We start from the raw sequence: 209,347 nt of genomic DNA, 5'->3' as shown, positions 1-209,347 counted from the left end.
CCCCATAGGATGCTCCCTGTATCACTGGCCCCATAGGATGCTCCCTGTATCACTGGCCCCATAGGATGCTCCCTATTTCACTGGCCCCATAGGATGCTCCCTATTTCACTGGCCCCATAGGATGCTCCCTATATCACTGGCCCCATAGGATACTCCCTTTATCACTGGCCCCATAAGATGCTCCCTTTATCACTGGCCCCATAGGATGCTCCCTGTATCACTGGCCCCATAAGATGCTCCCTATATTACTGTATTACTGGCCCCATAGGATGCTCCCTATATCACTGGCCCCATAGGATGCTCCCTATATTACTGGCCCCATAGGATGCTCCCTATATTACTGGCCCCATAGGGTGCTCCCTATATCACTGGCCCCATATATTGCTCCAAATATATATATATATAAAAAAAATGAAATCCTCACCTCTCGTTACTTGACGCTGCTCTGCTCTGGACTCCTCACCGTCGGCGTCTTCCTGCTCTGTGCTTCGACTGCTCAGGCAGAGGGCGCACACTGGTGACGTCATCGCGCCCTCTGACCTGAACGTCACAGTCAGAGGATGGAAGACGCTACAGCGCTGGAACCGGGAGAAGTATCGCAAGTGCCGGAGCAGGCGGGGGGGCCACTCACGGGGGCCGGCACCATAGCACGCCAGTGTCCCCGACGGCGAGGGGGCCCCCTGCCTGCTCAGGGCCCCGGCACTTGCCCGGGTGCTGACGCCCGCCCTGGGTGGGTATTACAGGCAGCGTGGCGGCTCCCTAGGGACTTTTTTTCTGTGATCGTCGGCGAGCCACATGTCAGGGGCAGGCAAGCCACATGTGGCTCGCGAGCTATGGGTTGGGGACCCCTGATTTAGTAAATGATTCCTTGGATGCGGCAAATTGCTCTGCGCTTACAGCTTCCAACGCAGTAGCTATTGGAAGGGCAGTGAGAAACTGGCGAGCGGACTCTGCATCTAAAAAGTCCTTAACATATCTTCCCTGTCTCAGCAGTCGTTTATTTGAAGAAAAACTGGACCAACTGATTCCGGATGCTACAGGCGGGAAGAGGAGTAAATTCCTCCTCCAGGAGAGAGTTAGGTGTCCTATCCGCCATCAGCTGCAGACTCGTTTTCGTTTTTTTCGCATCAATTACGGGTGGTCCTCGATGGCTAATTCCCCCGGTTCGGGGCGCCCCACTCACAGGGACAAGAGTCCTCACGCAAACTCAACCACTTGTGGAAGGGCCGCCCCAAGAGGTCCAGATCTAGGGGATCCAGGCCCTTTGACCTCGACTAAATGTCTTGCAACCTTGCCCGGACGACACCATCAGAGCAGGCGGCCGCCTACTCTTCTTTTGTCATGTGTGGCTCGCAGTCGTTCACGACGAGTGGGTCAGAGATCTGATGTCCTTTGGGTACAAAATAGAATTTTCTTCCCCTACTCCAACCCGATTCATTTTTTCCTCCAAAACATACAAACTCCCCCCCCCCCGGAGGTGGGTGCTCGGGCCTTTTACCAAGCCACGGGACGGGGTCATTACCCCGGTCCCAGAGAACGAAAGGTTCCAAGGGTTCTATTCAGACCTGTTCACGGTACCAAAGAAGGACGGTTCAGTCAGACCCATCCTGGATTTAAAGCTTCTAAACAGATTTGTTAGAGTCCGGAATTTCAGGATAGAGTCCCTCCGTTACGTCATATCCTCGATGGAACAAGGGAGCTCCTAGCCTCGATCGACATTCGGGGGGATGCCTATTTTCACATCCCAATTTTTTTCCCCCCTCACCAAAGATTTCTTTGCTTTGCGGTTCGCGGAGAACATTTTCAGTTCACGGCCTTGCCCTTTGGCCTCGCCACCACCCCCAGGGTATTCACAAAGGTAATGGCGGCTGCCATGGCCATTCTACACTCTCGGGGCTTAGTCGTTCTACCTTATCTAGATGACCTACTGATCAAAGGGCCATCTTTCCAAGCCTGTGAGGAGTGCGTCCGCATTTCTTTGGATACTCTTTCTCGGCTTGGCTGGTTAATCAACCTGAACAAGTCCTCTCCCGTTCCAGCTCAGCAGATTGCCTTCCTGGGAATGATCATGGACACTTCCCGAGGGTTGGTTATTCTCCGTTGGGACAAGGTCCTAGCCCTTCAACAGGGAGTCTGGGTGCTCTGTCATTCTTCTCCTTGTTCCATCTGTTTAGGCATGAGGATTCTCGGGAGGATGGTAGCCGCAATGGAAGCAATCCTGTTCGCCCAATTTCATCTTTGGCCCCTGCAACACGCATTCTTGGATGCATGGGACAAGAGTCCTTTTTCCCTCAATCATCCATGTCGACTGACCCCTCAGGTCAATCAGGCACTCCAGTGATGGACTCTCCGGTCCTCCCTCCCTTCAAGGAAAGTCCTTTCTCCCGGTCCATTGGTTACTTGTCACAACCGACGCCAGTCTCCTCGGCTGGGGAGCTGTTTTTCATCATCACACTGCCCAGGGGAGTTGGTCCCCGTGAGAATCTCGTCTTCCCATCAATGTCCTGGAGATCCGAGCGATTTGGCTGTCCCTACGTCAGTTCCATCGTCTCCTAGCAGGCCGACCCATCTGTATCCAGTCGGACAATGCCACAGCTGTGGCCTGCCTCAATCATCAAAGGGGCACTCGCAGCAAAGCCGCAATGCACGAGGTGGAACACATCCTTCGCTGGGCTGAAAGGAACCACTCTGTCATATCGGCCGTTCACATTTCAGGAGTGGAAAATTGGGCTGCGGATTTCCTCAACCGTCAGGGCCTGGCTTTGGGAGAGTGGTCTCTCCATCAGGAAATTTTCCAGCTGATCTGCCTTCGCTGGGGGACTCTGGAAGTAGACCTGATAGCTTCTTGGTTCAATGCCAAGGTACCTGAGTTTGTGGCCCGATCCCAGGACCCGAGAGCCATCGGGGTGGGCGCGCTGGTCCTCCCCTGGAGTCGCTTCCCTGTTCCATATCTGTTTTCCCCCTTACCCTTGATTCCAAAGGTCATCAGGAAGATCAAGGCAGAGGGGTTACCGGGTACCGGTGATTCTCACTTCCCCGGACTGGCCACGCCAAGCATGGTTGGCAACTCCCAGATCGGCCAGATCTGCTTTCTCAGGGTCTGATTTACCACCAGAACTCAAGGGCCCTGTGTTTGACGGCTTGGCCATTGAATTCTGGGTTCTGACTCGAGCTGGTTTTTCCCGCAAAGTAGTTTCCACCATGGTCAATGCTCGAAGGCCGGTGTCGGTGCGTATCTATCAATGGATCTGCAAAATCTTTGACTGGTACAGAAGCAGAGGTCGTCCTTCGCTCAATTTCAACATTCCCACCATTTTGGAATTTCTTCTGTCCGGTCTGGACTTGGGTCTAGCGCCGCATTCCCTCAAAGGGCAGGTCTCTGCCTTGTCCGTCCTGTTCCAGCGTAAGATCGCTTCCAAACCCCAGGTGAAAACGTTCTTCCAGGGAGTCTCCCACATGGTACTTTCCTATAGAGCGCCTCTAGACATCTGGGACCTTAATTTGGTCCTGGGTGTCCTACAAGAGTATCCCTTCGAGCTGTTGCAGGACATCTCCCTATCTCTCCTTTCATGGAAGGCTGCCTTCCTTGTAGCAATTACTTTGATCAGAAGGGTCTCTGAGTTAGCTGCTCTTTCCTGTCAAGCTCCCTTTCTGGTTTTTCACCGTGACAAGGTGGTCCTCAGACCGTCTCCGTCCTTCCTTCCTAAGGTGGTGTCTTCTTTTCACCTTAACAAGAATATCGTGCTTCCATTGATTTGTCCAGCTCCGGTTCACCGAGTGGAAAATGCTCTTTATTCCTTAGATTTTGTGAGGGCTCTTGGGAAGTACATATCTAGGACGGCAACTTTTCGCCAGACGGATGCCCTGTTCGTGCTCCCGGCGGGACACCGGAAGGGATTTACCGCTTCTAAGTAAACAATAGCCAGATGGATTCGGTCGACTTTTCTAGAAGCTTACCGCGTCAGAGGCAAGCCGATTACAGCGGGGATCAAGGCACACTCCACTCCGACGGTAGGCGCTTCGTGGGCCATTCGGCATCAAGCATCTGCGGAGTAGGTTTGCAAAGCGGCGACCTGGTCTAGCCTGCACACTTTCTCAAAGCATTATGATGTCCATGCTCAGGCATCTGCAGACTCGAGCCTGGGTAGACTTATCTTGTAGGCAGCACATCTTTAGATAGCAGGTGCCGTGAGTTTACTCTGTTATGATGTTACTTCCCACCCAGGGACTGCTCTGCGACCTCCCATGGTGCTGTGACCCCCAATGTGGCGAAGGAGAAATAGGGATTTTTGTGTACTCACCGTAAAATCCTTTCTCCGAGCCACGCATTGAGGGACACAGCACCCACCCTTTTGGCCTGTTGTCTATGATGAGTGTTATAGTTTTGACATGTTGTACCTCCGGTTAATTTTTTGTTAATCTCCTGCTGCTTGGTGACTGAACTGGTTCTATCCGGAGCCAGTGGGTGGTGTATACTGCAGAGGAAGAGCTAACCTTTTTTGTATTTACTTAGTGTCAGCCTCCTAGTGGCAGCAGCATACACCCACGGTCCTATGTCCCTCAATGAGTGTCTCGGAGAAAAGGATTTTACGGTGAGTACACAAAAATCCCTATTTCTTGGCCGCCTTCAGAGAATATGAATGATAACACCAAAACTTTTTTCCCACTCGTGGTTAGTGGTTGGATGAAGCCATTTTAGGTCAAACTACTGTGTTTTCTCTTTTTAAATCATAATGAAAAAAGGCCAAGAAAGCAAAAATTCTGCCGGGGTATGTAAACTTGTGAGCACAACTGTACGTGTTTTTCTAACATACCATGGATTCTTTACTCCATGTTTTTTTTTTTGTATTCAATCATATTATATAACACTGTGTACTTACTATTGCTCATTTTGCGCTTCTACCCAACTAATTCTTTTTTCCATTGAGTCTATGACCTCACGTAATTTATAAACGGAGTTGCTGAATCCTTCTAAGCTCTATGTAGAAACCGGAAGTCAATTTTCCCTGTATGAGTCATAAGTCACTGCAAAAGTCCCTGGTAGGGGGAGAAGGGAGCAGCTGGGTAAGGAGTTGAAGAGCAATGACAAGAGACTTCCCGTTTCTACATAGAGCAGAGAAAAGAGAAGAATTAGCTGGGTTGAATTGAGCAGTTGTAAGTACACAGCACTATGTATTCTGATGACTGCAATATAAACTGCTCAAAAAATAAAGGGAACACTTAAACAACAGAATATAACTAACAAGTTTACCAAACTTCTGTGAAATCAAACTGTCCACTTAGGAAGCAACACTGTTTGACAATCAATTTCACATGCTGTTGTGCAAATGGACTAGACAACAGATGGAAATTATTGGCAATTATCAAGACACACTCAATAAAGGAATGGTTCTGCAGTTGGGAACCACAGACCACTTCTCAGTACCAATGCTTTCTGGCTGATGTTTTGGTCACTTTTCAATGTTGGTTGTGCTTTCACACTCGTAGCATGAGACGGACTCTACAACCCACACAAGTGGCTCAGCAGCTCATCCAGGATGGAACATCAATGTGAGTTGTGGCAAGAAGGTTTGCTGTGTCAGCGTAGTATCCAGAGGCTGTAGGCGCTACCAGAAGACAGGCCAGTACACCAGGAGATGTGGAGGGGGCTGTAGGAGGGCAACAACCCAGCAGCAGGACCGCTACCTCAGCCTTTGTGCAAGAAGGAACACGAGGAGCACTGCAAAATGACCTCCAGCAGGCCACAAATGTGCATGTCTGCACAAACTGTTAGAAACCGACTCCATGAGGATGGTCTGAATGCCCGACGTCCACGGATGGGGGTTCTGCTCACAGCCCAACACTGTGCAGTATGCTTGGCATTTGCCACATTACACCAGGATTGGGAAATTCGCCACTGGCGCCCTGTGCTCTTCACAGATGAAAGGTTCACACTGAGCACATGTGACAGAGGTGACAGAGTCTGGAGATGCCGTGGAGAGCGATCAGCTGCCTGCAACATCCTTCAGCATGACCGGTTTGGCAGTGGGTCAGTAATAGTGTTAGGTGGCATTTCTATGGAGGGCTGCGCAGCCCTCCATGTGCTCGCCAGAGGTAGCCTGAATGCCATTAGGTACTGAGATGAGATCCGCAGACTCCTTGTGAGACAATATGCTGGTGCGGTTGGCCCTGGGTTCCTCGTAATGCTGGACAAAGCCAAACCTCATGTGGCTGGAGTGTGTCAGCAGTTCCTGCAAGAAGAAGGCATTGAAGCTATGGACTGGCCCGCCTGTTCCCCAGACCTGAATCCGATTGAACACATCTGGGACATCATGTCTCGCACCATCCACCAACGTCACATTGCACCACAGACTGTCCAGGAGTTGGCGGATGCTTTAGTCCAGGTCTGGAAGGAGATCCCTCAGGAGACCATCTGCCGCCTCATCAGGAGCATGCTCAGGCATTGTAGTGAGGTCATACAGGCACGTGGAGGCCACACACACTACTGAGCATAATTTCCTTGACTTGAGGCATTTCTACTGAAGTTGGATCAGCCTGTAACTTTTGATTTTGAGGATCATTGCAAATCCAGACCTCCGTGGTATATTGGTTGTGATTTATGTTGATAAACTTTGGGGATTTATTGTTCTCAACACATCCACTATGAAATGAATAAAGATTTACAACTGGATTATTTCATTCAGTGATATCTAGGATGTGGGATTTTAGTGTTCCCTTTATTATTTTGAGCAGTTTATTAAGAGGATAAAAACTTTGATGGGAGTGCTTCTTTAACAAATGAAGTAAGTGAAATGCAAGCACCACACAAACTAGCGATGTTAAGATAGGCGTGCCATAAGTCTAACTCGTAGTGATGTTGACCACTCAGCACGAGGATGTTTCTCTTCACTGAGGTTCATTGTACTCTCACTTGTCATGAACCATAGTATGTACAGTCCAAATTTCAGTACGGTAGATCATCTCTTGGAAGTTACAGCAAGTTTTTCCAGGTAATGTTCTTAGTGAATCACCCGGTATTTACTGACTGTGGACACTTGAGACTGATCTGCTTATGCATGAATGCAAAGCTCTTTAGAAATAAGTCCTGTTTAACTCTGATTACACATTGTATCCCTTTTTTTTATTATTTGATTTTCATTAATGTATTTAGAATAAAATTTAATTTATTGATCAGACCTTTTGATATTCCCACTGTCATGCTGCTACGGTGCAGTATAGCGCAACATCCACCAGAGGGAGCTTGAGAGGGAAGTGAGACTGCGTACACAGAGAAGCACCACAGAGCAGCAGCACTGGCGCCACCAAGTGGAGAGAGAGTGGTCAGACAAGCTGAGTCAAAAAACAGAAGTATTAAAAGGATCAGCAGTACGCGTGGTCATGAACAAGCAGGAGGTTCAGCAGCGGTCAGGAGCGGATAAGACCAAGTCAGAAGGGAGAATCAAGTCCGAATACAAGCCAAGTCAGAAACCAGAGAATCAAACCGACAAACAGGGAAATGCTGGGAAAAGGGCAGACAGAGGGAGTCAACAGACACAGGGAAAGTCAGGGATCACAGCAGGACAAATCAAGGGCTACCAGAGTCAGGTTCACACGCCAAAGACAGAACTATAGCTGACACCGGCAGCAGGATGCATAGGAGCTAAATAGCAAACCTGAACCCAGAATGAGGCAGAGCAAAGTTAACCCTAGACATGATCCGCCCGGAAAAAGGACAGACAGGATTAAACCCTGGAGCGAATCATGACACCCACTTTTCAGACAAAAAATGCAGACGTTTTCCTGCCACTATGATTAGCTCCTGGTAGAGGGAAATCGGTGATTGAGTAGTTGACGACAGTTGGGCAAAAGCTTTTGTTTTTTTGTTTTTTTCTTGGAATTGGACAAAAATGATAAATGACTCACTAGTTGGTACAGATGCCCATCTCCACTTCACTCCGTTCTTCCAGAAGACCATTGTCAGAGAGATTGCAAAGAGGAGTGTACCATGACCCATGTACGGTGGAGTGGTCCCAGGCCAAAATAAGTTTGGGATAAAATCCTGTATATCGGAGACCACAATAACCCTTCAGGTTGCTCGGTTAATCTTTGTTGCCAGATTCCATCTCCTCTGCTAAGAAAGGACCTCTCGTTACAGCTGATCACTGACTGATTCCTAGGCACTGGAAAAAAATGCCATATACCGTATATACTCGAGTATAAGCCGACCCAAGTATAAGCCGACCCCCCTAATTTTGCCACAAAAAAACTGGGAAAACTTAATGACTCGAGTATAAGCCTAGGGTGGAAAATGCAGCAGCTACTGGTAAATTTCAAAAGTAAAAATAGATACCAATAAAAGTAAAATTAATTGAGACATCAGTAGGTTAAGTGTTTTTGAATATCCATATTGAATCAGGAGCACCATATAATGCTCCATAAAGTTTGATGGGCCCCATTAGATGCTCCATATTAAAATATGCCCCATATAATCCTGCATAAAGGGTTATAAGGGCCCCATAAGATGCTCCATAGAGATATTTGCCCTATATAGTGCTGCACAAACGTTATGGCCCTATAAGATGCTCCACACAGACACTTGCCCCATATAATGCTGCACAAGCGTTATGGCCCCATAAGATGCTCCGTACAGTCACTTGCCCCATATAATGCTGCACAAGCGTTATGGCCCCATAAGATGCTCCATACAGTCACTTGCCCCATATAATGCTGCACAAGCGTTATGGCCCCATACAGATGCTCCGTACAGTCACTGCCCCTTAGTGCTGCACAATCGTTATGGCCCCATACAGATGCTCCGTACAGTCACTGCCCCTTAGTGCTGCACAATCGTTATGGCCCCATACAGATGCTCCGTACAGTCACTGCCCCATATGCTTTTGCTGCAATAAAAAAAAAATAAAAATCACATACTCACTTCTCTTCGCTCAGGACCCCCGGCACTTTCAATATTTACCTGCTCCTCGTGCGGCTCCGTCTTCAGCACTGACGTTCAGCAGAGGGCGCGCACTGACTACGTCACCGCGCCCTCTGACCTGAGCATCAAAGCCAGAGGACGCTGATGATGAAGCCGCACCGTAAGGAGGAGCGGTAAATATCGCGCTGCGCAGCGCTGTATACTCACCTACTGCTGGCACTGTGCAGTCCCTGCTTCTTCCAGCGCTGCATCTTCTTCCTGTATTGAGCGGTCACAGTTACCGCTCATTACCGAAATGAATATGCGGCTCCACCTCTATGGGAGGTGGAGCCGCATATTCATTACTGTAATGAGAGGGACCATGTGACCGCTCAGTACAGGAAGAATATGCAGCGCTGGAAGAAGCAGGGACCGCACCAGCAGTAGGTGAGTATAATTAGATAGCCCCCGCCCCCCCCTCCCCTGCCGACCCCCGGGTATGACTCGAGTATAAGCCGAGGGGGAGACTTTCAGCCCAAAAAAATGGGCTGAAAATCTCGGCTTATACTCGAGTATATACGGTATGCTAGAGGCTGATAGAATTGGGTCATATAAAATGAGATATAGAGCATTATCAGCAGATGAATCTGCGAATACATTTAACAAAACCTAGTTTGAATGGCAGATATGATATATGATCCTCCTTCTTGGCTCTGATGGTAAGGTGTCTGCACCATTTTACCTCTATACTACAGTGGGGGAAATAAGTATTTGATACACTGACGATTTTGCAAGTTTTCCCACCTACAAAAAATGGAGAGGTATGCCATTTTTATCATAGGTACACTTCAACTGTGAGAGACAGAATCTGAAAATGAAAACCAGAAAATCATTGTATGATTTTTAAATAATTAAATTGCATGAAATATGTATTTGATCACCTACCAACCAGCAAAAATATTTGCTCTCGCATACCTGTTAGTTTTTCTTTAAGAAGCCCTTTTACTCTTCACTCATTACCTGTATTATTTGCACCTGTTTGAACGCGTTACCTCTATAAAAGATACCTGTCCACACACTCAATCGCACTCCAATCTGTCCACCATGGCCAAGAACAAAGAGCTGTCTAAGGACACCAGGGACAAAATTGTACATATGCACAAGGCTGGGATGGGCTACAAGACAATAGGCAAGCAGCTTGGTGAAAAGGCAACAACTGTTGCTGCAATTATTAGAAAATGGAAGAGACCCAAGATGACTGTCAATCTTTTTTTGTCTGGGGCTCCAAGTAAAATCTCGCCTCGTGGGGTATGGATGATTCTGAGAAAAGTCAAGAATCAGCCCAGAACTACATGTGAGGACCTGGTCAATGACCTGAAGATTGATGGGACCACAATCTCAAACATTACCGTTAGCTTAGTGTGTTACTATCATGGATTAAAATCCTGCAGGCCACCCAAGGTCCCCCTGCTCACACCAGCACATGTCCAGGACCATTTGAAGTTCGCCAATTACCATCTGGATGATCCAGAAGATGCATGGCAGAAGGTCATGTGCTCAGATGAGACCAAAATAGAATTTTTTGTTATCAATTTCACTCGCCGTGTTTGGAGGAAGAAGGTTGAGTACAACCTAAAGAACACCGTCCCAACCATGAAGCTTGGTGGTGGAAACATCATACTTTGGGGGGTGCTTTTCTGCTAAGGGGCAGGATGGATGGATGGGTCATGTATTGCGAGATTTTGGCCAACAACTATAAGAGCATTGAAGATTGGTCTTGGCTGGGTCTTCCAGCATGACAATGACCCCAAACACAGCCAGGGCAGCTAAGGAGTGGCTCCATAACAAGCATTTCAAGGTCCTGCAGTGGTCTAGCCAGTCTCCAGACCTAAACCCAATAGAAAATCTTTGGAGGGAGCTGAAACTCAGTGTTGCCCAGTGACCTGAAATATCTGGAGAAGATCTGTATGGAGGAGTGGGCCAATATTCCTGCTGCAGTGTGTGAAAACTTGGTCAAGAACGACAGGAATCGTCTGACCTCTGTAATTGTAAACAAAGTTTTCTCTACCAAATATTAGGTTCTGTTTTTCTACTGTATCAAATACTTATTTCATGCAATAAAATACAAATTAATTATGTAAAAATCACAATTTTATTTTCTGGTTTTTAGTTTAGATTCTGTTTCACAGTTGAAGTGTACCTACGATAAAAATTACAGACCTCCACATTTTTATAGGTGGTAAAACTTGCCTGTTTCTTCCGCTGTTATGAAATAGAATGACTGTTCAAACCAAGTCCCGTCGCTCGGTGCTTAACGGCTGGGCCAATCATTTATATATACCTTCCCATCTGCTTGTTTTCCCTCCATCTCCACCCATCTCTTCTTTGATTCACAGCTCTTGCTTCATAGAGCCAGAGAAGGGTGGAGATAGTGGGAAGGTGTATTTAAATAATTATTTACCCCGCCACCCTTCCCATGATGCACCGATCGTCTGTACTTGGTTTGAACAGTCATTCTTTGCTGACAATCTCATTAAATACTTTAATGTTATCCACATACATAGCCAACAGTGTTTTATCTTTACTAAAACCCCTTTTATTTATGGATTATTAAACAGTGCATTCAGATTGTGTTTATTAATATTTCTAAAGAATCTTGACAATTTCCTCTTTTCTCATGAAATAGATGCCGATAGGAAAAGTTTGTACACCCTCTTCCTAGAGTCTGTGCAGTCCCGACTACAGCATGGAAAAGAATTGGGACCTGACAGCATTACAGAACAGCAGGTGAACAAGCAGAGCTTAATAAAGATGCAGTCAATAGTGGCCAAGCACCTGGAGCTGAATGATGTGCATGATCCATTGCTGGCCATCAACTTTGCAAGGTAAGAGCTAAAATATTCATGTTCGAGCCCCCATATGTGTTTAAATAATAAAGCCTAGCTGATGAAGAAATTTAAGAAACATTTAAATGCATGAATTATGTAAATTATTTAACATAATTTTAATGTTTTCCTTAAAGGTTATATTTGGAGCAGAGTGATTTCCTTGACACATTTACTTGTGAAGATATCAGTGTGGATAGATCCTCAGAATCTGTTACTTGTCAGTCGTTTGAACTGACCCTTCGATCATGCCTTTACCCCCACATTGACAAACAGTATCTGGAGTGCTGTGGGAACCTCATGCAAACTCTGAAGGAAGATTATAAGTAAGTGGCCAAACTCCGATTAATTGCAATTGTCAACGTGTATGATAAGCCGGATACAGCTTGCCACTCATTCCCTTTCTTCTTCAGCTATCTTTATTGAAATTTTAAATTTTGAGGGAGGAAAGAGGGGGTAGGTAAGAATTTGAAAATTGGTGTAAAGGGAAAGGAAAGAGGGAGTGTAACTGGGGAAGAGAAGGAAAAAAGGAGGAGGGAAGGAAAATTAAAATAAACAAACCCTACAAAAATAGGGAGAAGAGACAAGTAGCATACTATTCATAATATAAACACATCACAGTTAACTGTTGCTCAAATTCCAACCTCTGTAAATCAAGCATAATGTTACATGTATAGTTATTACCTAAAATATAATATCTAATACAAAAAAGAAAGGCAAGAAAATAATGTATGCAAACTTGTCGTGTCCGGAGAACCCTAAAGTAACCCAAGACTGTTTCGAGGGAAAGTTTGGTTCATTCTGTAGCCATTGCAAGTGGAGTATACTGAGTCCATACTCTTAATAGACAGGCTGTATTAGTTATCCATGATTACAGGCTTAATAATAAATTGCAATCCAAGGAAGAAAGAAGTTTTTGAGAGAGTTGTAGAAAAATAAGCCAGGATAATTGATCAAATTGAAAGTAGCGACAAAAAAATGACAAATATAAGCAGTCAAGTAGAAACTGAGGTTAGAGATGGAGAGTCAAGAGAAGGAGTAGAAGTTTTTATACCAATTTGTCTCAAAAAATCAACACCTTCTTCTGGGGGAGAGATAATAAAGGTCTTGGCTGCATATTTAATTTGTAGATTTGAAGTTTGGGTCCAATGATATATTATTTTGGCACGAAGGAGTTCCCGTGTAACTTGGTGGAAAGATCTTCCTTTCTGTATTGTAGTCTTTGACAGGTCCTTGAATAAAATGATATCATTGTAAGGGGCTGGTTGTTTTTTGAGTCTTTCGTTAGCGCAAGTAATTTCTTACCCAGGTGTAACGAAATGACACGATCACGTCTCTTGTTACGTTTGATGGGAGAAAGTTCGGTTTGCGGATTCTAAAAGCTTTTTCTACCATGTCTCTTACTTTTGGAAGAAGATGGGAAATCATTTTTGTTAAATATTTTTCCAATTGGGAGGAGTGGATTGACTCCGGGATACCCCTAACCTTAAGATTGTTCTTCCTCTTTATGTCTTCATAGCTGGCAAGACATATTTTAAAAGACGAAATGTCTTTTTGAATTTGTTTTAGAGAGGTTGAATATGCAGGTAAGTCTTGGAAGTTGTGAAGCAATGGAGTATCAAGATTCCTTGAATTATTATTCAGATTTTTAAGTGTTTGTGGGAGCAAAATCGAAGCATCAAACCTATTAAAAACAGTGGTTTTAGGTAAGCGTAACAATATTTCTTTGAAAAGCTTCTTAATGAAGATCTCGGTAGCTTTGATTTCATTTGGCTGAGGAAAGTTGGGCTTCAACAAACCAGTTTCCAGAAAACCACCTATATTTCCCACATTCAAGTATTTGGTTCCTATAGTGTCAATTGATGTTAATAGGGCTTTACATATATTTATCATAAAAATTTTAGAGGGAGAGCTTGATGAAGCAGATAGATTGTCATTTTTTTGTGAATAAAGAGGAATAATCACTAGTATCATTACAAAATTGTTCCTGTTTAGAATTACTGTAGTTTGAATGCTTTGAGAGCTTCCCTGAATATTTAGATTTCTCGGAGTCAATAGATCCCTCTGAGTACGAACATGAAGAGGCGATTTCTTCAGAATCAATATCATTAAGAGAATAATTTTCGACCAAATCAGAGGAAACCGATGTATCAATAAAATCCTCAGTCAAACCCCTCCATTCCCACCTTTGAATTAGAAGAATCTGATTCCGATTGAAAAGAATATTTTGTGTCGTTTAGTTCTGCCTCATTATCCATATCACTATGAATGGTGTCACTAGGTAGATTTTCAATAGAATGACCTGAATGTGCTTTAATAGAAAACTCATCAAATTTTTCCCGTCTCCCATGACAGCACACCTGAGAGAGGGATCCGCCCAGTCAGGACAGGAAACCTACTGAAATAAAAGGGCGGTACCTCTCCCTCGCTTCAGTTGGGTTTCCTGTCCTGATGGGAACCCTTGTGCTGAAGAACGGCCTAAAAATAGATTTTGTTTATCCACCGCGACAGACTTTTATTTCAACACCCCAAAGAAAAACCCCGGAAGAGCAGCTAGCCTTGGAAACAGAGGTACTAGAGCTGGTTTCAAAACGTGTTCTGGTAGAAGTCCCGCGGGAGGAACAGGGAAAAGGTTTTTATTCCCCTCTTTTTTTGATAAAAAAACCAGACGGGTCACTAAGAACTATTGTCAATCTAAGAAACCTCAACCAATCGGTAGTAAACTGTTCCTTCAAAATGGAGTCTGTAAATACAGCGATAAAACTCTTGTTTCCACAGTGCTTCATGGCAGCTATCGATTTAAAGGACGCCTATTATCACGTCCCAATTCATCAAGATTTTCAAAAATTCCTAAGGGTAGCGGTTTATGTCCAAGGTTGTCTCAGGCACTATCAGTACGCTGCCCTCCCATTCGGCCTGTCAATAGCGCCAAGAATTTTTACCAAGCTGATGTCAGAGGTCATGTCCTTCCTCCGCTCGCGGGACGTAGTAATAGTTCCATATCTGGACGACTTCCTGATAATAGGGAACTCAGCGGCGCACTGCCTGTCACAAATAGAAGAGGTTATGACGACACTAGAATTGCTAGGGTGGAAAATAAATCTTGCCAAATCAAGGTTAACGCCGGAGCCGGTTCAGTCCTTTCTAGGCCTGGTTCTGGACTCCAGGCGTCAGCTTTGTCTCCTACCAGAAAACAAGCTGGTCAAAATTCAAAATCTTGTGGAAACAGCAATTCAACACCCTGTAATGACTTTGAGAAAAGCAATGTCCTTGCTGGGCTCTCTGACGTCCTGTATACCCGGAGTAAGATGGGCTCAGTTCCATCTAAGATTATTGCAGTGGGAGGTCCTGTCGGCGCAAAAACTGTTAAAAGGGCGTTTAGAGGGCAAGCTGTGTCTTTCATTGGGAGTAACAGATTCCCTAAAATGGTGGACCATAAGAAATCATTTAACATCTGGGGTCCAGTGGGTAACTCCGATAGAGCAGGTCATCACCACAGACGCAAGCGGTACAGGATGGGGAGCTCATTTAGGGACTCTCTCAGTTCAGGGATCTTGGTCCCATCTAGAGTCACAACAGGCGTCAAATTTAAGGGAATTATGGGCCGTAGAAAGAGCTGTGAAACACTTCCTTCCCATCATTCAGGGCCACCATACCAGGGTCATGTCGGACAATTGCGCAGTGGTGGCATATATCAACCACCAAGGGGGGACAAGATCCCCTTCCCTAATGAAGTCAGCGTCTGTCCTCCTACAACTAGCAGAGCACCACCTGCTATCCCTCTCTGCTCTTCACATAAGGGGAATCGTAGCAGACTACCTAAGTCGCAAGACACTGAGGCAGGGGGAATGGTCTTTAAATCCCCGGGTCTTTCAAGAGATAGTGCAGGCCTGGGGCTTACCTGTGATAGATTTGTTTGCCACTCTAAACAACAGGAAGGTAGACAGGTTCTGTTCACTAGACCCGAGGGAGAATCCCTTCGCGGTAGATGCCCTGCAGATTCAATGGGATTTCAGTCTCGCTTATGTGTTTCCACCAATAGCAATGATTCCAGCAGTAGTGAGGAAAATCAGAATGGAGCAAGCGAGAGTAATCTTGATTGCTCCATTTTGGCCGAAAAGACCTTGGTTCTCCCTCCTGAGACAAATGTCTATAACCGATCCGTGGATCCTACCAGAGATTCCGGACCTACTAACCCAGGGCCCAATATGCCACTCTCAGGTGAAGGGCTTCCATCTTGCAGCCTGGAATTTGAGAGGGCATTACTGAGTAGGCGGGGGTTTTCGCCGGGGTTAGTTTCCACCTTATTAAAAAGTAGAAAACCAGTAACATCTAGAATTTATGGTAGAACGTGGAAAAAGTTTCTGGATTTTTCGGGGCAACCTTTGGGGGACAAGGCTCCTGTGGGTACCATCTTAGAATTTTTACAAGCGGGTTTACAACTGGGGTTGGCAACTAATACGCTTAAGGTCCAGGTGTCGGCATTAGGTGCCTTATATAATTGCAATCTTGCCTCCAATAGATGGGTGTCCCGCTTTATTAAATCCTGTAGTAGGTCTAGACCGATAAAAATTCAGAGAGTTCCCCCGTGGGATTTAAATCTGGTATTAGATGCTCTAACCAATAGTCCATTTGAACCCCTGCAGGAATCATCGTTAACCCCTTCACCCCCAAGGGTGGTTTGCACGTTAATGACCGGGCCAATTTTTACAATTCTGACCACTGTCCCTTTATGAGGTTATAACTCTGGAACGCTTCAACGGATCTTGGCGATTCTGACATTGTTTTCTCGTGACATATTGTACTTCATGATAGTGGTAAAATTTCTTCGATATAACTTGCGTTTATTTGTGAAAAAAACGAATATTTGGCGAAAATTTTGAAAATTTCGCAATTTTCCAACTTTGAATTTTTATGCCCTTAAATCACAGACATATGTCACGCAAAATACTTAATAAGTAACATTTCCCACATGTCTACTTTACATCAGCACAATTTTGGAACCAAAATTTTTTTTGGTGACGGAGTTATAAGGGTTAAAAGTTGACCAGCAATTTCTCATTTTTACAACACCATTTTTTTTTAGGGACCACATCTCATTTGAAGTCATTTTGAGGGGTCTATATGATAGAAAATACCCAAGTGTTACACCATTCTAAAAACTGCACCCCTCAAGGTACTCAAAACCACTTTCAAGAAGTTTATTAACCCTTCAGGTGTTTCACAGGAATTTTTGGAATGTTTAAATAAAAATAAACATTTAACTTTTTCACTCAAAATTTGTTTCAGCTCCAATTTGTTTTATTTTACCAAGGGTAACAGGAGAAAATAGACCCCAAAATTTGTTGTACAATTCGTCCTGAGTACGCTGATACCCCATATGTGGGTGTAAACCATTGTTTGGGCGCAGGGCAGAGCTCGGAAGGAAAGGAGCGCCATTTGACTTTTCAATGCAAAATTGACTGGAATTAAGATGGGATGCCATGTTGCGTTTGGAGAGCCCCTGATGTGCCTAAACATTAAAAAAACCCACAAGTGACACCATTTTGGAAAGTAGACCCCTTAAGGAACTTATCTAGATGTGTGTTGAGCACTTTGACCCAACAAGTGCTTCACAGAAGTTTATAATGCAGAGCCGTAAAAATAAAAATCATATTTTTTCACAAAAATGATCTTTTCGCCCCCATTTTTTTATTTCCCCAAGGGTAAGAGAAGAAATTAGACCACAAAAGTTGTTGTGCAATTTGTCCTGAGTACGACGATACCCCATATGTGGGGGTAAACCACTGTTTGGGCGCATAGCAGAGCTCGGAAGGGAAGGAGCGCTATTTTACTTTTCAATGCAAAATTGACTGGAATTAAGATGGGATGCCATGTTGCGTTTGGAGAGCCCCTGATGTGCCTAAACATTAAAAACCCCCACAAGTGACACCATTTTGGAAAGTAGACCAACTAAGGAACTTATCTAGATGTGTTTTGATAGCTTTGAACCCCCAAGTGTTTCACTACAGTTTATAACGCAGAGCCGTGAAAATAAAAATTCCTTTTTTTTTCACAAAAATGATTTTTTAGCCCCCAGTTTTGTATTTTCACAAGGGTATCAGGATAAATTGGGCTCCAAAAGTTGTTGTCCAATTTGTCCTGAGTACGTTGATACCCCATATGTGGGGGGGAACCACTGTTTGGGTGCATGACAGAGCTCGGAAGGGAAGGAGCGTCATTTGGAATGCAGACTTAAATGGATTGGTCTGCAGGCGTCACGTTGCATTTGCAGAGCCCCTGATGTACCCAAACAGTACAAACCCCCCACAAGTGACCCCATATCGGAAACTAGACCCCCCAAGGAACTTATCTAGATGTGTTGTGAGAACTTTGAACCCCCAAGTGTTTCACTACAGTTTACAACGCAGAGCCGTGAAAATAAAAAATCTTTTTTTTCCCACAAAACTTATTTTTTGGCCCCCAGTTTTGTATTTTCCCAAGGGTAGCAGGAGAAATTGGACCCCAAAAGATGATGTCCAATTTGTCCTGAGTACGCTGATACCCCATATGTTGGGGTAAACCCCTGTTTGGGCACACGGGAGAGCTCTGAAGGGAAGGAGCACTGTTTTCCTTTTTCAACGCAGAATTGGCTGGAATTCAGATCGGATTCCATGTCCCGTTTGGAGAGCCCCTGATGTGCCTAAACAGTGGAAACCCCCCAATTATAACTGAAACCCTAATCCAAACACATCCCTAACCCTAATCCCAACGGTAACCCTAACCACTCCTCTAACCCAGACACACCCAACCCTATTCCCAACCGTAAATGTAATCCAAACCCTAACCCTATCTTTAGCCCCAACCCTAACTGTAGCTCCAACCCTAGCCCCAACCCTAACCCTAGCCCTAACCCTAGCAATAACCCTAGCCCTATCACTAGCCCTAACACTAGCCGTAACACTAGCCCTAACCCTAGCCCTAACCCTATCCCCAACCCTAGCCCTAACCCTAACCCTAGCCCCAACCCTAGCCCTAACCCTAGCCCTAACCCTAGTCCTAACCCTTGCCCTAACTCTAGTCCTAACTCTAGTCCTAACTCTAGTCCTAACTCTAGCCCTAACCCTAGCCCTAACCCTAGCCCTAACCCTTGCCCTAACCCTAGCCCTAACTCTAGTCCTAACTCTCTAGCCCTAACCCTAACCCTAATGGGAAAATGGAAATAAATACATTTTTTAATTTTTTTATTTTTCCCTAACTAAGGGGGTGATGAAGGGGGGTTTAATTTACTTTTATAGCGGGTTATTTAGCGGATTTTTATGATTGGCAGCTGTCACACACTGAAAGACGCTTTTCATTGCAAAAAATATTTTTTGCGTTACCACATTTTGAGAGCTGTAATTTTTCCATATTTGAGTCCACAGAGTTATGTGAGATCTTGTTTTTTGCGGGACGCGTTGACGTTTTTATTGGTAACATTTTCGGACACGTGACATTTTTTGATCGCTTTTTATTCCGATTTTTGTGAGGCAGAGTGATCAAAAACCAGCTATTCATGAATTTCTTTTGGGGGAGGCGTTTATACCGTTCCGCGTTTGGTAAAATTGATAAAGCAGTTTTATTCGTCGGGTCAGTACGATTACAGCGATATCTCATTTATATCATTTTTTTATGTTTTGGCGCTTTTATACGATAAAAACTATTTTATAGAAAAAATAATTATTTTGGTATCGCTTTATTCTCAGGACTATAACTTTTTTATTTTTTTGCTGATGATGCTGTATGGCGGCTCGTTTTTTGCGGGACAAGATGACGTTTTCAGCGGTACCATGGTTATTTATATCAGTCTTTTTGATCGCGTGTTATTCCACTTTTTGTTCGGCGGTATGGTAATAAAGCGTTGTTTTTTGCCTCGTTTTTTTTTTTTTTCTTACGGTGTTTACTGAAGGGGTTAACTAGTGGGGCAGTTTTATAGGTTGGTTCGTTACGGACGCGGCGATACTAAATATGTGTACTTTTATTGTTTTTTTTATTTTATTTAGCTAAAGAAATGTATTTATGGGAATAATTTTTTTTTTTTTTCTTTATTTAGGATATTTTTTTTTTTTTTTTTTTTTTACACACATGTGGGGAATTTTTTTTTAACTTTTTTACTTTGTCCCAGGGGAGGACATCACAGATCATTGATCTGGCAGTGTGCACAGCACTCTGCCAGATCTGCGATCTGCTGTGCAGGGCTGCAGGCTTACCAAGTGTCTGCTCTGAGCAGACACTCGGTAAGCCACCTCCCTCCCTGCAGGACCCGGATGCCGCGGCCATCTTGGATCCGGGACCTGCGGCGAGGAGGGAGGTAGGAGACCCTCAGAGCAACGCGATCACATCGCGTTGCTCCGGGGGTCTCAGGGAAGCACGCAGGGAGCCCCCTCCCTGCACGATGCTTCCCTATACCGCCGGTACCGCCGGTGCCGGGGGTTAATGTGCCGGGGGCGGTCCGTGACCGCTCCTGGCACATAGTGCCGGATGTCAGCTGCGATATGCAGCTGACACCCGGCCGCGATCGGCCGCGCTCCCCCCGTGAGCGCGGCCGATCGGCTATGACGTACTATCCCGTCGAGGGTCAGATAGGCCCAGGTCACCTCGACGGGATAGTACGTCTAAGGTCACAGAGGGGTTAAAGATACTCACTCTTAAAACGGTACTCCTGGTTGCGTTAACATCAGCCCGTAGAGTGAGTGACTTACAGGCCCTGTCCGTCTCCCCTCCTTACACGCAAATTTTTTGATGACAGGGTAGTACTCAGACCAGATCCGGCATACCTTCCAAAGGTTGTACTTAAATTTCATAGAAGTCAAGAGATTGTGTTGCCCTCCTTTTGTAATAATCCTAGGAACCCAGTGGAGGAAAAATTTCATACACTGGATGTGAGGAGAGCTATTGTGCAGTACATATCCTTGACTAGTCAGTGGAGAAAAGATCAATCCCTTTTCGTAGCCTTCCAGGGTAGTAGGAAAGGATATGGGGTATCCAAGGGTACTATTGTCAGGTGGATTAGGGAGGCTATTTCCTTATCCTATGCTTCCTGTGGCGCCCCGATCCCTGATGACATCAAGGCTCACTCCACCAGGGCCGTGTCTACTTCCTGGGCTGAGAAAGCAGAGGTATCGATAGATCAAATTTGTAAAGCCGCTACCTGGTCCTCTCCGTCTACCTTCTTTAGACACTACCGGCTAGATCTATCCTCCTCGTCTGACCATACCTTAGGTAGAAGGGTGCTACAAGCGGTGGTCCCTCCCTAAGGTGGTTCTTTCTCCAAAAATCTCTCAGGTGTGCTGTCATGGGAGACGGGAAAACACCAAGGTTACTTACCGGTAGCCGGTTTTTCCGGAGCCCATGACAGCACCTGTATATTCCCTCCCTTCTTTTTTTCACCCTTTGGTGCGCACTTTTTAGCTGGGTGTATTTTGTTATATTTATAATGTGGTGATGGATTACCATGTACTAACCAAAAGGGCCTCTCATGCTCTGAAAACCAACTGAAGCGAGGGAGAGGTACCGCCCTTTTATTTCAGTAGGTTTCCTGTCCTGACTGGGCGGATCCCTCTCTCAGGTGTGCTGTCATGGGCTCCGGAAAAACCGGCTACCGGTAAGTAACCTTGGTGTTTCCCTTAATTAATAGCCCCATTTTTGGCCAATAGAGAAACCATCGAATGTTCCTGATTTGTATTTAGTTGTTTCAGATTCAATGACCTGTCCAGTAAATTAGCTGTATTGTGTTCAGATATCTCCATATCATTAGAAATGGGTATAACAGTGTCATAAGAAATATGGGATGCAATGAAGGGTTGATGCTGCATGTCATTATGACCTTCTAATAAATACCCATCCTTTGCATTTAGCTGAGAAATGCTAATCAAATTAGGTGTGTTACATCTGTTTAGTAATAAAGGTTGCTGCAAATTGCTTTGTATTTGTAGCGCATATGCACTCGCCCCCTCCTTCTGTTGTTTTCCTGTGTTGTGGACTCCTCCTTTCTTCTTCTTCCCGAAGTCGTGGGTTGAATTTTTATTGTAAAAAAAAAAAAAAAGGCTCCTTCTCCTATCACTAGAGACTGGCATAGCCTGCACAGGTCCTCCGTGTTCCATATTATAGGCTCATGTCCCGGTATGCCTCCGTAGCGGTGATATGCCTCTTGTCACCGCCGCGGTCTTAGGGCAAGCCCTCTCCCTCTTAGCTGGAAGGGATTTCCTATTATATGAGAGGGAACCCCCTCTCATGCTCCGATGATCAGGGAGAGCTCCGAGCAACATCCGCAGCTTCGGGGATGATCGCTCCTCTCCAGTATAACTGAGCAGCGGTGACGTAGCTCCAGACATTGCCGCTGTGTCCCGGCTTCTATTCTTTCTTCCGGCTTCCGGGGAGACCCCGTTGACGCGTGGGAATCTCCCCTCCCAGGTCCTGGTGCACCGACGAAGCCGCAGAGGGCTTCACCGACCGCAGCACAGGAGGGGCTTCCCCTGTAGTAATAATCAGAGGCGCCGTGCTTACCTCCGGTGATGGCACTGGTCCGGTTCCTGTCAGATGGCTGGTCTTCTCTCCTGTAACATTACAGAGGGAACAGCTGATTTAGTGATCTCTCCTCCCTGACCTGGCAGAAGGGGAGAGCCTGGTCTCAGATCTTGTTGTAATCAGCTGTAATTGTATCCGCTGGGCATCATTCAATAAAGTATCCTTATTTTCAGTATTTTCATGTTTCCAAGTTTTGTTCCTCCTTGCAGTAGATGTATTGTGAACTCTGTAAAATTCATTGTTCAAGTCTTCTTGGGTGGCCATTTTAGCTTTCAGCTTCACAGAGGACAAGAGCTGTAATACCCAATTTCACCAAGTCTTTTATTTTTCTTCAAATAAAGGCTTTTTTCTTCGTAAATTAATCTTTCTTCCGTTTTGTAAATGATAGCATGGTCCTGATGTGTTTCCACCACTTGTAATCCAAAAAGGTCCACTTTAAGTATGCCAAAAAGTTGCTTTTATAGGGAAAATCCAGGAGCTACTGTAAAAGCATGTCTGCTCCTGGGCCCTGAAAATCACGCCCCTCCACTCATTCCCTTTCTGGCTTCTGGTGGGGCAGGCAATTCTCTTTTGAGTTACCCTTCTAGTGAGTAGCAGAGCTGTAGTATTAGTGGAACTGTAAAGCTCCACACAAGTTCTGCTGTAACACATTCAGATATTATTAGTTTGTTTGCAGTGTTCATTCTTATTACTATATTAACACACCGTGCTAATAGTGCATGTTAACCAGCACACAGGTACAGGATTGTGGTTACACAGGTCTGATAAGAGTAGCTTGTCAAAAGCTGAGAGAGATGAGCAGCTAACTGCTGTAATCAATGGGCTGGAGAGGTGTGGCTGGCATGTTAGGAGTCAACTCCTCTCCTGGAATAAGTACATAAAAACCATTCATAAATAAATCTCAGAATAGGAAGTGTGCAAAACAAAGATAACCTATTGGTTTTATTGATAAGTCATATTTAAAACAGAAAATCTAAAACAATAAGGTAACTCATCCCAAAAGACAGAAGCAGGAATAATACATTAAATAACAGTGGATACAGACAAGCATGATTCTTAAACAAAGTAGTACCAGTATATTTGTGTAGGTAGATCACAAAGTGATTTAGTGCAGTTCACAGAATTTAATGCTAGAGTTAATACGCTAAATTATGACAATAATAATTATTGTGAAAATCACCAACCACTAGTCTAATATATTTTTCAGTGCATTTGTGTTATATAGACTAATGATTGGTGCTTTTCACAATAATTATTATCATTTGGCCTATTAACTCTAGCACTAAATCACTTTGTGATATTAATACACAAATATACTGGTACTACTTTAACAATCGTGCTTGTCTGTATCAACTGTTATTTATTGTATTATTCCGGGCGTCCCTCTTTTGGCATGAGGTTCCTTATTGTTTTAGATTTTCTCTGTTTTTAATAGGAGATTTTTTTTTATTGATAATAATAATTTTATTTATATAGCGCCAACATATTCTGCAGCGCTTTACAAATTATAGAGGGTATTTGTACAGACAATAGACATTACAGCATAACAATAGTCACTGTTCAAAACAGATACCAAGAAGAGTGAGGGCCCTGCTTGCAAGCTTACAAACTATGAGGAAAAAGGGGAGACACGAGAGGTGGATGGTAACAATTGCTTTCGTTGTTCGGACCAGCCATAGTGTAAGGATCGGGTGTTCATGTAAAGCTGCATGAACCAGTTAACAGCCTAAATATGTAACAGTACAGACACAGAGGGCTATTAACTGCATAAAGTGTATGAGAACATGATGCGAGGAACCTGATTATGGTTTGTTTTTTGAATGGGCAACACAGGGATAGTTAGGTTAATGTGTTGAGGCGGTAGACCAGTCTGAACAAATGCGTTCTTTAGGGCATGCTTAAAACTGTGGGGATTAATCTTATTAACCTGGCTAGTGCATTCCAAAGAATTGGCGCAGCACGTGAAAAGTCTTAGAGGAGACAGGAGTGGGTGGTTCTGATTATTGAGGATGTTAACCTCGGGTCATAAGCAGAACGGAGAGCACGGGTAGGGTGGTAGACTGAGACTAGGGAGGAGATGTAGGGTGGTGCTGAGCCATGGAGTGCTTTGTGGATGAGGGTAATAGTTTTGTACTGGATTCTGGAGTGGATGGGTAACCAGTGTAATGACTGGCACAAGGTAGAGGCATCGGTGTAACGGTTGGTGAGGAATATGATCCTGGCTGCAGCATTCAGGACAGATTGGAGAGGGGAGAGTTTGGTAAGAGGGAGGCCGATTAGTAGAGAGTTACAATAGTCCAGAAGAGAATGAATGAGTGAAACAGTAAGAGTTTTTGCAGAGTAGAAAGTAAGAAAAGGGCGAATTCTAGAAATGTTTTTGAGATGCAGATAAGAAGAGCGAGCCAGTGATCGGATGTGGGGGGTGAATGAAAGCTCGGAATCAAGTATGACCCCAAGGCAGCGGGCATGTTGCTTGGGAGTAATGGTGGAACCACACACGGAGATGGCAATGTCAGGCAAAGGTAGGTTAGTAGAGAGAAAGAACACGATGTGTTCAGTTTTTGACAAGTTCAGTTTCAGATAGAGGGAGGACATGATAGAGACAGCGGTAAGACAATCACTGGTGTTTTCTAAAAAGGCAGGCGTGATATCAGGAGAAGAAGTGTATCATTGGGTGTCATCAGCATAGAGATGGAACTGGAAACCAAATCTACTGATTGTTTGTCCAATAGGGGCAGTATACAAAGAGAAGAGGAGGGGACCTAGGACTGATCCTTGAGGAACCCCAACAGTAAGGGGAAGGTGAGAGGAGGAGGAACTAGCAAAAGATACAGTGAAGGAGCGGTCAGAGAGATAGGAGGAGAACCAGGAGAGAACGGTGTCCTTGAGGCCGATGGAGCGGAGCATAGTGAGGAGGAGCTGATGATCCACAGTGTCGAATGCTGTGGAGAGATCCAAGAGAATTAGCATGGAGTAGTGACCATTAGATTTAGCTGTTAGTAGATCATTAGAGACTTTAGTGAGGGCAGTTTCAGTAGAGTGTAAAGTGCGGAAACCGGATTGTAGAGGGTCGAGAAGAGATTAAAAGGATTCAAAACTTGAGGACTTGAGAAAGGCTCATTTGGAGCCGAAAGGTTGCCCAGACATGTGGGTTTAATAAATCCACAGTTTTTCAGATGATATGGAGTGCTGCCTACTTTTTTGAATCTTGTGTACTTCGGACAATCCATGGACAGGTTGCCTGGGGGCCTTGCACCCGAAGAGAAGTAAAAGAATTTTGAGCTGTTCCTATTTTTATTAATAAATGGGTCGAGAAGAGAGTTATCTGACTGATAGCGGATAAGACAGGAGTGGACCAGGCGTTCGAGGAGTTTAGAGATGAAGGGAAGATTAGAAACAGGTCTATAATTAGCGGCACAGTTTTGATCGAGGGATGGTTTTTTAAGTAATGGATGTATGATGGCATGCTTAAATGAGGAGGGAAAGATACCGGAAGAGAGAGAAAGGTTGAACATTTTTGTTAGGTGAGAGGTGACAGCAGGGGAAAGGGACTGGAGGAGATATGACAGAATGGGGTCACTGGTGCAAGTGGTCGGCCGAGCAGATGCAAGGAGCCTGATAACTTCTTCTGTAACTGGTTCAAAGTCAGAGAGTGAACTAGATACAGTGGGGGAGGGAGGACAGTGCATGGTATGAAGGGATTGGGAGATAATTTCCTGTCGGATGTGGTCAATTTTTTCTTTGAAGTAATTGGCCAGATCGTCTGTGCGGAGATTCGTGGTTGGGGCCTGCACTCTTGGGTTGAGTAGGGAATGAAAAGTGTCAAAAAGACGTTTTGGGTTATTGGACAGTGAGGTGATAAGGGTGTTAAAATAGGTTTGTTTGGAGAGGTGAAGGGCAGAGTTGTATGTTTCAAGAATAAACTTATAATGGATGAAATCTTCGGGTAGATTAGATTTTCTCCACAGGCGTTCTGCGCACGTGGAGCACCGCTGCAGGAAACGTGTTTGCAGCGTGTGCCACGGTTGTCGCCATCTGTGCCGAGTTGTTCTATGTGTAGGCGGTGCAATTTCATCCAGGGCACTTTGCAGGGTTTCATTGTAATGCTTCAGATAATTCATATCTTCTTTGCTTTGTACACTTCCTGACTTGAGATTTATTTATCAATGGTTTTTATGTACTTTGTTTCATGAAGTGCTCCACCTCCCTTTGGTTAGCGTTTTTTGGACAGTTATGTTTACGTCCTGGAATGTAGGTACTGTGACAATATTTTTTGTTTTTTAGGCTGGTTGAATATCTGCAATCAATGAGAAATTTTTTCCTGCTTGAAGCTGGAGATACGATGTATGATTTCTACACCTCCATATTTGATAAAATAAGAGAGAATGAACAATGGCAGAACGTTGTCTTCCTAAATGTGCAGCTGCAGGAAGCTGTCAGTCAGCGGTACCCAGAGGACAGTACTCGGTAAGAAATGAGAAAAACGTTATGTAATTGAATAGCGAGTCAGGTGATGCTTTTGTAAACCAAGTGTAGAGAGAACAGTCCATGACTCCACAAAATTCTATATTTATGTTGGCAGGATGCACAGAATGGATGAATTTTATAAAGCATAGTCATGTTTATTAAATGGTTATTGTAGTTTCTGCAAACTTCATAAATTAGTAGTACTAGCAGATGTAAGAAACTTTGTCATTATCTGATCAGAGAATTGTACTTCTTTCTCTACTCATTAGCTGCCTCTTCTTCTCATTGCTGCCTCGAGAACTTCAAAAACAACTAACATCTGTCTTGGTCAAAGCAAGACAGAGTGCAAGTTCATAATCAGAATACAGCTGCCTATATATAGTCTATGGAGAGGGTAGGGAAAGTGATATTAGCAGAATAAGAGAACAAGCTGAGGGAGATGCATAGACCCAGCATTCTAGTAAGTATTTTACCTCTTCTCAGAGCTGGATTCACAGCTAGACTGCTCAGTACTGCTGTATAATGTCCTTGATATTGCTGCTACTTCTTCTGTCTGTGTGCTACACAGAAACAGCAGAGTAGGAATCCCTTATGTCTATTTGCCATGTATGAGAGCCATCATAGCACCTGGTTTCCCCTCACTAAGTCAGCCTGCAGAGGAAAAACTGGTGAAATATGCAGGATAGAATCATATAATGGATAGAAGTGGTGTTATTCCTCATGTACATTGCATTTCATCCTGGAAAGTTGTCTGAAATGACAGGTAATTTTTACTTTCTTAGACGTTTTATTTTTACAGCATTAGACATCCGTGGTCAGCATTGTAGCCACAGCACTGGGAATTTAGATATACATAACACCATAGGGAAAATGTGCCTGGAGTTTGTAAATTCTCTTAGCACTTTCACAATCTTAAGCCAAACTCATAGGTTAGTTGGTTTACTGTGATGTTTGTCCTAGTGAATGTCTGAGATGAGGGAAACTAGGTAGTGAGCCCCCTTAGGGATAGGGACTGGTATGTATGATTGAATGCTCTGCACAAATAAAAACAAATCCATCCTGAATGGATTTGTTTTACCAAAGGAAAGAGAATATCTACATATATAATTGCCAGTTGGGACTTCTGGCCGCTGTCCCCGAATTCCATAAGGCACCGCGGCAGTGTCACTTGCGCAGGAGCAGTTTGTGGCCGCGTCGTTACTACGTATGCGATGCGCAGGAATAGTGGTGACGTGTATGCCACTTGCGCAGGCGCAGTTCGTGGCCACGAACTGTGCCTGCGCAAGTGACATTCATGTCACCGCTATTCCCGCGCATGTGCAGTAACAGCCACAAGTGTGCGCTCTACCCGCGCATGCACAGTAACAACGCTGCTGTTACTGTGCCTGCGTGGGGAATAGCGGTGACGTCTGTTTTACTTGTGCAGCCGCAGTAACAGCCTTACGGCCACGAACTGCGCCTGCACAAGTGACAGATATAAGTCACCGCTATTCCCAGTAACAGCCATAAATGCGCGGTGTACCCACGCATACTTATGATTTTTGATTACCTCACGCAGCACAAACTTCTCCACAGTTCCATACTGTGTATCAATTTTGTCTACTATCAGACACAAAGATACTGTCTACTACTGGTAATGTACATAGTTCATACCACTGAGGCACTGCTTCTGGATTTGCCATTTTAACTGTAATGAACAAAAAAATAACTAAAAATATTTGGCCTCATCACCATTACGGCACAAAGAAAGCCAGTACCACACCAATATATACGTTATTACTCTGTCGCCTCATTGGGGGACACAGGACCATGGGTGTTATGCTGCTGTCCACTAGGAGGCGACACTATGCATAATCTGAAAAAGATTAACTGTGGCTCCTCCTGTGCAGTATACACCCCTGGACGGCATCAGCCTTCTCCAGTTTTTGCTTAGTGTCGCAAAGGAGGCACACCTAAAGATTTTTACTCCGTTTCCCGTTTTTTCCGACGGGATTACAGATGAAGAAAAGAGGGTCTCCTGTGAGACCCCCGGCATGGCTCCTTCCTCGGCCCCCTATTATGGGGTGCCCAGTTGAAGTTGAGATGGGTATTCCCCATGCTGCTCCTTCCCCAACCCCTCGGGTGTTGGTTCGAAGTCGAGACCCCCCTCCTTCCCCAATTCCTTTTGGTTTCTGGGTTGAGGTCGAGGCGAGGATAAAGGCCCCTGAAGGTGTGTGACAAAAGCACCCTCCCTATCCCCCTCTGGGGGTATTAGGTTGAGACACCTCAGGTAGGGCCTGTACAGGCAGCATCCTACAGCTCCCAGCAATGGGCCAGCATACTGCGCCTGCATCCAGGGACCCCAGCCCAGCTGCGGGCTCCTGTTGGGGCCGGGGGGAGTGCAGGCAGGCATGGCACATACAGACACAGGGCTCCCTGCGCCCCTGTCTCTGCGGCAGCACCAGCTCTCTACTGCCTCAGGGGGACCTCTACCGGGCTCCCCCTTCCGCTTATAGCCCCACCGCCATCCTGCCTTCAAATCCGGAGGGGTCCGGTTTAGATCCGACCCCCTCCCGGACTTTCGCGCCGGCCTGGAGCCATTCTGGTCCTCAGGCATCTAATTTAGGCCCCGGCTTCGGCCTAGCTGAAGCAGCAGCCTCCTCTCCGCCCCCCGGCCCGCCCCCCCGGATGACAAATATGACACTCTACAGTGTCATACAAGGGGTGGATCGAGACAGAAAGGGCGGGTTTTTTATAGCCTTGCCGCCTTTTTCCAGCTCTCCGCCCCCTTCTCCTCCTCTCTCCTCTGTCTCTGCAGCCATTTTCGGCTGCAGATTAACCCTGCATCTCCCGGTCTGCAGGACCAGGACCAGGCAGCCAGTCTCCGGGGGGCACAGGACTGTGGATCTTCGGCGCTGGACCTAGGGGTACACTGGTGGGGTAAGATCACAGCTGGGTTATTTTTACTCAGCTGTGAATCCATATTACCTATAAGACTCCCCTGTAGGTTCTCTACCCCTGTAAGGTCCATCTGCTGGCAGCACCTCTGCACTTTGTGCACTATGCAGGGCTCAAGGTCCAAGAGAACCAGGCAGATCTGCTATTATGCATTCTGCACAGCCTGCGGGACCGCTCTCCCCAGTAGTAGCACGTACCCGCATTGTCAGAACTGTATACAAACTACTGCCTCAAGAAGCCCCTGCCAATGCCTCGGTGTCTAATGCCACGCCGGAATGGGCTACTCAGTTATCGCAATCTATGACGCAGTCTATAGATAACCTAACTTCCACATTGCTTCAGGCTCTGCAGGGTCATGCCCCGGCTATGACCGTTACCCAACAACGGGAGAGCTTGACTCAGGAACAAGATGACCCTGGCACATCCACGTCTAGGTCAGGACGCAAGCGGATCCACAGATCAAGTCCATCTGCGTCATCCCATAGCACACGGTCATCCCCCTCTAGGGAGAGACACCGTAGCTCCAGGTCATCTAGACCGTCCCATTCCAGGGACAGACAATGCAGATCTCCGCAATCCCCAACCAGAGAAGGCCTCCTCCCCAGCCCACACAGCAGGGTATGCCTCAGTGATACACAGGATTCGGAAGGCATCTGCGACTCTGACTCGGACAGAGAAACGGAGGGGTCCCTGATCCCAATCCCTCCTAGCAATACAGCGCTAGTTGAGGACATAATATCGTCCATCCATCGGGTGCTGGACATTTCTGATCCGCCACCAGAGGTCCCAGAACATCAGATTTCCTTTGAAGGACCTCTGAAGCCTCCTAAGGTTTTTCTCTAACCACCCAGAGTTTAAGGCGATCCTTAAAAAACAGCTCTACAGCCTGAGAAAAAATTTGCTAATCGCAAATATCTGGGGGCGAGGTACCCCTTCCCAGTTAGAGAGGGTTTGTTATACCTGGGTTAGAGACTGACAAAACTCTACACATCAGTTAATGAGATTTGTTGTCTAACATGGGCTGGTTAATCACAGAAGGACACCAAGGAATGGACAGATCCACCTGAAGTGGATTAAAAGTCTCCAGGCTAGCAGCACAGACCCTCCTTTCATTGCCAGATAGCTCAACCCTCAGGGACGCAGCAGACCGGCAGGTAGAACGCATGGCTCATTCAATTTTCGAGGCAGCAGGGGCATCCATGGCTCCCGTGTTCGCCTCAGCTTGGGCTGCCAAGGTCATCTTGACCTGGGCAAAGAATTTACAAGCCTTCCAAGCATCCGCTCCTGAACTGTCGGACCAAGCGGTTCAAATTGCAGTTGTAGCAGATTACATGCTCCATGCAGCTCTGGTTTCAGCAAGGGGAGTCGCGGGGATAGCATCAAATGCCATCACGATTCGGTGTATCCTCTGGCTGCGGGAATGGAAAGCGGACGCAGCCTCAAAGGAGTCCCTCACGCACCTCCCCTACCTCAGTGGGAGTCGTTTCGGTGAACAGTTGGACACTATGATATCCAACGCCACAGGGGGTAAGAGTACTTCTCTTCCCCAACTGAAACCTAAACGCACTTACAAGAAGCGTAACCAAACTCGATTCCGATCCTTTCGGAATTCCTCCGGCTGGTCCGTCTCACGTCCGGTACAAAATCGTAACCGTTCCCCATGCAGGGACAACTCACGATCGACGCAAAGGTCGGACAAGACCTGGCAGTCAAAAGCAGGCCAGTCTAAGCCCAGAGGAGGAAAATCCAGACTTCTCCTCCTCATGACTCACGGACTCCGGAAAACACCACACCAGTAGGCGGCCGACTTTTGCAAAACCACCAGCCAAGGCTCGAGCCTACCACCAAGCGGTCTCCTCGCTTTGTTAATCAGGAGTCATAGTACCGGTACCCACGACCGACCGCTTCCGAGGGTTCTACTCCAATCTGTTCGTAGTTCCCAAGAAAGGAGGCAGCGTACGGCCCATACTAGACCTAAAACAGCTCAACAAATATGTACGGGTCCGTCACTTCCGCATGGAGTCCCTTCGGTTCATCTTGCGTCCATGGAGAAGGGAGAATATCTCGCCTCCTTAGACATACGTGCATATACCCATTGCACCTGCCCATCAGACGTTTCTCAGGTTCGCAATAGGCCAGGACCACTACCAATTCGTGGCTCTCCCCTTTGGACTCGCCACGGCTCCCAGAGTCTTCACCAAGGTCATGGCAGCAACCATGGACGTCCTGCATTCTAGAGGCATAGTAGTCGTTCCATACCTGGACGACCTACTCATCTAGGCTCCCACCTTCAAGGAATGCGAGCTCAGCGTCTCAATCACAACCGATATTCTCAGTCGCATGGGCTGGTTAATCAACCTACAAAGGTCATCACCAACCCCGAGTCAGTCCCTGACTTTCCTGGGAATGTTATTCAACACTTCCAGGGGTCTAGTGCTCCTTCCCAAGGATAAGGCACTGGCCCTCCGACTAGCAGATGAAGAAAGAGGGTCTCTTGTGAGACTCCCGGCATGGCTCCTTCCTCGACCCCCTATTATGGGGTGCCCAGTTGAAGTTGAGATGGCTATTCCCCATGCTGCTCCTTCCCCAGTCCCTCGGGTGCTGGTTCAAAGTCGAGATCCCCCCCCCCCCCATTCCCCAATTCCCTTTGGTTTCTGGATTGAGGTCGAGGCGAGGATAAAGGCCCCTGAAGGTGACAACAGCACCCTCCCTATCCCCCTCTGGGGGTATTAGGTTGAGACACCTCAGGTAGGGCCTGTACAGGCAGCATCCTACAGCTCCCAGCAATGGGCCAGCACACTGCGCCTGCATCCAGGGACCCCAGCCCAGCTGCGGGCTCCTGTTGGGCAAGTGGTCTTCAGCGGAAGCGTCCATGTCCATCAACATCCTGGAAATTCGTGCCATCCTTCTGGCATTGAGGGCTTTCCATCACTTACTGGCAGCCTCTCACATCAGGATACAGTCGGACAATGCCACGGCTGTGGCATATGTGACTCATCAAGGGGGGACCCGCAGTACCCAAGCGATGCGGGAAGTGCCACATATCCTCCGCTGGGCGGAGGACACAGGGTCGGTCCTTTCGGCGGTCCACGCTCCGGGTGTGGACAACTGGGAAGCAGACTTCCTCAGCCGACAAGGAATAGACTCGGGAGAGTGGTCTCTCCATCTCGAAAATTTTTCAACAGATCTGTCTCCGCTGGGGGACCCCGGATGTGGACCTAATGGCATCCCATTTCAATGCCAAGGTCTCCAACTTCATTGCCAGAACACACAATCTGCGGTCGCTCGGAGCAGACGCTCTGGTTCAGGACTGGACCCAGTTCCAGCTTCTGTATATTTTTTCCACCTCTCCCCCTGATATCCAGAGTGGTGAGGAAGATCAAACAAGAGGGAGTTCCAACCATCCTCATTGCACCGGACTGGCCCAGACGTACATGGTACGCCGACATCGTACAACTCACAGCAGACGCTCCCTGGCGTCTCCCCGACCGCCACGATCTTCTATCACAAGGGCCGTTCTACCACCAGAACTCAGGGGCTCTCAATTTGACGGCGTGGCCCTTGAGACCTGGGTTCTAACCCAGGCAGGGCTCTCGGCAGATGTCATTGGAACCATGATCAGAGCACGGAAACCAGCCTCTGCCAAGATTTATTACCGTACCTGGAAAGTTTTCTTTACCTGGTGCGAATCTCGTGGCCAGATCCCACTCCCTTATTCCCTACCCAAAGTTCTTGGTTTTCTCCAAGCGGGTCTGGAAGCCAGGCTGTCATTGGGCTCGCTTAAGAGCCAGGTGTCAGCCCTCTCAGTGCTTTTCCAAAAGCGCATTGCTACCAAGCCGCAAGTAAGGACTTTCCTTCAGGGGGTTTCCCGATTAGTTCCCCCCTACAGACGACCACTAGAAACGTGGGACCTCAACCTGGTCCTGACAGCATTGCAGGAACCACCCTTCGAACCCCTTAAGGGGGTCCGGCTCCGCCTTTCTCTCCCAGAAGGTGTTTTTTTTCCTGGTGGCAATCACCTCACTACGCAGGGTGTCTGAACTGACAGCACTCTCCTGCAGATGGCCTTTCCTGGTATTTCACGAGGATAAGGTAGTTCTTCGTACAGTCCCATCCTTCCTTCCGAGGGTTGGTCCGACTTCCACCTCAATGAGGAAATTTCTCTACCATCCCTTTGTCCGGTTCCGGTTCATAGAGTGGAGAAGACTCTGCATACGCTTGACCTTGTCAGGCCTTTGCATATATATGTGTCTAGGACTGCGTCCTTCCGGAGGTCTGATTCTCTTTTCCTCCTTCCGGAAGGCGGCCACAAGGGTAGGCCAGCTTCCAAAGCTACTCTTGCCAGGTGGATCAAATCCACCATACAAGAGGCGTACCGCCTTAAGAATTCTCCTCTTCCAGCCGGTGTTACGGCACACTCTACACGGGCGGTAGGGGCCTCCTGGGCCATTCGGCACCAGGCTTCGGCACAACAAGTGTGTAAGGCGGCCACTTGGACTAGCTTACACACATTTACTAAACACTACAGGGTTCATACCCAGTCCTCAGCGGACGCGAGCCTGGGTAGACGTGTCCTGCAGGCGGCGGTGCCCTAAGTGTACGGGCCTGTCTGCACAATATTCGTCCATTGCTTCCCACCCAGGGACTGCTTTAGGACGTCCCATGGTCCTGTGTCCCCCAATGAGGCGACAGAGTAAAGGAGATTTTTGTGTACTCACCGTAAAATCTCTTTCTCTTAGCCTCTAATTGGGGGACACAGCTCCCACCCTGTTGTCCTTTCCGGGCTGTTGTAACTGAGTTCTCGTATTGTTTCTTGAGCTCGTACATAGTTGCCTTCTTACAGGCATAATTATGTTATTCATGTTACGTTCCTCCTACTGCTTTGGCACAAAACTGGAGAAGGCTGATGCCGTCCAGGGGTGTATACTGCACAGGAGGAGCCACAGTTAATCTTTTTCAGATTATGCATAGTGTCGCCTCCTAGTGGACAGCAGCATAACACCCATGGTCCTGTGTCCCCCAATTAGAGGCTAAGAGAAAGAGATTTTACGGTGAGTACACAAAAATCTCCTTTTTTATTACCTCAGCCAGCAGCAAATTCAACACAGTCCCATACTGTATAACAATTGTGTCTGCTATCTGAGACACGCAAGTACTCTCTACTACTGGTATGTACATACTTCATACCACTGAGGCACTGCTTATGGATGTGCCATTTTAACTGTACTCAACAAAAAAATAACTAAAAATATTACCACTGCTCCTGTCAGCACCACTAAGCATACACAGATGTTGGATAAATCCAAACGAAGAGGAAAGCAGCAACACTTCCGTTTTGTGATGAAGAAACCTTAGTCCTTTAATACCAATATAAATTCATGGACAAGGTAAACAGGGCAGGGACAGTGCAAGTAAGAAGGACGACGGCTGTTTCGCGTTAACCACGCTTCCACGGGTCCAGAATGTCACCTTTTTTACCTTGTCCATGAATTCATAGTGGAAATAAAGGACTAAGGTTTCTTCATCACAAAACGGAAGTGTTGCTGCTTTCCTCTTCGTTTGGATTTATCTACATGTTTCTTCCTGGCAAGCACCAAGTGACTTTACTCCCATAATGTGCCAATGATTCAGAATGTATCCCTCTATACCAGTAAGTAACTCATTACATTTATCTCAGTGCCATTCATTTTTTTTTTCTTCTATTTGGACTGATACACAGATGTTAGTTTTACTGCACTCCCAATACGATAGCATTGGGCCTATTTCTTGTATTCTCAAAATTGTCTGTTCACATACAGGTTATCCATCTTCTTTGAAAATGTTGATTTGGCTAAAAAGAAACTTCCAGTACATACATTGGATGGCCTCGTACTGAGTTATAAGGTAACGGCATACTGTATCTTTTACATACCCGGCCTCGTACTGAGTTATAAGGTGACGCCATATTGTATCCAGTGCATACCTGGCCTCGTACCGAGTTATAAAGTGACGCCATATTGTATCCAGTGCATACCTGGCCTCGTACCGAGTTCTAAGGTAACAGCATACTGTATCTTTTACATACCCGGCCTCGTACCGAGTTATAAAGTGACGCCATATTGTATCCAGTGCATACCTGGCCTCGTACCGAGTTCTAAGGTGACGCCATATTGTATCCAGTACATACCCGGCCTCGTACCGAGTTATGTGATGCCATATTGTATCCAGTGCATACCCAGCCTCGTACTGAGTTATAATGTGATGCCATATTGTATCCAGTGCATACCTGGCCCCATACAGAGTTATAATGTGATGCCATATTGTATCCAGTGCATACCTGGCCTCGTACTGAGTTATAAGGCGACGCCATATTGTATCCAGTACATACCCGGCCTCGTACCGAGTTATAATGTGATGCCATATTGTATCCAGTGCATACCTGGCCTCGTACCGAGTTCTAAGGTGACGCCATATTGTATCCAGTACATACCCGGCCTCGTACCGAGTTATGTGATGCCATATTGTATCCAGTGCATACCTGGCCTCGTACCGAGTTCTAAGGTGACGCCATATTGTATCCAGTACATACCCGGCCTCGTACCGAGTTATGTGATGCCATATTGTATCCAGTGCATACCCGGCCTCGTATCGAGTTATAAGACGACGCCATATTGTATCCAGTGCATACCTGGCCTCGTACCGAGTTCTAAGGTGACGCCATATTGTATCCAGTACATACCCGGCCTCGTACCGAGTTCTAAGGTGACGCCATATTGTATCCAGTACATACCCGGCCTCGTACCGAGTTATGTGATGCCATATTGAATCCAGTGCATACCCGGCCTCGTATCGAGTTATAAGGTGACGCCATATTGTATCCAGTGCATACCCGGCCTCGTACTGAGTTATAATGTGATGCCATATTGTATCCAGTGCATACCTGGCCCCGTACAGAGTTATAATGTGATGCCATATTGTATCCAGTGCATACCTGGCCTCGTACTGAGTTATAAGGCGACGCCATATTGTATCCAGTACATACCCGGCCTCGTACCGAGTTATAATGTGATGCCATATTGTATCCAGTGCGTACCTGGCCTCGTACCGAGTTACAAGGTGATGCCATTTTGTAGCCAGTACATACCCGGCCTCGTACCGAGTTCTAATGTGATGCCATATTGTATCCAGTGCATACCTGGCCTCGTACCGAGTTCTAAGGTGACGCCATTTTGTAGCCAGTACATACCCGGCCTCGTACCGAGTTATAAGGTGACGCCATATTGTAGCCAGTACATACAAACCTTGTTCTTATCTAAAATCCTATCCTGCATATAATCATAGACTTTATTTATGAATATTAAAAGGTAAGAAGGCATCAAATGTACCTAAACCACCCTGTATCATACACTAATGAAACCTGCCTGACAGTGGAGGTAGGCACCCTACTTTACCGCGGTAGGCGCCCCCACTCCTCGAAGGCTCACCCTGTTGTTGCCCTGAGAGCTCCCTACAATAGAGGAAACCTAGTAAGCACTACAACAGATCACTATAGTAACACCTACCTAACAGTGGAGGTAGGCACCCTAAGTTGTTGCGGTAGGCGCCCCCACTCAGCGGTGGCTGACCCTAGGGTCCCTTACTAGCCCTGAGCTCAGGAAAGATACAAGATAAATGTCCCAATACACCACAGGTACCCGTAAGAAGTAAAAAACAGAAAAAAATGGAAAAAATAACCAGAAAAAAATGATCAAAACAAAACCAAAAAATGATGTGAATACATTTCAGAATACTGTAGCCCAGAGGAATAATTTCAAAGCGACGCGTTTCCCCCCCTTTTTGGGAATAACGGGGGTTCATCAGGGGTAACACAGCCACAGCCTTACAGCTCCTCTATTTTTTCATTGGTGTATGTGGCTGTGTTACCCCTGATGAACCCCCGTTATTCCCAAAAGGGGGGGGAAACGCGTCGGGCATTGTATGGGGACTGTGTGAGAGTAGCTGACCACCGAGACCATCCTCATCTGGGGCAGTAGTGGGACGAACAAGATGGAAGTTCCCAGCATGTTGATAAGTATACTTTATGCAACTGCTCTTGTTTGTATATATCAGCAGGACGATTGAGTCCTTTAATGTATATGTTAAAGTGAGCTGGGTTAATTCTCCTTTATAACTGTTAACCACGAGTGGTTGGTAGTATGTCCCTACTACCAGGAGGTCTTCTCTCCTAATTATTTACACCTTTGTCTTGCTTTGGCATATTGGATGCTGGCTATTGAGCCTGTGAACCATTAGACTAATAGAGTTCCTAGTGTTATATAGTGTTCATTTCTTCATCTTTGAGCACTATTTTGCAAGATAAGGTTATATCTCTCTAGATTAATAGAGGAATGCTGACAGCATATTCTATATTTGCACGTTGGAAGGTATCTTTGTGCTGGAAGTATATATAACACTGGTCAACAGCATTTTTGGTGCCAAAGATATTTCATCGAATTTAGGGTATTTTTGGGGTGCTGATTCTGAATATGTCATCAGTTTTGCCAGATTGGCTCAAGTTTTTGAGATTTTTGGTATCTTATTTATAGCACTTGTTGGTAAATGCGACGCATCATCTCATTAATTTCTTTGGATTAGTACTTGAACTGAGCAGTTCTCAATATAGTTTTGTGTTAATTAGTGTTCTAAAAGTTTGTTCATAGCTTGATTTTTGCACTAACTTTATGTTGTTGTCTGTTTTCCAGTGAAAAGCATGAACTCATCAAGAAGAAGTTGTCTTAACGATCCAGACTCATTCTGTTACATTTGTGGTGAATACACACTGCCAAAACATAGAAGAAACATAACAGACTTCGTAAAAAAAGTGTATTTTGCCTATTTTGGGGTTATGCTTGGGGACTAAGACAAGTTTTGGGCACCACACATAGTGTGCAAAGCATGTATCGAATTATTACGAAAATGGAGCAAAGGACAAAGAAAAAGCTTCAAATTTGGTGTTCCAATGGTGTGGAGAGAGCCAAAAAATCATCATGATGACTGTTATTTATGGTAAACACAGGTACAGGCACATCTTCACAATGAGGGACAGGCCTTCTTGCAGATTCCATGTTACTCCCATTTTCGTTTCTTATGCTTATTGAATCCTTGCACTTGCACTGCACAGAAATAACAGTCATCATGATGATTTTTTGGCTCTCTCCACACCATTGGAACACCAAATTTGAAGCTTTTTCTTTGTCCTTTGCTCCATTTTCGTAATAATTCGATACATGCTTTGCACACTATGTGTGGTGCCCAAAACTTGTCTTGGTCCCCAAGCATAACCCCAAAATAGGCAAAATACACTTTTTTTACGAAGTCTGTTATGTTTCTTCTATGTTTTGGCAGTGTGTATTCACCACAAATGTAACAGAATGAGTCTGGATCGTTAAGACAACTTCTTCTTGATGAGTTCATGCTTTTCACTGGAAAACAGACAACAACATAAAGTTAGTGCAAAAATCAAGCTATGAACAAACTTTTAGAACACTAATTAACACAAAACTATATTGAGAACTGCTCAGTTCAAGTACTAATCCAAAGAAATTAATGAGATGATGCGTCGCATTTACCAACAAGTGCTATAAATAAGATACCAAAAATCTCAAAAACTTGAGCCAATCTGGCAAAACTGATGACATATTCAGAATCAGCACCCCAAAAATACCCCAAATTCATTAAAATATTTTGGACACCAGAAAAATTTTTTTTTTTTGTTGACCTGTGTAATTATTTATTCGGATTAAAGTGTATTATTACACTCTGGTTACCCGTGATCTCTTATGGGACTAGTCAGACTACTGGTTATTTAGCCAGAGTATCCTACAAATTATTCCTCTGGGCTACAGTATTCTGAAATGTATTCACATCATTTTTTGGTTTTGTTTTGATCATTTTTTTCTGGTTATTTTTTCCATTTTTTTCTGTTTTTTACTTCTTACGGGTACCTGTGGTGTATTGGGACATTTATCTTGTATCTTTCCTGAGCTCAGGGCTAGTAAGGGACCCTAGGGTCAGCCACCGCTGAGTGGGGGCGCCTACCGCAACAACTTAGGGTGCCTACCTCCACTGTTAGGTAGGTGTTACTATAGTGATCTGTTGTAGTGCTTACTAGGTTTCCTCTATTGTAGGGAGCTCTCAGGGCAACAACAGGGTGAGCCTTCGAGGAGTGGGGGCGCCTACCGCGGTAAAGTAGGGTGCCTACCTCCACTGTCAGGCAGGTTTCATTAGTGTATGATACAGGGTGGTTTAGGTACATTTGATGCCTTCTTACCTTTTAATATTCATAAATAAAGTCTATTTTTAAATTGCTCTAATAAAAGTTATATTTTAGGGATCCTTGTTTGGTTTTGGTTTGTCTTAGATTCTAGGATCTCGGTATATCGTAGTTTGGTTTTTTGGCTGCATATAATCAGCCTTATGTTGGGTTTAAAGGTCTTGCTGCTAGATATGCAATGTTTCTTCTCATCTGCCCGTCTTATTCCTTTTGGTCTAGGTTCCTTGGCCTGTTGATATTGTTATAAGCTCAGAGTGCCAAAAGATTTATAATCAGATCTTTCTGCTTTTGCTACTGATAAAATGGGCAAAATACAGTTTGGACGTCCTGCAATTTAATGGTAAGAACACCTTCATTCTATAAAGGTTTATTAGAATTGGAATAGTTGTGAAAAGTTTTACCAAGGTATTAACTTAAACCGGTTGACATAGCTTACTAGGTTATCTCATGTAAGTAGAATAGGAATTATCTTACTGATCGCTGGGAGTCCAGCTGCAGGAGACCTCTGAGATACTAAAATTGGGTTCTGAAGATGTGTGTCTGAATGTGGCAGAGGTTGAGCCAGCGCACCTTCTCTCCTGTCATTCTATACAGGAGATAGCCAAGTGATGCACTAAGCTGTGACCCGCAGTCCCATAGAGAATGAATGAAGGGGAGGTTTGCGTCCTCGACTCCAGCTCCTTTCAAATGGGGCTCGGACCCTCAGCAATTAGTAAATAAACCCCTATACTATCTATCAGGGATAACTTGAGGAGATCCCTTTACTTGGGTTTTGATAAAGTTTTACATGAATGCCTTGTGCTTGGGGTAGGCCACCAATATGTGATTACTCAGTCTGACCATGGGAACTTCCCCCATCCTCAGTCAGCACAACGGAAGTAGTTAGGAAATGACTGAAGCAGAGAAACCCCTTCACAGCATTACTCAACCCAGTTGTGTCTATGTGCTTGTGTGTGGAACTTGTAATCAGTACATTCAAGAGCGTGCCATGACTCCACTGTTAGTGGATGAATGCCATCATTTAAGATAGGCCATCAATGTTAACCTCTTAACAACCGCCGATACACTTGTTAACAGCGGCAGTTAAGAGTACTTATTCCTCAGAAATAAGTGGATAGCGCCCCCCGACATTGGAAAATCTCCGGGGTCTCAGCTCCCGGGGGGAGTGGAGACCCCAGAGAACATGATTCGGTCAGTTTTTACTGACCTCAGTTATGTGATCACCGTTATTCACCGAATGACATAAATACATTTTAAAAAATCCGATTTAAAATCCATTTCTCTCTCCCTCTCCTCTATGATCTGACATATCAGTGAGGAGAGAAATGGGGTCCCCCCAATTCCCCCCCCCCCACGGTACCTTAGGTACCGGATCAGTGTTTCCCCGGACCCCTTCCTCCTGGAGAAAGAAAATGGCAGGCGCATGCGCAGTGTGCCCGCAAAGATCTGCCCCCTGCTCCCAGCAACCGAGGAAAATTTTCTCATTGGCTGCTGGCTTTTGATTACTGTGATCACAGTGCTTAAAATCCCCCAATATTTGTAAATATGTGCCTCTCTCTTCTCTCCTTTTAGTTGTTCTGGGAGAAAAGAGAGATACTCTACATCTGAGTGCTGCCCTGTCAGAAACAAAATAATAATTTCTGCATCCATAAACCTCCTAAACCTCTGATTCTGCATAATCCCCGCATCCCTGTTGTCAGGGGAGTTTAAAAAAAAATATTTATTTTTTTTATAATTTGTGGTTCGGCTTAAGCTTATTAGGGTTAGGTTTATTAAGGTTAGGTTTATTAGGGTTAGGGTAAAAAAAATACTAATGTTAGATTAGGGTTAGCTTTTTGATAGGCAGGCAATTAAATAAATGTTCCGCGGAGCAAGCGTACAGCCTGCTTTGCTCCGGCAGTGAAACGGAATCTGCCTCTGAAATGCAGCAGTTTTCAGGTAGTGACGACGACGCTTCCTCTACAGGATCCCACAGCCCGATGGTAGCGGAGCCAGTCGTCACTGCTGAAGCTTCATAGGCAGGACCAAGTACCGCAGTCCCCCCACCGCTGTGGTATCATGACAGTTCATTTTCCCATCAAATTCCCACTTTTCCTGCAGCCCCTGGAATAAAATTAAATGTCACCAATTTCATCCCCGTTGATTTTTTTTCCAAATTTTCGGTAGCCCAGAAGTCCTACAATTGATCACCATCCAAACAAACTTATATGCCGACAATATGTCTCCCAAGAAGCCACTGGATCCCCACAAATGTCCCCCCCCAAAAAAAAAACCAAAAAAACTTTTGGGCCTTACCCTGAATATGGGATTGGTAAAAAAAAAAAAAAAAAAAAAAAAAAAGAAAAAACTCCGCTCCTACTGGGCAACAAAAGCTGTCCACAGCACCTCTGTATTTGCAGTCGTCATGTTCTGAGTCCGCTACGAAGCCCTAATGAGATTCCTCAATTTCAGTGATAATTCCCAAACCCCCTAAGAACTGACCCAAACTATGATCGGCTAAACAAATTGAGAACCCTAATTTCCCTCCTACAAAATTCATTTCTAAATTCCTATACCCCAGAGCAAAAATGTGGCAGTCGACGAGTCCTTGAAGAGTTACAAGGGTCGTCTGTCATTCCGCAAATTTTTCCCCTCCAAACGAACCAAATATGGTGGCAAACTGTATAAAACATGTGAGAGCTCATCGGGGTATACTTCCACCTTCCTAATCTATGAAGGTAGGGACTGCCAAATCAACCCCTCAAACTGCCCCCAGACAATTGGCATCCCAGGAAAAATTGTCTGGGAGCTAATGACGCCCTTTCTCCATCCAGGGTACCATGTGTATATGGACAATTATTACACGAGCATCCCCCTATACAAATCCCTCCATGTTGCAAATGCAGGGGCCTGTGAGACAGTCCAGAAAAACAGAGTGGGGTTTCCGTCACAGTTGGTGTCCAGACGTTTGGTGAAGGGGCGTCATTGTCACTCACAAGTGATCAACTTCTTGCAGTGAAGTGGAATGACAGGAAGGACATCTACATTCTGACCACACTGTATGTGGACACCACTGTGACGGTCAGAGACAGGGGCACCACCAGGGACAGACAAACCAATCTGTCACAGATTACAACAAATGTATGGGTGGCGTTGACCTGTCAGACCAGGTTCTGCAACCATACCTGGTGAAGCAGAAGACCAAGGCCTGGTACAAAAGGTAGCAATCTACCTCATCCAGATTACTACATATAACAGTTTCGTACTGTATAAAAAAAGGACCGCTCACTTTCCTTCCGTTCCAGGAAATAATTGTTGAGGATCTCATATTTGAGGCGATGGCATAGGGGGAAACCTTCGCGTCTGAGGATGTCTGTAGACTTGCAGAGCGCCATTTTTCTTGCCCTGTCACTCCCACCCAAAAGTATCCCCAAAAGAGATGCAGAGTTTGTAGGTAGCACGGTAGAAGGAGTCCCGGTACTATTGCCCCACGTGCCCATCCCTACCAGGCCTTTGTATCTCTCCCTGTTTTGAGACCTACCACACGTTACAATTATTAGGTTTTTTTTTTTCAATAATTTATATTTTCTGCTTAGTGGGCCCCAGTAGAGTAATTTTTTATGGAACAAGTGATTAAGAGAATATTTTAATCAGTCAATCCCATTTTACCCCATTTCACAATTAATTCCAGGACTTAATCACATACCAAACTACTATTCCAACAAATTCTCATCCACGTACCCACGTCTGTACACTCCAGAGTGTAGACCCCACAAATAATCTTGAATTTCAGGCCAAATGAAAATTAATTCTAGGACTTGATTACTCACAAACCATTTTGACCATTTTATCTAACTTTGACTGTTTTTACAACTGTCTTGCTACACACAACTTTTGTTTCCATTTATATTTATGTTGGTGATACAGGCATGATCATTTTATTGGAGGATCTCTAATAATGAGGAAGTTCCAACTTCTACACTATGGGCTTTACTGTATGGTTCTTGCCCAACCTCTGGTACCAGACAATACTTTACGGTTTCTGTAGAGAATTGCTTGTTTTGTGCATATAGCAGTTCCTACCTTGGTGGGTGGGCATCTGCCATGGTGTACCACATTTATTGGCACAATCGTCTCTCATATAGGGATTGATGGAGCTAAACGAACGTTGTACGACCAGTCTCTGAAATTGTCTGCCATTCTAGCTGCTGGTGTTCTTTCATCTTTGTCACATAGTTGGCTGCATTTTCCTCCACATTTTGCCCTTCATTCCAGTACAGTTTATTCTTCCTGCTACAATACACGCAAATGTGGGACAACTGTTTTGTTAGCAAGACAAAGTTTTATAATCAGCCAATTTGTTTTTAGGAGCATGCCGCCCTCTGTGAGTAATAATTCCTGGAAGGATTTTCTTGTTTGCTTAATGTCTCTGTAAGCTTTGAATGGGTCCTGAAACTTCAGTTTTACCCTAAAGACCAAATGGTGTGCCATCTATTATTATAGGCACAGCCGTGTGTCCAGTACTCACATTGGTGCCATATTGGATATATTTCTGAACACATAAAAACTAGTGCAATAAAATTTGAAGTGTGTTCCTCAGAACGTACAAAAAAGAATCATAAGAGACCGTGAAAAAAAAATGCAAATTGTAAATTTTCAAACTTCTGTTGCATGAACTCCATAAAAAAAATTGCTATCAAACTACTCACTAGCTCCCTAGATAAATAGATTAGAGGGTACAATTTATAAAAAAAAGACATTAAAGGGGGTTTTCTCTTGAACCACACAGGCTCTGCAAATATGACAATCTTTCAAATAAAGCCAAATTTGTCACATTGTGCCACTTCCTGTCCGATCCCTGCCATTTGTCCAAACAGACCTTTTTGACTACATATGGGATATCCCCATGCTCATAAGAAAGTGGGTAACAAATTGTGAGGTCCACGTTTTGGTGTAATCTCTGACAAAAGTGAGAAAATCAGGTCTAAAATAAGATTTTTGTGAATAAAATGAACTTTTTCAATTTGACGACATTGTTATCAAATTCTGTGTCGTACCTGTGGATTCAAATTGCTCAATATACCCTGGATAAAATCTTTTAGGGGTCTAGTTTCCAAAATGGGCTCAGCTGTGGGGGGTTTCCACTGTTTAGGCACATCAGAGGCTCTCCAAACCCGATATGGCATCCTCTCAGTTATAGCCAATTTTGAGATTAAAAAGTGAAACGATGCTCCTTCCTTTTGAACTCTGCCGTGCACCCAAACAGTGGTTTACCTCCACATATAGGGTGTCCACGTACTCAGGAATAATTGCACAACAACTGTTGGGGTTCAATTTCTCATTGTTCCCAAGGGAAAATAATAAATTGGGGGCGAAAATATAATTTTTGTGGAAAAAATAATTTTTTATTTTCACGGCTCTGCGTTATAAACTTCTGTGAAGCACTTGGGGGTTTAAAGTGCTCACCACACATCTAGATAAGTTCCTTGGGGATCTAGCTTCCAGAATGGGGTCACTTGTGTTTTTTTTTCACTGTTTAGGCACATCAGGGGCTCTCCAAACGCGACATGGCGTCCGATCTCAATTCCAGCCAATTCTGCATTGAAAAAGTCAAACTGCGCTCCTTCCCTTCCGAGCTCCGCCGTGCGCCCAAACAGGGGTTTACCCCACATATGGGGTATTGGCATATTCAGGAGAAATTTCACAACAAACTTTATGGTTCATTTTCTCTTTTTACACTTGTGAAAATAAAATAATTGGTTCTGAAATGAAATGTTTGAAAAAATGTTAAATGTTAATTTTTCCTTCCACATTGCTTCAGTTCCTGTGAAGCACATGAAGGGTTAATAAACTTCATGAATGTGGTTTTGAGCCCATTGAGGGGTGCAGTTTTTAGAATGGGACTTCAAATGTAATGCGGTCCCTAAAAAAAAAAAAAACCTTGTATAAATTTTGTTGTAAAAATGAAAACTCGCTGGTCAACTTTTAACCCTTATAACTTCTTAACTTAAAAAAAAATTGGTTTCAAAAATTGTGCTGATGTAAAGTAGACATGTGGGATATTATTTATTAAGTATTTTGTGTGACATCTCTCTGATTTAAGGGCACAAAAATTAAAATTTTGAAAATTGCTAAATTTTTTTAAGTTTCTGCAGAATTTCCGTTTTTTTTCCATAAATAAAGCAAGTAATATCGAAGAAATTTTACAACTGTCAGGAAGTACAATATGTCATGAAAGAACAATCTCAGAATCAGTGGGATCCGTTAAAGTGTTCTAGTTATAACCACATAAAGTGACAGTGGTCAGAATTGTACAAATTGGCTCAGTCACCAAGGGGTTAAATGAAGTCAATATTGTTATGCCTGTAATGGTTTATTACTGATATTTTCACAGCACTTGCCAGCATGGCGGAGAAGGAATCTCCAAAGAATGAATCCAGATCTGTGCAGCAACATCTTCTTGGTTATCTAGTAACACAAACGGAATCTAAGGAACAGCAAATCCATCGCATGTTTCTCCTCCGAGTCAAGCTTATGCATTTTGTCAACAGCTTACACAATTACATGATGACGAGGGTTGGCATTTTATCTATCAGTAATATAGGGAGAAGGATGGGGCAGTACACACCGTAACACATTTGCGGCGGTTTAATGACTGCTGTGCAGCTTTATATTCTACAGTGTAATCCTTTCTTATATTCTATGGATGCAAATCTTTGTATTTAAGTAGAAATGCATGATTTACTTATGAATAGCCGTAATCGCATTCCAAAATCGTATATAATAAGGAAAAGTAAGTCAGAAGGACCTGTGCATTTATTAAATAAGAATATATATATTTTTTATAGATTCTTCATAGCACAGGACTGGAATTTCAACATCAAGTAGAGGAAGCAAAAGATCTGGACCAACTAATAAAAATTCATTATAGATATCTGTCTACCATTCATGATCGGTGTCTTTTAAGGGAAAAGGTAGGAAAAGAGGATGTTGGATTTTTTTAAATTTGTTTATATGACTACCTGATTTGGGAAAACCTCCTTCATCCTGAGACTGGCGGGCTACTGAGGATTCCTGCTTCCATTGTATCTGTAGATTCACTAAATCTGCCAACCTAAATTAGGAGCAAGAGTTATTAATTGATGTAAGGAGCCTGAAATTCTGAGTCAGCTGAAAATTGTGTCTAATGGGGCATCCAGATGGCTAAATGTGGCCCAGCTCGGTAGCCACAGTAGATGCCTTTCTTGTCCTTACCCCTTCTTATGTGTAACATAAAGGGTGCGCATATTTATACATTTGACATATTTTTAGCTTCCTTTTCACACTTGATTTAAGACTTATTTTTTTTATTTACTTGAAAAAACCCTGCTCTCCATAGAATTTGATAGTTAAATATTTTTGAATGTGCCGTTACTTTTCCTTTCAGGTGAGCTCTGTAAAAGAAGCAATAATGAAAGTAATGAACGTTGTGCTGATGTTTGCGGACCGCTGGCATGCAGGTTTTGGAGCATGGAAGTAAGTAAAATGATGGAAAATTGAAACTAAAGCTGGTCATGCTTGTCCATTCCCCCTGACATTGGCCTTGACGAGAGTGTGGCTACATTAGATGGCTGGTGAGTTAAAGGGAGCACAAACCGCGGGCTACATGAATCACAGCATGGGGGCACCATAGCAGCCACGTACATAGTTCTCTGAAACGCGCCGGCAGTTCAGACAAGATATTCTTTAAAGATCCGGCTGTAGACTAGACTAATCCAGCGTCGTCCCTGGCCCTGCTGCAGGTGATTGAAAGGTACAGAGGGAGATATCGGTCACCCACCTGCTGTGGCGCTGGGAAGAGACGGCCAAGGACCATAGCCTGAGATGAGACTTGTCTGATGCTGCCGAACTTTACAGTAACTCATTTCTGAAACGGTGAAAGCATTTCAGATAAAAATATATTCCTGGCTGCAATAGTGCAGTCGGGCTGTGATTCATGCTGCCGGGCAGTATGAATCGCCTGACAGGTTCCCTTTAAAGGAAAGGTGCCGCAATTTTGTTTTTGCATTAAAAATGATTGTTTATATAAACAATTATCTTTAATACAAAATTATTTTTTTTAACCTTAATATCTTTTTTATTATTAATAATTTTTGCAGCCACTGGGCGCCGCCATTTTGCTTTGCAGGAGTGTAAGAGTCCCAGCACGACATTTCCACTCTGCATTTACGGCAGCCCTGTGCATAGGACTCAGCAGTCGGGAGCCGACCGCGTTATCTCCTGCTCTGATCTGGCCACGCCCCCTGGGCTGTCTCCACATCACAGCAGAGGCAGGAGGTCGGCGCCATGTTTCTTCAGCCCACAGTGTGTGAGCTCCACTGTGACTGAGAACTGTGCTGTTGGAGGGGCAGCTCCAGCTGCCTCTCCTTTCACACTGTCAGCAGTTGGCCGTTCCCTGTCCTCTGCTGCCTGGTGCCCTGGCTCAATCTCTAGAATCGCTAGAGAGGGTGAAGTGCTGGGGTCTGATGTCCTCTATCAGGAGCTGCAGAGAGGTAACAGGCGGGGGAGGGGGAGAATCTCTGTGCTGCTCCGACCCGACCCTGCCTCTCACTGCAGCCACTGATCAAGGACATCAGACCGTGTATCTATCACTACACTGTGCTGAGCCATGTATCTAATCCTCTCCTGTATGATAGTCTGCTGTGCCATGTACCTAATCCTCTCCTGTATGATACTGTCTGCTGTGCCCTGTACCTAATCCTCTCCAGTGTGATACTATGCTGAGCCGTGTATCTAATCCTATACTGTGTGATACTGTCTGCTGAGCCATGCATGTAATCCTATACTGTGATACTATGCTGAGCCATGTATCTAATCCTATACTGTGTGATACTGTCTGCTGAGCCATGCATCTAATCCTCTCCTGTATGATACTGTCTGCTGTGCCCTGTACCTAATCCTCTCCAGTGTGATACTATGCTGAGCCGTGTATCTAATCCTATACTGTGTGATACTGTCTGCTGAGCCATGCATCTAATTTTATACTGTGATACTGACTGCTGAGCCGTGTATCTAATCCTCTCCTGTGTGATACTGTGCTGAGCCGTGCATCTAATCCTCTCCTGTGTGATACTGACTGCTGAGCCGTGTATCTAATCCTCTCCTGTGTGATACTGACTGCTGAACCGTGTATCTAATCCTCTCCTGTGTGATACTGACTGCTGAGCCGTGTATCTAATCCTCTCCTGTGTGATACTGACTGCTGAGCCGTGTATCTAATCCTCTCCTGTGTGATACTGACTGCTGAGCCGTGTATCTAATCCTCTCCTGTGTGATACTGACAGCTGAGCCGTGTATCTAATCCTCTCCTGTGTGATACTGACTGCTGAGCCATGTATCTAATCCTATCCTGTGTGATACTGTCTGGTGAACCGTGTATCTAATCCTCTCAGGCACTCCTCTCCCCCCTGCATATCTTTCCCCATTACACACACAACTCAATGCGTGCGATAACAGGAGCTGCAGGGGTCATGCTGTATTATGGCATTATGTGAGATCTATATGACGGTATTATGTGATCTGTATGGTGGTGATTATGCTTGATCAGTATTGTGAGAATTATACGGTGGTATTGTGTGTGATCTATATGGTGGTATTATGTGAGAACACTGGCAGTATTATGTGTGATCTATATGGCGGTATGTGAGAACACTGGCGGTATTATGTGTTATCTATATGGTGGTATTATGTGAGAACACTGGCGGTATTATGTGTGATCTATATGGCGGTATGTGAGAACACTGGCGGTATTATGTGTGATCTATATGGTGGTATGTGAGAACACTGGCGGTATTATGTGTGATCTATATGGCGGTATGTGAGAACACTGGCGGTATTATGTGTGATCTATATGGTGGTATTATGTGAGAACACTGGCAGTATTATGTGTGATCTATATGGTGGTATGTGAGAACTGTATGATGGTATTGTGTGTGATCCATATGGCTGTATTATGTGTGCTCTATATGGTGGTATGTGAGAACTGTATGACAGTATTGTGTGTGATCTATTTGATGGTATTGTGTGTGATCTATATGGCGGTATTATGTGTGAGCTATATGGCAGTATTATGTGAGAACGCTATGGCAGTATTATCTTCAGAAAGTGGACCCATTCTATGGTGGTTCTGGCTGAGCACCTGCTCGCGGGTCTGGGGTAATAGAGGGGGCAGCATGACCTCCAGTTAGGTGCAGTCAGGGCTGGTCAGGCTGCTGAAGAGAGGGGTCTCATTTTTATTGTTACTATATGGCTAAATTTCCTTCCCAGCGTCACCCCGTACTTCGCCTGTCGTCTCACTTTCACACATCACCAGGACAGGATGGAGAAGACAGGATCTGAGGAGGGGAATGGGGTCTTAGCATGCAAAGTCTGGATCAGAACAGGCCATCAATCCGCAGAAATGTTTCCTGGATTTCTGTGGAGCAGACGGTCCATCCATGTGTATAAAAGACAGCGCTCTATGTACAATCCCTGGCTGCTCCGCGCACCAAACAGGGGGCCCCCATAGACCAGCACACTGCTCTCCTGAAATACTCTGCGCTGCGGTCACCCTGCTCCCTCCACCACATATCTCCCAGAATCCTTGCTGGCTGCCATCCTCGGTGACTGTCTACTTGTCAGTGTAAGGCTGCTTTCACACTAGCGTCAGTACGGGCCCGTCGCAGTGCGTCGGGCCGACGTACCGACGCATGCCGTGAAAGAAATGCCCGACGTGGTAGCGGATGTAGTCTTACGACGCTTCCGCTGCCCCATTGTAAGGTCCGGGGAGGAGGGGGCGGAGTTTCGGCTGCGCATGCACGGTCGAAAATGGCGGACTCGACGCACAAAAAAAACGTTACATGTAATTTTTTTTGTGGCGGTGGTCCGCCAAAACACGACTCAACCGTCGCACGGTGGTTGCGACGTGTGGCAATACGTCGCAATGCGTCGGTAATGTTAGTCTATGGGGAAAAAACACATCCTGCAGACAACTTTGCAGGATGTGTTTTGCAGGATGTGTTTTATCTCCTGAACGACGCATTGCAACGTACAGCCAACAACGCTAGTGTGCAAGTAGCCTAAGGCTGCCGTCACACATTCAGTATTTGGTCAGTATTTTACCTCAGTATTTGTAAGCCAAGACCAGGAGTGGCTGATAAATGCAGAAGTGGTGCAGATGTGTCTGTTATACTTCTCCTCTAATTGTTCCACTCCTGGTTTTGGCTACAAATACTGAGGTAAAATACTGACCAAATACTGATAGTGTGACGGCAGCCTTACTCTGCAGTCACCAACAAAATGGCTGCTCACTGGGTTCCTGAATATCATCCTCTTATCCCTTAGCAAACACCCAGAAGGGAAGGAGAGGAGCCATCACACACGTCAGCAGACTCCGCCCATAATTACTGCAGTGCTGTAATGTGAGCTAGTTGTACACGAGGTTTTTCTGAAATTTCAGCAGCTGCTCCCCCTAGTGTTTAAAAGTGGAAATTCCAAAACTTTTCAAATTATTTTTCATATTTTACTAAATTATAAACAAATGATAATAATTTTTAAGAAAATGTAAACATTAATTCTTTACATTTTTACAATTTCTGTAAAAAAAATTTTTTTGATGGCACCTTCCCTTTAAAGAGACTTTGTCAGCACAGAATGACTGTTGAAACCAAATACAGGCACTCACTGCATCATGGCGTGGGCTAGCATTTATATGCACCGTCCCACCTGCTTGTTTTCCCTCTTATCTCCCTTCTCTAGCTCTGTGAAACCACAGCTGTCAATCAAAGAAGAAGACGGGGCAGAGATAGTTGGAAAATAAGCAGGTGGGAAGGTGTAGCTAAATGTTTGGCCCGCTATGATGCACCAAATGGTTGTACTTGATTTGAACGGTCATTCTATGCTGGCAATCCCTTTAAGACTAAGTGAATCTTCTCTGTACAATGTATTAACCAGTCCTGTAATCTTGAGTTGATAATTTAGACGGTTTGACAGATTAGATAAGTAGATTTGACCGAGTGCTGGAAGCATGCAGGGGAAAAGTCATTAAGACTGGCACATCTTACGCCAGCACAGTGATAATCAAGACGGCTGTATTAAATGCCTAAGTCATTAACAGGCGCCCAACTCTTAATGAATTTGGCTCATCTTAGGCTGTCTATGCACAAGCGTCAAAGATGAACTCGCCACGACCTGGAGACTATTTCTTCTAGAATTTCTGCCATTATCGGATGTATAATATGGTGAATCTTTGGCTAGCACCCGCTAACCTCACCCAGTTTTCATACAAATGTCAGAGCTAGGTAAAGAATATTTGATTTCCATTGCACTGCTGATTCCAAGATGCGAAGACAAAGTAATTACAATGGAAATAGTTTTTTGTCAATATCGACTCCTTCCTCAGGAGTCCTACATGTGGAAGGAGTCGATATTGAAGTTTGAACCCGTTGACAATAAACCATTTTCCGTTTTGTAATAATTTTGTCTTCGGATCTTGCAGCTCAGTAGAAATCCACTATTCCTGTCTGTACATTACCACGTTGATCATCTGTGGATGTTGCAGCAGCTGTCAGTTACGCCATAATAGTGGTTGTGTCACACAAGCCTATAAGGGGAGCACGTCAGCCTTTCACCCTTATCTCTTACCTTTTTACACCTGGATAAGACCCTGTGGCGCTTTTGCCCATTTTTTGCAGAGCTAGTGTCCCAACACCATAAGGCCCCATGCTTTTGCTCAATGTGTTACATAAAATGAAAGCGTTTGACGTGGCAGCTTTCTGGCCTAAAGTGTTTGGTGAATTGTTAAATGTGTGAAAGTCGTGTGCTAACATATCATTTTTTTTTTTTTTCAATATATATTAAGAGCGGAATCTATCCTGAAAATGGAATCTGATTTTACAAATTGTCACAAGTTTCTTGTGAAAGTACTAAATAAAGCCGTCTGCAGAGGGTCGTTTCCACACTGTAAGTATATATGTAAATGATGAAAAAATGCAAACAATATTCAGGATCGAGCATTACTGCCATGCACACACTTGCACTCCTTGCCATGTTGTCAATGAGGTTATTAATCCCCTTCCCGCCATGGGCAATTTCCAATTTTATGTTTGTTTTTCCTTACCTTCTTTCAAGAGTCTTAACTTTTTTATTTTTTTGTCCACATGGCTGTATGAGGGCTTGTTTTGCATGATGAGTTGTACTTTTTATGACTCCATGCATGTTATCATATAATGTACCGAACAGCATGAAAAATTCCAAGTATACTGAAATTGCGAAAAAAGTGCACTTCCAGTTATTTTTTTTTCGCTAACTTTTTTTTCCCGTCATTTTTAAAACCATATTTTTTTCACTTCCTTCTCTATCTGTTAGTTCTCTTAGGGGACTTGAACTTGTGATCATCCGATCGCTTGTACTATACATAGCAATGATACAGTGCTGCTATGTATACCAAAAATCACGGTCTCCTATGAACGTCGGCTACAAGCTGGCTTTCACAGAAGTACATTCATGACAAGCACGGGGATTTTCAGCCCCTTGAGATTGTGTCACGGGCGCGCCGATGGGAGCATAGAGTGACGTGCCACTCTGCTGGCGTGCTGTAAATGCTGCTGTCTGACATGGAAAGTGGCATTTAACAGGTTGAGAGCCGCAAACCAGGCTCGGCTCAACCAAGGTGCTCGAGGCTGAATAACACAGCCATCATCTGTAGGACTAGATGTGGGTTCAGCTTTCGAGTCCGCATCTTTTCCGGCAGATGATTGCATCAAAGTCAGTGAGCCATCATATGATGTAACTGTTTTTATCTGTGACAAATCCACATTTAAGGCCTCCTTCACATGTTCTTTTTCTTGTACGAGTGCTATCAATGTTTTTCACGGAGAACTCTACCCATGATAGTCTTTTTATGTAGTTAATGTGTCTGATTTTTCTTTTTTTCTTTCATTGGACCAAATGGTCAGTACAAAAATACGTGGATCAGTCTCACCAATGCAAGTCTATGGGTCCGTGAAAAAGATGGACAGCACTCGGATGCCATATAAACAGATTGCGAAACCTATGTTAGTTCATTTTTTTCATCAAAAAAAAACTGATGAAACTCGAAACTGACACCCTGGCCAAACTCCAATGAAATCTATCAAAACACGGACCGTTTTTTTTGCATATGAAAAATATTACAGACTTGTGAAGGAGCCCTATATAGGAATTTTATGACTTGTTTGGTTGTGGGTTTGCTATAGATCCGCGGAATGTAAAAACGTACCCTAAAGCCACATCCCCTCTTCATGTAAATGCTTTTGTCCATACTGTTTTTTTTTTTTTTTTGCAGAGGATCTCCCCAAAATATTTAATTGTTAAAAAAAAAAAAAAAATTGCTTGTTTTTATTTATGCGTTTTAGGCAGTTTGATATGCGATTGCGTTTAATAGAAAAACACCAAAAATACGTATTAAATACATAGTTAACATGAAATCACATCCTCATTGCTCAAACTATTAAATTTACTTTCTGTGTAAAAAACCAACATTGGAAAAAATGCAGTGAATATGAACACGGCCAAAAAGTTGTGAAATGAACTCTTGCAGGTTGTTACTGACTATATTTACTACTTTCATTGTCTTAGTGGAATCTTTGGCTTTATCTCTCATGGCCGGCATGGAGCAAAGTTAGTCCTTATTTTGCCAAGATGTGAAGAAGACTCCATCAAGACTGCAAATGAACTGAAGTGTGTGTATATGTATTGTGTATAGTACTGGGGGAGCCATAAAAAGTGTTGAGAAGGACACCCAGGCAAGTCGAGGTTTTTATTCCTTCGGTTTAAACTGCAACTTTTTTTTATCAAGGCTGCTCCACTGTTTTTTTTTTTTTTTTTATCTTGTTGTTAAAAATGTCCCTTTTTATGTAATATTCAGCACTTGTATAGACTGTACATATTCTAATGAGTCGCAAGAAAGATTTCTGGTCTCATCTAAAAAGATAGAAGTGTTGTATAATCTGGAACCATATCATCTGCTGTAAAGTTACTTTTCATTAAAATTTTGTGTTTGTTATAAATCTTTGTCTTTTATTCCCTGACACATATTGTCTATTCAGTATCTCCCAGGCAGGGTGCATAAAGCAGCCCAGAGATGGGGAGTGTTGATGATCCTGGTTTTGGAAGCCTTCCAGATGCTGAATAGTCAATGCTTGTGTTCTGCTGTAATTAGTGTGCAGCTATTTGCTTACCAGTGTATTCCCAGGGTTTGTATTGGGGTTAAAATGCTTGTAAAATGCCAAGCATTGAATTTTTTTTTCCCTTCCAAAATTTTGGACACACCTGTTCATGCTGTGGTTTTCCGTTGTCCCTTTGAAATGTGCACATTATAGATTCAGATTAAAGGCAGAAAAACAACAAAGAGATACATAAAGAAATAACAAAGCGCAAAGAAACACATGTGTGAAATAAACCAGAATGTGTTAATCCTCAAAGTACCCCCCTTTTACTCAGATTACAACTCTACACCCCCTTGGCATTCTCCCAAGCATCTCCATGCCTTGTCGAGTTCATTTTTGAAATCACCAACCTTCAGAAAGTGTTTGAGGCCATTGGGCGTGTTTTGCAGAGCCAGTGTTGGTATACAGTTCCATACAGTGCTGAGCCCTATTCCGTAACTGTTCTAAGCCAGAATATGGCAAGAACCACTTGAATAATAAAGGTGAAATGACAGTCCATCACTACTTTAAATCAGGAAGGGCATTCAATCCTGAAAATTGCTAGAACCTTGAAAGTATCCTCATGTACACTCATGAAAACCATAACTTGGTATGATGAAACTGGCCCTTGTGATGACTACCCAAGGATAGGAAGACTAAGAATTACCTATGCTGCTGAGAATAAGTTTATCGAAGTTACCAGACTCAGAAACTGCAAGATGACAGGACCTCCGAAAATCGCCCTCATAAATGATGTACAGACATCAAGTAGCAAACTCATCTCAACATCAACTGTCAGCAGGAGTCTCTGCAGCAATTCGACCATAAAGACCTACTTTTCAAAGAAGCCACTACTGTGGACAGTAATCAAGAAGGGACTTCTTTGGGCCAAGTAACACAAGGACTGGACATTAGATTACTGGAAATCTGTATTGTTTTCTGTTGAGACTAAATGTAAGATTTTAGGTACTAACTGCAATGTCCTTGTAGGACGCAGAAAATATGAGCTGATGCTTTTTACGTGTGATGCCTACTGTAAAGCATGGAGGGGAAGAGGTGGTGGTGTGGGGATGCTTTGTTGGGGACCCTGTTAGTGGTTTATACCAAACTAAAGGCACAATTACCCAGCATTGGTACCACAGCATTCTGCAATTCCATGCAGCTAAGGCTACTTTCACACTAGCGTCGGGAACAACCCGTCGCCGTGCGTCGGGCCGACGTTCCCGACGCTAGCGTGGTCTCCGCCGCACAACGGGGGCAGCGGATGCATTTTTCCCACGCATCCGCTGCCCCATTGTGAGGTGCGGGGAGGTGGGGGCGGAGTTCCGGCCGCGCATGCGCGGTTGGAAAAAGCGGACCGTCGGGAGCAAAAAACGTTACATGTAACGTTTTTTTCTCCCGACGGTCCGCTACCACACGCCCAAGCGTCGCAAAACGGACGCACCGTTTGGCAATGCGTTGCAAATGCGTCGCTAATGTTAGTCTATGACGAAAAAACGTATCCAGCAAGAACTTTTGCTGGATGCGTAGTTTCGGCAAAACGACGCATTTGCGACGTATTGCAGTTAACGCTAGTGTGAAAGTAGCCTAAATCGGTTTTGCACTTAGTGGGACCATCAGTTGTGTTGTAACAGGATCATGATACTAAACCCACCTCCTGGCTATGTGACTGAGAAGGAGAGGGATGGAATGCTGTCAGAGAAAAGGCCTGACAATCGCCTGAACGCAATTGAGATGGTTTGTGGCAAGTGGGACGGCACTGTGAAGGCAAAGCAACCAACAAGTACTCAGGATCTCTGGGAACAGGGACCTCTTTCAAGATGGTTATGGAGCCATTCCAGTTAACTACTCAGAGAATTGGGCGATCATGTAATTGCAATAATGTAATTTGCATACTTCCGGACATATTCGGACTAAACTGTGTGCAGCCTCACGAAATACACTTGCATTCAGCAAGGCTGTGCCCATATAGTTGGTCACATGACCGCATACGTGCAAATCACATACTTGTAGTCACGCGCCTGCTGCTGGAGAATCCTCACCGCGCACAGTGCACACGATCTGAGGATTCACAAGTCTGCAGTCACATAGAGTGCCGACTAGTTGGGTGCGGCCTCGCGCAATGCAAAAGTATACATAGTGACTACAGACTTGTGAATCCACATACGGCACACACTGCGCTCTGAGGATTCTCCAGCTACGGGCGCGAGACCGCAATTAAGTGATTTGCATACATGTGGTTATATGACGACTAGATGAGCTCAGCCTTGCTCAATGCAAGTGTATTAAGCAAGGCCAGACACAGTCTAGTCAGAATGTGGCAGAAAGTGTGTATATTGCATATGTGCGGTCAAAATGACCACCCATACCTGACGCCGGAGACACCTCACAGAGCGCAGCCTAGTAGGAGGGATTCGGCTAGACAGCCCCTTTAAGGATAATGCCCCTAAATATCTTTCATATACCTATTCTGTCAAGTTTTATTCCTTTCTTCTGCAGGTGTCCTGGCATCAGCTCTGCTATCTTAGCCATCACTTCCTCAGATTTTTTTTTTTCTTTTCATTACATTTCCCATCATTCCTTATGCTAGGCTACAAGCCAGCAGTGAGCAGACACTTCTGTACGGCCTCATTCAGACAAATAAAGTACAATTTGGCACTCCAATATTCAATGCTGAAATTTATATATTTATTGCACATAAAAAGTAGAGAAGGGTCCACTAAACAGTTACAGTTTACGTTTCGGCCTAAACTGGCCTTCCTCAAAACTAAAATACAATACATAAATAGATATAATTAGACAAACATATAAGTTAAAAAGAAAAAAACGAAAAGGGGGATCTCATACAAGACATATAAGGAATAAAAAAAAAAAAATATGAAGGGACATGGAAATTAAATACTCAAAATGTCATAATGACGTAGCAAGCAGATAGAATCTGAATGCAACTCCAGAACATGTGATAAAGTACCGCAACATCATCTCAGGTCCTTCGCCCAATGCATCCCTGGGAGCGGAAGCCGCCGCATGCACTGCCGGGAGAACTCCGGGGCCGTCGGAAGGTAAGTATATCCCTATTTTTAATTTTTATTCTTTATTTTTTACATGAATATGGATCCCAGGGCCTGAAGGAGAGTCTCCTCTTCTCCAGACCCTGGGAACCATCCGGGACCGCTCCCTGCACCATATGCGGCGACCTCAGAGCTCCGCACATGCCGTACCCGGCGTATAAGACGATCCTGGACTTTGAGAAGATTTTCTGGGGTTAAAAAGTTGTCTTATACGCCGGAAAATCCAGTAAATATCACAGAGGCAAGTATAGTGAAATGAAGAAAAGATCTTGAAATGACACAGAGGTAAGCACAGTGAAAAATTGAAAAGTAACAATAATTGGGTGAGGCAAAAAGACAATACCAGACGGTGGATCAGTTGTGAATAACAATTGCTGTGTGGCTGAAAAAAAACTGCGTTGACATTAGAGTAGGTTCACACTGCACTAAGGCGATACTTAGCGGCACTAACGCAATGTAACGAATCCATTAACGTGCCCATAGACTTACATTATCGTAACGCATCCTAACGCATGTCAAAATCGGCATGCATTAGTGATAATGCGTTACTTTGTGACGCACCCTCGAACGCAGTTTACCGCGTTTTGGGGTACGTTAGGTCTAACGCACAGGGAACGGATGCGTTCGTTGTGCATAGACCTCTATTACTAATGCGTGCCAACGCAATGGTACCATGCGTTAGCGCGATTGTATCAAAAAAGCAATTTTGGGCATCAGCATTAGCGCATCCGTTTAACGGATCCTTTAACCCCTTCATGACCTTGCCGTTTTTTGCAATTCTGACCAGTGTCCCTTTATGAGGTAATAACTCAGGAACGCTTCAACGGATCCTTGCGGTTCTGAGATTGTTTTTTCGTGACATATTGGGCTTCATGTTAGTGGTAAATTTAGGTCGATAATTTCTGAGTTTATTTGTGAAAAAAATGGAAATTTGGCAAAAATTTTGAAAATTTCGCAATTTTCACATTTTGAATTTTTATTCTGTTAAACTAGAGAGTTATGTGACACAAAATAGTTAATAAATAACATTTCCCACATGTCTACTTTACATCAGCACAATTTTGGAAACAAATTTTTTTTTTGCTAGGAAGTTATAAGGGTTAAAATTTGACCAGTGATTTCTCATTTTTACAACAAAATTTACAAAACCATTTTTTTTAGGGACCACCTCACATTTGAAGTCAGTTTGAGGGTTCTATATGGCTGAAAATACCCCAAAGTGACACCATTCTAAAAACTGCACCCCTCAAGGTGCTCAAAACCATATTCAAGAAGTTTATTAACCCTTCAGGTGTTTCACAGCAGCAGAAGCAACATGGAAGGAAAAAATGAACATTTAACTTTTTAGTCACAAAAATGATCTTTTAGCGAAATTTTTTTTATTTTCCCAAGGGTAAAAGGAGAAACTGGACCACGAACGTTGTCCAATTTGTTCTGAGTACGCTGATACCTCATATGTGGGGGTAAACCACTGTTTGGGCGCACGGCAGGGCTCGGAAGGGAAGGAGCGCCATTTGACTTTTTCAATGAAAAATTATCTCCATCGCTAGCAGACACCATGTCACGTTTGGAGAGCCCCTGTGTGCCTAAACATTGGGGCTCCCCCACAAGTGACCCCATTTTGGAAACTAGACCCCCCAATGAACTTATCTAGAAGCATAGTGAGCACTTTAAACTCTCAGGTGCTTCACAAATTGATCCGTAAAAATGAAAAAGTACTTTTTTTCACACAATTTCTTTTAGCCTCAATTTTTTCATTTTCACATGGGCAACAGGATAAAATGGATCCTAAAATTTGTTGGGCAATTTCTCCTGAGTACGCCGATACCTCATATGTGGGGGTAAACCACTGTTTGGGTGCACGGCAAGGCTCGGAAGGGGAGGCGTGCCATTTGACTTTTTGAATGGAAAATTAGCTCCAATCATTAGCGGACACCATGTCGCGTTTGGAGAGCCCCTGTGTGCCTAAACATTGGAGCTCCCCTACAAGTGACCCCATTTTGGAAACTAGACCCCCCAAGGAACTTATCTAGATGCATAGTGAGCACTTATAACCCCCAGGTGCTTTACAGAAGTTTATAACGCAGAGCCGTGAAAATAAAAAATAATTTTTCTTTCCTCAAAAATGATTTTTAGCCCAGAATTTTTTATTTTCCCAAGGGTAATAGGAGAAATTGGACCCCAAATGTTGTTGTCCAGTTTCTCCTGAGTACGATGATACCCCATATGTGGGGGTAAACCACTGTTTGGGCGCACCGCAGGGCTCGGAAGGGAAGGCACGCCATTTGGCTTTTTGAATGGAAAATTAGCTCCAATCATTAGCGGACACCATGTCGCGTTTGGAGAGCCCCTGTGTGCCTAAACATTGGAGCTCCCACACAAGTGACCCCATTTTGGAAACTAGACCTCCGAAGGAACTAATCTAGATGTGTGGTGAGCACTTTGAACCCCCAAGTGCTTCACAGAAGTTTATAACGCAGAGCCATGAAAATAAAAAATAATTTTTCTTTTCTCAAAAATGATTTTTTAGCCCACATTTTTTTATTTTCCCAAGGGTAACAGGAGAAATTGGACCCCAAAAGTTGTTGTCCAGTTTCTCCTGAGTACGCTGATACCCCATATGTGGGGGTAAACCACTGTTTTGGCACACGTCGGGGTTTGGAAGGGAAGTAGTGACGTTTTAAAATGCAGACTTTGATGGAATGCTCTGCGGGCGTCAGGTTGCGTTTGCAGAGCCCCTGATGTGCTTAAACAGTAGGAACTCCCCACAAGTGACTCCATTTTGGAAACTAGACCCCCAAGGGAACTTATCTAGATGTGTGGTGAGCACTTTGAACCCCCAAGTGCTTCACAGAAGTTTATAACGCAGAGCCGTGAAAATAAAAAATAATTGTTCTTTCCTCAAAAATTATGTTTTAGCAAGTAATTTTTTATTTTTGCAAGGGTAACAGGAGAAATTGGACCCCAACAGTTGTTGCCCAGTTTGTCCTGAGTACGCTGGTACCCCAAATGTGGGGGTAAACCACTGTTTGGGCGCACGTCGGGGCTTGGAAGGGAGGGAGCACCATTTGACTTTTTGAACGCAAGATTGGCTGGAATCAATGGTGGTGCCATGTTGCGTTTGGAGACCCCTGATGTGCCTAAACAGAATTGAGGGGTTTCCACTAACTTCAACACTAACCCCAACACACCCCTAATCCTAATCCCAACTGTAGCCATAACCCTAATCACAACCCTAACCCCAACACACCCCTAACCACAACCCTAACCCTAATCCCAACCCTAACCACAACTGTAACCCCAACACACCCCTAACCCTATCCGTAACCCTAACCACAAGCCTAATCTTAACCCTATTTCTAACCCTAGCCCTAATTCCAACCCTAACTCTAATTCCAACCCTAACCCTAAGGCTATGTGCCCACGTTGCGGATTCGTGTGAGATTTTTCCGCACGATTTTTGAAAAATGCGGATCCGCTGCGGATCCGCGGCCAATCCGCTGCGGATCCGCGGCAAATCCGCTGCGGATCCGCAGCCAAATCCGCACTGTGTGCACATGCCATAACCCTAACCCTACCCCTAACCCTACCCCTAGTTCTAACCCTAGTTCTAACCCTAACCCTAGTGGAAAAAGAAAAAAATATATTTTCTTTATTTTATTATTGTCCCTACCTATGGGGGTGATAAAGGGGGGGGTTTATTTATTATTTTTTTTATTTTGATCGCTGTGATAGAACCTACCACAGCGATCAAAATGTACTTGTAACGAATCTGCCAGCCGGCAGATTCGGCGGGCGCACTGAGCATGCGCCCGCCATCTTGGAAGATGGCGGCGCCCAGGGAGAAGACGGACCGACTTCGGGAGGCTCGGTAAGTATGAGGGGGGGGTGGATCGGAGCACAGGGGGGGGGGGATCGGAGGACGGGGGGATCGGAGGACGGGGGGAGCGGACAGGAGCACGGGGGAGCGAACAGGGGGACGGAGGGGGGTACCGGACAGAACGGTGGACTGGGGAGGAGATCGGAGGCGGTGGGGGGGGCCAGAACATGATTTCCAGCCATGACAGATGCTATTGCAGCATCGGCCATGGCTGGATTGCAATATTTCACCATTTTCATAGGTGAAATATTGCAAATTGCTCTGATTGGCTGTTGCACTTTCAACAGCCAATCAGAGCGATCGTAGCCACGTGGGGGCAAAGCCACCCCCCCTAGGCTGAAGTACAACTCCCCCTCTCCCTGCAGATCGGGTAAAATAGGAGTTAACCCTTTCACCCGATCTGCAGGGATGCGATCATTCCATGACGCCACATAGGCGTCATGGGTCGGGAAGGGGTTAAACGGATGGCACTAACAAGATGTGAACCTAGTCTTACTTAGTCAACACAGGTATTCCTTATTTCTTTATCAATCAGTGAAAAACACGGATGACACCGGTACCAGTTTTTCATGAAAATGTTTAAATAGTGACGGCTAAATGAGATGTTACTTGGCCTAAATTCTTCCCTCAGGTACGTCGTCTCAACTAGCCGGGAACCTCCACATGTCACAGGTACGGTAAGGATTAGTGATGAGCGAGTATACTCGTTACTCGAGATTTCCCGAGCACGCTCGGGGGACCTCCGATTATTTTTTTAGTGCTCGGAGATTTAATTTTCATCACCGCAGCTGAATAATTTACATCTGTTAGCCAGCTTGATTACATGTGGGGATTCCCTAGCAACCAGGCAACCGCCACATGTACTTATGCTGGCTAGTAGCTGTAAATCATGCTGCTGCGTCAACAAAAACAATCTCCGAGCACTTACAAATACTTGGAGACCCCCCGAGCATGGTCGGGCAATCTCGAGGAGCGAGTATACTCGCTCATCACTAGTAAGGATCAATGGTAGACAGACATTATTCTTCCCCAGGGTAGCCTCTCCTACTGGTCCTAAGCTTGAGAGTTTTCCGACTTCATGGGACAAGAGAGTATAAGGTGTCCTGAACCTCCACAATAGAAGTGCAGGCCCTTGGCTCGCTGGATCTCTCACTGTTACTCTGCCAGCTCCAAGCTGTCAACCTGCATAGGTTCTATAGGGGTTATGGCTGTGGAAGGCTGAGGAATAAATGACTTTTGGAAGGAGGGAGCCAGAAGAGGTAATCTTTCATGCTCTGTATTTTGGGAGCGCTCCTGTAGTTGGAATGTCTCCATTTGCTGGCTCACCCTTGATCCTTACTGACAATCCCTCCCAGAAGGAAACTAACAGTGCCTCGTTGTTCCGGCCGAGTTCAGAAGCCAGTGTATTGAACAGGACAGTGTATTGGACTACTGACAGGCTGACCTGGCACAGTCTGAGGAGGGATGAGGTGGCAGGGGTAAATAGGCCTGGATCATCAAATATCTTGCAAAATGCCTCCAGGAAACCCACAGATCCATGATGATAGGGTCTCCTCTCACCCAGATGAAGTTGAGCCATGCCAGGGCTTCTCCCCCTATATGAAACTTGAGGAATGCCACCTTCACCCAATCAGATGAAAACTGGTGAGTCAGCAATTCAAAATGCAGACAGCACTGGTTAATGAACCCTCTGCACTGTTAGGGATCCCTGTCAAAACATGGTGGTGCAAACAGACGGGGCCCTGGGTCTGGAACGCGAACCGGCAGGCTGGACAGTCACTGCCGAGGTTGCTACAACTTGGAATGGAGCAAATGCGGCCACAGATGTCAGGGCATGCAGTCATGTGGTCACTATACGCAGATATAACATGTTCTTGTCTTGCTGGTGTCTATAACGGACGCCTCCTGGAACAGTTCTATGACAAGAGGAGTATTAGAGTCAGCGCGTTCCATCAAACTGTTACGCACATGGTTTTGGAACCGCTGTGCCCTAGTCTGGGGAGAGTCTGGAGGGCATAACTAAGGGACCACCTGATTCTTCTCTAGAGACCTATTGTGTGGATAAACATGAGCCCAGGTGGACGCCAGGTGCTACTCCAGGACAGACCCCGGAGAAGCTGCAACTGACCCCAAAGGGGCAGAAAATCAGGACCGGGCAGGTACTGGATAGTAGACTGGATGGTAGGAGGGATGCGGAGGATAGACAGATGCTGGATCAGACACGAGCAGGATAAGTACTGGAATACAGCATGAACTCGGTATGGGATAACAGGTGCAGGTTCAGACTGGACAGGTGAGGATCAGCCTCAGGACTGGTTAGCGGTAGGACAGACTCAGGAACGGGACTTGTGCAGGGGTACCGACACTGTTCTAGGAAATATGATCTAAATCATTATGTAAAATATTCCTAATAAAAGCTTCATCTTAATCCACAAAAAGATCAAGTCACCTCTCAAGTCCATCATCCGTGAATGGAAATATAGGGGGCTTTCACGCTACTGGTAGCACAAAGGCTCTAGAAAAGTGTTATGGCTCCTTGTCCCCCAAAAGAAATCCAGCAAATTCTGTGCAAATCCAAATACCACTCTTTCTTCTGAGCCCCATAGTTTGGCTTTTCAGGTGCGTGCCTCTAGAAGCATGTACTGGGCACTAGAATGTATATTCACTACAACGTATGGGCACTACAGTGGCAGATTTGCAATTTTCACTCAGCAACATTCACTGCTGCTTGTTTCTGGCAAACACCTATGGAGTCAAAATTGTTACTGAATCTGTTAGTAAATTCCCAAAGGGGTGTTATATCCAAAATGAGGTCACTTGTGTGTGTGTGTGTGTGTGTGTGTGTGTGTGTGTGTGTGTGGGGGGGGGGGGGGGGGGGGGGGGGGAAGGATTCTGCTGTTCTGGCACTTAGGGGCTCTTTACATAGAGTCTGCAAACTATTATATGATAATTTTTCTCAAAGATTCAAATAGCACTCCTTCCATTTTCAATCTTGCTGTGTAGCTAAGTTGTACTGTACAGCCACATATGGGGTATTGTCAAGTTCAGTGAAAATTGTGTGACAAATTTTGGTGCCATTTTTACTCATTCTCCCGGGTCAAAATGTAAAATCTGTGGCTAAAACTAAATTTTTGTGGTAAAAATCTCATTATTTTTTTCTTATCTGCCCAATGTTATAAAATTCTGTGACACATACAGGTGTAGTTTGTAAAATGAGGTCACTTATGGGGGAGTTATGCTGTTTTGGCACCTCAGGGGCTCTGCCAATGTGATATGGCATGCTCAAACCGTTCCAGCAAAAGGTGCACTACAATATGGCGCTCTTTCCCTTCTGAGCTTTGCACTGTTCCTCAAAAGTAGTTTTCAACCACACATTGGGGTACTCAGGAGAAATTGAAAACTTGGGGACAAAGCATATTAGTAGAAAGAAATGGTAATTTTCCATTGACTAAGCCCAATGTTATACAATTCAGTGAATCGCCTGAGGGTTAAAAATGCACACTACACCACCTGATTAATTCCTCAAGAGATGTAGTTTAAAAAATGGGGGGCTTCTATTGTTTGGCATGTCAGGGGTTCTTCAAATGTGACATGGCATCCACAATCTGTTCCAGACAAAATTGTGCTCCAGAATTCAATTGGTGACCCATCCCTTCCGAGCCCTGCTGTACGCCCAAACAGTAATTTTCCCCCACATATGGGGTGTCGGTGTATACAGAACGAATTGCACAAAAAATGTATGCTCCAATTTCTCCTGTTACTCTTGTGAAAATGAAAATCGATAAATTCCTTGAGGTGTGTAATTTCTAAAATGGTATCACTTGTAGAGGGGTTTAGGCAGGATAAATTATATAACAAACTATGCAAACCTTTTTCTCTTGTGACCATTGTGAAAATTACAAATTTGAGGCAAGAGGAACGTATATAGGAATAATTTATTTTTTCATTTTCACAGCTCAACGTTATAATATTTTGCGAAGCACCTATGGGGTTGAAGGTGCTCACCACACCTCTAGATAAGTTCTTATAGGGGTGTAGTTTTCAAAATGGGGTTACATATAGGAGCTTTCCACTATTTAGGCACATCAGGGGCTCTGCAAACATGACATGGCATCTGCTATTTATTCTAGCCAATTTTGCCCCCCAAAACTTAATTAGCGCTCCTTCCTGTCCGAGCCCTGCCGTGCTCCCAAACAGTAGATTTCCCCCAGATATGGGGTATCGGCGTACTCAGGAGAAATTGCACAACAAATTGTAAGGTCCATTTCCTTCTGGTACCCTTGTGAAAATGAAATTTGGGACTAAATAAACATTTTTGTGGGAAAAATGTAAATGTTCATTGCTTCCTTCCACATTGCTTTAATTCTGGTGAAGCACCTAAAGGGTTAATAACCTTGTTGAATGTGGTTTTGAGCACTTTAAGGGGTACAGTTTTTTTTTAAATGGTGTCACTTTTGGGTATTTTCTGCCCATTAAAAGTCACTTCAAATGTGATGTGGTCCCTACAAAAATAACGTTTTTGAAAATTTTGTTGGAAAAATGTAATGTACAATAAAAAATTATATTATGGTACCGCGTTAGCCAGAAAAATCAATGTAAATATTTTTATGCCCAAAAATGACAAAAGTGTTCTAGGAGAGATACCTTTATTGGTGAACCAGAAAAAAATATATTTGCTAGCTTGTGTTCTGCGTTGCTGTGCTCTGAAAGCTTGCAAATATATTTTTTCTGGTTCACCAATAAAGGTATCACTGAGAAAACTTTTGTCATTTTGGGCATAAAACATTCCAGAGTTGGCTGTGACGGGATGATGTGGGATATTAGGGGTAGTAGTCTGGTGACGCTGGCTGACGGGATGATGTGGGATATTAGGGGTAATAATCCGGTGGCTCTGACGGGTTGATGTGGGATATTAGGGGTAGTAGTCAAGTGGCTCTGGCTGATGGGATTATGTGGGATATTAGGTGTAGTAGTCCGGTGGCTTTTTAGGCTGACTGGGTGATGTGGGATATTAGGGGTAGTAGTCTAGTGGCTCTGGCTGATGGGATGATTGCGATATTAGGGGTAGTAGTCCGGTGGCTTTGGCTGACTGGGTGATGTGGGATACTAGGGGTAGTAGACCGGTGGCTCTGGCTGATGGGATGATTGGATATTAGGGGTAGTAGTCCGGTGGCTCTGGCTAATGGGATATTATGGGTAGTAGTCCGGTGGCTCTGGCTGACGGAACGATGTGGGATATTAGGGGTAGTAGTCCGGTGGCTCTGGCTGACAGGATGATTGGGATTTTAGGGGTGGTAGTCTGGTGGCTCTGGCTGATGGGATGATTGGGATATTAGGGGTAGTAGTCCGGTGGCTTTGGCTGACTGGGTGATTTGGGATATTAGGGGTAGTAGTCCGGTGGCTCTGGCTGATGGGATGATTGGGATATTAGGAGTAGTCCGGTGGCTCTGGCTAATGGGATATTATGGGTAGTAGTTCGGTGGCTCTGGCTGACGGGATGATGTGGGATACTAGGGGTAGTAGACCGGTGGCTCTGGCTGATGGGATGATTGGATATTAGGGGTAGTAGTCCGGTGGCTCTGGCTAATGGGATATTATGGGTAGTAGTCCGGTGGCTCTGGCTGACGGAACGATGTGGGATATTAGGGGTAGTAGTCCGGTGGCTCTGGCTGATGGGATGATTGGGATATTATGGGTAGTGGTCCGGTGGCTCTGGCTGACGGGATGATTGGGATATTAGGGGTAGTAGTCCGGTGGCTCTGGCTGATGGGATGATTGAGATATTAGGGGTAGTAGTCCGGTGGCTTTGGCTGACTGGGTTATTTGGGATATTAGGGGTAGTAGTCCGGTGGCTCTGGGTGATGGGATGATTGGGATATTAGGGGTAGTCCGGTGGCTCTGGCTAATGGGATATTATGGGTAGTAGTCCGGTGGCTCTGGCTGACGGGATGATGTGGGATATTAGGGGTAGTAGTCCGGTGGCTCTGGCTGATGGGATGATTGGGATATTAGGGGTAGTAGTCCGGTGGCTCTGGCTGATGGGATTATGTGGGATATTAGGCGTAGTAGTCCGGTGACTTTGGCTGACTGGGTGATGGGATATTAGGGGTAGTAGTACGGTGGCTCTGGCTGACGGGATGATGTGGAATATTAGGGGTAGTAGTCCGGTGGCTCTGGCTGATGGGATGATGTGGGATATTAGGGGTAGTAGTCCGGTGGCTCTGGCTGATCGGATGATTGGAATATTACGGGTAGTAGTCCGGTGGCTCTAGCTGACGGGATGATTGGGATATTAGGGGTAGTAGACCGGTGGCTCTGGCTGATGGGATGATGTGGGATATTAGGGGTAGTAGTCCGGTGGCTCTGGCTGATGGGATGATTGGGATATTAGGGGTAGTAGTCCGGTGGCTTTGGCTGACTGGGTTATTTGGGATATTAGGGGTAGTAGTCCGGTGGCTCTGGGTGATGGGATGATTGGGATATTAGGGGTAGTCCGGTGGCTCTGGCTAATGGGATATTATGGGTAATAGTCCGGTGGCTCTGGCTGACAGGATGATGTGGGATATTAGGGGTAGTAGTCCGGTGGCTCTGGCTGATGGGATGATTGGGATATTAGGGGTAGAAGTCCGGTGGCTCTGGCTGATGGGATTATGTGGGATATTAGGCGTAGTAGTACGGTGACTTTGGCTGACTGGGTGATGGGATATTAGGGGTAGTAGTCCGGTGGCTCTAGCTGACGGGATGATTGGGATATTAGGGGTAGTAGACCGGTGGCTCTGGCTGACGGGATGATGTGGGATATTAGGGGTAGTAGTCCGGTGGCTCTGGCTGATCGGATGATTGGAATATTACGGGTAGTAGTCCGGTGGCTCTAGCTGACGGGATGATTGGGATATTAGGGGTAGTAGTCCGGTGGCTCTGGCTGATGGGATTATGTGGGATATTGGGGGTAGTAGTCCGGTGACTTTGGCTGACGGGATGATGTGGGATATTAGGGGTAGTTGTCCAGTGGCTCTGGCTGATGGGATGATTGGGATATTAGGGGTAGTAGTCTGGTGGCTCTGGCTGACAGGATGATATGGAAAATTTGTACATCTTTACACTGCAAGGAAAAAACAAAAATGTTGTTTACCAAAAGGCTCTTGAATGAGTTGAAAATAACATGCTATCAATATTTGGGTAATTTAGTTAATTTGTGTTGCAAATCTGTAGTGTTAAATATATGTGAAATGTTTTTATATGCAATATAATCATTATAATTTATAAACAAATATTGTCACCGGCGCTCTACACTAATGACTATGGCGTCTAAATGGATGCCTATCGTAATAACCCAGCTGCTGGTAACCTCAGAACATGTGCCAATTCTGTGAGAGACAAATATATACTAATAACTGGTACCGCGCTTAGGTTATACAGGTGGCCTATGCCTGATCATCGGAGTACAATAAACCTGAATATGTTGGTGAGTGTACCTCCCCCTATAAACAACAGTGCACCATAGGTGCTACTAGAGGCCACCAATGCGACCTAGAAGTACTGTATCACACACCCTACACCTGCCAACCCCGTGTGTGCGGGTGGATTCAACACAGGTACATGCGACGACCAAAAAACACAAGTGGACCGAAATCCCTTACCATGTGCTGTAACTGTTTGCGCTCTCCGCTGTTCCTGGTAAGTATCCCTGGGGATGTGTGATGTTCCGCAAGTGCTGCGGTGGGTACGACCAGGAAGTATTCTTGGGAGTGGTGGCCAAGAAGTGGGGTCCACAGGCGTACGGGCAAACGGGGCTAGGATTGGATGCCGCTACTGAGTGAAGAGCCAGGTAACGTCCCGGCCGGAGGCGCTCCTGGTTGCACTAGGAAGTAAAGATGGCCGACGCTGACAAGCAGCGTGTGACGTCACAGGCCTATGGAGCCTCACTAGGATCAAAAAGACAAACCTACGCGTTTCGAAGGGTCATTGACCTACATTTCCTTCAGTCGCGGTGATGCGCCCCCTGGTGGATGTCCTCATATGACCTGAAGCGTGGGAAAAAGTTCCCAGGCTGCAGTTCATGAGAACATCCAGCAGGGGCGCATCACCGCGACTCAATGTAAGTACAGATCCAGCTTTCCTTTCAGCACCCGGGGATTACAGACACGAGCGAGTGGTTTATCGCAGCTCGTGCCTGTAATATTAGTTAACCCCTTCAGATGGATTACTTCGTGGGACGTGACGTTTCAGCAGAAGGTATGTATCTTGTGCGTTTATTATTTTGCCAAGCGAGGGCCTGCAAATGGATTGAGAGAGCAATAAATTATTAAACCAACCGCTGTGTTTATTTCATTAAAATACTTTTAAATCATGTGTGTGTGTGTTTTTAACCCTTTCAAACAATTGGATTAATAATGAATAGGTGTCATAATTGACGCCTCTCCATTATTAATCTGGCTTAATGTCACCTTACAATAGCAAGGTGGCATTAACCCTTCATTACCCCATATCCCACCGCTACAGGGAGTGGGAAGAGAGTGGCCAAGTGCCAGAATAGGCGCATCTTCCAGATGTGCCTTTTCTGGGGTGGCTGGGGGCAGATGTTTGTAGCCACGGGGGGGCCAATAACCATGGACCCTCTCCTGGCTATTAATATCTGCCCTCAGTCACTGGCTTTACCATTCTGGTGGAGAAAATTGCGCGGGAGCCCACGCCAATTTTTTCCGCCATTTAACCCTTTATTTCAGCAGCTACAGCGATGAAATTTTGCACATACACACTACTAACATTAGTAATGTGGAATATGCAAAAAAAAAGGGGATATGAGATGGTTTACTGTATGTAATCATGTCTCATATCCTGTCGGGTTTGTGCAGGAGAAATAAAAAGCCGGCAATTGAATTACCGGCTTTTCACAGATATCGCGCTGAATGAAATCTAAATACAGAATATATATATATATGTGTCTCAATGACATATATATATATATATATATATGTATACTGTATATATGTTTTCCCTAACATTTGAGCACATAAATCCATTAGATGTCGGTTTTGCAAGCCTGCACGAAAATCTCGCAGTACGGATGCCATACGGATTACATACGGAGAATGCCATGCGCAAAATACGCTGACACACCCTGACTACGGATCAATATTTTGGGAACATTTCGCCGTATTACGGCCGTAGTACGGACGTATAATACGTGGCGTATTGTCTTACGCCAAGTGTGACCCCAGCCTCAGTCTTGGACAAGCTATTTGTCCAAGGCAGATTAAAAAACCTGCCATGGGAATTTATTTTTTAAACGGACTACAGGAAAGTAGCGTGGCGGTCCATTTTCTTCCCCAACTTGGGTTTTTCTTGTGGCCTACAGCCACAGGTTCTTTGTAAAAAACCCCTGCAGCAGAGGGTTGGGTGTGTCAGTGTGGAGTTTGCAAGGTGCAGAGCTGATGGCTCTGCAAAAGCTCAGCCTGTGTGAGGGAACACAGCACCAAGCAGAGCGAACTCCTGGCACCCCGAAACATTATATGGTGGTGCAGTTGCCCTCCGCATTTACGGACTGTCTTGTTTCCCGGCTGTGATCCAGAGGATACTATTTGTTTTGTTTGCAAGTTTTGGGACATTAAACCTGTGTTTACTTTGAACTCTCCTGGTCCCTCCTCTTCACTGCACAGTGAGGACACCACTGCACCACACCCTGTACGTTCCCGTTCTTTGGGAAGCATTCACATGTCGCTGTCACCCTGTATGTGCCCGCCATTTGGGAAGAATTCACATGTCACTGTGATCCCGTACGTTCCCATTATTTGGGCTGCATTCACATGTCGCTGTGACCATGTACATGCCCGATATTTGGGCAGCATTCACATGTCACTGTGACCATGTACATGCCCGTTATTTGGGCTGCCTTCACATGTTGCTGTGACCCTGTACGTGCCCGTTATTTGGGCTGAATTCACATGTCGCTGTGACCTTGTACGTTCCCGTTATTTGGGCTGAATTCACATGTCGCTGTGACCCGTACGTTCCCGTTATTTGGGCTGAATTCACATGTCGCTGTGACCTCGTACGTGCCCGTTATTTGGGCTGAATTCACATGTCGCTGTGACCTCGTACGTTCCCGTTATTTGGGCTGAATTCACGTCGCTGTGACCCTGTACGTGCCCGTTATTTGGGCAGCATTCACATGTCGCTGTGACCCTGTACGTGCCCGTTATTTGGGCTGTATTCACATGTTGCTGTGACCCTGTACGTGCCCGTTATTTGGGCTGAATTCACATGTCGCCGTGACCTCGTACGTTCCCGTTATTTGGGCTGAATTCACATGTCGCCGTGACCTCGTACGTTCCCGTTATTTGGGCTGAATTCACATGTCGCTGTGACCCTGTACGTGCCCGTTATTTGGGCTACATTCACATGTCGCTGTGACCTCGTACGTTCCCGTTATTTGGGCTGAATTTACGTCGCTGTGACCCTGTACGTGCCCGTTATTTGGGCAGCATTCACATGTCGCTGTGACCCTGTACGTGCCCGTTATTTGGGCTGCATTCACATGTCGCCGTGACCCGTACGTTCCCGTTATTTGGGCTGAATTCACATGTCGCTGTGACCTCGTACGTTCCCGTTATTTGGGCTGCATTCACGTCGCTGTGACCTCGTACGTTCCCGTTATTTGGGCTGAATTCACGTCGCTGTGACCTCGTACGTTCCCGTTATTTGGGCTGAATTCACATGTCGCTGTGACCCTGTACGTGCCCGTTATTTGGGCTACATTTACATGTCGCTGTGACCTCGTACGTTCCCGTTATTTGGGCTGAATTTACGTCGCTGTGACCCTGTACGTGCCCGTTATTTGGGCAGCATTCACATGTCGCTGTGACCCTGTACGTGCCCGTTATTTGGGCTGCATTCACATGTCGCCGTGACCCGTACGTTCCCGTTATTTGGGCTGAATTCACATGTCGCTGTGACCTCGTACGTTCCCGTTATTTGGGCTGAATTCACGTCGCTGTGACCTCGTACGTTCCCGTTATTTGGGCTGAATTCACGTCGCTGTGACCTCGTACGTTCCCGTTATTTGGGCTGAATTCACATGTCGCCGTGACCCGTACGTTCCCGTTATTTGGGCTGAATTCACGTCGCTGTGACCCTGTACGTGCCCGTTATTTGGGCAGCATTCACATGTCGGTGACCCTGTTCGTGCCCGTTATTTGGGCTACATTCACATGTCGCTGTGACCTCGTACGTTCCCGTTATTTGGGCTGAATTCACGTCGCTGTGACCCTGTACGTGCCCGTTATTTGGGCAGCATTCACATGTCGCTGTGACCCTGTACGTGCCCGTTATTTGGGCTACATTCACATGTCGCTGTGACCTCGTACGTTCCCGTTATTTGGGCTGAATTCACGTCGCTGTGACCCTGTACGTGCCCGTTATTTGGGCAGCATTCACATGTCGCTGTGACCCTGTACGTGCCCGTTATTTGGGCTGCATTCACATGTCGCTGTGACCCTGTACGTGCCCGTTATTTTGGCTGCATTCACATGTCGCCGTGACCCGTACGTTCTTGTTATTTGGGCTGAATTCACATGTCGCCGTGACCTCGTACGTTCCCGTTATTTGGGCTGAATTCACATGTCGCCGTGACCCGTACGTTCCCGTTATTTGGGCTGAATTCACATGTCGCTGTGACCCTGTATGTGCCCGTTATTTGGGCTACATTCACATGTCGCTGTGACCTCGTACGTTCCCGTTATTTGGGCTGCATTCACATGTCGCTGTGACCCTGTACGTGCCCGTTATTTGGGCAGCATTTACATGTCGCTGTGACCCTGTACGTGCCCGTTATTTGGGCTGCATTCACATGTCGCCGTGACCCGTACGTTCCCGTTATTTGGGCTGAATTCACATGTCGCTGTGACCTCGTACGTTCCCGTTATTTGGGCTGAATTCACATGTCGCCGTGACCTCGTACGTTTCCGTTATTTGGGCTGAATTCACATGACGCCGTGACCTCGTACGTTCCCGTTATTTGGGCTGCATTCACATGTCGCCGTGACCCGTACGTTCCCGTTATTTGGGCTGAATTTACGTCGCTGTGACCCTGTACGTGCCCGTTATTTGGGCTGCATTCACATGTCGCTGTGACCCTGTACGTGCCCGTTATTTTGGCTGCATTCACATGTCGCCGTGACCCGTACGTTCCCGTTATTTGGGCTGAATTCACATGTCGCCGTGACCTCGTACGTTCCCGCTATTTGGGCTGAATTCACATGTCGCCGTGACCTCGTACGCTCCCGTTATTTGGGCTGAATTCACATGTCGCTGTGACCCTGTACGTGCCCGTTATTTGGGCTACATTCACATGTCGCTGTGACCTCGTACGTTCCCGTTATTTGGGCTGAATTCACGTCGCTGTGACCTCGTACGTTCCCGTTATTTGGGCTGAATTCACGTCGCTGTGACCTCGTACGTTCCCGTTATTTGGGCTGAATTCACATGTCGCTGTGACCCTGTACGTGCCCGTTATTTGGGCTACATTCACATGTCGCTGTGACCTCGTACGTTCCCGTTATTTGGGCTGAATTTACGTCGCTGTGACCCTGTACGTGCCCGTTATTTGGGCTGCATTCACATGTCGCCGTGACCCGTACGTTCCCGTTATTTGGGCTGAATTCACATGTCGCTGTGACCTCGTACGTTCCCGTTATTTGGGCTGAATTCACGTCGCTGTGACCTCGTACGTTCCCGTTATTTGGGCTGAATTCACGTCGCTGTGACCTCGTACGTTCCCGTTATTTGGGCTGAATTCACATGTCGCTGTGACCTCGTACGTTCCCGTTATTTGGGCTGAATTCACATGTCGCCGTGACCTGTACGTTCCCGTTATTTGGGCTGAATTCACGTCGCTGTGACCCTGTACGTGCCCGTTATTTGGGCAGCATTCACATGTCGGTGACCCTGTACGTGCCCGTTATTTGGGCTACATTCACATGTCGCTGTGACCTCGTACGTTCCCGTTATTTGGGCTGAATTCACGTCGCTGTGACCCTGTACGTGCCCGTTATTTGGGCAGCATTCACATGTCGCTGTGACCCTGTACGTGCCCGTTATTTGGGCTGCATTCACATGTCGCTGTGACCCTGTACGTGCCCGTTATTTTGGCTGCATTCACATGTCGCCGTGACCCGTACGTTCCCGTTATTTGGGCTGAATTCACATGTCGCCGTGACCTCGTACGTTCCCGTTATTTGGGCTGAATTCACATGTCGCCGTGACCCGTACGTTCCCGTTATTTGGGCTGAATTCACATGTCGCCGTGACCTCGTACGTTCCCGTTATTTGGGCTGAATTCACGTCGCTGTGACCTCGTACGTTCCCGTTATTTGGGCTGAATTCACGTCGCTGTGACCTCGTACGTTCCCGTTATTTGGGCTGAATTCACGTCGCTGTGACCTCGTACGTTCCCGTTATTTGGGCTGAATTCACATGTCGCTGTGACCCTGTACGTGCCCGTTATTTGGGCTGAATTTACGTCGCTGTGACCCTGTACGTGCCCGTTATTTGGGCTGCATTCACATGTCGCCGTGACCCGTACGTTCCCGTTATTTGGGCTGAATTCACATGTCGCTGTGACCTCGTACGTTCCCGTTATTTGGGCTGAATTCACGTCGCTGTGACCTCGTACGTTCCCGTTATTTGGGCTGAATTCACGTCGCTGTGACCTCGTACGTTCCCGTTATTTGGGCTGAATTCACATGTCGCTGTGACCTCGTACGTTCCCCGTTATTTGGGCTGAATTCACATGTCGCCGTGACCCGTACGTTCCCGTTATTTGGGCTGAATTCACGTCGCTGTGACCCTGTACGTGCCCGTTATTTGGGCAGCATTCACATGTCGGTGACCCTGTACGTGCCCGTTATTTGGGCTACATTCACATGTCGCTGTGACCTCGTACGTTCCCGTTATTTGGGCTGAATTCACGTCGCTGTGACCCTGTACGTGCCCGTTATTTGGGCAGCATTCACATGTCGCTGTGACCCTGTACGTGCCCGTTATTTGGGCTGCATTCACATGTCGCTGTGACCCTGTACGTGCCCGTTATTTTGGCTGCATTCACATGTCGCCGTGACCCGTACGTTCCCGTTATTTGGGCTGAATTCACATGTCGCCGTGACCTCGTACGTTCCCGTTATTTGGGCTGAATTCACATGTCGCCGTGACCCGTACGTTCCCGTTATTTGGGCTGAATTCACATGTCGCTGTGACCTCGTACGTTCCCGTTATTTGGGCTGAATTCACGTCGCTGTGACCTCGTACGTTCCCGTTATTTGGGCTGAATTCACGTCGCTGTGACCTCGTACGTTCCCGTTATTTGGGCTGAATTCACGTCGCTGTGACCTCGTACGTTCCCGTTATTTGGGCTGAATTCACATGTCGCTGTGACCTCGTACGTTCCCGTTATTTGGGCTGAATTCACATGTCGCTGTGACCCTGTACGTGCCCGTTATTTGGGCTACATTCACATGTCGCTGTGACCTCGTACGTTCCCGTTATTTGGGCTGAATTTACGTCGCTGTGACCCTGTACGTGCCCGTTATTTGGGCTGCATTCACATGTCGCCGTGACCCGTACGTTCCCGTTATTTGGGCTGAATTCACATGTCGCTGTGACCTCGTACGTTCCCGTTATTTGGGCTGAATTCACGTCGCTGTGACCTCGTACGTTCCCGTTATTTGGGCTGAATTCACGTCGCTGTGACCTCGTACGTTCCCGTTATTTGGGCTGAATTCACATGTCGCTGTGACCTCGTACGTTCCCGTTATTTGGGCTGAATTCACATGTCGCCGTGACCCGTACGTTCCCGTTATTTGGGCTGAATTCACGTCGCTGTGACCCTGTACGTGCCCGTTATTTGGGCAGCATTCACATGTCGGTGACCCTGTACGTGCCCGTTATTTGGGCTACATTCACATGTCGCTGTGACCTCGTACGTTCCCGTTATTTGGGCTGAATTCACGTCGCTGTGACCTCGTACGTTCCCGTTATTTGGGCTGAATTCACGTCGCTGTGACCCTGTACGTGCCCGTTATTTGGGCAGCATTCACATGTCGGTGACCCTGTACGTGCCCGTTATTTGGGCTACATTCACATGTCGCTGTGACCTCGTACGTTCCCGTTATTTGGGCTGAATTCACGTCGCTGTGACCCTGTACGTGCCCGTTATTTGGGCAGCATTCACATGTCGCTGTGACCCTGTACGTGCCCGTTATTTGGGCTGCATTCACATGTCGCTGTGACCCTGTACGTGCCCGTTATTTTGGCTGCATTCACATGTCGCCGTGACCCGTACGTTCCCGTTATTTGGGCTGAATTCACATGTCGCTGTGACCTCGTACGTTCCCGTTATTTGGGCTGAATTCACATGTCGCCGTGACCCGTACGTTCCCGTTATTTGGGCTGAATTCACGTCGCTGTGACCCTGTACGTGCCCGTTATTTGGGCAGCATTCACATGTCGGTGACCCTGTACGTGCCCGTTATTTGGGCTACATTCACATGTCGCTGTGACCTCGTACGTTCCCGTTATTTGGGCTGAATTCACGTCGCTGTGACCCTGTACGTGCCCGTTATTTGGGCAGCATTCACATGTCGCTGTGACCCTGTACGTGCCCGTTATTTGGGCTGCATTCACATGTCGCTGTGACCCTGTACGTGCCCGTTATTTTGGCTGCATTCACATGTCGCCGTGACCCGTACGTTCTTGTTATTTGGGCTGAATTCACATGTCGCCGTGACCTCGTACGTTCCCGTTATTTGGGCTGAATTCACATGTCGCCGTGACCCGTACGTTCCCGTTATTTGGGCTGAATTCACATGTCGCTGTGACCCTGTATGTGCCCGTTATTTGGGCTACATTCACATGTCGCTGTGACCTCGTACGTTCCCGTTATTTGGGCTGCATTCACATGTCGCTGTGACCCTGTACGTGCCCGTTATTTGGGCAGCATTTACATGTCGCTGTGACCCTGTACGTGCCCGTTATTTGGGCTGCATTCACATGTCGCCGTGAGCCGTACGTTCCCGTTATTTGGGCTGAATTCACATGTCGCTGTGACCTCGTACGTTCCCGTTATTTGGGCTGAATTCACATGTCGCCGTGACCTCGTACGTTTCCGTTATTTGGGCTGAATTCACATGACGCCGTGACCTCGTACGTTCCCGTTATTTGGGCTGCATTCACATGTCGCCGTGACCCGTACGTTCCCGTTATTTGGGCTGAATTTACGTCGCTGTGACCCTGTACGTGCCCGTTATTTGGGCTGCATTCACATGTCGCTGTGACCCTGTACGTGCCCGTTATTTTGGCTGCATTCACATGTCGCCGTGACCCGTACGTTCCCGTTATTTGGGCTGAATTCACATGTCGCCGTGACCTCGTACGTTCCCGCTATTTGGGCTGAATTCACATGTCGCCGTGACCTCGTACGTTCCCGTTATTTGGGCTGAATTCACATGTCGCTGTGACCCTGTACGTGCCCGTTATTTGGGCTACATTCACATGTCGCTGTGACCTCGTACGTTCCCGTTATTTGGGCTGAATTCACGTCGCTGTGACCTCGTACGTTCCCGTTATTTGGGCTGAATTCACGTCGCTGTGACCCTGTACGTGCCCGTTATTTGGGCTGCATTCACATGTCGCCGTGACCCGTACGTTCCCGTTATTTGGGCTGAATTCACATGTCGCTGTGACCTCGTACGTTCCCGTTATTTGGGCTGAATTCACGTCGCTGTGACCTCGTACGTTCCCGTTATTTGGGCTGAATTCACGTCGCTGTGACCTCGTACGTTCCCGTTATTTGGGCTGAATTCACATGTCGCTGTGACCTCGTACGTTCCCGTTATTTGGGCTGAATTCACATGTCGCCGTGACCTGTACGTTCCCGTTATTTGGGCTGAATTCACGTCGCTGTGACCCTGTACGTGCCCGTTATTTGGGCTACATTCACATGTCGCTGTGACCTCGTACGTTCCCGTTATTTGGGCTGAATTTACGTCGCTGTGACCCTGTACGTGCCCGTTATTTGGGCTGCATTCACATGTCGCCGTGACCCGTACGTTCCCGTTATTTGGGCTGAATTCACATGTCGCTGTGACCTCGTACGTTCCCGTTATTTGGGCTGAATTCACGTCGCTGTGACCTCGTACGTTCCCGTTATTTGGGCTGAATTCACGTCGCTGTGACCTCGTACGTTCCCGTTATTTGGGCTGAATTCACATGTCGCTGTGACCTCGTACGTTCCCGTTATTTGGGCTGAATTCACATGTCGCCGTGACCTGTACGTTCCCGTTATTTGGGCTGAATTCACGTCGCTGTGACCCTGTACGTGCCCGTTATTTGGGCAGCATTCACATGTCGGTGACCCTGTACGTGCCCGTTATTTGGGCTACATTCACATGTCGCTGTGACCTCGTACGTTCCCGTTATTTGGGCTGAATTCACGTCGCTGTGACCCTGTACGTGCCCGTTATTTGGGCAGCATTCACATGTCGCTGTGACCCTGTACGTGCCCGTTATTTGGGCTGCATTCACATGTCGCTGTGACCCTGTACGTGCCCGTTATTTTGGCTGCATTCACATGTCGCCGTGACCCGTACGTTCCCGTTATTTGGGCTGAATTCACATGTCGCCGTGACCTCGTACGTTCCCGTTATTTGGGCTGAATTCACATGTCGCCGTGACCCGTACGTTCCCGTTATTTGGGCTGAATTCACATGTCGCCGTGACCTCGTACGTTCCCGTTATTTGGGCTGAATTCACGTCGCTGTGACCTCGTACGTTCCCGTTATTTGGGCTGAATTCACGTCGCTGTGACCTCGTACGTTCCCGTTATTTGGGCTGAATTCACGTCGCTGTGACCTCGTACGTTCCCGTTATTTGGGCTGAATTCACATGTCGCTGTGACCCTGTACGTGCCCGTTATTTGGGCTGAATTTACGTCGCTGTGACCCTGTACGTGCCCGTTATTTGGGCTGCATTCACATGTCGCCGTGACCCGTACGTTCCCGTTATTTGGGCTGAATTCACATGTCGCTGTGACCTCGTACGTTCCCGTTATTTGGGCTGAATTCACGTCGCTGTGACCTCGTACGTTCCCGTTATTTGGGCTGAATTCACGTCGCTGTGACCTCGTACGTTCCCGTTATTTGGGCTGAATTCACATGTCGCTGTGACCTCGTACGTTCCCCGTTATTTGGGCTGAATTCACATGTCGCCGTGACCCGTACGTTCCCGTTATTTGGGCTGAATGCACGTCGCTGTGACCCTGTACGTGCCCGTTATTTGGGCAGCATTCACATGTCGGTGACCCTGTACGTGCCCGTTATTTGGGCTACATTCACATGTCGCTGTGACCTCGTACGTTCCCGTTATTTGGGCTGAATTCACGTCGCTGTGACCCTGTACGTGCCCGTTATTTGGGCAGCATTCACATGTCGCTGTGACCCTGTACGTGCCCGTTATTTGGGCTGCATTCACATGTCGCTGTGACCCTGTACGTGCCCGTTATTTTGGCTGCATTCACATGTCGCCGTGACCCGTACGTTCCCGTTATTTGGGCTGAATTCACATGTCGCCGTGACCTCGTACGTTCCCGTTATTTGGGCTGAATTCACATGTCGCCGTGACCCGTACGTTCCCGTTATTTGGGCTGAATTCACATGTCGCTGTGACCTCGTACGTTCCCGTTATTTGGGCTGAATTCACGTCGCTGTGACCTCGTACGTTCCCGTTATTTGGGCTGAATTCACGTCGCTGTGACCTCGTACGTTCCCGTTATTTGGGCTGAATTCACGTCGCTGTGACCTCGTACGTTCCCGTTATTTGGGCTGAATTCACATGTCGCTGTGACCTCGTACGTTCCCGTTATTTGGGCTGAATTCACATGTCGCTGTGACCCTGTACGTGCCCGTTATTTGGGCTACATTCACATGTCGCTGTGACCTCGTACGTTCCCGTTATTTGGGCTGAATTTACGTCGCTGTGACCCTGTACGTGCCCGTTATTTGGGCTGCATTCACATGTCGCCGTGACCCGTACGTTCCCGTTATTTGGGCTGAATTCACATGTCGCTGTGACCTCGTACGTTCCCGTTATTTGGGCTGAATTCACGTCGCTGTGACCTCGTACGTTCCCGTTATTTGGGCTGAATTCACGTCGCTGTGACCTCGTACGTTCCCGTTATTTGGGCTGAATTCACATGTCGCTGTGACCTCGTACGTTCCCGTTATTTGGGCTGAATTCACATGTCGCCGTGACCCGTACGTTCCCGTTATTTGGGCTGAATTCACGTCGCTGTGACCCTGTACGTGCCCGTTATTTGGGCAGCATTCACATGTCGGTGACCCTGTACGTGCCCGTTATTTGGGCTACATTCACATGTCGCTGTGACCTCGTACGTTCCCGTTATTTGGGCTGAATTCACGTCGCTGTGACCTCGTACGTTCCCGTTATTTGGGCTGAATTCACGTCGCTGTGACCCTGTACGTGCCCGTTATTTGGGCAGCATTCACATGTCGCTGTGACCCTGTACGTGCCCGTTATTTTGGCTGCATTCACATGTCGCCGTGACCTCGTACGTTCCTGTTATTTGGGCTGCATTCACATGTCGCTGTAACCAGTATGTGTCCATTATTTGGACCGTCACACATGGCGCTGAGCCACTGTACGTGACCGGCTATGATGGAGACGTCTCCGGATCACTCGTCTTACGAGCTCCTTATTGTGATCGATTAAATGATTATGTCCCTGATCTCGCAATGTCGCAGTGCTATGATCTGATGTCACTTGTGGGAACATCTGGCCATGAGGATATTGGGGACACTACATGGGCATCCTATAGCTGCACTCCCTGTGATACGGACAGTAACTCTGGAGCCACCACCATCACCACACTATTAATATGGACGACTCCCGCTACAAGCGGCACCGCTGGGACCGGTAGGCACTGGGCAGGGGTAGGCACACTGGCGGACGGGTAGGTGGCAGCTGAGCTCAGTGCTGGACCGGGACGTCTCCCTCTGTCAGGGCCCCGACAGGCGCAGGCCTGCCACAGCACGGCGGAGGGGGCTGTGCCGGGATCTGGAGGAGGAGGAGCGCGTCCCTGCCCACTGCTCTCCGGGAGGAAGGGTGTTTCCTCCATGTCTCTAGGAAGTTTCGGCCTCGTCCTGGCCGCTTGTGGGAAAGTGGGGTAAAGAGTTGTGGAGAGGCCGCGGCCAGGAAGGGGGCTGCAGCTGAGAGCAGAAGATCATTACCGCCTGCAGGCCGGAGAAGCGGCACACCCGGGTGAGAGAACTACGTGAGCCCCCGGCCCCAGCAGCACTGCCACTGATTACAGCTCCGAGGCTGTCCTTACCTCCCCCAGTAGTGCTGCCACTGATTACAGCTCCGAGGCTGCCCCTTCCTCCCCCAGCAGTGCTGCCACTGATTACAGCTCTGAAGCTGCCACCGATTACAGCTCCGAGGCTGCCCCTGCCTCCCCCATCAGTGCTGCCACTGATTACAGCTCTGAAGCTGCCCCTCTGTCCACACGATGATTCTCCTTAAATTTGGTACATTCTGTCTTTGAGGGTGACCCTTCACCCCCTTTACATAGGTCAGCGGGATCGCTGTCCCTGGGCCCGGATTGTTGAGTTTGGTTCCATGTATAAGGCTATGTGCACACGATGCGGATTTAGTGCAGATCCGCAGCGGATTTTTCCATGCAGAAATGCTGCAGATCCGCACTGTGATTTACAGTACAATGTAATTGAATAGTAAAACAAAAAAAAACTGTGCAGATGGCGTGGAAACGCTGCGGATTTAAAAGAAGTGCATGTCACTTCTTTTGTGCGGTTCTGCAGCGGTTCTGCAGCGTTTCTGCACCCCTCCATTATAGAAATCCGCTTCAATTCCGCACAAAATCTGCATCAATTTCCCATAAAAAACGCACAAAATCCGTGGCAAATCTGCACCTGCGGTTTCTACCAGGAAATGCAGATTTTGTGCGGAAAATTCTGCACCCCATTCCACATGGGCACATAGCCTAAGATCTCCCGTAGACACGCTATATGAAGTCTTGATTAAAGCTGCAGGACACTTCTGCTGTTGGTCCATGCCCGATACGTGTGATCTGACACTATGGACCCTCAGTGATGCACAGCAGCAGTGTCACATCTCTGGTGGGCGCACCACTTTCACATTTTCTAAATCTCAAGTTAGTAATTTGCTTCCTTCTGTGAGGATCACCTTGGCAGATGCCAGCCAGCGATATTGGGATATAAGAAGCATGCACATATTGTTTATAACATATGGTCTGGCCGAGTCTGCCGGATCTGAAACCTCTGTTTGATGTGTCCCTGTCTCGAGTAGGTCCCATTACCCCCATCGTTCAGGTGGGGGCAGTAATGTGCTAATTATTGTGGATGTGTAATGAGCAGCTTTATGTGCATCACTTGCATTGTAGCGGATCAGTGCAGGAGAAACTCAGGAGGGCTAAATCGGCAGTATGGCCCCTTATTATTGGTCTCATTGTTATGTTATTGCTTTAGACGGTGGCAGCACTCCATTGTTTCCCCATAAAGACTGTGCCTGTCGTTAATAAGTCATCTATCAGTCTGTGACTGCAGACTCGTGAATCCTCAGAGCTTGTTGTGACAATTATCCGGTGCCAGCGGTGACTACAAATGTGCGATATACATGCTCCTGGTCACATTCTGATTGAATGTACGCGGTCTCTTTCAGTGCACTTACATTTCGTGAGGCTGCGCACGTCTAGTTGCAATGTGGCTGGAAATATGCATATCTCATGCTTGCAGTCGCACGACCGCTTGATCTCGCTGCCGGCACTGGAGAATCCTGACAGCGTGCATTGCAGACTTTTGTGAACAGCCTGCACAACCCCTTTAATGGCCCTTTCACACAGACCAGCATTAGAGTATGGGGACAGAAGGAACTCTAAAGGAATTGTCCATCTTTTGGGGAATTCTTATTTTTTTTTTCCTCGCTCACTGATTGTCAGGCTTTGTGAATACTGGATCTTACCAAATTGCCTTTTGCTGAAGTCGGCCTGAGCCGTCCATGTTATACATGAATGGTTGTCGTGCAGTCTTAGTTTCCCTCCATGGCCTAACAGTCGTGGTGAAAACCAAGAGGAACTGTTTCTGGTTCTCACATACTGCTAGTGTTTCCTCTTTGTTACTATATATTTCTCAGTATTGCACCGTCAACGGGATTTTTGTGAATAGATGTTTCATTTCCCATTTACCTACTGTACAAGGAACTGTCCTCTGGTGCTCACACCCGTTGTGCCATAATGTAGGGCTTCACCTTACAATTATATCCACTTATATCCAGCGCGCGGCCGATATTTGGAGGAGATGAATCTTCAAAAAATTACACACGGTGCCATCACTTATATAATGTATGAATGGCACTTTTTGAAAATACTTGTAGCTTTAAAAAAGATGTAGGTGATAAACGTTCTTCCGTTTGATTGCGCTGCCGAGCAAAATGTTGGTCAAAACCAGGACGTTCACTGAATACTGGGCGGTGAGAGAAGCTGCGCCAGTACCCTTCTATGACTGAAAGCCGGCGGCTGCCTGGAGGAGTACAGCTCATTTTCTCCTGGCAGCGGGGCTCTCAGTACAGTGGCTGTGCGGCGTTGTAACGCTATCAACCTGCATATTAACCCCATATCTGCAGGATATTAGTGTTTCGGCACATGACAGGTTCCCTTTTAGTACAAGCTGCTTTTGTGGCCAAAGTTGGGCACAAAGACTAAGGAGACATATGTCTGACAGTAACCACAGTCGCGATGGATACATATGCATATAGCCACCTTCCTGAGCCATTGCTAAAAACCTATTCTGTAGCACTCCCTACATAATGATTTACAAGGTATGCAGTTGCGTAGTGGCCAGAACAACACCCTTTTGGCCACCTCCTGGTAAATGGCGGGCTATAACAACTGTACAATAAATGTCCAGAAAAGCCCCCAACATGTACTTTTGGCTAAATGCTGGAATGCAGCGTGCACCTCACCCAGGGCTTCTTCACACCGCTGTTTTTACATCCATAATAAATGATTATTTTCTCTCTCAAGCGTCATCTGTTTCACCTCAGATTTTTTTCTCATCTGTTTTTAAAAGCTGTTGAGGTGAAATATCTGGTTATTTTTTTTATCATCAGTTAGCAATGAATCAGTTAAAAACGGAGGCAAAGCATATGTACAGTATTTAATTTTTGATGGATCACCACGGACTTGAGTGGCCCAGTCTGATCCTCACAGAATGGACACAGGGAGCCATTAAACCCCCCCCCCTCTAATAAGAGAAACGGATGTGAATGGTTCAATTGATCTCTATGCCTCCATGTTCACCCCATCTTAATAACGGACAGCATGCAAACGAGAAAACCAGATGTGTGAATGAAGCCTAACATAACTTGTCTACTTTTTCCTAGATTTCTCACTTTTGAGGTGAACAGTGAGGTAGCGTCTGTGCATGCAGCCATGTGCTCTCTATCACCCATCTAGGAGAATGGAATACGCAGGGAGTGTGCACATGTCTCACTGCCACATTGCGTGGCTTTTACTGACACTAATGACCCTTCCATTGGAGTATGACCAGCTTTGATCATTGTGTGGGGCAGGCCACTGCTTTGTTTAGTGGTTATAAGAAAATGTTGTGGTTTCTCCTACAATGGCGAGAGCACCCGGCGTACACCATAAGACGCTTACTGCTGTACCTGCCTGTGGTTGTCGTCTAGTGTGGATAATTACCACTGGCTGTAAGCCTAGTAATACTGATTGGAATCCTAGAGAATCGTATATATATATTTTTTTTTCACACCTTTCAGTAGTATTATTAGAAATTTTGTCTACATTGTGTTCCCCCATGTTACACAGGTCTAAAACAGGGATGTCAAAACTAAGACGCAGAGGGGCAAAATAAAAAGCTTGGACAAAGTTGCAGGCCAACATTGATATTAATTAAAAAATGTCTACAATTGAGGAAGTTGTTCCTTATCAAATATAACAATGAACCTTTTCATATGGAAAAACTTAAAAGGGTTGTCCCATGAGCAAAGTACATTTTAATTAATAGATCTTAGAATGAAAAACCGCAATATGTTATATATTAGCAGTAAAAAGCATAAAATGATTAAAAACCTTGAATAATACACGTTATAAAGTATGATGCCAACAAAGTGTCCCCAAATACAGCAAGATACACCCATAGTGAATTCCTCCACAGTACCCTACACACACGGTATGGTGACCCCCATCACAGTATAATTGTAATTAATATAGAACTGTAAACCCACACATTATAGTGGATCCGACTTAGTCCTCCACAAAGTATAATGTGCCCCACATAGTATTCCAAACAGCATAATGACCCCACATAGTCCTCCATACAGTATAATGGATCACAAATAGTCCTCCATACAGTAAAATTGCCTCACAAAGTTCTCCATCCAGTGGGCTCTGCATTGCCTTCCATACAGTATAATGGGCCCACATAATGCTCCATACATTATAATGTCCCTACATAATCCTCCATACAGTATAATAGCCCCACATAGTTTTCCATACAGTATAATGGCACCATATAGTTCTCCATACAGTATTTTGGCCTCACATAATGCTCCATACAGAATAATGGCCCCACATAATCCTCCATTCTGTATGATAGGCTCTGCATTGTCCTCCATAGAGAATGGGTCCTGCATTAAAAAATATACTCCCCTTGCCTCATTACTCTGCCGCTCTGGTTTCGCAGTGAGTGCTCTGAAGTTCTACTTTGCGCAGCAGGCACGTTGTAATGATGTCATCGCACCCACTGCGCTGAGACGTCAGACGCAGAGGAGATAATGATGGCGGAGGAAGCGACAGCTCACACTCCCTCCTTCATCATATGTTTTCAGCCGCATCGGCAAACGGGATGCCCATATAATTGAAAGTGCAATGCCGGGCGGGGGGGCAGGGTTGTAGCCTGGCGTTGCAGGCCAAAGATACTCACCCTGCGGACCAGAGTTTGACATATGTGCTGTGAAAGGAGCTTCTGCTTCACCATTTGCCACCATTTAGTAATACTTTGGCTACTTCTGGTTTTTGCAGTTCCCAGTGACCAAAACGTCTGCTGATGTACATGTAGAACAAGTGGTCCGTGCCAGATACATAGTACAAGGGCTGTCCCTTATTTCTCATCGTCTTGCCTGACTTGAAGGGTGCTGCATGCCTCAAGATGCAGAGATTTTAACCATGCAGTATGAGGATATATGGAATTTACTAGGCTATTTCTTTTTCTGTATAGTAGGGTTGGGGGAGAAGAACTCTCCAGAAGTGGCATGTGAGTTACAGCCCTTTTTTAGCAAGTGAATGGATTATCTGCTTCAGCTGCCACAGTGACTAGCGCAGCCCACGTGAACACAGCTGTAATAAGGCATCTGGTAAGGGAAAAAAAAATCAAGAATCTAGAATGGGTTAAATTAAAACCAGCAATCTTCACCTTCTTGTTTCCCTGTTGCTCATGTTCTGATGCTGGCTGGTTCCCTACTGTGCTCTAATGCCTTCTATTTCCAACGTGTAGACATGGCTGCTGCAGCCGATCACTGGCTGCAGTGGCTAGTGATTGACTGCAGCTCTCACAAGTCCCTGTGATGGGATTTAATGGTTGCAGCAGGAAGTAGATAGATTGGCAGGGAATCGGGCAGCATTGCAACAAGAGCGAAGGTCAGTATTGCTGTTTTTTGTTTTTTTGTCCATTGTAAGCATTTTGAAAGGGGAAACATTCCCTCCAGACCACTCTTCCATATGTTTTGCTCTTATATGACAGACACTTCTGCTGTGATTCTCCCCAGTAATATGGCGTCTTTCCATGGGGCAGCATATTCGGCTGACAGTTCTGCGTTGAGGTTACTTCCACCTGAGCCACTTTGATACTGTTTTGGCAGGGCGCAAAGGATACAGGAGAAGGAAGAATTAGTCAAAGTTGTTCACTAGACTTCTCTAAATGCTTTTTATTGTTCTAAATGAAGATGGTGTATCTAGAGTTTTTTAGGTACATGGAGAGGCTAATTTTGTTGCTGTATTTCATGTTCCTGAAGGGCTGATTGTTTACCACCCCCATTGACAGTGTGCACTGAGGTCAGTGGAGCATTGTTCTGCTGGTCACAAAAACATAGATGTACATATGATGACTAGCGCATATTATTCAGGTCTGAGAATTGTGGCCATTTAACATTTCCATTTCACCATACCGGTCGGCTAAATGTGCAATCATCCAACAATTTCTTCAGCCGAATCCTGGTATAATTGGGATCAAGAAGATCCCCTGTTTTCTTGATTGGTGTTTCTGCGAATGTTAGCTGATCTTCTTGGATTGACGGTGATTCCTATGTTGTACCCTTTTACAGCCCTGAGATCCTCATACACGTTAGGTGGCTGTTGGCCGACTGATGCTTTGGTCGGTTCTCCCACCATATACAGGTGTGCTTTTTCAGCTGAGCGCCTGTGTGTTCTTCATCAGCAAGTCGGTGACTGGTATCTCTTTTGGCGACTAATCTCCAACAGAACAAAGCAGTTAGCATTCTGAAATCATAGGTGCTTGATCGACATCACCCCCGATAATAAGTTGCCCAATGCCCCCATACACATTAGAGTGTTGGCAGAACCCGTCGATATCAGTGGGTGCGGTCGACATTAGTCTATACCTATGGAAGCCTTTATTTTTCATCCTTTTAACCAGGCCACAGAAAACTGATTCTTCTGCCCACTTGCACCATTAAGGCTACGTTCACATTTGCGGTCAGCGCCGCAGCGTCGGGCGCCGCAGCGGCGCCGCATGCGTCATGCGCCCCTATACTTAACATGGGGGCGCATGGACATGCGTTGTGCTGCGTTTTGCGCCGCATGGCCGCAAGCGTTGGACGCAAGAAACGCTTCAAGTTGCATTTTTTTTGCGTCCAACTTGCGGGCAAAAACGACGCATGCGGCGCAAAACGCAGCGTTTTAGCGTGCGTTTTGCCGCGTTTTTGTTTGCGTTGTGCGCTGCGGCGCCGACGCTGCGGCGCACAACGCAAATGTGAACGTAGCCTTACCTACATATTCAACTGAACCTGCAAATATTCCAAGGAAGCCTAGGCATTGTGGAGGGAAGGAAAGTTTCAGATGGGACAATTCATCCTGTTAAATTCTTGTTTCTGACGGCAAACTTTGACCTCAGTCATACGTGGCCTGTCCGATATTACATTACAGACGAGTTGTAGGAGAAATGTCACAACATGCTAAAAATGTCTGGCTAAGTGTATAGCCATGGAAAACTCAGGAATTTCGACTATGTTCAGACAATCATTTAATATCACCGGCCAGTCTGATCTGCAAATTGTGGTTGTGACTGTGTCCACGTGCAGCCCCTCTTACTAGCACGCCCAGAGGACGGGGGCACCAGCAATGTGCCATACGGTACAATTCGTACTATCGCTGTTTTTCCTGCTTAGCATACACAGTTAATGATGCCATTAATTATTTATCATGTACAAAGCATTGGCCCGTGTGTTAAAAAAAAAAATAATTATATATATATTATGTTCACTTTCAAATTGGCTTACATTAGTGTGCTGACGTGTGCCCAGTGACCAAAATTGCTTTTTTTTTTCATGAACCAGCAACAAAAAATTCTCTCCATTCTACCCCCGTTCAGGACCCTAAATCCCCCATAGACATTAGTCTGTTAGCTGAAACCACTAATATTGCTGGATTCGGCCACAGTCTAAGGAATGATGGGTCTGTGTACAGCCACAGTTGTCTACCTGACCGGAGGTCTACTGACATGAACATCCTTATATGAGGATGTTAGTTGAGGTCAGAAAACCCATGGTCAGGCCAGGAATTGCAGACATAACATGGTCAATAAGATCTGGTTGTGTGAAAGAGAGAGGCGTTTTGTAGATTCTCTTATGCCGGCCATAGACATTAGAGGTCTGTCAGCCAAACAATGCTTCGGCTGATCCCTCGCCCAAAAGCCATCTCAGCTGATACTCATGTACACAGGAGCGCTCCTAACAGCGACGCTGCAGCGATCGGCATCCCGTTGTCTAGATCGCTGCAGCATCGCTAAATGTGACGGTACCTTAAGTTCTCTATGACAAAAGCCGCTGTCTGACACATCGGCCAGCGTCTTATCTTAGGGAGAACAAAGTTATCAGCAATTCAAAATCAGACATGGGCAATCGACAGCTCTCCTGACCATCACTCGGCCGGAGCCCTTAGAGTATGTGCACACGTCCGGATTTCTTGCAGAAATTTCCTGAAGAAAACCGGAAATTTTCTGCAAGAAATCCGCTTTTTTTTTTGCGTTTTTTCCGGGTTTTTTTGCGTTTTTTTAGCATTCTGCAAGCGTAATTAGCTTGCAGAATGCTAAAGTTTTCCAAGCGATCTGTAGCATCGCTTGGAAAACTGACTGACAGGTTGGTCACACTTGTCAAACATAGCGTTTGACAAGTGTGACCATCTTTTTACTATAGATGCAGCCTATACAGCATCTATAGTAAAAGATGGAATGTTTAAAAATAATTAAAAAAAAATAAAAAAAATATGGTTATACTCACCTGCAGGCGTCCGTTCCTATAGATGCCGGTGTGGTTCAGGACCTTCCATGACGTCGCGGTCACATGACCGGTCTCGACCAATCACAAGACCGTGACGTCATTGCAGGTCCTTCACCGCACACCAGCTATAGAAACCGAAGCGGCAGCATGCAGCGGAGAGGCGGGAAGACATCGAAGGTGAGTATAGGACTATTTTTTATTTTAATTCTTTTTTTTGGACCAATTATATGGTGCCCAGTCCGTGGAGGAGAGTCTCCTCTCCACCACCCTGGGTACCAACCGCACATAATCTGCTTACTTCCCGCATGGTGTGTACAGCCCCGTGCGGGAAGTAAGCAGATCAATGCACTCATAGGTGTGCGGAATCCCCTGCAATTCCGCATTTTAATGAACATGTTGCTTTTTTTTCCGCGATGCGATTTTTTCGCGGAAAAAAAGGCTACATTTGCACAAAAAATGCGGAATACACTGAAAATAATGGGAGGCATATGTTAGCGTTTTTTTCGCATTTTTATCGCGTTTTTATAGCGAACAAAACGCGAAAAAAACGCGAAAAGTACTGAACGTGTGCACATGGCCATTATACACAGACTGTGGCCGAATCCAGCAATATTAGTGGTTTCAGCTAACAGACTAAAGGTACCGTCACATTTAGCGACGCTGCAGCGATCTAGACAACGATGCCGATCGCTGCAGCGTCGCTGTTTCGTTGTTGTGTGGTCGCTGGAGAGCTGTCACACAGCTCTCCAGCGACCAACGATGCCGAAGTCCCCGGGTAACCAGGGTAAAAATCGGGTTACTAAGCGCAGGGCCGCGCTTAGTAACCCGATGTTTACCCTGGTTACCAGTGTAAATGTAAAAAAAACCAAACACTACATACTTACATTCCATGTCTGTCGCGTCCCCCGGCGTTCTGCTTCCCTGCACTGTAAGCGCCGGCCCTAAAGCAGAGCGGTGACGTCACCGCTGTGCTCTGCTTTACGGCCGGCCAGCGCTGACACAGTGCAGGGAAGCAGAACGCCGGGGAACGCGGCAGACACCGGAATGCAAGTATGTAGTGTTTGTTTTTTTTACATTTACACTGGTAACCAAGGTAAATATCGGGTTACTAAGCGCGGCCCTGCGCTTAGTAACCCGATGTTTACCCTGGTTACCAGTGAAGACATCGCTGAATCCGCGTCACACACGCCGATCCAGCGATGTCAGCGGTTGATCCAGCGACGAAATAAGATGCTGGCCTCCTAGCTCCGACCAGCGATATCACAGCAGGATCCAGATCGCTGCTGCGTGTCAAACACAACGATATCGCTATCCAGGACGCTGCAACGTCACGGATCGCTAGCGACATCGTTAAGTTGTTCAGTGTGAAGGTACCTTAATGTCTATGGGGGCTTTAGGGTCCTGAACGGGGGTAGAATGGAGAGAATTTTTTGTTGCTGGTTCATGGAAAAAAAAAGCAATTTTGGTCACTGGGCACACGTCAGCACACTGACTAATGTAAGCCAATGTGAAAGTGAACATATATATATATATATATATATATATATATATATATTTTTTTTTTTATAGAATGTTAAATAATTGAGGCATGTAAGTATTTAAGCCCATTATATTATATTTTAGCTAATGGTATCACGGTAACTAAAGACATCCTAATGATGCTGGTTTATTGGGCCTCCTGCAGTGTCATTCTTGTTTAGTAGTTGCTGAAAAATCTTATAATTTCCAATTTGTGGTGTTAGCACATGACTAAATGGTGAACCACTACATTTCCTGTGCTTTGACCACATAGGGTTCAGGTGTCTACACCAAGCATAAACCACAAAAGATTTAGAAGTGAAACCGAGGCTTCTGGCCTTAAGTATCTACACATGGGCTCTGTCATGTCTGTGTTGTAGTTATAAATGCAACCACAGTACTGATATTTCTTAGACTTTTTATATGCAATGGTGATACCTGAATGAGTTTTACCCTTCGCTTAGTGCGTACTGTGTAGAAAGCTCCTAATGCCCACCTGAAGTTTGTCCTTTAGGCTCTGTTAGCACAATTTAAGCAAGGAGAGTGTCTATTTGGCCTCTGTTGTGCTGATATACTTGTGTTTACCACAAAAGAGTAATAGTAATAGTGTAAGATCTAATACAATGGTATGTAGTACAAAAAAATATCCCATGCTTTATTTGTTTTATAGCAGGACCCTATCGCTTCATGGCGTTTGTTGGAGGGCTCAGGAGCTTTTCCTGGAGCATCTCTTCTTTGCGCTCTATTCCTACATGTTTCTTCCTGTGTCTGTAGACTTTTTTTCACAGGTGCCTGTGTACTTTGTCCTCTCTGCCAGAACTGTATCTACCCTACAGTTCCCTCATTACCAGACACTTCATTTATAAACCACCATCCTGAGACTCCCGATACAGTCTCAAGATGGATAAATGGCTGCCCACACAGATTCCCCCTCCTAAGGTTCCTTCCACTTCACCTGGCATGCACTATACTGAAACTCTCCTACATTCAATACTGTTACAGGTCCAGATACTGGTACCACGCAGGCTCAGTATACTGTTGGGGAGCAATGAGTTATATAATGCATTTATCCTAATGTCATGAAGCACTCTGGAACGCCCAGCGCCATGCCATCTGCCCAGTAACTACGGTAGTTTATGAGCTTACTATTCCTCTCTTTGGCGTCTGCCCTGCCTCTAAAGGTTCTGTTCCTTTCTCCCTGTACAGTCACAATTCGTTAAGAATCACTGGCCATGCACCTCATAAGATCAGAACACACTGCTCTGAGAACTTTGTGCTTCACTATCAGGCTGTGTTCTGTTCAAAGCACAGATAGTCCATGAGCCGGGCCAGATATCGGTACCACCCGGAGTGACTAATTTTCTTTGGTATTTTTAGGTAGATGCATGTCTGTAGTTTATTTTTTGATATGATAGCCCTTACATATACGTAGCTTATTAACCCCTTCAGCCCTAGGCCTATTTGTACCCAAGTGCCTAAGCCAATCTGACCTGTGCCACTTCATGGGCTAATAACTTTGGAACGCTTTCACCTATCCAAGCCATTCTGAGATTGTTTTCTCGTGACATATTGTACTTCACGTCAGTGCTAAATGGGAGTCAATATATTTTACCTTTCTATATAAAAAAATGCTAAATATTCGGAAATTTTGGAAAAATCGGCAATTTTTTAACTTTGAAATTCTCTGCTTTTTACAAAAATACTGATACCCCCCATAATAGTTATTAATTTACACTCCCCACATGTTTACTTCATATTGGCATCATTTTGAAAATGAAACCTTATTGTTTTACGACGTAATAGGGCTTATAGTTTTATGCGCAATTTTTCACATTTACAGCAAAACCCACTTTTCAAAGGACCAAGTCACTTCTGAAGTCACTTTAAGGGGCTTACATAACAGAAACCACCCATAAATTACCCCATTTTGCAAACTACACCCCTCAAGCTGTTCAAAACTCATTTTTAAAAACTGTTAACCCTTTAGGTGTTCCACAGGAATTTTAGCAGAATGAAGGCGAAATTTCAAAATTTCATTTTTTTTCCAGATATTACATTGTAATCCAATTTTACCTGCAACCTAGCAAGGGTTAACGGCAAACCCAAACTTGGTTACCCTAATTCTGCAGTTTATAGAAACACCCCACATGTACTCGTAAACTAAAGTATGGGCACACAGCACAGCTCAACACGGAAGGAGCGCTATGTGGTTTTTGGGTGGCGGATTCACTGGAAGAAATCTAGGGGGCCATGTCACATTTGAAGGCTGCCTGAGGTACCCCCACAGTGGAAACCCCAAAAAGTGACCCTATTTTGGAAACTACACCCCCAAGGAATCTTTTAGGGGGTATAGTGACCACTTTGACCCAACCAGTGTTTCACAGTAGTTGGAAACACTTGGTTGAGAAAATGGAAAAAGTGCATTTTTTACATGAAGGTGTCATTTTAGGCTCATTTTTTTATTTTTAAGAGGTGTACCAGCAAAAAATGCACCCCACTATTTGTTCACCAATCTCTCCCGAACACAACAACACCCGATATGTTGTCGTACACTGCAGTATTGGGGAACGGCAGGCCTCGGAAGGGAAGGAGCGCCAAATGACTTTTGGAGTGCAAATTTTACTGGAAGAAATCTAGGGGGCTATGTCACATTTGAAGACACCCTGAGGTGCCCCAACACACGCACACACACTGACACATACACGTTCTGTGCTGAACAGGACTCTCCGGTCTTCTCTGCAGAGCTCCTATCTCCCTCTGTAGAGGCTGACACCTCCCAGGCTTGTGACTGATCACATGGCCGTGACATCACCACAGGTCCTGTAGTCCTGTACTGTGTGCTGCTGCTGGTAAGGAACTTGTGGAGAGAGGGGGAACAGTCACCTAGCACCAGCGCTCCCAGCTCTAAGAACGAGCGCCTCATGAAGGTGGGCCCCTGCCTCCTCCTTCCCTGCGCGGCGGCCTTTCCCCCCGGCGGCTGTATTCGGCGTATAAGACAACCGCCCTCTTGGAGCCATGTTTTTCATGGCTAAAAAGTCGTCTTATACGCCAGGAAATACGGTAAATAAAATTTTAATGTTTTTCTTTGTGTTTGCAGGTGTTTACTGACTATCTAACGGCATGATGGAAGTACCAGCAAGGAAGAAATCACGGATCGACTGTATCATACACTGCTCTAATGATGACAGCGATGATCTGGCGTCCCTTAAGGATTTGGACTCCTGGAAAACATTGCTTAGGGCTGCAGAGATCAGGCAGCATGAATCAGTCCTGGTAGCAGCTAAGGGCCTTGAAGAAGGAGAAATACCACACATACAATATCACCGTAAATGTCGTAGTATCTTTACAATGAAGAAGTCACTGGATTCTATCCTTGGCAAGGGTGTCAATGTCGAAACAGCAAGCAAAATCTCCATGAGGAAGCTACCGAGGGGTGCCCCCAGTGATAGCAGGGTGTATGCCAAAGTATGTATCTTCTGTGAGAAGTCAAGCAAGTACCTAAAAGGAAAACAAACAAGGGAGCCAATTGTCCAGTGTGTTGAGCTACGAGCAGATGAGACGATCCGCAGAGCAGCGATAAGGAAAGGCACACAGAGAATACTTGGTTTACTTAGCAGAGACCTTGTTGCTGCAGAGGGGCACTACCACAAGTCGTGCTACAAACTATTCACAAAAGATGATTCCCAAGTGGCCTGTAGGTCTAGTGCAGCTGAAAATCAGGTCGAAAGCGAGGAAGTACGCTACGAAGAGGCAGAGAAAGAGGCCCTTGAAGAACTCTTCTTGTATATAAGGACTAAATTGTTCCCAAACCCAGAAGTACTGCCTATGATAAACCTCACATCTAGGCTTGAGAGATTAATGATATCCCGTGGTATCATCCAACTGAAACCATCGACAAAGAAACATGTTCGACGAAAACTTGAAACAGAGATTGGGGAATCACTCCGCTTTCTCTCAGATGAGAAAGGTAAGCTTCTAGTCTATCCATGTAGCCTATCAATGGACGACCTTGTCCGGCAAGTACACAGCATGACAAAAGATCTGCAAGAAGCAAGAGCTGCTAACTCTGGAGATATCGTAACCAAAGCAGCAATGCAGCTAAGGAATGAGATCAAGAAGCAAGATGTGAGTCAGCCATGGCCTCCCAATACAGATCAGAATGTCGTTCCTGCATTAGTCACTCAATTCCTGCAAACCCTGCTTACAGGAGATTGTGAGTGCCAAACTACCTGTGAAAGAGCTCAACGTCTTGCCACATCCTTCGGCAGTGACTTGGTTTTTGCTGTTACCAATGGAAAGACAAAGCCACCAAAGCACGTACTGCTATCCTTTGCAGTTAAGTCTTTGACCGGCAATACAGAACTGATTCGAACTCTGAATCGTCTTGGCCACTGTGTGTCATATTCAATGGCTGAGGAGATCGATACAGCCCTTTGTATCCAGAAGTTGGAATGTTCAAAGGATGACATCCCAATGCCAGCAAGTATCTACCCAGGTGTGTTCACAACCCTGGCCTGGGATAACATTGACAGACTTGAGGAGACACTAAGTGGAGCAGGTACATCTCATATAGTCAATGGCATTGCTGTTCAGTCCAATGTTGCATGCTCTGTGACAAAGAAAGTCCTGCCAGATGTAACCAAGTCGAAGAAAAGAAGCATAACTCTGACAGAATTAATGCTACCGATATACAATGTTGGGCAGCGGGGAGAGCCACCCAGGATTGAGACTTCGAATGTTAACACTACCAAGGAGGTCCAGGATTCAAAAACCAAAAACCATATCTGGCTTCTGGCTAGAATGTCAGACCATGAGGATCAGACCACCAGCAGTTGGACTGGGTTCAACATAAAAATCCGCAGCGACATTGTAGTGGCCCAGGACACTGTAAGCTACCTGCCCACTATCAATGCTCCTGCAACAGCCATGTCCACTGTGAATGAAGTCTTGGAGCAAACACATGCCATCATGCAGACCCTGAAGCTTAACAGAATTGTGTGTGTGTTTGATCAAGCACTCTATGCCAAAGCTGCCGAGGTTATCTGGAAACAGGAGAAGTTCAAGAACATTATAATTAGAATGGGTGTCTTCCACACAATCTGTAATCTCCTCTCTATCATAGGGAACAGATTTCAGGATGCAGGCCTTAGAGATCTGTGTGTTGAATCCGGTGTAATCGCTGAAGGATCAGTGTCTGGAGTGATGGACGGCCGGAGGTACAACAGAGCAGTGAGACTACACAAGCTGGTCTATGAAGCACTTATGAGGCTTGCATGGAAAAACTTCCTTCCATGGCTAGAAGAAAACCATGCAAGGGACCTTCACCATCTGGATGAAACACTGAAGAACATCACAAACTTTCGCATCAGTGTGTCGCAGGGATCCTTCGAAAAGCTCTTGGATAATGAATCTTGCACACTTACCCTGAAGCTCTTTCAAGTTTATCTTGAGACCCTCAGAAATGAACAACTCTCAGCATTCTGGATGTCATACTTGGACATGGTCGAGACCATGCTGGCCCTGGTTCGAGCTTCAAGAGAAGGCAACTGGATGCTTCACCTAGGAGCAATCCGACAGATGATACCATGGTGTTTTGCCTATGACAAGGTCAACTATGCCCGATACCTAACCTATTACTATGCCACAATGTCTCGGCTGCCCATAGAACACCCAGAGGTCCATGAATACTTCATGCAAGGTGGCTTTTCGGTCCAGATCGGTAGCAAGAATCCTTTTGGACGAATTCCTGTGGACCAGACCATTGAAGAGACAATCAACAAAGACACCCAGACACCAGGGGGCACAAAAGGCTTCAGCCTCAAAGTTGGAGCTGTTTCCAGGTTCTACCTGACATCAGAGTACCGCAGTATGTACTTGAGGCAGCTGAGGGCCCTGGTAGGCCAACAATATACTGACTTCAGCCATTCAGACCTACAGGTGTCTAGGATTAGAAGAGATGAAGCCGATGTCCAATCTTTCGTTCAACTGCTGGAGACAGGTTGGGTGAACCCCTTCAACAAAGAGCATAATGGTGAACTTATCAGTTTGTCAACAGCGACTGTAGCACCACCAGATGTAGCCAAAGACCTTCAAGGGGCATACAGTATAGGAGAGGATGCATATCAAACATTCAAGGATGAGCGTTTGGGTACCGATAAGCCAACTACATTGTTTCATGACAAGATGACGAAGAACAAACTTAAAACGTTCTCTAACATCCAAATGAAGACACGCAGACAAGGTCTTGGCAAGGAGGTAATTTTGAAGGCTGACAGAAACCTATTTGGCCAGATGATACTTGTAGCTGAGAACAGAAAGCTACAAATGAGTGATGTCTTGACTCATCCCCTGGGTCCATTGCCATGGGCACTTGCCAATGGTGATGGGTCTATCCGCAAGACCAACAAGGCTGCCCTCGCAAGGGAGTTGGAGAGGAATGCTCGTCCTGCAGAAGTGATCCCCGAGCCCTCTGCAACCATCATTGATGGGATGAGCCTGGTTCAGAAACTGAAGGGAAACAATGCAACATTTGGCCAGCTAGCAGGCACAGCAATGAGTCGCGCTATCCATGAGGGTGCTAAGAGCAAGCGCATTGATATTGTCTTTGACGTCTACAAGGAGACATCCATCAAAGATACAGAAAGAGTCAACAGATATGAAGGCACAGGGATCCATTTCAAGAACATTCAACATGGGCACAACATCCAGCAGTGGAAAAAGCTTCTAAGTAGTTCCTCCAACAAGGCAAGTCTCATAAAGTTTCTGGTAGAAGAATGGAAGGCGAAACACCACAGGGAGAAGCTTGAGGAGAAGGAGCTGTATGTCACATGTGAGCAGCTCTGCTTTAAGATCACCAAAGAACAGTGGGAAGAGGCTGCTGACCTTAAGTCAAATCAAGAAGAAGCAGACACACGCCTCCTTCTCCATGCTCTTCATGCAGCAGAATCTGGTTACAAGTCGGTCATCATCACTTCGGAGGATACTGATGTCATGGTCCTGTGTCTGGGCATGTGCCACAAAATCCCATCCCACCTGTTCCAGAAATGCGGTACACAGAACCGGACAAGATTCCTGGATATCACCACTCTGAGCCGAACATTGGGAGGCAGCGTATGTGATTCATTGATTGGTATGCATGCATTTACAGGCTGTGACACCGTCAGTGCATTCGCTGGCCGTGGGAAGATGACGACACTCAAGCAGTTGAAGATGAACAAGACATACCAGGATGCCTTTCAGGAAGTTGGTCGTTCATGGGAAGTGTCTACCGAACTTTTTGAGAAGTTACAGGAAATCACCTGCCACATGTACCTGCCAACTACCCAAACAACTGAGGTAAACAGGCTCCGTTATCAGCTGTTCTGTGCCAGACGTGGAGTGGTAGAGTCAAGTCAACTCCCTCCTTGCCAGGACTGCCTTTTCATGCATGCACTGCGTGCAAACTACCAGGCTGCGATCTGGAGGAGAAGTCTGCAGAGCCAGCCATGGGTTGCAAACCCAACAGACTGCGGTTGGATGATAGATAACGACGGAAAGCTTGTTGTCAAGTGGATGCAAGGGGCACCAGCACCAGAAGCTATTATACAGCTACTGTCCTGCAAGTGTGTGCGGTCATGTGAACTTCCTCAGTGTACTTGCCTCAGCAATGGCCTGAAGTGCACAGACATGTGCAGATTACAGACATGCCAGAACAAGGGTACTGAAGACGAGCCAGTAGAACAACAGTCAGATTCAGAGTCCGATGTTGAAGATATTATGGAGTAACATATATATATATATATATATATATATATATATATATATATATATATATATATATATATATATATATATATATATATATATATATATATATGCATATATATATGCACATGACATGTTCAGTGTGTATTTACATAACTTGGATTAAATTTTGTTACAAATACTACATCTAGTCACTCCGGGTGGTACCGATATCGTCATATTTGGTTCTTGGCTCATGCTAAAATTCCTGTGGAACACCTAAAGGGTTAACAGTTTTTAAAAATGAGTTTTGAACAGCTTGAGGGGTGTAGTTTGCAAAATGGGGTAATTTATGGGTGGTTTCTGTTATGTAAGCCCCTTAAAGTGACTTCAGAAGTGACTTGGTCCTTTGAAAAGTGGGTTTTGCTGTAAATGTGAAAAATTGCGCATAAAACTATAAGCCCTATTACGTCGTAAAACAATAAGGTTTCATTTTCAAAATGATGCCAATATGAAGTAAACATGTGGGGAGTGTAAATTAATAACTATTATGGGGGGTATCAGTATTTTTGTAAAAAGCAGAGAATTTCAAAGTTAAAAAATTGCCGATTTTTCCAAAATTTCCGAATATTTAGCATTTTTTTATATAGAAAGGTAAAATATATTGACTCCCATTTAGCACTGACGTGAAGTACAATATGTCACGAGAAAACAATCTCAGAATGGCTTGGATAGGTGAAAGCGTTCCAAAGTTATTAGCCCATGAAGTGGCACAGGTCAGATTGGCTTAGGCACTTGGGTACAAATAGGCCTAGGGCTGAAGGGGTTAATAAGCTACGTATATGTAAGGGCTATCATATCAAAAAATAAACTACAGACATGCATCTACCTAAAAATACCAAAGAGAATTAGTCACTCCGCTTGGTACCGATATCGTCAAATTTGGTTCTTGGCTCATGGACTAAGATGGGAAATCTCCTGTACTCTGTGCTTTGAATGGACCATAACAGGAAGCAAGGAGCTGGAGGCCACATAATCACAGCTCAGGAATGGAGAGGGATTTTAACAGCAAGTAAATTACGAAGTCTCTTCATTTCGCATAAGCTGTACAATGGTTAGATTATCTGTGTGCCTGGAAATCCCTTTAAGGCCTCCTTCATATGTCTGTGTTTCCAGTACATATGGCATCCGTTTTTTTATGGATCCCGCATGTAATTATTAACACCTGTGGTGCTATGCACTAGTCTGTGTTTTTACATGGACCGTGTGTCCACGCAAAACCCACGAAGACCTGGCCGTTTTTTCCAGCAGCATGTATGACAAGGAGCAGTACAAATCTATGGGTCCGTGAAAAGCATGAACAACATATGGATGGCATTAGTGTTCTGTCCATGTTTAACAGTATAGGAGAAGCTTTGTCATTTATTTCTTCATCCTTACTGTTTCCACTGATGACATTGGTACCATTTTTCACGTATGTGTTTTATACGGACGAGTGAAGGAGGCCATGCACATGCTGACCCTTTCCTTCTGGGTGGAGATGTATGTAAAACTACTGTCAGTATATCTGTACAGTACACACCGTACATGTCTCCTTCCTCCATTACCTTCTATGTAACATTTTACAGTTTGCCTTCTTTCTTGCTTGTCCTCTATGGAAACATTGTCTATTTATGTTCTGGGGAGAAGGACAGCACGTTGCGGTGATAGATTACAGTGTACAGGAAGTTGCTGGTTCCGTTTTTTCATCTCTTGACAAGAGTGTGAAGAAAAGCTGGACACATAGTAACAGATCAGCAGATGTTTTGTGATCACTGTAACTTTTCTTGTTGCGTCCTAATAATAATCTTTATTAATCGCCAGTGTATTCTGCAATAGAGCAAGAAAGTCAGGCATGACGTGGTAACAGACCAAGGAGGTCTGGACCTCCTTAGAATCCCCTAGTAAATAAAGGGTGGCACAAAGAGATCAATGTGCTTATTTGTAGAGTTGTCAAGACAGAGGTTTAATTTCTTTTTTCCACTCGTCTTTTAAGTGCAGTGAACAGAAAAATGTTGTTCCTTCTTTTTTCCCTCCCCCTCTGAGAGTTTTAGACTGAATCTAGTCATCTGGTTGTGCTGTGCCTTTTTCTCAAAGGAAAGGGTGAGGTCGGACTCTACATATGGGATGGGCCGATGGTTTTAGATATTCTTTTAATGTGTTCATATTTTTCCTGCAGTTAATATGAGTGATTCATATAGTGGGAGATGGGGAGCGTTGTCTCTCTTGTGCTTGATGTTTACTCCGCATTCATGTCCTTCTTATTTCTGTAACATAATACAATATAATTTTTTTTGTTTCCTCCAGCTTCAATATGGCGGCACAAGTGACACTGGAGGATGCTTTGTCCAATGTAGACCTGTTGGAGGAGCTGCCCTTACCAGACCAGCAGCCCTGCATTGAGCCGCCTCCGTCTTCTTTGCTGTATCAGGTACTTGCTTTTAGATCTCCATTCACAGAACGATGAACTGGCAGTGGGAGGAATGAGCCTCTGCCACACTCACACTGGCAGTGGGAGGAATGAGGCTCTGCCACACTCACGCTGGCAGTGGGAGGAATGATCCTCTGCCACACTCGCAGTGGGAGGAATGAGCCTCTGCCACGCTCTCACACTGGCAGCGTGAGGAATGAGCCTCTGCCACACTCACGCTGGCAGTGGGAGGAATGAGCCTCTGCCACACTCTCACGCTGGCAGTGGGAGGAATGAGCCTCTGCCACACTCAGACACTTGCACTCAGATACTGGCAGAGGTTTATCTCTGAAAGGGACAAATGTTCGGGTGTGTTTGATTCCAATGGCAGAAATATTGAAGAAAATCAAGTTTGACAATCCAGTACAATGAGAAGGCTGACCACGGAAGGGGAGTGCAGCGATTCTAATGTTGATTATTAACCCCTTAACGACCGCCGATACGCCTTTTAACGGCGGCCGCTAAGGGTACTTAATCCACAGCGCTGTTAATTAACGGCGCTGTGGAAAAAGTGAATAGCGCCCCCCAGAGTCGGATTTTCTCTGGGCTCTCGGTTGCCGAGGGTAGCCGAGACCCCAGAGAACATGATTCGGGGGGTTTTTACCGACCCCCGAGTTGCGATCGCCGGTAATTAACCGTTTACCGGCGGTCGCAACAAAAAAAAACAAAAACGCGATTTGCCGTTTAATTTCTCTGTCCTCCGATGTGATCGCACATCGGAGGACAGAGAAATGTGGTCCCCGATGGCCCCCAATAGCCCCCCAATACTCACCTATCTCCCCCGGTGCTCCTCGTGTCTCCCCATGGGCGCCGCCATCTTTTTTCCGGAAAAAAATGGTGGGCGCACGCGCAGTGCGCCCGCCGCCCGGCACCCGGATGTTCTTTGGGGTCTCGGCTGCCGGGGGTAGCCGAGACCCCAAAGAACATGATCGGGGTCGGTTTGCACCGACCCCTGCTTTGCGATCGCCGGTAATTAACAGTTTACCGGCGACCGCAAAAAAAACACAAAAAAGCGATCAGTTATTTCTCTGTCCTCTGATGTGATCGCACATCAGAGGACAGAGAAATAGGGGGATTCGGGGACCCTATCATACTCACCCGGGGTCCCTGGGTCCTCTTCTGTCTTCTCCTGCCAGCCGGCTTTTTCATCATGGCGGGCGCATGCGCAGTGCGCCCGCCATCTGCTGCCATCTGCCGGCCGGCAGGAGAAGACAAGTTGGGGCTAAAATTAGGGTTAGGGTTAGAGTTAGGGTTAGGGTTAGGGTTAGGGTTAGGGTTAGAGTTAGGGTTAGAGTTAGGGTTAGGGTTAGAGTTAGGGTTAGGGTTGGGGCTAAATTTAGGGTTAGGGTTAGGCTACTTTCACACTAGCGTTTTTTGGCTTCCGTCGCAATGCGTCGTTGGAGAAAAAACGCACCCTGCAAAAGTGCTTGCAGGATGCGTTTTTTCTCCATTGGCTTGCATTAGCGACGGATTGCCACATGTCGCATCCATCGTGCGACGGATGCGTCGTGCTTCGGCGGACCGTCGACACAAAAAAAACTACATATAACTTTTTTGTGCGACGTGTCCGCCATTTCCGACCGCGCATGCGTGGCCGGAACTCCGCCCCCGCCTCCCTCACAATGGGGCAGCGGATGCGTTGAAAAAACAGCATCCGCTGCACCCGTTGTGCGGCGCTTACAACGCTAGCGTCGGTACGTCGGCCCGACACACTGCGATGGGCCGAGTACGACGCTAGTGTGAAAGTAGCCTTAGGCTTCTTTCACACTTGCGTCGGTACGGGGCGGTCGCAATGCGTCGGCCCGATGTACCGACGCACGTTGTGAAAATTGTGCACAACGTGGGCAGCGGATGCAGTTTTTCAACGCATCCGCTGCCCAGTCTATGTCCTGGGGAGGAGGGGGCAGAGTTACAGCCACGCATCCGTGGAAATGGCGGACGCGACGTACAAAAAAAAGGTTACATTGAACTTTTTTTGTGACGACGGGGGCTAAAGTTATGGTTAGGGTTGGGGCTAAAGTTAGGGTTGGGGCTAAAGTTAGAGTTAGAGTTGGGATTGGGGTTAGGGTTTGGATTAGGGTTGGGATTAGTGTTACGTTTGGGATTAGGGTTGGGATTAGTGTTACGTTTGGGATTAGGGTTGGGATTAGGGTTAGGGTTGGGATTAGGGTTAGGGGTGTGTTGGATTTAGGGTTTTGATTAGGGTTATGGTTAGGGTTGAGATTAGGGCTGTTTTGTGGTTAGGGTTGTGATTATCGTTAGGGTTGTGATTAGGATTACGGATCGGGTTGAGATTAGGGTTAGGGCTGTGTTGGAGTTAGGGTTGGAGTTATAATTTGGGGGTTTCCACTGTTTGGAGACCCCCCTGATGTACCTAAACACGACAGCCAATTTTGCGCTAAAAAAGTCAAATGGTACTCCCTCCCTTCTGAGCTCTGCCGTGCGCCCAAACAGTGGTTTACCCCCACATATGGGGCATCAGCGTACTCGGGATAAATTGGACAACAACTTTTGGGGTCCAATTTCTCCTGTTACCCTTGTGAAAATAAAAACTTGGGGGCTAAAAATCTTTTTTGTTGGAAAAAAATATATTTTTTTATTTTCACTACTCTGCATTATAAATTTCTGTGAAGCACTTGAGCTTTCAAAGTTCTCACCACATATCTAGATAAGTTCCTTAGGGGGTCTAGTTTCCAAAATTTGGTCACTTGTGGGGGTTTCTACTGTTTAGGTACATTAGGGGTCTGCAAACGCAACATAACGCCCGCAGACAATTCTATCAAAGTCTGCATTCCAAAATGGCACTCCTTCCCTTCCGAGCTCTGCCGTGCGCCCAAACAGTGGTTTACCCCCACATATGGGGTACCAGCATACTCAGGACAAATTGGACAACAACTTTTGGGGTCCAATTTCTCTTGTTACCCTTGTGAAAATAAAAATTTGGGGGCTAAAAAAATCTTTTTTGTGGGAAAAAAAATATTTTTTATTTTCACTACTCTGCATTATAAACTTCTGTGAAGCACTTGGGCATTCAAAGTTCTCACCACATATCTAGATAAGTTTCTTGGGGGGTCTATTTTCCAAAATGGGGTCACTTGTTAGGGGTTTCTACTGTTTAGGTACATTAGGGGTCTGCAAAGGCAACATAACGCCCGCAGACAATTCTATCAAAGTCTGCATTCCAAAATGGCACTCCTTCCCTTCCGAGCTCTGCCGTGCGCCCAAACAGTGGTTTACCCCCACATATGGGGTACCAGCATACTCAGGACAAATTGGACAACAACTTTTGGGGTCCAATTTCTCTTGTTACCCTTGTGAAAATAAAAACTTGGGGGCTAAAAAATCTTTATTGTTCAAAAATATATATTTTTTATTTTCACGACTCTGCATTATAAACTTCTGTGATGCACTTGGGCATTCAAAGTTCTCACTACACATCTAGATAAGTTCCATGGGGGGTCTAGTTTCCAAAATGGGGTCACTTTTGGGGGGTTTCTGCTGTTTAGGCACATCAGGGGCTCTCCAAACGCGACATGGCGTCCGATCTCAATTCCAGTCAATTTTGCATTGAAAAGTCAAATGGCGCTCCTTTGCTTCCGAGCTCAGCCATGCGCCCAAACAGTGGTTTACCCCCACATATGGGGTGTCGGCGTACTCAAGACAAATTGTACAACAGCTTCTGGGGTCCATTTTCTCCTGTTACCCTTGGTAAAATAAAAATTTGGAGGCAAAAAGATCATTTTTGTAGAAAAAATGCGATTTTTTTATTTTCACGGCTCTACGTTATAAACTTCTGTGAAGCACCTGGGGGTTTAAAGTGCTCACCACACATCTAGATAAGTTCCTTAAGGGGTCTAGTTTCCAAAATGGTGTCATATGTGGGGGGTCTCTACTGTTTAGGCACATCAGCGGCTCTCCAAACGTGACATGGCGTCCGATCTCAATTCCAGCCAATTCTACATTGAAAAAGTAAAACGACACTCCTTCTCTTCCAAGCTCTGCGGTGCGCCCAAACAGTGGTTTACCCCCATATATGGGGTATCGACGTACTCAGGAGAAATTGTACAACAACTTTTGTGGTCTAATTTCTCCTGTTACCCTTGTGAAAATAAAAATTTGGGGGCAAAAAGATCATTTTTGTAGAAAAAATGAGATTTTTTATTTTCACGGCTCTCTGTTATAAACTTCTGTGAAGCACTTGGGGGTTCAAAGTGCTCACCACACATCTAGATAAGTTCCTTAAGGGGTCTAGTTTCCAAAATGGTATCACTTGTGGGGGGTTTCCACTGTTTAGGCACATCAGGGGCTCTCCAAACGCGACATGGCATCCGATCTCAATTCCAGCCAATTCTGCATTGAAAAAGTCAAACGGTGCTCCTTCACTTCCAAGCTCTGCGGTGCGCCCAAACAGTGGTTTACCTCCTCATATGGGGTATCGACGTACTCAGGAGAAATTGCACAACAACTTTTGTGGTCTAATTTCTCCTGTTACCCTTGTGAAAATAAGAATTTGTGGGCGAAAAAATCATTTTTGTGAAAACAAATGCGATTTTTTTATTTTCACGGCTCTACGTTATAAACTTCTGTGAAGCACTTGGGGGTTCAAAGTGCTCACCACACATCTAGATAAGTTCCTTGGGGGGTCTAGTTTCCAAAATGGTGTCACTTGTGGGGGGTTTCCACTGTTTAGGCACATTAGGGGCTCTCCAAACGCGACATGGCGTCCGATCTCAATTCCAGCCAATTCTGCATTGAAACAGTCAAACGGTGCTCCTTCACTTCCAAGCTCTGCGGTGCGCCCAAACAGTGGTTTACCTCCACATATGGGGTATCGGCGTACTCAGGAAAAATTGCACAACAAAATTTGTGGTTAAATTTCTGTTTTTACACTTGTGAAAATTAAAAAAAATGGTTCTGAAGTAAAATGTTTGCAAAAAAAAGTAAAATGTTCATTTTTTTCTTCCACATTGTTTTAGTTCCTGTGAAGTTCGTAAAGGGTTAATAAACTTCTTGAATGTGGTTTTGAGCAGCTTGAGGGGTGCAGTTTTTAGAATGGTGTCACACTTGGTTATTTTCTATCATATAGACCCCTCAAAATCACTTCAAAGGTGATGTGGTCCCTAAAAAAAACATGGTGTTGTAAAAATGAGAAATTGCTGGTCAACTTTTAACCCTTATAACTCCCTAACAAAAAAAAAAATTGTTTCCAAAATTGTGCTGATGTAAAGTAGACATGTGAGAAATGTTATTTATTAACTATTTTTTGTGACATATCTCTCTGATTTAAGGGCATAAAAATACAAAGTTTGAAAATTGCAAAATTTAAAAAATTTTCGCCATATTTCCATTTTTTTCATAAATAATCGCAAGTAATATCGAAGAAATGTTACCACTAACTTGAAGTACAACATGTCACGAAAAAACAATCTCAGAATCAGCGGGATCCGATAAAGCGTTCCAGAGTTATAACCTCATAAAGTGACACTGGTCAGAATTGTAAAAATTGGCTCGGTCATTAAGTACCAAATTGGCTCTGTCACTAAGGGGTTAATGGTAGAACTGGTAAATGAGAAGACTGAGCTCAGCGATCATCATGTGCCATTCACTTCTGCCTTGTGAGGTGGCGGGCACTGATGGCGTGCATCAGTCAGGTGTGCATGCCTGGCAGGTAATGTGCACCTGTTCTCTTATGGAATATGTGTGCATGAGTCATGCCAAGCTGCAGGCGACACCTCATGGGTCTAGGCTATAATTTATTGACCACAACTGTTCAACGCTCCTAAAATGATTATTTCTAGTCTTTTATGGCATTTTGTATCGTGATTAGATAACATTATCCGTATGTATTATATACATTTATTAACCCAATGCATTTCATTTTTCTTGCAGCCAAATTTTAACACTAACTTTGAGGACAGAACTGCCTTCGTCACCGGTATTGCCCGGTACATTGAGCAGGCTACCGTCCATTCTAGCATGGTGAGTGGTTGGCGCATCTGGCATAAAATACACGTGAAGGTGAATAGTTTTCTATTGCTGTTTAATACGAGAATTATTGTTTCTCTGTTACAGAATGTAATGCTGGAAGAAGGACAGGAATATGCCATTATGCTTTACACATGGAGAAGCTGCTCAAGAGCAATACCGCAGGTAGCGGCCATTGTCCATACCGAGTAACCCGTATGCTGCGTTTTTCTGCAGTCTCCTTATTACATTTAACACCTTTTTGTGCCCTCTTCTCTAATAACCTCTTGTCATTTATACTGTATCTTGGTATTTATAGTGTACTATCACATCGGGAGGGCGGTAATGTCACAATGGGGGCAGGCATGCAGCCTAATGGCATCCTGTGATATTCTAATGACTTTTGCATCAGGGGACTCATGTGCTTGACGCCTACGCTTATATGCATTGTTTTAGTCCCAGCAATGTTGTTGCTCTTCAAGAGTCTCATTTGCCCTTTGTTGTCTTCGACGTGCCTTTGCTGCTTCATTGTCATTGGCATACTTTTTAGGAGGAGCCATGTTGGTGTTAATATTTTCTTTTTAAAGGGGTTTTCCCACGAACAAAAGTTAATTTTAAAAATTGTCTGTCTGACCGTGTTCCGGACATACCACAGCTCCTGGGCAGGGGAGGAAGCAAAAGACAATACTGACATTACAGCAGGAGATTCCAGAGGATACATTTTGTGAAATCAGTGAAATATTTTACCTCACAAAATGAAACCACTGTGATCCCCTACTGTAATGTCAGTATTGTCTTTTGCTTCCTTCCCTGCCCAGGGGATGTGGTATGCTCCGTACACGGTCAGACACACTCACCCCTGTGTCTGACCGTGTACAGAACATACCACAGCTCCTGGGCAGGGGAGGAAGCAAAAGACAATACTGACATTACATCATGAGATCGTAGAGAATACATTTGTGAGGTAAAATATTTGTAAAAACAGTCAGTGAAATATTTAATTTGACAAAATTAATCCTCTGTGATCCCCTACTGTAATGTCAGTATTGTTTTTTGCTTCCTCCCCTGCCCAGGAGATATGGTATGCTCCATACACGGTCAGACACAGTCAATTTTTAAAATGGACTTTCGTTCGTGGGAAAACCCCTTTAATGTGACCGGCTTCCTCTGCCTGTAGACACGCCGCGCATCTGCCCCCGGGATCGGCCAAATGATTCACTGCACCTGCGCGTTATTCAGACCGCCGCCATCTTTGTGCAGACAGCGGCAGTCACATTAAAACTGCGCATGCACTCCTCCTGTACAAAGATGGCGGCAGTCAGTGAATCATTCGTCTGATCCCGGCGGCGTGTTCGCGACAGTGTTCTGTTGGTGATACCGCGCCAGAGGCTGCTTGTGAGTGTGATGCAACGGTGTTCCGCTATTCGTACCGCGCAATAGGTTGGTACTAGCAGCAGTTTCCATATTGAGACACCCATCACTTGGGTGTCCCAATATGGCGGTCGGTGAACTTCCTCCGCTTGGAATTCAGGGATACGGTGACGACTGGACAGAACAGGAAATGAAAACATTACAATGCAATTATATAAATAGATATTTCTGAGATTTACAACTGTGTATGTTAAACAGTGTTCAGCCTCATTCACATTGTGTAGTTGTGCAGCTGATAAGAAAGCTTTATCGACTCACTTTTTTTTCTCTCAGCGTTGTAAAAGTGCCATGAAGTTCAAATAGTTTACTTAGCATCTACTATATAATTATCTAAGGGTCACTTCCGTCTTTCTGTCTGTCACGGAAATCCCAAGACGCTGATTGGTCGCGGCAAAACAGCCACGACCAATCAGCAACGGCACAGTCCGGCGGCAAAATGGCCGCTCCTTACTCCCCACAGTCAGGGCCCGCTCCATACTCCCCTCCAGTCAGCGCTCACACAGGGTTAATGACAGCGTTAACGGACCGCGTTATGCCGCGGTGTAACGCACTCCGTTAACTCTGCTATTAACTCTGTGTGACCAACTTTTTACTATTGATGCTGCCTATGCAGCATCAATAGTAAAAAGATCTAATGTTAAAAATAATAAAAAAAAAAAATAAATCATTACATACTCACCCTCCGTTGGCCCCTCGGATCCAGAACAGGCCATTCCTGCTCCTTGCGACGCTTCGGTGACCTCTCCATGCATTGCGATCTTGCGAGATGATGACGTAGCGGTCTCGCGAGACCACAGGTCATCATCTCGCGAGACCGCAATGCACTCTTGGGACCGTCGGTAAACACTTCGCCTGGATCCAGGGGCCAACGGAAGGTGAGTATATAACTATTTTTTATTTTAATTCTTTTTTTTTTTTTTAACAGGGATATGATGCCCACATTGCTATATACTACGTGGGCTGTGCAATACACTATGTTCCAAATTATTATGCAAATGATATTTTTCTCGGATTTTCCTAAATGGTCAATCCAAATGACAGTCAGTCTAATAAAAGTCATCACCCTTTAGAGTATACATCAAATTTTATTGAAGAAACCTCCCAATGATAACAGTATAATCTCCAAAATGAATAAAACCTCAAAATGCACTGTTCCAAATTATTAGGCACAGTAGAATTTCGAAACATTTGATATGTTTTAAAGAACTGAAAATGCTCATTTGTGGAATTTGCAGCATTAAAAGGTCACATTCACTGAACAAAAAAGCTATTTAACTCCAAAACATCCTAACAGGCCAAGTTACATGTTAACATAGGAACCTTTCTTTGATATCACCTTCACAATTCTTGCATCCATTGAACTTGTGAGTTTTTGGAGAGTTTCTGCTTGTATTTCTTTGCATGAAGTCAGAATAGCTTCCCAGAGCTGCTGTTTTGATGTGAACTGCCTCCCACCCTCATAGATCTTTTGCTTGATGATACACCAAAGGTCAGGGGAAGATGGTGGCCACACCATGAGTTTATCTCCTTTTATGCCCATAGCAGCCAATGACTCAGAGGTATTCTTTGCAGCATGAGATGGTGCATTGTCATGCATGAAGATGATTTTGCTCCTCAAGGCACGTTTCTGCTTTTTATACCATGGAAGAAAGTTGTTAGTCAGAAACTCTATATACTTTGCAGAGATCATTTTCACATCTTCAGGAACTTTAAAGGGCCCTACCAGCTGTTTCCCCATGATTCCGACCCAAAACATGACTCCTCCACATCCTTGCTGACGTTGCAGCCTTGTTGGAACATGGTGGCCATCCACCAATCATCCACTACTCCATCCATTTGGACCATCCAGGGTTGCTCGACACTTATCAGTAAACAAGACTGTTTGAAAATTAGTCTTCATGTATGTCTGGGCCCACTACAACCGTTTCTGCTTGTGAACACTGTTTAGGGGTGGCCGAATAGTAGGTTTATGAACCAAAGCAAGCCTTTGGAGGATCCTACACCTTGAGGTTTGAGGGACTCCAGAGGCATCAGCGGCTTCAAATATCTGTTTGCTGGTTTGTAATGGCTTTTTAGCAGCTGCTCTCTTTATCCGATGAACTTGCCTGGCAGAAACCTTGGTCATTATGCCTTTATCAGCACGAACACGACTGTGCTCAGATTCAGCCACAAATCTCTTAACAGTAAGATGATCAAGGTTAAATTTTCAAGAAATATCTAATGTTTTCATCCCTTGACCAAGGCATTGCACTATTTGATGCTTTTCGGCAGCAGAGAGATCCTTTTTCTTTCCCATATTACTTGAAAACTATGGCCTGCTTAATAATGTGGAACATCATTTTAAGTAGTTTTCCTTTAATTAGAATCACCTGGAAAACTAATTATCACATGTGTTTAAGATTGATTTCAGTGATCCATTGAGCCCTGAGACACAATGCCATCCATGAGTTTATTTGAAAAACAAAACAATTAAATCATTTTGACGCTTAAATCCAATTTGCATAATAACTTGGAACACAGTGTATACTACGTGGCCTGTGCAATATACTACGTGGGCTGTGCAATATACTACATGGGCTGTGCAATATACTACATGGGCTGTGCAATATACTACGTGGGCTGTGCAATATACTACGTGGGCTGTGCAAGATACTACGTGGCTGTGCTATATACTACGTGGGCTGTGCTATATACTACGTGGGCTGTGCAATATACTACGTGGGCTGTGCAAGATACTACGTGGCTGTGCTATATACTACGTGGGCTGTGCTATATACTACGTGGGCTGTGTTATATACAGTCATGGACAAAAATTTTGAGAATGAGACAAATATTAATTTTTCCAAAGTCTACTGCTTCATTTTTTCTAATGGCAATTTGCATATACTCCTGAATGTCAGAGTGATCAGCATAACAGCAATTACTGTACTTGCAAAGTCAATATTTGCCCAGAAAATGAACTTTAACCCCCAAAACACATTTCAACATCATTGCAGTCCTGCCTTAAAAGGAGCAGCTAACATCGTTTTAGTGATTGGTCCATTAACACAGGTGTGGGTGTTGATGAAGACAGGGCTGGCGATCAATCAGTCATGATTAAGTAAAAATGACATCACTGGACACTTTAAAAGGAGGCTGGTGCTTAGTATCATTGTTTCTCTTGGTTCTTGGTTCTCTCTAAAGAAACACGTGCAGCCATCATTGCACTGCACAAAAATGGCCTAACAGGGAAGAGTATCGCAGCTACAAAGATTGCACCTCAGTCAACAATCTATCGCATCATCAAGAACTTCAAGGAGAGAGCCTCCATTGTTGTCAAAAAGGCTCCAGGGCGCCCAAGAAAGACCAGCAAGCGCCAGGACCGTATCTTAAAACTGTTTCAGCTGCGGGATCGGACTACCAGCAGTGCCGAGCTTGCTCAGGAATGGCAGCAGGCAGGTGTGAGTGCTTCTGCACGCACTGTGAGGCGGAGACACTTTGAGCAAGGCCTGGTTTCAAGGAGGGCAGCAAAGAAGCCACTTCTCTCCAGAAAAAACATCAGGGACCGACTGATAGTCTGCAAAAGGTACAGGGAGTGGACTGCTGAGGACTGGGGCAAAGTCATTTTCTCTAATGAATCCCCTTTTCGATTGTTTGGGACATCTGGAAAACAGCTTATTCGGAGAAGAAGAGGTGAGCGCTACCGCCAGTCTTGTCTCATGCCAACTGTAAAGCATCCTGAGACCATTCATGTGTGGGGTTGCTTCTCAGCCAAGGGAATCTGCTCACTCACAGTCTTGCCTAAAAACACAGCCATGAATAAAGAATGGTACCAGAATGTCCTCCAAGAGCAACTTCTCCCAACCGTCCAAGAGCAGTTTGGCACCCAACAATGCCTTTTCCAGCATGATGGAGCACCTTGCCATAAAGCAAAGGTGATAACTAAATGGCTCATGGAACAAAACATAGAGATTTTGGGTCCATGGCCTGGAAACTCCCCAGATCTTAATCCCATTGAGAACTTGTGGTCAATCATCAAGAGACGGGTGGACAACCGAAAACCAACAAATTCTGGCAAAATGCAAGCATTGATTATGCAAGAATGGACTGCTATCAGTCAGGATTTGGTCCAGAAGTTGATTGAGAGCATGCCAGGGAGAATTGCAGAGGTCTTGAAGATATTGACTTGCTGCATTAACTCATTCTAACTGTCAATATAACCTATTGGTACTCATAATATGATTGCAATTATATTTCTGTATGTGATATAAACATCAGACAAACACTAATAAAAACCAGAGGGCAGCAGATCATGTGAAAATATAATTTTGGTGTCATTCTCAAAACTTTTGGCCATGACTGTACTACGTGGGCTGTTATATACTACGTGGGCTGTGCTATACACTACGTGGGCTGTGCTATACACTACGTGGGCTGTGCTATACACTACGTGGGCTGTGCTATACACTACGTGGGCTGTGCTATACACTACGTGGGCTGTGTTATACACTACGTGGGCTGTGTTATACACTACGTGGGCTGTGTTATACACTACGTGGGCTGTGTTATACACTACGTGGGCTGTGTTATACACTACGTGGGCTGTGTTATACACTACGTGGGCTGTGTTATACACTACATGGGCTGTGCTATATACTCCGTGGGCGGCCGCGAACAATCAGCGACAGGCGCAGGCCCGAATTGGCGCGGGATTTGAACCACGCTTCGCTAATTGGTCGCGGTTGGCCGAATCCTGTGTATTTAATGTATTATTCTAAAATCTTGATAAATAAACTACATACATATTCTAGAATACCCGATGTGTTATAATCTAGTTTTATATATAATAGGCATTTTTGTTAGTGTCTTTTATTTGAAAAAATTCAGATATTTATGTAGAGCACTAGATGGTGGCCCGATTCTAACGCATCGGGTATTCTAGAATATGTATGTAGTTTATTAGTTTATTTATGAAGATTTAAGAATAATGCAATGAATACACAGGATTCGGCCTGCCGGGCGCAACCAATTAGCAAAGCGTGATTCAAATCCCGCATCAATTCGAAGCCACACTGCGTCTGTCGCTGATTGGTCGCGTCCGGCTGCGAACAATTAGTGAAGCTAGGGCCAGCTGCAGGTTTTTGAGGGCCCCAGGCGAAAGAGTCTCACAGCGCAAGTAGCATATAACACAGTCCACGTAGTATATAGCACAGCCCACGCAGTATATAACACAGCCCACGCAGTATATAACACAGGCCACGCAGTATATAGCACGGCCCACGCAGAATATAGCACGGCCCACGCAGAATATAGCACGGCCCACGCAGTATATAGCACGGCCCACGCAGTATATAGCACGGCCCACGCAGTATATAGCACGGCCCACGCAGTATATAGCACGGCCCACGCAGTGTATAGCACGGCCCACGCAGTATATAGCACGGCCCACGCAGTATATAGCACGGCCCACGCAGTATATAGCACGGCCCACGCAGTATATAGCACGGCCCACGCAGTATATAGCACGGCCCACGCAGTATAGAGCACGGCCCACGCAGTATAGAGCACGGCCCACGCAGTATAGAGCACGGCCCACGCAGTATAGAGCACGGCCCACGCAGTATAGAGCACGGCCCACGCAGTATAGAGCACGGCCCACGCAGTATAGAGCACGGCCCACGCAGTATAGAGCACGGCCCACGCAGTATAGAGCACGGCCCACGCAGTATAGAGCACGGCCCACGCAGTATAGAGCACGGCCCACGCAGTATAGAGCACGGCCCACGCAGTATAGAGCACGGCCCACGCAGTATAGAGCACGGCCCACGCAGTATAGAGCACGGCCCACGCAGTATAGAGCACGGCCCACGCAGTATAGAGCACGGCCCACGCAGTATAGAGCACAGGCCACGCAGTATAGAACACAGGCCACGCAGTATAGAACACAGGCCACGCAGTATAGAACAAAGCCCACCCAGTATATAACACAGCCCACATAGTATATAGCAATGTGGGCACCCTATCCCTGTTAAAATGAATTAAAATAAAAAATAGTTATATACTCACCTTCCGGCTGCCCCAGATCCAGCCCAGGTCTTTAGCGATGCTCCTAACGACGCTCCGTTCCCAGTAATCCCTTGTGGCAATAACACATGATGATGTAGCGGTCTCGCGAGACCGCTACGTCATCTCCGGTCATTGCCGCAATGCATTCTTGGGACCGGAGCGGGAAAGGCTGGCGCAGACGGCGGCGGAAGGTGATTTATATAATTTTTTTTTTTTCATTATTCTTATTTTTAACATTATAGGCAGCATCAATAGTAAAAAGTTGGGCACACGTACAGGGTTAATGGCAACGTTAACGGACTGCGTTACACCACGTTATGCCTCGGTGTAACTCAGTCCTAAAATGCTATGTGGGCGCTGACTGGAGGGGAGTATGGATGGGGCACTGACTGGAGGGGAGTAGGGAGGGGCCAATTCGCGGCTGGACTGTGCCTGTTGCTGATTGGTCGCGGCCAGCCGGCCGCAACCAATCAGTGACCCGGGATTTCCGTGACAGACAGACAAACAGAAGGAAGTACCCCTTAGACAATTATATATATAGAGAGAGATTTTCATTTCACTTTTTTGTGTAATATTTATATAGCCTACAAAATATTTTCCTATACAATAGTAAGACTCCACTGCTATTTTCCTAAATCAGTTAAAGGGTTTTTTCCTATGGACAAAGTTAATTTTAATCAACAGATCTTGGAATAATAATAATTTCCACAATTGGATGTGTTTAAAAAAATGTTCCTATGCTGGGATAATCTTATAAATGTGCCCCTGCTGTGTACTGTGTAATGACCGTGTCTGACCGTACAGGAACATGGTCTGATCATACCACAGCTCCTGGGCGGGTGAGTTAGCAAAACAGAGTATACAGACATTACACCATGGGATCAGAAATTATTTCTTTGAGGTAAAACATTGCTTTAAAACAGGCAGTGAAATGTTTTACCTCACAAAAAAAATCAGCTGTGATCCCCTGCTGTAATGTCAGCATACTTTTTTGCTCAGACCATGTTCTTGCACTGTCAGACACGGCCATTATTCAGTACACAGCAGGGCACATTTATAAGATTTTCTCAGCACAGGAACATTTTTTTAACACATCCAATTGTGGAACTTATTTTTATTCCAGGATATATTGATTAAAATGAACTTTGTTCATGGGAAAACAAAATTGGCCACAACCCTCCCCCCCCCCAAAAAAAAAAAGAAAGAAAGCAATGAAACAAATGAAGAAACACAGCAACATAGAGAATGGGATGCAAGATGGTAACCACCTACCCTCTATATACAGATATCGGTATACACCTCCCACTGTGGGAGACCACCGCTCCTGCAATACTGAGCAGCCTCTCGTACCTGTATTTAGTGGGTGACCGCCATCCGGCCTCCCTTCCGCTATTTTATATTTTCTTTTTGTTTATTTTTATTATTGTAAAATTCTCAAATAAATGAAGTCATCATATTTTATTGTGGACAGGATTGTTACATACGTTCTTTTGTTTCATTGTAACAACTTGCGACAGCTTTTTTGGCAAAAAATTAAGTCTCTTGCTTTGGATACATGCCCAGACATGGCCCCACCTTGGATACACTTCACAGACTATAATAAGGAATTGTTCCCTGCCTATTCTGTTTTTGTGAAAGTAGTGTCAGTTCAGGTAATAGAGAAGAGCAGATGTGAGAAGCTCAAGTTCTGTGACACTTCTCTACCAACCTTTTATTGGCAGAGTACAAGGTGGTGTAAAGCAGCCGGCCATTTGTGAGCGGAGTAGGTGATATGGAATTGCCATGTTGCAGATCTCCTTAGGGTATGTTTCCACTGTCAGGAATGGCTCCTTATTTGTTCAGGATTTGACGCAGGTAAAATCTGCACCAAATCTACATCTGAGATGCATTTTTTCCGCATGCGTTTTTGATGCATTTTGTCATTGCATGCATTTTTTTGTCACTTTAAATAAAACTACCGTATATACACAAGTATAAGCCGAGAATTTCAGCCCATTTTTTTAGGCTGAAATTGCCCCTCTCGGCTTATACTAGTCATTCCCAGGGGTCGGCAGGGGAGGGGGAGCGGCAGCTGTCTAATAATACTCACCTGCTCCTGGTGCGGTCCCTGGTTCCCCGGCGCCGGCAGCTTCTTCCTGTAGTGAGAGGTCACATGGTACCGCTCATTACAGTAATGAATATGGACCCGACTCCACTCCCATAGGAGGGGAGCAGCATATTCATTACTGTAATGAGCGGTACCATGTGACCGCTCACTACAGGAAGAAGCTGCTGGGGAACCATGGACTGCGCCAGGAGCAGGTGAGTATAACGCAGTGTGCGATATTCACCTGCTCCCCGTTCCACCACCACTGGCAGCCGCTGCCTCTTCCCCGTCCTCTGCACTGACGCTCAGGTCAGAGGGCGCGATGACGCGATTAGTGTGTTCGCCACCCTCTGCCTGAACAGTCAGTGCAGAGAACTGGGAAGACGCAGTGGCGCTCAGCGGTGGAACGGGGAGCAGGTGAATATAGCAAGTGCCGGGGGCCTGAGCGACGAGAGGTGAGTATGTGATTTTTTTTTTTTTTATTATCGCAGCAACAGCATATGGGGCATATGTCTACATGGAGCATCTTATGGGGCCATAATCAATGTTTGTGCAGCTTTACATGGGGCAAATGCCTGCATGGAGCATCTTATGGGGCATAATCAGCATTTGTGCAGCATTATATGGGGCAAATATCTCTATGGAGCATCTTATGGGGCCATAATCCGCATTTGTGCAGCATTATATGGGGCAAATATCTCTATGGAGCATCTTATGGGGCATATTTTAATATGGAGCATCTTATGGGGCCCATCATGAACTGTATGGAGCACTATATGGGGCTCCTGATTCAATATGGATATTCAAAAACACTTAACCTACTGCTGTCTCAATTACCGTATTTCGCTGACTATAAGACGCACCGGACCATAAGACGCACCCCAAATTTGGGGTGAAAATTGCAGAAAAAAAGATTTTTTATAAGATGGGGGTCCGTCTTATTGTCCGAATTTACAGTATCTTACCTGTGGGCTGGTGGTGGCAGAGCAGGGTCACAGGAGGCATGGTGTCGGCAGAGGTGGGGTGAGGCGGTACGGCGTGCACCTGAGCAGGGTCCCTTCCTGCTTAGGTGGGTGACGCCACGGCCTGGTGTCCATGGGAGGGTGGCAGCAGTGGTTACCGGCAGAGGTGTTGGGATGAGGAGGCACAGTGAGAGGTATGGCATTAGAGGGGTCCCTTTCCCCGGTGAGGTGATGCAGCAGCCCGGTAATGCAGCAGAGCCGGGTGAATCCTGTTGTTACCGTGGTGGCAGAGGTGTGGAGATGAGGAGGCGCAGTGAGCGGGGTCCCTTTCCCCGGTGAGGTGATGCAGCAGCCCCGGTAATGCAGCAGGGCCGGGTGAATCCTGTTGTTATCGGTGCGCGCGGCCATCTTTCTGAGGCCGCGCGTTCGCAGATGGAGCTCTGCTGCCCGGGGCTTCAGGAAAATGGCCGCCGCGATCCCCATCTGCGCATGCGCGGCATCCCGCGGCCATTTTCCTGAAGCCCCGGGCAGCAGAGCTCCATCTGCGAACGCGCGGCCTCAGAAAGATGGCCGCGCGCACCGATAACAGCAGGATTCACCCGGCCCTGCTGCATTACCGGGGCTGCTGCATCACCTCACCAGGGAAAGGGACCCCGCTCACTGCGCCTCCTCATCTCCACACCTCTGCCACCACACCTCTGCCGCCACGGTCCACGGTAAGCCTGCATTGCGAATATAAGACGCACCCCCCATTTTCCCCCCTTTTTTTGGGGGGAAAAAGTGCGTCTTATATGCCAAAAAATACGGTAATTATACTTTTATTGGTATCTATTTGTATTTTTGACATATACCGGTAGCCGCTGCATTTTCCACCCTAGGCTTATACTCGAGTCATTAAGTTTTCCCAGTTTTTTTTTGCTTCAAAATTAGGGGTCTCAGCTTATACTCGGGTCGGCTTATACTCTGGTCGGCTTATACTCGAGTATATACGGTAATTGAAAGTTGGCTTCTGGGAAGGAAAAAAAAGTGATTTCCTGTTTGCAGATATATTGGGATATGTTCCCACGGTCAGTAAACGCTGCGGGCTGGACATTGCGTACATCCGCGTTTTTCATGCGTTTTTTTTTTTTATGTGGATTTGTGTGTGTTTTTGTAAGCTAAATAAAGATATACAAAAAAAAATTGTGATGTAATTTCCTTGTCCAACCTCTTCTTTTACATACTCCATTGAAGAATAATGTTTACATACACAGATAGATGATAGATAGATAGATAGATCTATAGATAGATAAGCGAGAGATGATAGATGGATAAGATAGATACAATAGATCGATAGATACGATAGATAGATAGATAGATACGAGACATAAGCGATAGATATGGGTTAGAGAGATAGATAGCTAGATATGATAGATCGATAGATGATTTATAGATAATAGATAATACCAAGCCCGATGTTTAGTAATAAACATAATAAAATGGTACATAACGAGTTAGGCCGGGATCACACATGCGAGAAACGCGAACGAGTCTCGCATCTTAATACCTGGCACTGCCGCCATGGAGCGTGCGGCTGCATGTATTTCTATGCAGCCGCACTCTCCGCTCCCGAGTGATGGCAGTGCCAGGTATTAAGGTGCGAGGCTCGGCCGAGTTTCTCGCATGAGTAATCCCGGCCTTAAATAAAGATTCACACACACACACAATCTGCCTTAGGCCGTGGTCACACTTGCAAGAAACTCGCACCTCAAAACCCAACACTGCCGCCGGCTCTCGGGACCGGAGTGTGCGGCTGCATGTATGTGGGGTCCCCCTATAATTAATAGCCAGAAAGGCTACGCAGATAGCTGAGGGCTGATATTCATAGCCTAGAGAGGGGCCATGGATACTGCCCCCCCAGATACAAATACCAGCTCCCAGCCACCCCAGAAAGGTGCGCCAATTCTGGCATCTACCTCTTTTCCCACTGCCCTGTAGCGGTGTCATATGGGGTAATAAGGGGTTAATGTCACCTTTGTAAGGTGACATTAGGCCAGCTTAGTAATGGAGAGGCGTCAATGAGATACCTACCATTACTAATTCTATAGTTGGTAAATGGTTTATAAAATACACACCCATGCAGAATTAAGTATTTTAATAAAATGAAACACCACACATTTTTCCCATTTTATTATACTGGTGATCCAAGCAAAGCCATTGATCTTCTGAAAAAACAAAACAAAAAAAAACCAGTATACTCCCTGTGTCCGACGCAGTCCTTAATGAGTGTCCCACAACGAGTCCAGCTCTGCTACATCTGGATTCTTGACCACCAGACATAGCAGAGCTTGTAGATGATCGTGGAGATATCTCTCCAGCAATCACCTGCACTCTAGCACTCGCGGTCAACTGACTGTGAGAACCAGCCTAGTGACTGGAGATAAACGGCAGTTCTCGCGGTAAGCTAAGTTATCGAGAGAACTGCAGTGGACACGGACTTCCGGCGGTGGGACAGGTAAGAGGTTATTTAAATTAGTAGACATGTGTAGTAAGCTGCGTTTACACAGTTCTTCACATGTGACTAATCATTAGATGCCGTTTTACCACATCTAATGATAGTCTACGGTAAATTTACGGTGCGGCGACGGAGCATCGCCACATTTCAGAACACAGCATGTCTGTTTACAAAGACGCGATGCATGTCTGTTTTCGCGGGTCTGACGCCTGCGTCTTTTAACGCATAGTGGAGACGGGATTTCAGGAAGTCCCCTCCACTATGCTCTAACATCTGGACGCTGCGTGCGTGTTTGAGGCTTGAAACATACCCTTATAATTTAATTATTTTTAGATCTTGTTATAGAAATCTTCTTTTTTGTTGTTGTTGTTATTGACAACCATTCAGTCAAATTAAATTATTAGTCCATTGCCAATTCTTTGGTTTTCTTTTCTCAGTTGTAATCATTGATTTGGTTTATAGGGGTTGTCCACTACTCAGACAACTCGTTCTCAATCTGTATGTTTCCGATTTTTAAAATACCAACACTTATACTCGCCACTGATGTCGGCGCCATTCCAGCGGTGTCATGTGAACCCTGCAGCCAATTGGTGGCCTCTTCATTCTCCTCATTTGGACAAATTGCATACATCCGGAGGAAGGGAGCGAGCAGATTTGGTCACTCAACCAACCCCCCCAATTCGGATGTAAGCAGTTAGTCTGAAGGTGAGAGTGTGAAGTGGCCACTGATAGGCCGCAAGGTTTGCGTGACATCATGCTATTATGTTGTCACTGGGAGAGACTGTGCCGACACCACTGGAATGGTGCCCGCAATGGAGGGGAGTATAACTATTAATTATGGATTGAGAAGAGGTTGCTAGACTAATGGATGACACCATTAAAAAGAATCTGTCACCTGGAAAAACATGCAGACATGGGGTTAATCTGCAGGTTAACCTGCCCTGCTCCTGCACTTAGCCGAACTCTATGGAGAGAAAATGAACTATATTCAACCCCAGTAGCGTTTCGGTTCTGGTCATGGTGACTGAATGTAAATGTAAAAATGGATGTGTGTACCGACAACACTTGATGATGATTCTGTTTTATGTTCCTCAAGGTTAAATGCAATGAACAGCCAAACCGTGTAGAAATCTATGAGAAAACAGTGGAAGTTCTGGAGCCAGAGGTCACCAAACTAATGAACTTCATGTATTTCCAGGTACCAGTCTCTGACGTTATAGAAATAAGTTGTAAAGAGATTTGCATTAAAATGAATCCTCATAAAGGACTCTGTTCTTCTTATTTATGGAGGTAAATGTGTGACTGATACAGCCAAAAACATATGAATCGTTTTCTGATTCCATAGTGTTAGTATTGTGCTTGTTCTGGGGCCACCATAGTATAATCAATCACTACTTGTCACTAAACCTCCACATTTTTGACTTCTTTTTATGATGGGTCCATGTTTAAAAAAATTAAAATAAGAAAAATGTTTTGTTTAAATATAGTTTTGTGCCAGTTGAAGAGTAAGTAGAATCTTGGGTAGTATCTTAATAAAAAGATGTTGAGGTGTTGAGGCCACCATGTGACCTTACGTGGTCTTCTCGCATATAACAGATATGTCGGTATTTATTCCATGATGACCCCAGAATACAGTCAGTGATCATGCCTATATATTTCCCCTGTAAATGTCACAGTATGTCTACCTTCCTCCTCAGTCTTATGTTACTGATGGTAGCGGCACTTGTCTAATATCTCTTTGATTTTGGTGACAGAGAAATGCTACTGAACGCTTCTGTGCCGAAGTGAAACGTCTTTGCCATGCAGAGCGAAGAAAAGACTTTGTGTCCGAAGCTTACTTATTAACTCTGGGCAAGTTCATCAATATGTTTGCAGTCTTGGATGAGCTCAAAAATATGAAGTGCAGTGTGAAAAATGACCATTCAGCATATAAGAGGTGAGATGTCCTAATGGCCCCTTGTACTGTGACCCTCTAACTGCAGACAAACTTGCAGCAGTGCTGTGTTCTGCTCCATATTCTACAGAATTCAAATAGTTCAGTTAACTGAGCTGTAATTTTATTGTGTAAATCATTGTATACATTGACATGAATTTGCTTAGCCAATTAAACTTATTTCCAAGAAATGGATGAATGATTCTAATTGGTTACTAGATAAAGTTTAGAAGTTTAGTTTTTTTGCCCTAACTGCTTTTCTTGAATTTGATTTATTTGTAGGGCTGCTCAGTTTTTGCGAAAAATGGCAGATCCACAGTCAATTCAGGAGTCGCAGAACTTGTCCATGTTTCTTGCCAATCATAATAAGATAACTCAGGTGTGTGCACAGTGCTTCAACATTCTCACCCTAGGCAGTCATACATATTTATAAGATATGCCAAAATGTGTAAGGTGGGTACCCCTTTAATGTAGTCTTATTGCATGCTATTCCTTTGTAACCTACACTACATATTGTCTGTACTGCCACCATTTACATGCATCAAGCAAGTCCTTATGTTGACACCAGAGCTAGTTTGTGTGTTGTGTATAATATGTATGTGTTGTGTGTGTGTGTATGTATGTATGTATGTAGTACATATGTGCGTGTGTATATATTGTGTCTGTGTATGTATGTAATATATATATATATATATATATATATATATATGTATACACACACACACACACACACACACACACACACACACACACACACACACACACACACACACACACACACACTATGTGCACACACACACACACACACTATGCACACATATATAATATATACACTAGGGTGCCAAGGAAATGCATGGTAAAAATGAAGTAGCAAGTTTTTGAAGGTCTTACCTCCTTACTTTGTTCCTTTTTGGTCATAGAAATTTTATAATTTTCTTTTTCTTTATCGCTTTATTGGGGGACACAGACAACCGTGGGGTGTATGCTGCTGCTGCTAGGAGGCTGACACTATGCAAAAAAGGAAAAGGCGTAGCTCCTCCCTGGCAGTATACACCCACCGACAGGCACCAAGCACCTCAGTTTGTGCTTAGTGTCTGTAGGAGGCGGACCTGGATCTTCAGATCCGCTGCTAACCTTGGGTTTCCCTTACAGGTTTTTTTGTTTTTTGTTAACGTTCTTCTTTATCTTTCAGATACAGCATTTCAGGGGATCGGGGTGTAATCTCTCACCCTGCCTCCCCAGGAGGGCGGCTGAGCGAGCAGTGCGGTGTCGCCCGCATCGCAACTCCCAGGCTCTGTGCACACGATGCGAATTTTGCTGCAGATCCGCAGCTGCGGGACCGCAGCAGTTTCCCATGAGTTTACAGTACTATGTAAACCTATGGGAAACAAAAAACGCTGTGCCCATGCTGCGGAAAAAAAACGCACAGAAACGCAGCGGTTTACATTCCGCAGCATGTCAATTCTTTGTACGGAATCCGCAGCGGTTTTATACCTGCTCCATAATAGAAAACCGCAGGTGTAAAACCGCAGTGGAATCCGCACAAAAACCACGGTAAATCTGCAGGAAAAACGCAGTGTTTTTGCCCTGCGGATTTATCAAACCCGCTGCGGAAAAATCCGCAGTGGACCATTCTACATGTGCACATACCCTCAGTCCGCAGGCTGGACATTATTCCCCGTCACCTTCACAGGTGCCCCAGGGTCTAATCGGTGGCGGTCCTAGCCAAAAATGTCCCCCTCACCCCTCTCCTCAGAGAGGGCTGAGAGGAAGACTGTGGTCACCAGCGGTGACCCTCCCCCTTGTCATAGGGGTTGAGGCCGTCTTCTGGATGAAGGATTCCTGATCCAGCGACCTTTTCTTCAACGGGCCCCTGGATGATCCTCTGATCTTATGGAGCCGGATTAAAGTAAGGTAAAGGATAATCGTCCCCCTTTTACTGTCCACAGCGCCCAGGTGAATTTACTCCCGCCAGGCTACCCGCTCCTCACAGCAGTATTGTAGCATACCGGTGGCCCTGCACTCCTCCGGTCTTTTCTTCACTCCCCTGTGTCACCGAATCCTTCTCCCGGCATTTTACTTTAATTTTTACCGCTCCGGCTGGCCACGCCCCCCGCCTTGGTCGTGCCTTCTCTGCGCTCTTTTTCTCCACTCAGGATCGCTCTTGCAAGCAGGCACGCACCCTTTACTGCGCAACTCTATCAGGGGCCTTGGCTCATTCTCTTCAGCGCATCAGCTCTTTAGACACGCCTCTTTCTCACCGCAGAGACTTCCTGCTTTTGCATCTCCGTGCACAGGAGGGATCGTACATTGGGGGACACAGATTACTCTGCTCTGCGGTACAGTAGGCTTTTTTCGGCGCTATCTCTGCTCCTTTCCTCGGTACTACCTATACCGCTCCAGGTTCACCTAAGCCTATTCTAATTGATAGCGCTGCAGAATCTCCTTATTTCCAACTCTTCTGGAGCCTTCCTCGCCAAACCTACCATAACTCATTACGCCTGCGCTCATTGCAAGAAAAAGTGGTCAGTAGGCCAATCGTCGCCTTTCTGCCAGTCCTGCAGTCCTCCTACCATGTCTGCCCCGCAGGAAGCTTCCGACTCGTAATGTGTGCACTCCCCCTCCCCCAGAGTGGGCCGTTGCTATGTCGCAGTCGGTATCTGATTTGACTAAGGTTTCCCAGTCTCTGGTCCAGGCGCTTGATCGTCTTCCATAGCTGCCCACAGCCACCAGTGCTCCGACCGTCTCTCATGGCGAGTTGCACGCACCTGATGTCGACCAACAGGGAGACAAACCAGCCAGCCGTTATAGGACTCTCTCTGGCTCTTCGTCCAGTTCTCCGGGTTCCTCCGCAGCACTCAAGCTGCTCACCTCCCAATTCTGATGTGGATTCCCAGTCCGGTTCTGACTCCGATTCAGACCAGGCTTCTAGCATGCAGGCTATCGTGGATAGTCTCATCTCAGCTATCTGTCAAACCCTCAAACTGACACAGGACGAGGTTCCCTCCCAGGACCCCTCCGTCTCTTTAAGCGTAAAGCGTTCCTCTCGCTCCTTTCCCAACCACGAGGAGTTTGAGTCTACCATGTCTAAGCACTGGGATCATCCTGAAAAGCGTTTTTCAGGTAGGAAACATCTGGACGTTATATATCCCTTTAGCGCCGATCTTCTTTGTAAATGGGCTGAGTCCCCCAAGGTGGACCCGCCGATCTCTCGCCTTTCTTCTAAGATGGTTTTATCTTTGCCGGATGGTGCGTCCCTTAAGGATATATCGGACAGACAAATTGAGGCGCTGGCCAAGTCAGCCTTTGAAGCAACGGGTGCTTCCCTCCCAGAAAATAGCTTTTTTTTCTCTCTCGTCCACCCAAGCAACCGTCCCATTTACCCGGTTTGCTTCAGGCCGTGACGTCTCTGGTTGCCGCCGGAGTTGTAGTTCCCGTCCCTCCCAACGAGTGTTTTTCCTGGTTCTACTCGAACCTCTTTGTGGTTCCAAAGAAGGACAGTTCTCTCCATCCGGTACTAGACTTAAAGCTTCTGAACCGCCACGTCCGTCCCCGAACCTTCAGGATGGAATCCTTGCGGTTTGTGATCGCCGCCATGGAACCCGGGGAGTTTCTCAGCTCGGTCGACATTGAAGATGCGAACCTTCATGTCCCCATTTGTGTACGACATCAAAGATTCCTTCGGTTTGCGATCAAAGACAATACCAATTCACGGCCCTTCCTTTCGGCTTGGCGTCTGCCCCCAGGGTTTTCACCAAGATCATGGCGGCGGTCATGGCCATCCTTCGTTCCAGAGGGATTCTCATTATCCCCTACCTGGACGTTCTTTTGATCAAGGGGTCGTCTTTCCCAGACTGTGCTCAGAGTCTCCAAGTTTCTCTGGACACTCTGACTCGTCCCGGCTGGATCATCAACTGAGCCAAATCCTCCCTGATTCCGTCCCAGCGCCTGTCTTTCCTGGGCATGGAGTTCGACACGAACTTGGCTCAGGTCTTTCTCCTGAAAGACAAGTTCACCGTTCTCCTCAAAGCGGTTCGAGCTCTGAAGCGCCCAGCACCCCGTTCGCTTCAGTTCTGCATGGGAGTCCTGGGAAAGATGGTGGCCTCTATGGAGGCGGTACCCTTCGCCCCAGTTCCACACGCGCCCTCTCCAGTTGTTTCTCCTATCCACTTGGAACCGGTCCATGACTTCCCTGGACCGGCCTATTCGCCTTCCTCTTAAAGTTCGTCAGTCCCTAACCTGGTGGACTCTGTCCTCCTCTCTCCTGAGAGGAGGATCCTTTCTGCCCCTTCAGTGGCTGGTCATCACCACCGATGCCAGCCTGCTCGGGTGGGGAGCAGTCTTCCGACATCACACGGCGCAGGGCCGTTGGACCACCCAGGAAGCTCTTCTTCCCATCAACTTCCTGGAGATCAGGGCATTCTTCCTTGCGCTACTTCACTGGCAGTCTCTTCTGACGGGCCTCCCCATCCGCATTCAGTCAGACAATGCTGCAGCCGTGGCGTACTTGAACCACCAGGGTGGGACTCGCAGCAGACAAGTAATGGCGGAGACGGCAAAGATCCTTCGGTGGGCGGAACGGCACGTTCGGCCATATCAGCCGTTCATATTCCGGGGGTTGAAAACAGGGCAGCCGATTTCCTCAGCCGCCAAGGTCTGGCAGCAGGCGAATGGTCTCTCCATCCCACAGTCTTCGACCAAATTTGTCTTCGCTGGGGTACTCCGGACGTCGACCTTATGGCATCCCGGATGAACCACAAGGTCCCTCAGTTTGTCGCCAGATCCCGGGACCCTCTGGCCATCGGCCACGACGCACTGGTAATACCATGGTCCCAGTTTCAGTTTCCCTACCTGTTCCCTCCTCTTCCCTTGATTCCAAGGGTGGTAAAAAAGATCAAGTTAGAGGGAAGTCCGGTCATACTCATAGCACCGGACTGGCCAAGGCGCCCTTGGTACGCGAGCTCGTAAACATGCTCGCGGATACTCCTTGGAGACTCCCGGATCGACCAGACCTTCTCTCGCAGGGCCCTCTCTACCACCAGGGTTCTCAGTCTCTGAGTTTAACGGCATGGCCATTGAGGCCGTGGTCCTGAGGGAGTCGGGTCTTTCTCCGCAGGTCATACAGACCATGATCAGAGCCAGAAAGCCGGCGTCTTCTCGCATCTACCATAGGTACTGGAAGGCCTTCTTCCGGTGGTGTGACACAAATGAAGTGTTTCCAATGTCTTTTTCCCCTCTGGATTTACTTGGTTTCCTTCAGTCTGGTCTCGATTCTGGTCTGTCCCTTAGCACCCTTAAAAGTCAAGTCTCCGCTCTTTCCATTCCCCAGGTTAAGACAATTCTACAGGGAGTTGCGCATCCCGCCCCTCCTTTCCGTTCCCCTCTGGAACCTTGGGACCTTAACCTGGTTCTCAGTGCTCTTCAATGCCGCTCCCTTTTAGCCTCTTCAAGACGTGTCCTTTTCCCTTCTCTCTTGGAAGGTTGCCTTCCTCATTGCTATCACATCTATTAGGAGGGTCTCTGAGTTGACAGCCCTATCCTGCCGTTCCCACTTCCTGATTCTTCATCAGGATAAGGTCGTTCTTAGACCGGTTCCTGAATTTCTTCCCAAGGTAGTCTCCGCTTTCCACATCAATGAGGACATCGTTCTTCCATTATTTTGCCCTTCTCCGGCTCATCCCTTGGAGAAGTCTCTTCAGAAGCTGGACGTGGTCAGGGCCATTCGGGTCTATCTTTCTAGAACCGCCCCCTTCCGTCAACCCGATTCTCTCCTTGTTGTTTCCGAGGGTCGTCGGAAAGGCCTTCAAGCGTCAAAATCCACGATCTCGCGTTGGGTTCGTTCTGCTATTTCAGAATCGTACCGTGTTCATAAGTCACGGCCTCCTCCAGGGGTGCGAGCCTACTCCACCAGAGCTGTCGGAGCTTCTTGGGCTGTTCGTCACCAGGCTTCCGCTTTGCAGGTTTGCAAGGCCGTGACCTAGTCGTCTTTGCACACTTTTGCGAAGTTCTATAGGGTTCATACCCAAGCCTCGTCTGATGCAGGTTTTGGTAGGAAGGTGCTACAGGCAGCGGTTGCGTATCAGCCGACCTGAGCCATTCTCTTAAGTTCTTTCTACCCACCCTATTCTGGAGACTGCTTTTGGACATCCCACGGTTGTCTGTGTACCCTAATGAAGTGATAAAGAGAGATTTTTGGTACTTACCGTAAAATCTCTTTCTTGGAGCCTTCATTGGGGGACACAACACCCTCCCTACTTGTTTGTTCTGGTACCGTGTTTGGGGCCTGGGGCCCTAGTTGAGTTGGTACTTTTACTTTGAGTTCTGTCGCTTCTCCTACTGCTTTTTACACTAACTGAGGTGCTTGGTGCCTGTCGGTGGGTGTATATTGCCAGGGAGGAGCTACACCTTTTCCTTTCTTGCATAGTGTCAGCCTCCTAGCAGCAGCAGCATACACCCCACGGTTGTCTGTGTCCCCCAATGAAGGCTCCAGAAAGATTTTACGGTAAGTACCAAAAAATCCCTCTTTTTAAGATTAGTTATCATTTACTGGTTGCTCAATGGCACATCATATTGCAGTTTTAAATGTTTGTTTAGTATTTATCGTCATGCATATCCCGCGTTATGTATGGTATGTTATGCCGTTTACCGATCAGATTAATTGATTTTATATTTTGATAGAGCGGGCGTTTCTAAACGTGGCGATACCAAATGTGTGGGGTTTTTTTTGTTTTTGTTTTAACCCTTTAATTTTCAATGGGGCGAAAGGGGGGCAATTTGAACTTGTAGGTTTTTTTTTATAAATAGTATATCCAGTTAAAGATATGATGACAAACTGAGTGGTTATTGTGTGTACAATATTGTGGAAAATGAGAAACATGGAATAAATCACATGCCTTAAGCAAGCGGTAAATCTAAACTTAATGTCAACATATTTTACATGGTGAATCCTTATGCAGGAACAAATTTGAGGGGTAAGACTTACCAATGTGCAAAGTTCATTTTTTTCTTGGCACCCTAATATATATACACACACACACACACACACACACACACACACACACACACACACACACACACACACACACACACACACACACACACACACACACACACACACACGCACGCGCTCATCTGTAACCATGCATATTGATAAGTTCATGTGTAGGAGTCTTAGCATGAACTGATATTAGTATTATATATCGGTAGCTGAGCCGGTGCGCCCTTTCTGATTCCATTCTGGCTTTCACATTCGGACCCGCTCCCCTTCTGTTCTTTACTTCCAGTCATTACAGCAGCAGCTGGAAGTCATTCCCGGCTATGAAGAACTCCTTGCCGATATTGTGAATTTATGTGTGGACTACTATGACAACAAAATGTACTTGACGCCTGGGGAGAAACACATGTTACTTAAAGTAAGGAAGCCAGTAGACATTTTTTTACTTTTGTGAGTGGGTAACTGAAGCCATTTCACTCAGTATTAATAAATCTAGCTCACCCATCACGTGAAAGATTGACTGGTGGTAGAAATCTTTTATCTACTTTGCAATTTTTATAAAAAGGAATGTGCTCTGTTGTTATACCTGGGGGACATGCTAATAAATTGTAGTTTAGTAAATGAATGCTGTATTGTGCATCCCAAATGTCTTAGAAAATGGTCATCATCATAATTTTATTCTGTTGCTTCACAATCCAAAGATTTAGAGGGATTGTCCACTATATGCACAACCCCTTCTAACGTACTATATTCCCAGAGTACAGTAAAAATAAATTGCCTTCCGCACACCAGTTTTGTTACAGCGTTGTCATCGGTGGGATTCGCGTGACATTGAGCCCTGCAGCCAATCGGGCATCACGAATGGACCGCAGTTTTCACATTTTGTTCAGACTTCTGAGATTCATTCTAAGGAAAGCAGCCCCAATATAGACCGCTGACTAGCAGCAGTGCTCACTTTGCTTTACTGTGTCACGTGCCTTGGGGCAACCAGCACTGACTTTACTGGAACGTCACTGGTATGGGCGTTATCTATTTTTTCTTTTACATTCGGGAATATAGTATTTAAGAAGAGCTTGTCTGCGTAGTGGACAAACACCGTTGATTGTACTTTAGTCTTTCTACGTCCCATGTAAAGACCTCGTATGTATTAGACTAAAGTGGGCTGAGCCTGACACTTTTGATGGGATTGACTGTGTATGGGGGTCTCCCAACTCTCCCCCATCAGATGATGTCGAGGGAGATGAGGATTGGGCAGTTTTGAATCTTAGCGCCCAACCATTTTGTCATTCTCTACTCTTCGCTTTGACGTTACATGAACATAAAGCTAAGCGAAACGTTCATTTTTATGGTGGCATCTGAAGAGCGAGCTGCCAGCACCATGCCCATTGTGCCGTCTGTTATCGTAGGTTTTGTAGCCTGTCTAGTATAACTTTAGGTGACTATAGTGCCATATCTATTACATGATTCTGTTTCTTTTCATTTTCAGGTTATGGGATTTGGTTTATATCTTATGGATGGGAACATGAGCAACATCTACAAACTGGATGCGAAGAAGAGAATTAATCTCACCAAAATAGACAAGTTCTTTAAGGTAGTGAAGGCTAATGATCAGAACAGGGGTGATAATTGGCAGCACAACTCGATGGACTGTGTCTGGTATTCACGATCGGCCTCTTACCTGAATAGGGATCAGCTGCAGTACCAGAACCAGCCCATGAAAAAGAGTGGCGCTGTTCTTTAGTCAGGTAGTATCTGTGGAGTAATTGTGCCGTGCTTTCTCAGGGCTGACATCCTTCCTGTTTTCTTTCTCCCCCACTTCTGAGCGCAGCAGCTGCAGGTGGTGCCTCTTTTTGGGGACATGCAAATAGAACTTGCAAGATACATTAAAACCAGTGCACATTATGAGGAGAACAAATCCAGGTAAGCTTTCCTAGTGTCTGCCAGATTTTTGGCGCTTTGAATGAGCCCATAGGAATACCCATAATATCTTTTGTTTAATCCTCTTTGTTTCGTTTGTCCTTCACTGTAATGATTAAAAGTTAGGCATTCGATTGTGTGTACCTCCAAAATGGTGCAGTTGACAAATTCAATTCATTCCAGAAAAAAAGCCCTTAAAAGGCTCTGTCGACTAATAAAATAAAAAATGCTGGCTCCTGGAATATAACAATGAAAAGAAATGTTTTGACTTTAATACCAAATTAGCTTCTAAAGTAAAATTGCTATGAATTAGCCGTAATCTGCCCGGCCGGTTATTGTTTGTAGCGTATTTCTCATTTGTGCTTAGTTCCGTGTCTCCGTTTTCTAATAATTTTTGTTAAATGCTTGTTTTTATGTTCGTATTTCTTCAGTTGTCATGCTCTAGTTTATTCTCTCCAACAGATGGACATGTACGTCGTCCAGTAGCAGTCCTCAGTACAACATCTGTGAGCAGATGATCCAGATTAGAGAAGACCACATGCGCTTCATCTCCGAGCTGGCACGGTACAGCAATAGTGAGGTGGGTTCATTCCCAGGGCTGTATGTTATTCTAGTCGGAGAGCTAAGTATAAGGCAAGTTCATGTCTACAGAGACAATATGGCACTGATTGCTATACGTTTCAGCATTCATGTTTTGAGGGTAATTTACAGGAATTTTTATTTAATTTGTCCATATACTGCCGTTTTTCTCAACACCAAAAAAGATATTTAAAACGTTCATGCCCAGTGGTAACGTTTAACATTTTCCTGCACATTAGGTGGTAACTGGATCTGGTCGCCAGGAAGCCCAGAAGACTGATGCAGAGTACCGGAAACTCTTTGACTTGTCCTTACAAGGACTTCAGCTGTTATCACAATGGAGTGCACATGTGATGGAAGTGGTAGGTCCTAGAAAAGCACCTGTTTCAATCAGTTCCTCTTCCCTTTTACAAACTTAAGACATGTCTCCTGACTGAACCTTGATCGCCTCGTAGATATATATGGGGCCATCACGCTCGGGTTGGGAGATCCGTGGCCAGTCCTTTCATTGTGGTCTATGCTCAGGCCGTGTTGCACCGAATTCTTCATGATCCCTTAGGCCTTTTTCATGTGTTGGTATTCATCTCTGTATTTTGCACATGTACTCCGTGATGTGAAGCCCTTTTACATTCACTTGACATCTTTCCTAAGCCTTTAGTATGTCTCTGTTATAAAGAGAGGAACATGGAGCAGGAATTTGTATGTAAGCACTGCCTTTACTGATTCACATGTGAGCTGTTCTGAGAGACCCCACTTACTAAAACTTAGAATCATTTGGAATGATTTTGGTGCAGAATTAATCATAACGCATGCACCATGTAAGGCTAGGTTCACACTGCGTTAGGGCAATCCGTTTAGCGCTAGCAGATTGCGCTAACGCAATGTATTTGTAGGGGCCGCGTTTAGGGGTCGCGCTAACGTCCCCGCTCTCGCAGATCCCTGATCTGCGAGAGCGGGGAACGGACCTCAGGCGCGCCGCGGACGCTGCAAGCAGTGTCCGAGGCGCGCTACAAAAGAACGGCACATCGCTAGCGCGAGCCGAAAAAGGCACGCGCTAGCGATGCGCTGCAGGCGAAATTTACATTGCTGTCAATGGGTGCGCTAACGGACCCGTTGCACGGCGTTAATTGCGACATTTTCGCCATGCAACGCTGTCCGTTAGCGATCACCCACTAACGCAATGTGAACCTAGCCTAACATTACTGTGCCGAAAAAGAACTGATTATTAGTATAATTCCGCTGTCATTTTACCTTCTTGGTGTTCTATCGTTAAATAGAAAAGGCCAGAAAATTACTTATGGTAAATTAATGGCTGTGCTTTTCTGTGTTTCGGTTACCAGTACTCATGGAAGCTTGTGCACCCGACTGATAAGTATTCCAATAAAGACTGCCCTGACAATGCGGAGGAGTATGAGAGAGCCACGCGTTACAACTACACCAGCGAAGAAAAGTTTGCTCTTGTGGAAGTAAATAAACTTTATTCATTATTGGTTATTTTTTAATATTAAAAAGAAAAGTTTGAGCAGTCTTTGTTATAGGTGGTGTAAATCCTTATCTTATGGTTACCAGGAGCTGAAATGGTTTGATGGATATTTGGAAAATATGATGCCCTTAAAAAAAGAAGCGGCTGTTGGGCATTGTAACCCACGGATGCTTTCTGCATAAGCAGCCAGTGCTGGTTGCAGCCCAACTACACTCAACCTATATTTCTTTCTCCATCATGCTCATATTGGTGTGGAGTGATTTACTGCTTTTGTGGTTTGAGTTTTGTTTTTCTCTCGCTCAAAGACATACGGATTCCTCTAAAAAAGCACCATGTTTTTCATTTGCAAGTATGCCTTAGGTGACCATATTTCACCGTCTGTATACAAGCCTCTCTGTACGGATGGACTGGCGGTCTTCTGTTCTGAGCTTACTGCTTAATGTGTCTGAGGCCGTAGGAGACCCGCAGTCAGTCTATATGCTTGAAATATGGTTGCATCAACAAGGTCTCAAGTGAACTCCTTAAATGATTCTTGATCACACAAACTACAGGAAAGGATGCAATTTGCTTATCATCTTATTTATTTATTTATTTTAAGGATGTGCGGGAGGGTAACTTGTTCCACTTCAGTGTAGATTACCCGCTTGACAAATGTCAGTGCATAGATTAATAGGCATATTGTTCTATCACTAGGTGATTGCCATGATTAAAGGCTTGCAAGTTCTGATGTGCCGCATGGAGAGTGTGTTTAACCATGCTATTCGTCATACTATATATGCAGCCTTGCAGGATTTTGCTCAGATTACCCTACGAGAACCACTGAGACAAGCTATAAAGAAAAAGAAAAATGTAATCCAAAGGTAAAGGAAACCATGTTTTTGTTTTATTTTGTTTTGTTTTCTTGGATTCTCAACATTGAAGAAAAAAGTCACACTTTTATTATTACACACGTCACTGTGCCTTTAAAATCAATAAATGGTGATGGAAGCATAGGCCATCAATGCCTAGTTCTTCCAAAATTGCTAACTATTTATTTTATTTTTCATTGCTTGTAAAGTGACATGCTCCAGAGTGTCACCAGTTCTGGTCTCCAATTGAGTTTAGAATCCAATTTCCTTATTTAAAATACAGACATAATTCACGAAGTCATTAATCCTTTTAGTATTGGTGTGTATGAGAAAAATTAGATACTCCATGCAAATCAGGGGTGGAAACAGACATAAGAGGGTCCCTGGGCTCTTTGCAGTCCAATAACTTATAATAATGCACAATTCCACCTGCTTTGGAGGTAGAATTGGGCCCTTTGCCTCTTGGGGCCCCTGTGCTGCTACAAAGGTTGCACCAATGGTATGTCCACCCCTGATGCAAACTGGGAAACAGGCAGAATATATGCTACTGTGTGTGTGGCCTTATAGAATAGCATACAAAAGTATTTCCTTGGGCCCTTATGGTATGCATGTCTGTTTTAGTGTCCTCCAGGCAATCAGAAAAACTGTTTGTGACTGGGGCGCAGGATGTGAACCGTTTAATGACCCCGCTCTCAGAGGAGAGAAAGATCCTAAGACTGGATTTGATATCAAAGTTCCCAGGCGTGCAGTAGGACCATCCAGCACTCAGGTACCCATTTTTACGATTTACTGGTACCCTGGATCATATTTCTGCCTTTATGTTATTAGCCAGTAGATAGGGACAGTATCACATGTATTCCCATTATTCTCCATGATGGAAGAACCATTACATCGTTAGCATTAGCTCTCTATTGCCAGTAAATGATTTGTCATCGGTTTTCTATAATTAATAGGAATTATATATTTTTAGTTAAGTTATCCTAGTAATATAAGGACATATCGGCCAATACACCATAAACAATAGAAAATGAGAATTCTGTTTGTGTCCATCTCCTTTTGCATGTATTGTTATGCATGTGTTTTTAAGTCTTGGCCATTATGTAATTTTATATGAAGTGTTGAGAATATATAAATTGCATTAATTTTACCTAATTGTATTTTATTTTATTTTTAATTTTAATAAAATGATGGCTGGGAATTGGGAATGGAATGATTTCCGCTGCTTCAGTATTTACAAGGATGAAAAGGTTAATTTTCCGTTACAACCAATCGATTACCACCAATGTTTTCTTCTGTGTTTTTTTTTTCCCCCCTCTGCTTTGCTTTTGGTGGCTGGAAGGGATGTGCATCTCTCTGGGCATTGCTCTGTGCCTTCTGTCTGTCGCTGTCCTGCTAATAACCCTTGGGCTGTTGTCTGGTAACTATACTAGCAATCTGCAAATCGTGAAAATTGCCAATAACCGCTATTGCATGCTCTCCGCATTTTTTACTCAGCATGATCTAATATAATGTCTAGAAGCAAAAGTCTTACAAAAAGCAAAACTTCAGAATAAAAACATTGCTGACTGTATGAAACATACTGCAGGTAGGCCATAACTATCTGGATGAGGAAATCCACAGCCATGGTGCAAGGCGTAAAATATATAACGAATAAGGCACAAACCTAGAACCATTTTTCCTCCACAAAAGAGGAGCAATGACTATAATGAATCAATGACTCTCAAATTTGGAGCCACTTAAAGAAACGACACCAGGAAATTGCTCATGGTCTTAGATTGGTTTTCAAGGAAAAGTTATAATCCAGCAGATTTCCATGGAAGAGAAATGACCGAGCACCAAGCTTCATGATTGTTGATGTAAAATATCATGACGCAGTATATACTCTCCATTTACAGATTGCTGTATTGCCAGGTTTGGAATGGTCTGGAATGGTCTTGTAGATTTTGGTGCAGATATTTTACAATACATGTGAATTGGATTTTCAAAACTTAATTCACTTGTATTTGGGAGAAGAGATTAAAAAAAAAGAAGCTTTCGGCATGCCTGTTGTACTGTTGATTTCAGATGGATTTCTAGCATGTCGTAATTTGCCGTAAAAGATCCACTGGATTTGCCCTTGTCCTAAACCTGGCATTGTTTTCTACATTGGGCAGTGTGTTTCTTCCCTGATATCAAAGACAAGTATTTCTGATAATGATGATACATTAGCAAAGAGCTTTTAGTATAGTTTGATGTAATATTCAAGATGGCTCCTAGTCTGAGATTCATTAATGGGAACCTTAGGGAAGGTGCACACTAGTTTTTAGAGTTTTCTATGTTCCTACTCCAAAATTCAGGTTTGTCCCATGAGGAAACTTTTGACTATTAAGTTGGGTTTCCTTTGAATTGTCCTTCATTTTAATTGCAAAAATAGAGTAGCATGCTGCCCTTCCAGGGACTAAGACGAAACAAAAATTCAAGTGTGAACCTTGGGTAGGAATTTGTTCCCTGCATAGTCATATTTGGGTCGGTTTGGCCTCTTTGTTTTGCTAACACACTAATCTTTTCTTTCCTTTCTGATTCCTTCCTCCTACCTCTTCGCCCTTGTGTTCTTGGTCTTCTTTCACCCCTACCGTTGGTTTTCAGCTCTTCATGGTGCGCACAATGGCAGAATCCCTGAGCTCTGCAGAGCTGTTCAAACAGCTCAAGTCTCTGGGGATGGAAAAGTTGTTGCTTGTGGTAAAAAAGTTTCTGAGGCAGTCCTACTCCTATCCAACTCTTTTAAACTTTGGTGGTAAGCCGATATTTATTTTACCATGTTTCAATAAAATGTTCTTACCTACTTATCCATTAAAAGGGTCATCCAACAATTGTGCGGGTCTCCTCCAAACAAATGCAAACTGTACTTGTCTTTAATATTCCACCCGCCTTGCCTACAGTCTGTCATTTATATATTATACTTGGGGAAGTCATGCAGGTTGTGACCAAGTCCTTTCAGATCAGAATTAAAAAATTGGCCCATATCAACAAGAGATTGTTCTTAACTTTTGATATGGCAGTGGATTAATGGCTTGTGGTGGTGCTTACTTGGCAACTTGGCCACTGTTTCTTTCCTGGGCCATTGGACTCTAGTGAAAAAAATTAATGAAATTTTGTGTTCACTAGTGGTATGTGATTAAAAACAACAAGGGCACCAATTCTTGGCTTCCCTGAAGTGTAGTGTCTAAATGATATGGAGTGGTAAAATTGATTATTTTTGTCTTGACGATGCCTCTGATTTAATGTACTTTCTCCTCTCTTGTGTCCCTCCATCTGTGAATATCTGTCCTTTTACATGACACAGCTTTACATGGTGAGAACCATGCTAGAGTCACTCATTGCTGACAAAAGTGGTTCCAAGAAAACGCTCAGAAGTAGCCTAGAGGGTCCCACCATATTGGATATAGAAAAGTTTCACCGTGAATCGTTCTTCTACACACACTTGCTTAATTTCAGTGGTAAGATTATGGTATGAACGGTGTGCTGCTTATATGTCCTCATGAGTCCTCTAAGCATGTGGCCAATATGTTTTCTGTCACTTGTCCCAGTGAGGCTTTGCATGTCCCAGGATATGGCACACAGAAGAACAGCATTATACTACTAAAATAAAGAGAAATGTGCGTTAAGCCCTTTATTCGTACACCAGAACGGTTATAAGGAAGCTCCAAAGGTCTTCAGATTTATTTTGTGATGACCAGATCCTTTGAACTGTCATGGAGTGCTTGCCCCAGGGTGTTTGCCAATACCATTCCTGATAAATGTGCTGCTTTTGTGCCTGTGCTTATGAACGTACAAGGATTCATTTAAAAGAACTGAGTGATTTGTATTTATATTGTCAAGAGATTCTCTAGTAGGGAGGCAGGTGTCCGTTGGCTTCTGTCTCCTCAGCTAGACAGGTCTCTATCTGTGTGTATAGGTCAAGATCCGTCAGTCTGAGTTGGTGGGGAGTAGCCAGCGGGTACCGGCCTCGGTGGCTAGTCATCTTATCCCTGGTCTTCATTTTTCAACTATGTATTTGGCCTTGAGGCTTCTGAATTAAGCATAAGTGTCTAATGCAGGATCCCTGGTTTATGCAGCATTAATCTGCTGTTTTAACGAGAGGAATCTGATAAATCTCCTTATTATGTGAAAATTTATTTTTTCCCACCATGGGAATCGTTCCAAGCATTTAGGCTTTTAGAATATTACTAGCTGAAGAGCCCGGCGTTGCCTGGGCATAGTAAATATCTGTGGTTAGTTATAGCACCTCACTTCTCTCATTTTCCCATCACGCCACTCATTTTCCCCCTCACATCTCATTTTCCCCCTCACTCCTCTCATTCCCCCCTAACACTTGTCATTACGACCTCACTCCTCTCATTTTGCACTAACACCTTTTCATTTTCACCTCACACCTCTCATTTTCACCTCACACCTCTTTCACCTCAGTATATACATTTATTTTTTTTTAACCATTGAATTTTTATTAAGTATAAATTTTACAACAATAACAGCACAGGAAATAGGGAAAGGGAAGACAAGGGACAAGAAATACCACTGCCAAGCTACAAAAGGGCAGCATACACAATATTCCCAAAAATGCAAAAGAATATAACAGTGCAGAGAGGGATCAGCATAATACCTCTCAATTTAGTTGGTAGGAGTAAGGAGTGAGGCCGGAATTGAAACAAAAGAGGATGAGAGCCAAGGGTCCCACCAATTGAGAATTTTGTTCTTCTTAGCAAGACTTTCTACTGTGGTCAACTCATAACTAAAATGCAGATTAACCCTTGCAATTAATTCGTCTTTAGAGGGAACTGTAGGGGTTTTCCAATATTTTGCAATGCAGAGCCTCGCCGCGACAAGTATATTAGAAATTATGGGTTGGAGGGGACGGGGGAAGTTCAAAAGTGATATACCCAGGATGGCGAGGGAGCTGAGTAGTTTCTATTAATATGGATTCGACCTGACACCAAAATGATCTAAGACACGGGCATTCCCACCACACATGGGCTAGCGAGCCAATGGAGTTGCAGCCTTTCCAACACAGGGAGGAAGTAGAGAGGTGGAGTTTAGCTAGCTTAGCTGGAGTGAAGTACCATTGAAGGTGGATTTTTTTAATTTGTTCTAAATGCCCAATACAAGAAGAAAATTTGGATGGGTGTGTCATAGCGAAGTCCCAGTCAGTCAGGGGAGCATCGAAGGAAAGGGCAGCCTCCCATGAGGACATGAAAGGGAGTTTGCATCCTAAATCATGTGATAGGAGGGTTTTATAAATGATTGAGATGCCATGATTAATTAGTGTATTTGGCCTGAAAAATCTTTGGAATGGAGTCTCCTCTCCCGGGTGGAGGGCGGGCAGCCCAAATAGGGGGCAACGTTTCAGGAAGCTACGAATTTGGCAGTATTGGAAGAGACCTCTTCCAGGGAGAGAGTAGCGTGCAGACAGGTCTGAGAATGGGATCAGACCAGCAGAGTTAAAGTATATACATTTTTGTCTGCGGGCGTCACGTTGCGTTTGCAGAGCCCCTGATGTGCCTAAACAGTAGAAACTCCCCACAAGTGACCCCATTTTGGAAACTAGAACCCCAAGGGAACTTTTCTAGATGTGTGGTGAGCACTTTGAACCCCCAAGTGCTTCACAGAAGTTTATAACGCAGAGCCGTGAAAATAATAAATGTGTTTTTTCTTTCCTCAAAAATGATGATTTAGCAAGCAATTTTTTATTTTCACAAGGTTAACAGGAGAAATTGGACCCCAATAGTTGTTGCCCAGTTTGTCCTGAGTACACTGATACCCCATATGTGGGGGTAAACCACTGTTTGGGCACAAGTCGGGGCTCGGAAGGGAAGTAGTGACGTTTTGAAATGCAGACTTTGATGGAGTGGTCTGCGGGCGTCACATTCCATTTGCAGAGCCCCTGATATGCCTAAACAGTAGAAACCCCCCACAAGTGACCCCATTTTGGAAACTAGACCCCCCAAGGAACTTATCTAGATGTGTGGTGAGCACTTTGAACCCCCAAGTGCTTCACAGAAGTTTACAATGCAGAGCCGTGAAAATAAAAAATAATTTTTCATTCCTCTAAAATTGTTTTAGCAAGTAATTGGACACCAATAATTGTTGCCCAGTTTGTCCTGAGTATGCTGGTACCCCATATGTGGGGGTAAACCACTGTTTGGGGCGCACGTCAGGGCTCGGAAGGGAGGGAGCACCATTTGACTTTTTGAACGCAAGATTGGCTGGAATCAATGGTGGCGCCATGTTGCGTTTGGAGACCCCTGATGTGCCTAAACAGTGGAAACCCCTCAATTCTAGCTTCAACCCTAACCCCAACACACCCCTAACCCTAATCCCTACTCTAGCCATAACCCTAATCACAACCCTAACCCCAACACACCCCTAACCACAACCCTAATCCCAACCCCAACCCTAACCCCAAACTTTAACCCCAACACACCCCTAACCATAACCCTAACCACAAGCCTATTCTTAACCCTATTTCCAACCCTAGCCCTTATTCCAACCCTAACTCTAATTCCAACCCTAAGGCTATGTGCCCACGTTGCGGATTCGTGTGAGATTTTTTCGCACCATTTTTGAAAAACCGTGGATTTCCAGTGTTTTTTATGCGAATTTCACCTGCGGATTCCTATTGAGGAACAGGTGTAAAACGCTGCGAAATCCGCACAAAGAATTGACATGCTGCGGAAAATACAACGCAGCGTTTCCGCGCTGTATTTTCCACACCATGGGCACAGCGGATTTGGTTTTCCATAGGTTTACATGTTACTGTAAACCTGATGGAACACTGCTACGAACGTAGCCAAATCCGTACCGTGTGCACATAACCGAATTCTAACGCTAACCCTAGTTCTAACCCTACCCCTAATCCTAGTTCTAACCCTAGTGGAAAAAAAAAAATATTTTCTTTATTTTATTATTGTCCCTACCTATGGGGGTGATAAAGGGGGGGTTAATTTACTATTTTTTTTATTTTGATCACTGTGATAGGTTTTATCACAGTGATCAAAATGTAGCTGGAACGAATCTGCCGGCCGGCAGATTCGGCTGGCGCACTGCGCATGCGCCCGCCATTTTGGAAGATGGCGCCCGTGGAGAAGACAGACGGACACCGGGAGGCACGGTAAGTATGAGGGGGGGGGAGCGGAGCACGGGGGGGGGGGGTGATCGGAGCACGGGGGTGGGATCGGAGCACTGGGGGAGCGGACAGGACGACGGAGGGGAGCGGAGCACAGGATGGAGGACTGGGGAGATCGGTGGCGGTGGGTGGGGGGGCAGATCAGGGTTTCCAGCCATGGCCGATGATATTGCAGCATTGGCCATGGCTGGATTGTAATATTTCACCAGTTTTCATAGTGAAATATTACAAATCGCTCTGATTGGCTGTTTCACTTTCAACAGCCAATCAGAGCAATCATAGCCACGGGGGGGGTGAAGCCACCCGCCCTGGGCTGAAGTACCACTCCGCCTGTCCCTGCAGATCGGGTGAAATTGGAGTTAACCCTTTCACCCGATCTGCAGGGACGCGATCATTCCATGACGCCACATAGGCGTCATGGGTTGGATTGGCACCGACTTTCATGACGCCTACGTGGCGTCATGGGTCGGGAAGGGGTTAAGCTGTTTGTATGTCTAATTGAATACTCAGAAAAAACGTGAATTTTTTTTTGTAGTTTAATATACCACTGTAATGTAACCATAAGCACGTTAATCTGAATGGCTGATAATTTAGTCAATGTGGTCACGTGCAGCAGCTATATTTTTAGCAATGAACTGCAAAGCCCTAAACCCTGGCTAGATGTTGTATTCTGCCACTGTCCCTGCTCCTGTAACTGTCCCTAGGCTAAATGCAGAATGTATCTGATGCAAACAGCAAAGCACAGGATTAGCCCTTAAGACTGTTAATATGATGGCTCAGCATCAACTCTAGAGGGTTAGTTAAACTCTGCAATCCGGCCTGGCACATAGCCAATCAGAACGGTCAGTGAGCCGAGCGTGGTGGCGCCTGTCCTCTTATAACCTCTGCTGAGGAGGTAATACTGCCATCCAATTACAGTCATGCCACTACCAAGATGGCTGCGGCATTACAGTGGCTGGAAGGCAATCTCCGCTTGCTTATTGGCTGTATAACAGGCGCCAAACATGGAGGGTAGGATTCAAACTTCAAATCTGAGCACCAGCCAGTTCTTGATGAGTGCCGAGCATATCGATACTCGAGTGATATCACCTAGCACGTTCCCTCATCCTTCATTAATTGTTTTGAATTTATATTCTTCTTGTTTGGTTTATTGGAAGCAGCAGAAAGTTTTTACTTTTTTATACATTTTGTTAATAAACCTAACTTGCAATGAAGGTAAATAACTTTGATCGCAACTGTATATACTTTGCATTCAAAGTTGTTTTGTCATATAATGTAAGAACTTGTACTGTGACATGTTTGAAACACCACTTTAACTTATACAGGGAAATAAATAACTTAGAAGCAATTTTTCTGATAAAATATATTACAAGCAGTCATTATCAAAATTGTCAATTCTGAGGTAAAATCTGTATTCAGAGAATACAGACTTCCCATTACTGAGATGGCGGTTGCTACGGATACAATTCTCTCTATGTGGGAGGAGCTAGAGATAGAGCTCCTCCCTCCTCTTTCACATAGAATTGTATCCATAGCAACCGCCATCTCAGTAATGGGAAAGTCTGTCTTCTCTGAATACAGATTTTACCTCAGAATTGACAATTTTGATAATGAATGCTAGAAGCAATTTTTCTGATAAAGTATATTATAAAGTTGTTTATTTCCATGTGTAGTATCGACTTTATGAAATAAATACTAAAATGACTGTTACTCTTTCAGGCGCCACTCCAGCATGTATATATATTTTTTATTTTATCCCTGGAGTGGTGCTACTAATCGAGATTCCCTACCCTTGGTAATACACCTACAGCTGCCATCTTCATCTTTTATTGGCACCGTTCCGGTCATCTGCAGGTTGTGACCTGCCAGTTCGCTCCAGGGTTTGGATGAGCCAGAGGTCACATCTCAATGTTAGTGTGTAAGGGCCAGAACGAACGTCTCAGAGACTTACATTGAGAGGTTGTGACCTTTACCTCTGACCTTCAGTCAGTCAGGAGCTGCGCTCACAAGATGGCGGAACAGGACCGGAGCTGCTCTGGGAACAGCTGAAGACGGCGGATGGTATAATACTAGGGGCAGAGAACGTTGATTAGTGATACCACTCCAGCCGAGAAGACATTTGATGATACAAAAAATAAAAGGAACATTTATCACTGGGACCTAGTCCAATTTCAGCTCATTTTTTTGGTGAGTGATTGGTTGTCTTTGGCACTGATCCTTTGTACTAGTTTGCGTTCATCTATCCTCGTGTTTGTTAATAATGCAATGACACACCATAAATGTCTGACTTCACTGCTTTCCAGTAGTCTGTCTTTGTCTTTATGACGCTGAGGTCCCAATGCTTAATTCTGTGTTTGCTCCCTTCTATAGAGACCTTACAGCATTGCTGTGACCTCTCCCAGCTGTGGTTCAGAGAGTTCTTCTTGGAGCTGACCATGGGTCGTAGAATTCAGTTCCCCATTGAGATGTCCATGCCTTGGATTTTAACTGATCACATTCTGGAGACCAAAGAAGCATCGATGATGGAGTAAGGCTTCTGATTGTACATTGGTCTAGTTTGTCGTACGGGGGCAGTACCTTGCTTTAGTACTGTCTGTAAATAGATATTAGGATCACTGATGTGATTGATAATTTTGATGTATTTTTTTGTACTTTTTTCTAGGTATGTGCTTTACTCTCTGGATCTGTATAACGACAGTGCACACTATGCCCTCACAAAGTTCAAAAAGCAGTTTCTGTATGATGAGATTGAAGCTGAAGTAAGTGAACCTATCTTGTCAATCAATCCTGCAGGATTCTGTATCTGTATTTAATAATCTACCCTTCCCCTGGTAACCTTTATTCTTACACTGCCCGCAGGTAAACCTGTGTTTTGACCAGTTTGTATACAAATTGGCGGACCAAATATTTGCTCATTATAAAGTTGTAGCTGGAAGGTACGTGTTTCACCATGGTACACCCAGGCCTCCTCATGTTGGGTGATTAGAGCTCTTACTTTCTTCTATTTTGCAGTTTACTTCTGGAGAAGCGGCTTCGATCGGATTGTAAAAATCAGGGAGTCAATCTTACACAACCAGCATCCAACCGTTATGACACATTACTGAAGCAGCGTCATGTTCAGGTGTGTATTTGACCCAAAAAAACTAATGCCGAAACGACAATGGAGGACATATACAAAGACTGGCTTTTTTATACCAAACTTAACCAAATGCACCTTGGAGTAAAATGCGCTTACTGTATATACTCAAGTATAAGCCGAGGCACCTAATTTTGCCATGGAAAACTGGGTAAGTTTATTTACTCGAGTATAAGCCGGCTGTGCATTGTCCCCTCATCCCTGTCCTGCTATGCTTGGCTCCCCCTTTCCAATCCCGATATGTGGCTCCCCCCGTCCTGTCCTGGTATGTGGCTCCCCCCGTTTTGTCCTGCTATGTGTGGCTCTCCTGTCCTGACCTGGTATGTGGCTTCCCCGCCCTGTCCTACTATGTGTGGCTCCCCCCATTTTGTCCTGACCTGGTATGTGGCTTCGCCGTCCTGCCCTGCTATGTGTGGCTCCCCCTGTCCTGGCCTGGTATGCGTGGCTACCCCGGTCGTTGTATGCATGGCTCGGCTCCCCCGGTTGTTGTATGCATAGCTCACCCCCCCCCGTCTCATCGTTATAAGCATGGCTGACCCTCCCCCCTGTCCTACTCACCCTCTTTGCGTCGTCGCTGCATCTCCGTCGTCCCTGTGCAGTAGTTCTCAATTTCCTGTGCTGAGCGGTCACGTGGTACCGCTCATTAAGGTAATGAATATACGCTCCACCCCTATGGGGGTGGAGACTCGTGCATATTCATTACCTTAATGAGCAGTACCACGTGACCGCTGAGCACAGAAAGAGCTGCCGGGACAACGGAGATGCATTGACGGCGTGAGGAGGGTGGGTATGATGTCTTCTGGGAGCCGGCAGCTGTCACTGTGCCACAGCCGCCGGCTCCTGCTGCTACTCCGCCGTTCCCTCTCCCCGCCTTTTTTCTGGACAATGACTTGTGTATATGCCGAGGGGAGCGTTTTCAGCGCAAAAAAAGTGCAGAAAATCTCGGCTTATACACGAGTATATACGGTAATTATTAGAGATGCACATTGATTGCCCATGAGTCAAAGATGAAAATCTATGCCTGCTAATAACTGGCACAATTTTTCAGTCTAAGGATATTTTCACAGTTTTTTTTTGTTGCTTTTTTTAGCACGAGAAATGTTACGTACATTACTTATGTTTTTGTTGCATTTTTTTGCAGCTTTTTTATGCATTCAGTGAGTAAAAAAATACAGAAAGAATTGACATACTACAGTAAAAAAGAGCCAGGAAAATAAATGCACCAGGTGAATTAGATTTTAGAAATGTTTCTTCTGCAGTAAGACTATGTTTACATGTTGCATTTTTGCTGTGTTTTTCATATGTAAATTTTAAGGTGCGTTTTACAGTACCAGTAAAAGCTGAGATTTAGGAAATCTCATGCAAACGCAATGTTTTTTTTTCCTGACTGACTTGGAAAATTGCTGCGTTTTTTAACACTGCACCATGTCACTTCTTTCAGCGTTTGCAGCATTTTTTCACTCGTAGAGAACAATGAGTAACTGCAAAAATGCAGCAAAATTCGGAGGTATCAGGTTCTGCTGCGTTTTTAGTAAAAAAAGCAGATCAAGTTTTATGTGAATCCCATTTATTTTTGTGATTTTTTATTTTTTTTTTCTCCCCCATGTTTAAACCATAATCTCTTCACCTGAGAATGGCAGTTAAGGTACCATCACACTCAGCGACGCTGCGGCGATATAGACAACGAGCCGACCTAAACTAAATCGCTGGAGCGTCGCTGTAGAGACGTCAAACACAGCAGCTCCAGAACGATGCAGGAGCGATCCAGTGACGTAACGGCGACTCACTTCTCGTTCTCACAGGTCGTTAGCTCCATTACATCCATTGTTATCGTCGTTGCTTTTGATGTCAAACATGACGATACACGCCGACCTGGCGACGAAATAAAGTTCTGGACTTCTAGCTCCGACCAGCGATGGCACAGCGGGATCCAGATCGCTGCTGCGTGTCAAACACAACGAGATCGCTATCCAGGACGCTGCAACGTCACGGATTGTTGTCGTTCTCTTTGCAAAGTTGCTGAGTGTGACGGTACCTTTAGGATTAGTACAGTTTAATTAAATTAGTGATTTGTGTAAAGTAAACATTGGCCGACCAAGGTGTTAAATTGGACAATACCTGATCAACTTAAGGGTACCGTTACACTCAACGATTTACCAACGATCACGACCAGTGATACGACCTGGCCGTGATCGTTGGTAAGTCGTTGTGTGGTCGCTGGAGAGCTGTCACACAGACAGCTCTCCAGCGACCAACGATGCCGAAGTCCCCGGGTAACCAGGGTAAACATCGGGTTACTAAGCGCAGGGCCGCGCTTAGTAACCCGATGTTTACCCTGGTTACCATTGTAAATGTAAAAAAAAAAAACACTACATACTTACATTCCGGTGCCTGTCACGTCCCTCGCCGTCAGCTTCCAGTCAGTGCGGGAAGCTGACGGCGAGGGACGTGACAGACATCAGAAGGTGAGTATGTAGTGTTTTTATTTTACATTTACAATGGTAACCAGGGTAAACATCGGGTTACTAAGCACGGCCCTGCACTTAGTAACCCTTTGTTTACCCTGGTTACAAGCGAACACATCGCTGGATCGGTATCACACACACCGATCCAGCGATGACAGCGGGAGATCCAGCGGCGAAAGAAAGTTCCAAACGATCTGCTACGACGTACGATTCTCAGCGGGGTCCCTGATCGCAGTAGCGTGTCAGACACAGCGAGATCGTATGGATATCGCTGGAACGTCACGGATCGTGCTGTCGTAGCGACTAAAGTGCCACTGTGAGACAGTACCCTAAGGGCCAACCAATCTTTGAAAGTAAACTGTGTACTACAAACTCACTGTTCTTCAAATGTCTTAAATAAACTATTCCCTACCAATTCACCTTCCCTCCGCCCCTCCGCTGTTTTATTTGTAATTGTGTATTTTTTCATGAACTCCTGTGAACTTTTTTTTTTTCTCTGAATACTCACTATTTTTTCAGACCTAATAATCTTTTCCCACTAAATAATTTGATCAAATTTCCCTTTTTTTCAAAACTGGTTTTATGGTGTCACATACGTCTTGCATTGGTGACCTAACACCTTGCATTGTTCATGCTTGTATGGTGGAAGCAATCCTGAATTTTGGGATCCTGAAAAATGCAGCAAAACCTGTTTTGTTTTTTTTTTGTAAGCAGCCTCTTTACTTCCCAGAGAGCAGGTTTTGCCTGCAGAAAATGAAACGTATTGTGCCTAAAACACTGCTCTTGTTCCCGAGCAGAAAAAATGTGTTAACAAGCCCTAATTTATTCCGATTTCTGCTGTCAGTTCTAGTATATGTGCTGTACCGCATGTGGCCCATCAAGTAGTCCAAAATTGCGATTTATTAATGATAATTCCGTTTTACTTTTAATTGATATGTCATTAAGAAAAAAAATATGTGGAGAAAGCACTGTTGGCAGAAATGTAATCTAATCTGAATTTGTAATAGTTTAGAGCACGAGATGTTTCATTTTGTACCATTGAATTTAGCCCCTTTTGGGGGTTTGGGATAGACGTTGAATTTATCATAATCAGAGTTGAGACATTCATTAAGTGTGACAAACTCTTCCTGCAGCTTTTTTTATTTTAATTTTGCATTGTGCGTTTACTTGGTCATTCCTCCTGAAAATGTATTAATTGAGAACTGCTTGTTACTCTTGCCTTTGGGACGCTATACAGCAAAAGTGTCAACAATAGCTAGACAGGGTTAAAGAAACTGCCCATTTGTCTTTTTTTTTTTTTTTTTTTTTTTTTTAATTGGAGGTATTACAGAATGCACAGATCTTAGAAAAAATGCTTCATTATTTTTACTTTTTTGCAGACTGCAAGTATTTACTAAAACTGACATGGTTGAGCTACGAAGTCCTGGCTGTAAAATTATTACTTAATTATTCAGAGATTGAAAAAGAAGATTGATCTCATTGCTTAGCTCGTGTTCTGAAAGTCTTTGTTAGTGACTTCTGTTATGCTTACTTATTTTAGCTCTTGGGACGATCCATTGATCTCAATCGGTTGATTACTCAGAGAATTACTGCAGCAATGTACAGATCTCTGGAACTGGCAATTGGCCGATTTGAAAGTGAAGACATTACGTCCATTGTGGTGAGTATCGTCTTCTATCCAATGGAAAGCAACATGGACAGAATTTTTCAAGACCATTTGTCCTTTTAAGGTTCATCAACACGAACAAATAATTATCTAAATAACTCCTGACTAGCAAACGGTGTCGGACAATTGTTTCCACAGGCCGAGGATTGTGATTGAATGGTTGAATACTAATCCTTACATCGTAACATTGAACATTACATGTCTGTGTGAACACAGTACAGTGCACAATCTGAAGTGTAGATGTGTTAAATTCTTACATTTAATACTGTTTATTATGAATATATGAATTCATAAAGTATTGTACACACCTTTCCATTGATACTGTACAAAAAATTCCTGCATGTTCTGTCCCGTGAAGATGTGCTCCTGCTCAGAGAAGTCATGGGCTGCTCCTGCCGGCAATTCTCTTCTGCTCTGTCGACAGTGCGTCACTACTTTTGTCATGCTGATTGGTAGCAAAAAGCTGACAGTCAATCGGCATAATGTCAGCAGTGACTCCCCATCAACAGAGCAAGACCGCAGGAGTAAGCTGATCTATTGACTTAGATGAAGCTGTAGAATTGCCCCTGAGCCGACAAAGATCGTCCTTGGGCAGAAAAAGCAGGTAGTTGGCAACTGTCTGCTGGTATGTTTCTAGCCTCATAAGGAAAAGATAACTATTTTAATGGTATGTGCCCACAATCAGGAGCCGCTGTGGGTTTGATGCTGCTTACTTAGGTGTGACAGCATAATGGATGGCATTTCTAGAAAACCCATGCCCACTATGCGTGCATAGTCACCTGCGAATCACCCGCGGATGCTGACATGCATCGCATCTATCAAAACCGCAGCATGTCAATTTCTCTTGCGGAGACACTACACCAATAGAAGTGTATTGAATCCAGTAAATGAGCACGATTCACTGAAAACATGCAGATTTAGCTGCGTTAAATAGAAGGCAGCGCTTTGGACGCAGCAAACATACCCTGCTTCCAAAGCGCTGCTAGTTTTGGTTCATGCGCACTCGGACGAAGTGGTGAAACCAACATGTGTGCAAATTTCTACGAAATACCTCCTCAATTGTAGCCATAAAACTTTAGATGTTATAACCATTTTCACACATTGCGGGTTTGCAAAATAGATATACAATGCTTTGTAATGCAGTAGTGTAAAATCCATGCATACTACGCAGATTTGTGGCCAAATCCAAAGTAGAAAATTTCCGCCACTTGTGAAAATAGTTTAATGGGTTTGGGGGCATCTGTGCAACGTTTTTTCCTGTACTCTTGTAACCTGCATTGCTAAAATTTACACATGGTTTTACTGCAAAATTCTGCAGTTTTGTAGTTTCTCCTGAGTTTCCGCTGTGCTTGTTGTAGAACACCAGGTAATTCGCTACGTGCGGTTTTGTTGTGTAGTGAGAACAGGAGCACAGACCTTAGCCCTGTCGCAAAGAATAGAAATGTGAAATGGGCAACATTACAATCCACCTCCCCCACTTGTTCGGTACTGATAACTAGAAAGTGTTTGCCAAAGTTTGTGACCTTCATTTCACTGGAAGGGTCTGAAATATTAACTTTGTGTGAATGTTTACACTTGAACCTTGAGAAGACCTGGATTGGATGAGTGCGATGCAAGATGTCAACTGAAAGATGCTGTCCAGATATTTCTGAATGTGAACTTGTGTTCTTCCCGAAGCCATAAATAAGTGACACATTCACAACATGCAGGAAGGATGAGATTGAGTTACGTAGCAGTTGTTTTTCCAGCTGCTTTAGCTGAAATGTAAGCCCGAAGCCTTACCATGCCCTGGCCATGACTTGGATTTGTTTTTAAGACGTTTGGAATTTTCAGTCCTCTTTGAATGGGTTCGTGTGTACTTTTAGACATGCAGCAAGCGTGCGCTTCTCCGCTTAGGAAGGCGTCATCAAAGGGAGGGCTAAAGTACAGAGTGCGGCCAAGTCATGCCTCTTGTTTTTTCCTATTGAGTTTGGAGTTGTTGCTCTCCTTCACATTTCATGTGTTTTGTTTCTTCAGTGCTTAAAAAAATGTTCAAACCTCATTATGATGTTGTGACTAGTGATGAGCGCAAGTGCTCGTTATTCGAGTTTGCCTAGGGTGCTCGGGTATGTCTAACAGCGGCAAAACATGCGGGCATGGGGACTTGAACATGTCACTCAAGCAACCGCGATACTCTGCACACCCGAGTAACAAGCACTTGCACTCATCACTAGTTGTGACTTTAAGCAGATCTGTACTTTACAACTTGCATAAATCAAAAGCCAGTGACAACACGATTATGGTTTATTGCAAATACAAGGTCATGAAGGGTTGTTTGATGCTCTTCCTTTTCGTTTGGGGGAGGGTGGTACCGTAGATAACTCTGCTCCATATCCCTACCAAAACGTGTGAATGCTCTGCAAGTACCTGTCTTATTCATTAGAATTGGGTATTTCACCCAAGCTGCTGTTTGTGCAAACATCCCAACAGGAAACACAATCCTCGGCACTGCCCCCCTCATCTTTTTGTTTTTGTAAGTTATGGGCATTGTTCCTAACTTGAAAATTAAAGAGGACCTGGCGCCAGATTTTACAATATAGGCTGGCTACATACATTTTTAAACAGATCTCTTAAACTTGATAAGGCTGGTCTACTTATTGTAGAAAACCAGTTCCAATAACTGGATTATGTTTTTTGAAAGTTTAAACTCAATCTTTGCCCACCTCACCTGCTTATTGGCTCCTCAGGGCCCCTCCTCAATGTTGCTGAGACCTCACACTGCCCAGTACAAGCTGCAACTGACAGGCATGATGAGCAGAGACTGCATGCACTTGGATGTAGCAGTTCTCTCACTCTTTAGCCAAGTCTCATAAAATGCTAAAATCCTTATATTCCAGCCACCAGTCTCATCGGGTCTTAAAGGTCTATTACATATTGTACTGTTTATCATGAAATCTGGTGACAGACGTTCGTTACTATACATTTGGCTGCCTATACATCTTTCATTGCTACTATATCTTCTTCTTTACACCCTAGGAGCTAGAAGGTCTTATTGAAGTGAACCGAATGACTCATAAGTTGCTGAGCAAATACCTGACTTTGGACAGTTTTGATGCCATGTTCCGAGAAGCCAATCATAATGTTTCTGCCCCCTATGGAAGGATCACGCTACATGTTTTCTGGGAGCTCAACTATGATTTCCTCCCCAACTATTGCTATAACGGTTCCACCTACAGGTACTTTCTAATTTTAATAAACTCATATTTCTCAGAACTATTTTGCCTACGACCAAATATTATTTTTTATGCCTAAATCACGGCAGTAGGTTAGCGTTATCATTCGAGTTGAGCAAATATGTTTGGATTCGGACGCTGAATATGAATTTGCCATATTTGTGCCGTATCGGTACCTTATTCGTGCCGAATTTATGTTTGATGATTGGTTCCAAATACATTTGTTCATTTCTACATCAATTGACTACAATTACGTTCGGCTGTGTTTGTCGAATATTGCAAAAAGAATATTCGCCGCCGATCATAATCGGAACTGAATTTTGAAAAATTTGCTCAACTCTAATTATCATTAGTGCAAAGAAAGAAAAGCGGAATTACTTAAGACCACCAATTCGATTGGATTTCAGCTCTTTCAGATGCCCTTTATAAACATTGTTTTTGTAAAATGTTATGAATTTTATTTGTAGATAACCAATGTGAGAAATATTGTAATCTCAACGATACATTTGTTATTAGTGTTCAGCTGTCCAAAATTTAATTGAAGCATTGCAACATTTTTTTCCTAATGGTGTAATAAACCTAGAAATTTACTGTAAAGTAAAAAAAAAAAAAAAAAAAAAAAAAAAAGATATATAGTTGCTACAGACTAATTAACATTGAGGGCATTTTCTGCGTGATCCTGAAAGTCTTATAGAGAACCTGCAGCAAGTGAAGGAGTATATTAGAGTATACTGCCAGTCCGTATTTTCTGGTTATATGTGGTCAGGTTTACATCAGCCACCATTTCTTTAATAAGGACTCACCTTGTTTTGCTGGTATTGAGCGCAGTGTTAGAAATATAATCCCCGTTTTTGTACAGAATTGTCACCCAGTCCTATTATTATGATGGAGTTTTTGGCAAACTTTTTGATTTTCATTAGAATTACTTTGAGTCGAAAAAGTATAAATGTTCATTTCTGGCAGCACATAGCATGCATTACTTACTTGTGCTCTCACTTTACCCATCCAGGTTTGTTCGTACGGTCCTGCCTTTTTCTCAGGAAATTCAACGTGACAAGCAACCGAACGCCCAACCGCAGTACCTGTTTGGCTCCAAAGTAAGTTGTTCTCATGTGTACATGATGTGTGCAACATTCTCAGTTTAGGAGCTTCTAGAATTCCTGGTACCTCTCACATTAATGTTTGTCTTAACGGGAATCTGTCACCTCATTTTGCCGCTTTAAACTGCAGCCACCGCCACCAGGGGCTTATCTACAGCATTCTGTAATGCTGTAGATAAGCCCCCGATGTAACCTGAAAGATAAGAAAAACAAGTTAGATTATACTCACCCAGGGGCGGTCCCGATTCGGTGCGGTCCAATGGGCATCGCGGTCCGGTCCTGTGCCTCCCATCTTCTTACGATGACATCCTCTTCCTTGCTTCTGTCGCGGCTCCGGCGCAGGCGTACTGATTTGTCCTGTTGAGGGCAGAGTAAAGTACTGCAGTGCGCAGGTGCTGGGCCTCTCTGACCTTTCCCGGCGCCTGCGCACTGCAGTACTTTGCTCTGCCCTCAACAGGACAGACAAAGAACGCCTGCACAGGAGCCGCGGCAGAAGCAAGGAAGAGGACGTGGACCTGCGACGCCCATTGAACCGGGACCGCCCCTGGGTGAGTATAATCTAACTTGTTTTTCTTACTTTTCAGGTTACATCGGGGGCTTATCTAGAGCATTACAGAAGGCTGTAGATAAGCCCCTAATGGCGGTGGCCGCAGTTTATAGCGGTAAAATGAGGTGACAGATTCCCTTTAAATAGATATAATTTTTCTTGTTCCTTCTCCACAACTATTCTGGTGTTCTTATTGTTTTAACAGACCATAAATTGCTTAAACCACAGTAATCATGTTATCGGTAGGTGCACACATTCAGGTGTTTGTAGCTGTAAATTGCACAGGAAAAACTGCTTAAAATCCTTGCATTTTTCACAAGCATTTTTGCTGTGTATTTCCCCCCACTCATTAGTATGGGTGAAATCTGCCTCAGAAACGCTGTAAGAATTGACAAACTGCAGATTGGAATCTGAAGGAAATCTGCGAGGAAAATCTAAGCAATGCGTCCATGAGACTTCAGGAATCGCATTCACTTTGCCGGTACTGTAAAACGCTTCGTATTTTCTGCACCAAATTCATGCGGAAAAAATGCAACAAATCTCATATGGAAAGAGCTAAAGAAAAAAAAAAACTTATTTTGTTTCTCCAGTTTTTATGCAGAACTGTGCCTCCATGGTAACAGACAACCATTAGTTTGACCATTTAGTAGGATAACAAATCATGGAGGACAGGTAGAAAAGGTCAGACCTTGCTTCATGTTTCATTCTAGATGCCTAGAAAGACACTAACCCCTTCCCATCATTTGCCATAAGCATACTGCGGAGGTCTGTGCGGATGCACGGAGTGGCCTCCGGAGCCAAATCACACATACCACAGACTACCACCTGGAACTGCTGATTTGTGTCAGTTTAACATTTTAGATAGTGTCTAAGTGGTTAAACATTGAGCAAACAGGCCATCCCTGCACGTGTTGCGGCTGTCAAACAACCGCGGGGATTCGAACATATTTTTTGAGCCTTCCAAAGTCACTCGGTTATTACCCGAACATGGTCGGATAACACCTTATCCCAGCCCGTTCACTCATCACCAAATTCTAGTGTTCTAGCCCCCTAAAAAAATGGTTAATAAAATGTTACATCCGCCCATTCCATACAATAAAATAAAGATATACGGTATCGCCTGGAAACATCCACAACTGCCGCATTATTTATGTCATATGGTAAGTGCCCTAAAAAATTGTGCCAATCTGAATGGACTGTTGTTCAGGGCAAGCGTTGGTCCAGCCGCTGTCTTGGATGTATTGCTAATATTGGTTTAACTACTTTTTGGGAAAAGCCTCCTTATTTTGGTATCCTACCACCTCCCCCTCTTTCTAGAGTTTTTAATTAAGATTTTTACTTTTTTTTTTGCAAGCATTCGGACATACTGTGCAATGATTTCATTCAGACTGCAGTTTGATATATTTATTAAATACAGAAATACACTCCATAAAAGCATTCCCACATTAGTGACTATTGCGGGTCTGCGATGTGATATTTACATTATAATTGTTTATTGTGGCATCAGTTGCTCCCCAAATATTGTAAGGGATGCCTTAGGTGTGCAGCAATATTGGGGGATCTACCTTATGCAATGCTTTAATCCTCTGCTTGTCAGTGGTTAGATAGATATATTATATACATATAGATATAGCCTGGCCTGAAATAGTTTAATAATTTTTAATGCATTGCTTCAAATCCTCACCTCTAATCCTGTCACTAAACAGTGTGTAGTACAAGTTGGCTGACTACAAAGTAGAACTCTGTTCTTATGAAGCATTATGTACGGTATATGTATGCAGGATTGATCCGAGATCATAAAGGAAGCCTTAATCTGTTCTTTCTAAAGTAACACATTCACAAAGGCGAGCATGGGGATGAATGCTTCAGATCGGGGACACCAAATCCTCTCGGCCACACACAAGTGTTGGTTCGTGTGGAGGGCAAGGTCCTTTCGAATGGCAAGTAAGATGTATAGCTTTCATTGCCCCGAGGCACATGAGATGACGGTATTTATTGCCAGTTACAAGAACGTATCATGTACTGCGTTCACGACACTGAGGCTGCTGTATAGCAGTTCTTCTTATTTTCTTTAACTACACTGTTACCACAATTATTTGTTTTCCCTTTTTTCAAATGTCCCTGTTACCTTTGATCTTTATCTCCTGCGGGTTTCACATAATTATTATTAATGTCCTTAATAGTGATACTCTTCCACCATTGCATTCTGCGGTTATCTAGGGAAACAAGCAGCAAAAAAAAAAACATGAAAAAAAGCCAAACTTATATCTGGATGATGATCAAGCAAAGAGTAACAAGAGTTGGAAACTGCTTTAATAGTGTTGACTGGGTAATGGAGAAGGGGAAATTCTCACTTTTATAGTATTCTGGCCTAAAGCATTTATTACCTGTACACTGGGTGCTATGAGGTTATTACTACTATTATTTTTTTGCTTTTATTATTACTGCTGGGATCCCACCTACCTCCAGAGTGGAGACCCCCCCCATAAATTGCAGCTAGGACTGTGAGAGGAGCTGCAGTCGCACATGGGTCCTACTGTAACTCATGGTAAGAGACCAGTTCCTCACGTGACTGTATCTGAGAGATTATGTGTGCTCCTCTCCATTTTCGAGATCTGTATTTGCTGCCAGTGTATGAGGCCACTCTTCTCTGTACATTCTCAGCATTCCTATAGGTATCTAGCCCTGTTCTCACGCGGTTGTGTCCAGTCAGTGCAATGCTCTGCAAGCAAAACCGCCTTGGCTCCAAATGGATACATTGTAACAAAACACCTGCCTTAAGCAGTTGCTGCAGTTTAGCCTGGGTACAATAGTTTTGTCTTCTCAGCTGACAGCAGGTGAAGCAGTGTGTGGATTTCTAACCTTGAGTGTTTGCCTCCAAAAATCTTAAAATGATCAGGAATTGAAACACGATTTAATCTACAGTACATAAATGAAGAGTTCTCCAACTTTAATAGGGACTGTCGTTAGTTTGTGAGTTAAGCCTGACCCCTTCTTTGTTTCTGTACCAGTCATTACACAGAAAGGCTTAGTCATTGAAATGAGAAAGCCTGCCCCCTTCATTGCAATACTGACATAGGGAGGGGAAATAAGCTCCCTGCCGAACATTGGGACATTGCTGCACATGTCATGCTTATTATTACTGAGTTCTATTAATTTGCATTTTCAAAACCTCTAACTTTGTGTTGCCAGACAACCCCCTTAAGTCCTAGGTACAAATAACTAGAAAGCCCTTTTATGTTAACAAGCATTTCCTAAAAAAAAAAAAAAATCAACATGATCTTATATTCACCATGAGATGTAATGAAGCTCTTTGAGGCCTTTCTTATTTCACTGGTTGGCTTGGTGACACTTGGAGTAATGTCTAGATGTTGTCCCCAGTATTCCATGGTGTGTAAATGAAGTGGGATGCAGAAATACTTGGCACTCATATAAGTGTATTCAAGAAGTTCTTTTTTGAATGTATTGAATGTAGAAATTCTAGAAAAACAAGAGACGTTTCAGTCAATACCTGACCTTCACCAGTCATCTGGATAGAGGAGATCTATGTGGCAGCGCGCTGTGTGGGAGTCTGCAGTGTCCACTGCTGAGACAGGAAGCGCCCTGTGGGCACTGCAGACCCTCACACAGCGCGCTGCCACCTAGATCTGATGACTGATGAAGGTCAGGTCAAGTATTGACCGAAACGTCTCTTGCTTTTCTAGAATTTCCGCATTCAATAAATAACTTCTTGAATACCCCGACATGAGTTCCAAGTATTTCCACATCACAGTGACGGATTTGTTTGTCCTACTGGTGCTCCACCAGAATCCCAGAAGTTCTGTGTTTCCCTAATTGCTGTAAATGAGGTGGAGCCAGTCTTTGATATCACTTACCGCCCTAGTGCATTTTGTAATGCCTATCTAACTCTGTGAATAGTTCCTAGAACATACTGCACATGTCTGATGCTGTAGTTTTGACTATTATATATACCAATGTAAAGTTGACAGTAAAACAAAATACAGAATGGTCAGAACGTGATCGATTACTCTTGCGTACGCATCATATATACCAGCATGCATTTACTCCATTGTCATGTATATGATCACTTCACTTCTACTGGTTGTATAGCTAGCTCCTCATTACGAGTAAGGCTATTGGTTTCTTCAGCAGTTAATGGATCTTTGATGGTTGGGGCCACATGGCTCCCATCTGTATTTGCCTCTTCTCTCTTGTCCTCATTGACAGGTAGCAGACTTGGCTTTTCATAATTCTCGTCTGGATTCTCATCTTTTACCCAGGCTTGCCGCTTGTCCATGTCATTACTTTCTACATTCTGTGCCCTTGCACGTTCTTGACGTTTGCGCCACCATATATGAAGGCAGCCATAGAGAAGGATGCAAGCTATTATAAGGAGTATGATGCTGCTTGTGAGCCAAATGCCTAAAGCAAGATCCTTTTTCTTACTGTTGACTGAAGACGGATCTTGTGCTAAAGTATGAAAGATCTTGCATTGGTCACTGGTGGGGTTGGCAGACTGACATGTCACACACAGAATATATGTTGTCAGAGGGGTGAGGTTTTCAACAATATAGAATGTCCGGCTGCCAGGAATCCTCTCTTGTCTTTGAAAGTGTTCTCGAGAGTATCCAGACATCATTGTGTTAAAGTTAGACTGGTACATGATACTGTAGAAGCTGTCGACACAGCTGGGAATTGTTGGCCAGAGGACCATGGCTGTGTTGGCAGTGACGTTCTGAACAGCGATTACCATTGTAATGTTCTAGATTCCTTCAGTACTGAGATGCCAGCCAAAATCTAAAAACAAAAAGTAAACACTTATTTATCTGGCATTAAACCACCTGCTTCAAAATAAGCCTTATAAGACAAAGACTATGTGCACACAACATTTTGTGATGTTCAAAAACTGTAAATTTGACAATGGAAACTGCTTTAGGAAACAATTTCTTTTTAGAATTTTTCATTCCCTAATGTAGTTTTGAAGAGTCTTGGAAGAGGTGTTTTCCTAATTTTAGTTTTTACAGCCTTTTAATTGGTCAGTACCTAGGTTAGAGCAGATTCCATAAGGAGCCACTTTAAAGATGGGACGTGCATCGGTTTTCCAACCAAGCCTTTTTCAATAAGTGAAGCAGAAAATAACACTCAAAGATTAATCCTACTTACAGCAAAGCAGCACAATAAAAATTAATTAGAAGAGGTTTTTTTAGATACAATCGTAGTTGTATGAATGCTAATGGATTTTCAATTTAAAGGGAAATTGACAGCTGATACATGTTACACATTCCACTGGCAGAATGGCGGTGTTCTTAAATTCAGCCCTCAAATGCGTGTTATAAAAATGATCACGCGTGTGTGCGTATATATCGGTGTGTGTGTGTGTATGTATACCTCCGAGTATTTTAGTGTTCAGAAATTTAGTTTTCATCACCCGCAGCTGAATGATTTACAGCTATTAGCCAGGCTGAGTACATGTGGGGATTGCTTAGCAACCAGGCAACCGCCACATGTATTCAAGCCATCTAACAGCCGTAAATCATTCAGCTGCGGTGATGAAAACTAAATCTCCGAACACTAAAAAATACTTGGTCACCCGAGCGTGCTCGGGAAAACCGAAGCAATGAGCATACTCGCTCATCACAAATATATATTACAGACCAAAAGTTTGGACACGCCTTCTCATTTAAAGATTTGTCTGTATTTTCATGACTATGACAATTGTACATTCACACTGAAGGCATCAAAACTATGAATCAACACATGTGGGATTATATACTTAATTTCAGTTGTTTCACACTTTTTTGTTATGTCTTATATTCTAGGTTCTTCAAAGTAGCCACCTTTTCCTTTGATGACTGCTTTGCACACTCTTGGCATTCTCTTGATGAGCTTCAAGAGGTAGTCACCGGGAATGTTCTTCCAACAATCTTGAAGGAGTTCCCAGAGATGCTTAGCACTTGTTGGCCCTTTTGCCTTCATTCTGCGGTCCAGCTCATCCCAAAACATCTCGATTGGGTTCAGGTCTGGTGACTGTGGAGGCCAGGTCATCTGGCGTAGCACCCCATCACTCTCCTTCTTGGTCAGATAGCCCTTACACAGCCTGGAGGTGTGTTTGGGGTCATTGTCCTGTTGAAAAATAAATGATGGTCCAACTAGACGCAAACCGGTTGGAATAGCATGCCGCTGCAAGATGCTGTGGTAGCCATGCTGGTTCAGTATGCCTTCAATTTTGAATAAATCCCCAACAGTGTCACCAGCAAAGCACCCCCACACCATCACACCTCCTCCTCCATGCTTCACGGTGGGAACCAGGCATGCAGAGTCCATCCATTCACCTTTTCTGCGTCGCACAAAGGCACGGTGGTTGGAACCAAAGATCTCAAATTTGGACTCATCAGACCAAAGCACAGATTTCCACTGGTCTAATGTCCATTCCTTTTGTTTTTTAGCCTAAACAAGTCTCTTCTGCTTGTTGCCTGTCCTTAGCAGTGGTTTCCCAGCAGCTATTTTACCATGATGGCCTGCTGCACAAAGTCTCATCTTAACAGTTGTAGAGATGTGTCTGCTGCTAGAACTCTGTGTGGCATTGACCTGGTCTCTAATCTGAGCTGCTGTTAACCTGCGATTTCTGAGGCTGGTGACTCGCATAAACTTATCCTCAGAAGCAGAGGTGACTCTTGGTCTTACTTTCCTGGGGAGGTCCTCATGTGAGCCAGTTTCTTTGTAGCGCTTGATGGTTTTTGCCACTGCACTTGGGGACACTTTCAAAGTTTTCCCAATTTTTCGGACTGACTGACCTTCATTTCTTAAAGTTATGAGGGCCATTCGTTTTTCTTTACTTAGCTGCTTTTTTCCTGCCATAATACTGATACAAATTCTAACAGTCTATTCAGTAGGACTATCAGCTGTGTATCCACCAGACTTCTGCAAAACACAACTGATGGCCCAACACCATTTATAAGGCAAGAAATCCCACTTATTAAACCTGACAGGGCACACCTGTGAAGTGAAAACCATTCCCGGTGACTACCTCTTGAAGCTCATCAAGAGAATGCCAAGAGTGTGGCTACTTTGAAGAACCTAGAATATAAGATAATTTCAGTTGTTTCACACTTTTTTGTTAAGTATATAATTCCACATGTGTTAATTCATAGTTTTGATGCCTTCAGTGTGAATTTAGAATTTTCATAGTCATGAAAATACAGAAAAATCTTTAAATGAGAAGGTGTGTCCAAACTTTTGGTCTGTACTGTATATGTGTATATATTTGTGTATGTGTGTGTGTGTGTGTGTGTATATATGTGTGTGTGTGTGTGTGTGTATGTATATATATATATATATATATATATATATATATATATATATATATATATATATATATATCTATCTCACAAAATCAGAATATCGTCAAAAAGTTATCTCAGTTCTTCACCAAATAAATTAAACTCCTATTAGATTCATTTGATTCATTATAAGCAGAATGATCTATTTCATGTGTTTATTTCTGTTAATGTTGATGATTATGGCTTAAAGCCAATGAAAACGCAAAAGTCATTATCTCAGTAAATTAGAATAATTAACAAAAAACACCTGCAAAGGCTTCATAAGCGTTTAAAAATATCCCTTAGTCTGTTTGAGTAGGCTCAAAAAATCATGGGGAAGACTGCTGACTTGATAGATGTCCAGAAGGCAGTCATTGACACACACTCCACAAGGAGGGTATGCCTCAAAAAGTCATTGCTAAAGAAGTTGGCTGTTCAGAGTGTTGTATCCAATCCTATTAATGGAAAATTGAGTGAAAGGAAAAAGGGAGGTCGAAAAAGGTGCACAAGCGACCGGGATAACTGCAGCCTTGAAAGGATTGTTCAGAAAAGGACATTCAAAAATTTGGGGGAGATTCACAAGGAGTGGACTGATGCTGGGGTCATTGCTTCAAGAGCCAACACATACAGTTGTATTCAGGACATGGGCTACAAGTGCCGCATTCCTTGTGTGAAGCCACTCATGTCCAATAGACAACACCAGAAGCATCTTATCTGGGCCAAGGAGAAAAAGAACTGGACTGGTGCTCAGTGGTCCAAGGTGTTGTTTTCAGATGAAAGTACATTTTCATTTTATTTGGAAAACGAGGTCCCAGAGTCTGGAGGAAGAGTAGAGAGACCACAATCCAAGCTACTTGAGGTCTAGTGTGAAGTTTCCACAATCGGTGATGGTTTCGGGAGCCATGTCATCTGCTGGTATAGGTCCACTGTGTTTTATCAAGACCAAAGTCAGCACAGCCGTCTACCAGGAAATTTAAGAGCACTTCATGCTTCCCTCTGTCAGCAAGCTTTTTGGAGATGGAAATTTTATTCTCCAGCAGGACTTGGCACCTGTCCACACTGCCAAAAGTACCAATTCCTGGTTTTAAAAACCAGCAGTATCACTGTGCCTGATTGGCCAGAAAACTCACCTGACCTTAGACCCATAGATAATCTATGGGGTATTGTCAAGAGGAAGATGAGACACCAGACCCATCAATGCAGACGAGCTGAAGGCTGCTATCAAAGCAACCTGGTCTTCCATAACACCTCAGCAGTGCCACAGGCTGATCGCCTCCATGCCACGCCCGCCGCATTGATACAGTAATTGATGCAAAAGGAGCCCCGACCAAGTATTGAGTGCATTTACTGAACATACATTTTAGTAGGCCAACATTTCAGATTTTAAAATCATATTTCAAGCTGGTGTTATAAAGTATTCTAATTTACTTAGATAATGACTTTGAGCTTTCATTGGCTGTAAGCCATAATCATCAACATTAACAGAAATAAACATTTGAAATGGATCACTCTGTTTGTAATGACTCTATCATATATGTGTTTCACTTTTTGTATTGAAGAATTGAAATAAATTATCTGTGATATTCTAAATTTGTGAGAAGACCCTGTGTGTGTATGTATGTGTGTGTGTGTGTGTATGTACATGTATGTATGTATGTATGTATGTATGTGTGATATACAGTACAGACCAAAAGTTTGGACATACCTTCTCATTTAAAGATTTTTCTGTATTTTCATGGCTATGAAAATTGTACATTCACACTGAAGGCATCAAAACTATGAATTAACACATGTGGAATTATATACTTAACAAAAAAGTGTGAAACAACTGAAATTGTCTTATATTCTAGGTTCTTCAAAGTAGCCACCTTTTGCTTTGATGACTGCTTTGCACACTCTTGGCATTCTCTTGATGAGCTTCAAGATGTAGTCACCGGACATGGTTTTCACTTCACAGGTGTGCCCTGTCAGGTTTAATAAGTGGTATTTCTTACCTTATAAATGGGGTTGGGACCATCAGTTGTGTTGTGCAGAAGTCTGGTGGATACACAGCTCATAGTCTTACTGAATAGACTGTTAGAATTTGTATTATGGCAAGAAAAAAGCAGCTAAGAAAAATGAGTAGCCATCATTACTTTAAGAAATGAAGGTCAGTCAGTCCGAAAAATTGGGCAAACTTTGAAAGTGTCCTCAAGTGCAGTGGCAAAAACCATCAAGCGCTACAAAGAAACTGGCTCACATGAGGACTGCCCCAGGAAAGGAAGACCAAGAGTCACCTCTGCTTCTGAGGATAAGTTTATCCGAGTCACCAGCCTCAGAAATCGCAGGTTAACAGCAGCTCAGATTAGAGACCAGGTCAATGCCACACAGAGTTCTAGCAGCAGTCACATCTCTACAACAACAGTTAAGAGGAGACCTTGTGCAGCAGGCCTTCATGGTAAAATAGCTGCTAGGAAACCACTGCTAAGGACCGGCAACAAGCAGAAGAGACTTGTTTGGGCTAAAGAACTCAAGGAATGAATATTAGACCAGAGGAAATCTGTGCTTTGGTCTTATGAGTCCAAATTTGAGATCTTTGGTTCCAACCACCGTGTCTTTGTGCGATGCAGAAAAGGTGAACGGATGGACTCTACATGCCTGGTTCCCACCGTGAAGCATGGAGGAGGAGGTGTGATGGTGGTTCGTTGGTGACACTGTTGGGAATTTATTCAAAATTGAAAAATTTTTAGAATTGAGAGTCCTCAGTAGTTGATACCTTTTAATGGCTAACTGAAAAGATGGTAACAAAGTGCAAGCTTTCGAGACTACACAGGTCTCTTCATCAGGCAAAGACTAAAACAAATTCTGAAGAATCACATATTTATGCACAACAGCATAGAAATAAAAAGGGGGAAAAACCATGGATAAGACAAGTGACATGAAGCATAATTACCATGGGTGATAAACAGTTATGTCCATAGATATTGGGCCAGTTCTTAGATAAGGATTGTTTTATTGGGGTCTCTGTTGTGATGACCCCACATGGTCTGAGGGGCAAATTCCTTAGTTGATGTAAAAAGACATAAATCCGTGCGACACATTCATTCCTGCAGTGAAAGTGTCAAAGGTCGTCATCAGTTTATATTCCCAGACTCTTCTGTCTCTCTGGGATTTGAAGCTACCTTTGAACACAAGTAATTTCATGTCCATAATGTATGATTTGGGAGGCAAAAATGTATTGCCACAGGTAGATCCATTCTTTTTTCTCTTATTGTGTGCAGAATTTGTTTTAGTCTTTGCCTGATGAAGAGACCTGTGTAGTCTCGAAAGTTTGCAATTTCTTACCATCTTTTCAGTTAGCCATTAAAAGGTATCAACCACTGAGGACTCTCAATTCTAAATATTTTTCTATCTACTGGCTAACACGGTACCCAGATATATTTCTTTCCTGTTTCAAAATTGAAGGCATACTGAACCAGCATGGCAATCACAGCATATTGCAGCAGCATGCTATTCCAAAAAAAAAATAAAAATCAGACAGCGCTCAGATGCCGTCCGAGTGCAGAGTCTGTTTTTCAGACTGTTAGATATAAGAAAATATTGCCATTTTTAACTTTTTTTTTTTTTTACAATTAAAGTAGGGTTTTTTTCTTCACATTACAAAAAAAAATCTTTGGCGACACTTAGAAATCTGATAAAACTGGGACTGGTTTTCTCATATGTAGAAAAAACCTGACATCTGAATGAGGAATTCTGGTGAATTAATTAAGCAAGCTCCAGTCACCCTGCACCCCATCACTGCCAGACATGTTTCTGACATTAGATTGAGTTGTAACCTGAACAATTTTGCATCTGCATATTATGAGTCCTCCTATTAATAAGATAAATACATCACTATGTAATCCTTTTTACGCGGTCTGTAAAATCCGCTCACCAGAAGACCACCCCTTTGACAAGAGCCAGATTTCAGTTGACAGATTTTCAGCTCTACCATACATGGCCATCTTTTTTTGACTACCCCCTAAAAGACCACTTTTCAATGCAACCTATGGTCGTCTAAAAAAGGTTTTGCAGTGTTTCATTGGAGTTCCGTACATTTTACAGTCACCCATTTCTATGATTCTATCAAAGGGGGACAGAATATAAGGGAATCTTCCGGGCACTAGATAGCTGTTGTTTTTGTTGCACTATCCTCCTCTCATACATTACTTTTTTAGTATTCTTTGACCTGAAATTCCACTGTAAATGTTTATCTTGCGAATGGTGAAGCGCATCTTATTTTAGCCTTCTAGAAATAGATCCATTATACTTATTGCATTACGCTAGGTATTCTCTCCAGAGCCCACACTGATGGCAGAGACAAAGTTATGGTCAGACAGCTGCAATAAAGGGCTAAGCCGGTGGGCTCTATGGCAGCGTTCTCCCCAGATACAGCTGTGTGCGCAGAAGAAACCTCCGGACTTCAGTGTTGTTATTCGGCTTTCAGAAGCTGATATTGCTTTATTACGTTATGTCTGCTGTTTGCTATTAATACACCAGGACATGGTTATTATCTGCTCATAAGCTTTGCAGAGGAAACGCATTATTACTGCTTTAGCAGACCTATTCTCTCCGTCCACATGGACACGGTCTCCGATACCAGAGCTCCGCACACAACGAGGTCATTCTATCAGTTGCGTAAACTCATTATGCACAGTACAGGTTTAATTAGGCACAGTACAGGTTTAATTAGGCTCCACATATTACTAAATGGAATGAGTAACACCTATAAATGAGCAGAAAAATAAAATCTGGAAAATCAGTATTTCTGAGATTCAGAATCCGTTTTTAATTGTCGTTGTCCAAGTTAAAAAGTAATTGCCTACCTGGGACGTGCCGCCAGAAGTGAACTTGTGCAGAATGATGGCGCCGGTCTCACGGCTCGCTGCTATAGATTGGATGTGATGTGCACCTGTGGCTTATCAGGTCCTGCATTCCTCAGTCTGCCAGCTCCCTGTGCCCGTCACTTGTGTTCCCGTCCTCCAGAGACACTGCTGAAACGATTCCTTTGTCTCTGCTGCATGAATTCACATGTGAGCGCATATTCCCCGAGTGCTCTGTTGCCTTGGTTTTTAAAAGACATAAAAAGATTATTATTTTTTTTTTTCTTTCAACCCTCCCCCCTCTTCAGCTCGTCTCTCACTCGCCTTCTGTCCTCTCTTCTCCTTTAGGGAGAGTGCTGAACTCTAGAACTGCCCCCTTCTCTTTGAGATCATCCCCAGACTCACTGGAACGAGCTGGCATTAGGATAGGACAGATTTTCTTTTCAGGGCAATCCACTACTAGGGGGTCTGCCGACTGGTGGTGGGCATCTTCTAATTTTATACATAATCCCTTATTGCTCTTGGCTTATTAATCTTCCCTGCACACATGTAGATAATTTCTCTATTTTCTCTTCTGTAGCATCCAAATGTGCAACAGTTAGGAAGTAGGGATATTAAACAGTCATCCCGACCGATGCGTGTGTACATTTCTTATTGATTTAAGCATAATGATTTTTTTTTTTTAAGTTTAGGGAAAAATATCCTCCTAAATCACTACTGTACTCGCATATCACGGTACTCCTGAATCGCGCTACCATGGCGACTGGGGCCACCGGTGCGCTGCAGTGGTGATATGGGAACAGCGAACAGACTGGCTCAGGACTAGTGGTGTGATCGGGCTAGGCCAGCGAGTGAACTGTACAGAAGTTGGAATAGAATATTTATAATCATGTCATGATAGTAGAAAACATGAACGACTCCCACTAATATGGGCTTTTTTGCTTTGGTTACTGCTTTTTTATGCAGTTTTTCCATAATTATGTATTGAAGGGATTGTTTGGCTTATTTGATATCTTCTTATTACTTTTTTTATTAAAAGGGAACCATCCATTACATTTTTACATAACATAGAAGTGGTATCTGTGTTGGCATTTGTTGCTCAATAATAAACATACCTTTTTTGTAGATAGCTAATGAGAAATCAAGTGTGGAAGCCATATACAAATTGAGCTGGAAGTGCAGTTGGGGCATGTCAGTACGGTTGGGGCATGTCGCTGCGGTTGGGGCATGTCGCTGCAGTTGGGGCATGTCGCTGCGGTTGGGGCATGTCGCTGCGGTTGGGGCAAGTCGCTGCGGTTGGGGCATGTCGGTGCGGTTGGGGCATGTCGCTGCGGATGGGGCATGTCGGTGCGGTTGGGGCGTGCCGCTGCGGTTGGGGCGTGTCGGTGCGGTTGGGGCATGTCGCTGCGGTTGGGGCATGTCGCTGCGGTTGGGGCGTGTCGCTGCGGTTGGGGCGTGTCGCTGCGGTTGGGGCGTGTCGCTGCGGTTGGGGCGTGTCGCTGCGGTTGGGGCGTGTCGGTGCGGTTGGGGCGTGTCGCTGCGGTTGGGGCGTGTCGCTGCGGTTGGGGCGTGTCGCTGCGGTTGGGGCGTGTCAGTACGGTTGGGGCGTGTCGCTGCGGTTGGGGCGTGTCGCTGCGGTTGGGGCATGTCGCTGCGGTTGGGGCATGTCGCTGCGGTTGGGGCATGTCGGTGAACTTGGACTGTCTCTTTTGACTGACATCCAGCCTGTGTGTCAATTCAATTTATTTTCCATGAAGGGGTTATCCAGGACTTATATTTTTGCTATGGCGCTAAACACTAACAGGCAGGTAGTTGCTAACTATTTGTCTGTTCTGTCTGGCAGCTATCTGTGGCTCAAAATGGTCACAGACCTCTCCTTCCGGTGAATCTGTGGCTCCCGCTGGCATCACGTCAACCGAGCAGTGTCTTTTGTTTCGCTCCACTCTGTTGACTGGGTATGTCAACAAATGTCCTCCTGATTGACAGCCGGCTTCCCACAGAATTGCCAGCTGAGCCTGTGCAGAACAGCCAGGTTAGCAACTACCTACCTGTTAATTCTTAACCCCAGACACAAGAATAACAAAAGCCCTAGATTACATCATTGTTTATGAGCTGGGTTATTATTGGGCATGTGCCAATGATGTTGGCAGGAAGAAGACAAGGATGAGGGAGAACTGAAACTCTGTGAAAGGAAGAAAAAGGTTTCTAAAAAGGTTCAATATTGATGATCTGTCCTTAGGATAAGCCATCAGTATCAGATCGGTGGGAGTCAGACATCCAGCACTACACCAATCAGCGAGAATTTATGGGATATAGGCATTAAATGGAGCTAAACCGCACAGCTCTTTTTAATGTGTAGTGTTTACTGCCAAGAACTGCAGTTCAGCTCTTTTCCACAGGGCCAGTCATTGCAAAATATTGTAGATTTTCATATATTTTCACACCTTTTGAGGTTGTGGCATTTAAACTTATTTATATAAATGGGAGTCTCCCTAATACTACATCACTAACGTGTAAAGAGAAGAAAAGTTTAGATGCTACCTGTAAAAAATTGATATGGAAGATATTTTTCGTGTTACTTAACCCCTTCCCGACCTTTGACGCATACGCTGCATCATGAAAGTCTGTGCCAATCCGACCTATGACGCAGCGTATGCGTCATGGAATGATCGCGTCCCTGCAGATCGGGTGAAGGGGTTAACTCCCATTTTACCCGATCTGCAGAGACAGGGGGAGTGGTGCTTCAGCCCAGGGGGGGTGGCTTCACCCCCCCGTGGCTACGATCGCTCTGATTGGCTGTTGAAAGTGAAACTGCCAATCAGAGCGATTTGTAATATTTCACCTAAAAAAATGGTGAAATATTACAATCCAGCCATGGCCGATGCTGCAATATCATCGGCCATGGCTGGAAATACTTAAGTGACCCCCCCACACCCACCGATCGCCCCCCCAGTCCTCCGTTATGGGGTCCGGTCCCCTCCGTCCGCCTGCCGGCTCCCCCGTCCTCCTGTCCGCTCCCTCCTTGTTTGAATTCACCCCCCCCCCTGTGGTCCGATCACCCCCCCTGTGCTCCAGTCCACCTTCCCACCACCCCTTCATACTTACCGATCCTCCCGGTGTCCGTACGTCTCCTCGCTGGGCGCCGCCATCTTCCAATAAAAAAAAAAACCGTACATACTCACATTTCAGTGTCCTTCAGGTCCCTTGCCGTCTGCTTCCCGCTCTGACTGTCTGCCGGCCAGAAAGTGAGAGCACAGCACAGCAGTGACGTCACCGCTGCGCTCTGCTCTCACTGTACGGCGGCACTCAGTCAGAGCAGGAAGCAGACGGCAAGGGACCTGAAGGACACCGAAATGTGAGTATGTACGTTTTTTTTTTTTTACTTTTACGCTGGTAACCACGGTAAACATCGGGTTACTAAGCGCGGCCCTGCGCTTAGTAACCCGATGTTTACCCTGGTTACCCGGGACCTTGGCATCGTTGGTCGCTGGAGAGCGGTCTGTGTGACAGCTCCCCAGCGACCACACAACGACTTTCCAACGATCACGGCCAGGTCGTATCGCTGGTCATGAACGTTGGTAAATCGTTATGTGAGACGGTACCCTTAGGGTTGGAATTAGGGCTAGGGTTGGAAATAGGGTTAAGATTAGGCTTGTGGTTAGGGTTAAGGATAGGGTTAGGGTTGTGTTGGGGTTACAGTTGTGGGTAGGGTTGGGATTAGGGTTAGGATTAGGGTTGGATTTAGGGTTACGGGTGTGTTGGGGTTAGGGTTGTGGTTAGGGGTGTGTTGGGGTTAGGGTTGTGATTAGGGTTATGGCTACAGTTGGGATTAGGGTTAGGGGTGTGTTGGGGTTAGTGTTGAAGTTAGAATTGAGGGGTTTCCACTGTTTAGGCACATCAGGGGTCTCCAAACGCAACATGGCGCCACCATTGATTTCAGCCAATCTTGCGTTCAAAAAGTCAAATGGTGCGCCCTCCCTTCCAAGCCCCGACGTGCGCCCAAACAGTGGTTTACCCCCACATATGGGATACCAGCGTACTCAGGACAAACTGGGCAACAACTATTGGGGTCCAATTTCTCCTGTTACCCTTGCAAAAATAAAAAATTACTTGCTAAAACATAATTTTTGAGGAAAGAACAATTATTTTTTATTTTCATGGCTCTACGTTATAAACTTATGTGAAGCACTTGGGGGTTGAAAGTGCTCACCACACATCTAGATAAGATCCTTTTGGGGTCTAGTTTCCAAAATGGGGTCACTTGTGGGGTGTTTCTACTGTTTAGGCACATCAGGGGCTCTGCAAATGCAACGTGACGCCCGCAGACCATTCCATCAAAGTCTGCATTTCAAATGTCACTACTTCCCTTCCAAGCCCTGACGTGCGCCCAAACAGTGGTTTACCCCCACATATGGGGTACCAGCATACTCACAACAAACTGGGCAACAAATATTGGGGTCCAATTTCTCCTGCTACCCTTGTGAAAAAAAAATTGCTTGCTAAAACATCTTTTTTGAGGACAGAAAAATGATTTTTTATTTTCACGGCTCTGCGTTGTAAACTTCTGTGAAGCACTTGGGGGTTGAACGTGCTCACCACACATCTAGATAAGTACTTTGGGGGGTCTAGTTTCCAAAATGGCGTCACTTAGGGGGGGTTTCTACTGTTTAGGCACATCAGGGGCTCTGCAAATGCAACGTGACGCCCGCAGACCATTCCATCAAAGTCTGCATTTCAAATGTCACTACTTCCCTTCCGAGCCCTGACATGCGCCCAAACAGTGGTTTACCCCCACATATGAGGTATCAGCGTACTCACAACAAACTGGGCAACAAATATTGGGGTCCAATTTCTCCTGTTACCCTTGTGAAAATAAACAATTGCTTGCTAAAACATCTTTTTTGAGGAAAGAAAAATGATTTTTTATTTTCACGGCTCTGCGTTGTAAACTTCTGTGAAGCACTTGGGGGTTGAACGTGCTCACCACACATCTAGATAAGTTCCTTGGGGGGTCTAGTTTCCAAAATGGGGTCAATTGTGGGGGGTTTCTACTGTTTAGGCACATCATGGGCTCTGCAAACGTAACATGATTCCCGCAGACCATTCCATCAAAGTCTGCATTCCAAATCGTCACTACTTCCCTTCCGAGCCCCGGCATGTGCCCAAACAGTGGTTTACCCCCACATATGGGGTATCAGCGTACTCAGGAGAAACTGGACAACAACTTTTGGGGGCCAATTTCTCCTGTTACCCTTGGGAAAATAAAAAATTGTGGGTTAAAAAATCATTTTTGAGGAAAGAAAAATATTTTTTTATTTTCATGGCTCTGCGTTATAAACTTCTGTGAAGCACTTGGGGGTTCAAAGTGCTCACCACACATCTAGATTAGTTCCTTGGGAGGTCTAGTTTCCAAAATGGGGTCACTTGTGCAGGAGCACCAATGTTTAGGCACACAGGGGCTCTCCAAACGCGACATGGTGTCCGCTAATGATTGAAGCTAATTTTTCATTCAAAAAGCCAAATGGCGTGCCTTCCCTTCCGAGCTCTGCCGTGCGCCCAAACAGTGGTTTACCCCCACATATGGGGTATCATCGTACTCAGGACAAACTGGACAACAACATTTGGGGTCCAATTTCTCCTATTATCCTTGGGAAAATAAAAAACTCCGGGCTAAAAATCATTTTTGAGGAAAGAAAAATAATTTTTTTATTTTCATGGCTCTGCGTTATAAACTTCTGTGAAGCACCTGGGGGTTTTAAGTGCTCACTATGCATCTAGATTAGTTTCTTGGGGGGTCTAGTTTCCAAAATGGGGTCACTTGTAGGGGAGCTCCGATGTTTAGGCACACAGGGGCTCTCCAAACGCGACATGGTGTCCACTAACGATTGGAGCTAATTTTCCATTCAAAAAGTCAAATGGCGCGCCTTCCCTTCCGAGCCTTGCCGTGCACCCAAACAGTGGTTTACCCCCACATAAGAGGTATCGGCGTACTCAGGAGAAATTGCCCAACAAATTTTAGGATCCATTTTATCCTGTTGCCCATGTGAAAATGAAAAAATTGAGGCTAAAAGAAATTTTGTGTGAAAAAAAAGTACTTTTTCATTTTTACGGATCAATTTGTGAAGCACCTGAGGGTTTAAAGCGCTCACTATGCATCTAGATAAGTTCCTTGGGGGGTCTAGTTTCCAAAATGGGGTCACTTGTGGGGGAGCTCCAATGTTTAGGCACACGGGCTCTCCAAACGCGACATGGTGTCCACTAACGATTGGAGCTAATTTTCCATTCAAAAAGTCAAATGGCGCGCCTTCCCTTCCGAGCCTTGCCGTGCACCCAAACAGTGGTTTACCCCCACATATGAGGTATCGGCGTACTCAGGAGAAATTGCCCAACAAATTTTAGGATCCATTTTATCCTGTTGCCCATGTGAAAATGAAAAAATTGAGGCTAAAAGAAATTTTGTGTGAAAAAAAAGTACTTTTTCATTTTTACGGATTAATTTGTGAAGCACCTGGGGGTTTAAAGTGCTCACTATGCTTCTAGATAAGTTCCTTGGGGGGTCTAGTTTCCAAAATGGGGTCACTTGTGGGGGAGCTCCAATGTTTAGGCACACGGGGGCTCTCCAAACGCGACATGGTGTCTGCTAAAGATTGGAGCCAATTTTTCATTCAAAAAGTCAAATGGAGCTCCTTCCCTTCCGAGCCCTGCCGTGCGCCCAAACAGTGGTTTACCCCCACATATGAGGTATCAGCGTACTCAGGACAAATTGGACAACAACATTCGTGGTCCAGTTTCTCCTTTTACCCTTGGGAAAATAAAAAAATTGTTGCGAAAAGATCATTTTTGTGACTGAAAAGTTAAATGTTAATTTTTCCCCTCCATGTTGCTTCTGCTGCTGTGAAACACCTGAAGGGTTAATAAACTTCTTGAATGTGGTTTTGAGCACCTTGAGGGGTGCAGTTTTTAGAATGGTGTCACTTTTGGGTATTTTCAGCCATATAGAACCCTCAAACTGACTTCAAATGTGAGGTGGTCCCTAAAAAAAATGGTTTTGTAAATTTTGTTGTAAAAATGAGAAATTACTGGTCAAATTTTAACCCTTATAACTTCCTAGCAAAATAAAAATTTGTTTCCAAAATTGTGCTGATGTAAAGTAGACATGTGGGAAATGTTATTTATTAACTATTTTGTGTCACATAACTCTCTGGTTTAACAGAATAAAAATTCAAAATGTGAAAATTGCAAAATTTTCAAATTTTTCGCCAAATTTCCGTTTTTTTCACAAATAAACTCAGAAATTATCAACCTAAATTTACCACTAACATGAAGCCCAATATGTCACGAAAAAACAATCTCAGAACCGCAAGGATCCGTTGAAGCGTTCCTGAGTTATTACCTCATAAAGGGACACTGGTCAGAATTGCAAAAAATGGCAAGGTCATTAAGGCCAAAATAGGCTGGGTCATGAAGGGGTTAAAAAGAAATTATTATTATTTTATTTTTTTTAAAAAAAGTACCTATTTCGTCCTCCTTTATTATAGATAGGGCTTGGTGGATTTCCTTGCTCAGTGATTTATCTCTTATAGATAGTTTATAATTGCTGATTAAAGAACTCCATTTCTACCTTTTTAGGTTTTTGTGTGTTAGTATTAAACTGCTCTAAGTGTAGCATACATATGGTGTAAAGCTCACAAGTCTAGCTTGGCCATCCAAGTACCAAATTGGGACTTGAAACTAAAAGCTGATAAAATTTGAGCACTTGGTGTAAAAACGTAATTTTTTTTATTCAATCATACTTTGAAAACACCTGTTGCCATGTGCGGTGGTTATAAGAAAAGCCTGTGCATTTTGGCTGTGTCCACCCTTCATCATAGCTGAAGTGTGTACACCTCCAAATCCCGTAGGCTCTGCTCATGACCGTGGCACATGGCTGTTGGAATTATATCAACTCTTTTTGGTTCGTTACCACTAGTCCATGATCCAGAAACTTTCATGGACCTGGATCATTTCTCCAGACCCTCCAGTATATAAGCTGCTAGACTGCTGCACTGTATTACTCCTCTCTTTCTTTTCGTTTTGTCTAACCTGGGACTTAATTGTAATTATCCATCATAATGAAGCCGTGGTACTATATAGATAACTCATTCCCAGCAGCTCTAGTTTTCTTTCCATAATGTATTCTTTTATACATATTACATTTTATGACATTGATTTTTCCATGGCTTTGGGTGAAAAATCAATTTGTATGGAGTGCTATTACTATATTTTTGAGCCTGTTTATTAGCTTTTTTTTCAGAGTTGGCATTTTATTTTTAAGTTCACAAAAATAAAAACTACAGATTAATTACATTTCAGTTAAGTTTTTTTTATTTAGTTCTAAAATACTGCTTTTAGCTTTTGTATGTCCTTACCGCTCTCATTCTTATTGAAATTAGGGTTCATAAGAGGTGAGATGACCAAGGATCCTCTCCCTCACTCCCACTCGCTTTCTTCTTGAATTCAAGCTTAATTTGACATGGTTGAGGCTTTTAATTAAAATCAATCAAAGCTCGGTTTGCCAGAGCAGTCTTTCAGAACAGGGTCATGCTTAATCTGTTCAGCATCTGCTATATTAAGGGTTCGTTAGGAATGAAGGAAAACAAGGCGCACGTAACTGCTCATCCTATGTCCTGTACACTACCTTCCTCCTTCAGTAATGTGTGCGTGTACTTAGATCTGGAACAGGAGCGATGTGTACAGAATATGGTATAAATATCAGATCTACTAGGCTTTTCTTGCACGACCATTCTTTTAAAAAGTGGGCAGCACTCTGACTCATACAAGTCCATACAGTACACGTGTCAGGCCTTTTCATAGATTTGTATATTTGTCCTAATCCATGTATTAGCCATTTTTAACAGATACCTTACATGTGTAGCAGCAGTAGGAGAATTAGTTTTTTTTCCTTTGCTATTTTTTTGTTTCTCCATCACGAAAAAGTGTGATATCATTTGTGAGAACATGGTTGTCAGTGGATGCTCGAGACTGTATGGACCAGGGATCATCCCACTGAACACCCGCTTGGCTTTCCCCGTGGGCAAACCACTACTCAGGCAACACAGGGTGAGGGTAAAACAGTGTGGCAATACTTTATTAAACCACAAACCAGGCAAATAACATATAGAATAGTCACAGCAAAATACCCAAGATGTGCTTAATTACAGAGTCACACCCTTCCACTGACTCGCTGGGATAAGAGCATCTGAAACTTCAGAGCGTCCTGAGCCAACTACCCCACCTGGGGCATGCAGAGAGAGGAAGTAATGACAAAAGTAGGATGATGACAGTCAATTGAGACTTCCACTGACTCGTTGGGATAAGAGCAGCTGCAACTTCAGAGCTTCCAGGGTCAACTACCCCACCTGGGGCATACACAGAGAGAAAGTAATGACAAGAGTAGGAAGATGACAGTCCATTGAGGTACAAGGCCAGTTGACCGGAGGATCACAACCTAGCTTCTCCGAACATCTCCATGGAGCCAGGTGACCAGCGGGTCCAAATCATGACTACCCTAAACATATCCATGGTTCAGCAATGGTCAATGGAGCAAATCTGCATTCTTTCAGCCGGGGGCCATGGTTTGCTAAGCTGGCATCCTGTAGAATGACAAATCTATGTCCTTCTTGATGGAGCCATCATGTCTTGGCTGCTCTTCTGTAGAGAGTCTCTGGTTCTTTGGATCTCTTGGTTGCTGGAGGTATTGAATGAAACTCTGTCTATGGAGGTATCTATCCTTTTTATAGTTAATAAATGTCCTTCAAATCAGCATTCACAGGTAAAGGGGAAGAATTGTGATGAGACCAACTCGCATTGTTTGATTATGTAATCTTATTTGTATTGTTTTCCTCCTCTGTTTTGCAAATTGGCTTACTAGCTGGCCTGGATAATATGTATTCAGCATGTCCGCAAACATAATTGTTCCAAGATCCTGTATCACTAGTCATCCAGGATAACCGCACAATATATTACATCAAGAGAACATATACACAATAAGACGTATATAGAACAAAATATAAATTTTATTGTACAGAAAACAGTCAATACACAAAGATAAAAATAGCCACTAGTGTCTGGAAAAAATCTGACTAGATCTGAGTGGCACCACATTGGGTAGGGGGCAAAAATCCAAAATTACAAAAACGAGTAAATGGCAGAAGGTAACAATGTTATACTAGGTAAAAACACCCATATATCCAAAAAAGACAGTCTGAAATAATACATTTAACAAAGAATTTTTTTTTCACCATAGCTGCATCTATATATTAGAGAAAGGGTCACAGTATAAAGAGACTAATGATGACAAGACCGCCACATACTGCCAATAAATATCAAGGATACCACATAATAATAACACAGATGCCTTACCAATACCCAGATAATGGTGCCACTTTCCCTACGCGCGTTTTGGCGGCGTGCCTTCGTCAGGGGGAGTAAAAAAAAAATTTCTTTGTTAAATGTATTATTTCAGACTGTCTTTTTTGGATATATGGGTGTTTTTACCTAGTATAACATTTTTACCTTCTGCCATTTACTCGTTTTTGTAATTTTGGATTTTTGCCCCCTACCCAATGTGGTGCCACTCAGATCTATACATAAACACAATCCAATAGTGGATTCACCACCTCAAAAAACAACATTACCTAACAAACACCATACTAGTAGTAGGTGAAAAAGAGGCATAGGCAAATATAAAAACATATATACTTTATTGACAATTAATAAAACAGACAAGACAAGGATATTCATGTAAGACTGATTACAAGCAGAACAGGACAATATATCAGCATACTAATGGGTAATTAAAGCCGTTGGAATAAATTACTATATAATATCAGATCAGCCAATTAAGAGGTAAATATGCACAACTATATTGCACTCTATATGGATTATTACAAAAAAGGGGATTTCTATATAAAGCTTCCCATAAAAAGAATTATTACTTATTTCTAATGGGGGCCACAAAATCTCCAGATTAAATCTCCAGCATCACAATTTTAGAAAGTGTCTAGTGCATCTGAGATAAGGTGCTCTATCATATCCTCATTCCTAATGGTAAGAACAAATTCTCCCAAGCAGCATAACAATATTGGAAAGTGGCTAGTGCATCTGAGGTAAAGTGCTATAACCTATCATTATTACCAATGGCAGGTAGCAGTAATATAATTAACTAAATCCTAAACGGCATGTTACTTACATAAGTATGTTTTCCAGCCTGCGTGCTCCTCAGTCACCCCGACAGCGCCGTTTCGCCTCTGTGGCTTCCTCAAAATAGGGGGATCTAGTCTGATTTTTTCCAGACACTAGTGGCTATTTTTATCTGTGTATTGACTGTTTTCTGTACAGTAAAATTTATATTTTGTTCTATATACGTCTTATTGTGTATATGTTCTCATGCTTATTGACGTAGAACGACTAATTTTGTCCTATTTTTGAACACCTTTATCTGTCTATTTTTTATAGATTATTGATTTTTTGTGCGTTTAGTGAGGTTTCTTTTTTTGTTATTAATATATTACATCAAATGTCAACTTACAAGTCAATATTACAGGCTTATACAAACAAAAGTCTTGTGTTTTCTTGACCAACCAGAAAGAAACAAATTCAGAAGTCAACATGTATACATAAGTCTGTTACTTCCGGCCTGCTGAAAATAGACGTCTGGTTAAGATAAAATGCTGTGTCGTTACATCATTATTTTCCTGAACAGGACTAAAGTGTCATCCCATGTGCTCCCCATAGAGGATACATATTGGATCAGTACTCCTGCCCATCTGTATCCTGTATGGTCTGTGTCTCAGCAGAACCTTTTCTGTCTTCACAGAATTTGAACCTGGCATACAACAGCATTTTCAGCAACTACCGGAACTTTGTGGGCCCACCACACTTCAAAATGATTTGCCGTCTTCTAGGATACCAAGGTATCGCTGTGGTGATGGAGGAATTGCTGAAAGTTGTAAAAAGCCTGGTGAGTAGTTCTGTGCATACCATCCTTAGTATTGTACTATAGATGGATGTCAGTTGTTGTGTTTTTCTCATACGTGAGTTCATTTCTTTATCAATTCGTGAACACCTTCAAAAATAGCTATGCACCTAAAGATGGCCAGACTCCTTAGACTAAGGTTGCCTGAACCCACTGATATTGGTGGGAGTGTACTGTTTATAGGGTCCTCCCCTTTAGACTTTCAACTTCTGACCCTTTTGTTCTCCCTGGAGGTAAACTGCCGCCAGAGGGGTTTGCTTGTGACTCTCACAAAGAACAAACAGGAACATTAAGATCAGTGAAGTGCCAAAGTGTGGGGGAGTCAGGAGAGCTAACAAGGATCATCTGAACAATCGTCTTACAGATCTATCTAATGTGCAAGAGGGGCATCAGCTGGCTCATTCCAATGACCTCACAGCAGTTATTCCCCGACCTGCCATTGTTTCAGTCCCATTTGCAACTTATTTTTTGTGCCTCACAATTTGTCACATTAAAGGTGAACTGTATGTACAGTCTTCGTTTTTATACCAGTATTAGATCTTCCTTTTTAGTTTATGAAATGGCAAAGAAATTCTATAATAACCTATGTACACATACTGGCACAGCTGGCATTTTCTTTTTGAATACGTGGCATGAAGGATGTCATTTTTTTTTCTTTTCAGTTTGCATAAATGAATGTGTCTGACAATAGCTTTATACTTGTAGTTGCAGGGTACCATTCTCCAGTATGTGAAGACACTGATGGAAGTGATGCCTAAGATCTGCAGGCTGCCTAGACATGAATATGGCTCCCCAGGTTTGTTCTCTTGTAATGTTGTCAGAAAGGCTCAATTCACATGAGAACATTGTGTTCCTGTTTGTTTGCTTATCATAATGAAAATGTTGTGCGCCCAGATTTTCCTACTATTCGGAGAAGTAATTGGCAGCATTCAAGACCAGTTTCTTATACAAATTAGAGCTGCAGTTTTCAGATGAACATAGCTTGTAAATAAATATGATTATTTATTTTTTTTAACCAATCAAATTTTTATTGTTTAACAAAGAGAAAATACAAATACAGGACAAAATGGAGGGAGGGAGGGGAAGGGGAATTAGACTGCTACATGAAGAGCATTATAAGGCAAGAGATAAAATCCTAAACTTAAAAAATATAGCCTTAAAGGACATACATCTCAGTGAAATACAAGCCCAATTGTTGAACAGGAACCGGGGTAGATGGGTGTTCGGGGATGAGAAAAAGTGAGAAGAGATCCATGGGTCCCACCATGTAAGAACCTTATTTTTTTTGAGAGACAGTCAGCAGTGATTGATTCATAGCTAAAATGAAGATTGATTTTAGCGATTAATTCAGAACCTGAGGGGACAGTCGCGGATTTCCAGTATTTAGCAATGCAGAGCCTGGCTGCTACAAGGATATTAGATATAACGGGTTGTAGAGAAGGAGGGAACACTATCAATGATATGCCAAGAACTGCTAGAGGGCCAGTTAGGGTGCAAATTACCTCCGAGAGAATGACTTCAACCTGGCGCCAAACACCTGTAAGTAGGGGCAACTCCACCATACATGAGCAAGCGAACCAGTGAGGGTACAATTTTTCCAACATAGCGGTGAAGCTGTAGGATAAAATTTGGCTAATTTGGAAGGTGTGAGATACCATAAGAGCTGAATTTTTTTAGATTGCTCAAGATGCCCTAGGCACGAAGAAAATTTAGAGGGGTGTTACATAGCCAAACTCCAATCCTCAAAAGAGGCGACAAACGAAAGTGCAGCCTCCCAAGTGGACATAAAGGAGAGTCTCTCTGAAAAGTCATGGGAGAGAAGGGATTTATAAATTATTGAAGTACCGTGAGAGATCCAAGTATTGGGTCTGAAGAACCTCTGAACCTGAGTCTCCTCCCCCGGGGAGGCCGCAGGCACACCAAACACAGTTTGGCGCTTTAGGAGGCTGCGAACTTGAAAATATTGAAAAAAGGCCTTAGGAGGTAGATTGTATTGAGCAGAGAGGTCTGTAAAAGACCTCAGGCCTGACCCATCGTAGAGGTCATTGATCCAGCGTATCCCGCAGCCCCTCCAAGCGGAGAGAGACAGGCCCTCCACCGCCCCCTCCAGAGCTCCAATAGAAACAAGATCAAAGAAAAATGACCAATGCATAGGACATAATTTGGCCCAAATTTTTGAGGCAGAAGCAATTGTTTTCAAAGAGGGGGTCCGACCAGATGGTTGGAGTAAGCAAAGCTCCAAAAGCAATCTGAGGGAGCCCCTAGGGGCAAATTGCGACTCAATAATAAATCATTGGAGAGAAGAATTCCCCTCCCACCAAATTTTTAAGGGTTCTATGAGAGCCGCTTTGTGATACAGATGAATTTTAGGAACACCCAGACCTCCTCTGGAGAACGGAAGAGACATTATTAATCGTTTTATCCTATGAGGTTTGTTTTGCCAAATAAACTGATCAATAACAGATTGAAAGGTTGATATATATTTAGAGGGAATGGAAAGGGGGAGACATCTAAAGAGGTATATAAGTTTAGGTAAGATTAGCATTTTAGATGTTTGTATTCTGGCCATCCAGGAAAGGTGGGAATTTAAGAGAGGGCCCAACTCCTTTTTAATTCCAAGAAGGACCGAATCGCAGTTAACTCGTACTATGCTTTTAAGATGAGTAATTTGAATGCCTAGGTATGTAAAGCCCAGGGGGGACCAAATAAAAGGGTATTTAGTTTGGATTTGAAGTTGCAGGGGCGGTGAAATAAATAGGGGAAAAATTGTGGATTTAGACAGATTAAGCTTATAGTAGGAAGCTTCAGCAAACTGAGAAAGAATGGAGGAGATTGCAGACAATGAGCAAAGGGGGGCAGAGCAGGTCAGCACATCATCGTCCACATAGAGACCAATTTTGTGTTCTTGATTACCCACCATACTGGCCCTAATGTCTGAGCATTGCCTTACCGCCGCCGCCAGAGGCTCCATGATAAGAGCAAAAATGATGGGAGAGAGGGGGCAACCCTGCCGAGTCCCGTTCGAGATGGAGAAGACACGGGATTTGAAGCCAGCAGAACAGACAGAGGCACAAGGTTTGGAGTACAGGGCCATAACGGCTGAGAAAATTTGACCAACAAGACCGAATTTGTGCAGAGTAGCAGCAATATAACCCCAGTGCACTCTGTCGAACGCCTTCTCCGCGTCGAGGGAAAGGAACACACAGGGAAGCCTCCCCCTCTCCACAACATCCAGAAGGTCAATCAGACGCCTCGTACCATCCCTAGTCTGTCTGCCTGGAACAAAGCCAACCTGATCTGCATGAATTAGGGACGGGAGAACCGTCATCAACCTATTAGCCCAGACTTTAGCATAAATTTTAATGTCACAATTCAAAAGGGCTATAGGGCGAAAATTACTAGGGGAGGTCATAGGCTTCCCAGGTTTGGGCAGGGTTGATATACAGGCCTCGAAACCCTCTTTTTCAATAGAGCCGGATGAACGCCAAAAATTAAACAAACGTCAAAGATAGGGAGAGAGGATCGGGAGAAACTGAGAATAGTAGGAAAAAGAAAAGCCGTCCGGGCCAGGGTCCGACCGCTTTTTGGCCTCTCTAATTATTTGTGATATCTCACAAGCTTCAATAGGGGCATTGAGAGAGGATAATTGTTCTGGTGTAACCGAAGGTAGGTTTGCTTTACCTAGAAAGGCAGAAATTGAGGTCTGGGCAGGTTGGGGGGTATTAGGGTCAGAACTAAGGTTATACAGGGAGGCATAATATGAAGCGAATTCTTCCGCAATGTGTATAGGGTTATAAATACGGGTGCCATCTGATTTAAGAAGATAGGGAATTTTAGACTGGACTTCCTTTTTCTTCACACGCTTGGCAAGTAAAGAACCAGCTCTATCTCCCACAGAATAGAATGTAGCCCTGGATTTCCTTAATGAGTACTCTGCCTTATGTAAAAGAAGCTGTCGGAGGTGAAGTCGTGCAGTTGATAGGTTAGAGAAAAGCTGGGCAGAGGGTTGGGCTTTGTGGCGGGACTCCAATTGGGATACCTCAGCTAGGGCAGATTGGAGTTATATTTCCGTTTAGTTGTCGCAGCCATCTTAATAAAGAGGCCACGCACTACTGCCTTATGAGCAAACCAAAGGGAGTCCTCGCGCACATCTGAAGAATCATTAAAGGCAAAAAACTCCTGCAAAGAATGTTCGATCTGTGAGGAGTTCGCCTGCTCAGAAAGGAGATGGGTGTTAAGGCGCCAGTGTGAAGGGGGTCTGATTGCAAGAGGGTCCTCCAGAGAAATTGACACTGGAGCATGATCGGACCATGTGATATTGCCTATAGATGCAGCAATACAGTGGGGGAGAGCAACATCGTCAACTAAAATATCTATTCTGCTATAGGAAGCATGACGCGATGACCAGAATGTGTAGTCTCTCTCATTACAGTGAAGGTATCTCCAAATATCATGGAGATTATTGGATTTGATTAAATGGGCTGCTTCACCTCTAGACCCAGAATGAGACGAGCAATCCATACTTTTAGATATAGGAATATTAAAGTCTCCAGCAACTAATTTATACCCATGTTGGAATTTACTTAGTTCTAAAAAAAAAGGAGTTTAGGAATTTAGATTGGCCTACATTTGGCCCGTACACAGAGGCAATGGTGTAGGGAGCATTGTTGATTAAACATAAAATTATAATATATCTACCCGCGGGGTCAGCCATAGAGCCAATTAGTTGAAAGGAATTAGTTTTGCTAAAAAAAAATTGCTACTCCAGCTTTTTTAGAGGTCCCATTAGCAAAAAATTGGTGGGGATACAGATTAGAATGCATTCTGATATTATCTTGTTCTAGCAGATGAGTCTCTTGTAAGCATATAATGTCTTGTTAAGACTTAACAAGCTGACGCCAGACCAACGATCTCTTACCCGGAGAATTAAGACCATTGACATTAATAGAATATAATGACACACTCATCGTACACAGTTAATTGACATTATATATGAAACCATGCGCCAACACAAAAACAGAGCAACATGGGAAATTATATTAAAGCAATCTGAGATGTGGGAAAGGGGGGAGGGAAGGGAGGGAAAGGGGGGAGGGAAAAAGGGGAATCAAATAACAGAGCATTACAACAGAGGACCAATCAGGGAATTCCTGAGTCCAAGGTGAAGCAAAAAACAGTTCACCTGTGGGGCAATAAACTGAAGAGGACCCACCAGGGATCAACCTCAGCGAAAATCAGAGAGAGAAAAAGGAATATGAAAAGAGCGCAAAAAGAAAATCGCGGGAAAAGGGAAAAAAAAAAAAATTCCCAACCAGGAAAGGCAGAAAAATAACACCTCAGGCAACCTTCCAATCGGGAATAATACGGCGTCTTCGGGGAGTCAGACCATCACGCTTGGAGGAAGCTGCGGCAGAGGGTGGTGTAGGAAGATCAAAGCCCCATTGCGACAGAGTCTTAGCTGCTTGTGACGGAGTTAGGCACGTGATGATAGAACCATCCTTGCGAATGCAGAGCTTGGTATGGAATCCCCAGCGGTATAATATTCCTTTTTCTCTAAGAATCGTGGTATATGGGAGAAATTCCCTACGTAGAGCAAGGGTTCCAGGCGAAAGATCCGGGAAAACAGAGATTGCTGCAAAGCGTTCAGGTAGAGATGGATTTGCTCTCAGGGCTTGTAGGAATTCATCCTTCATGACAAAGAAATGAATACGGGCAAGAACATCCCTAGGGACCGAGGGGTCTAGTCCTGAGGGCTTAGGGATCCGATGTATACGGTCAATTATGATGCTGTCTTTAGAATATACAAAAAAGGTTGCACTCTATCGTGCCAAAGCATGTCTAATATGGAATACTTGAAATTTGAATAACCCTAACCCTAAGTATTCCATATTAGACATGCTTTGGCACGATAGAGTGCAACCTTTTTTGTATATTTATGTATGGAGGTAGCTGCTCCTGGTATGCACCTATTCACACTAGTTAGGATGTGCGAGTCTTTTTTCTGTCATTTCAATGCTGTCTTTAGAATAGTTTGGGAGAACAGTAAGAATGAAATCTTGTAGGAAGGCTTTAAGATCGTCATTCCCAACAGATTCAGCAACACCTCTGATCTTAACATTATTCCGCCTGGACCTATCCTCTAGATCCAGGGTTTTAGCATGAGTCTTTGTGGCCAGCAATTGCAAATTATCATGGGCATCCCACAACTCATTATGGGAGGACACCAGCTCTGACATTTTGTTTTCTAGGTGGTCAGTACGGCTCCCAAGTTCCTCCACCTCACCTCTTAGCTCCGCCATCATGGAGCGCATGTCGTCCTGCAGGGAGGATCTCAGGTCTCCCAGCATTTCTCTGAGAAGCGACGCTGTAACCGGAGCGTCAGGGAAATCAGGCGCTGCAGCGCTGGAGATAGAGGACTGAGAGCCTCGGCGCGCAGCTCTGGAGGATCTGGGAGAGAGCGGCGCCATCTTGGATTTCTGTGAGTGTGGCGGGGAGGCCGCGAAAAAGTCCACAATGCGACGAGATGGGTCCCCAGCGCCGGATTTAGATTTCCCCATGGGCTCACCGACCGGTAAGCAAGCGGTGAGGGGAGTTGTAGGAGCAGAGGTGCCTTCTGTGTACCGCTATGAGCCGCTTAGAAAGTCCTGGGACCGGAGCTCCCGCTCTATGCGACCTGCGCCATCTAACGCCAGGCCACGCCCCAATAAATATGATTATTGATTGTGTATGTGTACAGTTAGGTCCACAAATATTTGGACAGTGACAAGTTTTGGCATTTTAGCGGTTCACCAAACCAAGATACAGTTGTCGGTATATAATCATTTTGAGCTTAAAGAGCAGACTCTCCGCTTTAATTTGAGAGTATTCATATCTTAATTGGAGTAAGGGTTTAGAAATTACAGCTCTTTAATATGTAGCTGCCTCTTTCTCATGACCAAAAGTAATTAGACAATTAAAGCTTTTTAATGGGCTGCATGGCTATTTCCTTGTTAATTCATAATCAATTAAGCAGGTAAGAAATGTGGCACTTGCATTTGGAAGCTGTTACTATGAACCCACAACATGCGGAGCTCTCAATGGAAGAGAAAGAAATCCTCATTAAACTGAAGAAAACAAAGAAGAAATCCAGTGGTCAAATCAACAGTTTGGTATATTCTGCAAAAGAGCACACTGATGATCTTGGGAACTCAACAAGGCCTGGACATCCACAGAAGACTACAGTGTTGGATGATCGCAGAATCTCTTCCAAGACGAAAAAAAACCCATTCACAACATCCACCCAAGGGAAGAACACTCTTCAGGAAGTGGGTGTTTCAGTATCTTAAGTCTACCAGAAAGAGAAGACTTTATGAGAGCAAATACAGAAGAGTCACCACAAGGTGCAAACCATTAACCCCTTTCTGACCTCGGACGGGATAGTACGTCCGAGGTCAGAAGCCCCTCTTTGATGCGGGCTCCGGCGGTGAGCCCGCATCAAAGCCGGGACATGTCAGCTGTTTTGAACAGCTGACATGTGCCCGCAATAGGCGCGGGCAGAATCGCGATCTGCCCGCGCCTATTAACTAGTTAAATGCCGCTGTCAAACGCAGACAGCGGCATTTAAGTACCGCATCCGGCCGGGCGGCCGGAAATGACGGCATCGCCGACCCCCGTCACATGATCGGAGGTCGGCGATGCTTCAGTATTGTAACCATAGAGGTCCTTGAGACCTCTATGGTTACAGATCCCCGGCAGCTGTGAGCGCCACCCTGTGGTCGGCGCTCACAGCACACCTGATTTTCTGCTACATAGCAGCGAACAGCAGATCGCTGCTATGTAGCAGAGCCGATCGTGCTGTGCCTGCTTCTAGCCTCCCATGAAGGCTATTGAAGCATGGCAAAAGTTAAAAGAAAAAAAAAGTTTTAAAAAATGTGAAAAAAATAAAAAAAATATAAAAGTTTAAATCACCCCCCTTTCGCCCCAATCAAAATAAATCAATAAAAAAAAAATCAAACCTACACATATTTGGTATCGCCATGTTCAGAAACGCCCAATCTATCAATAAAAAAAAAAGCATTAACCTGATCGCTAAACAGCGTAGCAAGAAAAAAATTCGAAACGCCAGAATTACTTTTTTTTGGTCGCCGTGACATTGCATGAAAATGCAATAACGGGCGATCAAAAGAACTTATCTGCACCAAAATGCTATCATTAAAAACGCCAGCTCGGCACGCAAAAAATAAGCCCTCATCTGACCCCAGGTCATGAAAAATGGAGACGCTACGAGTATCGGAAAATGGCGCAATTTTTTTTTTTTTTTTTTTTAAGCAAAGTTTGGAATTTTTTTTTCACCACTTAGGTAAAAAATAACCTAGTCATGTTAGGTGTCTATGAACTCGTAGTGACCTGGAGAATCATAATGGCAGGTCAGTTTTAGCATTTAGTGAACCTAGCAAAAAAGCCTAGCAAAAAACAAGTGTGGGACTGCACTTTTTTTGCAATTTCACTGCACTTGGAATTTTTTTCCCGTTTTCTAGTACACGACATGCTAAAACCAATGATATCGTTCAAAAGTACAACTCGTCCCTCAAAAAATAAGCCCTCACATGGCCAAATTGACGGAAAAGTTAAAAAGTTATGGCTCTGGGAAGGAGGGGAGTGAAAAACGAACACGGAAAAACGAAAAATCCCAAGGTCATGAAGGGGTTAAACAGCCTTAAAGGTAGAAAGGCCAGATTAGATTTGCAAAAATACAATTTAAGCCCTTCCTGCCATCGGACGTACTATAGTCCACCTCAAAGCCGGGATATTTCAGCTGTGTTTAACAGCTGACATGTGCCCTCAATAGCCATGGGTGAAATCGCAATCCGCCTGTGGCTATTAACTAGTTAAATGCCGCTGTCAAACTGACAGCGGCATTTAACTAGCGCTTCCGGCCATCGGGCCGGAAATACGCTAATCGGTGACCCCAGTCACATGATCGGGGATCATTGGTGCGTTGGCATGACAGCCAGAGGTCTCCTCGATACCTCTATGGTTGTTGATGCGAGATTGCTGTGAGCGCCACTTTGTGGTCAGCACTCATAGCAAGTTTGCAATTCAGCTACAAAGGGGCTATCTGAGCATCGCCTCCATGTAGCAGAGCAGATCAAGATTTGGTAGCTTCCAGCCTCCCATGAAGACTATTGAAGCATGCGAAAAGTAACAGTTCAAATCACCCCCCTTTCGCCCCATTAAAAATAAAACAATAAAAATAAACTTTTTTTTGGTCGCCACGACATTGCATTAAAATGCAATAAGGGGAGATCAAAAGAACGTATCTGCACAAAACTAGTATCATTAAAAACGTCAGTTTGACACACAAAAAATAAGCCCTCACCCAACCCGAGAACACAAAAAATAAAGAATCTACTTGTCTCTGAAAAATGGCGCATTTGTGGGTTGTTTTTTTTTTAGCAAACTTTGGATATTTATTTTCACCACTTAGACATGTTTGGTGTCTATGAACTTGTAATGACCTGGAGAATCATAATGGCAGGTCAGTTTTAGCATTTGGTGAACCTAGCAAAAAAGCCAAGCAAAAAAACAAGTATGGGATTGCACTTTTTTGGCAATTTCACCGCACCTGGATTTTTTTTCCCGTTTTCTGTTACACGACATGGTAAAACCAATGGTATAGTTCACAAGTACAACTTGTCCCGCAAAACATAAGCCCTCACATGGCCATATTGACGGAAAAATAAAAACGTTATGGCTCTAGGAAGGAGGGGAGTGAAAAATGAAAACGCAAAACCGAAAAAAGCTCTGGGGGTTACAGAAGAAAGGTAAGTTCTGGGAAAGCATTCTTTGGATAGATAAAACGAAGATCAGTCAGTAAGAGAATGATGGGAAGAAGTATGAAGAAGGCTTGGAATGGCTCATGGTCCAAATGGAGCCACATCCTCTGTAAAGCATGATGGAGGCAGTGTGATGACATGGGCAGGCATGGCTTTCTATGGCACTAGGTCACTAGTGTTTATTGATGATGTGACTGAAGACAGAAGCAGCTGGATGAATACTGAAGTGTACAGGGTGATACTTTAGAGCTCAACAGAAAGTATCAGGTGGGGTGCACAGAAGTGGAAGTGCTTTGGATGCAGCCCATGTTCACTGCGTCCAAAGTGCTGCCCTCTATTGAACGCAGGTGAATCTGCATGTGTTCACTGAACCGTGTGGAATCACCGCTCCAGTACATTCTGCTGGTGAAATTAGTCTCTCCGCAAGAGAAATTGACATGCAGCTGTCTGGAGAGACGTGCTGCATGTCCGTGTCTGCGGGTGAGCCACGGGCATCTGTTGATGCATAGTAGAGATGGGATTTCTTGAAATCTCATCCACTATGCTGTAACATCTGGACGCTACACGTACACAGCGTCCAACCCGCAGCATTTACTGATCTTGTGCACATACCCTTAAAAGTGAACATTTTATTTATGGTAAAGTTAATTTGTCCAATTACTTTTGAGCCCCTGAGATGACAAAGCTTTGTGGCAAAAATGGTTACTCTTCCTAAACGTTTCAGAAGATAATTTTGTTCAGCCCCTTTATTTAAACCTGAAAGTCTACACCTCAATTGTATCTCAAATGTTTAGTTTTAAATAAAAAATATTGACATGCAGAGACCAAAGCGGGGAGATCACGTGTGTATGTATAAAAAGTGAAACTCCTATATTATATGAGTCATTGCAATCATCAACATTAACAGAAATAAACACTTGAAGTAGATCACTCTGTTTGTAGTGACTCTATATAATATCTGAGTTTCACGTTTTGTATTGAAGAACTGAAATAAATTAACTTTTTGATGATATTCTAATTTTGTGAGAAGCACTTGTACATTATATGTGTGCTATTACAGTACATACACATTCTCTTACCGTGGGACAGAAGACCAATGGGTAATTATATGTTTTAACTCGTTCACGACATGCGCCGTACTAGTACTGCTCTGCGGGAACGGAGTTCCCGCAAACCGCAGTACTAGTACAGCAGCACGATCGCCCGGTGAGCACAGCGGCAATCGCGTGAGGGTGTCAGCTGTATGTGACAGCTGACACCCCGCAGCAATACCCACAATCAGCGCTAGCACCGATCGTGGGCATTTAACCCCTCTGATGCCTCTGTCAGTAGTGACAGCGACATAGAAGGGCATCACGCTGGGATGGGGGGTCCCTGCGCTCTTCCACCGGAACAACGCGATGCAATCGCGCTGTTCCGGTGTTCTCGAAGGAGTCCCCGGATCCAAAATGGCCGCGGGGCTCCTTCCGGGTCCTGAAGTGAAGTGGCTTCCCAGCGCCTGCTGAGAACAGGCGCCGGAAAGCCTCCTGAACTGCCTGTCAGATCGCTGATCTGACACAGTGCTACGCAAAGTGTCAGATCAGCGATCTGATGTAATATAGTGATGCCTTACCCTGGGACAATGTTATAAAGTAAAAAAAAAATCACCAAATAAAGAAGAAAAAATATACCGTATTTTCCGGCGTATAAGACGACTTTTTAACCCCTAAAAATTGTCCCAAAAGTCGGGGTCGTCTTATACGCCGGGTACGGGTGCACAGAGCCATCCTGGATGGTTCCCAGGGTCTGAAGGAGAGGAGACTCTCCTTCAGGCCCTGGGATCCATATTCATATAAAAAATAAAGAATAAAAATAAAAAATATGGATATACTCACCCCTCCGACGGACCCTGGACTTCAGCGGTGCAAGCGTCTGCCTCCGTTCCTAAGAATGCAGTGAGTGAAGGACCTTCGATGACGTCACGTGGTACCAATAAAAACGTCAACTCGTCCCGCAAAAAACAAGACCTCACATGACTCTGTGGGCCAAAATATGGATAAATTATAGCTCTCAAAATGTGGTGATGCAAAAACTATTTTTTTGCAATAAAAAGCGTCTCTTAGCGTGTGACAGCTGTCAAACAAAAACCCGCTATAAAAAATCCACTATAAATAGTAAATCAAACCCCCTTTTATCACCCCCTTAGTTAGGGAAAAATAATAAAATTAAAAAAAGTATTTATTTCTATTTTCCCATTAGGGTTCGGGTTGGGGCTAAAGTTAGGGTTTGGATTATGTTTACGGTTGGGATTAGGGGTGTGTCAGGGTTAGGGGTGTAGTTAGGGTTATGGTTGAGATTAGGGCTGGTATTAGGGTTAGGGGTGTGTTGGGGTTAGGGGCATGGTCAGGGTTATGGATAGGGTTGGGATTAGGGTTAGGGGTGTGTTCGGGTTAGGGGTGTGGTTAGGGTTATGGTTGGGATTAGGCTTAGGGGTGCGTTGGGGTTAGGGTTGGAGTTAGAATTGGGGGGGGGCTCCACTGTTTAGGCACATCCGGGGCTCTCCAAACGCAACATGGCGTCCGATCTCAATTCCAGCCAATTCTGCGTTGAAAAAGTAAAATGGTGCTCCTTCCCTTCCGAGCTCTGCCGTGCGCCCAAACAGTGGTTCCCCCCCACATATGGGGTATCAGCGTACTCAGGACAAATTGGACCACAAGTTTTGCAGTCCAATTTCTTGTTACCCTTGTGAAAATAAAAATTTGGGGGCTAAAATACCATTTTCGTGGAAAAAAATATATTTTTTATTTTCACGGCTCTGCATTATAAACTTTAGCGAAACACTTGGGGGTTCAAAGTTCTCACAACACATCTAGATAAGTTCCTTGGGGATCTAGTTTCCAATATGGGGTCACTTGTGGGGGTTTCTACTGTTTAGGTACATCAGGGGCTCTGCAAATGCAACGTGGCGCCCGCAGACCATTCCATCAAAGTCTGCATTCCAAAACAGTGCTCCTTCCCTTCCGAGCTCTCCCATGCGCCCAAACGGTGGTTCCCCCTCACATATGGGGTATCAGCGTACTCAGGACAAATTGGACAATAACTTTTGGGGTCAAATTTCTCCTATTACCCTTGGGACAATAAAAAATTGCGGGTTAAAAGATTTTGTGGAAAAAAAAATGATTTTTTAATTTTCACGGCTCTACATTCTAAACTTTAGTGAAACAATTGGGGTTTCAAAGTGCTCACCACACATCTAGATAAGTTCCTTAGGGGGTCTACTTTCCAAAATGGGGTCACTTGTGGGGGTTTCCACTGTTTATGATTTTTTTTTTTTTACAGCTCTACATTATAAACTTCTGTGAAGCACTTGGGGGTTCAAAGTGCTCACCACACATCTAGATTAGTTCCTTAGGGGGTCTACTTTCCAAAATGGTGTTACTTCTGGGGGGTTTCCACTGTTTAGGTTTATCAGAGGCTCTCCAAACGCGGCATGGTGTCCGATTTCAATTCCAGTAAATTTTGCATTGAAAAGTCAAATGGCGCTCCTTACCTTCCGAGCTCTGCCATGTGCCCAAACTGTGATTTATTCCCCACATATGGGGTATCGGCGTACTCAGGACAAATTGTACAACGACTTTTGTGGTCCAATTTCTCCTGTTACCCTTGGTAAAATATAACAAATTGGATCTGAAGTAAAAATTTTGTGAAAAAAAGTTAAATGTTCAATTTTTTTTTATGCATTCCAAAAATTCCTGTGAAGCACCTGAAGGGTTAATAAACTTCTTGAATATGTTTTTGAGTACCTTGAGGGGTGCAGTTTTTAGAATTGTGTCAATTTTGGGCTTTTTCTGTCAAATAGGCCCCTCAAAGTCACTTCAAGTGTGAGGTGGTCCCTAAAAAAAAATGGTTTTGCCAATTTTGTTGTAAAAATGAGAAATCGCTGGTCCACTTTTAACCCTTATAACTTCCTAACAAAAAACAATTGTGTTTCCAAAATTGTGCTAATGTAAAGCAGACATGTGGGTAATGTTATTTATTAACTATTTTGTATGATATGACTCTCTAATTTTAAGGGCATAAAAACTAAAAGTTTAAAAATTGCAACATTTTCAAAATTTTCGTCAAATTTCCGTTTTTTGTTTTTTTTTTCTTCACAAATAAACGCAAGTCATATCAAAGAAATTTTACCACTATCATAAAGTACAGTATGTCACGAGAAAACAATCTCCGAATCAACAGGATCCGTTGACTCGTTTCAGAGTTATGACCTCATAAAGTGACAGTGGTCAGAATTGAAAAAAATGGCCTGGTCAGGAAGTTAAAAACAGGCTTCGGGGTGAAGGGGTTAAAGAAGAATGGGCGACTATTTAGAGTTTGCAACTAGAGAATCTAAAAACATTTTTTGGTCTATTTTCTTCTTAAATTGCTTATACTAGTTAATGCTGAGCGATTGGCGTTCTATGGCTTGGAGTAATAAAATGCAGCTGAGCATTTGCATCGAAAACTGCAGAACTGGCATATTGGACATCATGTAAATTGCTGCCTCATATGCATGTCACAATTGTTTCATCACACTTTGTTTCTTCGATGCCTGTTGAGAAGATTTATTTACAGGGCTCTTGGGTAAATCATTTTCATTTCACATTTGGTTACTTCTCATTGAGCTGTCTGTCATATTGTGCTGCTTCTCAAAATAGCACATAACCTTAATGTTGGCAAAAAAATAGAATGTCACTGCCCGGTCTTCCTGAGAATGCTTCTAGTGGTGGAGTCTATACTCTGATCAAAGAGGAAAACTGGTGATACAATTTATTGTATACGAAGGCCGGGTTACAAGTTACTGATTGGCACTGCCTATTGGAAAAATATTCTATGATTGATTCCCAAGTTTATTGAAACTAACCAACTCTGATGAGCCCTCAGTTTACCAGTATTAATGCATATTTTTGGATCATTGCTCTAGACCAGGGGTCCCCAACCTGTAGCTCGGGAGCCACATGTGGCTTGCGGTCCCATGAATTGTAGCTCACGGCTGTCTGTCAGCTTGGTGCATTAGCTCCAGATTTAGTAAACTGGTATGAAGAGCACATCTCAAAATGGTGAACTTTGTGAGTGGCCCTGAACAGAAGAGCAGATCTGGGTACACATCTACTGGTCTTGGGAGTTTAGAGATAATTTAAGTATGGTATGCTGGAGACTGGATGATACTACCGGTCAGAGTAGGTGCTTGAAGCTGGATGTGACTGTGTTGGGAGTGCGTGATAGGAGAATGTTGAATGGGGGTTTGGTGGGAACCCCTGGATCTTGGTATACTACTTCAGGGTGATTTGTGTGGAAAAGCTTTGGTTATCATTACACCAGTAATGGTGGCTTTGGTTGCCACTACTGTGTGGGACAGGAGCTGGATGTGGCTCTCAAGGTCACAAAGGTTGGGGTCCACTGCTCTAGATGTCTTTCTGAAAGAAGACATCTGAATTGTCTGTCCTCTGTGACCACAACAGTAGAACCTGCTGTCATAGCTTCATGGACTGGGCTTTCATAGTGCACAGCAATACTACCTAGACATGAAAATACCCTGCCTCAAACAATAAGTAACTGTGTATCTTATGGTAGAATCTGGGTATAGCAGATGACACCTGCTTCCTGCCCAAAAGCATGGTGCCAACTGGGTCGTTTAATGGAGAAGTAGCGTCCTAATATTGACACAATATAAAAGATAAAAATATAAAATGTAAAATTGGTGAAAAAAAGTGAAAATTGACAATCTGTCTCTGGAGTCCTCCCCAGCTGTGCTGTACTTTAGGAGTTTGACACGTTTTACTTAATAGCATTGGAGATGGGGGCACTGTAAGTGCAATCTTTATTGCTCAACGTCAGTGACTGGGTAGTCATCCAAATTTGTTCTTTATTTTTGGGTATGCATAGATTATTGATGAAAAGAATACAGCTCTGCTATCCTGCAAGTCTTCATTATCAGGCAAAAGTGATGATAACATTTTTCATCAGTCAGAATTTTTATTACTTGGATTTAGATTATTGTGACTCAAATTATCTGTTTTGCTTTTTATTTAATAAATTAATAGTACACATGATAAGCAATTTGGAATATATTTTATCAGGTAAATTTGTGTCTTTCTGTTCTTGGATTGATTCATGAATAAAAATTATAAAATCTGTATTCAATAAAATCAGATTTTTCCATTCTTGAGATACAAAATGACAGATGGTGCTTTAAAAAGTCTATAGAGAGGTGAGGAGTCAGAGGCGGGCCCAGACCTTCTGCTGCAAGTTCTCTTGGACTGAGTTGCAGTTTTCCATAGAACTTTATGAGCACTAACTGCCATCTCCTATCTCCGTAATATGAAAATCTGTATTAACTCAAGATAAGTGACCCATGAATTGAGAATGATCTGCAAATTAGCAGATTTTCTCTGATAATGTATATTATAATATAACGTTTATTTTCGCGTGTTCACTATTGATTTCTGAAAAAAAAATTAAATAAACCAATTGTCACACTCTCTAAAGCCATTTGTATGAGCTGATAGTCTGTGAACAAGCCGACAATCATCTGACGAACAAGTAAGTTGCTCAGGTGATTCTATTGTTTATGCCGGTATAAAAATCATCATTATCTACAGCACTGTGTCAGTGGGAAAGTGATGCAGATGACATGATGCTCTATGGGACAGAACAGTCATAAGAGCATTTGTTCTGTTTCCATCACTTTTCGACGGCCTTTCTAAATCTGCCAGTAAGTGAGCGCTGATTGACCTGTATATTGTAAATGAGCCGTTAGAACTAATTACTTAGTTTCTGGACTGTATGGCAGAGTTACCACAGGCTGCTAACTTTTGAGAGTAGACATTACTATATTGTATGCAAACTGCAGATCCTAATTGTTATCGTAGCCATCAAGAATGAACCCAGGGTTCTACAAGTGCAGGCGGTTTCTGAAACACTTAGGGGGTGACGGCCGAGGTGTAACAGTAATCCTCCTCCAGCAGAACGAAACCGTGCAGCACAACATGTAAAGTACGGCAAAGACTAATCCGCCATTTGTCCCAGATACCGGTCCTGTACCTTATAACCCCTGATGTACACACGTGTTACTCTTTGGGGGCTTTCCTCCTAGGTTTAATAGTAAAGGTCCGTTTTGAAACATGTTTGCTGCCTTTACCAGCGATGCGAGGCTAAATTGTGTCATCTGTCGCATGAGCCCTTCAGCGGGGATTTGTGAGCTGGAGATGCGGCTGAGGTCCTAATCCTTTGTACTAATCCCGTACATGTCTCTGGATAGATTTTTTTGCAGAGAACAGAAATGATACTTTATTGACAGCATAAATCTAACTGGAGACAATCGCTCTCCTAAATTGTGCCACTAATCTGAAATGTAACGCTCCGGTGTTGTAGGATCATAGAATGCTAGATTTGGAAGGGACCTCCTGGGTCATCGTGTCCAACCCCCTGTCCTAAACTCACTCTTTCCCTTGGCACAAGCTTATGCTTGACACAAAGACAGACATGTTATATGTTTTGGATCTCTCTGAATCTAATTGAACCATTTAGTGAATAACTGATGAAGGTCCAACGACCGAAACGTTTAGTGCACTGTCTACACGTTGTAAATAAATTCACCAAAGTGAGCGCCGAATTCTTGGACTCTCTCAAGTATGCATATGTCCCAGCTTATATAATTACCAGGCAGCACCTTGAAACTTTGTGCTCTTTCCTGATCCATTATTAAATGTATAGGCAATCGACTTCTATCTGGCCAGAGGAACCGGGGAAAGACGAAGAAGAGTTACCAACACACTATCCGACTGTGGTAGCAGACTAAATGACGGATTCTCACTCTTTCTGCAGCCAGCAGTAGACAGTGAAACACAGGCAATAGAAAGCAAATGGTGCAACATTTTTAATGAAACTCAATTGCAAAAATGATCTTTAGCCTCAATGATGTGCAGTTAAGGACAGAAAAAAAATATCCCCAAAGGTAGACAACCCCTTTATGAGGTCTGTAGATATTACTTTCCCTTTATTTGAAATGCAAAATTTGGCAAGGTGTCCCAGGTGATGATCATTTCAGAAGTCTGATGGTTGCTAATATGTGGCTCACTCACCCATTTGTTGGCTGCATTGTAATTGACAGTGTAATTGTAGGGTGTGACGTGCCTGGCACAATGAACCTAAACATTAGGCAGATATCATAAGACATAAATACAGATTTACACCTAAGGAACATGGCAGTGTGATTTCTCTGAAGATAGGTCATCATTAGCCGACTCCCAGCACCCCTGCGGATCAGATGTTTGCAGGGGCTTAACACTTGGGGGAGCGCTGCAGCTTGTTTCATACTCTGCAAACTTCATTAGTAGCACCTGTTCTGCATATTGCAGCATTGTCCCATTCACTTAATGGACACAATGGTGGGATACCAAGTACAACCGATACTAAGTAGATGACGTACAGGGCAGTGTAGAGACTGGGGAGGGGGCTGCGCTATGTAGAATGGATAGGTTATGGATAGGACCTCAATATTGTGATACCAGAAAACCTCTCGAAAGTCACCCATACTTTCAGTAACAGGGTTTAGATAATTTGTGGGGTTTCCTGGTATTTTTACTCCTGGGACAGTGCAGGCATTCAATGATGGTGTAATGAGGCTGGGTTAACGATGCATTCGTAGCTGTCCCGCTGTGCGATTAGTGGGTGAGGTTTTCAATGTGCCACAAAGAGCAGTTGGATAATGGCCGCATGATCGTTCGGCTGCAATACAGGACTCTGTCTATTAACAATCAAACTGCTGTGACGCTCAGGCAATGAGTAAACTCAGCCGTAATTATCCCTTCAGCTAAATACCGAGATAATCTGAAGTTGGGTTTTCCAAATCCAGCTCAGTGGGAACCCCAACAGGTGACGTAATGGATTTCCATAGCATTACAGGGGATTTCATTGGTTTTTGCAATATGGTTATGATCCCATGTGGCTGATTTCCTGAAAAAATGTCGGACTGTTCTACAGATTTAATCAGGGTTTTTAGAGATCCGTGCACCAACTCCACGGAGAGCTGGTTCATACCCCTGGCAATGAGCTTTGGGAAGCAACCCTGCCTTAGTGGCTCAGTGGTTAGCACTGTTGTCTTGCAGTCCTGGGTTCAAATCCCACCATGGGCAACATCTGCAAGGAGTTTGTGTGTTCACCCTGTGTTTTGGTAAAGTGTTTATGTAACGTCTCCTGTTTTCTCTTAATAATAATATTTATTTTTATATAGCGCCAACATATTCCGCAGCGCTTTACAGTTTTTGCACACATTATCATCGCTGTCCCCGATGGGGCTCACAATCTAAATACTCTTCGTCTTGTACCTTAGGAATATTGGAGTTCTTCCATCATCAATTGAAGGACATAGTGGAATATGCTGAGCTGAAGACTGTGTGCTTTCAGAATCTGAGGGAAGTGGGCAATGCCCTCCTCTTCTGCCTTCTTATAGAACAAAGCCTGGTATGTAGAAAAACCTGAATATCCATGCATGGTCCATTATGAATGCTACAGATATTCCCACTTACTCACAGAAAATTCTTTATATTTGGCATGCCATAATATAAAGATGAGGCACCGATGGTAAAAACGGACCATACGCCAATGCACAACACTGATTGCACTGGTACCATTTTTTCACAAACGTATGTAAGCACTGACGTGTGAATGAGACCTTAGGAGATATACTCTACGTTATTTGGTGTTTTCCCTCTCAGCCAATTGGCGGTGATTGACAGAGCTGTCCTGTCGATGGGATAGGATTACTGGAGCCCGTCACTGGTCCCAGTGGTGATGCCACTGTAGACTACATAGGGTAGCAGAGCCAAGTGATTGGTGTGCTGTGACTGCTGTAGCCTTGTCAGCAAACAAGCAGCACTTCAGTGGTCCGGGCAGTAGTAGGTAAATACTGCTTATTCTGTTATGAGGTCTTGACCAGATTTTTATATGTATGAGCCAATCTTTTTAGACTGCATCTGTGGTGAACGTATTGTCGCCAATATCGGCTAAGTGTCCTATCGGCATCTTCCATTTATTATTGCAGACACATTTTTCCAATATTTGTATACAAGTGTATAGAATTTCACCAGTAATCTATGCTGATTACTACATCTCAGAGGACACACATAAAGCTACCGTGGGGCCAGTGGCACTCCTATACATTAGTATCTAGTGGGTAGATTTACTCATGCCCCAGTTAGTCATTTATTGACTAGAAGCGAGTGGCTGCAGGGAGAATATAACTTGATTTCCTCCCTGTAGCTGCTGCTCCAATATGCTGTCAACATGGTTTAATCGCTACTTACCTACAGAATACCCCTCTATCTGCAGGTAACTGGCGATTCTGGATGTGATCGCTTCCATTTCATTGTGAATATGGCATTTACTGTAAGGTGGTTTTTTTTTTTTTTTATTATCGATGTGTTTTTAGAATCTTAAGTGGTCCTTTCTGCTTTGCATTGTACACGGATTACAGACAATTGTCTTGTCCAGTTACTTAACAGTTGTTTTACTTATTTATTTTTTACCTGTTGCGTTTCAGTAGAAAACCATGTTTTATTCTTCTCTCTACCTGTGTGGTGTGCAAATAATTGCTGTTCTGGTCGTCTTTGTAGAGATAATAGTCAGCTAGCTCCAATCAGCCGTTATAATTGAGCATATAATAGCGCCATTATCCTATTGATCTCTTTGCCACATGCCCATAATGTAGGTGTCCTTGTCGGGGTTCTGTGTGTGGACTAGTGACAGTGTGTTGTGTCGTTTGTTCACCTTGGCAGAACACTGACTCATGCCAATCTGAGAGCAACCATGCTGCGCCATTTATGACTTGGGCTGAGTGGTCCTGGAAAATGACGGCTAATCGCATGCTTTCCAATGCACGCTGCAGCGTAGCAACAGAATTAGCCCAGTCCTCGGCAACAGAATTAGCCCAGTCCTCGGAGGGCAGCAATTTAGGTTAATTTAGCTGGAAGATTAGACATTAATTGAAAGAAAATTTGTATTATTTATTAGTAGCAAAGAACAGCACAGAATGACGGAAAGCTCCATGTGAAAATGGTTGTAAATTCTCTATGGCAATGACTCTTGTTCTTTTTCCCATAACCTTAGTCTCTAGAAGAGGTGTGTGACCTGCTCCATGCTGCACCTTTCCAGAACATCCTGCCCAGGGTCCATGTTAAAGGTATGTTTAGGATTTGATTCCGCAAATCAAGTTCCACTACAAAAATCAGCCAAGTTTGCACTGATTAAACCGGGAACGCTGTTTTTGGATTTAATTTCCTATGTGATCTTTTTAACCTTGTAGTGCTCCATAATAGATATATCCATCCTGGAGTGAGATGGGGTGTGTGGAGTGAAGCTAAATGAAATGGCTGGCATCTGTTTTAGCTGCTTGTTAACCATTTAGATGCTGCGGTCAAGCTACATTTAAATGGCATAGTCTTTCATCAGCTACCTGCAGTGCTGTCACAGGGGAATTAATGGGTTATTCTGGCAGCTGGGGGCCTGCTGCCATGTTGTTTTTTTTGTTGAGCTCCGCTGTAGGCTGATTTACACTACATTCTGCAATAATGTGGCATTGGATCAGATGATGCCAGGTTCCTGAGGGAACTAAAAAAATAAGAGTAAAAAGTTAAAATAAAGTTTTTAAAAATATAAAAAAAAATTGTAAACCTATAAAAATTCAAATCACTCTATTTTCCCCCATTTAAAAATAAAGAAATGTAAAAAAAATAATCATATCTGGTATGGCTGCATCTGTAAAAAATTTGTTTATCAAAATTTAAGATTAACTTTTACCGAAAACAGAAATCAATATTACAGTATCTTGGTTACCACAGCTCGACACATAAAAACAAGGCTTCACACTGCTTCATCGACAGAAAAATAAAAACATTATTGGTCTTGGTAAAAAAAATTAAATAAAAATGTCCGATTCTATGCAAGTTTAGTATAGACGTAATCATACTGACCTTTCAGAATCATGTTTTCTGGTCGTTTTTACTGCACAATAAACCACCAGTAAAAACCGAACTAAAAACTATGGAAGAATTGCATTTCATCAGACTTAGAATTTTTTTTTCTTGTTTTTCAATACTTCATATGGTAAAATAAATTGTCATTCAAACTACAACTTGTCCTGCAAATAGAAAACCCTCATGGCTTTGTCAATGAAAATCTAAAAAAGTATGGAAGAAGGGGTCAGTAGTAGGATGAGTAGCCCAACACTAGGATACATAAAACCACAACACTCCTTAGCTGCAGTGAAGAACCTGTCAGCATATCATGTTGAGGGGTACTACACTTTACAAGATGGCCAAAGTTTTGGTTCCTCCTGGATCTTTATCACAGCCTGTTAGGGGCAGTGTGGTGGATGCTCAGTGAGGAGACCGACAGGGCAGTGCAAAGGCAGGGCTGTGGAGTTGGAGCCCATTTTGGTGGAGTCTGTGTCATGGAAACTGAGGAGTCGGAGGTTTGGCTTACCGACTCCACAGCCCTGTGCAAAGGGAAGGAGAAAAGGTGATCAATACCTAGTATGAATAGTGGATCCTGCACTTGGGAAATTGCACCTTTACAGTTTACATATATTTATATTTACAGTATGTGTGTATAAATATATTTATTTCTAATTGCACATTGTTGTTGCTTTCTATCTTGGTATGGCTGTGCATCAGAGGGGGAACGCCTAGAAGCGAAGATGAAGCGGTTAGAATCAAAGTACGCTCCACTGCACCTGGTGCCTCTCATAGAGCGATTAGGGACTCCCCAGGTAAGTGCTGATGTGGCCACTTTCTGTGAGCCATCATGCCTGTTTGCACTCAGTGCATATAAAGATGTGGCCTCCCTTTTCTTTGAGCTGGACATTATATTCATGTTGTTCGCCATGGCTGTGTCTACTAGCCAGGTCCCGGTCCTTCTCCTCCCTTTTCCACATGCACGTGACTTGACAAATGGTAACGTTTTAATACTAGAGGTTAGGACTGTCCTGAACAGGGTCACCGTGGTGTGGTGGGATGGCTTTTACTTTTTTAGTATCAAAATTATGTTAACCAAGTACCCTATATTATTTCCATGCACTACTGCTGATTATTTACTGCAGGGAATTTTCTTATTACGTTTTTATCTCGGATTTTGTCGGTATAATATAGCGCATATTAAAGGGATTTATTCTGGTATTTCCTTTCCACCTCCATTCTAGAGCTGCTATTATTTGTCTCCAATCCAGTATTATCCAGAGATATTTTACTGTGTTGCTCAGAAGCAAACTCGTTACTAATGTAATAGATGATAATTAATAGACCTGGTAAAGAAGTAGGAGACAGTGATTAAAGAGCTGTCAAACAAAGCTCGTGAGAGTGCCTGTGAGCCTGTTATATGGAAACCTATTTAGTACCTAGTAAGTTGTGGCCTCCGGCTAGTGCATAGTCCAGTACATTGTACTAGAAGGAAATTGTGGCCCCTGCACAGCCCTATACACACAGCCCTATACACACAGCCCTATACACACAGCCCTATACACACAGCCCTATACACACAGCCCTATACACACAGCCCTATACACACAGCCCTATACACACAGCCCTATACACACAGCCCTATACATACAGCCCTATACACACAGCCCTATACATACAGCCCTATACACAGTACTAGAAAGTAACTCTGATATCTGCACAGTCCTATTCAGTGCCGTAATAAAATATTCATATCCCATGAACTTTTCCACAAAGTTAGGATTGCATGTTATATACCAATGTACTTTGTGAGCAGCAAGTATTTGTGAAGTGTAAATGATTTTCTAAATATTTAAAAAATATAAATGAGACAATTGTGATGCACATTTGTATTCAGCCTCACTGAGTAAATACTTTAAAGGACAACTTTCAATGCGATTACTGCTGCAAGTTTTTTTGGGTATGAATCTACCATCTTCGCACATTTAGAGGTGGAAATATATGCCCAGTCTTGGCAAACTAGCTCTAGCTCAGTGAGATTGGATGGAGAGCGTCTAGGAACAGCAATTCAAGTGTTGCCACAGATTCTCAATGGGATTTAGGTCTGGACTGTGACATTCAAACAAATGAATATGCTTTGATCTAAACCACTCCATTTTAGCTCTGACACTATGTTTAGGGTCAGTGTCCTGCTGAAAGGTTAACATACACCCCAGTCTCAAGTCATTTGCAGACTCTAAAAGATTTGTCTCTAGGCTTGCCCAGTAATTAGCACCATCAACTCTGACCAGCTTCCCCTTCCGTGTTGAAGAAAAGCATCCCCTCAGTATGATGCTGCTACCACCATGATTGACCGTGGGACTGGTGTTTTCAGGGTGATGTGCAATGTTTGTTGCCAGTCACACATAGCATTTTACATTTGGCCCAAAAAGTTCTACCTTGGTCTCATCTGACCAGAGCACCTTTATCCACAAATTAGCTGTGTCCCCTACATGGCTTTTTGCAAGCTGCAAACAGGACTTATTGTGGCTTGCTTTTCTTCTTGCCACGCTTTCATAAAGTCCAGATTTGTGGAATAAGATGACAAATAGGTGTCCTGTGGTCAGATTCTCCCGCCTGAGTTGTGGATCTCTGCAGCTGCTCCAGAGTGACCATGAACGTCTTGGCTGCTTCGCTAATGCTCTTTTTGTTTGGGATGTCCGTTTAGGTGGACAGCCATGTCTTGGTAGGTTGCAGTTGTGCCATACTTTGGATGATGGATTGAACAGTACTCCATGAGATGATTAGAGCTTAGGCTATTTTTTTTTTTTTTATAACTTAACCCTGCTTTACTCTTCTCCTCAACTTTATCCCTGACATATCTGGTGTGTTCCTTAGTTTTCGTGATGCTGTTTGATCCCTAATGTTCTCATACAAACATCTGAAGACTTTAGGGGTATCATACTACAAGGGGTTGTATACAAATGCATGTCACCGTCACAGATTTATATTTTTAAAGTAATTAGAAAACCATGCATCATCTCACTTACACTTTACAAATACTTGCTACTTTGTGTTAGTTTATCACATAAAATTCAAATAAAGTACATTTACGTTTTTAAATTAGAAAGAAATTGTAGCTCTTCTCTTTGGGTTTCTTGGGTGCTTGAAAATTATAAATGTCTTGTAATGTTTTCCCTCTGTCTATTGCAGCAAATTGCCATTGCAAGAGAAGGTGATTTGCTGACCAAAGAGCGTCTGTGCTGCGGCCTGTCGATGTTTGAAGTGATTCTTACCAGGGTGCGCACTTTCCTTGATGATGCCATCTGGCGCGGACCTCTGCCCAGCAACGGAGTGATGCATGTGGATGAGTGTGTGGAATTTCACCGCCTCTGGAGTGCTATGCAGTTTGTCTACTGCATCCCAGTGGGCGCACACGAATTTACCGTAGAGTAAGCTGCACTCCGATACTTACCGCATATACCGTGCACCTTCATATTTATCTATATGTGGAGATTAGTCTGCGTGCTTCAAGGTTTCAAACATCAGGCTTTTGGGATGTTCTGATTTTGTCAGGAACCAATATGTAGTGTTTGTTGTAAAACATGCACCTGGCTGCTGAGCCATAATAGGGCCGCTCGATAATCCACCAATTTGTGGCAATTTCTGCTACGGATTTCTCATTGCTCAGGATTAAATGTGATTTTTTTTTTTCCCCGTATAGCTGACTGATGAATGTCTAATGGTTCTCTACAGTTTTACGGTTTTAAAGTAAAAAAAAAAAAAAGTTTTATCTCGTGGCACTGTTTTGCCTTGTGAGTCAATTGGTGGTGATAACATCATGTTTTCACATACCAGCTAATCGTGTACACATCCTGGCAGGTATCTTGTACTTGACCTATTAAGCTGGGACACATGCGCAATACCTGCTGATGGGATTCGTATCCCGTCAGGTATGCATGTAGATGCAACGCCCTTAGCTCCTTTTACCTCCCAACCCTTTAACAACTTGCGTACATCTACCTGCTTTTGTTTTTAATTTGTTTCTCTCCAGTTCAGGAAAACGCTACATGTAGCTATGGGCCCTGGATTTGTGCATGAGGGGCACAACTTTGGCACCACTTGTGTTTTTAGGTTTAAAAAAAAAAAAAATTCTGTTCGGAGGAGAAGAGCGGAGCTGGAGGCAGACATGGACCTCCTGCTTCAAGTTCATGTACCAAACCTGTTCTTTAGGCTCCTTCATGTAAGGGGGTAAACTATCCCATGCAGTGTTTTTCCATTGGAGTAGACTGATGGGTATGGTGGCATGCACCTCCACCAGCAGCCATTATATGGACTGAAGAACTGTGAGGAAGGTTACACGAAGAGGAGGAGAACCTGTAATACTTAGATGTATTAGTCAGAGCCACAACATCATGTCACCAACTCGTTAGATGGGTTTTCCAAATAGGAGTAATTTTTCGCTCAATAAAATAGAAACTTTAAACTTTTTTTTTTTTTTTTTTGCATGCCCAGTGGGATCAGATTCTGCTGTTGGCATTAAATAACTGACTATCACAAAACTTAAGAGACCCTATCATCAGGTTTGCATACCCCAAAGTAATGGCATGTTTATAAAGTAACTTTAATGCTGACCAAACCCTTACCTTCCTTGCAGAAATCTGTTTTGTTGTTTTAGAGAAATTCATAGTTAAAATTGTATGATAATGAGCCACAAGTGCAATGGGGCAGGCACTACACTTCCAGCTCGCCTTGCCTCCCTGTCACCTCTCTCTGACTGACAGGTCACTGGAGAATTTGTGGCTACCTCTGCGCTGCCGATTATTGAAGACGTCAATCCAAAGAAATGTATTACCTTGCGCTTTTTATGCAATGCGTTTCAAAGTGATAGGCTCTTGTTCTTCAGGAAACGATCATATACCGTATATACAACCATATACGTGTGTTTTGAAAACACATCAACTTAACATGTATAATACTACGGATCAGGTTAGCACATTGTGGATTTCTCTAAAACATCAAAACAGATTTCTACAAGGTGAGAATGTAGTCAGCAGTAAAGCGCCTTTACATACATTGGGTATTTAATAGTGAAAACAGGTTCTCTTTTAATTCCCTTATTAATAATCAGCCACATGACTTTGTATAAAACCAGTGTTAATCTTACACCTAATGTTGGTTTTTACAGAACACCTAGACCTGTCCACATTGACATCGGTCATTGTCCTCACAGTGTCACAATTCTAACCACCATCCTGAATGTCCACATGTCAATGTGTTAAAGACTTGTTCCTGCTCTTACAGGCAGTGCTTCGGTGATGGACTGCACTGGGCCGGGTGCATGATCATTGTCCTCCTAGGACAACACAGACGATTTGATGTCATGGACTTCTGCTATCATCTGCTAAAGGTGCAGAAACATGACGGCAAAGATGAAATCATCAAGAGCGTGGTAGGTGAACTACTGGATATGCTAACTCAGCGGTATCTTGGGGTTTCTCTGAATTAAGACATCTCAGAGCTCCTCATCTCCACCCACCAAACACAAGTTTTACAGCCATACTTGTGATATAGTATTGTGGATGTGGCTGACTGACATGATCAGAAGATATATGAATGCCCAATAGTAGCCGTGAAAGAATTCTTCCCTTCCTGACCAACCACTGGCAATAGAAGTACTAAGAATGCTTGTTTTTTTTCCTGTACCTCTGAACGGCAGCCTGCATGCTTGTCCACTTTTCTGTAGGGCAGACATGCTGGTGAGAAGAGTGTTGTGCCCAGTTAGTAAAAGTTGGCAGGGGGGTGGGGGCAAGTGGTAGATCCGCTTGTATCACTAATAGATAGTCAGAAGTGAAATGCCCTTTGTGAACCCCAGTGGTCTTGTGATCTTCTCTTGGAAGTGGTGGTACTTGAGATTACTAGCACAAGATCTTACCTGTTACTGCGCCTGTAATTAACCATCTTGATTTTATTTATACAGCCTTTGAAGAAAATGGTTGAACGTATCCGTAAGTTCCAGATCATTAATGATGAGATCTTTTCAATTTTGGATAAGTACCTGAAGTCTGGAGATGGAGAAAATACATCTGTAGAACACGTGCGATGCTTTCAGCCGCCCATTCACCAGTCACTGGCCAGCAACTAAGGCTTTTCTCACTGTAATATCTCCATGGCATTACCACTGTATAATGACTGTCATACTGTATTTGATCCGAATAACCAGGAAAGATGAGCTCTAAATACTCAGTACAAGGGTGTCCTCTGCAGAGGGAAGACGAGGGACGCTTTACAGTGCTTACTCTCCGCTCACTTTTGTAATGTCTGCATAGTAAATTATTTTTCCAATAGTGTATTCCTGCTGTATAACACTACCAGTTCCACCTGTAATTCTCTCTTTAGAAATCATTTTCACATTTGGGGATAAGGATGCATAACGCTGTAATTATTGGGATCTTATTGTACTTGTATCTCTATGAATTGTAAAATTGTAATCTCCAATAATCAACCATTCCTCATGAAATTTTCAATAAAAGTTTATATTAACCTATGGCTGGCTTTTTTTTGCCTCTAACAACCATTGGCTGTTATCTAAAAATGAAAAAGTGAGCAGTGCCAACTGGTGACTGTACAGAACAAAAATGTATTCCAACAGTGCTCAAGGGCTCCGATCACGTCTCTCAGTTGTCCTGTCCCAGATTCTGTCACCCATGATGGAAGCAAAAATGGCACTATATGTACCCCAATGTTTAAGAAAAAGAGCAGGCATGTCCAGCTGATCCATGAGTCAGTAGGGTCCGCCCGGGCATCGTCTTGTGTCCATTGTGTGCCGAGTTGTCACTAGGAAATTGCTTTTCATGTGAAGAGACAACCTGTACATTTGTTACACTTTTGGCAAATAGTTTTTTTTATGAGATTAACATATAGAACTAGTTACTTTTTGGGGCTTTAGTTACAGCATGCCCACACCTCCAATTGCTTGTATGCAATGATACCTGCTCTAAGGCTACGTTCACATTTGCGTTGTGCGCCGCAGCGTCGGCGCCACAACGCAAACAAAAACGCATGCACAACGGTGCGTTTTGCGCCGCATGCGTCCTTTTTTTGATTGATTTTGGACGCAGCAAAAATGCAACTTGCTGCGTCCTCTGCGCCGGGACGCATGCGGCGCAAAACGCAAGTGCGACGCATGTCCATGCGCCCCCATGTTAAATATAGGGGCGCATGACGCATGCGGCGACGCTGCGGCGCCGACCGCAAATGTGAACGTAGCCTAACTCTATAAAGGTGTCACAATGCTGTCCTTGCCTAAATAGGTCTGTAAGAGTAACAACTTCTCGTTGGCAAAAATAACACTGGAGCGTCAAAATATTAACAATTTGTTAAAGGGAATCTGTCAGCAGGTGTTTGCTATATAATCTGAGAGCAGCATAACAAATGAGAAGAAAGCCTGATTCCAGGGATGTGTAACTTGGTGTAGTTTTCAGAGAATACTGGTTTTGTCTGATGTAGCAGAGCTACAGTAAGTCTTCTACTCTGTGTATAACCCTGCTCACACCCCTGACTGGCAGCTTCCTCTGCACATTGTGAGCAAACTGCTCTCAGTGGTGTGGGGGTTACACATGCTACCCTGACTGCTGGTCGTGTGAGCTGCAGTCCGGCAGTGTTAATCTCATGCTGATAACGCACTGCATAGAAGCCACAGCACACAGCCTAATAAGTGACACATCCCTGGAATCAGGGTCTTGTGCCCTACATAATGCTGATCTCAGATTACATAGCAAAAACCTGCTGTCAGATTGGCAATACACATTAGATGGCTGTCAGCCGATCATTCAGCCGACAGCTCTTGTATTATCGATGAGAAAGCCAATGATAAACGTGTCAGCCGTTAGCGTATCTCCGGAAGAACAATACAATCAGTAGTCAGACATCAAAAATATTTAGAATTGAGAGTCCTCAGTGGTTGATACCTTTTATAGTCAGACATGCAAGATACTGACATTTCCTCCGAACATCAGTCGGCAGGTGACTTCATACACATTAGACTGTCAGCTGAACCTGTCGATATCTGCAAGATCAATAGGTTCCCTCAAACTCAAATCAAATGTATGTGGTCCTTAAAACTTTTTTTTTTATAAATTGATGGAAACATGAGAAGTTTCTGAGAAAATGTAACCCCTCTAACTCTGTAACAAAAAAAGGAGATTTTTGTGTACTCACCGTAAAATCTCTTTCTCTTAGCCTCTAATTGGGGGACACAGGACCATGGGTGTTATGCTGCTGTCCACTAGGAGGCGACACTATGCATAATCTGAAAAAGATTAACTGTGGCTCCTCCTGTGCAGTATACACCCCTGGACGGCATCAGCCTTCTCCAGTTTTGTGCAAAAGCAGTAGGAGGAACGTAACATGAATAACATAATTATGCCTGTAAGAAGGCAACTATGTACGAGCTCAAGAAACAATATGAGAACTCAACAGTTACAACAGCCCGGAAAGGGCAACAGGGTGGGAGCTGTGTCCCCCAATTAGAGGCTAAGAGAAAGAGATTTTACGGTGAGTACACAAAAATCTCCTTTACTCTGTCGCCTCATTGGGGGACACAGGACCATGGGACGTCCTAAAGCAGTCCCTGGGTGGGAAGCAATGGACGAATATTGTGCAGACAGGCCCGTACACTTAGGGCACCGCCGCCTGCAGGACACGTCTACCCAGGCTCGCGTCCGCTGAGGACTGGGTATGAACCCTGTAGTGTTTAGTAAACGTGTGTAAGCTAGTCCAAGTGGCCGCCTTACACACTTGTTGTGCCGAAGCCTGGTGCCGAATGGCCCAGGAGGCCCCTACCGCCC

At 44.4% G+C, this 209,347-nt stretch overlaps 3 protein-coding genes across 6 annotated transcripts in view; 2 read left to right on the top strand and 1 right to left on the bottom strand.

Moving 5' to 3' along the window:
• Positions 1–55,062, top strand: part of TUBGCP5 (tubulin gamma complex component 5) — a 96,577-nt gene extending 41,515 nt beyond the window's left edge. The window contains exons 14-23 of the mRNA XM_077296894.1: positions 11,580–11,778; positions 11,916–12,104; positions 26,608–26,790; positions 35,526–35,610; positions 40,238–40,358; positions 46,392–46,573; positions 46,846–46,971; positions 47,424–47,512; positions 52,875–52,975; positions 54,632–55,062. Coding sequence (XP_077153009.1) covers positions 11,580–11,778; positions 11,916–12,104; positions 26,608–26,790; positions 35,526–35,610; positions 40,238–40,358; positions 46,392–46,573; positions 46,846–46,971; positions 47,424–47,512; positions 52,875–52,975; positions 54,632–54,678 — 1,322 coding nt within the window. The 3' untranslated portion in view covers positions 54,679–55,062. The remainder of the gene's footprint in view (positions 1–11,579; positions 11,779–11,915; positions 12,105–26,607; positions 26,791–35,525; positions 35,611–40,237; positions 40,359–46,391; positions 46,574–46,845; positions 46,972–47,423; positions 47,513–52,874; positions 52,976–54,631) is intronic.
• Positions 55,063–82,121: 27,059 nt separating this feature from the next.
• On the top strand, positions 82,122–207,045 carry LOC143816490 (cytoplasmic FMR1-interacting protein 1). 3 transcript variants are annotated; one of them, XM_077296930.1, is made up of 31 exons: positions 82,122–82,479; positions 102,373–102,496; positions 108,425–108,514; positions 108,608–108,685; positions 122,614–122,715; positions 123,272–123,453; positions 123,733–123,829; positions 130,734–130,862; positions 131,931–132,035; positions 132,273–132,364; positions 132,824–132,941; positions 133,180–133,302; positions 134,281–134,406; positions 135,117–135,283; positions 135,893–136,040; positions 138,594–138,747; positions 144,801–144,957; positions 145,093–145,189; positions 145,290–145,366; positions 145,443–145,551; positions 149,572–149,691; positions 152,713–152,912; positions 153,919–154,006; positions 178,574–178,717; positions 179,438–179,528; positions 197,900–198,030; positions 199,675–199,747; positions 201,240–201,334; positions 203,712–203,950; positions 205,803–205,950; positions 206,479–207,045. In XM_077296930.1, the coding sequence occupies exons 2-31, from the start codon at positions 102,380–102,382 to the stop codon at positions 206,641–206,643; spliced, it is 3,762 nt and encodes a 1,253-aa protein (XP_077153045.1). In that variant the 5' UTR covers positions 82,122–82,479; positions 102,373–102,379; the 3' UTR covers positions 206,644–207,045. The 3 variants fall into 3 exon arrangements, with proteins under 3 accessions (XP_077153045.1, XP_077153047.1, XP_077153046.1); XM_077296932.1 differs by lacking the exon at positions 138,594–138,747 and adding an exon at positions 137,897–138,044; XM_077296931.1 differs by having other exon boundaries at positions 82,368–82,492.
• On the bottom strand, positions 155,946–167,061 carry FNDC9 (fibronectin type III domain containing 9). Of its 2 annotated transcripts, none has more exons than XM_077296892.1 (2): positions 166,720–167,061; positions 155,946–159,353 (listed from the first exon to the last, which is right to left on the bottom strand). In XM_077296892.1, the coding sequence occupies exon 2, from the start codon at positions 159,307–159,309 to the stop codon at positions 158,641–158,643; it is 669 nt and encodes a 222-aa protein (XP_077153007.1). In that variant the 5' UTR covers positions 159,310–159,353; positions 166,720–167,061; the 3' UTR covers positions 155,946–158,640. The 2 variants fall into 2 exon arrangements, with proteins under 2 accessions (XP_077153007.1, XP_077153008.1); XM_077296893.1 differs by lacking the exon at positions 166,720–167,061 and adding an exon at positions 160,394–160,531.
• Positions 207,046–209,347: the final 2,302 nt, after the last annotated feature.

This window comes from Ranitomeya variabilis, chromosome 3 (assembly GCF_051348905.1).
Source record: "Ranitomeya variabilis isolate aRanVar5 chromosome 3, aRanVar5.hap1, whole genome shotgun sequence".
In the NCBI taxonomy this organism is placed as follows: Eukaryota; Metazoa; Chordata; class Amphibia; order Anura; family Dendrobatidae; genus Ranitomeya; species Ranitomeya variabilis.
The sequence above is the reverse complement of the archived record's forward strand: the minus strand, read 5'-3'. Positions and strand labels throughout refer to the sequence as shown.

What these genes read in the sequence shown, in the direction of transcription:
- LOC143816490 (XM_077296930.1), top strand. Translation starts at nt 102,380, where the DNA reads ATGGCGGCACAAGTGACACTGGAGGATGCTTTGTCCAATGTAGACCTG. An exon ending in AGAAACACATGTTACTTAAA is followed by an intron (nt 130,863 to 131,930) that starts GTAAGGAAGCCA and finishes TTTCATTTTCAG; the next exon opens with GTTATGGGATTTGGTTTATA. An exon ending in AGCGATTAGGGACTCCCCAG is followed by an intron (nt 201,335 to 203,711) that starts GTAAGTGCTGAT and finishes TGTCTATTGCAG; the next exon opens with CAAATTGCCATTGCAAGAGA.
- FNDC9 (XM_077296892.1), bottom strand. Translation starts at nt 159,309, where the DNA reads ATGGTAATCGCTGTTCAGAACGTCACTGCCAACACAGCCATGGTCCTC.